Source organism: Fulvia fulva, chromosome 10, assembly GCF_020509005.1.
Source record: "Fulvia fulva chromosome 10, complete sequence".
NCBI lineage: Eukaryota > Fungi > Ascomycota > Dothideomycetes > Mycosphaerellales > Mycosphaerellaceae > Fulvia > Fulvia fulva.
The window spans coordinates 1784067-2054938 of record NC_063021.1 but is presented as its reverse complement, the minus strand read 5'-3'; the positions used below and the strand labels follow the sequence as shown (position 1 = coordinate 2054938).

Genomic DNA, 270872 nt, shown 5'->3' with positions numbered 1-270872 from the left:
GGATCTTGCGGACGGCATAGTCGTCAGAAGGTAGGTTAATAGGCTCGTCGACTTCTACTTTATCGGGAGGACCTAGTATGTCTTAGTTTTAGTTCGGGAATAGGTCCTTAGCCGACGGCCGAAGGCGTACGGGATGGAAGACGTCGTGGATCTTTATGTTCGTAGGAAGAGCTAGACGGTAGGCGTGTGAACTGATACGCTCGGTGATCTCAAAAGGACCTAGGTTCTTCTAGTTTAGCTTCTTAGAGGGGCGGTCCGTCTTGATGTTCTTAGAGTTGAGGTAGACCATATCGCCTACTTAGTAGTCGGGAGCTAGCTAGCGACGACGATTAGCTTGATCCTCGTAGATTGCTTATACGTACACTATCTCGTCGTGAACTTCTTTATAGATCTGTAAGAGTATAGTAGCGAACGCGTCTGCTGCTTGCTCGTTTACGTCTTCGGTAGGCGGGAGAGGTTCTTCTAGTTCTATGCCTATACGAGGGTAGTAACCTCTCGTAGTATAGAAGGGAGAGTAGCCAGTAGTCTCCGAGTCCTAGTTACGAGTAGCGAACTCTACCGTAGGGATATGCTAAGGTCAATCCTTCTAGTAGTAGTCGACGAAGCAACGAAGGACCTACTCGAGGATAGCGTTCGTAATTTCGGTCTAGCCGTCGGTCTGTAGCTAAAAACTGGTCGAGAGGTTATGCTTGATGCCTAGGATAGCACACAGACGCTTCTAGAAGTACGAGATGAACTGGGTGCCTCTGTTAGAGGTGATGCTATCCGGGAGGCCTTGAAAGCGCTAGACGAATTCGTAGAACAAGCGAGTAGTCTCCTTTACGGTCATACTCTAGCACGGGATTATATACCGGTCCTTAGAGTGACGGTCCACGATCACTAGAAGGGCCTTTGCTTTCACGCCGCTAAAGGTCTTGCCGTAAGGAAGATCGGTGATAAAGTCTATAGTGATGTGCTTCTACGGACGATCAGGAGCCGGGAGAGGGTGCAAGAGACCGTAGGGACGGTGGCGGTTAGCTTTGGCTCTTCGGCAAGTAGCGTAGTTTAGTACGTAGCGGCGGACGTCCTTCTAGGAATACGGCTACTAGTAACACCTAGCGAGGAGCTTGTAGGTCTTAGCTACGCCTAGGTGACCCCTAGAGGCGGAGTCGTGGATGATTTGAAGAATCTCAGCTCGGATATTAGAGCCTTCGGGCTGCGGTACGTAAAGCTTCTTACGGAAGTAGACGACACCTTCCTAGAGCTCGCACTCGGACAGCGAGAAGCCCGGGAATGTCCTCGCGCCAGATCTAAGGGCCTGAACTAACTCTTAGGCGTCTATGTCGGTATCGTACGCTATTCGTACTCGTGCTATAATGCCTTCGGGCTGCTCCTTATTATCAAACCCCTCAAAGTCTGATTCGGATGAGCCGTCGGTCGTTACTAAGCCCTCTTTATCGTCGTTCAAGTCCTCAGCGTCCGAGGCGTATTCTTCAGGCTCGGATTCATCGTCACTCTCGTCAAGGTAGGCAGGAGCGAGCACGAGAGTAGTAAAGGAAGCGGCGAGCGTAGGCTAGCCGTTCGATAGGTACTCTCGAAGCTCGGAAGAGAGGTTGTACTCTTTAATGACTTGTTGCTCTACGATTTGCCGGCCCCCTCTTCGATTAACTAGAGAGTCACTAGGGCGGCGGGTAAGGGCGTCGGCTATCGAGTTGGCCTTACCGGGCGTATACGAGATTATAAAGTTAAACCGGGAGAGGAACTCGCTCTAGCGGGCCTAGCGACGATTAAGTAGCTTGCTCTTTATAAATTAGACGAGGTTCTTATAGTCGGAGCTTACTTAGACGGGCATAGTAGAGCCTTCGAGCTCGGGGCGCTACTCTTCGAAAGCTTTAACGATAGCGAGAAGCTCCTTATCGTAGATCTCGTAGTTATACTCCGTAGCGGTCATCTTCTTAGAGAGGAAGGCGAGAGGTAACTAGGGGGATTTAGGCGAGCGGCGTTATAGTAGGACACCGCCTACTACGCCGTCGGATACGTCGGTCTCTATACGGGCCTCTAGTTCGAAATCGAAGTACTATAGAAGCGGGTTCTTAACAAACTTCGCTTTAAGCAAGTTAAAAGCCTCCTAGTATTCGTCGGTCTAGGCGAACTTCTTACCCTTACGCGTGAGCTTTATTAAAGGGCGTACTACGCCCGAAAATACGTAGATAAAGCGGCGGTAGAAGTTAGTAAAGCCTAGGAAACCCTAGACCTCTTTAACGTTCGTAGGAGTATCCTATTCGACGATAGCGTCGATCTTCTCTTAGTCTATCTTAATGCCGTCTACGGTAATAATCAAACTAAGGAACTTGACTTCGGTCTTCTTAAACTCGTACTTATCGATGTCGAGCTATAAGCCGGCGTCTACGAGCTTCTAAAGGACCTTATAGACGTGCTCGCGGTGCTCCTCCTTAGTCTCGCTATAGACTAGGATGTCGTCGATATAGGTAGTATAGAACTAATCGAGGAACTCCTAAAGGATGTCGTTAATAAAGTTCTAGAAGGTACTAGGCCCGTTATAAACGCCGAAGGGTATAACGAGCGACTCGAATAGCCCGTAGCGAGTACGGAAGGCTATAAGATACTCGTATCCTTCTACTATTCGTAACTTGTTAAACGTAGCAATAATATCGAGCTTAGTAAAGTACTTGGCCTTAGAGAGGCGCTCGAGCGTCTCTTAAATTAACGGTATTAGGTAGCGGTTCTTCTTTATAATAGCGTTTAAGCCTCGGTAGTCTACGTAGAAGCGTAGACTACCGCCGGGCTTCTTAACGAACATAACGGGACTACTAGCGCTAGAACGGCTCGCTCGAATAAACCCCTTCTTTAGGTTCTCTTCGAGGTATCTCTTAAGGACGATAAGCTCTTCTCGGGACATAGAATATAGCGGTCCGAACGGTAACTCTATACCTTCTTCTAGCTTAATCTTATAGTCGTAAGGGCGATAAGGAGGCAGCTCGTCTACGGCTTTAGTATCGAATACGTAGAGGATATAGTGTACCTAAGGAGGGACCTTCGTAGTAGGGTCGGTAGGTATACGCTTCTTATCGAGCTTCTCGAGGGCGATATCGATATCGCGGAGAGAGGCGGCGAAGACTTAAGCTTTAGGCTACTTAGTAGTAGTAGTGAAGGTAGCGGCGTTCACCTAGAAGATCTTAGTATACTTAGGACCGCGCTAAGGCGGCGGAGAAGGCGGAGGTACCGGAGGAACTTCTAGAGGGAAGCTGATAGTAAGGGAAGTCTAGTCGATAATAGGTCGGTATCGTCTAAACTAGAGGAGGCCGAGGATAAACTTCTAATACGGTAGGGACGTAAGGAAGCTAGTGATCGACATACGCTTACCTCCGAGGGTAATTAACGTGTATATAATATAAGTAATCTTACTAGTAGTAGTCTCCGTGCCGTTAAAGAGTTTAAGGGTACGAGGGTACTTTAGTTCCTAGGGTTCGAGGTTAAGAGAGGTCGCGAGTTTATAGTCTATAAAAGACTCGCCTAGTACGCTAGTGTCTATAAGAGTGAGATTAGAAGAAGAGAGTTTCTTTAAGCCGATATTTATATTCGTAACGAACGGTTTATAAGCGTAGTCCTTACCCGTCTCGTCGTATAGGTCTAGCTATACTATATTGATCCTCAACTTCTTTCCTCTCTTCACTTTCGGTAAACGTTATTCTTAGTCTTCATCGCGTCGATAAGGAAGACCTAGGCTTTTTCCTACTTAGCGGGAGTAGTAGGAGTAGGCTCGATAGCGCCGATAGCGCCGCGAACCGGGTTACGGGCGTTACGGGTAGCGAGCTACGGACAGTTAGCTACGATATAGCCTAGACCGCCGTAGTAGGTATAGAGTCCGGCCTAGCGACGGCGAAGCTTCTCTTCGGAAGTAAGCTTACCGTTAACGAGGCCCTAGACTCGAGGGACGGCGGTACTAGCGCTAAGATCTATAGCGTTACCTATAGAGACGGGAGGGAGAGCCGTAGGAGCGGCGGCGCCTAGTAGAGTAGCGAAGTGGCTTCCGGGACTACGAGGCTAACGACCTTAAGAACGGGAAGCGAGGAGAGAGGCGGTGTGTTTTATATTAGAGTCGAGGCGCTAGTAGGTCTCGACGAGCTTACGGAAGCTTATAGCACCGACGTCCTTGTCCTCGAGGGCTCGAAGAAGCTTAGCTAACAAACTACGGCGGAGAGTACTCTTCTAAGTCTCTTCGTTATAGCCGGTAAACCCGATATCGCGGTTAAAGGCCGCGAGGTACTGGGCGAAGCTCTTATTCTTCTAGAGGAGGTTATAGATAGCGTTCTAGGCGGTAGCTCTACGGTCTAGATTACTAAAGGCAGTACGGAGGTCCTATATTAAGGTAAGGACGTCCGGGTAGCCGATAGTCTACGTAGCGTTATCGATATAGTATTATACCTAAGCCGCGGCGTCTCCCCGAAGGAGGGAGAAGACGTATATAACTTTGTCCTTCTCTTACGGAAAGTGGTCGGTATTAGCTAATAGCTTGATAGTAAGCTATGTCTTAAATGCCTTAAACTTACTCTTATTACCGTCGAACTAGTCTAGGTCGTTAACCTTCTTAGAGAAGTACTAGCGGCGGTTATCGTCGGCGTACGGGGCGAGGTTCTAGAAGGTGTTTATAATACCTTAAAGGTATATTACTTAGTTATTTGCTTGCTCGACCTGCTAGGCGGTCTCGCGGAAAGAGGAGACGGTACGGTTAATAAGAGCGTAGGCGGTATCGGGGTTAGCGTTTACCTAGGTACCGAAGGTAGCGGCGTTCGAGAAGGGGATATTAGTCTACTTACTAAAGTGGAATACAGTGTCTTAGTTGTCGAGGTTAATACCTCTATCGGTAGCGTAGTCACCTATAAGGATGACTCGAGTAGTTAACGGTTTGTTAGTCTTTCGTAATATTAGGGCGAGAGCCTAGCCTATAAGATATAAGGGTAAAAGCGAGAATATAGGTACGAAGTGTAGATGTAAAAGGGTATAGTATAATTGCTACACAAAACGAAAGACGAAGAAAGTAAGAGAGGCCTAGGGAAGGCTAGATATTTATACGCGACCCTCGCGAGTACGTGTCCCCGTATTAATAGGGCTAACCCGTACGAAGCTACGCTTAGTAGCTTTGCTCAAAACCTTATTCTAACCTGCCCTACGTTCCGAGTCTTCTACGTGCTTCTTCTAGGGTCTAGCGTAGTCGCGGGTACTCGCGGGAGTGCCGTAAGTTATATAGTTACGAGCCGAAGTGAATCTGTTAAGGTTTAGTAGAGGGGTGAATTTAGAGGGCTAGGTCCTATAGTAAATGTTACGGGGTATATAATTCTTAGCGCTTATATACTAAGCTAGACTGTCACTTCTTAACGACTTCTAAGCACTCTAAGGCTCTTCTGTCCCTACCTTCTATACACTCTATAGGGAGACTATAACACTACGCGCGTTAAGAAACGCCCTAGTAGTCCACTTCTTTATCGTCTATATCTTCTAGGTCATATAATAAGACGTTTAGCTCCGCCCCTCTATTAGGGCGAGAGCCTAGCCTATAAGATATAAGGGTGAAAGCGAGAATATAGGTACGAAGTATAGATACAAAGGGTATAGTATAATTGCTACACAAAACGAAAGACGAAGAAAGTAAGAGAGGCCTAGGGGAGGCTAGATATTTATACGCGACCCTCGCGAGTGCGTGTCCCCGTATTAATAGGGCTAACCCGTACGAAGCCGCGCTTAGTAGCTTTGCTCCAAACCTTATTCTAACCTGCCCTACGTTCCGAGTCTTCTACGTACTTCTTCTAGGGTCTAGCGTAGTCGCGGGTACTCGCGGGAGTGCCGTGAGTTATATAGTTACGAGCCGAAGTGAATCTATTAAGGTTTGGTAGAGGGGTGAAGTTAGAGGGCTAGGTCCCGTAGTAAATATTACGGGGCATATGATTCTTAGCGCTTATATACTAAGCTAGACTGTCACTTCTTAACGACTTCTAAGCACTCTAAGGCTCTTCTGTCCCTACCTTCTATATACTCTATAGGGAGACTATAACACCCTCCTACTATAAAGCTCGCTACTTCTCTAGTAAAGGGCTCTAGTCCGTACCGTACTAGTGCCTACTTCTTCTTCTCGCGATAGTTTAGGGATTATACTGTTATCGATATCTTATTCTATAGATAGTGACTAAAGTAGTAATCCGATCTAAATACCACCTCGCCTATCTTCTAGAAGATGTTTAGGTTATACGCTATAAGCTACGGTAGGCTAAAGACGATATTATATTCGAGGTCGGTAACGTAGTATAATATTTGCTCGTAATAATTGCCGATAACTACGTCTATAAGGGCCGCGTATATAATCTACCGTATAGTGGCCGTTCTATCTCCTAGTATTAGTCGTCGGCTTTACGTCAAAGGGATTAGGGGTATAATATATTTGCGTATAAATTTCTAGTTAAGAAAGAGAGAGGTAGAAGCAGAATCTATAAGGCCTCGAGCCTTTCTATATTATATTATTACGGGTAACACTATATAAGGGTATATAGCTAGCTATTGTTTATCTAGTACGTATACTAATATCTTAAGCTCCTTACTATAGTCTATTACCGTCTCTTATATTCCGTGTCTCTCAATCTTATACTCTTTCTATCCTAGGAAGTTCGGGTAACCGCTATCTACTACGCTTAGGTAGCGGTCGTACTATTTCCCTACTACGGATCGGCGGCTAGGGAACTAAGGTTCGCGTTCGGATTCGGCGTAGTATTACGTAGACGCGGTAGACGATAGTCGCTATCGTACCTATATATTAGGCATTTAGGGTTAGTCGATACGTAAGAACCTATACGGTAGCGGTAGTACTTACCCTACTTCTTAAGGTCTTCGCGCTACTTACGGTTAAGCGTAGGTAGGTTCTATAGATATATCGGTAGATCCTCCTTCTTCTTAGTACTAGCGTACTATAGTAGGCGCTATACTAAGGCACCTACTATACCGATAGCGGTACTAGTAACTACGTTACCGTTATTCTAGTTATTCTAGCCGCTATTACCGTTCGAGCTACTATTACTACGGGGGCGCTCCTTCTACGGGTATAGTCGATCTGTCTCGTAGAAGCTCTCGTCTAGTACGGTATACTCCTCGATAACGTCTTATATACTGTCTAGGCGGCGGTCGACTTCGCGGTCGCCGAAGGTCTTAATAAAGTACTTACTGTTTAGTCGGCTACGGAATAGTATAAGCTCGGTCTTATCGGTCTATAACATCTAGGCGCGTAACTTCGAGTAGCGGGTATAGAAGGCTATAAAGGTTTCGCCTTATTCTTACTTATAGGTAGCAATATTAACTATAGCCTTAGTTCCTTTATTACGTATACTATATTAGCGTGTTATCTAATCTAATAACTCTTCTCTAGTCTTAAACTCGTTAAAGGACTACTGTCTAGGCATAGGGATCCTCGGCTTAATACTTCGCTAAGGATCACCTTACGTCTACCTATATACGAAGCGTAGACTATCTACCTTAGTACAGAAGGTTACTATAGTTAGCTTAAGGAGAACACTACTATACTAGCTATCGAAATTAGGGTCATTATCGTTCTTAAAGTGCTTAGGGTTAGGCACACCCTTACCGATCTCTATGCCTCGAGTAAGGGTACGGTTAATAGTAAAGAGACGTTCTAGAAGGTCAACTAGTAGTGTCTAGGTACGGGTGTTACGTATTCTCGAGTTACGACTATTATTAGTTCCTAGTCGCGGACGGTCGTTATCACGTCCTTAGCTATTATTACTACGGTTATCGTCGTCTCTATCGTTATTACTACTACCGCTACCGCTACCTCTACTAGTAGCTTCGAGATACCTACGTAATAGCTACTCGAGTAAGGTCTCGCGTAGGCGGGAACGAGAGGGTCGGCGGCCTAAGCGGCCCCTACCTCCGTTCTATATAGTGTCTCCTACCTTAAGCCGAGCCTTTAGGTCATCGACTTCTTGTTATAGGGCCTGGTTCTTCGCCTTAGCATCTTATGCCTTCTTCTTCTCCTTCTCGTAGATCTCGCTAAACTGCTTATATAGGTTATTAGCTTCCTTATATTTCTTCTCTAGCTCTTATAACTTAGCTAGGTCGTAATCCTTCTTGCTCTTAAGATCTACTACTATTTTCTATATAATAAGCTCTTCACTTCGTAGCATCTTATAGATACGGTCGTATTTAGTATATAGCGTAGTATACTAGGTGTTCTAGAGGTCGTTAGCTCGCTCTATTATATCGAGTTGTCTGCCCTTAGTAATCGCCGTATTGACTACTTATAGTACGAAGTCGTAGGTAGTCTTCGGGTGTTAGGATATAAGGGTCGTAAGGTTGTCTAGGGTAACATTCTAGTATTCGGATGCGAGAATGTGTTCTACCTCGTCGAGTAATAGATACACCTCGTCTAGGTCGCCGCCTAGGTTCTCTTCGAGCTTAAACTCGAATAGTTCTATAAAGTTAATCTTACTACCTTCTTCTCGCTCAAAGGCCTTCTAGTAAGCTTTATTAATCTCTTATTATAGCGCGACACCGGTGTCTACTATAACCCGCCGGTTATCGTCCTATGTCTAACTCTAAGGGAAAGAGGAGAGGTCGGGGAAAAGAGATATACGCTACTTACTTTTGCCCTTAGGCTTAGGTAGCGGTAGTATACCGCCGTTCGCTATTTATAAAGTCATATTATCTAGGTTCGGGGGAGGCGTAACGGTGCCTATATCCTAACTATCTACGAGCGCGCGACCACCTACTAATAATGTCGCTACGTTACGTTCTCTAGGTATCTACGCGCTATACGCCTTACCGTATTCTATATTCTAATACGACTCTACGCGTTCTCGAGTTCTACGGTTCTGTCTATTCCTATTATTACGCGTCCCTTACCTAGATCCGCGATCTAGGTAGGGTAGTAGAACAAACTATAAGGGCGCGCGTATTATAGGGTCCGAACGAGATAGTTGTTATTCTACGAAGCTACGAAAGAGGAGCGCGAGGCGCGGCGAAGTTATAAAGCAAAGCTAAGCCGCGCTAACCCGATACGGAAGGTCCGCGGTTTAGCCGGGCCGACGTAGCTATAGTAGGGGGTCGCGGGCTACCCGTAACAATCTCCTTCTCGCCTACTATCTAGTATATATCGAGTAGCTCCGGGTAGATCGTTCCCTCTATATCCGTTAGGTCGGCCGTTAACTATATCGTAAAGAAGTAGTCGGCGAACGCCTTCGCCTTCCCTTCCGGCGTTATCTATATTATACCTATCGTATCCTAGATTAGGGGGAAGTACGGTGTCCTATCCCGGTCTCCGGCCCTTACCTACTTTATAAGCCGCTATATCTACTCCGGGTTCTCTATTACGAGACCTATAGTTACCCTCTAGTCTTATCGCTTATCTCGTCGTATTTAGGCCTTCTTTACCTAACTTACTTCCTAGTACTCGTTCTACGCTTCTTAGCTTTGCTCCTTCGTCTATTTTCGCCTTACCCTCCTTACGTCCTTAACTTTAGCTAAGTACTCTAGGGTCTAGAAGGGCTTCTAGTACTTTAAGGGCCTTAGTTCTAGTATATATTCCTCGGCCGCCTACTATATCGTCGTTATTATCTATTCTGCCGTACTATTAAGCTCGGCTTCCGTCTCCCTAATACTAGTATTATTTAGGTACTGTTTAAGTAGACTCCGGATCTCCTTCTAGGGAGCTTTTTTCTAGTTAAGGCGCTTTCTACCCCGAAGCTCCTCTTCTATCCCCGTCGCTATCGTTATCTAGATAGGGATATAGTCTAACCCTACCTCTAGGGCAAGGTTAGGTCTATACTCTACTAGCCTTATTACTACGTCCCTCGATAGGAAGTATAGGTCGATAGTACTCGCGCTTATTCTTACCTTCTACGTCTCTATACCCTTTAGGGTTACGAGCTCTATATCCCTACTTTCTATAATCTCTAGGAGCTTACTACCTAGATATACGTAAGAGGGGGTGAATTCTAGACCCTACGTTAGGTAGTAGAGGTTGAAGTCGCCTAGGAGGATATAGTTTATGTCCCCTTAGTCGAGTACCTAGTTAAGTCGTACTAGCGTATCGAGCTCTCTACTCGTTCTTCCCTAAGGGGGAAGGTTATAGACGTTATATATCTAGATAGGTCCTTAACTCGTAGTGATTTAGATAGTCGTAATGTCTCCTTAACTCCCTTCTAAGTACGAGATTACCTTCTAGGTATCTATACGTAATACTTTACTAACGTATATATATGTCCTTAGGGTATAGTCTATGCCTCCCTCGATAGCTATATAGTATCGTAGGTCTATATAGTTAGTAGGTCTTCGAGTATATAGATTTATCTATAGCTCTTATATCGCTACGATATAATGTCTTTACTCGTCGAGTTCCTAGAGGAAGTAGAGCTAAACCTTATCCTTACTTTTATTAACGTTATACTATATAATAGTAAGGTTAGCTTATATTAGTATTACGGACTAGCTAGGATAAGGTCTATTAGGGTGCTCGTTAGCTATATAGCTCCTTTGTTTATCGCGCTATTCTATTAGGTTAGTTAGCGTTTAGTTATTAGGGGGCGCCCGAAGATTCGTATCTATCTAGCTTTATTTACCGCCCTCTATAGCCCCCTTAGGCGTCCCGGCGGCGGGTAAGTACTCTACTATATATTTTGTATCGCTTCGTCTATCCTTTTTCTCTTTACGGCCTCGAATCCTCTATACTAGGAATTACCGAGCGTTAGTATAGAGTACCTCGCCGGGGTTATAACCCTAGCCTAGCGGGCCTTTTCTTACGCTACTATCCTTATAGGGCATTAGTTCGAGTATACCGGGTGTTTACGGCCGTAGTACGCGTACCTCGATTCCTCCCGTAGGTATTATTTCCCCTAATACGGTCCTACGTAGTATAGGTACTTAGGGGTCTTCTCGGTATACTTTAGCGCGATATAGCCGTATTATTAGTAGTTAAAGCATTAGAGCACTCTATAGCTACTCTTATATATCTCCGTATCGAGGCGTTCGTATTACTAGAATAGTCCTCCTTCTAGGACCTAGTTTACTTGTTCCGTAGTAGCTATCTAGACGATTAGAGTAGAGTACGTCTTAGTAGCTTCGACGTTCTTATTTAGCTACGCTACTTTAGTAAAGCGTACTCCCGGTAAGGTGTTCTAATTCTATATCTAGAGTAGGGCGAGGTCGTTCTCTACCCTAAAGGTCCTTAGTACCCTATAGGCTATTACTATAAACTACTAGTAAGAGACCTTTACTAACCTCGCTACCTTAACTATCTAGTCCTTAAGTGTCTCGAGCTTTTATTGGTCTGTCTCCTATACTATAAAGAGGCGTATTACTCCTCTAGGCTCGATTTTAGCTCCTACTATCTCCTTCTAGCCAATCCTATCTACTAGCTCCTTACTTATTAGGCCCTCTAGCTCTCGCTTCTCCTCCGGGTCCGTAACGTACACCCTAATAGCGTTATTTATCCTTTAGGTCTATAGGTTAGAGGAGTTAGCTACTACGTTTACCTATATAGGAGTATACTAGGTAGTAGCTTTCTATATTATCTACTAGATTGCTCTCGGGATCTAATAATCTAGTACCTTAAGGGCTCCGAGGAGTTAGGCAATCGTGTTCTAATATACCCTAGCTAACGCTTATCTACTTCGAGTATCTCTTAAGCCTCTTTATAGAAGTCCTTCTATATAGAGGTTTAGTTATCCCGGAGGGGTTACTTACTCTATATTTATAGTCGCGGTTACTATAGCTATTACTAGTTTAGCTATTATTACTAGCTATACTATTACTAGATTAGATTAGATTTGTTATTCCCCTATTCTAGGACCCTATTCGGCCTATATAGGTATATATCTATTGTTATATACAAAGGGAAACCCGAATAGGTAAAAACCCTTCCCGCCCCCGACTTCTCCTTATCTAGATTAGCTTTCCCTCTAAACGTACGTAGTCTATATTACTACCCCGTTAGCCCTCGCTCCTAGCCGGTCTCGTCGCGCTACGTCGTATCCTCTCTTCCTATACTACTCCTACTAGGCGGTACTGTTCTAGCTAGCCCTTCTCTAGTATCTAGTTCGTAATACGCCGTAGGTCCTTAGCGTTATTAAGAAGTGCCCTAATCGTCCGGTTCCTCGCCTTTACTATCTACTCCCCCCTTCCTAGCGACTACCTCGGATAGACGAGGAGTACGTACCGTACGTTCTAGGAGTAATAGCCGTAGGGGTAGCTAGTATTTGTATATTCTAGAACCTTCCTCTATAATAGGTACCCCTAGAGGCCGATGTGTTCGCTTCGTAGTTAGGTTACTATACTACTCTATACCCTCGTAAGGCGGTAGTAGATAAGCTTCGGGGGGTACTTAACCGCGGATTTCGTAGCTAACTATTCCTTAGGTTGTCCCGCTAGCTAAGGGCGTCTACTATACCCTATACCCTAGTTGTTCTACCTCTCTTTCTATAGTTACTCTATAAATGACTTCTTACCTTCATATCGTATTACTAGCTATTCGTCCCTTACCCGGTAGTTCGGCTCGTTTCCGGGTCGAATGCCCTTATACGCTAGTACTAATTCGCGGGCCCTTACGACTATACTAGCGATGACCTTCTATACTAGGTACTGTGCCGACTTGCCTAAGTAGGAGGTCCGTAGTCCCTAGATATATAGGTCGATCGGCGGTATAGCGGTCTCGTACTTAAGTATCCTTATTAGTATCGACTTATATACCCCGGTGACCTTCCTTAGGCATTAGTTTTAGATCTTCGCTAACGGCGCGACGAGTCCCTTTAATAGGTAGGCCCTCTCGCCTAAGGACTATATTTAGCTACTATAGGTAAGGACTAGCCGTATAATAGCCGTATAAAGTCGTAACTACCGGTAGTCCGCCCCCTATATAGACGTAGTAAGCCTCTAGTATAATACTATATTCTGTTTAGCTTTCCGTAATATTGCCTATACGTACTTCCTCTACCGTAGCGCCGGGTCTACCTATAGTCCGAGGATCCTAAGCTGATTTACTAGGTTAGTCGTATACCCCTATATCTAGTAAGGAAGGAATTGTATTTAGTAAGCTAGCTACGAGATAAGGTAACAAGTCTTAACCGCGCTTTCCTACTTATCTAGTACTACCGTATAGCCTCGTTTCGAGAGGTTAGCCCGGAGTAAAAGCTTCTCTCTACGCCTTCCCTCCCTATTTACTCCTTAAGCCAATATCTACCTCTATAGGCCTAAGCCCTTTAGTACTCTCTATTGACCGATATACGTATCCGTCCTCTCGGGCTATATAGATAGTATTAGCCGTCGCTACTAGTATATACTACGCCCTAGGTTTTGACGCCCTTCGCGTTACCGTAGCCTATCTCTAGAAAGCGGCCGTCTATACCTCGTAGGTTTGCTTAGGGTATACACTACGCCGGGTAGCGTACTCCTTACGTTTCTACCTACTAACTAATATAAAGTTCCTTATTACCCTACCCTCGATCCTCCCCGATTATAGAACTAATCTACTTATATTATATATCTTTTCCCCGTCCTAATAGCCGTCTTTTCCTTACTTAGGCTATCGTCTTTTCTTCGTCGTAATCTACTATATTAGACTAGGTACGTTATGTAGTAGGATAGGTAGTGCCTTAGGCAAACCCCTCGTTCCTATACCGGGTGCTTAATAGGCCCTTATAGGCTTCGTCGCGTGTCTACCTACCTACCGTATTACCCGCTAGTAAATACTAGATTATTTCGTAGTCCGCTCGACGCCGTCGTATAGTCCGCTTAGTTGTTATTCTATAGTCCGCTCGTCTAATGTTCGTCGCTTAGCCCGCTCGGTTTACGGTCTCCGGAGGTAAAAATTCTATACTTATACTAGAGTTGTCCTATCGAGCGTATAGGCCACGGTTCCGCGCCCTTCTTATACGTAGAAAGAAGAGGGACTCGCTCCCGATACGAGTATACGCTCGTCGGATAGTTTTTATACCCGTTTTACTAGTAGTCCTCTATTCGCCGCGGCTTCGCCTACGTTACGCGCCCGTCGCGCCTACGACGCTCTAGCGTAAGAATACTTAGCTCTCTCGTAGTAAGACGAGAGGTTCGTAGCCGATACTACGTATAGGTGATTCTCGTCGTCGACCCTATACTATTACTAGCTTAGTAGTAGTATACTTTATGTCTGTTTTTAGTAGGCGTAGGTTTCCCTTATAAGTTACTTAATACTCGCTAGCTAGGCTTCTAGTCTAGAGTCTATATCTCTAGTTCGCCTTCTCCTTTTCGAGAGGACTAGCGGGCGGCCGTTTAGGTTATAGCTTAAGGTCTTATAAGTATTCTATATATTACGCGAGCTATATACGTTAAGGGTATATAGTAGGTTTATAATAAATTGCTAGTATAGCTTATAATCTAAGCTAGGTAATGTTCTAGCTAAGTTTCGGCTAGTCTAGAAGAGGGCTTAGGGCCGTAGCTAAGCTATAGAAATAGGGGGACTAGAACCTCGAAATAGGCTAGCTTTAGAGCTATATATCTCGATAGGTATCCGGTACGGACAGTTACTTTATACGTTTCTAAGTTCCTATTTTAATACGCGCTATCGAATACGCCGTATTTAGTAATAAAAAGGCCCGACAAACCTACTACTAGCCTACTAGTATAGCTACCTATCGTAAAACCTAGAATATATATATATAACGTGCTTTACTACCGAGCGGGCTATACTACTAAGCGGGCTACTTTTGCTAAGAACTATACTACTTCTACTTTAATTACGACGGTATCTTAATACGACGACATCCTATAGAATCGTTACTAGGAGGACAATTCCTCTTTAGATTCTTTACTATCTAGTAAGTCTACTTAATAGGTACGTATTACGGCCCTAGGCCTAGTAAATGTCTAGCTAGTACGTAGGTCACGTGACCGCGCGTACTAGCGTAGTACCTCGGCTTATATATAGCCTCGGCGTACCTCGCGCTCCTCTTTCCTACGTACCTAGCTACTTTATATCAATAGGACTATAAACCGTTATACTTAGCTAGGTCTCTATATCCGTAGAAGAGCTACGACGGGATCTATAAGAGCGTAGATTATTAATAATAACCGTAATAAGAGATTACGGCGTACGATAAAAAACGCGCGACTCGGTATAAGAGACTACTATAGGCTAAATAGTACCTAATATAGTACGACCCTAAGGATAGCGAGGCTCGCTACTAGCTATACGACTAGTAGTATAGCGCGAGTCTATATTTAATATATAGACTTAAGGATAAACGTAAGAGTAGTAGTAGACTACCGACGACGCTATATAGTAGAAACTTAAGAACTTATAGCGCCTAGTCACTAACCTACCTAGTAAGTTCAACTTATACGACCTTCTAAACGACGACGAGATCTAAGACGAGAACGGCGTTACTATAGCGGTAGTCGACTACGACGACGACGGCGCGACCGAGGAAGGTAAGGGCGAGGATATATAATAAGTCGCGAAAACCCTCCGAATTCCCGCGAACGACCTCCTTTAACTCGATATCGACTAGCTCGTCAAGCTCCTAGTAGAGCCCGAGACCGCCGCGGCTATCTACTTTATCCTACGACGCGCCGAGTAAGAGTATAGGAACGTAATATAGATAGCGACTATCCTCTACGAGTAGTTAGGCAAAGTAGGGCAAGAGCTTAGGAGATAGAAGAGTCACGACTAATAGATACGTAATAAATACGACACCCTAGTTAAGGACCGCGATACGCTAAAGGTATAGAAGGATAATACTACTAAGTACCGCGACGCTTATTAGAAGAACCTTAGTATAGCACGAGGAGAAATAGATTAGGCTAAGTAATAGCTTGTCTAGGTTTAGTAGGAACTCGATAACCTAAAGGCCCGACCTAAGGCATTATCGAATATAGTAATGTCCGTAGAGATTAGTATACTTACCGTAAAGAACGACACCCTAAAGAAGCAAGCTAAGGAGGCACTTTAGTAGTTATCTAATAATGACTCGAAGATTAAGACCCTCGAATTCGATCTCGATACGTATAAGATAGAAGCTTAAACCTACTAGAACGACATTTAGTAGCTTAATAAGTCGTAGTAGACTTGGGTAGATAATCTTAAGAAGTAACTCGAAGACCGCCGAGGCCGCTCTCGAGTACGATCCTTACTATCTCGCGCTATATTATAGCGTCGTACCCTATAGAACGGCCGAACCCTATCTAAGGACAATAATAAGGATAATAATAGAGCTAGTAATAAGGACGAGGAGGACAAGGCAGCTCGCCGTACTACTAGAAAGAAGGCTAAGAAGTCTATACGTAAGGATAATAGTAACGACTCCGATCTATTATCTAAGGAGTTAGAGGAGGACTCGGAGTCGGATAGCGATACTCGTGCTTATCGCCGCTCTTCTAAGAAGAAGAAGCTAGTCTACGACTTCGAGTCTCTAGTTAAGTACAATCTAGACCTTAGCTAGCCCTTTAAGACTTAGCGTAGTATAGATAAGCTAGAGAAGTTCGTCGGTACTATCGATAGTAAGCTATTTAGACCCTCTCTCGAGAAGTTCTTCTCCGAGTTAGAGACTATTATCGACTATACGGTCTTTCGCGATAAGAAGGTAGTACTTAAGTTCGTATACGACTTACTAGCCTTACTAGGTAATGCTTAGGGACTAGTTAGACTAAAGATCCCTACTATCTCGGGTAGCCTAACTAGTAGTAAGAAGACGTATAAGGGCATTAACGACCTTATTAAGGAACTCGCCGAGCGATATAGAGACCGTAACCTAATTAGTAGGGCTCGTAATCGCCTAAGCAACCTTAAGATAGACAATAAGGACAGCTTCTAGACCTTCTTCCCTAAGTAGCGCTAGAATGCTAATATCCTAGGCCTTAAGGGTAAAGATGCGATAGACAACCTATAACGTAAGCTAATTATCCGCTATCTTAATAAGTATCTTAACTTCCGTCCCGAATCGTTATAAGAGATAATCGACAATCTCTATTAGGTAGATAAGGACTTTAGGATCCTCGACGCTCTCTACCTACGCTCCGAGAAGCTAAAGAATAATAAGAAGGACGATAAGAAGGACGGTAATAAGGATAATAAGGACGACAAGCTAGTAGGTTCAGGCTCTAACAAGCCGACCCGTAAGGCTTAGTCTACCCGACCTAAACTATTTAAGAGTAGCCTTAGTAAGACTATAGACGAAGCTAAGAACACTCGCTATATACGTAAGAGCCTCTATAAGAAGTGTCGTAAGCCCGGTTACCGCCTATAGTAGCGTACTTACGAGCTATTCGAGTACGAGATACTAGTACGTCTAGGTACTAACGCTAGCGGTACTACCGTTATACTACTAGCGGAAAATGCCTAGTCTACTACTTAAGCGTAATAACTAGTAGACATAAAAAGGAGAATATAAGACATAACAAAGAGGTACTACTAGTAAAGCTACCTAAAGGGCTTAAGCTATTATTATATATTCTTAGGATAGTAGAAATAGAACATAACTCTATTATCGGCTTATACCTCGTAATACTAGGGATAGCTAATAGGCAAAATGCATTTACTTTCCTTAATAACGGTGCTAATTCTAAGTATATCGACTTCTCCTATACGTAAAAACACAATCTACCCTTGATTAAGCTTAATAATCTACTAGCCCTTAGGTTAGTAAACGGCTCGATAGCCGCGGAAATAATAGAATACCGTATAAGTCTAGAACTTACACTCGGCAATAGTTATAAGGAGACTGGAACCTTCTAGGTTATACATCTAGAGTATAATATCGTGCTAGGTAGGCCCTAGTATAATAAACACTAGCTAGGTATCTACTTTACGTTAGGTACTATAACCCTCGACTCGGAGTACTATAAGGAGTATTACCTATAGGATAGCGAGCTAGTCTAGGTATAGAGTATTAACGATAAGTAGGAACTAGTAATTACTAAGTAGACCTTCGAACCCGCCCTAAAGACCCGACTAGCGTATTGAGCTACTGTCGAAGAAGACGACGATAGAGATTTTGTCTAGACTATAACCTCTAATATAGATAGATAGATAGATTTGTCATTCCCCTGTTCTAGGACCCTATCCGGCCTATATAGGTATATATCTATTTTTATATATAAAGGGAAACCCGAATAGGTGAAAACCCTTCCCGCCCCCGACTACTCCTTATCTAGTTTAGCTTTCCCTCTGAACGTACGTAGTCTATGTCACTACCCCGTTAGCCCCCGCTCCTAGCCGGTCTCGTCGCGCTACGTCGTGTCCTCTCTTCCTATACTGCTCCTACTAGGCGGTACTGTTCTAGCTAGCCCTTCTCTAGTATCTAGTTCGTAATGCGCCGTAGGTCCTTAGCGTTATTAAGAAGTACCCCAATCGTCCGGTTCCTCGCCTTTGCTATCTACTCCCCCCTTCCTAGCGACCACCTCGGATAGACGAGGAGTACGTACCGTACGTTCTAGGAGCGATAGCCGTAGGGGCAGCTAGTATTCGTGTATCCTAGAACCTTCCTCTATAATAGGTACCCCTAGAGGCCGATGTGTTCGCTTCGTAGTTAGGTTACTATACTACTCTATGCCCTCGTAAGGCGGTAGTAGATAAGCTTCGGGGGGTACTTGACCGCGGATTTTATAGCTAACTATTCCTTAGGTTGTCCCGCTAGCTAAGGGCGTCTACTATACCCTACAACCTAGTTGTTCTACCTCTCTTTCTATAGTTACTCTATAAACGATTTCTTACCTTCCTATTATATTACTAGCTATTCGTCCCTTACCCGGTAGTTCAGCTCGTTTCCGGGTCGAATGCCCCTATACGCTAGTACTAATTCGCGGGCCCTTACGACTATACTAGCGATAACCTTCTATACTAGGTACTATGCCGACTTGCCTAAGTAGGAGGTCCGTAGTCCCTAGATATATAGGTCGATCGGCGGTATAGCGGTCTCGTACTTAAGCATCCTCGTTAGTATCGACTTATATACCCCGGTGACCTTCCTTAGGCATTAGTTTTAGATCTTCGCTAGCGGCGCGACGAGTCCCTTTAATAGGCAGGCCCTCTCGCCTAAGGACTATACTTAGCTACTATAGGTAAGGACTAGCCGTATAATAGCCGTATATAGAAGTCGTAACTACCGGAAGTCCGCCCCCTATATAGACGTAGTGAGCCTCTAGTATAATGCTATATTCTGTTTAGCTTTCCGTAATATTGCCTATACGTACTTCCTCTACCGTAGCGCCGGGTCCACCTATAGTCCGAGGATCCTAAGCTGATTTGCCGGGTTAGTCGTATGCCCCTATATCTAGATAGAAGCTTATATATTATAGAACCGTAGCCGGCGCGTAAAGTGTATTAGATTATACTTTTCTAGGGCAAACCGAGCCCCGTACCTCCTAGCCTAGTCCTCGCAGATCTTGTGCTTCTCTTCTAGTAGCCTATAGTTCTCCTTAGTCGAGGAAGACTACGCTAGGATGTTTGTGTCGTCTACGAAGCCGCTCGTAGCGGTGTTCTAGGATTCTAGGGCTAGGAGTAGCGTCGCTATAAAGAAGAGGAACAGAATAGGTACTAGCGTTAAGCCTTACGGGATTCTAGTATAGACTACTTAAAATAGGCTTCTATACTAGCCGACTAGGATCGACGTACTACGGTTTTAGAGGTAGGACCGTACGAAGTTGATAAGCTACTTAGGGAGTCCCTTCGACCTTAGGATATAGAGTAGCCGCGGGTATAATACGTAGTCGAAGGCTCCCGATATGTCTAGGCTAAGTAAGGAAGCCACCTTGTCCCTATTCTTCTACTAGATAGCCTTTACCTAAGAGGTAATAAGTTCTATCGCGGATAGCGTCGATCGCTATAGGCGCGTACCTATCTAGGTGTCCGGGAGTAGGGAGTATTCCTCTACCGCCTCGGAGAGTCTCGTTATAACTAGCTTCTTAAGCGCCTTCCTAAGAGTGTTAGGGAGCGCAATTAGGCGGTACGACCTTACCTACGTATAGTCTTCCTTCTACGGCTTACGTAGGACTACTGTCGTCGATTGTTTAAAAGCTATCGGGTAGTACCCGGTCTATAGGCAGGCGTTAAAGATCGCTATAACTACTAGGGCTAGTTGATCTCTACACTTCTTTAGTAGCTCGTTTAGGATCCTATCCGGCCCCGGGGCTTTCTTCGCCGGTAACTTCCTTAGTATAGCGGCAACTTCTCCCTCGGACACCTCCTATTAGACCGCGATACTAGGGGCTAGGGGAGTAGAGCTGTTTATGTCGCTTAGATTAGCCTCGACTAGGGGCGGGAAGAACTTACTAGCTAGTAGACGCGCCTTGGCCTCGGGGTCGCTAACCGGGCTACTAGGCGATTGTAGCGCTAGGATAGAGAAGGAGGGGCCCTATATAGGGTCCTGTCGGGCCCATTTCGCTAGCTTCTATATCCTCTCTAGCTTGCCGGCGATTTCTTCTACTATAGCCCTCTAGCCGACTACTTTCTCCCTTCGTATTATAGCTTTCTTCTATTAGTATGCCTCCCTATATACGTTCTAGGCCTCCTCGCTATAGCTGCTCGTCTATACCCGGCGGGCTCTCCTTACTTCTCTTACTACCGTAGTATACTCCGGCGTCTAGTATAGTTTAGACTATATCGTTAGTTAGGTAAGCGGAACGTAAAGTAAGGTCGCTTTTCTTATTTCGTCTATTAACCCCTAGACTACTTCGTCTATCTCGTCTTTACTGTTATATTACTACTACGCGATCTAGACTAGCCTCTTAGAGTCATTAAGGTACGCCTAGATATTAGCCTAGTAGGCCTTTCCCTAGTTTAGCTTAGGGGTTCTCGCTAGTATACGTTATATCTATATCGTAATAGAGGTCCTGACTAGTATGTAGTCTAACGACGCCTCGAGTTTATGTTTGATCCTATAGTAGGTTACCGTGTAGTAGTAGCTATCTAAGATCTAGGAGAGGTCGATCGTGCCTTAGAGTCCCCCTCTCTTCTAGGTGCCTAGGTCCTTCGGGGTATTAAGGGCAATTACGTTGCTCGCTATCAAGTCGAGTACTTCGTCGGCTATAGGGTGCGGCTATATAAGGCTTTCCTAGGAAGGGTAGTATATATTAAAGTCTCCTACTACGATGTGGCACCCTTGTCTCTTGAGCGTACTGTCTAGGTGTCTATAGACCCCTAGGTCGCGGCTAGACCTCGAGGCTAGCGGTTATATATATAGGTTGTATATCTAGGTGCTACCTACGTAGAGGGAGGTAATATCGCCCCGCCTTCTTCGTCTACGTAGTACACTACCTCCTAGTCGGATTCTAGTATGTCCTTACTAATATAGAAGCACGTACGGGGTCTGCCGTCGCCTCGTAGGCATGTCGTATAGCCTAGTAACTTGTAGGTCGTTAGTCTCTTATAGTGCGGGTTAATCTATAGCTCCTAGATTATAAGGACGTAGTATACGCGCGGGTCCGCCTCGTATAGGAAATAGTTCTAGACTATATCCTTGCTATAGTTGACGTTATACTAGATGATGCTAAGCGTGTCGAGGCTAGTTATCGGTATCGACAATCATTTCCTCTATATCGTCCTATGTCCTACTACCCTATACGTCCTAGTCTACGCCTATCGGCTATATACTAAAGGGGAGCCGGGCCTAGTTAGATTCCCTCGCCGTAGCTAGTAGAGCACGTGGCCTCCCGTACGCCCTAGGTTACGTATCCTTTATATCGTTCTCGGCCCTAGGGCGCTTATACCCGACCGCCGCTAGTTAGTTCCGGTATAGGCTAGCCTTACGGTCGCCGTAGAATCTTAGGGCGACGGTTCTGTTTATAATTGCCTTGTTTTTCGCTAGTTTCCGCTATAGGCATTCCGTACTATACGATAGGTAGTGCCCCGGACAGTTCGCGTACCGTCTCGTAGTCGATATATAGTCCCTAGATATATAGTCTCCTATATAGTTCGAGTAGGCCTACTTGTTTATATACGTGTAGGTTTAGTGTCTATACTGTTAGTATTTGAAGTATTAGAGGACACGAAAGGATAAGGAGTGCTTTTCTACTATCTTAAGGCTATATTACTAGACTAGGCCTTGTTCTATCGCTAGATCCGCCGCTTTCGCGTCTTATAGCTATACTATTAGCGCCGAGGCCGTCTTACCTTCTAGCCATTTCCTATAGAGCCAAGTCGCCTTCTAGATTAGAGAGTTAAGAGTGACCGGGTTGTCCTCTTAGAGAGCGCGTAGGTGACCCTAGTTAGTTAGGTCAAACTCCTTAGGTATGTCGTGGACTAGGATCGTGAATTGTTTCGTTAAGACCTTCGCTAATGCCGTAACCTTAGATGCCTACTATAGCTATACCTCTAGGTGCCTCCTAGTAGTAGTAGAGCTAGTATAGATCTATAGAGTACCGTTAGACTATTAGTTCACTACGACCACCCCTAGTTAGTTAATTCGTTAGGCGAGCTCCTTGTTCGATAGCTTCGTAACTTCGGCCTAGTCTTCCTTTACTATAATACGGATCGTAACTATATCGTACGTTAGGCGGGGGCCTAGTATCGATACCGCGACCGATACCTAGCTATAGGGGTGTTGATTCCGGGTGGCCTTACTAATCGCCTAGGACGTCGTCCTCATTTCTTATTACCCTCGGTAATACGACAGTATAAGCGCCGTACGTAGCTAAGTGATTATTACCTATAGAGACCGGTAAGGGAGCTAATCGTTAGTTTCTATACTTTTTGCGTCCTCTATAAGTTGCTACTAGTTGTCTTAGGGGGGCTTCGCCTATAGGGCCGTAGGCGCCGTTAGTACCGTAGCCTAGGCTACTATTGCCTAGGAGTTGCCTAATATAGCTAGGCACCTCCGCGGCGTTTAGAGCTAAAGAAATAGGGTGAAGAGAGCTTTAAGCTATCTAGATTAAATGAGGTAGAACTCCCTCAGTCCTAGGGGTAGTGGCCTACTTTATATATCGTTAGAATAGCCTTAATAAGAGCTTTCCAATATGTCTTGTTTTGGCGTAGAGATCGATTAGCGTTTTTTCTCCTACTTCGTATATATATTTAACCTCTAATATAAGTATAAAGGAACGCCCGCGAACTACTAAACTATTATTCGAAAAGAAACTAGCTACGCCGATACTACCGGATGTCGACATCTAGGAAGTTAGCGCGGAGGCAATTAAGAAGATAGTAAGGCGGAAAGGAGTAGAGGCATATATAATGTTTATCTTTAATAAGAACGAGCCGTAGTAACCTAGCGATATACGTACTATAGACCTACTTACTACCTACGCTATAAGCGCCCGTAACATACGTAATATAGCGATATACTTACCTAATACCGGCTATAGGATACTTTCTAATAACAAGACTATCGAGCGACTTGATATATATATAGCGGCGTTCGTACTAGTAGCGTAACGCGTTAGTCCGACTCTCTCTACCTACAAGATATATATATAAGCCGGTATAGACAAATTTATACGTAAGAAGGAGGAAACTATCGATCTAAAGGACCACCTTCTCCCTATATATCACGAATTCGCATATTGCTTCTCTAAACAAGATACGAAGGAGCTTCTACTATATAGGCCTAGTATTAACTACGAGATCAAGCTAAAGCTAGGAACTATACCGCCTTTAAGTAGGCCCTACCGGATGTTAAACTAGGAGGACGAAGTCATCGCGTACTAGGTCTAAGAGCAGTTGGCCTAGAAGGGCATTCGTAGATACGAAGGTAGAGCAGATACTTTATTACCCGTGCTTATTATTAAGAAACTAGGAGGTGGACTAAGAGTCTATATTGACTATAGACAAGTTAACAAACGCACAATTAAGTCTAGGTATCCTATACCCTTGATATAAGACATACTTAATCGTATTACTAGTAAGAAGTACTTTACTAAGCTAGATGTCATTACCGCTTTTAATCGTATTAGAATAGCAGAGGGCTCCGAATGGCTAACCGTATTCACAACACGATATAGACAGTTTGAATGCCTAGTAATGCCATTCGGGTTATATAATGCCCCTAGTACTTTCTAGTCTTATATTAACGATATACTACGAGAGTTCCTTAACGACTTTACGTTAGTATACCTAGATAATATACTTATCTTTAGCGACACTCTTAAGGAGTATATAGAGTATATTAAGAAGGTACTTCGCAAATATAGTGAAGCCGGCCTATAACTCGATATTACTAAATATAAGTTTTATACCTAATCTACTAAATACCTAGGCCTTATTATCGGTAAGGACGGAGTCTTAATAGACCTAGCTAAGGTACAAGCTATAAGGGAATAGGGAATACTAGTAAACGTAAAAGATGTCCTTACGTTTAATAGGTTCTCCGGGTTCTATCGGCGCTTTATTAAGGACTATAGTAAGATAGTATTACCTATAGTAAAGCTAACTAAGAAGGACTGCCCTTAGTAATAGACAGAGGAATATTAGAAGGCATTCGACGGACTAAAGCAAGCTTTTACCGATACTAAAGGCACTGTATTAGCGATGTTTGTCCTAGGACGTAGAATAGTACTTAAAATAGATACGAGTGACTTTGTTACGGCTACGGTCCTATTATAATACGATAAGGACAACATCCTAAGGCCAATCGTATACCTATCTAAGAAGATAAGCCCGTAGGAGTATAATTACGACATTTATAATAAGGAACTACTTGCTATCGTCAAAGTATTTAAAGAGTAGAAGCCCGAACTTATAGCTAGCGATATTGACGAACTAGACTTTAAGAACTTTACTGATCTAAGCGGCTACCTAGTACTAGTATATAGTAACTACAAGAACCTCGAATACTTTATAACTTCTAAGTAACTAAATAGACGACAAGTAAGATAGGCCGAGTTCCTCTTATAATTCTTCTTTAAGATTATATATCGTCTAGGTGTTTAAGGAGCTAAACTAGATAGCCTTACTAGACGTTTATAGGATACGATTCTATATAACAAATTAGACCCGCGGTACGTATAGTAGGATCGTATACTTCTTAAACTAGAACACTTCTTATCTATTAGCGCTAGCTAAATCCTACGGCTAAGCGTATCCGAAGTCGAAGGAGTAATAATAGACGAAGCGCTATTAGCCGACATTAGTAAGCTATACGAACAGGACGATACAATCGAAGCTACGACCTAGTTAGTAGTAGGCGAACCTATTAAACTGCTACGAAAGAACAAGATTAACGACAAGTACGCGATACTAGTCGATAGGATAATCTATATTAAGAACAGACATAGCTATTATAGTCTCTTTATCCTACCTACCGAGGATAAGGAAAACACTATACGTATATATATCGTTAAGGCCTTCTACGATATACGTACTATAGGACACCCCGGTAAGACAACTACGAGCCGGTTAGTGTTACGTTACTATATATAGCTACGAATAACACGGTTTATTAGATCTTTCGTACGAGTATACCGTATATACCGTAATAGCCGTAGTATTAACGAACCTTAATATAGACTACTTGCTCTACTACTAGTCCTATTCGATACGTAGGACGACGTTACCTTAGACTTCGTTATCGAACTACTAAGGGCTAAGTACACGGTAGATAGTTAGTACTATAAGAACGTACTTATAGTTATAGACCGTTTAGGTAAGGAGCGGCATTATATCCTAGTATTAGAAATAATAGCGGAGTATATCGTATATATCTACGTAAAGTATATCTTCTCCTAATATAGTCTACTAAAGATAATCACGTCGGATCGTAGTCCTTAATAGGTATTAGCCTTCTAGGGACGCCTCTACGAGTTACTATAAATTAAGCGTAAGATCTTAACCGGCTATTACCCTAAGACTAATAGTCAAAGCGAGAGTACTAATAAGATAATAGAATAGTACCTACGTACGTTCACTAGTTACGCTTAGGATAACTAGCTAGATTGGCTCCTACTTATAGAGTTTACTATAAACGACTACGTCTCCGAAACGACTAGCGTAAGCCCTTTAATAGCGAATATTAGTAAGAACCTACGTTATATAGATACTAAACTCAATTTCCCTATATAACTACTTCCGTATAAATAGCGATTAGACGTAGAGTCTATAAATATATTCGTATAACGTATAATAGACCTTAGGTATAAGCTACGAGACTCTATAGTAATAGTATAAGTATCGTAAGCTAAATATACTAATAAGTATAGAACAATTATACTACGGTACGAAGTCGGAGACCTAGTACACCTTAGTATACGTAACTAGCGTACTAAGCGCCTATTAAAGAAACCTAATTACCGCTATACTAGACTATACGTAGTTACTAAGGTACTACTATACGATACGTACCGTCTAGACCTTCCTCGGTCCCTAAGTAACCTCTATAACGGCTTTTACGCTAACTTACTAATGCCTATATACGCACTAATACTAGGACAAGTATAGCTACCTCCGGCCCCGATCGAGGTAGAAGATAATAACGGAGATATAAGTACGTATTAGCTTCTAGATATAGTGCTTAACATAAAGAGTATATTGCCGCTAGGCCTAGCGCTACGCGGTAGGAGGAAGGAACGAAGGTATAAATACCTTATATAGTAGGTAGGTTATAGTAAGCCTACCTAGGAGCCCGCTAAGGAGTTAATAGATACTACTACCGCCTCTATTACGGACTTCTACTATAACTATCCTACGAAGGATAGGCTAGCTAGCTTTACGCCGCTACTAGGGTAGATTCCTAATAAGGATACACCCGAAGACGTTGTGATCGGCGAAGTAATAAACGCTTTAGCCGTAAACGCTTTGTTAATAGTTACGTCTAACCCGGTAACTATAGGTAGGCTACGTAAGTTATTCGCGTAGGTACCTATAGCTCTTCCGGTAGTTACGTATTACTAACCTAATACTAGTAAGTACCGGTTATACGTCAATATAAGTAGTATACTGTCACGGGTAGCCCGCGACCCCCTACTATAGCTACGTCGGCCCGGCTAAACCGCGGACCTTCCGTATCGGGTTAGCGCGGCTTAGCTTTACTTTATAACTTCGCCGCGCCTCGCGCTCCTCTTTCGTAGCTTCGTAGAACAACAATTATCTCGTTCGGACCCTATAATACGCGCGCCCTTATATATACTTCCCTTAACTCGGTAACTACGGATATACCGCTAGCTTAAGCTAGTAATAGGTACCGTAGCTCTTCCTCGACTTAAGTAATAGCTACTATAACGGACTCCTTCGCGGAGTTTCTATATCGCTACGATAGAAACGAAATCACGACTCGTATAGACTAGGTTAGCTACCGCGGAGGATACGATAATACTAAGATTAACGAATACGATACCGGACTAACGAAGATAGATAAGATAGACGGTATAGAGGATAATATAGAGGATAACGCCGCGTTTATAGCGGCTATACTACGAGCTCAAGGGACTGAGCGCAATTTTGAAGGGGGGGGGTAGTATTACGACCCTAGGCCTAATAAATGTCTAGCTAGTACGTAGGTCACGTGACCGCGCGTACTAGCGTAGTACCTCGGCTTATATATAGTCTCGGCGTACCTCGCGCTCCTCTTTCCTACGTACCTAGCTACTTTATATTAACACGACTATAAACCGTTATAGTACGTACGTTATACCCTAACTCGCTATATCGCTTATAGCGTCGTAGCCTTAGTACTAGCCAAACACTATCTAGCGACTCTCTACTTACTTCCTACCTCCTAGTATCCTCTAGAGGTATTAATTACGACGCCTTAATAAAGGTTAGAGACCCTCTAGACTAAATATAGTTGCGCTTTCGTACTTTCTACTATATAAGGGCCTCGTTAGACTTACGTAGCTTACTAATCTCGCTTTGTATAAGAGCTATCTAATACGCTATCTCTCTACTCCCTTTTATAAGCTAATACACCCCTTCCTATAACGAGTTTAGCGATAAACCTACCCGGGCGCGCATTTTGTTCGTTACTAGTATAGATTAAGAGTCGAATTCTTTTATAGTTCGTAGTGTCTTCGACTCCTAAGGGGTAGAGTCCGGAGCTAGAGGGGTTAGCGTACGTAGCTTAATATTAAGCTTATCTATTACTACCTATAGATTGAATAGAACTAAACTAGCGCCTCTAAAGCTCGATAGGATGTTCTCCTGTCTAAATATAGCGTTAAAGGCTACCCGGAAGGCGCGTAGGAACTCTACTTTATCGATATAAGTGATACGCTAGCGTACTAAGCCCGAGAGCTAAGTACTATATACCTTCTTTAAAGGCGAATAGCAACCTATATCTAATAGCTAGAGTAAGTACGAGGCGTGCAATAGTATATATAGGGCCAAGATCTTGTATTCCTTATATAGATTCTAGAATACCTTCGAGTTATAGCTCTCGTAGCTATCGATAATAAGTAGTCTCTATACCCTAGTCGTACAAGCTATAGTATACTTCTAGAAATGCTCTAGCTACCGTATACTAAACTTATTATTAGTCTAGCCGTTCTCTATTAGCCCGATTGTCTAGTCTAGACCTAAGTTGCCGTCTTAGTACTAGGTACTAATATACTATTTGCCTATAAGGATAACGTAGGGTAGGAGCGCTATTCCGTCTATATAGATAGTCGTAACGCTATATAACTACGAGGGAATATATTGCTATATACTCGTACTGATACTAGACCTACAAGGGCCTCGAAGAGGCGTGACACGATGATAGCGATCGCAGGAAACGACCAGGAGCAGGAGAGTAACGAGTGGAAGGAGGTCTGCAGGAAGGCAGAAACAATGGCAATGGCAGGAGATGGCGAGCACCCAGAAAGAGCACTTAAGGGGATGATTTTGGAGCTCCTTGGAGGGCTAAAGGCACTAAGGAGCCAAACAGGACAGATCATTAACAGGACAGTAGCAGCAGCAGCAAAGAAGAGGACACAGGAAGGCCAGAAACTAAGCCAACCAACCTGGGCAGCAGTTGCATCCCAAAACCCTCCCCCCCAGAAAACAGCTATCAAGGTCTACATTTCCGACCAGCAAGAGCAGAAAGAGATTGAGGGCCTGTCAGGCAAGGAGATCATACAGAAGATTGGGATACAAGGCATCATTGGAGCCAGGAAAGAGAAGGGAGGTGTCCTTAAGCTGTTCACAGCACAGGAGCAAGACAGGAAGAGGCTAGAGACACAGAAGGAGTGGACAGTCAAACTAGGCAAGACGGCTAAGGTCTCACACCAACAAAATATGGTTATTGCCCATGGAATGACCACAAAGTTTGACATTGAAGGAGACCTTAAGAGGCTGCAGGACCAGAACCAGGCTGTATGCCCAGGGCTACAGATCACAAAAGCAGCATGGGTCAACAGAAAGACAAAGGACACAAAGAGAGAGTCTTCTCTAGTGCTCTGGATAGGCACTGCAGAACAGGCAAACACCGTGCTTGACAAGGGCATCTTCTGGGAATGTGAAAGAATGGACACAGAAATCCATAGAAGCACCCACAGACTACTGCAATGCTTCAAGTGCCAACAGTATGGTCATATCTCTACTAGATGCCCAAGCCAAAAGGACACTTGTTCCCACTGTGCTGGTAGCCACAAAGTACAGAATTGCACAGCCCCAAAGAGTGAAGCCAGATGTGCATGCTGTGGAAAGAAACACCCTTCCTGGTCCCAAGACTGCACAGCTAGGATTGAGGCAAAGAGGAGGGCAAGAGAAGCCAGGATCAACACCCCTATCAGATTCCAGACAGGGACAATCACCCAAGAACCCCTAAGGACTGTCTACAACCCTCTGAAAAGAGGCAGAACAGAAGAGACCACACAGGCCCAAGGCCACCCTGCTATGGGTAGACCAAAATCAATTGTGGTTGCAGGAAGAGACCCGTCACAAAGCAGGCTCAACCTTACCACAATCCCAAATAGCAGCCAGCAGCAGGAAGCACGAGAAGACCAGCAGGAGACCAGCATGGATGAGTCATGATTGAGACACCTAATCTTACCACTATCCAGTACAACGTCAACAAAAGCCAGCACAAGGTCCAGAGAAGCTTTCTCCAAGCACTGGACCCAAAGAAACACCTAGTTATTGCAGTCCAGGAACCTTGGATCAACAGCAAATCTAACAGACCATCTACTGCTAACGACCCAAGGTATCACACACTCCTAGCCAAACAAGGCACCCCTAGAACATGCATGTACATCAGCAAAGAGATGGCAACAGACAGCTGGGAACAAATCCAACAGGAAGGGGGAGACATCACCTCAGTCAGACTCAACACCAACCAAGGCAGCATCCACATCCACAGTGTATACAACCCACCCCCCAGCTCCAGAAGCAGCACCCAGCTGGGCACACTACAACAGCTGCCAGACATCCTGCAGAGTGACTCCCAACACATCGTGCTGGGAGACTTCAACTTGCACCATCCTACATGGGGATCAGACTTTGCACCTGCCCATCACTTCCTAGCTAACAGACTCCTCTCCACTACCCAAAGCAACAACATGCACCTAGTTACCCCAAAGGGCCTAACTACCTGGTCACAGAGAGCAAGCTCAAGCACCATTGACCTGTGCTTTGCATCACATGACCTGCAGCAGAAGGTCACCAGATGCTGGGTTAACCAGGACTTGGAGTCCTCATCAGATCACCTCCCAATTCAGGTGGAGTTTGAAACACAGACACAGCAGGAAGGAGACCTCGAACCTCAGCTGGCCTGGAAGGCAGCCAACTGGGAACAGATCAGACAAGACCTGGAACAGAAGCTAGCTGGACTAGAGACCAGGAGACTGGAAACAGCCTTAGACATAGACCAAGCAGTGGCAGAACTGGTTAGAACAATGCAGGAAACTGCGGCAGCCCACACCAGAGAAAAGAAACAGTCACTGTACCAGAAGCCATTCTGGACAAAGGAATGCTCAGAGAAGGTCAAGGCAGCCAGGCAGGCCAGGAGAGCCCTTACCCAGAGCCACTCCCAGGAAGCATGGGACAGATACAACCAGGCAACCAGAGACAAGAAGGCCCAGATCAAGAGGGACAAGATGCTGGAGTGGAGGTCAACAGTTGGATCCATTACCCAGAATCCTGAGAAGATGTGGAAACTAGCAAAGTGGGCAAGACAACCCACACAGGACAGAAACATGCTGCCCCAGTTTCCAAACATTGAAGACCAGGAAGGAGTAATCCAACACACTCTCCCAGGAAAGGCACAGGCATTGGGGAAACATTTCTTTGGCACACAGGTAGAAGCTGACCTGCAGGATCTGGAGGGCAGTGTGTATCCAACACCACTAGAGCAATCCTGCACAGTGGGAGAGGGAGAGATCAAGAGCATCATTAAGAGACTCTCAGGAAACAAGGCCCCAGGACCAGATGGGATTCCAAACTTGTTCATTAAGACATGCAAGGACCAGATCTCCCCTGCACTGTCAAACATCTTTTCACAGTGCATGGCCCAAGGACACTGCCCTAAACACTTCAAGGAGTCACTGACTGTGGTCTTGAGAAAACCACAGAAAGAGGACTACACAAAGCTAAAGGCATACAGACCTATTGCCTTGCTCAACACACTAGGCAAACTCCTGGAAAAGATCATAGCAGAAAGGCTGACAAACCTAGCTGAAGAACATGGAATCCTTCCTGAAGAACAGATGGGAGGCAGGAAACAAAGATCAACACTAACAGCTGTGGAACTTATCACAGAGCAGATCAAGACCCTATGGCACTTTGGGAACAACAAAGCAGCCACACTCCTCTCACTAGACATATCAGGAGCCTTTGACAATGTCTCACACCAGAGGCTGATCCACATCCTGAAACAGAAGGCTATCCCTAACTGGACAGTCCAGTTTATCCAGTCCTTCCTCAGAGGCAGAACCACAAGACTAAGACTGGGCAGATACAAATCTGACAGCATGCCTACAGAGACAGGAATCCCACAGGGATCAACAATGTCTCCAATCCTGTTTCTCCTCTTTATGGCAGACCTGCCAGCAAAGCTAAACTCCAGAAACACATCAGCCTCAGGGTTTGTAGATGACACAAACATCCTAGCCTGGTCAGACAGCACAGAAGAGAACTGCAGAATCTTGCAGAAGAAACACAAGGAATGTGAGGAATGGGCCAGGAAACATGGAGCCAGATTTGCCCCAGAGAAGTATCAACTCATCCACTTCAGTAGAGCCAGAAACAGACACAATATGCAAGCCCCAATCACTATTCAGGGACACACAACAGAACCCTCAAGTGAATTAAGGGTGCTAGGAATATGGATGGATCCAAAGCTCAGCTGGGGACCACAGGTCAAGAAAGCACAGGCAAGAGCAGACAACAACAGGCAATCAATTGACAGGCTTACAGCCTCCACATGGGGAGCCACATTTGCGAAAGCAAAGGTTATGTACAAGGCCATTGTGAAGCCAGCCATGCTATATGGAGCCCAGATCTGGTCAGCCCAAGACAAGATCCCAAAGAGAATTGCAGATCCCATCAGCAGAGCCCAAGCCTCCTGTCTGAAAAAGGTGCTTGGAGCATACAAGTCAACTCCAACAAGGGTGGTCGAAATGGAGTCTGGCTCCCCACCAGCCAAGCTCTACCTTCAAGGGTTGAGATACCAGTATGCAGGAAAGACGTCTGCATACCCAGCCCAGCTAGTAATCCAGAAGGCAGTCAACAAAATCAGGAGCCAGTGCACAAGAAGGCACAGACAAGCAAGACCCAATCCAGCCCCACAGAAGCAGCAGGACCTGCAGAAGTTCAAAGAACTAGCAGAACAGCTGCACCTAGCCCAGCAGGAACAGGACAGAAGGGCTCAAGGGAGAGGATCAGCAGCCAGCCAAGGGAAGAAGCAACAGTCTCTAGCTGAAAGGATGGCAGGACTCCTCTGGAAGACTGAATGGACAAGAACCCCACAGAGGCCAGGAACCCCAAAGGCACTCCAACAGTTTGGTAGCCACAACTACCTACTGTACTCAGACCTGACCAGGTCAGAAGCAAGCATAGCAATACAAATCCGCTCTGAACACATCGGAGTCAGGGCATACCTGCATCAGAGAAAAGTCCCAGGTATCGAAGACAAGAGTTGCCCATGCGGCCACCTGTCCCAGAATGTCGAACATAGACTTCTGGTTTGCAAAGAATGGAGTACAGGGAGAGGTGAATGGAGGGCAAGGGCAAGGAACAGAAACTTCCAAGCCATGATCAGCAATAAGGGAGACCTCCAGAGAATTACAAGGTGGATCATCCACCAAGGATTTTTGGAGCAGTTCTCTCTTACTAGGGAAACAGAGAGATGGATTGAGGAGAGAAAGAAGGAGGAGGAGAGCAGGAAGAGGGGGACAACTCTAGGGTTGCAGACAAGGTAGTCAGAGGCTAACCACCATGACACTAGTGCACCCTAATGGAAGGAAAACTGAGAACTCATGGCAAGGAAGCTATTAGAGAAGGAGAGGAGGTTTTTACCTAGGAATAGGTTTCCTACCTTAAACAGTAACATATATAGACATAAACCCGCATGGGCCGGAGGGCACCACAACGGGTAAATGAATCATCTATCTATCTATATAGATAGTCTTAATTACTATTACCTATTCTTTATTGCCCTATTAAACGATCTTCCTCTTTCTACTACGCCTTTCTAAACCCGTAACGACGCTCTAAGACGTAATAATACCTATTATAAACCCTATCTCGTCGAAGTTATAGGTGTCCTAGTTAAGGATGCTATACTTCTCCTTTATATTACGTATAAGCAAGAACTACTTCTTAATAACGTCTAGATCTTCTATTAGGGCTCGCTAACGATCGTATCTATATATTATACGAACCTTTAGCTCACGATACCGTCTAATAAACCTGTCTATCTAATTAAGACTAGCGGGCTTAAGACCCTTCTCTTATAGTAATAAATCGGCTATTACTCGTATACTAGCCTCTAATAGCGGGAAACCTCTAAGATCTAGCTCGAGTATATACTTAAGTATTACCCTCTCTTCTAGCTCTATAAGCTTCTTCGAATTAGGCTCGTAGTCACCCCGAGGAGGTCGTCTATTTAATCGATACCCTAGTATAGTTCGAGACGCGTCGTATACCTTTATAGCAAGTCGATTCGTGATTATCGCGTCGCGTTTCGTAGCCTAGACAGCTAAGGTCAGTTTGACCTCGTTTAAAGACAATATACGCTATAATAGTAGTTATATAGCTATATCTATAGAAGTAGTATAGTTCTTAGTAAAAGTGGCCCGCTCGGTAGTATAGCCTACCCGGTAGTAAAGCACGTTATATATATATATTTATAATGCCTATCTAGCTCCTAAAAGGTCTATAAGGCCGGGGGCTATTAAGGAAGAGAGAGGGTAAACCCGTCGTACGGGGAAAACCCCTCTTTAGGTATTAGTAAGTTCTTTCTATTACTTATTAGTCAATCTATCGTACTAGAAGCGGTAAGTACTAGGTAGTTAGCCGCCCCGGAGTACTAATCTGCCCGGTACCTAGGAATGAGTATTAGTAGCTAGCCGACTATCGAACAGACGATAGGTCGACTATTAGTAGAGGCGGGTCACCTATCGAGTAGGAGATAGGTCGACCGTCGAGCGGAAAACGAGCTAGCCGTCGAGTAGACGACGAGTCGACCCTTCCGGGCTCCTATACTCTATTAGTACTCCTATCGCTATTCCTCCTACGCTCGGGGTCGCTATAGGCTACGGTCTACCCGCCTACGTAGTCGTTAGTACTACCGGAGTTCTACTATATCTATAGGTAGAGCGCCTTTAGAGGCTTCCTAGAGCTCTTCCTCCTAGGCTATCTCCCCTATTCTTACTACTATCTTACCCGCTATCTAGAACTACTATAGTAGGCCGGTCCGTATTACTATTTGTACCGCTACTCGTATCCTACGCGCTATACCTATTATATATTAGAAGTCTATAGCCCCGTCTCGAGGCGTATTACCTACCGGGCTTCTATAAAGCGTAGGTAGAATAGTACGACGTGTTTCGGCGTCTAAACACGTCTATATTCGTATAGACTACTATCTACTCCCGGTACCTTTCGGCGATATAGATAGTCCTTAAACCTAATTTATTCCGAGCGGAGTAGTATCGCGACTATTACCTATAGGCGGGTAAGGGCTCGGAAGAGTATTACTCTATCCCGGCTAATAGGTCCTATCTTCGCCGCTACCTCGTCTTCTCGTCGGTACGCTCGTTACTATAGTAGTTACCCGTTCGGGTACCTTTTGCCTTTCTCCTAGCGCTCGTTCTAGATTCCCTATATATATCTACGGACTACGTTCGCTATAGCCTTCCGTTCTTCGCGTCCCTATCCCGCTCCTATTACTAGTATACTACTAGCTAGGGCCTATACTCGGAACTTTACTATCGGGGTTTATTACGTATCTAGCTACCGCTAGGCCTATAATCCTATCTTCTTTTTAGGTACTATAGATCGAAGGCGTATCGTAATCGCCTAGTACGCCGCGCGGATATCGCCCCCTACCTTACTAGTCGCCGTCTAGAGCGTATAGCCTATAGCGAGCTATTAGAGGTAAAGGTCTAGCGGCGCGATCTACGTATCCGCTTCTAGGACCTATATCGGTATAGTACGGTATACCCCGGTCGCCCTACGTAAATATTCGTTCTATACGTTTTGAATCTACTTTATCTAGCTAGTCGCGTAGGATAGATACTAGACTAGTACCCTAAAGGTAATCGCCGGTCGGACGATAGAGCTATATAGCTAGCGTACCTTTATAAAGGCTACGCTCTATATAGAGGCCGCGAGGCGTATAACTAAGGCTTTGTTCTAGTCTCCCCGCTACCGGATCTACTTTAGGTAGGCGTACTACCGGAGTTACGTATCTACTTAGAATCCTAGGACCCGGATAGATAGCTATAGAGTAATCTAGCTTACGCCGGTCCCGGCCTCGATCGTAGCTTAGAGGTTATACTTCTTTAGGGTCCTCGTAAGGTAGATTATCTAGTACTTCTTAGGTATAAAGACTACCCCGTATCGCGCTACCTAGTCGTTATATACCTCGAGCGCCGCTTCGAGTTAGCGGTAATTAGTCTCGGTTAAGTCGCTATATATTAGGATGTTCGTATCGTTAATAAAGCCTATATTGGAGTTAGTACCGCCGGCGCTTCCCCTAAGTAGCGGGAGGAGCGTAGAGGAGAAGAAAAGGAAGAGGATTAGAGAGAGCGATAAGCCCTACGGGATCCCCGTTTCCGTAGGCCGTATCTAAGGTTTACGCTACTCCCTTAGGACGAGCTACGTAGACCGGTTACTAAGGAAGGACTTAACGAACGCGACGAGCTAGCTAGGTAGACCTTTCGCCCGGAGGTTATAGAGTAGTCGGGCGTAGAAAACCTTATCGAACGCCCCCGAGATATCGAGGGATATTAGGATAGCGACCTATTATCGGCGTATTACCTAGATTATATAAACCTATTCCGTAATAAGTTCTAGGGCGGTCGTCGTAGACCGCCCTAGTCGGGCTCCTATCTACTCGGCTAGGAGAAGCTAGTACTCCTCGGCTAGCTTAGAGATACGATCGGCTACGATACGCTCTAGCGCCTTACCGATCGTACTAAGTAGGGCTATCGGGCGGTAGGCCTTCCTAACGTCGTATCTAGCCTTACCCTCCTTACGGAGGACGACTATACTCGAGTACCGGAAGGGGGTCGGTACGTATAACTACTAGAGGTATACCGTAAATAGCCCCGCGAGGTACGGGGCTAGCGTCTAGCGGTAGTACTTAAGGAATCGGTTAGGGATCTTATCTAGTCCTAGGACCTTATCTAGTAGCGCCGCTTTTAGTACTATTAGTACCTCCGCCTCCGTTACCTCTTAGCTAGTCTCGAGCTCTATTAGGTATACGAAGCCTTCGATATTATCGAGTCGGGTAGTAACCGGAGGAGGGAAGAACGCCTCTACTAGAGCGTCGGCTCTACCTTACTAGGCTTCCTAGAGGACCCCTTACCTATTACGGATAGGTAGGAACTATAGTAGTCGTAGCGGCGTCTCCGGTTTCCTCGTACGCGCCTACTTAGCGAGCTTCTAGACCTTACTTCGGTCTCCTATAACTTTACGGACGGCGTTATACTACGTAATATTGCCCTAGCGCGTAATAATCCTACCCTTCTCGTTATCTAGTCGGCGGTATCGGGCGTATATAGCGTCCTATTTTGTCTCGTTCTACCGGCGCCGCGCCGCTACCGTTATACGGACTACGTCTACGTATTCCTACGACTAGGCTAGCGACGCGTACTTCGAGGGTCGGGTATAGGGGATCTTGTCCCGGATTACTCTTACTATATACTACTATAGGCTCCCTACCGCCGTATTAATTTCCGCCTCTAAGCGGAGGGGTACCGGCGGTATAAGGGCCATTATTCGTTCTTTTAGTACCTTATTAATCTCCTTCTAGTCCGCTCTCTTCTACTAAGGCCGTAGTTCTAGGGCTAGTAGCGCCTATAGGTATATTACGTCGAACGTCGTACGGATAGCTAGGTAGTCTAGATAGCCGGTATCGAGTTCTCGGTCTATATCGTAGAAGATAGTCCGCTAGGCTATCTACTATATCGCGAAGGTTAGGTCAAGCGTCTAGGTCGTGTTTTTCTACTAATACGTAGCCGTACCTACGGGAAGTACTAGGCTAAGGCCGGATATCTCTACTAGACCGATAAGCGCGTCTACGGCACTATAGGCCGAGGGTACGCTATTGCCTCCCTATCTAAGGTAGTAGAGGTTAAGGTCGCCGACTAGGATATATATATTAGCTTCCTCTTAGAGAGCTTCTTAGAGCTAGTAGAGGGTGGCCGACTAGCTATCGTCTTCTATCGAGCCCGGTACTAAGTACGGGTTATAGGCGTTATAGATAGCTATTATCTTACCGTCGGTAAGGCGTAGCCGTAGAGAGGCTATATCGCTAGAGTAGGTATAGGTCGTCTACGTTATTATCGCGATTTCTTTACTTACGTAGAAGTAGACCCGCGCTACCGGCTAGTTACCTTAGGGTACTATAAGGTAGTATCTCGGGTCTACGAGTATCGTCTTTCCGTTTGTCTACTACTCTTAGATAGCGACTATATAGTACCGGCTAGGGTGTAGTAGGCTAAGGAGTAGCTTCTAGGCCTTGTCCTTACTCTTATTAGCGTTATACTATACGATAGTTAGCTAGGTAAGCGTACTATTTATAGTTAGACTATTATATTAGCTATAGTTCCCTATTCTACCTCCGTAGGTTTACTACTATATTGTCGTCCTCGTCGCCCTCGCCCTCGCCTTTATTATCCTATCGCGGGACCGGCGTCGCTAGCGTAGCTACCGGTAAGGGCGCGCTACCTCCGTAGGGGCAGAATATTATCGTATCGAGGCGCGTCTATCCAAGGCCCTAAGCCCGGGGGTTAGTAAGCGCTAGTCGGCCTACTCCGTATATTCTACGTCTATCGCTATTTGGCCGCCTCTTCTTACTCCTATATATAACCGGCTAGAAGCCGTCGGCGTCGACTCTTAGACGGTATAGTACTATCGCTATTCCTCCTCTTTCCTAGCGTATACCTAGGCGCGCTCCTACCGCCTATTCCGCTACCTATCTCTTTACTCTATATCCGCCTATCTACGCGTTATAGTCCCCGCCGTAGTTAGCGTACTTACTTATCTTAGGTTAGGGGTATTCGCGGGTATTATATACCTTCGCGTAGTAGCCGTAGTAGGTCTCCTACCGACAATACTTTATAGTATACCCGAATCCCTAGTACCGGAAGTACTAGGTTACTATATAGGTATAGTCGTGCTTTTTAACGTAGTAGTACGAGTAGGCTAGGACTAGTCCCTTCTCTATAGCCTAGATCCTCTAACTATTATACTTAAACGCGAGTACGAGCGACGAGTATTTCCGCTCTATTCGTTCCGGCTTCTTTAGCTAGTACGCCCGGGTAATAGCGAGGCCTAGGATAGTGGCCTAGTTGTCCTTTACGATAGCCTCTCCTATCGCTACCGGGCTAGTATCTACTAGGAAGGTATTAACTCGGATACTATATATAAGGGCCTAGTATACTAGCGCGACCGGCGCTATACTCTTCGCGTTTAGTGCCTCGACCGCCTAGGCTACGCTCTATAGTAGCGTCGGTCTCCTCGCTATAGTTACGAGCGTATAGCGTACGTCTCTACTCTTTAGCTTCTAGGCTATAATAATGTCTTATTTACTAGCCTAGCGCGCCTACTCTACGAGGCGTTAGTACGATAGTACCGCTACCCGCTCTCTTTCTTTAGGGTTGTCTATATATATCGTGACCTCGCGCTAAACTAGCCTAACGCGGTACGTTAGTTACTCTACGGCTACTATAGCTACTTAGGTATATATCGCCGGCCTAGCTCTTCCTAGCGCCTAGATCTCCCGTAGGAGGTCCGCGTTTGTCACTTCCTTTACTAGCGCTAGCGCCTTCGTCGCCCGTAGTAGCTCCTAGATCGCTTAGGCTAAGCTCTCGAGGAGGCTACGGATCGCGCGTTTATAGGGTAGATTAGCGCTCGCGAGGGTGGCTATAATTTCGTATATAATCGCGGTATATTCTACTATATCTATACCGTATTTCGTATACTAGTTATTCTAGTTAGTAGCTTATAGTTGTTATAGTCGTTATAGTAGATAGTCTCCGTATTTCGATTCTCCCGGGCGCGTCGTCGCTCCGCGCGTTTCCCTTCGTTCGCCGCCTTTTAAGGGCGCTCTTTACTTTTACGACGCTATCGCCCCTTTATTTATTATCGTGTTTCGTTTGCCTCTCCGGTTTTTAGTACGAGTATATAGTAGTAGTATTAACAAAGTCGATAGCTACTCCTCTTAATATACAAAAATAAGATAGTATAGCTATATAGGCTAGAGGGCACTATAATAGCTTAATGAAATATCTATCTATTTAAGTCCTAGACTATATAATACGGGCCTTATAATAAGACCGAAAATTCGAGAGGAGAAGAAAAGCCCTACGGCTAGAAAACCCTCTCGAGAGTAAAGAAAGAGTTTGTTCTTTATAATATTACTAGAGCCTTCCCGCCCTACGAGTCCTAGCGTATAACTCGTACTCCTTTTACGCCGTATTACCTTAGTAGACGAGTTATAGTACCGTAGTTTTACGTTATCTTTTACCTTGGAAATAAGACAAAATTTCCGCCTATACCTCGAGAATTACGCCTAAGAATTTCGCTATATTTCTCCGTCTTCGCCGCGCCGGATAAGCTCGTCGTACGAACGCTAAAATCGTATAAACGCTAAATTTCAAATTCGAGGGAGAGAGAGAGAGAGAGAGGTAGTATCTCGAATAGTCTATCCCTTCTATAAAGTCTTCGGCCGTCTTAAACGGCGCTTAAGATTTTAGTTTCTCGAAGGACTATAATACAGCGCTTGGTCCGGCTATTATTATCTAAAGAAAGAGTCCGATATATTCTATCTTCTTTCGAGTAGTTTCGAGGTCTTCGTGAAGGGATATCCGGGCGTATCCTCCCTTCTCCTCTCTGCTTCTTCGTCTTATCTTCTCGGTATCGTACTCGAGGTACTCGTCGCTTCGTAGGCTTCGAAAGGCGTCGTATCTCGAGGAATTTCGGTCGTTTTACGACGTTAAAGCGTCGCGTTTCGAGCGGATATTTCGAGAGGGAGAGACTTAGTTTCTCTTTGTCGTAACGAAGGTACTTACGTCGCCCGCCGCGTGGAGGCGCTCTCCGATCTCCGAGGACGACTTTTGAAGCTGAGATAGCATGTCGATATCACTGTCACAAAGACCGCGGCGGGACGTCCACTGCCAGACCCAAGTCGACAGCTCCGGAGAATTCGGACGTCCTTCACTCAATTGCCATGATTGTATCACGATCGTCGGTCATAATCGCAGAGTGGATGAAGCAATGTTGTCCGAGACTCGAAATTTCAATTTTCCTTCCCTGCCGGTAGACAAGATAGTGACCATGTCCAGCTGTACTTACCAACTACCAAGTATCATGCCAGCTTTCGTCCCCGCCGTCAACATCATTCACGCATGCCATAAGATCGTGCGGAGTGTATCCACCCGAAGCGCTCATCCAAGCGACTATGCTACCAGCGCACAGTTATCCTCCATTAGCGGCGCATATGGGCGTCTATTCCGTTCTGCAGTTCATTCTCAAGGTCCTGACCGTGACCCTGAAACATCTCTTGCGGCCGTGGGTCTTCGTAGGCGCGGGGATCGTAGCCCTCTGGGATCGGCACTTGTGGCTGTTGTTGCTGTTGCGAGTACTGCTGCTGCTGAGGCGCGCGGACAGCCTGTCGGAATGATCGCACCTCTTGGAGAATCATCTGTCGCATCTCGGGGACTTCATCGACGACCTCGAAGGTAAAGTCGAACGGTGTCGGGCAGTTTGGTTCGTCGGATGCGTCGTGCCAGATTGAGAGGTAGCGGTGCTCGAGCGCTTCCTCGACACCAATGCGCTGGCTAGGGTCGAAAGCAAGCATGCGGTCAAGTAGGTCTAGCGCATCTGGGTTTGCGCGTGGGAACAGCTGCTGGAATGGAATCTTGGACATGTATGGCAGATTTCGAACGTACTCCTGAGCACGTGGCGACCCAATGCGAGAGAGTGTTGACTCGGATGGTGTTCCAAGGTAGTGCAGAATTTGGTTGAGCTGATCGACATAGTCGCGGCCCTTGAAGAAAGGCTTGCTTCCTAGCAATTCGGCCAAGATGCAGCCAACGGACCATACATCGACTGTTGCTTGTCAGCTACTTTTCTCGTGCACATGTACTCCTGCGGTCACTCACTGGCTTTTGTGTAGCTCTGGAAGCTGAGCATAATCTCTGGTGCTCGGTACCATCTCGTGGCAACATATTCGGTCATATAGCCAGCATTTTCCTCGGGATCGGCACTGAATCCTCTTGCAAGACCAAAGTCGGCAATCTTGAGCTCGCAATCAGCATTGACGAGCAAATTGCCTGGCTTCAAGTCACGATGCAACACGCTCGCACTGTGAATGTACTTGAGACCGCAAAGGATCTGGTAGATGAATGATTGGAAGTGGGCATCGGTCAGTGGTTGGCCAGATCGTATGATGGCAGCAAGATCGCACTCCATGAGCTCTGGGTGGGTGGTAAAGTCAGCATCGTTCAGCTATTACCCATGGCCTCGACAACGTTTCTGCCTGATGTTTCTCACCTTCGTACAAATACGTCTCGTTGAAGCTCTCCGGCCGTGGGATATCCATATCGTAGAGACATGTGATGTTCCTGTGGCCACGAAAGTGCTGCAACAGCTTGATCTCTCTCAATGCGCGCTTGGCGAGAATCTTCTTGCTGAAGACATTGGTGATCTTCTTGATCGCAACGCCCTCGCCAGTCTGGTTGTTTGTTGCGGCGCAGACAATACCGTAAGCACCCTGGCCCAGCTCTTTCGTGACGGTGTATCGCTCGTCGACAACGAAGTCCTGGTTGAAGACCTTGAAGACCTTGCGGCCTTGCAGTGTTGGGTCACTCATTTCTGCGATGTGCGTCTCGCGGTCGCAGAGATGGAAGGATGTTCCGCTTTGAGAAGTCTTGCGATGGCTAGTCCCTCCTTCTTTGTCTGCGGGCTGCTGACTCCGCCGAGGAGATTGTATTCACGCGCGCGGTAGGTGATTTGTATGCGGAGGCGCCGAACAGCAGGGTGGCTCTGCAATCCGGCGAGAAGAGCGGGCACTGCGTTGGCCCCACCACCAAGAAAGTGTCGTAGCGGGCGAGAAGCGAGTGGCCGGGACGAAAGAATTGCAAGATGGAGAGGCCGGAGCGAGCGAAGTACGGCAGCACAGTATCAGGAGTGATTGTCAATGAGGTGCAACGTCAACCGAAGCGTAGCGTACGGAGGCTCGTGGGAGGTAGCGAAAGGCACCACCTGGCAGCAGCAGGGCAGGCCTCTTCCTGCAGCTCTGATCCTGACCCTGGGAGAGGGGCTGAACGCTGAACCACACGGCTCCACCTGTTTTGCTACGCCGTCACCGTCCATGTCCTTGCAGACAGCTCGTGAAATGCGTCGGGACAGCAACGGTCGTGACCAGCACGCGTCGGTCCGTCAAGAATGTCTGGTGTGTCTCGATCATGTGCCAGAAAGTCGAGGTGCTCTCAGCCGAGGCTTGCACGTGGCTTGCTCTCCCGGGCTCAGGGCGATTACATTGCGCTGCCTCGGCCCGATCAACACATACATGTAGCCATCCCTCCCCTGTGTCGCCGTCGCAAGAAGCATGATCCACCTCACCATGGACGACATCCCACCCTTCACGGCAACGCCCGTGAGCGACATCCCAGCCATTCACAACCGCGTCAATGACAAGTTCCTCACAAACGAGACACGACCCATCGAGTACAGGCTGAAGCAGCTGAAACAGCTGTATTGGGGACTGAAAGATGAGGAGCCAGCGCTCATGGAAGCGTGCAAGCTCGATCTGGGCAAGAGCGCATTCGAGGCATATCTCACCGAAGTGGGTTGGGTTCTGAATGACATTCTGTTCATGATCAAGAATCTGCAGAGGTTCATGAAAGATGAGAAGGCGGAAGATACATCATTGATGAACATGCCAATGAGCCCCAGGATCAGGAAAGATCCTTTGGGTGCTGTGTTGCTGATCGGTGCATACAACTTTCCCATCCAGCTCTCGCTTGGTCCTATGGTCGGCGCAATAGCTGCGGGCTGCACTGCCATCTTGAAGCCGTCAGAGAATGCACCAAACGCCGCGAGAGTGATGCAGCACATCATCGAGCAGTCGCTGGATCCCAGTGGCTACGGATGTGTTCAAGGTGCTATTCCAGAGACAACAGCGCTGCTAGACTGCAAGTGGGACAAGATCTTCTACACCGGAAATGCCATGGTCGGCAAGATCATCGCAAAGAAAGCCGCAGAGACCTTGACTCCTGTCACGCTTGAGCTCGGTGGAAAGAACCCAGCCATCATCACCCGCAATGCAGACCTCCGACTCGCAGCGAGACGTCTACTATGGGCGAAGCTGATGAACGTCGGCCAAGTCTGCGTCAGCCAAAACTATATCCTCGTGGACAAGGAGGTACTCCCAGGATTCCTGCAGCAGCTTCAAACTGCCTTCAAAGAATTCCAGCCAAAGGGAGCCGAGTACGCCGATGACTACGGCAAAGTGGTCAACGAGCGTCAATGGACCCGACTCAAGGAGATGCTCGACAACAGCAACGGCAAGATCCTCATCGGCGGCAAGACTGACAAGTCACGCCTCTTCTTCGAGCCAACAGTCGTCCAAGTTGATGACCTTGAAGACTCCCTCATCAAAGACGAGTCGTTCGGCCCCCTCATCCCCATCATGACAGTCAACAACCTCGACGAGGCCGTCCGCATTGCGAACAAGGTCGACCCCACACCTCTCGGCCTATACCCCTTCGGCAGCAAAGTGGAAACCGACAAGATTCTCTCACAAACACGATCCGGCGGCGCCTCCGTCAACGATGGTTTCTTCCACGCCTCGATCCCTACCCTCGCATTCGGCGGTGTCGGCGGCAGTGGCCAGGGAGCATACCGAGGAAAAGCAAGCTTCGATTGCTTCACCCACAGGCGATCTATCACTACCACGCCAAGCTGGATCGAAGGTCTACTAGCCGTCAGGTATCCACCCTACACCGACAAGAAGCTGAAACAGTTCCGTTCGATGAACGAGAAGAAGCCTGGGTTCGACAGGAATGGCAAGTCCAGTGGCGGTCTGCTGTGGTGGTTGCTTGGACTGGGCGGCAGTAGCACGGCGTCAGCCGGCGGACGGTGGGTGCTCGTCGCTGCTGTTGCAGTGCTTGTGCGTTATTACCGGGCGACTAATTGAGTCGGTAGGGACAAGGAGGTGAAAGCCAAGTTGTAATATATGATGATTTACATCGCACAGAGACAGTTTTCTATAGAACCCCATATCAAAATGCAAATGCTAGATGACAATACTGACCGCATTCCAACTCGGACTCAAAACATCGTAAAGATGTACATCCGCATCCCACGTCTCGGCTGCGTAGCCCCTGAATTCTTGCTCGCTCTCTGCGAGGCTCTTGTAAAACTTCGCTGCCGCAGCTTTGATCTTCTGCTCTTTCTCACCGGGCTTCGCCTTGTATAGATGATACTTCGAGGCCGCGTAGATGATGAGGCTCTCCTTGTCGCCTGGCTTCGCAGAGAGCAGATATGGAATGTGACTCGCGAGTAACCACTCTCGAGGATGGTTCATAGGCAGTGCTTCTACCAGGTCCCGCTCCTCAAACCCATTCAGCTCTGCTCTGGTGGCAGGGACTGGGCGATACAGACAAGGCGGCTTGTTGATCACGAAGGACTGATGGTATGACTGCAAATAGTTCACCGCCGTATGCTGAGGTGATGCAAGGTGTATACACATCGTCACCGCATCAATCAGACCGTCGAGTGTGGTAATCGTTGGGAAAGAAGTGAGGCCTGCTCCGCCAGTGTCGCCTTCACCGCCCGGTGCTCGCATCTCCCTGCACCAGAATTGTATGCAAGAATCAGCGGCGACCGATTCATCAGATGTGTAGTGGAGCGAGAGCATTTCCTCCACCCAAGAGCGGATCTTGAACCACATGCTATGAATACAGCGTGCGTAGGCATAGTTCTTGTACCTTGGCTCGTGGCGCTCTTCGGGGTCGAAGCCGCGGGACTTGAGGTCTGCAGGGACATAGCGGCCTGTGAAGTCGAAGCGGCTGTACTCTGCCATGATGAACTTGAGAGCTTGATCCTTGGTGAGACCAATGAGGTCGATGATGATGTTGGGGACCAGGGAAGTTCTGGCTCCCGCATTGATGGTCAAGGTCTTTTGCCAGTGAGGGTAGAGGAGTTGGAACACGGGATGTGCGTCCTCGAAAGAGCGTTGCGCTCCGACTATGACTGCTTCTTCGATGAGGTGAGTGTTAGTGAGGTGGACGACCACTTCGTGACGGAGCCAGTCGCTGCTTTGCACGCAGGTTTTCGCATATCTCCATGGCCAGTCAGTCTTCTGCTCAGAGACGGCCAGCTCTTTGTTGTAGATGAAGACTGAATCTGCGGCGTTTCCTCTCCAATCAGGGATGATGGCAAGTGGCTGTAGCTTTGCGTCTTTAGGCAGATGGAACAAGCACACTGCTGCCACGCCGCACCGTTTACTTGTCCTCGTTGTCTTCTCATTTCCGTCGATGAAGGTTTCGTCAAACTCGCAGGATATCTCGTCAGATGCCCTCATGCCAGCGAATGCGCGGAAGTAGCTATAGTCCTGCATGTAGAGTGAATCTCTGTCACTTCGCACAATCTCCTGTATTTTCTGCTTCATCTTCTGGTCTTCAAGTGCTTGAGTTGCATTCTCAACGAACAGTTGAATCCATGCATCAGAGGCGCGTTCGATGGTAGTCGGATTGGGTCCTGTGAAGAACTGCTGTGCAAACCTGTGATCAGAATACCAGTCCTCGAGATCGCCAATGTTAGGTAGGTCGAAGATATCGTTGCCAGCGGTCCGTTTTCGCATGGCCTTGTTGTAATTCTCGACATCGGCCAGCTTCTCGCCCTGGTCAGGTCTACCCATTGGACCAAATGCAAGTTCGACTTTTTCTTGCTTAGCTTTGGCAGCCGTCTGTTCAACGAATGTTTTCGGCACGGCATGAGGCAGTAGCACAGAGAGTTGCGCCAATCTCATCGCACTGTGGAGGTCAGTCGGCTTCAGTGTAGGTCTCTGTAGTGGTGCGGTCCCTTCGTCTACTTCTGGGTGCTCCTTGACATACGCGCGGTTCGAGGCCAAGTTGAGATGAGGAGGATACCCGTCCGTAACAGGGTCGGTGAAGCCAAACAAGCGCCTTTTCGCCTGAAGTGACAGTGGACGAGGCATAGAAGGCTCAAAGTTCGCAGCGTCCATGAAGGATTCATAGCTCTTCTCAATCAGTTGATAAATCTTGGTCAATGCCAGTTGTGTCCCTCGGTAAGTACCTTCCTCCAGCTGGGGAGGGGCATGCTTTTGTGCCCTCTCCACGAGGACTTCGGGATTGGACATGAGAGTATCGTAATCTTCGTCAAGTATGTCGGTAGCGGTAGGTAACGCCGTGTTGTTGCCGAGTTCCCCTAGCAGCACTGCGGTATCCCAGAGGGGCAGAGAGAAGTGCTCCGGGTCCATGGGCCACTGACTTCCATTGCTACCCTCTTTGTGCTTTGCGCCCCCGCCAACAACTTCATCGGCGTTCAGAAGGAGTCCTCTCGGGACAGCTAGGTTAGCCATTGTGTTCTCGTGTGTGAGTTTTGACCGATTCTGAGGGTAACGAACAAAGTAAGAATCGGGATGAAAAGGAAAACAACTGACGGTGGCGCACGTATATATTCACACGCTTCGCATCCCGTCCTCGAGAGGGCGCAATCTGCTATGCCAATCTCTCAGGTCTGATGAGGCGCTGACGGCTCTCATCGCGATAGCCCTGACCCAAGGCGGCCTCCGGCGCCATGATGCAACGGTTGACGGCATCGAGCCATGTCACGGGAGGCAATGCAGTGAGCCGACAGGGTAGACGCTGACAATGCGACCAAAGGCTAAGGCTGAGCTTCTGTGGTGAGTTGATGGTATTGGTGACATGGTTGTTCAGCTGGATGTCGAAGGAAGAAGCTTCGTCTATTTTCAGCCGTCGCGTGGGCGGCTCAAGGATCAGCCCCTCTTTCCAGAAAGCGCTAGACCCGTGTTTCTAAACACGAAGACAACAGCACACACCTCACTGACCGCGTGTGACAATCATCAGCAACTAATGAAAACCACCAGCATTTCGAGGGGTATCTTCATCATATGTACAGACGCCCAGGGGGGCGTTATGGTACATGAGCACTTAGGAACTGCAGCTGGAAGTTGCCGGCAGCTACCCTCTTGTCAGATACCATCCTGCTCGCCCTCCGGCTTAATCAGTGCAGTAAGTGCTGTTGCTCCTCAACCACATCCCGTACCTCCATAACAGGACAGGCGCCACCATACCCAGACTTAACGCAATGAAGCCGAGCAACGAATTGCCCCAGCCGATACCAAAGTGGTCGTACATCGCAGGTGCGAACAAGGGAAAGGAAAAACCACACATGGTCCTCACAAATGCTGCTGCTCCTGTCGCACTTGCAGCATACGTTGTATAAGTGTCTACCACATACCCTTGGGCACAGTTGAAGCACACAATCAGACCCATGGCCAAGATTGCAGCTCCGATATTAGGAGCTACCCAGTGGACCTTGTAATGTGCGGTCCATCCGTATATGAAGATGCCAATAGGTATCAGCAACGAAAACGGTAGTACCAGTGGCAACCGGTATTCTGGGAGGCCTTTCGTGGGATCTTTCATGGACTTCCCAGTACCACGACGTTTGATGCTCTTGATGGTCGGGCTCCGTCCTGGCAGAGGCTTTCTAGCCACTACAAAGGGTGGTGGAGGCGTGCTGTTCGACATGGGCAAGAGGCTACCTTTGTCGGTCTTGGCTGCGCCGTGTCGATACGCTTTCCAGGCCTGGAACGTGTTGCGTAGCGAAGACGGATCAACTTCGTGCTCTTTGCAGTAGGTATACACCTTGTCCTGCATCAGACCGGATATCTGGAGTCCTACAATGAAGCCGACGCCAAGAGACAGGTAATTCAAGCTTGCTGGGCCAACGTCCATGTCATATGCTTCCTCGAACACCATCTGGAAAGTTAGCAATGCCGCCTAAATTCTGGTAGAATAGCCACTTACTGGAAATGTCGCAAACACCAGGTACATGAGACCGTACTGATAACCACGGAAAAGGGCCATGGCTCGGAGGGCGGGCTGTGTTGTAAGCATGATAAATGGCCGTACGAGCGCCTTCATCAAGATCTTCCCTCATCGAGTGATCTGGACCTTGCCATTTGGTGTGGAGATTCGGATTCCCAGTTGCCCGCCTAAACGCTTTCGCTTTATTTTTGAGGATCGTCGGATGGTGCGTTTCGCGTAACAACAGAAAGCAAGCCAGCTGCACTGCGAGATCAAAGATACTGGTTATCCAGAAGACCCATCGCCAGCTGGCATTCTGCGTCAGATATCCGCCCATTATCGGTGCCGTAGCTGGGGAAAGAAAGGGCATGAGGCTGTATATGGCAGTCGCAAGGCCACGCTCTCCGGCTCGGAAGCAGTCTGACAGTATACCGCCGCCAATCTACCAGAGTCAGTATGGCACCGTTCCACACAGAAGGTCAACTCACGGCTTGAGGTGCACTTCCTCCTATCCCACTGAGAAATCGAAAGGCCATCATTTGCTGCTTGGTTTTTGCAAAGCCACATGCGGTATTGAAGATCAGGAAGATCAGGTTGGCGCCTTGCATAACCCTAATTCGGCCAAACACTTCGGATAATGGACCTGCACAACATTAGCACGATCATTGCCACCAGATGGTATGTGGTGGGAATACCCCATAAGAAAGGGCCAACCGCAAAAGCTAGCAGAAAGATGGACATCACCAGGAACTTCTCGATTTGACTTTCGATCCCATAGTCATCTGCGATAGTGTCCAGCGCCGGTGCCACCATGGTCGAGGCCATCGGCGCAATGAAGGCAAACATTGCAATGAGCACAGTCGATGTCCAGCGGCGGTGTGAAGGCCAATTATGCGGATTTGCTGGATCATCCTTGTCCCAAGTCACAAGGTTGGAGTCTTGTGGAGCTTCGCCGTTGTTAGGGACGAGCAGTGTCGGCGCTCTGCTTGGAACCTTTGGTTTAGGTAACGGTTTTCGTGCTGGTACTGGGACGATGGTTGGCTCATATTCGCGAGCCCAGCCACTGTCGTAGCTGCTGTATCCGGCGTGGAATAAGGACAAGGAAGAATGGTCGTCGCCATCCTCATCCCAATCGTCGCCGATGTAGGACTCTATCGTGTCCCTTCGAACCATCTCGGTGACGTCCAGCTGAATGGGCACATACTCTTCGAAGTCCAGATCACCAGGTACATAACCATCGTGGTCGTCATCTGGATACTCGCCACAAAGACTATTCGAGCGGGAGTCCTCCGAAGGGCGAGATTCTTCCTCTTCGACGATGGGTAATTGAGCCATCACTGGCTCGTATGGAACATGAGCCATGCTGCTTTGAAACGAGTGAAATGCAGCTAACGAAGGACGAAGTTGGCGTGAAGCTCCAGCATGAGGTCAATGACCAAGAATATAACACAACGCTATGAAGTATATTGGCTGTCCGGCTATCAACGTGGCCATAGTAGCCCATTGCATAGCGCCTGAGGCAGTGCCTCTGCATAACGGCACTTCCATCATAGCGCGACGCAGAAGGAGCAGTATGCATGGTGTGCTATGTTTCATTTTCAGCAGAGCGCGGAATGCAGGTTTGCTGCGCCCATGATCTTGTGCGACCATGGTCCTAACCACCCTGAGCATTGTCGCGTGAGCGAGTGAACTTCCTAATGAGGTGAAGGCTACAGAATCCAGTCGTGGAGCCAAGCAGTCCGCGGCGCCATGAGATCGACGCCTGATGCCCAGGGCGATGCAGGAGCGGGTCTTGGTCTCCGTTTTGGAAGCAAGACAATCTTAATGGAATTCCACTGTGTGCTGCCGGTCGTGGCGCTCGCTGTGGCAAATCCGATCTGCGTTGGCAATTCATACCGATGGGCAAACACACCAACATCACCTCCTCCCACCTTGCACAAACAGCTACAACGGTGCATTCGCGCGAAAAAATCCGAGCCCGGAGCCCGGAGGCCTCAGATGGTTGATCAGGAACATGCACACAGTGCTTCTACTCACTCTGTGCGTCCCCAGACACTCAGCAGGCTTGATTAGTGTGACCTACCGGTGAATGAAGTGCTTTGGTGGCTGTCTTCAGCGGCCCATAGCGAGGTGACGAGGTCGTAGGTGGCTGAGTGACAGCCGCGAGCCAAGCTCGAAGCGGCAGGTCCGCCAAGTGCCAATATCGACGTCCAAGATTCGTACCAAGATCTCCCTTGGGGAGCAATTTAGCTTCTGCGGATCTTCGACACGTGGAGTCGCACAGCAGGTGTCTGAACATATCGTCAAACACGAGTCAAGCCCATGTAGCGAACGTTCTATTTCGTCGGAGCTACCACGAGGACCCGAACCAGATAGACGACATACCGCAGAACCTCACCACCAAGGCCGACCTGCGCCTCTTCTTACCATCCGTCAAAGAGTTATCGCAAGGCACAAGAAACTTTACAACGACAAGACCGCCACAATTCGGGCTCACCGCTGTGTGCTCGGCGGCCAGCACTCACAGCCAGTGCCTTGTCGCAGATGACATGCCTGCTTTGACATGCTTTGGGTGAAGTTCATCTCTCAAACTTCGCTTCCGTTCTTGGAAGACGTGCTAATCGTTCTAATGTAGGTTCTTGATGACACAAGCCGCTCGAGACATTGACTTTCAGCCCATAAGCCACCACAAGCTGTCGTGTGCCCTCTTTCCCATCTGCCCCGAGGGTTGTATGGTCGAGTCCCGAGGGACTGTCAAGTTACCAGTCTCTGGAACCTAGCACCAGATGATGTCAATGCACTTGCTACTAACCAGTCAGAACTAGTGCTATTCGCGGTACCTGATGCATGTTCCCAAGGATGAAGCACGCGAGCACAGCCGATGATGTCTTCGTCAGTCCCTATCTTGAGACACGCTGTCAGCTAGTTCCTGGCTGGGTAGCGTTGTGGTGAACCTAAGGCTGTGCAGGTAATGAGCGAGCACAACGAGCATACAGCAGACGGTCAGTATAGACTAAACATTTCATCAATCTCGTGCATAAAGTGACAGCAATTTCCCCATCTGTCAGGACATCAATACAATCATCATCACAATCACTATACACACTCGCTTGCAGACATCACTCTCGCTCTACGTGGCAGCTACCAACATCCAACCACACGAACGCCAATACTATCTCATCTACCTTCAGGATGGGTATCTCAATCACCCCAGCTGATCGTCTCAGCCTCAAATGTGTCAACCAGGCACTACAGGTCCCACGTGTGCTGATCTGCCCTTCTGGCTTCAAGGAGAGCCTCCAGCCTGGCGAAGTTGCGGACTGCATTGAGGCAGGGATCCTTCGGGCAGTTCCCCAAGCTTTAGGTGAGTGATGAGTACAATGTCTGGCGCCAGCAATGACAACAGCCAAACACATCTGACGATGGACCGCAGCTAACAGGGTTAAAGTCATCAAGGCACCCATGGTTGATGGTGGTGAAGGGTTTACTAAAGCGCTCGTAGCCACGACACGTGGAGAGCTGCAGCACCTCGAAGTCATGGGTCCCGTCCATGAAATGGTCCCTTCCCACTTTGGCTTCCTCGGTGGCAAAGCGACTAAGACAGCTGTGGTTGAGATGGCAGCAGCAGCAGGTCTTAGTCTTGTCCCAAGGGACCAGCGCAACCCGCTCTACACGACGACATTTGGCGTAGGCCAGTTGCTCAAAGCTGCTCTCGACGATGGCGCTGACCATATTCTGCTCGGCTGTGGTGACTCTGGTACTTGCGACGGTGGAGTCGGCATGGCTCAGGCGCTCGGCGCTCGCTTCTTCGATAGCAAAGGCGAAGAAATTCCCCAAGCTCGAGGAGGTGCTTCACTGGCAGACCTGACCACTGTCGACGTGACAGACCTTCACCCTCGTCTCAAGGAGGTCAACATTGATGTCGCCTGCAACTGGCACAATGTTCTCTGTGGAGAGAAAGGCGTAGCTCGCGTCTTCGGACCACAGAAAGGCGCAACGCCGAAGGAAGTCGAGCTTCTTTCGTCAGCTATGGACGGCGTCGCATTAGTCACTTCCAAGCACCTGGGTCACGACATCTCGCTCGCCCCAGGCAGTGGTGCCAGTGGTGGCATGGGAGCCGGACTTCTTCTCATTGGCGCAACTCTCCATCCACGTTTCGACATCATCACTAAGTTCCTCAACATTACCACCCTCGTCGCGTCCTCCGACCTCGTCATCACGGCTGAAGGCGGCATCGACGAGCAGACTCCTCGTGGCAAAATACCATCAGAAGTCGCTCGGATCGCGAAGTTGCAGAACATCCCCGTCATCGCTCTAGCGGGCACGGTAGGAGTCGGAGCAGAGAAGAATTATGAGGCAGGTATCGATGCTTATGCTTCGATCTTACAGGGTCCTGTCACTTTGCAGATGGCGATTGCACAGGCTGAGAGGCTGCTTACTGATGCCGCCGACAGTGCCATGAGGATGGTGATGGTTGGGTGGCAGTTGAAGAAGACCATGATGCCTAGGTTCTGGGAGGGTGCTAAAGCGAAGGAGCCTGAAGTGAGAGTCCTTGTGAGGAGGACCAGGACTTTCAACTACTAATCGTAAGATCAGCTTGAGATATGTGACGCCCTTATATTACTTAGGCGGGACATGATTGCAACGAAGTGGCACGTTTGATGACCTTATATTACTTAGGCGGGACATGATTGCAACGAAGTGGCACGTTTGATGACCGAGCATAATACGAGTTGACAGCAGACAATGAAGCATTCTAGCTGTTTAAAACAATGTCTTCGGAGTGATTCATCAACTATCAACGACCATGTCGGGTTCATCCTGAGTCTCGAGCACGAGTGTAGGTACCAGGGTACTACCGACTGCGGTCTCGGCCTATGGCGTGATTGTGTACCAGAATGCCACCTCCATCCCGAAACAACAATGATCGCTTCTTCGCGTTTGAAAATGTCATTGTGCAACATGGCAGGCGATAAACGCAAAGCTGACGTGTTCGGGAAGAATCATACGCTCGGCAGAGCCGATGCAAAGAGAGCAGCCACGTTCTCCAGCGTCGGCGAATTCGCACATGACAGCGCACTGTCCACAAATCCGATGACCCGTGGGCAGTATCACATCGACCACTCTCGGACACAACTACAGACTATAACACCAGCAAAGTCTCCACAAAAGCAGAATGTAACCATCTCCGATGTCGACATGGAAATGGTAGATTCAGATGCTGCATGCATCGAGACGTTTCGACACTCCTTGAATGACTTCTACCAATATCACAACCATCTCTTTGGTCCAGCACATCAAACCGACCTCAAGAACGCCTACCACGATATCCTTCTGGATAGCAGCCCCGCAAGGGTGCTCTCGGCGGGCGAAGCCTTCGTTGCAAAGCTACACGGCTACGTCCAGGATCTGCAGCAAGCGGCAATACAGCAGATTCGGTGGCGTGCCAGTACTGGCTCCCTAGGGGCATCCAGGGAGGTATTGGCAGCGACAGACGCAGTGCTCTCGCAGCTAGACGCACAAATCATTGGCATTGGTGCCGAGGCGGAGAGGCTGATGCAGGAAGTCGGGATGCTTCGAGATCAGTACCAAAGTCCAGCGCTGCATACCGTCACTTCGATGTTGTGACTGTGGCAATGGAGCGACACCGTCGTAGACCTGCGTCGTAAATCTGTATCTACACTGTCGATTCGTATTAGGGCCATCTACTGTCTTCCCACAAAGCGCCTGCGTCAATTCTTTCCAACCTCGTTCTTGAGGGGGTTCAACCGTGCACCACAAGTCCTTGCCCAAACACTTTTGCCATGCGCGCGACGTTGGAGCTCTTCCGTAGCCGTCGGTGCATCCTGGCTCCGAGTCAAAATCTCTCAAACGCCAGAACATCAAAGCAATAACCAATTCTCAAGCTGTGAAAGCTGCCGTATTATCATGAAGTGTCTCTGGGCGACACGGGTCGAATGTCGGGCCTCGTTGGTGGGCCTGTATCGTTGCTTGGGACCAAGGTGGCGGGCATGATCTCAGGAAGGGTAGCAGCGGTTGGACCGCCGTTGACAACGACTACTGTGGTGCTGGCCGCACTGCCTCTTCGCTCTTCCACTTCGGGTTCCTCCGGTATGGGAGCACAATACTCCTTCAGCACCTTCTTCAACTGTGGTCTTCGGATAGGTTTCGAGCTATTATGATCAGCAAAGAACCAACTAGGCGCAGGCGGTTCACTTACAGAAAGTAATTCATTCCCGAGTCCAAACAGTCTTTGATGTTACTCTCCTCCGCGAAGGCAGTCAGTGCCACTATTGGCGCCTGGTATCCGATCTCGCGAATGAGCTTCGTGCTCTGGATCCCATCAACATTGGGCATTTGAACATCCATGAAGATCAGGTTGAACGGGGGGCTACCGCCGCGCATTGAATCCTTCACGATATCGAGCGCTTCTTGGCCGTCCTTTGCCACGGTGACATCGTATACGTCCTCCAGCTTGAGCATCCGCAGGACTACCTCCTGATTGATCTTGTTGTCTTCAGCAACAAGCACACGGATCCTGCCACCTCGAGTGGCTTCAGCGGCAATCTGTTTCATCGCGCCTGTTTGCGATCCAGGCGACTCCATAGGTTGGTCTGTAGCAAAGAAAGGCTGCGACAAGCCGACCAAACGTGGTTTCGAATCCTGACCTAGCGATCGCGGCTTTCCAGGCGTTTGGCCCTCTGGCGGTGGCGGAGTCATGCTTTCTGCATATTCTACGGGGCCATGGAACTCGCTACCGTCGACTGAGGAGCTGCGGCTAGTAGTCTCCCCTCCACGATCACCAGCCAGTGTGTTGAAACTTTCCGCGCGAGATTGCGTATACCGCAGGGGTATTTTTAGAGTAAAAGTACTCCCAAGCCCTACAGAACTGCGCACTGATATCTGACCGCGCATTAAGCTCGCTAGCTGCGAGCATATACTCAGACCAAGACCAGTGCCGCCGAATTTCTTACTGAGTCCGAGATCTCCTTGCACCTAAAAATGTAGGGAGTTAGTACGTTGTATAGCGGAGAAGACTTAGAGTTATGCAGTTGCAGCCGAGCCAACAGTCTCCCCGAGCACGACCCAATAGGGTCCTGCTGTGGTGCGCATCGTTGTATGTGCAAGACAACCAAGCAGCTTTGAGACAATGCGAGCTTAGCCACAGCTGTATGTACTCAATGAACTTACAAACGGCTCAAAGATCCTGTCTTGTTGGCTCTCAGGTATTCCAGGCCCAGTGTCCTGTACTTCGAATTCGAAGAACACATACTTGGCGTTCGGTGGCGAGGAACGACGCTCGGTTGTGCTCACGCGGCTCATCGCATGCGGCTTGTCTCTTGCATTGATAGCATTGGCAGTGCTCAATCTTAGCACCGACAGGTTCGAGTTTTGATAATCGGAGAAAGAGGTGGTTGGTCGAGCTCCTTTGGAGTTCAAGGACGACGTGCGGCTGGCGCGAGTCCCGAAATCCGGCAGTTCAGGAAGGCATCGGATAGTGAGTACCACGGAGCCTCCAGTTGGCGTGAACTTCAGTGAGTTAGAAACGAGGTTAATGACGACCTGCAAGATGCGGTGAACATCTCCCCAAAGAATCATTTCGCGCAAACGACCTGTAGTTCCAGGGCCAAGTTCGCCACCGTCAACGCCTTCAAGCTTGACCCGAAGATCGATCTGTCCCTCCTTTGCTTGCTTCTCAAATATAGCCAGGGTCTGAGAGCTGACATCTCGCAGCCTGAACTCTTTCTCATCTAAGCTCAGCGACTGCCCGACTTGATTCTTGCTGAATGTCAACAAGTCTGTAAGTAAATTGAGCAGAAGATCACCAGACTTGTAAATGATCCCTAGTGAACGCTTGAGCCGAGTGGGGTCGTCCTCCTGCAGGCAGACGGCGCACATACCCAAGATACCGTTGAGTGGGGTCTTCAACTCGTGGCTAATGTTGGCAATGAACAGAGTCTTGCTCTCGTTCGCAGCTTCGGCCGCCTTTTTGCTGAACTCCAGCTCTGCTGTCCTTTGCTGGACACGTTCCTCGAGCCTCGAGTACTGCATCATGAGCTCGTCCGACATCGCGTTGAAAGTCGTTGTTAAATCGGACAATTCATCGTGGAGGCAAGATCTTCGTTCCTTCACCTTGCCTGGTATGCGAAAGACACGCTTCTTGCGCTCATCACGCTTAGCATCAGCAGCTTCTTGCCGCTTCCGCTTCCACTTTGACACGGGATTGGAAAAGCCTTCCTTTCTCGCTTCTCCAGTGTGGTCGCCATGTGCTTGGTTGTCTTGCCCATCACCGTCATGTCCTCCTCTAGAGCGAAGCGATTCGGAGCTGGATTGACTGACGCCAAGCCTGCTACGAGGAGGGTCCATAGACCTCTGAGTAGCCTCTCTTAGCCTTACGATTGGCAATGCTGCGAAATGTGCCAATGGGTATGCAATGACGGCCATTAGCGCGGCTGTGGCGAAAACACAGGCGATTATGACATTCCTGAGTTTGCTGATGGGTCGCCAAACTTCTTTGCGTGACTGCTCGACCAGGAGTGTCCAGTCAACCAGAGGGCTGTTCATCTTGGCAAATCCAATGCTGACAGGATGCTTTGCCTCCGTCTGGGCTCTGATACTTGACCCTGAAGCATTCATGGGGTTCTGGTACCCTCGCTCGACAGCTTTGTAGATTGTACGGGATCTCGAAGCATTGAACGGGGGATTGGCGGTTCCTCGGACATGGTCAGGATGTCTTTTCCTGTAATTCTTACTAAGCGGTAGAACATATCGCACTTCGAATTCAGGCTTGCCATCACTGTTGTTCGCTGCAGGCACGGGGGAAAAGTTGGAGCTGGTCGCTGGCCCAAGGATGATCGTGTCTCCAGTATCGCCCAGGCCTTCTCGGTCGTCCATGACAGATGAGATAAGACTACCATTCAAGATACATGTCAACCATCCTAGAGTCTCGTCCTGACCCGTGTTATTAACGATCGGAACCGTGATCGAGACCAAGGATAAGGAGTCATTAATGACCCACGGTCCTAGAAGCAGACTTGACCTGTCGGTCCCTGCCTGTATTGTTGCGCCGTCATAAGTAGCTCGTGAGGAAACGACCCCGTTCATCGATGGGCCGGTCGAATATGTGAAGTTTGGATACAGCCAAGGAGGATAGCCAAGCCCGTCAGGACTACTACCGAGTGTTGCTCGCGACCCGTTTGCGAATGTATAGGGTAGCTCAATCTCTTGTGCATTGTTCGCGGTGGCGCTCAAGAGTGGTCGTAGACCGGCTGGACCCGTGGTGTCCCTGCCGTGTATCCTGGCCTGTAGAAGCAGAGCTTGTCCCGATGAAAGGTCTCCTCCAATCGCTGCCAACGTGTCCTGCGTTGCATTGGTCCAATTTTGTTCCGTGTTGTTACCATTGTTATAGCGGCCGAGAGCACGCTGAAGCAGAACTCTTGAAGCAACAAAGCTGACTGAAGTCTGCATCATGTCCAGCCCGGACGCCAATTGCATAGCTTTCAAAGATGCGACCTGGCTGAGGCGTGAAGCTCGCAGATTGAGCACAAAGTCCTGTACTGTGACCCATACTGCTATCGATATGACCGCAAGACCAATGAGGGCGGCTAGCAGTATAAGACTTCCAAGCTGCACGCGAATCGGTATTCGCATGACTGCCGCGCTGGCGTGGAGAGAGCAACTCGCGGCAGAAGCGAGAGTTGGCTGCCGTGAGAAGGGTCTCGGTACGGTGCTCGAACGTGTTTCGTGTCGCGCATATGGCTACTGATTCGAAAGTGCCAGTGCTAGGGAAAGTACCTCACGCTGGCCGACGTACTGGCCGCAGAAGCGGACGAATAGCCGGGCTGGACAGCCAGCGATCCCATTCCAGTGTGTTGTCCTCGCTGTCAAGTGTTTTCAGATTCGTATAGTTCGCGTCGCCCAGATGCGCGAATCGCTTGTAGTTGCGATAAACAGTCGGGTCGAGTCCGGCGTGGTCGAGAGGGTGTTGTCAGGGAGCTCGCAGGTCGGGAGTGGTGTCTCAGCGGGCGACCATAGGTTGAGCGAACGGCAATGGCTGAAGCGCCAGCTGTGAAGCCAAGGTTTGGTGGAAGAGAAGTCTAGAAGCGAGAGAAGGAACATTGCCCCGGAATGCACACCCATGCAACTGCGACAGCCACTGGACGGTGGATGCTGCAGGTTCGCGTAAACGTGTTCATCGTTCATCTCGTTCGTCAGTGCAGATGGCATTCTAGTGCTACCTACAATATGCCTATAGAACAGATTGCAACACAGGAAATGGTCTCGTTGTTCAAGGTCTGGAGAAACAATCTTGGGAGAGATCCACCATCTCCGCAATGCTGTCCCAGAGTCCAGAGTCTTGGTAAGCGCATGCATCCTACGCTATCGTCGGCTTCGGCCGAACAGTCAAAGATGCCTGCAGTGACAGATGCTAAAAACATGTTGGAGTGAAGTGAAGCTGTTACAGTATCATGGACCGTGACGCCGGGGGAGCTCGCAGAACGGAATCAGCCGTACGAGCACACGACATGGGTCAACAAGAAGAAGACATGGGCTGCTTATGCGATTAGTACTTGTCCGTAAGTACATGTAGCAATCAGTGGTTAGCTGTCCCGGAGCTGAATGCGGTGCCAAGTGCCGGTATACCTACCCTCTGCTCTTCAGTTCAGGGAGGCGTACGGAAGTAGTGACACGATGTAACGCATCGCTGGATCAGAGGGAAGAAGAATCGGAATTGCCTTGTCAAGGTCAGTTCACCTAGGCTCGCGTGGGTATCCGACACGGGTAAGCCATATTCGCTTTACAGGCAGCAACAGTGCTGCAATCGCGCCATAGAAGAGGTCCTATAGGAATGTGTGACCAACGATAAGCACCTTCGGTGCCAGTGTCGCAGAGCCAGCACGGCCATAGGCAGCCGTGGACATGGGCAAGTAGCACGGAAGCATCAACAGCGCACTCTCCACGTGGTCGTAAGCCGTTCGCTAACATTGTGATGAACGAAAAGTAAATGTGGTGAATGAAGGCGCCAAAACGTGTGGTGGCAAGGTGGAAGATTCTGTCGTCAGGTAGCGACAGCTTGCGGGAGGAGCCGAAGGCGGGCAACGAGACTGTTTTCAAACTTCAAAACTCCGCTCCCAACGTCGTCACCAACAACACACACCTCTCTCGACCACCGCCGCAACACCAAACCCCACCTCAACACCGGTATCTAGATTGTATCGACTCAGCGACCGCATCGAGACATCCCACACACACCACACGCGACATCAACATGGCGGAAGGCACTCCAACCTTCAAGCTCGTCCTTGTCGGTGATGGTGGTACTGGAAAGGTAGGTCAAAGAGCAGAGTTGCTGTCACAGGCAGCTCGAGTCAGGCTATACGACAGAGCACATGCTAATACGAGCCTCGCAGACCACCTTCGTCAAGCGCCATTTGACCGGAGAGTTCGAGAAGAAGTACATCGCAACTCTCGGCGTCGAAGTCCACCCACTTGGCTTCACAACCGTAAGTAGATAGTCCACAAGAGATGGAAGCAGGGATCCAGTCAACTGACAAGCACGCAGAACCTCGGCCAGATCCAGTTCGATGTGTGGGACACAGCAGGTCAAGAGAAGTTCGGTGGTCTTCGTGATGGATACTACATCAACGGCCAGTGCGGTATCATCATGTTCGACGTCACTTCCCGCATCACCTACAAGAACGTCCCCAACTGGCACCGCGATCTTGTCCGTGTCTGCGAGAACATTCCGATTGTCCTCACCGGAAACAAGGTCGATGTGAAGGAGCGCAAGGTCAAGGCCAAGACCATCACTTTCCACCGCAAGAAGAACCTCCAGTACTACGACATCTCGGCCAAGTCCAACTACAACTTCGAGAAGCCATTCCTGTGGCTCGCGCGAAAGCTTGTCGGCAATCAGTCTTTGGTAAGTTACATGCGAAGCAAAAGGTGAAGCTGTATACTGACATCTCGCCAGGAATTCGTTGCTGCCCCAGCTCTCGCACCTCCGGAGGTCCAGGTCGACCAGGCCGCCATGGAGCAGTACCAGAAGGAGATGGCAGACGCAGCCAACATGCCGCTGCCTGATGAGGAGGACCCAGACTTGTAAACAACGGGCGATACCTTACGAAGTCACGGCGAGGAGGATACTCGGTTCCGAAAGCGTTGCACATAACAGGTCAGCGCCAGCACGCGCGGGACCATAGCTGAATAGAGGTCACACGGGCCCATGCGAAGGAAATGGCTAGCGGTTTGTGTGCTTTTCTACGACCTCCCAGACACTTTCATCATGAGACATGAACATAGCATGCTCTCCGCCGCAGCTCGCGGTTGTTGCAAAGCGACGGCGTTTACGACCCCTGCTGAGCTCAATGAGATTTAGATAGACGAACCATACTATACCAAAAAGCGACTTCACAAGCTATCAAGTTATCCTTTCGATCTTGCTCGTGATTTGCGTCCAGGGTCTCTCAGCACATTGCAGTGGACTGCTTATCGCAGACCTTACTTTGCCAAAAAGCTATGGCGAAGGTGGTCGTGGAGCATATTGGGAATCTGGCTGGAGGCATTGTGAAGTTGCGATGCTCCTTCCAAACACGCTCCTTCCTGCCTTTCGTACACAGGTCGGCCCTGATGCCTGCACGACCCGAAGTCTGTGCTTCGCGCTAACGAGAGCACTTTCCTTTCATTCAACCTCACGTCCTGCACCTCACACATTAACACATTCGCACTAAGACATCATTGTCACATGATGGCATCAACCAAGAAACGCAAGAAGAGCGACCCTTCCGAACAGACTGTGGACAAGAAGCCACGCACGGAAGCGGTATGTGTACCGCATCGTGTGGGTGTGTCTGCCACTGACATTGCAGAGCAGACTACTCCCAACCCTGCGTGCAAGCTTCTGGAACTTCCCAGGGAGCTCAGGGATGAGATCTACAAGATGTGTCTACCTGACGAGACCGATGACTACGATATGGAGGTGATGAGTCGCAGGGTCGACTGGATGACAATGCCTGCTCTGCTGCAGACCTGCCAACAGATCCGTAGCGAAGGGTTGAAGATAGGGCTCTTCCTCAATAACGAAGGATGGTCTCTCAAAATCACCGACTGCAATGCCGCATCCTTGTTATACTGGACTGAGCTAGTGGCTACATACTTTCCAGAGCACACAAGCCCCAAGAAGCGCTATGTGCCTGGAGAGCTCCGACTTGGCGAACCCTACATCTGGCTATGGGGCGACATGGATATCGAGAATCTGCGCCAGTGGTGCTGCTGGGTCCACGAAGGCAGGCTGCAGATGATCGAGGAGCCTCACTACGGCATGTCCTGCGGAGAACGTTCTGCCATTACAGCTGCACAGAAGATCGCCGTTCAGTTCATGGACAAGCCGTGGGAGGATTGTGTGGAGATTCTGCAGATCGTGCTTGACATGATCTATTACTCGGACTGCATTTGCTGCAAAGGATCATATTGGATGATCAAGGCTGCATTGTCGTTAAGGACGCTTTCGCTGCCATTGAATTCGAATAGCTTCAAGTCGATCGTACATACATCAGCTGAGACTGTTCAAGATTATTTTGATGTGCCACGAGTTTTACTTGGTGTGATCCCGCAGCGATGTGTTCTTCTACAGTTGGCTTCCGCAGGCGTCGCGCTCTGGTGACAGGACCATGTCACGTTTATCAGCGAGGCTGCACAACAGAACACCGACCGATACATAAACACGTAGTGCAATGATCGAAACACATGAAGGTGTACAGATCTTTTGCAACGCTTTAAAGTTGTCGGATTACTTGACGAGGTTTGTCTCGTGCCTCGATGCTCAGTCTACACTCCTGTACCTAGCTTGATAAATCTTCCTCTCGCCGTGTCTGAGCAGAGCTACACTCTACCCGGTCTTCATGGTAATGACAGCCTGTACGTTCCCATCACTCCCAAAATCGAGGTCCCTCTCAACCCATTCCCAGCCCTCAGCGAAAGAGTCGCGGTGCTTCTGCCAATACTCGCTCTGAGCATCCATCCACTTCAAAGTCTGCTTCCGACCCTTTTTCTGTGGGTAGGGGTGCAACAGCTGGAACCGATGATCTACCACTCGCTCCGGCAGGTCCCCAAGCATGTTCCTGAAGCACGTCTCACTGTCTTTCTCCTTCAGCGTCTTGGCGACCTTCTCGCCGAGAAAGACGTGATGCAAGCGCTTGATGCGGCCGTACCTCAGGAGCATGTGGAGCTCTGCGGGTCCATATGGGCAGTAGAAATCTTCTTCGCCATACATTGGAACGTGGAAGTAGACTTCTTCGAGTTTGGGGAGGCTTGTGGCGAGGAAGGCGCCGAATGGCGTGACAAGACTCATGCCGCCTACATCGCGGCAGAGTGGTGAGGAAAGGCTACGGGACCAGCCTTCGCGACTCTCGCCGTCATCGGCCATGAAGATGTAGCCGGGCAAGCCGATGGACTTGATGTTCTCGCGGGCTTTACGTGGGAGAGCCATCAGGAAGTGCATTGTACCGATGGCGGTGAAGTCGAAGACCCAGATCTTGGACTGGTAGAAGAGTGGCAGGGCTTCATGGCGAATCTGGCGATTGACAAGGAGCAGTGACATGTCGGCGCCGGATGGTGCGTAGATCTTGTATCTGGAGCGACGACTCGATGTGGGTCCGCCACAAGAGTCGTCAAAGTCTGAATAGTCGTCGTCCTCATCACCATCGTCTTCCTCGCTGTCATCATCGCCGAACATTTCATCCTCTGAGTCAGGGTAATCATTGAGGAAGTCTTCCGTGTTGAAGTCGACGATTGAGGTTGACTTCTTGTCTCCCTTAGCTTTGGACTGCTGCTCCGTCTCGCTTCCACAGTCCTCCCAAGCGTCCTCATCATCCAGCTCCTTAGCAGGACTGTCGGATGGTCGAGGTGGATACGCGGATTCAGGTATTTCGGGGTATCTTGGGCCCTCCTCAGTGGTCCAGGACCTCTCGATGGACGGATAAGCTAGTCTGACGCATCTGGGAGAGGCGAAGGCATAGCCATAGATGGTGTCCCTGAGCTCTCTGGGCAAAGAGAAGAAGCTGGTGGGCATGATGCTGCTTGTAGTTTTGCAAGTGTATGGAGTCGTGTGGACGGCAGAGTAGAAGACAAGAGACGGAAGCTTAGTTGACAGGAAAGAGGGAGAAGGTACTTTGCTCACGCGTTTGAAAGGCCAACGGACGCGTCCACGCGAATGTGCAGGGGAGCGTGGTCGCAGATACTGATACTTGCCTCGACACCCAAAACGGCAGCGGCAATGTATTAGCAGAGTAGACAAGCAGATGAAGTCCACGGTATCGTCTGTGATGGGCATGATGCCCATGTTGTGCAGAGAGAACATGTGAAGCACGAGGTGAGTGGAAAGTGAGGTGTTTCCAGACTGCAGGGATGTTCCGGACCTCCTCGAGACGCGCTATAACATTCAAGGCGCACTCGGACTTGACAACAGCCAACACATAACCCCCAGCACACCCTCGACAGCCTTGATGCCGAACAGCGCGCTATAGCACAGCGCCTCGTCGCGTTCAACCCGATACTGCACCAAAATGGGCGACCTACACAACACGCCCATAGTCATCGACAATGGCAGCGGGACCATAAGAGCGGGTTATGCTGGTGAAGACGCGCCTCGCTGCTTTTTCCCTTCGTACGTCGGACGACCGAAACACCTTCGAGTCCTTGCGGGCGGACTCGAAGGCGACCTCTTCATCGGCAACAGAGCACAAGAACTACGCGGTCTCCTGAAGATCAGATATCCCCTCGAGCATGGCATCGTCACCGACTGGGATGATATGGAGAAGATATGGCAGCACATATACACGGATGAGCTCAAAACACTGAGTGAAGAGGTATGTCGAGGCTGAGGTCAGTCCGTGCTGTGTCAACCTGGTGAAGTGAGACTGACGGGGGCTGCAGCACCCGGTACTGTTGACTGAGGCACCCCTAAATCCACGAGCGAACCGCGACACCGCTGCCCAGATCCTTTTCGAGACATTCAACGTACCGGCACTTTACACATCAATTCAGGCTGTTCTGTCCTTGTATGCTTCTGGGCGAACGACAGGCATTGTGCTCGATGCTGGAGATGGTGTTTCGCACGCTGTCCCAGTATACGAGGGCTTCGCTATCTCCAACAGCATTCGCAGAATCGATGTGGCCGGACGAGACGTGACCGAAGAGCTGCAAAAGCAACTGCGGAAAGGAGGGAGTGTGTTCCACACCAGTGCAGAGAAGGAAATTGTCAAGAACATCAAGGAGAAGTGCTCATACGTTGCACTCGATCCTAAAAAGGAAGAGAAGGAATGGCACACCGCAAGCAGTAGAGGCGGGGAGAGTAAAGTGGTGGACTACGTCCTTCCTGATGGCAAGAAGCTTAAGATCGGGGCTGAGCGATTCCGAGCACCTGAGATACTCTTCGAGCCGGAATTGATCGGACAAGAATGGCCTGGTCTCCATCAGATTGTGGTGGACTCCATCAACAGGACGGACATGGACCTTCGCAAAGCGCTGTTTGGTAACATTGTACTGTCTGGAGGATCCACCATGATCAAGGGCTTTGGTGACAGACTGCTGCACGAGGTCCAACGACTGGCGGTCAAGGACATGCGCATCAAGATCTTCGCACCTCCCGAGCGACTATACAGCACCTGGATCGGAGGCAGCATCTTGGCCGGATTGAGCACGTTCAGGAAGATGTACGTGACGATCGATGATTGGCATGAGAGTAAGATATTTCCCAGCAACTCGTGAGCGGTAGTGCTTCGGCGTAGCTGACAACACCCAGATCCCGACATCGTCCACCAAAAGTTCGCGTAATGAAATGCACGAACACCCGTTCAAAGCAATGACGCCCCTCCCAAAGACTTCAGCTCTTAGTCAAACGTGGAGTTTCCACGACCCCAGAACTTCTCGACATGATCGGAATCGCTTCCCGACATGGGTCCAGCAACGACGGAGCATAAGCCCGAAGAGCAATGTTCGTAGCACGGCGTCCTGCAGATGCGTGGTATGCGCTTAGCACTGCATGAACGCTCAGCTTGGCCCCTTTTCGGTATGTTTGACGACGACAACGACATTCGAATGCTGTCACGATGATGTGGAATGGACTGTCCTGCGGAGTAATATGGTCTCCTCACGTTACGCGCTAGAGCTAAGATCACCCGGTACCTGCACATGGTCTGGAGGATCGACCATTCACACCGCATAGACTAGGACGTGGAATTGCGGGGAAGCGAGAGTCAGAGCTCGCCGGGGTCCGAGAGGCGGCAGGAGTCCAACAAGATCGTCCTTGGCTGGGTGGACAAGACTTTTCAAGGGCGTCGCAGTGTTTCACTGCGAAGCGTAACTGTGGTGACAGGCATAGCATTGGACTGATCCAGAGCACAGCCATAAGCATAGTCAGTTAGACAATAACAATGAATGGCGGAACCATTGAGCGACGTGTTCGCATTCCAAGATCGTCGTGGTCCCGCTGGTTCTCAGCAGCACGGAGAGAGCGGAGTGCTGCGAGGCGTGATCATGCGGAACAAGCACGCTCTTCGTCTGGATGATGTCCATCACAGTGTCATGGGGCTATTCCAAGCCCGGAATTTGCTGGGGGTAATAGCGTTTGTTTATTAGCAAAGTATGGGGTAACAAGAATTTCTCCTCCGTTGCCGAGATCCAGTCGCAATTCGAGCTATTGGCACGCATGACTTGGCTGGCAGTGGCGTATCCACGTGATGCCTGCGATCCCAGATTCACGATCAAAGCCTCAAAGGCAACAAGGACTCCAAGGGGAGAAAGTCGGCGAAGCATCGTGAGATGTCGTTGGAAACAGCGAGAGGAAAGGCCTGCGATCGCCTGCGCCATGTTGGACGTGAGGTGCGGCAAAGCGAATCACGGCGTGAAAATTTGGAAACCTTGACGGCTTCGGAGTGAAGGCACGGGCGAGTCGGCGACAGGCCGACAGCAGGCAGGCATGGGCCGCATGGCAACGGCTGTGAGCACTGAGATCCAAGGGGCAGCAAAATCTGTGACAAAGTTTCGTGCCTCTTTGCTCTTCCACCTTCAGTTAACTGCTTAGCGCCCAAGCCAAGGCACTGTTGGAATGACCGCGTGATGTGATGTGTTTGACTCCTGGCAGATTTTGCGGTCCATGCTGCCTGTCGCCCAAGCCATTGCGTGCTTGGTATGTATATACATGTAGCAAAGGGCCGGTAGGTTTCGTCTGCTCCCATTCTCCATTTCAACCAAAACAAAGAACCACACACGGCTGCTACTTCAAAGGACATACACTCCCTCGACATCCCCTCTTCATCACCTGGAGGCACTAGTCGCCACACACACCTACCAACACACCTCACATCAACAACACACATCACATACACATCAAAATGACCCGACAACTATCAGTCGTCGAGCCACACCCAACCGTGCCCAAGAAGGGCGGTTACGTGATGGCCGGCGGCCGTGGCGGATCTGGCAACTACAGGAAGTACAAGTCGGAGGAAGTCACCGATGGAGCCTCCGCGACTGGCCCAGCATCAAGAGTATCGCTCACACGGCCCTTCACCAAGCGCATCGTGACCAGCGGACGAGGTGGCGCCGGCAACATGTTCTCTCCCTCAACATCCGACACCGAGAGCACCATCTTCCAATTCGATGAGGAAATGGCCAACCACCGCGAGAACGTCACACCAGTTTACCGCGTCGGACGAGGCGGCGCTGGAAACACCTTCACCGATGACTCCAAGTCACAGTCACTTTCCATGACGCGCAAGCCTAGCACCGACTCTGCGGCATCATCGACATCAGACCGCATCAGCATCACAAGACAGGGTGGCAACGTCCTCAGCAGCATCTTCAGCCGACGATCATCGTAGGCGCCATATGCCGGACCTTTCCACTTCAACATCATCATGACTTAACGACTCTCTTACCTATACCAACCATCATGCGAGCTGGCCTGACTCTCGCACATTTTCATCAAAGCGTTGGCGCTGGTCGGGGATGGCCTCTTTCCTACCTTGGCATCTATCAGGAGTAACGAGCCCACGGATGGGTTTCGCAAAAATCGGCAGGCGTTGGCATTTTGAACGGCGTTGTTGATTACCTTGGGAATAAGGACCGAAAAGTACTTTGCGATCGACGACGGCTGTCGTCGTGTTTTCTTGTATCTTTACAACCAGCGAGGTTACCAAAAAGTGGATTTTTGATACCCTGCGCAGCGAGGGCGCCGATACGGCATCTGTGTTATTGGGAAGATGGGTTTGCTCTCTTATGAGGCAAGCTGTTCTGTATAGCGAATAATACGAAAGATCATGCCAATGGGCTGATCGTGAATGACTCTACTCACATGCTGCTTTCTCACATCTCATCCATTCGCGTATCTTATCTACCCACCACGAAACGTGCTCACTTTGCGACCTTGCCAGGGTGGCATGAGGCGCATCTCACGAGCTGAGCTAACATCAGGCCTTCTGCACCTTGGATCAGCACTTGCTGTGATCGCCTGTCGCTCTCGTCATCACAACAGCAGCATCTTTCGCCGCCAAAGGATGCGATCACGACCGAGCAGAAAATCATCTTGAACACGAAGTGGCGCGGAGTCGGCTCTGGATTCACGCCGATGACAGCTTTGGTTCAAGCTTGGAGTTGTTTATTGAACACCCGGAGCTCGCCGCAACAGCGACAGGAATAGCGATCGGAGCATGTTACGCGACGTATGAATAGCAACACAAACACGCGATCTTGTTGTCGCTGTCGCCAGGTCACTAGCAATTATGGCTGGCATTGAGCACATCCAGGTCCACTCCAAGGTACGCGACTTCTTCAACCCGAAGCTCAAACACACGGGAAGCATAACCAACTGCACATGGACTGACTTCAATCGCATGACAGAGCTATCTCGTACGCTGGATACAGGTCTCCGAGCATCACTCTATCTCTTGGTCGCTACAGCCCAATAAGAAGAGTGTCAACTTCGGCATCTTCAAACATCCAGGCACCAAGAATGGCCTCAACCCGAACCTTCCCGCGCAAGAGACGATCGAGAGCGCAGCGAACACACCTGGCACGCCAGCACCAGACGGAGCATCGCAGTCTAGACCGCAGCAAGCGTCGAGGAGAGCGTCTGTCACAGACAGCAATGTCGTCGAAAAGCTGCAGGGGATCGGGCTGAGGTCTGTTGCGTGGACTGGAAGATGCGAAGCAGACAAGGTCGCAATGGGGCGTTACGACGTTCCTGAAGGAGAAGGAGGCACCTACGGTCTGGTGTTCGACAATACATTCTCCAAGCAGACATCGAAGACTGTGACGTTCGTTCTCATGACGCATCCGACACACGCGCCGCCGAAGTCTGGGCACCATCTACACTATGCCATGGCCAATGCGAGTTCGGGCAGCAATGTTGGGAGTAGAAGAGGATCCAGTCCGTCATTGAAGCCTGTGTCTGAATCGAGCGACTCCCTACCTCTGCACGCGCATCGAGCTGTTCTGGAAGACCCACGGCCGAACTCTAAGGGAGGACATCCAGTGGAAAGCAGAGGAATTGAGGGCGCGACATTCTACACTGGGGTGCTATGGAAGAAGAGGAGGAAGCGAGGTCAGGCACCGGCAAAACGTTTCTTCTCCCTGGACTTCACGTCGTCAACGCTATCTTATTACAAGAATCGGCATTCCTCTGCGCTACGAGGCGCGATTCCACTATCTTTGGCTGCCGTCGGCGCAAACGAGAAGAATCGCGAATTCTCAGTCGACTCAGGCGCAGAAGTATGGCATCTGAAGGCCATCAATCGGAAGGATTTCGAAAGCTGGAGGGATGCCCTTCAACGGGCTCAGGCGAATGCTTACACACCATCGACCCCGTCAAAAGTACTGCGCGACTTTCCCTTGCCTAAGAGGCAGGATCCGGCTGAGGAGCGTGAGTGGCAGAGAGTGGAGCAGCTCGTTAGCAAAGTTGCTGGTACTCGCGATGCTGTGCGAGGTCTTGCGAAAGACACCGATTCAAAGTACAGCACGGGCAGTAACGGCGCAGGACTTGGCCTGACCACATTGGAGAGCAGCAGCAATAACGCCAGTCCGATATCGAACGAGGACGCGAACTCATACTTTCTTCAGCCGGACGATCGATCGAACGCACAAAGACGGCCGTTCTGGAAACGAACTGCAAGCGCAGATAGGAGCCCGTCTGCACTGTTTCGCAGAAGTGTGTCTGCTCAGCTTGCGTTCCCTTCGCCTTCTTTAGCTGGCCCAGCGTCTCCCTCGAACGGCTCAATTACCATACCAAAGCGGCCTAGCATGAGCACGATACAACAAAGTCCTCTGCGAGGCAGTTCCGAGGTCGATGTGCATGAGCGCTGTATGGCTCTATTGCGGGACCTTGACAGTGTTGTCTCTGACTTCTCGGCACTGGTTGCAGAGAGCAAGGCCCGAAGGCAACCGCCGCAACTGACCACAAATTCACGCTTGTCGCTGGACTCGATTGACGATCAGGAGTTCTTCGATGCCGATGATGGAGGCACGCCTTCGCACCTGCTGGACATACGTCGTTCTAGCGAATACACGGAGCCACAAGGAGATCTATTTGACGAGGGCTCAGACGTGGACTCCGACTCAAGCAGTGATGCGGGCGATGGTCCCGGGGAGTCTGTGATCTTCAGTCCAAAGCGGCAGACATCGCAGTCTCCTCTCTTCCCAGACAAGCCTCAAACCCTGTCGCCGCTGCCACTGTCACCTGTCAAGCGGCGGACGACCGTCAAGCCACCGAAGCAGGCACCTCCGAGTATCATTGGCTTTCTTCGCAAGAACGCTGGCAAAGACCTGTCTACGGTCTCCATGCCCGTCACTGCCAACGAACCTACCTCGCTTCTGCAGAGGCTAGCAGAAACATTGGAGTATCCTCAGCTGCTAGACGCTGCAGCCTCCACCTCGATCTCTGCGGCCGAGCGCATGATGTACGTGGCAGCATTTGCTGTGTCTTACTACTCCAATAACCGTGTCAAGGAAAGAGCCATCCGCAAGCCTTTCAATCCCATGCTTGGCGAGACCTTTGAGCTCGTGCGAGAAGACCTTGGCTTCAGGTTCCTCGCAGAGAAGGTGTCGCATCACCCAGTACGGATGGCTTGCCAAGCAGAGAGCCTGAACAACGGTGGTTGGTGCTACACACAGTCGCCGCAGCCGGTGCAGAAGTTCTGGGGCAAGTCGGTAGAGCTCAACAATGACGGCAGAGCCCGAGTTGTAGTGCATGCTTCGCAAGAGCATTACTCGTGGACACAAGCAACTTGTTTCCTGCGAAACGTCATCGCTGGTGAGAAGTACGTCGAGCCGGTGCAGACCATGACGGTGTCGAATGAGACGAATGGCATGCGAGCGGTGGCTACTTTCAAGTCTGGAGGTATGTTCTCTGGTCGAAGTGAGGATGTTTCTGTGCAGCTTTTCGACAAGGACTCACCGCTGCCGCTCGGACTATCGGGCAAGTGGACGGAAAGCTTGAACAGGACGGACACAGGAGCCACGGTCTGGAAAGTTGGACCTCTTGTTCCCGATGCCGCGAAGGTGTACGGCTTCACTTCGTTCGCAGCAGCTCTCAACGAAGTCACTCAGGTCGAAGAAGGTCACCTGCCACCAACAGACTCGCGTCTGAGACCAGATCAACAGGCTCTGGAAGAAGGCGATGCAGACAAGGCGGAAGCACTCAAAGCTCGATTAGAAGAACGACAGCGCGCACGCAGAAAGGTGCTTGAGAGCCATGGTCAGGAGTGGAAGCCGCAATTCTTTGAGAAGGTCCCGACCAATGTTGTTGATGATCAGAGTGAGGAGGTTTGGGTCTTGAAGAGTGACAAGGCCGGGTATTGGCAGAAGCGTGCGGCAGGCGATTGGAGTGGCGTGCAGCAGGTGTTTGAATTGTAGGATGATGGTTGATGCCCTCCTTCTGAGTACACACGGACTGCAGTCCGAGAGTTCCGTTACGCCGTTGACATCGGAGGCGCCTTCTTGATACGACTGCATGCATCGATCTGTGCTACATGTACCTTGCACATAGACATGGTCATCCTTCTTCATTCTCTATGTATTCAGCTTCGAGCACAAATATCACCCATAATACATGAACCATGCTCGACGCTTTCCGCAGGCACAAAGACACCTGCCACTTTCGTCTTGGCTCGCCGGCTATCTTCCTTAGTCTTACACAACCAGTCCGTGGACGCTACTGGCAGTCGAATTTTGTGCTTCATCGAATCACCATCATTAGATGGTCGTATCTCAGCTGGCACTAATGCCAAGATCATGCATGATGCAGTCCTCTGCGCCCGCCAACACGAATCTGGCATCTTCAAGCCAGTGTCGCGTGCTCGGCCGCGTGAACGCACGGGGAATGCAACATCACATCTACGCCACTGCTGCCGTCCGCATCACTATCAGGCCGAGAATCCTCGAGATGCAGATAGCGGTACAGCGGGCGTTCGGTAGGTGGATTCACCGTTGCTGTGGCTCCGTCGTCACTGGAACCTAAGCAGTGCCACGCAGCGAGCTTGTACGCGCTTGTTTCTTCTTTAAATGCTTGGGTGTCGTACTGGCACTTTTCCTCTTTCCTGACGTGCTGGAGCAGTTCCTGGACGAAGCCAGCACAGTGCATTTCCTCCCCATTCTCGCGACCTGCGCGCTCGCGGGCACTTCTCTCGCGAGAGATCTCAACCATGTTAGGCAAGCGGACGCATACAGGTTTCCGGAGCCGATCAATCGTCGGATGCCAAAGGCGTCGGAGACTGGAAGTGCACCGGCGCAGTACTCGAAGCCGATTGTGACGCAGAATAAGAATACTACGAAGTTCGAGGTTGATGGGAAGAAGATTCCAGATGTGGACTTTGATATTGGGGAGAGTTATGCGGGCATGTTGCCCATTAGCGAGCAGAAGAATGTTTCCGAGTTGTACTTTTGGTACTTTCGTGAGTACTTCTGGAGAAGAATGTGGCGTTGGAGGTGAGAGCTGACAAGTGATGTAGCATCCGAGAACACCGAAGCCACAGATGAGATTCTGATTTGGTTGAATGGCGGACCAGGCTGCTCTAGTTTGGAAGGCCTGCTCCAGGAGAATGGACCTTTCCTATGGCAATACGGGACCTATAAACCAGTCAAAAATCAGTGGACCTGGAAGAACTTGACCAATGTTGTCTGGGTGGAGCAGCCAGCAGGCACGGGCTTCAGCAAGAAGCATGGCACACCCTCTGCTACAGACGAACTCGAAGTCGTAGAGCAATTCCTCGGATTCTGGAAGAACTTCGTCGACACCTTCGACTTGCACAACCGCAAAGTATACATCACTGGAGAGAGCTACGCCGGCTACAACGTCCCCTACATCGCAGACGCCATGCACAACAAGACTGACAAGACCTACTACGGCGTGGAATCCATCATGTTCTACGACCCATCCGTATCCTACGACGTTGTCCAAGGCGACATTCCAGCCGTGCCATTCGTCGACACCTGGTCAGGTCTCTTCAACTTCAACAAGACTTTCACAGATCACCTCCACCAAAAGCACGAAGAGTGCGGCTACGCGAACTTCACCGATGTCGCCTTTACCTTCCCGCCCACAGGGCCCCTCCCCACTCCACCCGACGTGGCCTCCAAGGACGACAGCTGCCGCCTCTTCAACGAAATCACCGAAGCCGTAGCCCTCACCAACCCATGCTGGGACATTTACCAGGTAGCCACCACCTGCCCTCTCCTCTGGGACGTGCTCGGCTTCCCTGGATCCTTCGATTACATCCCCGAAGGCGCGACCATCTACTTCAACCGCACAGATGTCCAGAAGGCGATCAACGCCCCAGTAGGCCCATGGGCTGAGTGCTCCAGCGGCGTGTTGGACACAGATAACTCCCCACCTTCCGGCCTCAGCGTCCTCCCAAGAGTCATTGAGAAGAACAGCAAAACCATCATCGCACACGCCGATCTCGACTTCGTCCTGATTAAGAATGGAACCATCATGATGATCCAGAACATGACCTGGAACGGAGCGCAGGGCTTCTCGAAGGGGCCGGGTGATTGGAACGAGTATTACGTGCCATACCACCGTGAGCTCAATCAGGGTACCCTTGCAGGCGCAGGGATCTTTGGAGAGTGGTATACCGAGAGAGGCCTCACATTCTCGTCGGTCGCCCTTTCGGGACACATGGTGCCACAGTACGCGCCCAGCGCGGCATATCGACAGCTGGAGTTCTTGTTGGGCAGGATTGATAATCTTGGGGAGGTTAGTGATTTCACGACGCAGGAGGGGGATTATGGGAATAGTAATGCGACGATGAAGTTGTTCTGAGGGCATCATTACTGTTGAAGGTATATAAACTCAATGCCACTTTTTGTCTGATGCAGCTTGTCCTGTGTTCCTTTGGGCTGAAATGCTCAGTCGAGTGTACTGATATCCACATCCGTCGCAAACTCTGACACGACCCACTCACAGAACTTCTCGAATTCAGCTGCGAACTCCTTCAGCCGTTGTGCTCGCACGTCTTTGCCATACGCCCCATCGTGGATACTCTGCTTCCACCCTTTCGCGGTGCAGTCCTCGTAGTTCGCCCACCGCACGCTATTCTCCGCTAAGCTGGCCAGACCGGGCAGTCCAAGATTCTCCCAACCCTGAAGTGCTTGCCAGAAGTCATGGCTCATGCCGCTTGCTCCTTGGCCTAGAATGCCCGGATCATCGTTGGACAGACTGCAAGGTACACCGCGAGCGAGGAGTGCTGGGAGCACGTTCGACATGATGCTGCCAGTGAAGCGGAGCACTTCGTTCGAGACTGGGCAGGATTCGATGAGGATCTTCTTGTCTTTGACCATTTCACAGAGGAGTGGATGGCGGTAGAGGGTGAGACCGTGTCCGATGCGGCGGGTCCCGAGAAGGATGGCATCGTAGATGTTCTCATCTACACTGTCGCCGTCACCGAGAGTTTCTGCGGCGTGGAAGAAGAAGGGGATATCAACGCCATGTTCCGCGCAGGACTTCTTGAACCAGAACAGTTCCGGGAGGAGATCTGTCAATGGTCGGCCGAGATCTTCTTGGCCGACGAGGTCGTAGCCTCCCAAAAGTTCGGGAAATTCCTGCTTCATGGCGATGCAGCGTTTCATGTCTTCGACGATGACTTTGGGTGGACCATGTCGGATCGTGGTCCATATTAAGCGTGCGCCCCAGAACCCTTGTCCTTCTGGTGAGGACTTGAACTTTTCGATTTCATCTTCCATGTGTTCGAGCAAGAGGAAGTCATCCGCTTCTGGTGTCTCGGAGCCTTCTGCATAGTATGGTGCGCTGAAATCGGATCTGATGTCTACCCATCGCACGCCGTCTTCGTAAAGTGCTGACAGGACATGCTGCATGAACTTTCGGAAGATGGGCTCGTAGCGGACCAGACCTCGGACGGTGCCGAAGCAGGAGATGAATTTCTCCCAGATGGCGTTTGGGCCTAGGTGTTGTGAGATGGACTCTTCCTCGGCGATGGTTGCTCTCGAGATGAAGCATTTGATGAAGCCTTCTTTGCCAGCGTCGGGAAAGCTTTCTGCTGCTGTCGAGATTGGAACTTTGTCGTTGGTCTTGTATGATTCTGTCCATAACGAGGTACTGCTCTGTGTTGATTCTGGCTTGGCGTAGCAGAACGAGAATGGATACCGATGATTGAAACGAAGCTCTTTGGTGTGTAGTGAGTGGTCGGAGTAGATGCAGAGGCCTGGAGTGTCGAAGGCGAAGTCGAGAAGCTTGTGCATGTCCCCCATGGCGAACAGATGGCAATGCAACAGGGCACCCTTCGGCATCTTCCTGACTATCTTCCAAAGTCTGCTCATCTCCATGCGTTCCTTGGCTAGGGTGAACATCATGCCTGGGAAGATGGGGCCTTGGGTTGTTTCGGCTAGTTCGTCCTCGACGCTGGTCTGCCACAGTGTCTGCTGCTCCTGTTCGCGAATGGCCGAGACGATGATGGAGGCTTCTCTCGCCATGGGTGAGAGCGTCTCGCGGAAGACATGGTCGCTACGCTGTGCCTTCTCCTGGGCAATGAGATTGTCTCGGGCGTCGAGATACTTCTGCAAGAATGGCTCTTCGAAGCTGGGCAGTCCTTCTCGCGTCGCCCATGCTTCGTCGCTCTCAACACTAGGCTGGGTCGTTGTCATGCTGTCCGTGCTGTGAGGAGTGGGCGACGGTGAAGGAGGTCCCAGCAACGTCGACATGAGAAGATGGAGCGATGAATGGAGCACTACGACATAGGAAAGTCAGGGCCGAGCCTAGCGGTTGGCAGACGCCGCAGTCTTGGGATAGCTGCTTGTCGGTTCGATTGCAGGTCGTGTAGCGTGTATCATGTGCGCAGGTCAGCTGATCAGGCTCGATGAAGCTTGACTGCTTGCGAGATGGAGAACGGGATGTGGGCGACACGAATCTTAGCCGCTTTCTGCATGTGACCGAGCAAGCGTCGGACTGAGTACTACAGCACTCTCTTCTAATTTACATGCCACAGGCCATCCGCCTTTTGCCATACTACTGTACATCTGACGTGGGCACGCGGTGGGCTCATCACTGACCTGTGTCCGGCCTAGTCCCGATCCTGAGGTGTACCACGATCCTACCATGTCCTTGTAAAGCACCATGTTGCGAAGCCCGAGGCACGCCATCGCTGTTGGCGCCATCAAGCAGCCTGGCAGGTGTGAGGGCGAGCAAACTTGGCGATAGTCGTCTACCAACAGACTCCCTCGACGCGACACCCATTCCACCGTGGGCGAACATGTCGTCGTGGTGGCAGAAGAAGCTGCTCCGCTACGCCCTGCGATATGTACTGCAGCGGACGGGACTGCTCGAGGATCATGTCATAGACCTGGACCAGCTGGACATCACCGTCGGCAAGCAGAGCGTCATAGAGCTGAAGGATGTTGGACTCAACGTCAAGCAGATCAGCAAGAAGGCCCACCTCCCGCCCAGTCTGCGCTTGGAGGTTGCCCGAGTCTTGTCATTACGCCTGACCATTCCAGCAGATATCCACCAGTCGAGCGTCGTGGTCGAAGTTGATGGCATAGAAGTTGTGGCTCGCTTAGAAGAGGAGGACGTCGCGCATACACCGCCGCAGCGCACACAGAGAGCTCAGTCGCCAGCCACTACACGAACGCCACAGCACCGAAAGACGAATCGTCGGATACATTCTCCTCCACCCTACCACCCAGGCGCTCTGCGAGAATCAGACGACGACGTCCGTGCTCCTACGATACAGCATGTAGCGAAATCTTTCCTCATGGAAGAGCCGATGCAAGAGCGGCGACAGCTGGAAGCGCAGGTAGCAGCCGAGAGCCAGAACATCGAAGAGTCGTTCGTCAGTGAAAGCAGTGAGGGCGACACGGCAGGTACGGGCACGGGTGTTGGAGTACCTGGATTCCTGAGCGACTTGTTGCAAGGCATCATGGACAGGTTCAAGCTTGAGATCCGGAACGTGGAGGTGAAGGTCAAGACCGACTTGCGGACATATGAAGAGACAACCGTACCCATCACGATGAGACTGGCGATAGGCGGCGCCGAAGTCGATGATCTGGCTGCACCGACTGGCCATGTCGAGAAGAAAGCAAGTCTCAAAAGATCGATACAAATCCGTGGCATCTCAGTGGCTCTGCTATCGGACAAGACTGTGCTGTCGGAGACCTCGGGGCTCAGCAGTCGCGCCTCAAGACAATGGAGTGTACCGCCCTCTCGCGCAGCATTATCGCCAACATCAAGCGACCATGCCTTGAAGATGGCTGCTAGCCGACGGACATCCTCTGCCTCAGCCAGGAAACCCCTACTTTCCACTAGCATTTTGTGCGACCGTGCCTTTCGCCCTACCGTTGCATCTTCTTCACCAACTCCAGAGCCTTTAACTTCGGTGCACGAAAGTCTCCCGCAAAATTTGGATACCCAAGACTTTGCGCATGCGGATCCTGAAGTGCCCGATGAAGATACGCAGGCTGCGGTCTCAGCATCTGATATACGCGCCGGCGACGACAACGTCAGCTGGGGCTCGCGTAGAAGTCAAAGTAGTGCTCCGGCAGAGGACCTCTGGAAGTCCATGGTCAGCGACGATGACTTGCCCGATTCGTTCATCGTCGATGAACATCGAGTTTCAACGCCGAAGGTCAGCCCATCAAGGACCAACAGCCCTTTGGCTGGCAGACAGCGGCGGGCTGTCTCGCCCTACGACCGCAGCATTCATAGTCCGGCATCTTGGCCAAGACTCGAAGAAAGCCCGCAACGCCAACGAATTCGTCAAGGTCCAGGGTCCTGGCCCGCGCCTGACCAAAGCGTTCACAGCACATATGACCCGCTGGACCAGGTATTGACCGATTCAAGACGCGATGAGAACGTTACAGACAACAAGCGAGTGGCTCTGGAGCTGTCAGAGCATGATCGTGGAACAATCGAGCCTCCTCCTGAACCCCAAGAGGTGATCGGCGACGATATGCTAGAGTCCAGGTTTTACAGTCATGAGGAGGCGCAGAGCATGTACATGAGCGCCATGACGGGAAGCCCAGAAATGGCTATGCCTGGTGGGTGGGGCTCAGATGTGCAGAGTCAACGGTCGAGCTCACCAGAGGTCGACCGGAAGCTGTCACCAGTAGACTTGCCATCTCTTGACGAGAAGACCTCAAGGTCCCAGCACATCGCCTCTGGAAATGTGACACCACGAGCTGGTAGTCCCAATTCCCCGCGCAGACGTACGTTGGGCGCTGGAAAGCACTCTGTTCCCGAAATGGTTACAGAGCTGATATACGTGGATGAGATGACCATCGCAGTGCCAGTGCCAGGACTTGGTCAAACTTCAGTTATCGATCAACCTCAACAGCCGGCAATACCCGCGACGCGTCAAAACAGGAACTCACCTCAAGGTATGCCCGGCACTTTCTCTGCTTACTCGGAGATGAGCAGTTCGATGCGCCGTGGTGCCAGCTCGGTGTATGGTGAGGTCAACAGTGTGCTGTTCACGCCTCCTGAAGGGGTCACATCTACTGCGGAAAATACGTCTGTGGATGTTGCAGTCGGCGCAGTCACAGTCCGAGCGGATTTTGCAACGTGTAAGCTGATGCACTCTTTGTCAACCACAGCAAGCTTCGCCATCGCTACTGATGGTAGACAAGACTCTACGGCGTATGTGAAGGCAGAGCCGGCCACAAGTATGGCCCTGTCCTTCACGATACAGCTCAGCCACCTTTCGGTGTCGCTTCGAGAATCCGTGGATGCCGCCATTCCGAGGGATCACCTAGACACATCCACTGGCATTCTTGACGTCCGTTGTCGTGACATTGATGTTGCTTCCGCAGATGACACAAGCCTGCGCATTGGCGATCTCGCGGTTGAGCTGGGAGGCGCTGACCTACTTACTCTGAAACGCGAAGAGAGAGATGTTCAGGCTTCACATTCTACAGCGAGCAACGCTGCGGCCATCAGTCTTACGGTGCTACGGAATCGCATTGGCGTCAACGGGACACCAGTCACCGATGTGGCTCTTCAGACGACCCGCGCCCGCTTGACATTCGATCTTGAACAAGTTGACGCAGCGTTTGATTCGTTCGGAGGCCTAAGCGGTGTTCTGGAATTGGGTAGCTCCTTCCTATCAGAAAGTGGTCCTACTTCATCAGCAATTCCCAAGGCGCCAAAGGGCGTACGCTTTGCGGGTGATACAGAGCCCACCGGCTCCACTCCAGAAGTCAAGCTCAATGCCCGGATAGATGGCGCGACATTGCTCCTGCGTGCTCCATCCTGCTCAGTGGAGCTGCGAACGAGCAGCTTGAAAGCCATATATAGAGAACAGGGCGCTGTAGCAACGCTCGAGCACATCACGGTCAGTGGCCCATGTCTGGAAGGTGATGTCCAAAGTCCACTGGCACTGGATCTGGCTTCACTCAGAATAGAATACTTGCTCACGCCACAAGACAAGGATCTGGAGCGCCTATTGTCCTTGCTCACGCCCTCTAAGGACAAGTACGATACCGATGATGACATACTCATTGACACACTGCTACGGCAGCGTCGAAAGGGAAGTCTATTGCGCCTCGCGGTTGGGGACGTCAAGCTTAAGGTGGATGACTGGCAGAGCCTTCAGTCGCTGACAGCTCTTGGTGACGACCTCACAAAACTGTCTGCCGTCACGAAGTATCTACCGGAGGATGACAGGCCTGGACTGTTGATTCTGCTACGTGTCAAGGATGCAGAAGCTCAGCTGCCTGTCAACGACCGTTTTGGCAAGCTCCGCATTTGTCTCCAAGATCTACACCTGGCACAGGTTGGTCTACCAGCACTTCTCGCGTTCTCGCTCGGCACTGTCAAAGCCGAGCAAGTTGAAGGTGTACAGCTGCTTCATCCACTGATACAGCAAACCGCATCTGATAACCTACCAGTCATTATGGCTCGGATGTTGGGCGACGAGGCAGAGCCTACTGTCAAGATCAAGGTACTCAATCTTTGTTTCGAATATAGTGTACCTGTCATTCTCGACCTCACGGGGATGGACCAGGAAATGGATACAGAGGATCTGGTCGTTGCTGTGGCGCAATCAGTGGCAAACCTGGCGATGACAGACAAGCCTGCCACACTGGAGCGAAGTCCCGGTAGTGATGTGTCAAAGGTGGCTACCAAGAAGACCAATATCGATCTGCTTATACACGATTCTGCCATCGGTTTGACGCCGCAGAAGCTGTCCTCCAAAGCGCTTGTTGTCTTGTCTGATGCCCACATCTCCACCACTGTACCGCCGGAAGCAACAGTGGCTGTCAAATTAGATATGCGGAAGGCCTCTCTCCTCATCACGGATCGCCACCTCGAGGACCAGATCACGCCATCAGGCCCTGACCGTGTTTCAGCCAACTACACGAACACCACTGCGAAACTGAATGTCGTGCTGCAGCGACAAGGATTCGTGTCTGTGGGCTCATTGATGTCAGCAGAGATCAGCTTTTGCGCAACAGGAGATGGCGTCTCAGACGCGAAATCCGTTGAGGTCGATGTCAAGAACGAGCTGTTCTTACTCGAGACTTGCGCAGACTCCACGCAGACTCTCATCGCGACTCTTGGTGCTTTGACACCGCCAACGCCCCCCAACAAGGTCCCAAAGTACCTGACGGAGCCGATGCCAATCGAGGACCTCGTCAACTCCTTCACTGGCGAGGCTTTACCACAGCCAGAACCTGTACGTGCCGCTGAAACACTGTTCGACGTCGAGGAGGACCTTGCCGAGGATGATGGCTTGGATATGCCGTATAGCAACTCCAACTTGTACGATGAGCCTGATGATCTTCTTACACATTCAGCATTGACGGGAAGTCTATATGGACCGATCAGTGGCGTTTTTGGTGCGGACGACGTTGACGAGCGAGAAAGCACCATTGGTGAAGACTATCCTGAGACGGCTGAAAGTCTTCTAGAGGATGACCCGTTTGAGATGACCAACGAGGCAGATGTGCGCATGGGAGATGCGGCTCTCCTCAGAGATCTCGGACGACAGTGCAAGCCTGCACTCAGCAATGACGTGATCGATGTTGGCCTATATGAGATAGAAGATCTGGGCTACGATGCTCTGGGCTGTGGCCAACAAGCGCTTGGCTCTCAACACCGTTTCAACGCACCGCACGTGGGTAAGCGTGGCCGACGAACGCAAGCCCACGCCAACAAGATACCTTTCAGGCTACGCTTGCGCGACTTCCATGTTATATGGCATCTCTACGATGGCTATGACTGGCAGCGCACTCGTGACGGCATCGTGGAAGCAGTGGAGCAAGTGGAACTCAAGGCAGAGGAGCGCAAAGCCAGACGCCGACAATCACACAACGACCAAGAAGACGACGATTCGGTCATCGGCGACTTCCTCTTCAACTCTATCTACATTGGAGTGCCATCTGATCTTGATGCTCAAGATCTTAGGCGACAGATCAATCGTGGCATAGACGAGGATGTAAGCGAGACCGCCAGCATCCCAGTCTCGGGCATGTCGAGACCCACGACGTATTCTGCGTCTGGCGGACCATCTCGGCAGCGACAACGTAGACGACTCAAGCTTGGTCGTAGCAAGAACCACAAGATCTCGTTCGAGCTGAAAGGTGTCGCCGCTGATGTTTTAGTCTTCCCTCCCGGCAGTGGCGAGATTGTCAGCTCTGTCGACCTTCGCCTGAAAGCATTCGAGATCTTCGACAAGGTGCCGACTTCCACTTGGCGAAAGTTCTTGACACACATGACCAACGACCCACGAGCCAGAGAAATGGCGAAGCCTATGTTTCACATTCAGCTGGACACCGTGAAGACACTCGAAAGCCACTCCGCATCGGAGTTCATGCTGCACGTCACTGTGCTGCCTATCAGACTGCATGTCGATCAAGACGCACTTGACTTCATCACCAGGTTCTTCGAATTCAAAGACGAGTCCATGGCAAGTATTGAGCCTGAGGGCGAGAGACCTTTCATTCAACGAGTCGAGGTCGACACTGTTGACATGTGTCTCGACTACAAGCCCAAGAAAGTGGACTACGCAGGCATCAGATCTGGCAAGACTTCAGAGTTCATGAACTTCATCACCTTGGAAGCTGCAAACATCCGCCTGAAGCGCGCCATCCTGTACGGGCTGAACGGCTTCGAAGAGCTTCATCCTCAGCTGAATGGTCTCTGGATGCCAGACGTCACACGCAATCAGCTACCTGGCGTGCTGGCCGGTCTGGCGCCTGTCCGAAGTCTGGCAAATCTTGGCATGGGTGTTCGAGATGTGATCGCCATTCCAGTACGTGAGTATCAGAAAGATGGCCGTATCGTCAGGAGCATCCAGAAGGGCGCCTTCCAATTTGGCAAGACTACGGCATCGGAGCTCGCTCGACTAGGCGCAAAGGTTGCTCTCGGCACACAGACTATGCTTTCGAATGCCGAGGACTTGCTGTCGCCACCAACCGAGCGCTCCAGTCGACCCGGTACTGGTCGTCGTGTCTCTGGCGAACAAGCGTGGCATGATGTCGCATCTGACGACGAAGAGCCCGAACAGCGGGCGGTATCAGCTTATGCCAATCAGCCACTCGGACTGCTACAAGGTCTACGTTCGGCTCGGCGTCACCTCGAGCATGATCTGCTGACTGCGAAGGACGCACTTATTGCTGTACAGGGAGAGTTCCTTGAAAGTCGCGGACCGGGAGATGCTGCCGCCGCCGTGGTCAAGCATGCTCCAACTGTCATCCTCAGACCAGTGATCGGAGCCACTCGAGCTGTGGGCACGACTCTATTGGGTGTTGGCAACCAAATCGATCGTAATAACTTGCGACGAATTGACGATGTAAGTGAGTCTCGCCGGCCTATATATAACAGTACTGACAAACTCGCAGAAATACAAACGAAGATAAGGACGTGCTCCCCGAATGGATAGTGTACACTTGATGGCGTTACGCATAGCGAAGGTGTTCTGATGGGATTATGCTTTGGGGGACGGAGCATAGCGCAACTCGATACCCATAGGCACAATGCTTAACTTTACGCTTTCCTTTCATTTCAAAAAGTGACCTATCCAGTGAGCCTGTCGAAGTTATCTACACAACTAAGCATGATCCACCACCTTCACACTCTTCATCTCCCCCTCCCATCCTCCACCTCCGATCATGCTCAACGGCGCAACGACCGCCATCCTCGCCCATGCGAACCTCTCGCCGTTCACTCCCACCTTCGTCAAGAACTCCATCTCCTTGCCACCATCCACTGCGAGAAACGTCTTGTTCCCCCGTGCAATCAGACTGGCGTCTGTCCACTGCCCCACTGGCAGACTGTAATTCAGCGCGAATGCATTACCGGCTGCTATGAGCATCACTTGCGAAGATGTTCCGTTTCCGGAGTGAAGGGAGCTGTCAGGACCGGAGAAGAGGGGTCCCGGGTTCTTGGAGGCTTGTTTGAGGGAGAAAGATAGGGTATAGTCGTTGCCTTTGGAGGTAAGAGGTGTGAGGAGCGAGCAGTCCTTGGAGAGGTGAAGAGTTGAGTCTTGGGTATTGCAGTTAGTGGTGGCGTGGTAATTGTTGCCTGACAAGTCCTTCACGTTCGATTTCGAAGAGTCGCTGTATGTGGCTGGCTGGGAGGCGAAGTTGTACTCCAAGATTGTGGAAGTTTTAGACTTGACGTTGCGGTCTAGATTCTGAACTGGTGCGGTGGACTGGAGGGTTGGGTAGATGCGGTCGTAGTCTGATTCAAGGAGCGAGCCGCCCCATTGCTTATCAGCTAGGGCAGGGAGGTAGTAACGCCAAGGGTAGTAGCCTTCCAGATAAGTCGACGTATTTGGACCGTAGTCGTTCCACTGCGCTGCAATGTGTCCGATAACGTATGGGCTGTCCTTTGGCGGGTTGTTGGTAGCATTAGTCTGATCGAAGATGTTCGGCGAGAAAGCAGAGCCATCTGGATTGCCGTGGAAGATCCTCGTCTTGTTGAGCTGGGCCGGGTATGACGTGCTATACTTCTGGACGATGTAGAAGGAGTCGTCCGAGTTGACGACACTGTAGTTCTTCTTGATGTAGTCGAAGTAAGGGTTGTCTTCGAAGAACTCCCAGTGCTGAATGCTCACATCTCGGGGGATGGTAGAGGTATAATTATCCATAGGCGGGAATGTTCCCCAAATTCGAACGTCTTTATCCGATTCATTGCGAATGTAGGAGTTGAGCTCGATCACGAGATGGTTATACTCTTCCACCAACGCAGTCTTCGAGAGAGACGCATCAACGTACTCGTCCGCGCCAATATGGACAACTTTCGAGTGGAACCATGGTAGGAAAGTCTTCCAAATGGTCTTCATAGTCGGCAACGTATCCGGATAACTGATGTTCAACAGACTCGCATCATCACTGATCCCCAGCTCCGGTTTCCACTGCGTGATCACCAATGCATGGCCGGGAGCCTCGATCTCCGGGATGACAGTGACGCCTCGCGAGGCACAGCTAGACTGGATGTGATCGAAATCCTCACGTGTGTACGATTCATTCTGGCGTTTATTCAAACCTGCCACAGCAGAGTCATTGGACCAGAGACGAAAGGCGGCGTAAAGTGTTTCCGTGCGCTCGTGGGAGTATATGTCGACGTTGTTGTAAAGGTTGTCGCTCAGGTGCAGATGGAACACGTTCTGCTTCCAGTAGGATATCCAGTTACACATTTCAACCAGGAAGTCGGGTGGATAGTAATGGCGGCCTGCGTCGAGGAAGATGCCTCGCGTGCCCCAGCCTGGGGTATCGACACCATGGCCTATCGAAATTGACCCATTATTCAGAGCCGCTTGCTGAAGAAGCGTGCGTGTTCCCCACCAAGCGCCAAGGGGACTTGCTCCATTGATCGTGACTCCGTCATCTCTCACGTCGATGGTGTATGCTTCAGATGTCCAGCGTCCAGCAACGTCTCTGAACTCGCTACTGTTACTGATAGTGATGAAGATGCTGTGAGTGGCAGCCTCGTCGCATGACTCTACTGCAGGCTTCTCACAGTGTAGAGTATCTTTCCAGTCTGAGGCGAAAGTATTCGCAAACTCGAGCAGAGTAGGTGGTATCAGAGTTTGGCCATGCTGGTCTGTGGCGTTGGCATGTTTGCTGTCGACCAGGATACTGCGGACTCCATTTAAATTATATGTTCCTTTAGAGGCATTGAATGGCACTGTAGGGATGCCAATGAGGTCGGCGATTGCTGTCGAACTCAACGTAAGAGATGTCAGAAATGTCCTAAGAAGTGCCATCTTGGCCGTGGTAAGCTTAGAGCTCGGAGTTCATGGTGAACGGCACAGAGGCGGTATACATGTAGTTGACATCTCGTAACGCGGCCCTACGTCAATGCTACTGCTACCGTGGAGTCGTAATGATATACAACAGACAAGCATTGTACCTGCATTTAGCGGATGTAGTGGCGTAACGTTGGAGAGGGGGAAAAGCAGATATATAAGCTCAAAGTTTGGCCTTTAGCCGGAACTCGGCTAGAGATAGGCCATGCCCATTGACATGGTGCTGGCGTGGCTGGAGTCGTGAACGGGTGCAAGGGATCTTAAGGAAGTTGAAGATAGTGTGACATGAATACGAACGTCTCGTTACTGTACAACCGTGTCAGTGTCGACCCGTTAGTCCCTTCGCGAATCCTCTCCTACACAGACCAAAGTCAGCTTTACGCTTTGCTCGTCTTGCCCATCACAGCATCTCTGGCAACATTGAAGATAGGCGTAATGCCCGTCCATAGTCGGAACTGATGCACACCCTGACCAACAAGAGCCTCAAGGCCAGCGACACTCCTCCACCCACCCTGACTTGCAATCTCCATCAAGGGAGTTACCGCAGGTTTGTATGCCATCTCGAGCAGTATCTTGTCCGTATTGGCACCGCTGACGCCAGCTACATTTGAAGCTGTCGAGCCAATCTCGAAGATTGCTATCAAGATCTCCTTCATGGCTGGATCTGGTTCGATGTCGCCAGGAATCGTGCCAATGGCGACGACTGGCTGTTTGTCTGTTGGGATCGTGCGCACTTCGTCCGCACTTCCAAGCAGGTGAACATTATACTCCGTGGAGAAGTTGCCTGCCAGCGCTGCGAGCTTTTCCTTGTTGCGGCCCACGAGGTAGATTGGACTGTGGCCCATTTCCTTCAGTGCGTAGATAGCTGCTCTAGCAGTGCCACCACCACCGACGACCATGGCAGCAGCATGTTTCTGACCGGGTGCACTGTGAGCACCTGCGTTGCGAAGTGCTAGGACCATACCTTGCCAATCGGTGTTGTGGCCGACCAGCGTAGCTTTCCCACTGTCGTTTTCCACCTGCACGACGGTGTTCACAGCGCCAATGGTCTTCGCTGCCGGGTCAATCTCATCAAGCAAAGACATGATGTCCAGCTTCAAGGGGATGGTCACGCTTGCACCACCAAAGTCAGGACTTCTGAGAATCTTCTGAACTTCGCCATCAACTTGATCAGTCTCGTGTAGTCCGTAGGCATGTGGCAATCCAGTGATGTCGAAAAGCGTGTTGTGCAAGGCAGGACTGCGACTATGCTGCACGGGCTTACCAAAGATGCAGAACTTCTTGGGCTCGATGTATGCCACCAGACCAAGAACCTTCCGAATCTCAGCAGCTGAAAGCTGGCCCGGTGCCGCCTTTGAAGGCAAAGCAGGATGCGACACAGGAGTCATGAAACCATTATTGACCCGGCTCATCTTGCCAATCTCGCCCATGTTCATAGCGATGAATGGTGTGTGCGCATATTCTCTTGCAGCCCACTTCTTGAAGGTCTTCAGGTCGTCGTTGTCATCGTCCGTCTTCGCAACGCCAACAAGCTTGACAATGTCACCGTACTCCCTGGCAGCGTTGAATTGTGGCATCCAGTCTTTGGCGCCATCAGCCCAGGAGAGCGTTGCCTTGGGATCATGGTGCGAGGCGATGATGGTGCACATCTTTCGGTGATTTAAGACGTACTCCTTGACATCGGATGGGCTCGTAAGCTCAAGATCCACAAAGTCGAAGCCCATGCGCAGTGCGACAGCATACAGCGCAATGGCTCTTGTCGAATCATCATCTGGGAAGCGGCCGCCCTGAGATACAGATCTCAAGGTGAAAATGAGTGGCAGAGTTGAGCTTGCTCGGAGAAGTGAGACTTGCTCTGTGAGGAAGTCCGGCGTAGGCAGCCCATCTGGTGACTTCGCATCCACCAGTAGATCAGCTCTCAGCTCAATCGCATCAGATCCCATGGTGACCTCGGGCAGGATGGTTGTAACCTTCTCGATTTGCGGTGATGTAAGGGCAATGAAGAATGTGTGCTTCTTCTTCTGGATCTTCTGGAGCGCACCGCTCCTGCCAGTCATTGTGTTCAAGAATCGGGTGAAGTCGTCGAGAGGACTTGTCCACCCTGCGATCGCGGCTGACTCGTCGACTTTCTGGGAGTGGTAATGTAGGTTGCTGCATTCTTCGAACCACGGCTTGCGGCGGAGGTATACGCCCATCATGTCTTCCACGTAGGCAGGTCTGGTCTTGTCGATCTGCAAGAAGTCCATAACGGCCTTGATATCGCGGGTCACGTATAGGACCATACCTTCGTTCTGCCAGTCCCTAAGGATCTCGCGGCACTCCGGTGTCTCGACAATGCCGCCACCAGCTGCAAAGATGTGACCGTTCGGCTTCTCCTTGATCAGTCGCTTGAGCAGCTTCAGCTCCTTCTGTCTGAAGCCAGCCCAATCATTGTCCTTGAGCATCTCGGGTATTGTCATGCCCTCTTGTGCTTCGAGCTCAGTGTCCATGTCAGCCAGAGGCCAGCCAAGAATTCTCGATGCCCAGCCGCCGGTCGTCGTCTTTCCCGCGCCGCGCATGCCGATGATGAAGATGGACTTCTTGACCTCGCGATGCTGATATGTGCCGCTGACACCCTTGACTAGTAGTGGCCGCTTGACTCCGTTGGCACCATTCGTCAGCACGCCGTTGGTGTGCTTCTGCTCTTCTACACCTTCGAGCTCGACCCCGAAGATTTGGTGTAGCTGATCCCACCAACCTGGCCAGGTCTTGCCCACACACTCGCGTTCTTCCAACAAAGTGCCCTGTGGTGCGACTGTACCAAGCACGCTGAAGCTCATCGCAACACGATGATCATCGTAGGTGTGGATGGAGCCACTGGCAGGGGAAATGTCCATGCCGCGACCATCGACTTCGATACCGTCGTCAAGTTCTCTGCAGGTCACGCCGAACTTTGCAAGCTCGTCATACATAGCCTTGATACGATTGCACTCTTTTTGTCTCTGGTTCGCAATGCCGACGATCCTGGTAGTAGCACCGTTCTTACCAGGCTTCGCAACAGCAGCCAGGACAGATGCAGTCAAGAAAGCATCTGTCATTGGCTCCATGTCGACTTCTGGGATGGGCTGAAGCTCACCAATCGGTGGTCCCGTAACAGTCGTGCTTGTCTCTGTCTGCTCAACGGTACAGCCCATCGGGCGCAGAACGTCCACAGCGAAACGTGCGTCGCCCTGAAGCGAAGCTGAGCCAATGTTTGAAACAGTGCATGTGGTCCCAGTGATTGCGGCCACTGCAAGCGGGTAGGTAGCACTACTTGCGTCGCTCTCAACCTCGTATCCAGCTGGGTTCTGGTACTTTTGCTTCGGCACATGATAGACGTTCGGCTCGGTCTTACTTTTCTCAACGTGTACGCCGAAGGATGCCATCATCGCAATGGTCATGTCGATGTACAGCTGGCTGATCACTTTCCCACCTACTAGGCGCAAGGTCACCGGTGTCTTGGCGTACGGCGCGCTGATCAAGATCGAGGAGACGTATTGCGAGGAGACCTTTGCCGTGAGCTCGATATCGCCACCTTCAAAGCCACCAGCAGCAGCAATTTTCAGTGGCAGACTTTGGCTCCCGGGCTTGCCTAGGTACTCAATATCGACACCGTTGGCCTTGAGAGCGTCGACCAATGGACCTTGAGGTCGTTCTTGCATACGTGCATTGCCAGTCAGAACGGTATGCGAGACGTCTTTGGTGGCTTGTGCAATGCATACAGCAGTCGTCAGGAAGCGCGACGCTGTGCCAGCGTTACCGATGTAGATCTCATCTTGTGAAGCCTTGAGAGCACCGCCATTGCCGTTGAGAACAAGGATACGTCCTTCGTCTTCCCAGCTGTATGTGGCACCCCCGAGCTTAGCAATAGCAGTTAGCATGAACTGCGTATCGTCAGAGTGCAGCAAGTTGCTGATCCTGCATGTTCCTTCTCCAAGCGCGGCCATAAGCAGAATACGATTTGAGATACTCTTACTTCCAGGCGGCTTGCACGAGACATTGAGTGACTTGGGGACGCCCGGCTTGACCCTGACGGATGGACTGAGTACGATCCTGATGTCCTTGTCTTCGCAGGTCGTCGCGTGGGGCTCGTAGCATTGTCCAATGCAAGACAGCAGCGTGATCTTCTTCTTCGATCCGGCATTCTTCTTGTCCACTGCCATCTTCTTCAACAGCTCGTCCACGGGACACTGCTTCTTCGTCTGCTTTGTGATGAGCTTGTCGTGTAGCGTTGTTGGCAGTCCATAGCTAGCAATGCACTTCTGCAGACGCGCGACTGCGCCTGGTGGGAAGACTCCAAGGTATCGTGCCAGCTCAGCCTCCTTGACCATGCCTACTGCAACACATTCTCCGTGCAAGATCTCAGGCGTGAGAATAGCCTCGTAAGCGTGTCCGATGGAGTGTCCGAAATTCAAGATGTTTCTTAGACCACCTTCCTTCTCATCGGCGCTGACTACCTCAGCCTTGACTCTTGCGCTGCCCAAGACGATCCTCTTGAACACATCTTCAATGCCTTCGAATCTGCCCTTGCCAATTGGCTTCTCCAGGGCAGCCATAATGGCATCTGCATTGTCCTCTAACCGCTCAAACTCCTCAATATCCCAGATGGCAGCAGTCTTCACGACCTCTGCCATGCCATTGCACACCTGTCGCTTGTCCAATGTCTCCAGGAATGCAAGATCGATGTATATCCTCTCGGGCTGGTGGAAAGCCCCCACCAAGTTCTTGCCCAGTGGAACATCGATCGCAGTCTTGCCGCCAATACTGCTGTCCACCATTGCTAGCAGACTTGTCGGTACTTGCACGAACTTCACGCCGCGCATGTACGTCGCTGCCACGAAGCCGATCAGGTCACCCATGACTCCTCCACCCAATGCGAGGATGATTGTGTCCCTCGTGCATCCTTGCGACAGCAGGTAGTCCTCGATCTGTGCTTTGGTCTTGCGACTCTTCGACTCTTCGCCTGGTGCGACTTGGTCGTAGATGAGGAGACGTGCTTGTTTCCCTTGCGCCGCTAGCTCTTGCTCGAAGCTCTTCTTGAAAGCCGATACGTAAGGCAGTTTCGCTAGGTTCGAATCGCAAATGAGGACGTACGTCGAGCTCGGGATGTTCGTAAGGAGATCGTGGACGGCATAGTTGGGCCAGAGTTGGTAGTCGACAACGATGGTCTCCTTGCCTAGGATCCTGACTCTGGTGGCAGTCGAAGTGCCATTGGCGGTCGCCATCTCGTGTATGGTCTAGTAATTGTGTTGTTCGGATCGAAACGGGACGATTTCTAGCTGATCAGCAGTTCTGATGCGAGCTGCGTTGCCGACTCGGCGAGGACAAGCTGCAGAGAGTACAGGTTTGTTACGTCCCAAATGCGAAGCTGCTGCATACGAAGCTTACTGCATGGCCTTTTCAAGAGATGTCGGCTCGTTCAAGCAGCAACTCACATCTCGTCAGCCAAAAATCTGCAGGGATCCAAGCGCGGGCATGCAATGCCGATCAGGAACACCTCAGTGCAGTACCACATGGGACCGCACGTGCACTCTTACATTCACAACGATAACATGGAACATCGCGAATGAGATGGGACACGACAACACGCGGTCGGAAGATCTTGGAGAGAATGCTCGCATATCTACAGACCGCAGCGACCTTTCAGTCAACCACACGAACGCATCAGACAAGGCTTTCCCCTTACTGCCACTGACGACAGCAGATTTCTTTCCTTCATAAGTCCGATGCCATTCTCAGCCTGTTTCGGCAAGCATTGGAATTGGAGTGCGATGATGATTTTGATCTAGTAAATGCTCGGCGCATCTACCAGTTGGTCTCTGGTGCGGCCTGTGCGCCAGTCTCAGCAGCCCAGCCCTGGTTGCCGGTCTCGACTGGAGCGCTGCTAGCGGCCCAGTCTGCACCCTCAGCATCCCATGTCGAAGCAGCCTGTGCGCCTGCAGTGCCGCTGGCAGCGGCGAATGCGCTTGTGCCAGCGTTACCGACCTCCCACTCGTTGTTGAAGCCGCTCTCGACAGCGCCTGGGCCAACCTCGTCGGCACCTGGAACCTTGGCCTCATCCTGACCAGCCGAGTCCTTGTTCTCCTCAGCCTCTGGATCGCGGTAGAAGTACAAATCGGGCATGACGTCCCACTCGGTCTCACGGCTGGCGAGAGTGCCGCGGAGACGGAGGACCTCACGTGCCAACAACCACCAAACGAGACCGATCGAGTGACGACCCTTGTTGTTGGTTGGGATGGCGACGTCGACGTACTCGGTTGGAGAGTCGGTGTCGGTGAGGGCGACCACCGGGATGTTGACGTAGGAAGCCTCCTTGATGGCCTGGGCGTCGGTGCGTGGGTCGGTGACGATGATCAAGCGTGGCTCGCGGAAAGAGCGGGTGATGTAGTTGGTGAAGTTACCTGGGGTGAAACGACCAGCGATTGGAGTAGCACCGGTGTGGGCAGCGAACTTGAGGACGGCACGCTGACCGTATGGACGGGCGGAGATGACGGCAACGTCGGCTGGGTTGTCAATGGCGACGATGATGCGGGCGGCGAGGAGGATCTTCTCGCTGTAGCATGTGTTAGCGCGAACATGTCTTGATATATGCCCTCGAAGCCGCAGAGAATGCGCCGAGTTCGCCTTTCTGCGTAGTCGCGCGCATGCTGTGCGTAGAAGAGCTGTGAGCTTCACGTACTAGGTCTTGCCGATGTTGATAACATTGACACCGTCTGGGCGAGTCTTCCAGAGGTATGGCTCCATGTGCACCTGGAGGTTCTTGCTGCCGATGTGGCATTGGGCGGACAGCAGCAGCTCGATGTCCTGAGCGGTGGCGTTCATGGCCGGTGGCAAGTTCTTTGGGGCAGCCATCTTCGCGGTGTTTGGCGTCAAGGAGAGTTGCGAAGAGAGATATTCCTGTTGCTGTGCTGGTCGGCGAACTTTTCGACGTGAGGATTGATTGATTGAATTGATCTGCCAAGAGTGTGGCTCGCTTATTCATCCAATGAAAATCAGCCCAAGCTGCCGCGGCAGAAACGCGCTAGTGGGACTCCCGATGGCCGCAGATTCAAGGAAGGCAACGAATGTCGATGGAGTGACTCTCCAACAACAACGATGCCGCCACGAATACCCATCGTCCAATGCCTGCGGGCGCAGAATGGTCAGTAATATCAGAGCAATGACTCCTACAGAGATTGACGTCCCTCAGCACCCCAATGCACTCACGCCTTACGTGCCTTCTCATCGACCCCTTCATCGCAAGCATCGACTGTTGCGCAGAAGCGGAAACATCGAGATCCATATGCCATCGCGCAGGCGAAAGCACGAAAAGCGGCAAATTTGAGTAGGCAGGAGGTGTTGAAGAAGGAGAGGGCAGGCGCATTAGGAGACCCGATTCGTGGTATCGAAACGCCATTTGTACGATCTTTCGACACAGCAATACCGTCTGAACCCTCTCCGTCGACACCGTCAGCACGAACGAGGACTTCCAAGTCACCCGCGTCAGGAGCTCCTGGTGCAAAGGCCGAGAAAAACAACCATCTCAACTTCTATCTTGACAAGGAGGAGCTCGAGCACGGAGTGAAGAGGAGCAAATGGCTAACCCAGCCTTTACCCGAGGTTGCGAAGGCCAGTTTTGAGGACGAGTACGGGGTTGGTAGGTCGGTCTCGGACGAGCAGGGGACACAGAAAGGCGAGGACCCTCTGTTGGACCCTGACACCAACGATGCGATCAAAGCGCTGGTAGGCGACACCATTGATTCGGGAAAGTCATCTCGCCCAGACTGGACCAGCTCATCAGCAATGCTGAGTGATTTCACCTCAGAGAGCACACCAGAATCGAGAGAGAAGAAAATGCAGGAAGAGCACGAGATTGCGCAGGAGGCATTGAAGCGGATATCCAGCCTGTCGCTGGGCAGCAGCAAGGACCGCTTACGGGTGAACACGCAGAGATGCATTGAGACGTTTGGGCGACACAATACAGACCAGAAACTGCCAGCAAGACGTACATCGAAAGCATCGAGGAACCAGGCGGAAAAGTTCCCACGCATTGGTCAGGATACTGGTAGCAGCGAGGTTCAGATCGCCATATTGACGGCGAAGATCCGTGCTTTGGCTGATGGCTTGGAGTTGAGAGGCACGCCGTCGGACAAGATGAACAAGCGGAATTTGAGGCTGCTGGTGCACAGAAGAGCAAAGCTGATGAACTACCTGAGGAGGAAAGAGCGAGGTGGGCCGAGATGGCAGAACCTTATTGATACATTGGGTCTGACGGACGGCACATGGAAGGGCGAGATCAGCCTGTAGATGTGTACAACGCATGCCGGGTTCGCTCACACCCATTGACCTTGTCGGGACATCAATGTAACCACTGTACAAACACTATCCGATTCGCTTAGCGCCTGGCGTATGATTCATCGCATCGCTACCTCATCAATTCAGCCAAGCACTTTGGTATAAATCCTATCTCTCTAGTGGAGCTTCCGGCATTGGTCTAGGCACATCAAAACGGCCCTGACACGATGTTGCTTGTAGAGGCACGGGTGGAGAAGTTGATGCTCTGCGGCTGGACGAGGGAAAGCTCTGTAGAGATGTGGAAATTGCGTATGTGAGAGATGTTGGTTGCACGTGAAGTGGCGGTACCGTTATACTCACCGACCAGCAATTCGCCAACTCTAGGTCCATAAAGCAGCCAGCGGGTCTTTCGAGCCCATCACATCTCCAGGTCGTCCATCCACTCCAGATCCGCAGATCCTGCCACCACCCTCATCGTGTCGAGGACCCTCAGGCACGTCTCCCACGGCAGCTCTCGCATCTGGTGCGCCATGGTAGTAGCTGCAGCGATCACATCATACACATTACCATGGACGCCGCCGTAAGGGCTCATGGGCCAGACTTTAACCTCGTGGACTCTCCGGCACCATGCCAGTAAATTTGGCCAATGAGCTCCTGCACGAGTTGTGACCGATATGAACACATCATCGCCCGACCGTTCGAACTCTCCAACACGCTGAGCGAACGCGGAGAACAGCCGTGCGTCGCAGTTGAGGATGTCCATGGAGAACTTGTTGGACAAGTAATACATCTTGACGGTCTCGGCTCGGATCTGGCGGCTTGCGTGGAGGAGTGGTGGCTCTCGCGTCTGCGCGGTGAGGACGATGTCGCGTTCCTCGACCAGGGCGTAGTCGTAGATGCGGCTCCTCAGCTCTGCTGGCAGGCGCAGAAGTGGCGAACGCGCCTAAATGAGTATTAGCGAGCTGCATCACCGGGTTCACCATGCAACTTACGCGATTGAGTGCAGCGATGCGGTCACACTCTCCGCGACTTTTCTTCTTGGTGTCTTTGCGCGCTGTCTTTTTCATGACACCAGCGGGCACTTTGTGAGGTGGCATCGTTCGTCCGTCGGCGGTGATATTGTTCGAGTCGGGCAGTAGTGTGCCACGGCGGTCGAATGGATGTTGGTAATGTGAGGTAGATGTGGTGATACAAACGAGGTGGCTGTGCGAAAGAGGTGAGGCTGGTGTGAGGGAGAATTAGTGGTGATGTGAAGAAGAGGCGGTAGCGACATGTGAAGCACACGAGGGTCCGTTTGACCTGTGAAATGCCATCGTATGCGCACTAGAGCCCAACGTGATCCGAACAATGAAGTGCTATATACAACCTCCACCTCACCACCCCCACGAAAAGAACCACGAATCAGAATGGAAGAGTCCTAGTGGCATCTCTTGCATTGTCAGGCGGCGTGGGTGAGTTGGCGAATTTCCAAAAAGCCACTTACCATAAATCGCGGCCTTTCAATCAAGTTCTTAACGGACGGGCATTTGGCGGGTAGAGCAAGTTTCGAGCCTTCAACGGCCGGAGCAAAGGATAAGCCAGCTGGTTAAGTCAATCAGGTCATTAGTTACACGAAGCCCTTCAATGTGGTTTCGGTAGTTAGTGAGCTGAATGAACTTAGCCGCGTTATCTTTTGCTTCGTGGGAGGGTGTGTGATTTGAGTGGTGGGCATGTGATGCCAAGACATCAATCTTTGCTCGACTTTGGTGAGACGATGGTGCAGAGCCATGTCCGCAAGAATGTAACATGACGAACATGATACAGGACTCATAATTTTGATTTTGCTTGTAGTGGTTCATTCATGGTATCATACATAAGAGCTTTGTCAGACTGGCCTGCTGCCACTGAGCCTTCGGGCTTGCGCCTTACACAATGTACTGTCGTCCGTCGATTATCAAACCTATCCTGCATTTCGATGCTGCTGCCGCCACGTCACAGTCTCATCAGGACTGCGCAAATTAGGCGTCGACAACACTTCATCGTCACCTCGTGCCCTTCGCCCAGTCCTGCTGATGCTTCTCTTCCTGCAATGGCAATCAGCCTCCTTCAATAGGCTACTAGGTCCGTCCTTAAAGGCCACACCAACAGCAAAGGCCAAAGTGATACTAAACTTGAGCCACAACCACGGACTATGCTTGAAGCGCTTCGGATGGTTAGGGCAGTGCTTAGCGGCCTTACCACAAGCAGTACCCTTAGCACCTGCCGATGTTGCCCGCTTCTTGCCTTTACCAGCTACCAAGGGCGCGCTTCGTGCTCGGGGAGGTAGTGGTGAGCTTTGAGGAGTCTGATATGCTGTGCCGTATGCGATCTGTTCCTGTTCCTGGGATTCGTCCTCTAGCAAAGGTGTTGTTTCCTTGTTACTGTCGCAGCATGTTGAACGAGCAAGAAATCTCCGTTTTGCCATGGGCCCTAGCAGAATACCAACAAGCCACCATTGCACGATAAGCAATGGCCGAGGGATCTGCATGTGTGACTGTGCCCTCTGGACGAGGTGCCTAGCAAGCTCGGCCGGCGAGCGTAGTGAGCGGAACATGTCGCTGAAGATCGTCCGCAAACTGTCCAGCGTTGACAACGAGCCTTGGGATGATGGAGCCAGAGACCTGCTGCTAGACCTACTATGTATTGTAGGGTAAAGCTTGATGGGCGGGGGCTGTTTGATCGTGCCCACCGCCGTGGACAGAGCGACTGCGGTGGAGGAGCCCGACACGAATCGTGATTCGGGCGGTTCTGATGGCGGCAAGTTCACATCCACATAGCCTTCCGATTGTTCAAGTAAGGCTAGTGCAGTATCGGGTTCCGCCGGAACAGCTTCTTCAAGAAGCAATGGTAGCCCATCCTGGATCGGGCTTTGTTCTCGCGCGTCCTCGGACGAAGGCTCACTGCTCGAATCTTCCTCAGATGTTCGTGCGGCAGTCAGTTCTTCCATCAGGTTGCGACCAATAGTCGTGCCAACCGCAGAGCCTATGGATGAAAAGTCCCGTGGTGTGGCTCTTAGTGTGCCAGAGACCGGCCGTGCAAGGGTGACAGAATGTGAGTAGCCGTGCGACCGACGACTACCATGGCTCGGGTCCGATCGTGGTGACGAAGATGACCCGGACATTGACAAAGCTCTTGCTTCAGTGGATGACCTACGTCTCAAAGGCTGTGGGCTGCCATTGTTTCGCATACTGAAAGGTGGCGGGAAAGGGAATGCGCTGTGCAGCTCCTCTTCGTCACGTTCCAGGCGTGGCGCTGCTGATGCTGGTGTGTCCTCGCAGTTTGACGTAGAAGGTAGGATGAGCGGCTTTGGCCCCATACTACCAGCACCAAACCGTCGCATTCTCCTTCGAGGTCTTGATTCCAGATTCGAAGGTGGTGGTGCAAAGTTAGCCCCAAAAGAAGCATGTGAGAAGCCCGACTCCTCATCTGATGACGGTACTTCTGGCGAGAAGTTCAGGTTGACTGGCGACATGGGAACACCAGGACTGTACCGAATATGTGGAGGCGAGGGCGATGTTGGCTGTGTATACGCTGGACGCTCCGGAGACTGGGCGAGGGAGCCTGCTGTAGGAAAGCGTGGAAGCATCGACTTCGGTCTGCTCTGCCGTCTTCGGAAGGGTGTCTCGGCGTGTAGGTCGATCTTCGTAGGCGAAGTAGCAAGCAGCTCGGACATTATCTCGAGGCGCTTCTCCAGATTCACGTTGGCGACCTCAGCTGCTTTCATGGTCTGATCTGCCGAGTCCAACTGCATCTCCAATTCCTGTATCTTGAACCGAGCCTCCTCTGTCGCATCCTCCAATGTCCGCACGCGTGCTCTCAAACCAGCCTCGGTCTCGAAATGCTTGTCCAGCTCTCCCTGTACCCGGTGCTCGAACTTCTCCTCCCAAGCCGCCAGCTCGTCTTGCAAGTGTTTGGTCTCGGCATTGAGAGTCCGCACTCTCGACGACTCTGCCCTCGTGATAGTAGGAGAGTTGATTGCCGACAGTTGTGCTTGCGCCTCGGAAAGCTGCTCCTCTAGATGGTCCACGTACTTTCGCGTTTCCGAACTCCCAGACCGTCGCGGCTTGCCCATGCTTGCACGAAGCCGCTTCGAGCGCGGGCGAATAGTGATCGAGCTCGGAGCAGGCGGAGAACTCGTACCGTTCCTGGGGTCCTCGACGTGGCCGTTTCCTTCAGACAGTCTGTACTTTGTCGAAGTCACGCGAGATCGCGCGTGGTTGGCTTGTCGAGTCGTCGAAGAATTGCCAATGTCCTGCAATATCCCACTCGATTTCCGAGCAGCACCTATACTGCTTCGATCTTTGGTGGGGCCCTTCCCAGTAGGCGAGATGTTCTCTGCGTCCGAGAGTTGAAATGCACTGTTAGAGGAGTACGTCGCGGAGCTCGAGGTTATAGACTTTGGCGTAACTTTTCTGGGTGCCAGCGTCGGTGCACGGAAGCCAGCATTACGCAGTTGTAATCGTCGCGATTGTTTCGATCCAGATCCCAGGCCTCGTGGTGAGTCCGATTGCGGTAATGCCGGTGAATGTAGATTCTCGCTATCGTGCTGCAGGGGTGAAGCCATTATGGCACAAACTGCTGGTTATGCTTGTTTGCCCATGAGTATTGTTGTTATGGCTGTTCCGGAAGAGAGAATCAACAGAGGAGTGTTCAATCGCCCTGATCCTGGTATGATGAGCGTGGTTGTGACTGCCTCGTGCCCGCGAGATCGAAGACTGGACGGGAAAGTGCTGTGGGTATTGTTCTTCAGATTAAAGTTGTGTTGACCGTTGACGAACAAACGCGAAGCGAGCACCTGCCGAGGCTGTTGCCATTGCAAGGTTGCAAGGATGCGCGGCTAATTCCCGAACGCCCGGATCGCGCTATCTCGTGAGCACGATCCACATCGATGCATTACAATTCGTCCGCTCTGGTATTACTACTACCTCTACTCTATTGATAATCTGCACACCTCCAGGACGTGCCCACCCATATATACAATCATCAGTCTGATCAAGGCTACCGAACATGCCATCCAAGGCCATCATGCTCTATCCAGACTGCGCCCGCAAATGCCCCATCCACGCTCAGAACGCCTCAAACACCCCACCCTATGTACGTCGAACATAGTCGACCGAGCTATCACTTTATCGTAGTCCATCACTCATGGTCCTCGGGACCTTTCTCATGCTTAATAGGATGGTGAAGAGTTCCTCGCAGGCACAGTCGACCAGTGCCGGCTTCTTCCTGCTTGCGACCGCCTTCGCCGTTCTCCCACTGGCCGAGCCACCTTCTCCAGAGAGCTCCAGAAAAGCCACTGTTGTAGTAGAAGCTGCCACCGAGCATGTTATGCTCGCCCCAGCCGAACGGGGAATCCCAGGTGTTGACCGGATAGTTCAGGATCTGGTTCATGTAGCTGACATCCCAATCTCGATCGAAGTATACAGGATGCGGGACGTAGACGGCCTTCAGACCGTGGTGCATTGCTACGGTGGGCGGCCACATCTCCGGGAACATGGTGTGCTTCATCTTCCAGGTCTCCTTGTGCATCGTGTCCAGCAAGCGCTTGGACAGCCGTGCTACAGTAATGATGGCTGTCCGTCGTGGTGGAGGCTTGAGTGTCTTGTTGTATCCAGAGATATCCCAGCTGAAGACCCAATTGGTAAGCGCTGGGTCGAAGATGGGATTGAACACCATCAGATCGGCATCTTCACCCACACCCCATTCGTATTTGTCGGCCTCGTACGAAGTCGGAGGTGTCGTTCCTGGCGGCGATTCCAGCATACCGCGGTTGGGAAAGTCCTTGTAAGGGCCCCATAGCGGGACCTGACCACTCGTCTCAACATCGTTCTTGGCGATGTCAACCTCGGCCGTCTCTTGCTCTACAAAGTTCGTGAAGTTCTGCCAGTTCCCGTGATACTTTGGGATATAGAATCGTCGACTCCTCTCCCAGATGCCCTTCCGTGGCTGCTGCTTCGCCCACTCCGCGATCTTCGTATTGAACTCGTAATAGTGGCCAGAATACCGGATGTCCATCTCCCAATTCCAGAAGTGTTCATACTCGGGATGCTGCTGCGAGAACCACTGGAGTGGGAAGTGTGCACTACGGTACACTCCATGAATCTTGCTGCCTGCCATGTTCGCAAAGTTGTCTGGAAATGGTGCAGGATAGTACACCTCCATCTGCTTCTCCGACCAAAGAGTGGTCATGTTCCAGAACTCCTTCGGGATATTCGACTCCAGTGTCTCACGGTAGACATCCTTATCTGCCCAGATGGGAATGCTGTTGTTCTTCACATGCAGCAGGAAATGCACATCATACTCGCCGCCGGACTTTAGACCGAGTTCGTTAATCATGGCGCGCAACGCATACATCTGGTTCGGTGAGTATTCGTAGCCCACCCATGTGCGCAAGACGTAAGCCTGACGCTGGACAGGCTTCTTCCCACTGCTCGAGTCCGCCGTGAAGCGAGCTTTATTCTTCTCGAAGCACCTTCTTTGCGCATCACCCCAATCTATCGTTGACTGATTCATGAACTTGACATTTTCGAACACCTTCTGGCTACCCTTCTTTTCTGACTTCTGTCCAGGCCCCAGACCTCCTTGGCTTTCGTTGAACCCAAAGCCGTATCCTGCGTACCTCCCGAATCTTTCGAAGCACATCTTGTCCTCTAGGCCAAGAACATCATAAGAGCCAAAGGAAGGATCCGGCATGTGCTGTGGTAGTCCAGGATAGGCGTACACATCAGGTACTTCGATGGTATCCTCTGCATCCCAATAGCATGTGTGGACCTCCTCGTGGTCTTTCAGGTACTCTTGCGAGCTGAAATCCGGGTAAGGATTATACACAACAGGGTCTAATGGAGGTTCCTTGGGATATTTGACCGGCTGTTCTTGTGTCTGCATGGTCAAAGGCTCTGTCAAGTTGTATCCGTTATCTGCCCTGTATTGCGAAGGTGATACCAGCGTCCTGATGCCATTGTAGTATCCGTTCAATCTGTTGTAGTGCATCCAGTAATACGGCACGTCTTTGACTTCCTCTTTTCTGTGTTTCCTGACCTGACGGACTCCGCCTCCTGCTAAGACTGCCAAGAGCACTATACTCGCTATCGCCAACGTGATCGACTTTGTGAATGACATCCTCCCAATACCGCACCTTCGTCTTCGTTCTTGCCATGCGACTCCATTCTGCGGCCATCGTTCTGATACCAGTTGTATTGCGCCATTGAGACTGTCTGTCGAAAAGGAAGGGACTTGTTGGTAGGAGAAGTTGTGTCGGAACAGCCGCAACGGGTTGAGGTCGCGCAAGCCAGGGATAGCTCTCATCGCTCTTGGTGCGCTCGTGCCAGCGAAGTCGTCGGCATCAGTAGAGCGGCTGCTCTCTGACCCCGATCCCCAACTCTTGCTCTCCTCCAGCTTGACCACTTGTTTGTAGTTGTTTCAATACAACTCGTCAATGCAATGCGATGAGATTGGCGACCATCTAGTATCACTACTCGCTGATGCGCGAAAGAGCAGTGCGAAGGAGTGTGCACAAGACGAGACGGTCGTTGAGCGATGGATATGGATGCGGGATCTGCTACAACGGCTCCGCGCTCTTTGCCCGCGGTTGATGGGGAATCGCCTAGGGTGTGGGACCCTCTAGACAGGCCTCGCGGGATCCAAAGCAGCTCGAGATGTGGTAATTATGAGGCTGCGATGCTCCCCTGGACGGAACTGCTGCAGAGAAGGAGGTGGACGACGACTGGCGAAGAAGATAACCCCCTTCAACAGAAAGTGCCACATCTGCTGAGCCTCCAACAACGTGCTCCGCCAGACACTGGCCAAAGTACAATCAAGGCTGCGCCGGCGAAACTCTGAGGGAGTGTCTCACCTTCCCTGGGAGATCTGCCGTTTCTAGCGCGTCTTAAGATCAAGCATGTGTGCGCGTAGGAAGAGCCGACACGAGCAACACGCAACTTCACCTCTTGCTGAGAGGTGCTCTGACGCTCTTGCCGACCTCTCACCTGCTGATCCCATCAACGCGAGCTGTTGATGCACTGCTCTAGGCGCGAGCGAGAGCAATTCGATGTTCCCCCACCCGCGCAGCATCTCAATGCGCAATCCCAGTTCTCCGCGTGGGAAACACCATCGCTGATTCGCCAGCATTACATCCAAGATTTAGCCTGAGCACTGTTCATGCCGGGGTGCTCATTCAGATCTGCTTTGGAAATTCTGTACTGTACTCGTCATCCACTGGTACCATCCGCCTCACAATGTTAATTACTGTTGCTGATGAAGGTCTCACGAGGCAGCTGGAACAGATCGTTCTCATTGATTAGTCGATGTTGCTCAATGGCAGTAGTCCTCGAGGCCACGCGGCTGCGGCCGACACTCAGTCCCCTCAGCCTCTCCTGACGGCACGACTTGGCATTCGCCATCATCCTCCTCAATCATTATTGGACGCCACTGCAAGCGACGCTGCAGGTGCAAAAGGTTCGCGACGGTCTCGCAGAAAGCCACAACGACAAGATGGGAGGATGACTAACGTCGAAACACTCATCACTTCGGACGCCAAAAATGTGCTGTTGGCGGTTGTGAACCTCCAAAGGTAAGCGTAGCGGAGTGGAGCTCTCTACCAACCCTTCTAGACTGCAAAGTAGCGTGCGATCCACGCTACCGCTACCCGACGTACAGTGCTTATTATACGACGACACAGGCGTTAGCGACGAGTATATGTTTGCGAGTTCGCCAACAGGCACAGTGCGGTAGGTCACGTGACTCTGAAACTTGAAAGTTGACCAATCAGAGCGGGCGCCAAGGCTAGTTGAGGGCTGGTATAGAGCTTCACTCCCTCGCTGACGCCTCACCTACGTACTCGCAAGCTCGTACTCCGGTGTGGCTAGCGCTCGGTCGCTACGCTTAATCAGAGCGGGCGCCAAGGCTAGTTGAGGGCTGGTGATAGAGCTCCACTCCCTCCTCGCTGACGCCACTACCTACGCTCGAGTGTTCGCAAGCTCACACGTCGCTACGGTGGATGGCTAGCGCTCGTCGGTCGTTACGCTTAATGATATTCTGTCCAGACTTCACCCGAAGTGACTGCACGTGGACTCCGAAACAACAGCCTCCCTACCAAGGTTGTCACGCAAAGGGAGTTGTCGCGTCATAGGACAATGCACGACTGCCCGGGCATCATCATCAAAAGACTAATCACCGTGACATGGAATGCCTCTTCTGGTCGGAACACTGTTCAATATCGAACAATCAATACGTCTACCTAGGCTCAATAGTTTCTCTCAAGGCCGCGATTGCTTTTCGCAGACACGGGGAGTCTTCTTACCATGGAGAATATTGTTTCGACACTTCACGTCCACACTAAGTCGTGCAGATCATGTGAACGTAACATCAAACCTCGATCCAATGTCGCTCATCTCACCGATCTCTACCGTACCTCCGTGATCATGGCAAGTGGAGGGTGGACTTGCGCTTCATGTGCGAATGCTGACCTTCCTGAACTGGTAAGAAGCTAGCCTCGTCTCGTTTGCAGAACAATGAAGGATGAGCTAACCTCCTTTCGTATTCTGTACACGGCAACAGGATCTTCTGTGTCGAGCAATATTGTCACGTTAGGAAGACTCTCGCGATGGAAACCGATTGAACTCGGTGATTGCGATTCTTCTTACCGTGCGACCAGTCCGTGTATGGACATAGGAGCGGACATGACTGATTTCTGCCATCCATATATCGCGCAATGCCGAAGCATCTAGTAATGTTCAGAAGCAGACCTCTTCGTGAGATAGAACCATCCGAGAGCAACAGAGTACAAGATTCCTTACCTTTATCACCTTCAACATGACAACCAACCGGGCAGCATGGCTAATGTCCAAGCAAGCAAAGCCTTTCACAATCGGTGAAGCACCAATGCTGAAGCCCAAGAAAGGCGAAGTCATCATTCGCAACTATGCTATCGCCATGAATCCGGTCGATGCCGGCATCCAAAACATGGGCATCCTCTGGGAAGAGTACCCTGCCATCATCGGCAGCGACCTAGCCGGTGAAGTATTCCAAGTCGGACCGGGAGTCACTGGCTTGCAGAAAGGCGATCGTGTCATTGCCTGTGTAGGAGAGGGGGCTTTCCAACTGTACACAGCTGCAGACATTCGCCTGGTCGCAAAGCTGCCAGACAAGATCTCGTATGCGCAAGGTGCAGTCTTACCACTGGCGCTCACTACAGCGGCGAACATCTTCCACCCAAACAACCTCGGGCTTTCTCCACCACAATTGAATCCCAAGCCAAACAATCATACGATGCTGGTCTGGGGCGGAGCGTCAGCGGTTGGAAGCTGTGCCATACAGATGATCAAAGCTGCGGGCTACGATGTGATCACCATCGCCAGTCCCCGGAACTTCGGTTACTGTAAGGAGTTGGGAGCGTCTGCAGTCTTCGATTACAAGGACGAAACCATCGTGGAAAGGATCGTTGAGGCATTCGAGGGCAAGCACTTCGCCGGTGCCTTCCGTGCAATCTTCGTCTCTCCTGGTGTCATCCGCGACTGCCTGCAAATCGCGGATAAGCTCGGTCGAGACGAGAAGACGAGAGTTGTCTCTACTGTGCTTCCTTCGAATATGCCGTACACGGACGCGGTCCCTGAGAGTGGCCTACTGCGATGGACCGCTTGAAGTGGTTCCCGACACCAAGGTGGCAAAGCTCCTTGGTGGTGTGGCTCCAACACCGAACGACATCGGACCCGCAACATGGGGTCGATGGATGACTCCTGCTCTCGAGAAGGGCCAGTTGAGGTGTAAGCCTGAGCCCGAGGTTGTGGGCACAGGTCTTGAGGCGATCCAGGAGGCCGTCAATGAAATTGGCGCAGGCGTGTCTGCGAAGAAGATTGTAGTAGAGCTTCCATAGGTATAGTTACCGAGAGTTGCTGTTGTTGTTGTCTCTGAATCAACGACACACAACAGGCTTGGTTGCTACGAATCGATACTGCTGTGCTGACAGTATTGGTCACTGTAGTCCATAATTAGATGGTGATGACTCGCCCTCGGCAACATGCGTGCCGCTTTCCACGCACGCCTCGGGACTCGGGAGGCTTTCCTGCGAGACGTTAGACATGCACCCAGACGTCATGATGCAGCGTCACAAGAAAGTTCAATGTTCTCATCATTGGTGCTCTTTGTCGAACAACTTCTCGTCACCGTCTCGCTTTGCGATGGGCGATACGTGCCACCACCCAGCATTGAATGTCGAAGGAGCTCACGCTGATGATGGACGTCATCCTCAAGTGGGGCGCATTGGAACAGGCGGGACCGATGTCGCCTAGTCCTTGATTTTGCAAGACAGGACGCGTTTCAACCGTCAAGTTGAAGGTCAGGATTGTCGATCGTCTTGGGTGCGCGCTGCTTTCGTGTTGTGATTTGCTTTTCGCGCGACTCCGTGGAGCCTCGCATGCCTTGTCGTGGTGGTGCATCAGAGTCACGCATCATTACATGCACTGTGCTGAATGGCTCGGCACATGTGGCCTGGCGGAGGCCGTAGAGTCAGCAGGAAGGCGTACGTTCGTTCCGTCTTGTACCGTGAAATATGTTTCGTGGCGCTGAGAAGATACTGTACGACAACTTCCTGCCACACATACTGTCGATGTTTGTATCACTTCCCAACTCAGCGCGGAGCACACAAGGCCCAACTTCCAAGGCAGACCCGAAGTCATCCCTGTCGCGTGGCAGGATTGTGAAGACGGCACTCCACTGATCATCGCGCTCGTACCTCCTAGCTCACCTTTGGACGCAAAGCCATGATGGGCAGATTCGAGGTGTGTATGCATTCCACGATATGACATAATTCGCTCCATCTGAGCGTGTTCGACTCCTGCGAGAAAAGGCACTCTTTCTTCACTGCGCTTGGACCAGGCCGGGGACGTCATCGTGCTCCGTCACATCACTTCGCACGCATCATACCTTAGCCGAACAACAACATCGCCTTCCCAGTCACCAACACACCTGCATTCTTGGTTTCACATCACCCGACATACCTTGTTGTACTGTTGTTGATTGCATCTGCTACCATCAACACACCGACGTCGTCTCCTGCCCTTATCACGCCAACCACCACATCCCACTTGGCTTTCGCGCCGAATTGGGCACACACACACTCTGACCATGTCAACAATACAGAACCTCAAGAACTTCATCCGGCACGGCAAGCAAGCGAGAGATGCACGATCACCCCAAGATCAGGCCACCACCCACGTGTCGAATGTCTACGCACAGCAACAGCGCTTCAACAATGGCAACGCCGCGCAACAGCAACACCAGCAGTACGGCATGAGCGATCCGAATGTCTACGAGCACAAACCGTTACAAGCCGCAGCGCCTCATCAAGACTACTCCGTTGCAGCCGTCCCCGAAGGCAACCGACACGTCGCTGCCAAAGCCGGCCATGCCGCCGCCCAGGCCGTTGACGACAAACAGAAACGAGACAACCGAGACCAAAAGCAAAAAGACTACGATGCCTCAGTGCTGGAGCGTATCGTGGCCGAAGAGCGTGAGAGCAAAGGCAAGCTTCCCCGGTACCCAGGCCTAGAACGATGGCAACTCGTCGAGAAGATGGGCGACGGCGCCTTCAGCAACGTCTACCGAGCCAAGGATTCACAACACGTCTACGACCAGGTCGCCATAAAGGTCGTCCGCAAGTTCGAAATGAACTCCACACAGGTATGCCAACATGCTCGTGGTGTTCCCCCTTACTCGTCCGAAAATCTTTTCCCCGTCCTTCTTTGATGAAACTTGCCAACACGTGTGCCTGCTAGGGCGTTCTGCATCCGGACTACGAAAAGAAAGCGCCAAAAGGCGTGGAGGTGCGCAGTACTCTCCGTTCATCACACAGTTTCCTTGCTTTACTTCGCTTTGCACAGTCATGGTGGGCATAAACTGACGTCATCTAACACAGAGAGCCAACATCCTCAAAGAAGTCCAAATAATGCGACAGCTCGATCACCCGAATATCGTCAAGCTTATCGACTTCTCCGAATCGCGACAATACTACTACATCGTCCTCGAGCTATGTCCCGGAGGAGAACTTTTCCATCAGATCGTTCGCTTGACATACTTTAGCGAAGACCTGTCCAGGCACGTCATCACTCAGGTCGCCGAAGCATTAGAGTATCTGCACGAGGAAGCAGGTGTGGTACATCGGTGAGTGCAAGCAGCGTGGCAAGCCAGAAGTGGCACTAACATGGTGCAGTGACATCAAACCCGAGAACTTACTGTTCTACCCCATTCCATTCAATCCCACCAAGAACCCCAAGCCGAAGGGTCCCGAAGATGAAGATAAAGCTGATGAGGGCGAGTTCGTTAAAGGGCAAGGTGCAGGCGGGATTGGTACCATCAAGATTGCAGATTTTGGTCTCTCCAAGGTCATCTGGGACAGCCAGACGATGACTCCGTGTGGTACAGTCGGTTACACTGCACCTGAGATTGTCAAGGACGAACGTTACTCCAAGAGTGTCGACATGTGGGCACTTGGCTGTGTATTTTACACACTGCTTTGTGGTTTCCCTCCATTCTACGACGAGAGCATTCAAGTGCTTACCGAGAAGGTCGCGCGCGGACAGTACACGTTCTTGTCGCCATGGTGGGACGACATCTCGAAATCGGCACAGGACCTCGTTTCGCACCTTTTGACTGTCGACCCGGACAAGCGATACGATATCAAGCAATTCCTTGCTCACCCTTGGATCCGGCAATCTGATGAGCCTACCAACGCAGCCGCTGATGCACCGCCTCTTGCTACTCCTCTACACGTTCGACAAGGAAACATGTCGGCTGGATCGGGTGGCTCACCTATGAAACCTGACTTTGCTTACCTCGACGACACACCTGGCGCAGGACGACGGATGGACTTCAGATCTCCTGGTGCTGTCAACCTTCGCGAGGTTTTTGATGTTGGCTACTCAGTGCACAGACAGGAAGAAGAGACGAAACGCCGAAAGAACTTCAAGCAGGGCTACCGAGGAGGCAACCCTATGACCTCTTTGAACGCGCTTGACGAGGATATGGACGATGATGACGATGAGGGCGTGTCGGTGTCGTACGGCGCTTCTGCACAAAATCCACCTGCCAAAGTACCCAAGTCTGGCGCTGCTGATGTCGGTGGCGTGGAGAGGCAAATGCGTAATACCAGCCTTTCCGCCGCCGCACAAGCTCGCCAGGCAGCGGCACCACGATCCTCGCAGGCTCGTGGTTATGGCCAGCACTCTCCTGAAGTTGCTGCTGCAGCCAAGAAGCAAGTACGGAACAAGGCTGGAGCATTCGAGCTCAGTCTTGATAACGCCACATTGCTAGGTCGTCGTGGCAACAAGAAGCCAGGCGAGAGCGGTCTGCGACAACAGCTTCCGGTCCAGTAGTGGCCCCTTGGATGAGCATGATTGATGATGCGTTCACGATGTTTTGGGTTTGAGTTTCATGGGCAGGGAGTAATGAGGGCCGCTCCCGAGAGCTTTGTGAGAGTTTGGTTGTTCGGGTTAGACCTGCGATGCATCACCGGCGTTCGGAAGACCAATTGCGCCATTGACAGATACAGAAGGCGTATTGTTGAGTTAATGGTGGGATTTCGTAGTCTGTGGATGTAGAGACGATTCTTGTCTCTGTGCTCCACTCTATCTCTGTGATACCAACAGTTTCATTCTACATTACGGAACATGAGCACATGCGATGAGTTTCCGAAAGGCGGAAGACACAAGAAGCAGTCGCCGCAATGCTGGAGAATAAAGGCAACAGAAACCTTCATAACATGCTTTGGGTGGTCTAGACTCTTTACATACGATGGCGAAGATGTGCGCATCGCGCTTCTACGCCTCGTCATCTCAAGTCGTAGTCAAGCTATTATGTCGCTGTCCCAGTGATCAAGAATTGTTTCAAGGGTCATGAAGACGCCTATATTTCACCTTGCCCGTCCGCCGCCCTCCTCGCCAGACCCTTCACCACATCTTACACATTCAACGACATCGCCTGACTCGCAGCAGCGTCAATCGCCATCGGTTCATCCGCAGCAGCAGCAGCCGGCACATCATCAGGCGGATTCTCCACAATCGCCGGCACCGAACCATCCTGCATCATCTCCGGCTCAACACTACTGGTCGGAGTCGCCTGGCTTGTCGCGAGTTTCTTGCGTGGACCTTTCTTGATCCCGATGTCCTTTCTCGGCTTGAGATTCTTGCTACCTGGTGGACGTCCCTTGCGAGCACCGGTTTGGTTCGGTGAGCCGGTGCTGGTGCCGCTTTCGCTGCGCTGGGAGCCGACACTTTCCGCTCGAAGCTCGCGGAGGCGGTGGTGCATGGCTTGGTGCATGACTTTGGGGACGTGGCCCCTCCAGCGACCGCGCTTGGGGTCGTTGATGGCGGCCATTTCGGCTTCGGTGAAGCCTGGGATGGGGCTTGCTGCGCGGTTTGGGGTGGCACTGGGGGAGTCGTCCATGGTTTTGGTGATGTTGTCGTCGGCGGTGGTCATAAGGCGAGAACGCTTTCGTGGTGGGGGGATTACGACGCCATCGAAACGGGAGACTGGCTTCACAGCTCGCTTGGCAGTCATCTCGCCGTCGCCATAGTTCACTGCTGTTTCGTGGGGGTCGTGCCCATAGCGGTTGCGGCGACGACGAAGTTCGCGGCCTTCCTCATCACGAATGATTCTTTGGGCGTCTGGGTTCTGATACCCAGTCTTTCGTGGGTCGAAGGTATAGTCGTAGAGGATTGCTTCTTTCTTGTCTTCCCAGACCGTATACTCGAGCGGCTGTCGGCCACCCTTGACAGCCTTGCGCTCTTTCTTGCCATTCATGGGGTGACGGGCCACGATCTCATCCAGTGCTAGGTACTCGTCTTGTAGCTGCATCAGCGCTTGTTGCGCATTCGCAGCAAGCTGCTTCAGAGTGTCAAGCGAGCGCACGGCAGGATCGTGCTTCGTCAATGCCCTCACGAACGGCTCCGGGCCAATCATCGGGTCGAACTCGCTGCGTAGTATTTTAGCCGCATCATCAAGGTCCTCCGATTCAGCATCCGACCACGCATCTTTGTAGAGGGATGGCAAGTCTTCCTGGTCTACACGGTCGTCCTCGGGTGGCAGTAGAGCGGGACGTGGCGTTGGGGCGGTCGAGTGCGAATTGGAAGGTAACTGTGCCATGCTTTGCTGAGACCGCTTCCTGATGATCTTGGGAGGCTTCGCGAGAAGGCCGGCAGAACGCTTGGCAGCAGCTGTTGATGAGCCATCCACTGCGAACGCTTCGCCACGAAGCTGCATGTCTGCTTCGTCACCACGACTACGGCCACTCGAGACTCGAGGTTTGCGAGATTTGGTGGTGAGTCTATGCGCCTCCTCTTTGGACACCTGACACCACTTCCCGCCTCCTCTGTATTGCCAGTTGAGATTACGCCACAGGTCTGGGCCTTCTTGCTTCTTGAGTAGCGCAGTCAATGGTGGCGGCTTGGGACCGTCTTGTGGGGACTTCTCACGTTTGTACATCTCGAGAGCTCCAGGGCCGCGAACGGCAGTCTTACTGTTTGAATGTGGTGGCGGCAATCCCCGGGCCCACCTGCCTTGTCCGCGGTGGTGGAAGGTTTCGTTCGGGTGCGCATCGACGTATGCCTTGTCAAACTTCTCTTCTGAGTGAGAGTGATCTAGACTCGGGCCGCCCATAGCTTTTGGTCGATCACCACGAGCGTAGCGACCTTGACCACGATGATAGAACTTCTCGTCGGGGTGCGCATCCACGTAGGCTTTGTCGAACAGCTCACCTGGCTCATCATCGAGTGACTCGAGTTTCGAGTTGCGGCGGCGATTGCTCGACCGACGAAGCTCGTCACTTGCGCGAGATGCGGCGTAGTGATTGCTAAAACTGTTCTCAGCTCGACTCGAACGCCTGTCGGATGACCCGGCGGGGGCAACGGTGCCAGTGTCGATGAGACTGGCTTTCCGTTTGTATCTTCCACCGCCTCGATGAACCCACTCGACTTCAGGGTGCAAATCTGCGTATGCTTTGTTGACGGTGTGACCTAGGTCCGGCGTAGAAAGAGGTGGTGGGGCGTCGATAGACATCTCGTTCGAGTCCACGGTGAAGTCACTTCGTCTACGCTTCGGACCAATGATCTGACCATCTGCAGATACTGTGATACATCCAGTGACTCCGCTAGGGCCGATGCCTGGTTTGTACCATCTGTTACCTTTGTGATGGAAAGTCATGCCAGGGTATTTGTACAGCTCTTCTTTGTGGATGGTCGCGCCGCCGTCAGACTCACGGGAAGCTTCACTGCTGCTATACTTGATCGCATGAGAAGCACTCGAGTCTCTTCGATCTGAGGTCTTCTCCGAGTCATTCGGCCTTGGACCTCTCTTCCACCAGCCATTGCCAGCATGATGGAAAAGCTCATTCGGATGCGCATCCACATGATCCTTTCGATAGGTCTTGTCTGGGCTATGCGAGCCGTCCGTATCTCCAGCACCGTAGTCGTCGTCCTCGTTGTAGGATCCGTTGTTCGGGGCATCCGTTAGTCGGGAGCTCCGTCGATGCTCGAGGCTAGGCCAAAAAGTCTTGGCTTGACGGGACAGATGATTTCGCGGAGAACCGTCTTCACTGTGCTGGCGTTCGATCTTGCCGTTTGTTGGGAATTGTCGATCCATGGCGCGATTCCATTGTCGGACAATCTCCCTGTGATCTTGGTCCGCGATGGTCTCGATGGCCTTTAACCATTGCTGTCTTGGCGTCGTCTTGATCATTTCGAGGTACAGCTTGTATTGCCCCTTCAGCTGTGGACTCCATCTATCGGAAGCTTCCGGGTTTCGCTGTTTCCTCCAGTCACTGAAATGATCGTAGAGAGCCTGGGTCATGCTCTCCATAGTCTGCTCGCTTGTTGCAACGGAGCCATTGGTGCGCTCTGTTGTTTGTCTGCAATACTTAGCATAGGCTTTGGAAACGAGATAGACTTCAAATGACATACCTTGTTGGTCTTGCGCTCGAAGAAGTGTTGTCGGTGGCGATCGCAGACGCTGGCAGATAGCGGCCTTGACCGCGATGCACCCATGTGATGTTGGGGTGCAGCAGGGTGTACTCTTTCGAATACGTTCCGCGATGATTGGGACCGCCGGATAGCTCATCGTCTTCTGTCTTGACATCGGAAGACGACGACGAGTCCGACGCTCGAGAAAGGGGTTTCGGTCTTGTGCGCACAATTCCCCGAAATCGTTCTCTGGCAATGGCAGGGCCGAAGCTGATGGTGAATCGATCATACACCACTCGAGCGGTAGTGAGTTTGGCCGAGGAGCGCCTCGAGTGCGACGACTGGATGACATGGGGAGGAATGGCCTGTTTGTTGCGTTGCGACGGCGTGTGCGATGGACCAGCCACAAGTATATCGTCGGACGACTTGGAAGAATCATTGGAGCCGGTGCGCACCATGACGGAATGCGGATCCTCGAAAGGGCGACGCCGTCGGGGAGACGACAGCGACATGGACATGGAAGCAGACGGGCAGTCCATCGTCAGCAAGAAGACATTATGGGCACGACATTTCCAGCTTCATGTTGTCGTGATGTTTGATCGAGCTTCTCTCGCCAGCAACAGCGCAGGAGCCAGGCAAGGGTCCCGTGACTCCCGTCGGCAGCAAGCAAGACCGGGGGTGTCTGGCCAATCGGGAAAGTTCCTGTCGACTAGCGCAGAGTCAATCTGTGCTTGGAGTCGGGACACTACCTAGTACATAGGTACCTAATTACCCGCCGACTCCTTCACTCCTTCTTCTTGCTCCTCGAACATTGCACATTGCTTGGTAGTATGATACACTTCCTTGCCCACACGCCTTGAACATGAATGTCCCAGCGCTGCATAGGACATGCAGCATTCAATGCTATCGTGGCTGTGCTGATCACCTGTAGTATCGACGACCCACTCATCAAGCGATTGACAGAATGAATTCGGTTCTACCAACGGCTCGACAGTATCGAGCCTCCTCAGCCTACATTGGAAGTAGCTCGTGGCAACATCAGGTCGAGCGAGCGCCAATACAACTTAGAGTGCTCAGCTGCACGTCCGATGTACGCTTCAAAACAGCAACCAGGGTCACAAAGTCACATCGTGAGCGAGAGCGCTGCTTAACCATAGTCTGAGATCACAGCATGATCGCCCGATATCATGCATGTCTGTCGCATCACCAGGCCGTGTGCTCGCTGAAGCGTTGACCTATCAATCTTACCTACAGGTCTCGATGGACGACACTAGGGCCTGCCATCGCACTGGCGATTATCGGACGCTACTGTACTCCAACATCCACTTCGAGCCTCAGTGAAGCTGCTTTGCCGTTCCGGTGGCTTTCACTGCGCGAATGGGTAAACTTGCGGCAATTTTGCTGCAATGTACCACCTGCGACATCTCCAATGACCACGTCTGCTGCATGGAGTGGTACAGAACAAGTTCGATCGAAATATAGCAGTCCAGAAGGCTCTGCTTTGTTCCTATTCCGGCGACCTATGGACGAAACTCGACGCAGCGATCTTTGTACTTTCACGGCGAAGGTACCCCTGTGTTCTGGTCGAAATGCCTCCATGTCGGGGCTTCTGGAGCCAGAAACCCAAACGAGCGCATACCTCGCTGCAAGCTAATTGCCCGGGTTACGCATCATGTCGTCTCGTACCCCATCGACTTCCGCCGCTTCAACTCATACCACAGCGACAGATTACACCGACTACGATGCGGTCGCCCCGGACGATACCGAAAGAAAGCAAGCCTGGAACTCGATACAGACTCAACTGGCAGGAAATGAGAAGCGCCTGTCAAGGCACATCCTCGTCAATCTAGGGCTCACGGGACTACCTGACGCCACGCCACACAAGATTGGGATGGAGGGCTTCGGTGGCATTCCTGTCGAGTCGATATACGATGGAGCATCCGTCTTGAATCAGGTGGACCGGGATCTGAAAGAAGCAGCACCGTCTACCTTCAAAGCTCACCACACCGTGGACATCATATACCCTGCACTCGACCTACTGGGTGATGATCGTGAGATCCGGATGCTGCACGAGCCAGCTGATGCAGCCAGTCGATATTAGCCGACACCACTGCTTCGTAGCGAATCTGTCTGCCAAAATACAAGACGTGAGACCGCCGAAGCGAGTGCTTTCAGTTCCTTGTACACAGTCATCCCTCAGGCCACAGAGCCAAAGCGGGACGGAAATCTGTTCGGAGATGTGCAGAACTGCACGCGGTATCTGGGCACCACGGAGCTGAAAGTTGTTTTGTACTACGATGAGGAGGAAGGCAAGGGACCAGGACGAGCAGATACCCGGCCACGTCTGCGCGTACGCAGGAAGACCAAGTTTGTTCTTGACCATAGGGTGAAAGAGGTTACCAAGTCGACATTCTTCTACGAGGACGACTGGGATGAGAGTAATGTGGAAGATTACGAGATTCCATACTATTATTTCTACACCAGGCACGGCGATCCGTCTCAAGCTCCGCAGCTATGGTACCTGGATATCGTGCGCCTCATAGGTAAGTCGCATGAATTTGGTCCTTGAGTATGGAATGTCCCCAGCTAACACAAAGTTCTGAGCAGCCATGCAAGATCATCGAGCCGCTGCCCATATTCAGTTCAATTTGTACAGGTGAGAAACGAGAGGTGCAATGCGTGGCCACTCTGCCACGTACGTTTTGAGTATAGCTGACGGGTTTATGTTTGTAGGTACGCTACGCAAACTTACAACTTGGGCGAGCAGCATGCTGGAGCCAAAGAGTTTCTAGTACAAGATGCGAAATCCATGCTCGCCAGATTTATCCGCTGTTGGAGACTACAACGACTGCCGGCACTGGAGAATTGGCTCAAGTCTGCCTATCCAGCGTCCCGTAACCCATTCAAGAAGGATAAGGAGTGTCATATCTGCGAGCGACCATTCGAGAGCGGGCATCGAAAGATTGTCACGATGCCCTGTTGCGATCAAACCGTGGACCAGTCGTGTCTACTATCGCACTGCTATCGTGCCGAAGCAATGTCGCCGTATGCGCCGTTCGACAGAATTCCCCGGTGTCCCTCTTGTGCTCAACAACTGAACATGGACTTACCAACAAGGAGGTATGTATGATGACGGGCGATCATGCCCTCTAGTGGAAGCCTTTCGTCTGCTGACGTTCCCCAGGAGCATCAACGAAGCGGCATCGCAGAACGATGAGACATCGACGCCTTGGGAACGTTTTGAGCGTTCGTGTAAGGACTTGGACTCGAAGCACCCTGTCAAGGCTTTCTGGACATTCCAGATCAACGCGACTGTTTTCGAGGGCGTCTGGAACTACATGTTGCAACGAAGCAGAAACGAAAGCGACGAATTGCAACGACGAATAGACGACTGTGTCGAGCTCGATGCTTATCAAGAAGAATTGCTCAGCCGCATCCGCCTGTTGCACGAATGTCCTACGACCATCGAGATCCTCTTGAAGTGGCTTCAGATGGAGATCTACAACGCGTTTCTGCAACGCTTCAGAAGTCTCGGCTACAACGAAGTTATCTTCAGAAGAGGCTTTGAAGAGTTTACCAATCGTGTCCTGCAGAGAACTCTGATGTTCTTCATGCACCGACGATGTAGCTGCGAGCATATGGGGTTGCACTTTCATCAGTCTGGCCCTGATTCACTGGCGTATTACAGCGATCAGAAGTTTGTGCCTGGAGATGCTACACAGATGCGCAATTGGGCTTGGGAGAGTCTGTGTGAGCTGGCAGATGAGGATCCTGGTCCCATGAGGTACGAATGAGCAGCATGCATATATAGCTGGCGATATAAAGTCTTCCAAGGTACTGCTAATGAATTGCCCATCAATTCTCGCCAATATTTGACCCTTCCTCGCCAATCAACCCTCGCATAGCAATCATAGGCGCAGGACTAGGCGGCTTAGTCACGGCTCTGCAACTGCACGCCAATGGGTTCAAGGACATTCACCTGTTCCAAGCCGCGAGCCAGCTGACGTCTCTTGGCGTTGGTATAAACGTCCAGCCCTCTGCTGTTCTCATCCTACGGAATCTGGGACTGCTACCGGCGCTGGAGAGCACTGGTGTCGAAACGCAGGAGTTGAACTACTACGATCGCTTCGGCAACCCAATCATCAGCGAGCCAAGAGGACAATATGCCGGCTATAAAGTGCCACAGTTCAGCATCCACCGGGGAAACCTGCAAATGCTCCTACTGGAAGCCGTTAGAGAAAGACTAGGAGTGGAACGTGTACACCTCAACCACAGCCTCGACTCCTTCGAACAAGACGAACCCACGTCCTCCCCCGTCACCCTGACCTTCGCACAAAAGAAATCCGGCGCGCCATCCTCAACACCAACGTTCACATCCGACCTCGTCATCGCCGCAGACGGCATAAACAGCACAGTCCGGCGCCACCTCTACCTCTCCGAAGGCCCTCCAAATTTCTCCGGTCGCATCCTCTGGCGCGGCTGCCTCGAGCGCGAAGCTTTCCTCACCAGCGCTAGCATGATCTGGTCCGGGCACGCAAATCAAAAATTCATCGCCTATCCCATCATGAAATATTCCGATCGATCCAAATCCCTTGTAAACTGGATTGCGGAACTTCGCGTCCGGGATGAGGACGATCCGGACACGACACCACCTGAGAAGGCGGACTGGTTGAACACCGTGCCTAAGGAGAAGTTTGCGCCGAAATTTAGGGAGTGGACGTTTGGGTTCTTGAATGTACCGGATTTGATAGAGAAGACGGAGAGGGTCTATGAGTATCCGATGTGTGACAGGACGCCTGTGGAGAGATGGAGTTTTGGGCGATTGACGCTTTTGGGCGATGCTGCGCATCCGATGTATCCGATGTGAGTGCCACCTGTCGACGAGGAATTGGAATGATGTGTGCTGACCTGATCCGTGACAGTGGGAGCAATGGAGCTTCGCAGGCAATCTTGGATGCGGCTTGTCTGACAAGATGTCTTTGGGACTGCAAGGACTTGGCCAGCATTCCGCAGGCGCTGAAGGAGTACCAGGACGAACGGCTGCCGACCACTGCGAAGATTGTTATGGCGAATCGTGGGAATGGACCGGATCACGTCATGCAAGTGGCTTATGAGAGGGCACCTAATGGTTTCAAGCATATCAACGATGTTATCCCGCAGCACGAGCTGCAAGGTATTGGTTTGGCTTATAAGGCGATTGCGGGCTTTGAGATTGAGAAGGTGAATGAGCAAGCTGGGAAGACCGAGGGAACTGCAGAGAAGCTTGGTTTGAAGTCGCCGAGAGCGTGGACGACGGTTGCCACGAATAGTGTAAATGGCTCGTAATGTCGCTGTGTTGCGGCTCTATTATCCATCTCTTTCACAGAGCATTTCCCAATGCGACAGTGCATATGCGCATGATTAATAGCGTTCGTTCCCCTCACTTCCCAGTGCCACTTCCTTACTGCGACTAGATAGAAACCCATAGACGAGGTATTGACACTATTCTGCGGCGTTCTGCCAGGTGATGGTGACCATCTCAACAGTGGCTGGGCGGCTGGCTCGCATCAGAGCTGTGCGCGGCCTCCGTGTGAGGACTAAGCTCTCGAGGGTATTCTTCTGGGCGATCGACCATATTGAGGCAGGGCTGTGCCGGCGCACCGACTTTGGACATCTCTGCTTGCTCTCTCACAGCTGCATGGTTTGTCTTGATTTGGTCCTCACGGCAACTTCATCCAGACTCCAGCATGTCAACCATGCCAAGTGTTCGCTGCGCCATATCTGCCCAATCACAAGCTATTCGCACTTGATTTCTGAGTCTCTTTATCAGCTTGTTCACTTCCTTTCCGTCGCCGTCATCATTCTGCCAGTCGTCCATCTTATGACTGTACAGGTCCAGCAGCTGAAGTACAACATCGTACAGCAGATTCAGGTGCTGAGGCCAAGAGATGTATCTTTTCGAAATAGTCAAGATGGGAATAAGACGCTCCTCGGATCGACCGGCGAGCGCTGTTCGCAGCGCACTTCGATGCCGGAGTGCCGTCAACAGTGTGAGAAGATCGTTTTTGTTGAACTGCTGGAAGTCGTTGGGAGGGATGACCTGGTCGAGTGCTTTCGCATATTCTCCCGCCCGCAAACTCTTCTGCCAGGGCTTGAGCTTGTTCTGTTTGGGTCTTTCGTTGCCGGTTATGACGATGTCGGCACCTTCGCCGCGAAAGTCTTTGCCCCGATCTCGTGCGCGTATACCTTGTCGCATGTCCTTCTTTTTCTGCTTGCGTTCGTACTCATCAGCAGTACCCTCAATCATAGCCTGCATCGTCTTCTCTTTCTCGCGCGCCTTGACCTTCTCGGAGCCAGCCAACCGTGTTCGTAGGGACAACAGTCCCGTCTGAAGACCGACTGCGAGATGTCGGTCTTCTCGCTCGCCGGAAGAGGTAGCAGGCGCAGGCACGACGGCCAGACTTAGCACCGGCGCAGGGTACTTGAAGCCGGCAACAACTTCCCAGCTTGCAGTATTGTGCACCTTCACGTGTCCGTCAAGTCCTCCAGTGAGCACACGCATGCCGTTCTGCGCCCACGAGAGCGCCATGACAGTCTTTTGGTGAGATCGAATGACATGCTCGGCTTTTCCAGCAATCAGGTTGACGATGGAGACCTCGTTGCCTGACGCCGCTGCCAGGCTAGTGCTGCTCAGAGCCAGAAGACTCTCAATCTGATTTCTGAACTTGAACGTCAAGGCTGGACTGTTGCCGCTCCTTGTGTCCCATAATCGCACAGTCTGATCGTAGCTTCCACTAACAATCATGTTGCCTCCCTGGTAGCCTGGCAGATAGCTTCCGCTGCGCACGTAGTCCTGGTGTCCGACTCCAGTCCACGTCGCCTCCTCCTCTGTGATATCCCATATTCGCACAGTAGTATCGTCGCTACAGCTCATGAGGCTGGTGTTTGTGGTTGGGTTCCACCTGACGTTGTGGACTGCCTGCTTGTGCGCATGCTCGCCTCGCCATTGCCGTAAGATTGACCGTGACCCCGCTTGGAATGCCTGGATAATGCCGCTGTCTCCTCCACCGAGGATGATCTGGCCATCTCTTCGTAGCACGCCGGATCGTGCTGTGTCGTCAACTCCGAATCGGCTGATCGTCTTGACCAGTTTCCGCGTCTTGACACTGTATGTCTGGATCCTACCGCCGCTGGTAACCGCGAAGGCATCTGCGTGGGTGCCGTCTGCGTTGAGGTCCGGGACTGTGATGGAAGTAACGCCGGCATTGTGAGGCGATGGGACGAGCAGCTGGTTCTTGAATGTCTTCCAGTACGCCTGATCTGCTGTTGCGGGTGCTGGGCCTGGTGGCGGCCGTATCTGCTCGACAGCCTTCACTTCAGCAGCCATTGTCGTGGAGAGTTGTGCTACCGCATCATATTTGGTGCATCGCAACATCCTCTGCTGCGAAACTTTTGGCGGCAGCAGATCTAAGGTTCATGCTAGCGGCCGACGCGGGCCGCAGATCCCGCATCGCGTTCTTGCTGAACATCGCGTCTCCTCTGTCCTTCTCACTACATGTACGCGTATCTTCGCGACGTCCTCATCACCTTGCATACAGATGCTCTCGCACTCTTCAGTTCGATATCACTGAGCTGGCAATTAACATACACCCACGAAGACTCCGACTACGCGGTCCAGGTTCTGCGTGCACATGGCCACGGTACCGAACGCTGCAAATAATAGCATGCCTGGGTCGTGTGTATGTGCCAGGTTTGTGGTTTATATGCAAAGTAGCCTCGAAGACGATGCTGAGATAAGTAGGGTTTGCCTGGCGCCACGGGAAGTCAAGGAATCCAAGGAATCCAGGCGATTCAAGGAATCGAAGGCAGCACTGGGTATGTCGAGGTCATATCGTTGCAGTTTTGATTTGCTGACTGTAGACTAGGCCAACGGTTTGTGACTAAGACACCAAACAGCACTGGAGACAGTGCTAAGATGAGTAGGGGTTGCCTGGCGCCACCGGAAGTCAAGGAGTTCAAGGAGTTCAAGGTATCCAGGGGATCGCAGGGTGAGTCACGTGCAGTCGTGTTCATGGTCATTGATTCTCATGTGATCGTTCACTCCCCCGGCCCGAAGCATGTGACAGTGGTCTCGAAACTTCGACACCTGAGGCACACATATTTTGGAACCACGGTATGCAGATGCCTTATGCATCGCAGTTCCAACATGAGAGCTGCGACAGACGACATTCGCACCGCGGTCAATTCCTTCGTTATGGTACACCGTGACTTTACTGCCGCGGTTTCTCACTAACTTGTGCACAGACCCAGTGGCCCACAGGCAAGCTTATTGTCCTTCACCTGCAGCACATTATCGCTGTCTAACATCAGATTCAACAGGGCGCCTCCGGTGTACCTGGCGAGAGTGGAGCACCTGGAATTAGTGGACGGGTTGGCGAGACTGGGTGAGTTCCGCAAGGATGAATGGGAATTGCTTCACGATGATGATATGCAGCCCGACTGGGTAATAATCGGTCTGAATCGAACTACAAAACGACACGATAGCTGACATGAGTCAAGTCCGTCCGGCATGAGTGGTCAGATTGGGTAGGCATTCAACGACAGCTAGCATGCATGACTTATTTGCTAACGAAACCACAGCCCTACTGGGTAAGGCACCTCGATCTCGTGGTCGAGAATGTGTAGCAACTAACCTCGCAAAGTCCGACAGGAGTGAGTGGACAAGTGGGAGCGGTGGGGTACGTCTTGATGTGTGGCTTGGTGAGGCTTGGTATTAACGAATGGCAGTTGTGGAAGAAGGCGACAAAGAGTGGTCGGTTCTGAGGAGGACAGGAAGCCCTCGCGATCGTGGTACACCGAGCTGCCACTGTTATAAGAACAGGGAGCGATCTGGCAAAGAGCTGAGTACGGACTTGCTGTCAAGGTTTGGTTCCGGTTGCGTAGTTGGGTGCTGGCGGGAAGCACGACCGGACAGAAGAAGAGGAGGCGGACGGATGGAATTGTGGGTGATGCGAAGCGCTGTTCAGCGGTCCGGTATAGCGTATGCCGTAGCTTCCCATGCTAGCAGTCCAAGCACTTGCTCTCTTAATGTCGCAGCCTTTGGCAGTAAAAGACCGCTGCGAGTTGGAACATGCCGGTACGTCGCAAAGGAATGGCTCACGCTCGAGGAGGTCTGGTCGTCCTCGTCCTCGAGCCTCAGAATCAGAGGTTGCGGATACATAAGTCGGAAGTTGTGAAAGTTATAGGCTGCTTCCCCGTGCCAGAGGCCAGCTCTTTGATCCACGAGATGCAGAGTCACTTTCAGAAAGTGCGGTGATACGGGCCAGTTGATGCTGATGGTGAGGTTTTTGACCAGCTCCAGGTTGGCTTCTTGTAGCAGTAACACAGTGGGATCCTAGTCGTGCTATGTACGTCTCGATCATGACGTGACTTGAGGAGATAAGAAAGATGTGGTGGTCTGAGAGGAGCAAGGAGGAAGCTTGGACGTCGGAGAGGAACATTGAAGGTTGGCGGAGCTGGCTCCTTCTCGGTTTCAGCGGCAGCACGCGACTGCGCGAGACGGGCGTCACTGAAAGCTGGCAACAAGACTCATGTAAGATTACCTACACTGCTTTGCTTTGTGTTTGCTGTGGCCGATGACACTCGTATCCGCGATATAATGCCCCATATCTCGCCGCAGACAGGCGTTCACGTTGCATTACACATTGAATACACGCCATCATGAAGCGACCCATCTGGCCCTTCCTCTTCGGCAAGTCATCAATGTCTGGAGACACAAACGCCTGCAGCTGACGCATTTTGCATAGTCGCGTGCATCTTTCTCGCATTCGCCTTCGCACAGGAGCACTTCGTCGATGCCGTCGAAGACCAGCGACCACTGCAGCACCATCCCGAGCCTTCGGAGGCAGCCTACACAGCAGGCAAGACGTCAAAGAGAGTGCATGATGCATATGACGATGGACAACGAGCGCAGAGCAATGCAGTGTCGGAGGCGACGGTGATACTGCGAAAGATCAAGCCACCGGCGGTGTCGACATGGACGGGTTGGTTCAAGAAGCCGAAAGGTGTTCTAGCATCAGCCGCCTACTACGCAAAGGAAGCATTTGTGCTTCTGTTCATGAACTCCCCCAAGCAGACACATCTCCTCACGACCTCGAAGACGACAGATCAGCCTCCAAAACTCGGCCAGCCACTCTCGCGAGCGGTCAAGATCCTCGAAGACGCGGCAAACAACGATGATGTCGATGCGATCCACCTTCTGGCCGATCTCAACTTCTACGGCAACTATAGCCACCCCGTTGACTACGATCAGGCATTCTTGAGATACAAGCATTTGGCGGATATCACAGGAAATGGGACAGCACAATACATGGTTGGCTTCATGTACGCCACTGGCCTCGCGCCTTCCGTGCCCATGAATCAAGCAAAGAGCATGTTATACCACACATTCGCGGCGGAGCATGGGCATACACGGTCGCAGATGACACTGGCGTACAGGAACCTGGCAGGAGTCGCCACACCGAAGAATTGCGATGAGGCAGTGCATTGGTACAAGCAAGTTGCCGACAAGGCTGTTGAATACTACCGCTCTGGTCCGCCTGGAGGTCACAGCCTGGTCAAAAATGCGTACAGAATCGCCGATGAGGCAGGTGGTGTGTTTGGCGAAGGAGCCAGTGTAGCATCTGCTGGAGCAAACTCGAAGCAGGGAGGACCCACGAGCGATGCATACGCAGATGTTGAGGACGTCCTGGAGTACTTACACTTGCAGCACTCAAAGGGCGATCTTAAGGCGACGTTTGGACTTGCGCGGCTATACTACGACGGCTCTCGTGGTTTGAAGCGCGACCCGAGAATGGCGAAAGAGCACTTCATGTACGTGGCACGAGAGTATTGGGAGAAGGGCGGCAAAGTGAGAAAAGACGTTGGGCACGGTACTGAGAAGCTTGCAGCTAAGGCGGCAGGCTACCTCGGGCGCATGTTCTTGAGAGGCGAAGGCATGGAGCAGAGCTTCGACAGAGCACGTGTCTGGTTCAAGCGTGGAGTCAGCAACGGGGATGCACTATCGCAATATAGCCTGGGCTTGATGCATCTGAACGGCTATGGTGTACCACGGGACGTTGTCAAAGCAGCAGACTATTTCGCCGCTGCTGCCGATCAGGACCTGGCCGTCGCACAAACGAGTCTTGGTCGCCTGTTCCTGGATCAGGGAGACACAGCCACTGCGACCAAGTACTTCGAGCTTGCTGCGAGAAATCATCATATCGAGGCATTCTACTATCTGGCCGAGATGAACAACAAATCCATCGGAAGAGACCGTTCCTGCGGTGCGGCAGCCGTGTACTACAAAATTGTCGCCGAGAAGGCCGAGCCAGTCTGGTCATCATTGAACGAGGCGGTTGACGCGTACGACGAAGGCGACGAGTCGAAAGCTTTGATGGGCTACCTCATGGCTGCCGAACAAGGCAGCGAGAATGCCCAAGCTAATGTAGCCTGGCTTCTTGATCAGTCCCAGCCGCGTTGGTCGCCACTTTTCTGGTTGTCTTCCAAGTCAAAATCAGCTACCACCGCTATCGGCGACGCAGCTCTGGCTCTTGTGCACTGGACTCGTTCTGCCAAACAACAGAACATCGATTCATTAGTCAAGATGGGTGATTACTATCTCTTCGGTTTGGGCACTGCCATCTCTCCACAGAATGCTGCTGCTTGCTATCAATCAGCTGCGGAGACACTTGCATCTGCTCAAGCAATGTGGAACCTGGGATGGATGCACGAGAACGGCGTAGGCATTGATCAGGACTTCCATCTCGCCAAGCGCTTCTATGATCAAGCGCTCGAGACCAATCGCGAAGCATACCTACCCGTCAAGCTCAGTCTCTTCAAGCTGCGATGGCGATCATGGTGGAATGGTGTAACGCGGGGTGGCGTCCATGGCATAGAAGACGAGCCCACCAACCGCAAGAGCCGGACCTTCGCCGAATGGCTACAGGACTTCCTAGAAGCGGACGCGGCATACTACGCGGAAAACTACGAGGCAGATGACTGGGACGGACATGATTCTATGCCTGGTGGCGACGAGTACTGGGGTGATGGCGAAGAGTATGACGATGCAGTTGTGGAGACTCTGCTCATCGGCGGACTGGTTATGGCACTGGCATGGTTGATCTATTACAGACAACAGCAACAGCGCGCTGCTGAGCAAAGAAGGAGAGATGGTGTCGATGCACCACAGCCAGTCCAGCAAGTCCAGCAGGCTCAACAGCAGCAACCTCCGCAACCGCAGCCGGGGCAGCAGCCGAATGGTGGTTTCTTCCCACAACCTGGCGATCCAGCGTGGAACGACTGGGTTGCTGGAGGTATTGGACATTAGCGTATCTATTATGATTGCAGCATAGCGGAATGACATGAATTGTACAGCATTGATCGATTGTCATGGCAAGAGGCAGGTGACAGGGGCGTTGGTCTAGAGTCTAGGTTTACCAGCTGGAAGGTACCGCTAAACGCACCTTCCAGCCACGACATAGGTAAGCAGATCGTCTTCTACTTACCGTCCCTTTGCTTGATACCTGGATTGGAAGACGTGAGGACACCAATGCGCACACAGCCTCGCAGCGAAGCGTTTCCCCCTGCTCGCCAGCTTCCGGAAGCCTTATGTGCCTGACTTTCCTGACATCTTTCATTTGTTGACAACATTTAACTTCATCAGCAAGATGACGACCTCTGCAGGAGACAGCGTAACCATTGCAATCGAGCGCTTCGACAAGAAGACGGAGGAATGGGAGCACTTCCATGATGCTGGCCTTGATGAGATTCTACGAGACATTGACCCGAACTTTCGAGGCAGAGTTATCACGACCAACACTACAACGAACAGCGGCAAGCCACGCATAGTGCGACTCATAGAGCAGTGTAAGCAGCTTGGGTACTCCGGACTCAAGGAAGCATTTGCAGAGTGGCGATCGACTCAGGATGATCTAAGAGACCCGGTCGTGGCATGTCGTGTCTGCCAGGTCTACCACAATGCAGGGCACCCGGCCGGTAAACCAGGCGCAGGATCTGGCTGTCCATGCACAGCACTGCAGACAGAGGCAGAGCATGTTCAGCCGACCGGCACCAGTTCGTCCGCCGCCGCCGGCGGTGAAACTGCTCGAGTAGCGAGCCGTCAGACACAATCGCAAGGAATTCCAACCAAAGTATCACGATCATCTCCGCGACCTAGGCGGCCTGCCAAATCGGGTTGGAGCAAGGGGGAAGACAGCGTCCTCCTGGATGGTATTCGCAAAGGTTGGGATGCAAAGAAGATTGTATCTCACCTACCTTATGGCACCACACGCACTGAAAGCGCAGTCCGTGACCGCAAACGTGCGCTTCTTCAGCGAAATCACAGTACCGTTTCGAACACATCCCCGCTTTCTGGATTTGGTGATACAACAAGATCTATGTACATGAGCTCTCCTGCGCCACGAACGCCGCCTGGCAGAACCACTGCGAGATCGCAGTCATCTGACACGGCTGATTCTATCTACAACGGCGCTGGCAGTGGCAAGGGCAAGGCTAGGTTGACGCAGGCAATGGCAGACAAGAGGGTCATGCGTGCTCAACGTCGCAACCCACAGGCGAAGCCAACAAGCGAAGGCGGTGAAAACTTGGAGGAGTTCTTTGCTCGTAATACAGGAGGTCCATCAAGCAGCCCTGGCATTGCCCTGGAACGATCACGGCTCGAAACCGATTGCCAGCTTGAGAGCCCCGCAGGTCGTGAGCAGGACGTGCCACAAACTCAAGCCACTCAAAGCTCCCCAGCCAGGCAGAAAGGACGAAGATGGACCAAGGAAGAAGACGACATCGTGCTCGAAGCACTGCGTAACGGCTGGGATACCACGGCGATTCTGAAGCGGCTGCCAGATAGTGCTAAGCGCACACCGAGCGGCGTCAGGAGTCGGAGGATCGTGCTGAAGAGGCAAGCCCAATATCTCACATCTCCATCGATGTCCCGGTCCCGTAGTACCCACAGGATGGTGACAGGCACCAGGGGCCAAGAACCAGCACAGGTAACCCCAATGACTCCCGTCAAAAGAGCGGTGGACGTGGTCAATCTTTGCGAAGGTTCAGATGAGGACACGAATGAAGGCTCGGAAGCCGACAGTCCTACAGCAATGAGAGTACGTACAACACGCTGTCAGTCAGCAGGCCTGCAGCGGCGAAGGCAGTATTTTGTTGAACAAGATGTAGTCGAGGGCACACCACTCGAAGCGAAAGTGGCGCCAGGTAGACCAATTGCCTACGTCGTCCTCGATCGCCCAAAGAAGTCTCCTGATCGTATCGAGAAGCGAAGACGACCAGCTGGCATACCAAAGACCCCCCCCCCCCATTCCCAAGCACCTCTGCAAAGCGGTAAGCGAAGGGCTAGCATTGACCCGGCCAGTGATGGTTTCGGGACAAAGAGGTCAGAAGCGGCGGCAATGTCTGCGACGACGTCAGCCGAGAAGCAGAGAGTATTCTCAGAGGATGAACACAAGCTACTTCGGAGACTGGTTGATGAAGACCTTCGGCCGTGGAATCAGATCCAGGCGTACTTTCCTGGTCGTACGTTGTTCTCTCTTCTCACCGCATACTCTACACGAGTACGCGGCAATTGAGACAGGGGTGTTGAGGTGGCATTCGCTTTGCTCTCATGCACACTCTTGAGGTCTTGCTTCATATGTACAACACGCTCTCCGTAGCAATCTTGCACTTCGCACACAATGCGAGAAATATGTCGTACCCTCCTGCTTCATTCAGTACAACGGAAAAATCGACTTCCCTTCTGACCGGTTTTTCGCGATATCTTCAAGCACCTTCGCAGCCCTAAAGTACTTCACCATCAACTTCCTCCAATCCAGCAACAAAACATCACCAATCCCAGCCTGCTTAGGCCTCGCCCTCCAAACCGGATGCTCAAACCACGAATTATCCTTCATCGCAATAACATAGCTCCCCGCCAACGACATCTGCATCGCATGCCTCACAACATTCGGCTGCCGCAACTGCCTCAACACCCTCTCCCGCCTATCCTCCGGGTACACCGCGCGTAGCTCGCATCTTATCACGTCTGCATCACTTTCGTCCACGCCGGAGAAGTGGTATTGCAGCTGCACGTTCTTTGAGGGGAGGTATTTCTGGTGATTCCCTTCGTCCCATACGTTTAGATCGATGCGGAGGGTGGGGAGCACTTCGTTGAGGAAGATGTCGTCAACGAGGGGTTGGAAGCGGGAGGAGACGAGGCGGATGGAGACGAAGAGGTGGCGTGAGTTGCAGCGGCGTAGGGTGGAGAGTTGGAGTTCTGTGGGGAGGGCGAGGAAGGTGGTTGGCATTGTGCTATGGTGGGCTGTGTACGAGATGGCATGTGAGTCTACATTGTATTGTAGTGAGGTCCAGAGTGGATGATGCTTCCATGGTGGGAACTACTCGATCGACACCGTTGATTCGCTTTCGAAGCATGCACGCTACTGGCTGTCTGCACTACAAGCTCGGCTCACCTCTCGCTAGCTCGGCTCACCGAGTATCATCAGCGGCTGACGACCTGACATGCTCAGAACTCACCATCGCGACTCTCGATGCCGCCGATGTTGCCATGGCATCGATATTCCCTCGCCACTTGAACTCCTATCAAACCTTTATCCTTCTCTACCTCCAAAATCGACTCTTCCTCCTCCCACTCGCCGTCACAACCCTCTCCTTCCCCCTAGCCCTCTCCCTCCTCGCCCCAAAACACGTCAACAGCACAATCCCCGCCCCCAACCCAAGCAACACAAAAGCCGTCACAACCATCCAAATCCCGCTTCCCCAACTCGCCTCACTCTCAATCTCATCATTCGTGTTGACATTATGCTTCACAATCTTGAAGATCGTAAAATCAATCGCCATCGCAATAAGCGTCAAGATCCACGCCAACCCACCGACTGCGGCACCAGCTAGTCCACCGATCATGTGGCCACCGAGAGAGACGAGAAAGGCTATGAACGCAACACCACAGGCCACGGGGTGGAGGACTAGACAGCGGGTCAGGGAGTCGGATGTGCCGGCGGAGAGGTAGGAGAGCTGGGCGCCTTCGATTTTGGAGGTGAGCCAGGCGGGTTCGTAGCCTATGTGGCGGCCCGTGCAGATGTCGCCATTGCCGCCGGGACTGCAAATTGTGAGTATGTGGTGGTATGCAAACGATGGCTTGTCCTTACCCTGCGTTGGAGGTACAGTAGCCGAATGTGCCGAAGTAAATGATGGAGTGATGGTCCTTGGTGCCGTTGGCGAGGCGGACGTCGAGGAAGCCGATGTGGTTGATGATGGGTGCGGAGATTGTGACGAGAAGGAGGAGGATTGAGGAGACAAAGAGGAAGAGGACGCCGATCCTGGGAGTAAAGGTCAGTTTCCTAGTGCCTTCATGACGTTGTATGAACACTTCGTACCAGTGTGTCGTTCGTGTCACTGCCATGGTATCCTTTGCGAGCGTTGTGAAAGTCGTGAGTGTGAGGTGTTCGAAGTTGTGAGTATGCTGTTGCTGGTGTTGGTCAGTAGCACGATCAAAAACTAGTGGAAGGTGTGAAAGTAAAGGTCGGCGTGATGCTACAGTGAAGATATGATCGATCGGTGGCACATGACATCGTCGCCGCTCCACGTACTGCCTACCTTACTCTTTGTGATTGCCAACATTCACAGCAGGCTTGTCTCCGCTGTCATACGCATGGACTAATGAGTTCGTGGTCACGTTTGCCACAGCGTCTGCGGCGCTACCATAACATACCACAAGACAGCCTGCTTGGGGAAGAATCGGGTCCCGCTTTGTAACAGGTATAACTTGAGGCTAGATTCCAACACCACATGGCAGCATCACTTCAATGTCCACAGGGCCTGTCTCACTCGGTCCTAGTCTGCCGGTACTATGATTTGAGCGTGTCACATCCGGCCTTAAGGGACACGGTCGAAGACAGAACACGTGAGCAAGCCGTTTGTGCTCCATCTCCCTCCCTGGTGCGAGGTACGAGTATCTGGGAAACTCAAAGGCTCTGTATGGAGTGGCAGTCCAGTGGTGGATGATGGCATACAGGCATGCAACAGTAGAGGTGCGGATGTTTCGATCATTGCGGGCATGTAGTGCCTTGTGCGGTGAGAATCCATGGCAGTATCGGTTGGCTGTAGTATAAGGTAAGGCCCTAGACTGGTATCGACGGTATCTCGGAGCACGTAATGAACGCCGGTGCCTGATAATGCATTCGAAGGCTTTGTATCAGGATCCAGGCGACGTTTATCCCTCACATCTTTGACCATCTGTCCCTCAATCGTCGTCGTGAATGGTGATGCCGACTTCCTCCGGCACTGCTTGCTCACTCCCATCCGCATACGCATCTTCAGCAGTGCCATTGCTTTGCGGCGCAATCTTCGCAGGACCCAGCTTCTTCTTGACGCCGTCTCCATTCCCCTGCTTTCCACCCTCCGCCGCATCTCCACCCGCCTTCTTCTTCTGCGACCTCATTTTCGCCTTCTCCCGCTTGGCACGATTCTTGCTCAACTTCTCGTCGTCTTTCTTCTCCCTCTCCTCTTTCTGCTTCTGGAACTCTTTCTCCGCGTCTTCCTCCCGCACCTCCTCGTCCATCGCCCGCAGTCGCTCATACTCGCGCCTTCGACTCGCCTTGTAGACGTGAAATTCTCCGCTTCCAGCACCGGCCGAAGATCCTTGCACATTGGCGACAATCTCTGGCGGCGCGGCTACTGATTTGCCCTTTGGACCGAGCGCGAGAGCAGTGTCTGCGCGATCTGGGTTGGCGAAGAGAGCTTCGACCCGAGCAGACTGCGCGGTTGAAGGAGTAAGAGCTCGCTTCTTGGTCGGACGATGCGACTTCGAGGAGATGGAGGTCGGTCTCGACTCAGGAATGTTTTCCGACATGGTGAAGGTGTTGGCGGGCGAGGAAGTTATCGTCGAGGCTTTCAGCAGCGCATATGCCTGAAGGATGACTCAGCAATGAATAGCGTACAATCAAGCTTCGATACCACACTGTTTCGATACCACCGACCATTCAACGTACATGTATTGCAGGCGGGCAGCATCGTCGTCCTGGACTGCCTGCAATCGGACCCACACAGAGGCTCTTTCCGGCAAGCTTCCCGCAATGCATCAAGTAGGAGCGATCGACATCAACGCGTCAGGTACGAGCGTAGGTTTGAGGCTCCTCGTCTTCATCCGGAGTCCATTGCGCTTCATATAGAACAGCTGCGTACATCTCATATTCATCTCCGACTACATAGTTCTACCCTCGGCTTGCCCGTTGACCGGGATTTAATGGTTCTGCGGTCCATGCTTTTGCACGTCAGTCACTTGGAGTGTGTTCCCATCCACGTTGGCTTTGACACCTCTCCTTCTGAATAAAACCTCACTACGAGGGCATTGCTCTTCAGGGCCCTGGCTGGGGTTGCCCTTGCCATCGCTCCTCCGAATGCTACTACTTGCCACAATGTGACCTACGAAGGAATCTATCGGGACCGCACGGAGATCTTCCTTGGAGTTCGCTTTGGAGAAGACACATCTGGTGCGCATCGAATCAAACCGCCACGACCTCATGTCCCCTGGGCCGGAAGCGTTCTCCAAGCCACAAATGCTGGCCCAGCATGTCCGCAAGAAAAAGGCGCTCGGCTTCTGCCACTCTACCTTGGCAATATAACAGAAATCTCCGAAGACTGCTTGCCGCTCAATATTGCGAGACCAAATGGCACCACAGCGTCCGCGAAGCTGCCCGTCATGGTGTACATCTATGGCGGGAGCTTCATTGCAGCATCAAAGGACGACCCAGTATCGCAGCCGGGTGGCCTGATCCCCTGGAAAGTGTCGCGAATGGACATCCTGTCATTCACGTGAGCATCAATTATAGAGTCGGCATTTTTGGATTCGGACAGTTGGACGCTTTGAGAGCTGAAGGGTCAGAAAACGCTGGACTTGGAGTCCAACGCCTGGCTCTCGAATGGGTTCAGTAGAACATTGCAGGCTTTGGAGGCGACTCAGACAACACTACAATTCATGGCCAGTCTCCGGGTGGTCTTGCTGTCGGAACGCAGATACTAGCGTATGGCGCCAGAAAGCCAGCTCCATTTCACAGGGCAATTTGTCAAAGCCAGGCGCTCGAGGCGGGTATCACGGGGAACTACACCCGTGATGCTGTGCGCAATGTCATTGTCAACAACACTGAATGCACATCCCATGACCAGCCGTCCGCCGCCACTATTGAGTGCTTGAGAGGCTTAGGTATGGAGCAGCTTCTACAAGCACAAACCAATGTCTACCTAGCGGATACAAGTCACAATGTTGGCGACGTGTGGTTGCCCGTGGTTGATGGAGACGTAAGCTGCCTCCCGTGATCTGATCTCGAGCGTCTACTGACTCGTGCAGTTCCTCCCAGCGCCGCCATCTGATATGATCACTACAGGACGCTTTAACAACATCTCCGTGATCACGGGCTGGTGCGAGGATGATACAGCCATCTTCCTGGACCCAGCTCCAAGTAGTGCCACCGATGTCTACGATGTCTTCCGAGGTTTTTTACCAGGCTTCTCACAAGGCAACCTCCACGGGCTCCTCGGGCTGTATCCAGTCACTGACTTCCGCACGGAACCCTTCGCGAACGGCACGATAAAACATGACGCTCAGTTCTATAGAGCAGCTCGTATCCTTCGCGACAGCGGACTGACAAGTCAGCCCTTCTTCTCTGGACGAGCGTTGGCGAAAGCTGGCAATAACTTCTATTATTACACGCAACACCAAACAATACTCACACCGATACTGGAAGACGACGGCTTTTACGGTCTAGGAGTGATCCATACTTCTGAAGTCGCGTATATGTTCGGCAACTTCAGCCACTACGACATCTATGACTTTCACATTGAGCCGACGCCGGCTGATTATGCATTGCAAAGGAGGGAGAGCCGATCGTGGAGCTCCTTTGCGGCGCTTGGTCGTCTATCCATTCCAGGCAAGAATACACTCCAAGAATGGGAGACTGCTGATTCTGACGACCAGAATCTCGGGGTCTATGTCATAGGTGGTCCAGATGAGGGTTATGCTGGCCCAGATGGAAGTGACTCGGCGCGAGCTGTTATGCTGCAGGAGAAACTGCGAGAGCGGTGTGCTTTCCTGAACTCGCTGGAGGTGATTGAGCAGATTGGCTACTAGGCCCTGATTTAAGACGCGCAGTGAGTGAAGGCGCTGAGCGCGTGGTTGTGCGGAACGAACACGCGCGGCAGATATGTCCGTGCTTGGCGGGCCTTGACTTTGCACACTTTTGCCTCTGATCCTCGCACTACTTCATGTGCTGATTCTCTTCCAATTCGACACAAACAGCAACCGAGAACACCGCCATTTTCCCTTGCCGCAACATCACCCTACCCACAACCACTACCGAACTGATTACGACACATCATCAACATGGCAATCGGCTCAGCTCCAACTCGCAGAAGCGGTCGCTTCATGTCGGCAGAGGAGACGAGCGACGCGACTGAGAATGGTTTCAACATCTCCGGTACCTTTGTCAAGGAGAAGACTCTCGAGGCCACACCTCGAGTTCGGGCTTCCCTTGTCGAAGAACCTCTGGACCCAAAGAAGGTCAGCAATGCTATGACCTTCCCAGACAGGCAGCCTAACGACTTACAGGTCTTCCGCTTCATGGATCTGCCGGCAGAGCTACGCACACGCATCTACTCGTACGCAGTGCAGCCCGGAAATGGCCTCAAGCGCGCAACCTACGCGACTTCAAGCAGCCAGCCATCACTGCAGTCTCGAAGCTCGTCCGCGAGGAGTCTCTGCCCGTGCTGTTCTCGGACTGCAGCTTCAGACTCATCATCGGAAGCAACGCCAACAAGTTCGGCGTGCGTCACTCTATTGCTCGTTACTCTAATTCTAAGTCCGAGCACTTTCGTGCTGGTACACTCGGCATCCAGCGCGGTGTCATGAAAGGCATGCGAGACGTTGGACACGCTGCAATCATCAGAGACATCACATTCCACGTCTGTCCTATCATCTACCTAGACGCGTCCCGCGATGACACCACCGACGCTCGCTACGGTGGATACCCGTCACTTCACATTACCACACAGCCGAGATCAAGGAGCACATTCAAGCCCGGTTCCTGGAAGTTGACGGCAGAAGAGGAGAGGATCATCCCCAAGGCAGAGGGCATGGTCCAAGAGATTGCACAGGCTGAACGTTTCAAGGGACTGCGACTAGTCGATCTCGACCGCATTGCGAAGTGCTTCCGTATTTACCGTTGAGGGTGATTTTGGTGCGATGACTGGCAGAGGGTACAATATCACGAGCTGAGCATATGGAGTAGAGGCATGAAAGTTGGAGGGCTGGGCTAAACGCTCCTGGAATAGCATAATAGCATGAAGAACCGCCTACCGTCATGTTCAAAGACAAAGTGAATGTCATCGGCATTCTCATATCATTGCGTTGTACCTCTGTCGAAATATCCCACGTCTTCGACCCACGCCGAAAGCCGGCCCACCTCCCGCGCTGACACTTCACCACGCTTCGTCATCCTGTTCAACACACCATCATCCGACAACCTCAACATGTGACACCCTCATCACTTCATCATTTGCATAGTCGCGGCGTTCTTGCTTCATTCATGATATCCTACATTTCCAGCTTTCACATCCTAAACAGAAACAATTGAACAGTCCTCCACCATGGCTTCCTGGCGAGCGAACCTCAAAGCCATCAACGAGCACAACCTGAAAACACTACGCAAAGCTCCGCTGGCGGAACTCTCTGGGTCGTTAGGCGACCTGGGTACACTGCTTCCTTTGATGATCGCGATGACCCTGAATGGATCCATCAACCTTGGCAGCACTCTTGTCTTCTCTGGCCTTGCGAATGTCTTTACTGGCATGTTCTTCGGCATTCCGTTGCCGGTACGTTAGTCGTCGAGCAGTGATTTAGACCATCTTGAAGCGTGCGGCAGACGTGCTGCACGAGGCGGTTTACGTCACGACTTACACCATGGGCTAAGACACTGCCACATGCTTCTCGAGTATGGCTAACACCCTTATGTTCACAGGTTCAGCCGATGAAGGCAATCGCTGCCGTAGCGATCTCCCAAAACTTCACGAAGCAGGAGACAGCCGCTGCCGGGATCGTGATGGGTGTTGCGGTCTTCGTGCTGAGCGCGACTGGATTGCTTAAGTGGTTGCATCGTGTTGTGCCGATACCGGTTGTAAAGGGTATTCAGGTTGGCGCGGGACTGAGCTTAGTGATATCGGCTGGAACTACGTTGATCAAACCGCTTGGATGGATCCAGCCGGGCTGGGACAATCGTCTTCTGGCGATTGTGGCGTTCCTATTCCTTGTGGCGGCGGCTCTGGCTCCGAGGATACCGTATGCTTTGATTGTCTTTGCTGCAGGCTTGATCACGGCAGGAGCGGTGATACCTAGCTCGGACACGACTGGTGACTTCACGGCTGGTATCTGGCATCCGTCGCCATTCGTGCCAAAGGGCGATGCTTGGAGAGTCGGCGCTATCGACGCTGCGATTCCCCAGCTGCCGTTGACGACGTTGAACAGTATACTTGCCGTAACCAGTCTGTCAGCGAGCTTGTTTCCCACATTCCCGCCAACACCGACGACGACAGCGGTAGGCTTTTCTGTGGCTATCGCGAACCTCATCGGACCATGGTTCGGGGCCATGCCGATATGCCACGGGTCTGGAGGACTAGCTGGACAGTGTCGATTTGGTGCAAGGAGTGGCTCCAGCATTATCGTTCTGGGCTTGTTCAAGTTCATCCTTGGCCTCTTTGTGGGCGAAGCAATAATCCCTCTGCTGCAACGCTTTCCGAAAAGTCTGCTTGGCATTATGGTCTTGGCTGCGGGAGTCGAACTGGCTAAAGTCGGACAGCATGTCGGTGAGTCAAGGGATCTCTGGGAGCAGGCAGAAGAAGATGCAGAAGACAGTCGACCCGCTCGTAGGTCTCGTGAAGCCACGGAACAAGAAAGCAAAGATCGCTGGATGGTTATGCTGATCACTGTGGCTGGATGCCTGGCCTTCAAAAACGATGCCGTGGGCTTCTTGGCTGGCTTGCTCTGGCATTGGGGTATACGTGCTCCTGAGCTGATCCAGAAGTTTCGTGCCGGCCGTGGTAGCATTCAGCTTGAACACAGTTCCGAGCAAGGTCAGACCTTACTCGTACGGAACGAGGATGCGCCTGAAGGAAGGCTCGTTTGATGAGTGACGACAATGATGCATTATGACCTATAGATCTGAGCATAAGATAAGGGACAAAGGAAGTAGGAGAAAAGAGTTCAGATGATCAGTGAGTGTTCATTGTTCGCTACAGCCTAGTAACTTACAGCCAAAATTACCTGACCTCCAACAGTCCCGACAACTGTTATTCCGCAATATCAGATAATCCTACACCCATGTTAGTAATTTCATACAGTACTTACCATTACTCCTCAGAAGAGGACTTGAGCAGACCACCCTTTTGCTTCGACGACGGCTGCTTTGCATACATGCTGGTCGGCCTGCTGACCTCAGGTGCAAAAGCCCGCCAGTGAAGATTGGAAAGCGCCCTCCTGGCACACTCACTATCGCTGCTCTGCGACGAACAGAAGCTGTTTCGTCTCGAAGTGCACGCACTGCTGACAGCCGAGCTCCCGGCACTCTCATCGCTCCAAGCAGACCCGCTGAATGAAGACGACGATGCGGAAGAACCGGATGATGGAAGAAGAGCAGCAATGCATGTCCTGCAATAGCCGTTAGCTGAGCTGACGCCGAAGTCTGTTTTGTTGAAACAGCCCTGGGCGTAACCCTTTTGTGTTGTTCGCACAACGCACTCACCCACGAATCGCTTGTCGTAGTGCTGGCAGGCACTGTGGTAGACTGTCTCAATTACACACATCTTTGCACGGGAAGCTTACCTGAAGACTTGGGATGTGCTTGAGATGGAGGAATTGTTGGACGAGACAGAGGACGACGTTGAGACGTTCCAAGTCGGGATTGGAACGGTGGGTGGAGTGGACGCTGGCTGGTGGGCTGCTGAGGAGAGGAAAGTATCGAGGGCGAGTGAACCCTTTTATCTGCACTTGAGGTTGTAGACAAGGGCATTGTGAATTGACGGGACAAAGGAGACAAAGGGCATTATCGACATCCACGTGCTGTTGCACCCATTATCTGGCCATGGGTCAGAATGGACCACCAACACAAGGCATTGTGCCAGGATGACGGTCTCAAAGGGCCTTAAATACGAACTTCCTGCCTCGTGGACCGAAAAGCAGACCGGCTTCTCTACTGACTATCCACCGATAGAACAGCGCTTCTGTCGAACCAAACGACCAGATCCAGAAGTCAGCACCACAAAAGTCAGAGCCGGTCAAACTCACCGACCAAACCGCAACCACCACACCATGCCGACCCGCGAGGAAGTTCTCGAAGGTCTGTCTGTTCCCAACCCACTACTACCATCAGACACCCAATGCTCCATTTGCTACGAAACACTGACTGATCCTGTGCAGCTCCCATGTGATTTCGGCCACATCTACTGTCGAGAATGCATCGTCGGATGGCTATAAGAGCCTGGCAACAACACCTGTCCATCCGATAGACAGCGTCTCTTCCACGACGATGACGGAGCTGATGAGCAGGAACGCCTAGATGCGTTCCGGGTCTCGATAAACTTTGCACTGCTCCAAATGGGGCACATGGCCATAGGCGCCTACCAGGACCTCAGTCACCTCCCTTCGCACGAACTTGGCACCGCAATTATGGAGGCCCTCGCAGCGGTGATCCACCTCTTCCAAGCGGTATGCGTGACGTGGCCTTCCATCTGGACGGAGGCTGTTGCCAGCTGCGAAGGTCTTCAAGGTAAGGTTGATGAGGTACTTGCTCGCGTCGAGGAAGGAAGGGGAACTGGTCACTGGCAGAGCTATCAGCCTGTGCTGAATGCCATGGGAAGGCTGACAGCAAGGTTCGAGAGAGCTACCGCCAGCGCTCAGCAGGAGGAGTCCTAGTGAGTGAGGGCCCGTGAACGATGGGGGGTTGCTTTTGCGTCTTGCTTGCGTTGTATAATTCGGCATCGAGGCGTTGGGATTTGCTTTTGTATCTCGCCCATAGATTGGAAACCTGGCTATAGCTGTTAACAGAATGAAGCACTTGCTTTGATAAACCTTGCTCGTTTTAATCTCCTCCTTCCACGATGTATTGACTTTTGGGTTCAGAGTTGTCGGTTCCCAACCGAGGCGAGATGCCTCTACCATCAGCGTGTAGCCAATTGGTATTTCCCGGGAAATTGGTGCAGAAAGTGCCCTCGATGCTTACACTGACACGCCTGAGCCATGTGAGGACGCATCCAATAGCCGAGCAGACCATTTTCGTCCAGTCGAAAGCGAAGCGCTTGTCGGGAGCCTGTCTCTGCAGCAGCGCCGTTCACTTGCAAAGTGAATGAGTTCTGTGGTCGACAATGGCCGATCAGAATGAATTAGCGCTATAGAGTGAATGAACACATTGTGTCGTAGAGCAGGTAAGACACAACACACAAGGAAGCTGAACATGCTTCCCTTTGATCAAAGTCTCAGGACAAACATCACCACTTTGGCCCGCCAAAATCTTTGATATCAATAGTCTATCCTGTGTACACCGCAGCACTCAAGGTATCATCTCACAAAAGCAATAAGATGCCAACCATCGACGACTACGTCAGAGAACTTCCTGCTCCAAGCCAATTTGTTTCAGCTGGAAGCTCTTGTTCGATCTGCTACGAGCCCTTTACAGACGCAGTCCAATTACCTTGCAGAGGCGAACACATCTTCTGCCGAGGATGTATTCAAGAGTGGTTGGAGGACGCAAATACCTGCCCCCTGGACAGAGAGCTGCTCATTGAGTACGATGACGAGAACCCAGAAGACGATGGTGCTGGTGGCAACGACATACAGGATTCCAACGAAAGCGAAAGTCTCGCACTTCCACTGGATCTCGCCGCGATGTGTCGTACGCTCATCATTGAGATCGCTCTCAAGGTGGCTTTTTGCCGGGGAGTTCATTCCCTGACTGAGCGTGGCAACCTCGCGACCAGGATGCATACTGCTCTGGACAGCATAGGCGATAAGACTGAGCCAACCGCATTCAATCTCAGCAGTCTCATGGTATCTATTGAGGGGCTTGTTGATGTTGCCGTCGCGGTCAAAACGGCAGTTGACCTCGTAGAAGAGGCCCCTTCAGACCATGTTGGGTATCAGCGTATTGGAGTTGAACTGACTGTGGTGAAGGGCATGATCGCGACCATAGCTGAGACGATTGTTCCGACGGAGCTTGGGGAGAGGAACACCCATGATGGGTAGACGTCTTGGCGTTCAGGTGTTGGGTTCTGAGGCAGATCGGCGCCCTCGATTGGAGACTGGCGGTTCGTGTTGGTAGAAAGATAGACTTCTCTGCACGCTGTGGGCCTTTCGAGTCAGTTCTCATATCTTCACTGCATCTTGTCGATATACGTCCTGTAATAAATGCCAGAGCAAGATTACGTCAACCCTTTTCTTCACAAGTGACAGTTGTCCTAGTATCATCGCCGAGGCCACCCATTCTCTCGTGCGCCGCTCTTACCCCAGATCGCATCGACGTCTTCATATCTTGAAGACCATTTGTGCTCCAGACGACATAGAGGGTCTGCCAGAGATCGAGCTTCCTTGTGGCCCTTGCGTAAGGGACGGGCATAGCGTTCACATGCTAGTGAATGTACAGTCTGGACTACCAACAGCTCGGAGCACACGACACCTCAAAGACAAAGCATTGTCTGCGAGCAAAGTCTGGGAGTTTATATAAGAGTTCAGCCACCAAACTCTCCATGGTGAACTGCACCGACATTCCTCACAGTGCTTTTTACTCCACGACCACTTTACATTTGACCGGAGGTACCTGACCAATCCAATCTCGAACGATACCTGCGTCGCCCACCCGGATCAATGTCCAGCCCTAGCAAAAGCCATGTGGAGGACAGCTCGCAGTTACTGTCCCGGGCGCTCGCCTCCTCTGAAGTCTCGCGAGACGGTCGCTTCCACATCAAACAGCAAGCGATTGACGAGCTCGTGAAAGCCATCGGAGAATGCTATGTCCGATACGATGGGGCTACTCTGCAGACAGTCGCTGATGATGTGGCCAAGCTAGACCGCTTGGTCGACATTGCCCTTTCCTTCGACCCCAACAGCATTCCAGTGTACGATAGTACCTACTGGCACATCGGACAGATACTAGGCGAAGTCAAAGCAATGCTCACGGCGGCAGCAGCGTTTGTGAAGGCTGGACCAACTTCTGAGGAACGGGCATGACGAGGTGGAGGATGGTGCATTTAGGCTTCCTGTTCGTGCTGGCGTCAAGGCGTTGACCGGTTGTGATTTGCTCTGACCCCGGATATCGCCCACACAATAGACTCTGGCGATAGTTGTTAACAGAATGATACCTTTCTTTGGCAGTGATTTCCTCTCAGTTCCCTCTCACATGTTTCTTCATTCTGCTTGGCACCTGCCTTATGTGACTTTCGGCATTTCGGCCCGAACCTCGGCTGTGTACAGTCCTGGGCATAGTTTTTACAACCCCTGTATTTACGCCAACCCCTTCCGGCTATCCATGTCCATCTCAGAAGGTGTTGCTACCTTCAATCTCACTATCAAGAATGGGCCAAGCTCACACCTGAGGACATACAACGTATATGCAAGAGTATGCGAGAACACTGCGAGGCAGTGATAGCCAACAATGGAGGACACACCAGGTGGTGAGCTACGCCAAGCAGTGGATACATCCTTCCTAATGAGGAAAGGTGGAAGAACAGGGGCTGTAAAATCCATGCCCAGGACTGTACCACTGCTTCCCGCCATCCCCTGCCACCTGACATATACTCTGTCACACAGACTCACACTGTGGTCCTTGTGCTACCACAGGACAGAGGCGTAATAAAAGCGAGAAAAGACCTACAAGATCGCCACGAAAGTAGTGATGTTCTCCTCCAGAAAGTCAGCAGGACCGCGCCAACGCGACCAAAACAACACCATCCTCTTTTGCAAACATCACTTCTGCAAACATGGTAAAGCTTCGATTGTGGCTGTCGCCTGGAGCGTGTTCATTGGCACCGCATGTTGCTCTCCAGGAATCAGGTTTGGCCTTCGAAATATTGATCATTGACATCACAAAGCCGCCATACGGCTTTCCTGAGAAGTATCAGCACATCAACCCGAAGAAGAGAATCCCGATCCTCGAGTATGATGATCAAATCATTACCGAGACGACGGCTATCATGACCGCAACTTCCCAGTTGGCTCCTGACAAGCATCTCTTTGGCAAGACCAACCTCGAAGTCATCCGTACGTATGAATGGCTCAACTGGCTGTCCGGTACTGTACACGAGCGTGGACTGGGCGCTTTGTTTAGCCCTCAATGGTAAGTCTCTCGCCCGTGTGACCGTTGCATGGCGAGATGCCATTGGAGGCATCTCATGGCATCTCTTGCTGACGTGGAGCAGGTACGTCGACAATGCCACTGCTCAAGAAGGCGTCAGTCAGAAGGCCAGGACTTGGGTCGATCACTGCTTCGGCCTGATCGAGAACCGTCTGGCCGATAGCAAGACCACTTACGCCTCTGGCGACGATTTCACAGTCGCTGATATCTTCCTTTGGGTCATGTATCGCTGGGGCTACCTTCTCAAGATCGACATGGAGAAGCAGTATCCCAGCTGGACCAAGCTCGCGGCCGAGGTAGTCAAGAGGGAAGCTGTCAAGGCTGCGGTGGAGAAAGAGGGTATCCCAATGATTCGCGACAATCGTGCTCCTCCCGAGTATGGCACGATGCACGACAGGGGCTTCTGAAAGTCCTACGAGACCAACAGATCGCGATTATGTGCAAGTGGTCGATGGCGCTGGAATGTGCGGCACGGACGAGTCATGCTAGAATCACCTGCAACCCTTCGCCACAACCGGTTATTGTGTTGGTGGCATGCCAGCTTGGCTAGCCCAACCTTACCATGCGAACATGGAAGACATACCTCACAATGCAGGACAGTTGGTCATCGTTCTTCTCCACGAGCCATCATTACTAGTTCGTTTCTCTTTGTCGATGCTCATTGCGCGCGCGTGATGTGGCTCGTCGACTACCACCAGCTACCGACCCGAAGGGATAGCTTGCTGCAAGTCCCATCGCAGGAAACCAAGGTATGCAGAGGCTGATCTCCATGTCCGTTGCGATCACTGAGCTTGTTGGTGTTGGTATTCGACGACACCGTGACGATGATCCCTCCGCAGGCAGCATCTAGGGCTCTGTGGCCATGCTTCGTACGTCCGTTCTGCCAGCACATCCGCAACCACAGATTGCTGGCGTCGTTGGTGGCGTTCGCAGTGAGTAACCACACAGCCAAGTAGCTTCCATGCACTACAGAGGCACAGTCCGCTTGCATGCCGTGGCATCCGACGTGCGCTGTGCACATCGGCCCGCAGAGTCTTCTTGCCAATTCGAGCTGAGCAACATATCCAACAGAACTGCTCTTGTCGAAGCAGTCAGTGCGGAGATGAGGTGGGAAGCTATCATGTCGAAGGAGGAGCTGTGCCTCTGGCGTGCATCCAGATCGAATCCTTTGCCGCCGCCCAAGAGCTCAGTCAAGCATGCCTTGGCTGTACCACGCGAGGCGCTTAGGTGGGCGTATGATGATCGAGAGCCAACTCGAGCCTCCAATGTCTCTAAGAACAATCATGATGCCGCAGGGCAATGCATAGGCGTTCAATAGCGAGGCGCCGACATTGAGGTTTTGATGTCCCATCTCCGCGGCTCAATGCTGATTGAACCTGGCAGTTGGTTGGAACGTAAAGCCGTGGTACTCGATAGATGCTGAGCCGCAGTGGCGCATGCTCTTTGTAGTTCCGTGCCCCAACAGTGCGGAAAGCATGGATACGGCCATGTTATCCAGGATGGATCCTTCTGAGTGTGGTCATCCTCATCGGCTTATCTCATGTGCCTTGTCAGAGGAGCACAACATGTGGCGTTTCTTGCGTTGAGGCCACCAAGACGCGCTAGCAGTATGACCAAGTGGGTATTACACGTAGTAGTCGTGGTTCACGCCGGGTCAGCCAGCTGCAATGGGAAGGTGCCTGATGGTTCAGTCGCGAATGTGAGTAATAAGGTATAGCAGGAGATGAAGATGGAGCTCGCAGGCGAGGAAAGAGGAGAGTGATCTAAATTTAATCTTCATTTTGGCTAGAATTCTCACAAATTATACGTGTCTGTCTTGGCGTAATGCACGTACTGTAGCTGCGGGCGCTTCCTTCGCGCGGCACGCCTCTTCCTCTCTTCGCTTCGTTGCATGTTGCATCCACACTCATGATGATCCTCGATGGACAGCCCTCACAAAGCAATGCGGGGTCGACATGGACAGCGCTTGTATGATGGGTGTCACGCCGCATCGCCATCAAGAAGTCGCTCGGCCACGGTATAGTGCAAGGACGACGACGAAGAGGAGACGTTGATTCAAGATGGATCCAACCAACATCGCCGAGCGGCAGCTCTAGCGCGATATCTCATCTCGTCAAGCTGCACGGCGGCCAGCTCGACATCTCTTCCGAGGCCTGTCCCGCTGCCTCCACCGTTCGCCAGTACCCTTCACTCCACCCCAAAGGCGCAAGAGTCTGCCAGGGTCAATCTGTGTCGGTAGCTATTCTCGACCTGCCATTCCACCAGTCTCACTTAAGCTCAACACCTTGGCTCTCCAAGACCAACCTCGACTAACCACAGGCAGAAAGGTGTTGACGACATCGCGCGAGACGTACGCAAGCATGCCTGCCATGTGCCACCGGGTTTAGACCTTCTGGCAGGTCGGCGTGGCGTGCCCGAGGCGCAGATCTTCTTCATCCGTTGTGGGCCTGGGCGCTGGCACATGGCTGGTGCTAAGGCACCCTAATTGTTCTATTACCGTTGGTTTCTTGGACTCCGCTCCCGCGGGCGGCACAGTAACTCCCACTGTCATTGCCTATTGCCTTCGATTTAGGTAGGTATATATGGTCTCGAGCTGCTCAGTCTACACCAGGATCCCCAGCACACGCTTTACACCATCTGATACTTTCCAACACCTCCTCGAGCAGAAGTCTTCGGCACGTTGAGCATCCTCTCGAACCAACAAGATTATGGCACCTCTTCTTCGATCTCTCATCGCCGTCTCGGCTGCAGTATCGACTGTTCAGGCTATGCCATGGGGTGACAACCGGAGCAGATGGACGATTAGTCTGAGCACAACGCCAGCGCTCCCACTCAAACAAGTCGACAATACTGGCTCTACCCCTCTTCCAGAACCCACGGGCAAGCTACATTATATCCAGCTTGGTTCGGGCTTCCAGAACTACAGCTGTAGTGCCAGCAACACTTGGGTCGCGAGTGTACCATCCGCAGGAGCTATCGCCCAGCTGTACGACGTCACGGCTATCGTCAATCAATTGACTACCGACTCGTACACCAAGAACACACTCAAGTCTTTCGAGACATGCCTCAAGGCCACCAAGTGCACCCCGGATGTCAACAACGGGTACTGCGATCAATGCCATAGGATCTCTGCTGCAGCTTTCCAAGCATGGAACGATGGCGAGCACTATTTCGATCAGCTCAACGGTGCCCAGACTCCAAACTTCGCCGTTGCAGACGACTTCATCTCCGGCAAGAAGGTCGGTGCCGTCAAGGCCCCCAAGGCAGCATACAAAGGCGAGAGCGATCTTGGCGCTGTCGACTGGCTTTACTTGGTTGACAATGGCTCTGGAAGGACACATGGTCTCAAGAGTGTCTACCGTATTCACACAGCTGGAGGTGTTGCGCCGTCGTCATGCAGCAAGCCTGGCTCGGCGCTTCAAGTGCCGTATGCCGCAGAGTACTGGTTCTACAACTGAGGTGGCTTCACCTGATGCATATAACGACAGAGAAAAGTTGGTTCCGGATGTTAGAGAGGGCGGCGTCTTGTATTGATACCCGTCAGCGTATGGTTGAGTGTGTTTGCTTTGTATAGAGGTCAATGGTAGCTGGTACCTCGACCACGTTACATTCGTTGTACATAGTTACACTGAGACGAGGACAATGATAACGATGATGAGCCAGCGCCGCCTTTTGCGCTTATACAGTCACCGAGTGCCTCTTTCACCGCAGCATGCACTTGATACAAGACATCAAGTTTTGCGGACAGCGGCGGATTGCTGCTTCTATCACTACCATGATGAGCCTTAGCATACGTAACATACAGGAGCGCCTCGTACAGTTCGTTATACTGCACGCAGTTCTTGAGGCACGCCGGCACGCTCACGCGACGACGTTTATAGCAGCGACGACGCGCTCGACAGCAACAAACTTTGGCGACAGCCCCGAGACGTACAAGTAGTAACATGTTCTAAACCACAAAAGAGATCTTGATATTCAATCATTGCTAACCCACAATCCTGTGCGGGCACATGTTGGTATCCTCCTAGTATAGTGAATGAAAAGCCATAGTACGTTCCTCATCGTCTTATACACACTCGCCAGCACGTCGTTGCTTCCTGTTCGCACTCCATGGGAAAGAGACCATAGGCATGGTGCACCAGAAGTTGGTCGCGTCGACCATACCCTATCGATTGTCAGCAACTTTGATCGACGTGGAAGGAGCATCGTGACACTGTACGCTGAACATGTTATACCACGCAAAGAACGCGGCCAAGATCCCAAACACTCCTCCAGCCTGCTGCAACGATTTCGAGGCCTCGGCAGCAGAAACAGCATATTGCTCAGACAACGCCAAGCACAGGAACGTAGCATCCAGAACAATGAAAAGTCCACAGAACGCCACCGTCGAGCGAAGGGTCAAGATCATGCAGAGTGATGTGAAGATGAACCATGCCCAAAGGTACAATGCGAAGACCTCGTTGAAAGTGCTGTCGCCCGTCTCCTTGTCGGTGTACGCATCGACGATCCCGAAGGTTGGTGTGAGGACAACGCCGAACGAGATCCAGAATCCGCCGTAGGACGACAGTGCCGTGGCTCCGAAAGTGTTGCCAACTGCCATTTCCCACATGCCAGCTAGTAGCTGGACCAGACCGCCATAGCCAAGAGCGAGTGCCACGACGAGATTTGGTTCGTGGACACCGAGGACCTTGAGGTTGACGCAGGAGAGCACGAAAGTGGTAAGAGCGAAAGCACCCAGGCCGAGTGGTGCTGGGTTCGCGATCTTCTTCTGCTGTGCTATGTTGGCGTGTGGTGCTGGTTGGAACTCGCCTCCGTGTGCTGGCAGGAGGCTTGAGATTGTGTGCATCTTCTGTAGTTCGTGCGAGTTGGGTTGATGGACCTGCTTCTCGAATGAAGGACTAGAGGAAGCTGCAGCGCTCATGGCGTGGTTGTCGAAGAAGTGTTAATGAAACTTGGTACTTGGGATAACGACCTACACAAAGAGTGACCGAGAAGGAGAGTGTGAGAGTCAGCGTGCGTAGTGGAGATGCTTTGCTGTTACATTCCGGATGGGAGCATCATGCCCTTGGATCTGAGAGCTCATTTAATGATGCTGGCCAGGAGATGGTGCTGATGTCCCAGTGTTCGGTGAAGTGTTGAGAGTTAGTTCGGGTGACTGAGCCCCCATTGGGCGTATCTGCTGGCAACTACAGCGCCAGGCGTCTGGCATGTCTTCTAGGATATATCTGCTCACATGCCGGCATGGCGAAAGTCATGCCTAGTAAAGTCGAAGCTTATGTGTGGGCCGGACCGTGCGCGTGGAAGCTCATGAAGCTTCCCCCTCAGTCCTCATTATAATTAGCAAACGGCCTGTCCCTCCGAGCCCTCATGCCACATGCTTGCCCTCCGTACTTCCCTTCCCCCCAGCTGGCCGACTTCCCCCCAGCTTCTTAATCAAGTCTTAATCAAATCCATCAAATAACGACTATCTTGCACGTCGCCGTTGCGCCTTGGGGAGGGCACATCGGCGGGGCCCCTACCCCTGCCTCGTAAGGGCCCCCGCTCCTACTCGTTGCCGGCTCGAGTGCGCGGAAAACAAAGATGCTAGAGGTTTTCGAGGTGCAATGTGTAGTGAAGTTCCATCAAATTCGGCGGCTAAAGCTAGAGGGACATCGGCCAGCTGGGGGAGACGGAAGTATTGAGGATGAGGACATTCGACAGGCCAATCGCCAAAGCTGGGCGCTGCTTCTGGTTCTCTGCTTCTAGTTATCGGTTGGTGATGTGTGAAAAGGTCTCGTGGAGGAGCTAGGTACCCTAGTCCGGTCGTCGAAGTCAATGGCCAGGGCTGACGGGCTCATCCATCCTCAAGACAGCGTGTCGCCCCGTTTCCCAGTCGTTGATCTCATGGCAGGCCAGCCTCTTCGACCAACTGTTACTAACAGACATCGCGCTCTCCTTGTGGTAACAATCACCACGCCGAGAGCACGGCTCTGCGCACTGGGTGTTGGTACACGGAACAGATTGTCGACTCACCGAGCGGCGATGCCCAATGGTATTCGAGCTCAGATTAGGATGACCACACGCACTACGCAATGCTCCGAAGAGCTTGGCAGTCTCAGGTGCCTGTCAAATCCTAAGCACGGAGCAGGAGCTCGGAGTATCTGGAACGTCTTCACCAGATACATTGACGCCATCGTCGACAAGCTTCCTGTCACGTCGTTGTCGCCAGTCATCGAGTGCTGCCGGGTAGGTCAATCGCAAAACGTTCTTCGGCCTTCAGAAGGCACGGCTGAGGTATGAGGACTTTCATATATTCATACGTTAAACACGTCAAATGGGTATGTATCGGTATGTATACCCAGCGCCATCGCTCACAACGCTACGCCTGCTCATGCAAATACCAAATGACAACGCCAATTCCATGCATCATGATCTCTTGCACCTAAGCACTGTCCCTGTAAAACTTCTTGAACACAAGATGTAACAACAGATTCACAGCCAACTTGGCTGGATTCTGGCTTTCTTCAAACACGCTGATTGCGTTCCTGTTATCATACTGCGCCTGCAAAAGATCATCAAGAAGAAGATTCGCCGACGCTCCAGGCAGCATCATGCTCCCAGAGCTGGCTTCCATATGGAAGACACCAACATCATCAGAGCTGATCACGACGTTGAGATTGTTCCAATGCTCAGAAGAGTAGCCTTGCCAGCTGAGCAGCACACCTTTGTCAGCCAGTTGGCGTGCTGAGTATTTGTATGAGCCGAATTTTGGTTGTCGACCAGCGCGCTCCAGCTCGCGTTCGTGCGACCACTGTTTCGTGAAGGGCATTATGAATTTATGCTTGGTGCCCTTCTTGGTGGCTAAAGTATGGAGACACTGTTCGATGTAGTCGTTATAGCTCTTCAGCTGGTCTTCCAGGAAAGTGGCCTTGGCATCAAGCTGTGAGAGTGTGGTCCTCGTAGATTCGATATCGTGTTGACGTTCCAATCGGCGACGGTGCTTCTGTCTAATGTCTGCTGCCAGAGCATTAAGGATCTCCTGATAATTGTTGTGTCTGCTGACACGGAATTGAGGTGGCACGTGTGGCTGCTCAAGGCGCAATATGTTCTCTAGTGCGCTGGACTTCAATTCAGCATATGTCATGCCTTGAAGATCCAGTAGATCGCGATGATCCCCAGAGACCGCCGAGGGAGCTTCAGAGTATACCGACTGTGCTCTACCCGATCGCATAGATGCCCGGGGGTCGAAAGCCGAGGGTGTTCGTCTGTGGCCAGGTCGACGATCTTGATTCTTTTCCGCAAGCTCTTCTTGGACCAGCGAGAGCCACCTGTCTGCGTCCTCGTGCGTGATCGGTCGCAGGAGGATCTCCATGAGATTCGATCCAGATTGCACCCGGATAATGTACAGCACAAGTCGCTTGGTGGCAGTGAACAATTGCCGTGGCTCTGCATTTGGATCCTCCTGGACTGTGAACCTCGACTTCAGCGTCAAAGTGATCTCGCCACCATTTGATGCACCGCCAAGATCGCTCTCGTTGCTCTTGGCTGTGCCAAGATCTGTCAAGAGCTCCTTGATCTGGTCATCTCGTTGCGGTGCAATCACCTGTACGTTATCCGCAATCAGACTATGCATCGCGAAAATGTCCGCAAGCTTGATGTACAGCGTTGGCTTCGTCCGTGCGTAAAGGTCGCTGAACTGATCGGCATCATAGTGTTCCTCTGGTGATGGGATATCAAACAGGTGAGTCAGGCATTCTTGCCACCGATCCAGCGACTCTGTAATCCAGTTGTTCAATGGCTGGAGGTAGATGTTATCTTGGCCGAATAGGCGTCCCGAACTCGTCACTTGACCGAGTACTGCAGTAACCTGACCAAGGTTGCGTTTGTGGACAGGGCTGAGACCACGGTCCACGACTCCCCACATTTCAGGTTCTTTGAGGGCAGGGAGAAGGTAAGTTTTCCACAGCCACGCGCCCACGACCATTGTCAGGTGACCAGGATCCTCGCGTGGGAATTGTGCGCAAAGTGCACGATGCTGCTCTGCAGCTACGTACCGTATGGCGTATGGCATGCGGTGTAGGCACTCTTCTAGGCTTAGGAAGAAGCCATCGCCCAGGTCACGTAGGTCTTCCAGGTGTTCGACGTATCTTGGCCTCACATCCTCTTGCCTGATCACGACCTCTCGCGGCAGATCGCGTGGTCTTTGTGAGGGCCGGCCAGTGGAGAGCTCCTCGTTGTTCAAGATCGCACGGTATATCTGTAGCGGATCGCTTTCTAGGTCTAGGTGATCTTGGCCGCAGATTCCATTCTTGACCATGCTGCCGAACAGTGTCTTGAGGTACGCTCGTTCTTTCGGCCTGCGAACGTAGCTCTGAATCAAACGCTGCTGAAACGTCCCGCTCTGTTGTCGCACATAGTCTTCGAGGCTCTGACAATGAGTAATCACCTCTGTGAAGCTTGTGGCGAGAGCCTTAAGCAAGAAGTACTCTTCGCGACTCTTCTGTGCATACCCGAACGTCGTCATCACAAGGCGCTCCATGTTCTTGCTCTCCTTTTCTGCGAGACCACGGGCAGTGATGACGCTGAACGCGCGTGCCATGTACTGCGATTGAGTCTGAAGCAGAAAGAAGAGCTCTTCATAGCCTGTAAGCTTCTTGCGCGAGTTCTTGTTGAGCGCCTTGAGGTCCAGCCCAGACGTGTTCCCAAGAGTGCTGCCCGAGCGAAGCAGTTGCGACGCCGAGCCGCCGAAGTGCTTCTGATGTTTGACGACCTCGTCCAGGGTGATCTTGTTCTTCACCAAAAGCGCGATCTTGACGTCCAGACCTTCAACGTAGCTCTCGACAAGCTCGTTTCGGCGAACGCTCTCGATGACCTGTCTTCGCAGCCGTTCCGCCTCAATCTCGCCTTCGAATTCCAAATTCGAGTCCGTAAGAAGATGAACGTGTCGCCGAATGACCGGCAATGGTGGATTCTTGCCGTTCACCAAGCTCTTGTAGCTTTCGCCCTGCTGCTTCGCACGTACAAAAGACTGTAGCTTGACAACTTTCTCCATGTTCTCTCGATAGTGTTTGCGCTTCTCGGCGAATCTCTTGCGGACAACGAAGCCGCGTGCTGCTGCCTGGAGATCGACTAAAGCCTCCTCGTGCTCTTCGAGACCCGCCAGCAGGTTGCCAATTTCACTTCGTAGCAGCATAGCGCGGAGGACAGACTGCAGCTGCGTAATACTCTCTTCCTCTTTCTCCATCTCAACAAGCTGATCGAAGATGCGTTGTCGCTCGATGTAAGCTCGAGCCATGGACTGCAGGGTGGTGAGGTGGCCCTCTTGCTCCTCAAGCGCAGACAACTTCTCACCAATAGCCTTTCGTTGCAGCATAGCTCGCGACATTGCCTGTAGTATGCGCACGTCACTGTCGTGCTGTTTGAGAGCTGCGATCGTGTTCGCCGTGCTCTTTCGTATCGTCTGACCTCGGATCAGAGCTTGTAACATCGTAAGGGCTTCTCTCTGACCTGCCAGCTCTTCCCTCGTGTCCATATGGAGTGATCTGGCCGCTTGAGCCCGGAGTAGAGTCTGGAACTTGACAATGGCGGACTCACGACCCTGCAATGCACCGATTGTCCGTGCCTGGCGGAGTCGCTCGATCAGACCTCGAGACAGAGCTTGGACCTGAACGACAGCAGGCTCGTGCATCCGACGCTCGCCATGTTCCAGCTTTTGTTGCTTTCGCTGGAGAAGGGCGCGAGCTGCAGCCTGCAGCTTGACAATATCGACAGCAGCTTCACGAGCCGCTACTTGCTGGCGCCCTGCTCTCCTCCGTACTTGGGAACCTCGAGCAAGTGCCTGGAGGCTGGCGATGCTCTCTTCATTGTCCCACAGTTGGTTCATGGTAGCAGCCACTCGCATCCTCTCGAGCGCTCCGCGAGCCGCGCTCTGAAAGGCTTGTACTGTGCCCTCAGTCCGCTCATCTCGAGTTTCTTGCCAGAGATCGCCAGCTCGCCATCTGCCCAGTGCGCCTCGAATAGCAGATTGCAAGTCCTTGAGGCCGTGCCTGTGCGATCGAAGCTGTGTCGTGATCTTCTTCGTCTCGGCTCGTTGTTGTCGCCCTCGCCACAGGCTTTGGACCTTCACCACGGCAGCCTTGTTGTTACGCCAAGCTGACCGCTTTCGTTGAAGACCTTGCCGCACAAGGTAGGCTTTCGCAGTAGCTTGGAATCGCTTCGTCGACATGTCCATAGCAAACTTGAAATCAAAAATCTCGCGAGCGAAACCTCCCCGAGCGATGGCCTGAAAGTGTGCGATCTGCTCCTCCACGTCCCACATGTCCTGCATCATGTTACCAAGCCGAAGTCGTACAGCAGCGCCACGTATCTGCGATTGGAGGTCAAGTATCATATCTTCTTGTTCGGCGAGCAGGTCATCTGGTGATGGCTCAGGTGGCGAAGGCTCCTCTTCGATCTGCATGGCCTCTCGCATGCCGCCGAAGTTTGGCATCTGGATGCCACTGCGATCGATGCCCTTTTGGGTCTCTTCCAGCTCATGCTCCTCGAATTGGAGCTGGCCGACCAAATTGCCAATGCGAAACTCAACGATACCTTTCCGATAAAGTAGCCAAGAGAGTGCATGTATGCAATAAATGACCTTGGGGATGTTCTTCTTCTCGTATAAATCAATCAGTTCAAACCTGAAGAGATCCGGAAGCTCTATTTCGGCCAAAAAGCGGAAAAAGAGAGCGATGTTGTCGGAGTGTCTGAACGAAAGAGGTGCAGCTCTCCATATTCTTTGTGATCCTAGCGCCTTCTGTTGATTTGCCGGTAATCTTGGGGCGAGGCGTACGACAACCTCAGCGAGAGTAACGCCATTCCGGAGAGCCTCTTCTAACTGAACGATTGGAGGAAGCTTATCAGGATCCAGGACGTCTTCAAGCCATGCTCTCGCTTCTCCTATGTGACAGAGGTATTCGTACGCTTGTAGATGTTTCCGCTGCATGTCCATCCATTTTGTGCTTGCATATGCCGATGCAAATTTGGACTGTGTCTGGGTAGAAGGCTTCACAGAACCTGACCGCTGAAGCCTTCTCCTCCCAGCAAGGCCCGTCACTTGTTCCTCCGGCGAATGCACATTGAGATCTTCGGTAGAACCGTTCTGAGCAGCCAAATTGCTAAGATGGCGCAGCTGAGGCGTTGAAGACTTCTGCAGCATATCCAAATCGCCTCCATCCAGTTGTGGCGCTGGGTTGTCTGTGGACGAGAATCGCATGTGTCCTTTCGACCTCGGCTTCAAACCCGCGCGCATCGAGTCCGACCTCGAGAGCGTCGCGATGCTGTTGCCTCTGGCATGCCCGGGAGACTTGGACTCAGATCTTGGCTCTGGCGAGGCTGGCGGCAATATTGTGTCTTCGCTGAAAGTGACTGTTTTGGTGGGCGAAGGTGGGAGAGGCGATGCTGCACCATCTCTGCTCGGCGGCCGGTATACTATATTCTCCTTCGATTCTGCGCGTTTGTGTAGAGAACCATTGGCGAGCGCAGATGGCCGTTCCGGTGTCGCATTCAGCTCTACAGGTCTCAGTGCGCTTCTGCTCTCACTTTGCCCAATGCCTGTCCGCCAGTCATCATCGCGTACTTTCTTCGGCGACACATCCATCTTCGAAGGAGTCCGGACCACCTTCTGCTCCTGCTCGGCCTGCTCGCGCTGTTCCCATTTAGCGAATGCCGCGTTTTTCTTCACCGGCGATTCAGAGCGTTCTCTCTTCGTGCTCGACCGCGTCACGAAAGGATCGCTGGCCGAATCATAGCCGCTGAAACCAGGTACGCTGTATCCGGAGCTCGCGTTACTGCTGAGAGTGCCTTGTCGACTGGGGAGTGATGATCGGTCTGTATCGCTGGCGTTTGAACGCGTCGAGACGGCATGCCGGAGCGGTGAGGATTTGGTTGGGCTGTGATCCCGGAAACGATTGTGAGGCGGCGACGTAGGCGAATTGAGCGCCGGTATGGACGGCATCGTGGTGGCCGCTGTTTCCCACTGTTGGCAGTGTCGGCGGTGGTGGGCGAGGAAGGTGTATTCGTGACGCCGAACGCGCCTGCTTCCAGGTTGCTATGCAAGATACTCCTTCCAGTTCAAGGTACCCTCCCAGATCATCGCCGCATCAGCGCACATTCACGTCAATCCAAGACATATGAGCCAAGCGAGTGAATGATCGTCGTAGAGGGTAGCTATGCGAGGAATGCTGGAGAGGCAGCCTGATTCATGGCCTGGTTGTACAGTGTTGAAAGTGGAGAACAACAAAGGTAAACAAAAGCCCTCCAGCTCCACCGCGGTCGATCAGATAAGCTTCGCGCTAAAGAACCCTGCACACGAACCGTGCGCGCAGAAGGTCTTGCCCAAAAATTCGTCGCTGGTCACTCTTGCCTTCTTTTCCTCGGGTACGTATACATCATCTACGGAAGTCACTGTTCTCCTGCTAATAAGTAACGGCAGACGCGAGTCGCACATCTAGCCACATACGACTTCACACAATCGCCACCATGTCGCCATCCGCGAACGCGACCACGAACGGCTCCGCGAATGGCTCTCGCGGTGAAGAACATGTCGAGGACGCATCACGTGCGCTCGAGTTGATCAAGCAATATGGCTCAAAGGGCGGCATTGCTGTGCAGGACCTCATGGATCCGAAGAAGATGGGAGGTCTCACATACAACGATTTCCTCCTGCTCCCAGGCTACATTGGCTTCCCAGCCAGCGACGTCGACCTGACCTCGAAGCTTACACGGAACATCACCCTCAAGACGCCTTTTACGTCATCTCCTATGGACACAGTGACCGAACATAACATGGCGATTCACATGGCACTCCTGGGTGGCGTCGGTGTCGTTCACCACAACTGCTCGATCGAAGACCAGGCAGGCATGATCCGCAAGGTTAAGAGATTCGAGAACGGCTTCATCACGGACCCAGTCGTCATCTCACCCAAGACTACAGTCGCCGAGGCGATTGCGCTCAAGGAGAAATGGGGATTTGGCGGCTTCCCTGTCACTGGTAAGCCACAACCCCCCTTCCAGTGCCACCGCTTCTTTCGTGATGTTAACTCAATTTAACTTTCGTTCAACCGCATACTCCTCGCCAACGTGCTTGGAGCGCTGTGGAGACATTAACCCTCTGATCCTCCAAAGGACTTTCCGCAGTCGTTCTCTGATGGTGTGTTGTGCGTCAGTGCGCTAACATGCTCCAACAGAGGATGGCCAGCTGCGAAGCAAGCTTATTGGCATTGTTACTCCTCGAGACACCCAATTCGTCTCCGAACACAACACGCCAGTCACCGAAATCATGTCGACCGACCTAGTTACCGCAAGTGAGGGTGTAAGCCTGCAGGAGGCCAACACAATCCTCAGCAAGAGTAAGAAGGGTAAGCTCCCGATCGTGGACGGACAAGGCAACCTCATTTCTCTGCTCAGCCGCAGCGATCTGATGAAGAACCTCAACTACCCACTCGCGTCCAAGGTACCAGGAACAAAGCAGCTGCTCTCAGCTGCTGCGATTGGCACTCGGCCAGTGGACAAGGAAAGATTGGCTGCGCTCGCAGAAGCAGGCTTGGATGTGGTGATCCTTGACTCCAGCCAAGGCAACTCCATGTATCAGATCGAGATGATCCGGTGGATCAAGCAGAACTACCCACGAATGGAAGTCATTGGTGGCAACGTGGTCACTCGTGATCAGGCCGCCTCCCTCATCGCAGCTGGCGTGGACGGTCTCCGTATCGGCATGGGGGCCGGCTCTGCTTGTATTACCCAGGAAGTCATGGCTGTCGGTCGACCACAGGCAACTTCGGTCTACGAGGTGACAGAGTTCGCTTCCAAGTTCGGCGTGCCATGCATTGCCGATGGTGGTATTCAGAACGTCGGTCACATCGTTAAGGCTCTTGCACTTGGTGCCAGCACGATTATGATGGGTGGTCTGCTCGCCGCCACGACAGAGTCGCCCGGTGCATACCTTGTCGGTCCAGACGGCCAGCTCCGCAAGACATACCGAGGTATGGGCTCCATCGACGCTATGGAGGACAAGAAGGCCGGTGGTGTCGGTGACAAGAGCAACAACACCGCCAAGAACGCAGGCACAGCTCGGTACTTCTCGGAAGGCGACAAGGTCTTGGTTGCACAGGGTGTCTCCGGGTCAGTGCTTGATCGTGGCAGCGTCACAAAGTTCCTGCCATACCTCTCGGCCGGTGTGCAGCATTCACTCCAGGACGTAGGCGTCGACAGCCTCGAGAAGCTGCAGCTTGGCGTTCGAGCAGGCGACGTGCGATTCGAATTCCGAACAGCCAGCGCGCAAGCAGAGGGCAACGTGCACGGCATGAGCAACGTTGAGAAGAAGCTTTACTCATAAATCACTCACGACTAGAATATGACTTGGAGCAATGAGGCGTTGAAAAGGGGGCAATATGTAGCGTACTGGATGGTGATTCAGTCATTCCAATATCAAAATGATACTCAATTTCGCACTCAGCTATTCTCACACGGCCACTGTTACAGAAGCACAGATCACGACAGCGAGCACTGTTACCAACGGCGGCCTACGAGCGAACACACATGCCATCACATCGATGTCGGATACGAAGACGACGCAAGCACTGCTCTCTTCACAGCCTCCAGGACTACGCTCCTTTGAGAGGAAAATGCCGCATCTGGGTCACGGCGCTGATGCCCTCGCATGCTGAGCCGGCGAATGCTCTAGATATCACAGGTCCTATATTCAACCGTGGCCATCGCATTCGTTCGCAGTTCAAAGGCGTTCGCATTCACAGACATACACGTGGGCGCTGCATTTCTGTTCGGTCCCTGGTATGATAAGGTACCGATGTCGTCGGATCGCAGATTTGCTTGCCACTACCAGCAAGTGATGCGCGCTCGCAGAGCGAAGACCTGAGGAGGTTGTTTGAGAACAAGTTCGGGCACTTGAAGTCTTAACATTGATCTGCAGCATTCTCGGTCCCGAGCGACATTTTAAAATGTGCTGTTGGCGGTTGTGAACCTCCAAAGGTAAGCGTAGCGGAGTGGAGCTCTCTACCAACCCTTCTAGACTGCAAAGTAGCGTGCGATCCACGCTACCGCTACCCGACGTACAGTGCTTATTATACGACGACATGGGCGTTAGCGACGAGTATATGTTGGCGAGTTCGCCAACAGGCACAGTGCGGTAGGTCACGTGACCCTAAAACTTGAAAGTTGACCAATCAGAGCGGGCGCCAAGGCTAGTTGAGGGCTGGTATAGAGCTTCACTCCCTCGCTACGCTTAATCACTTTCGATAAGCCGCGCGTGGGGTGGCGGACGATGCATTGCGTGCCAGCCCTCTCCCACCAGACGAAGTCATCACGGTTGAAGGTCCCACCGCGAGGGATCGGGGCCAAATCCTGCCTCGCAGCTGCCGCCGTTTCACCTTCGAAACGTGCGGGCGCGTGGTTTCCGGCTTGGTTTCCTTACTCATCCATCGAATAAGGTTCGGCGTGGCTTGCATTCCTGCCGCGTGCGAATCCTGAATCCTCCAAAGACGTGCCCTCGAGGTCTCGGGCAGCCTACTGAGCTTATTTCATGCCCTGGAGTCCGCATCGTCTTCCGCATCCTGCAAGCTTGATGCTCGCCTATGGACATCTCTTGTTTACGATTGCGACTACAATCTGCAGACGACGATCTTCTCCGCTGTTGCTCAATGGCTGTTAATTGAGAAAGACGACTAAGTTGCTATCAGGAAAGCGAGGTGCATACAACTGCTGCGCAAGCCATTACCGAAACCACCGCCATGGTCCAGGTCCCTCACCTGCCAGAAGAGCTACTGCAGTCGGTCTTCTCGAACTTCGAGCGTACTGAGCTTTACGACTGGGACGAACGTGTGAAACGGCAGATGCTGCGTTCTATCTGCTTGCTCAACAAGCAGTGCTACCGGGTAGCACAACCTATGCTGTTTGCCACTGTCGACATACAGGAAGGCAGTGGCGCTGTGGGTAAACTGCTGCAGGCCACGGTACGTGAGCCCCGTTTGGCCACTCTGGTCAGGGTCTTGCGCATCGAGAGCTGGAGAGGTTTTGATGACGAACGGACTATTTCTACTGAAGAGGCAAAGTACCTGCAGGACACCGCTGTTCCTGCGCCAGACATACTTCCTCCTGTTGCCAATGTGCACCCCATACTAGGTACCGATCTTGCAGGACAGCTACTCGCAGATGCTATCGAAGGCTCCGGAGACATATTTTGTGAAGGTGAGCGCCAAATTCCATGCCCTGTCTTGCCTCTCAACGTACTACGGGATATTCGACTCACGTATGCTCTCATCGATGCCAAAGGCCTCAAGAACTTGCTCCTCAGCAGTCCCTGCGTCGAGACTTTGAGCATAGAGTGGGGTGATTCCTGTGTTGGATCATGTGAGCTCAGGTACGACGAGCTCGGCGATGCTATCCGCATATGCCACGCAAACAGGAGCTTGCATAATCTCAAGTCTTTGACGCTAGATGATCGAGCTGCGCAAGATTTCGCCAGGGAGGACTTGGACGATGAAGTGTTTCCTCCACTCGGGGATCTCCGGGTACTTTCTATCTTGCAGACACTTGATGTGCCTCAGTCAGCTTTGGTCGGCGTCGATGAGTCTCTAGACGCAGACACTGACGACAGCGCTTAGAAATGCCAAGGTTGGTTGATATACTGCCAGGCTCGTTGAAACATTTAAGAGTCAACAATACCGAATCAGAAGGGCTCGCAGAATTCGATGAGCGACTCCTCGGACTTGGCACAAGTGATCAATTCGATCCCCTTTCAAAGATTACCATCCTTCGTGACCCGCCTTACAGAAAACAGGAAGAACTTGAGGCCGGAGGCTGGAACGTATCGCAGCAGGCTATACCACGAACAGCGACGGCTGTGATGACTTTTCGTCGAGTGGGCAACGATGGAGCCGATGCTTGATAGAGCGGGTGTAGCGATAATTACATGCATTCGGATACCAATCGCGTCGCGTGGTGAATACAGCTTGCGCCCGTAGCCCGCCTCAGCGCTGCAGATAGCGACACTTTTGATTGGTTGAAGCTGAATTTACATACGCCTATGAGTGGCCAGAATGCAGCGCTACTGGAAATCTGTTTCTCCGGGCCGGGCGTCAAATTCACTATTCACTGTCCAGCGGCAGGTTGGTAGGCATCGAGGCGTCGCTCGTCCGGTCTTTTGTTCACATAATGCTGCGTCTACACGAATAGCGCTCGGCGGTGTCTTCGCTCGTTTTTGAGGCCGGCCTCTGCCTCTCTTCAACATTTTCCTCTCGCAAGAGACCTTCCCTGCAGCATATCAATCCTAGTCCTGTCGAACGCCTTGTCGCGAAAAGCTTAGCGCTTGTACCACCGGGATGTCGAAAGCCAGCAGGTAGGATGAGTGTGTGCAACTAGGGCTATCCTGTGAGCATTCTCCGACAGCTAGCAACAACCTACCTCAATTGAATGTCCAAGCATCATTCTAGCCATACCATGTCTTGGTCGGAGATGCCCGAGCAGCGTTTCGCGGTGTATGAAGGATGCCATTGCGGAGCGATTTTAGACAGGAAGTCTGTTCGAGTGGCGAAGTATCCTGGAGTACATATTGCTCGCGATACTGCACTGTGGAGTGGCGAATCGGGAACAGCTGACCTCGGTTCCCACGTTCGTCGACGACTCTTTCCGGAGTAGTCCCTCGCGAAGAAGTTCAGATATTTGCTCTTTGACTTCCAGAACACAGAGCTGCAGGGCACATACCTGGCATGCTGGAAGGTTACTCCTGGTAGATCACGATGGGCCTGCCGTCGAAGTGGTACTTCGATATGCTTCCGCATGGGTGATGGCATGATACCAGCAGAACGGGGCGGCCGAGGTGAGCTTCGCACGGGAACAGTAGCCGTTTCGGCCGTACAATCCAGACTGACTCTGCTTGCTGGTACTGGAAATCGTGCTCGGGACTGTAGACAGGTGAAGACCTGGTGATCGACCCAGGCGCATCAGAACAAGGGCCGAAAGAACGTGGCCAGCTCGTGGGCAGGGACGATCTTGAGAAGGAATGGATGAAGCCGAAGAGAGCACTCTGGACGCACTTCAGCGTGCCGTGAAGCCGGCATCTCGTGATGAATCAAGGCAGTGATTCGGTGCTGGAGCATCCCCTCAACAAGATCGACCAGCTCATGTCCGACGTCGTTGAGGGAGATCTTCGACTATGAGGAGCACTGGGGAGGAAGTGTAGACATTGGGTTGCCCGAAGCACGCGAAGGGGGGTAGCCCAGAGCTTTCGTTTGCCCGCTCCTTGCCATGTGCGAGACGCTGGCAGTATCCTGGCATGGGCGCGTGAGCGAGTCGCTGACCTTTCCTGTTTGCGAGATGATTGTCGAGATTATCGAGATCAGCAGATGATGTTCCGGCCTGAGCGGGAACGAGAGCTGATTCGTGCGACGATCCGAACGTGTCGCCCACGTTGACAGTCAAGGTCGATGCATGCAGATTGAATGTCCATCCCGGCGAGAGACCTAGTTCCTGATTCGGCTGAGCAATTAACCTGCATTTGCAGCCGCTCTGGGGTATCTTTGGGTTTCTACTGTAGCAGAGGGCGTGGAAGGATTTATGTGGCTATTTCCGACAGCAAATGCCGAACGCTCACACCAATTTGCGGCGCGTAGCTGCACCCACTCACCACTCAGGCTTTTCTCTCTGTGCAGTAATGCTGCATCGATGTCGAATCAAGCCTGCGGTTTCAGGATGCTGGGAAAGGGAAAGGCTGACGGTCGACAGATGGTATGCTTCCTTGCACCTCAATCTCGAGAGGCTCCAGCCTCCAGCAGGCAGTGCACGGCGTCGCGTAGAACAACAGCTGCGACATCCACCACATCCACTCGCGAGGCCTCCTTCGAGTCCTCCGCGCCTTCTCTGCCAGCTTCGCCCGCTCGTCGCACAGAAGGCACGGTCGTTGCGACAGCAGAGCCTCAATCCATTTCGGGCCAGCGTCAGAGATGGGTGTTCTCGCATCGCAACAGTCAGCGTCGCGACACGCTGCCAAAGCAGTGATGGTCGTGACTCTGCTCGCTGTCCACACGCGCCAGCAGCGTCAGACGTGCACTCCCGCAGCGAAAGCCAGCTAATTAGGGGTCTCAGGTGGGCGCTCTTCTGTGTCGTGCAATCTGCCCAAAGGAGGTCTTTTGCGGCACGAGGCGTGCACCCTGGATGCTGGATCCTGCCCCCCAATTCCCAAATGCGCGCAGGTTCGCGCGAGGGCATGGGAGGCACATGCATGATGCAGATGCATGCACAGACATAGCTTATTGTTCCCTGCGGCGTTCCTCGAGGCTCGCCCGCCGTCTGAGAATAGTCTACCACAGGTACCCAGCCCTGCGTCCGTGCTTGCCTCGTGCCTAGTGTGCACATCGCTCCTCGCATGGCCCAAGCCTTGAGCCAGCGATTGTGTGCATGCTACTTATCCACCAACATGCCCGGCTCACGCAACATGGTGCTGCTCTCCCTAGGCTTCCGGCCGATCGACAAACAGCAACACATACATTCTTCACGGCGCTTCCGCTCCATGTGTCTTCGCCACCAACACTCTCACACTGCCGAAGATGACCTCAAGTCAGGTATACCCACCACTACCCAGCACAATCGACCCAGAGCATATGCATACAGACGCCACAGCTGGTATTGTGGGCACTGAATGGTACGCACCGAGTTCAGTATGTCGTCGCAACAAGCTTGTTGTCTCAAAGCACCAACGAGTGCAGCTTCCCCACGCCGTCCAGCAGAAGACTGACCTTGATGCAGTATGCTTTCAATGATCCCTACATCACGCCATATCCGTCGTCTACCGTTGAAAGTCAGCCATGGACACAATGCGCCCGTGCATCAGTACCAGACATTCATCTAGGTGCTTACGGCATTCACCAACCTCACCAACCTCAACAGCCTCAGCAACAGTACACTCCACAGATGAAAGATCCCGGCAGGCCCAGGAGTAGTCCAAGCACCTTTGGACCATCACCAGAGACTATTCAATGGACTACCAGCGGCCTTGGAATACAGTACACGACCGCAACATGTGGTGTTCCGACACCTCCAGTGACATCTACATTCCCACCCAATGTTTTCCAAACCTACCCAACAGATGATCACTACAGGGCATCGAGCCCTCCAGAGATCAGGCAACCACAACCCAGACGACCATATACAAACATCGCACCCAACCCACAAACCGTGCACCAGAAGCGAAGACGGGATGAGGATGAGACGCCTGAGGTGCCCACTTCCACGTCCAAACGACGAAAGAGAACATCGTCCGTCGCCTCCGCTGATCTGAGCGAAGACGATCGGTTCCTAGTCCAGCTCAAGGAAGATGAGAACCTTCCCTGGAAGGACATTGCCACCCGCTTCCAGACTGAGAGAGGCAAAGCCTTTCAAGTTGCAGCACTGCAGATGCGGTACAAGCGACTGCGCGAGAAATTTCGCATCTGGGAAGACCAGGACGTGCAGGCTCTCAAACTTGCCCACGAGTACTGGGAGAAGTACAAGTGGGAGATCATTGGTGCTAAGGTATGAAAGAATGACTTTCCTTTCACTCGCCTCGTACTGATTTGGCCCTAGATGCTCGACTTCGGTGTCCACGAACGCTGGCCAGCGCGCCATTGCGCACGCAAATGGCAAGACCTAGAAGTCTCCCACACAACCCACGTTACAGCCGCAGGCATGACACCTGCATCAATCTCGCAGTTCTCCAGCCCCGTTGAGGGGCCTGTGCATTTTGCCTTCATGCCTATCCAGTGACTACATGGCGGCTTCGACTTTCAGCAACATGTTTGCGTTTGATCAGCATTTACAGCGCATATACGGAGTCCCGGATCAACCTTGACGATTATACGAGCATTCTGTTTCCTGGGAGAACGACAGCTTGATCACCAGCATTTGTCAATTCTTCAACTTATTCTACCACTGGGCGCTGGCTTGTTTGCTTACGATGATACCCAGTCCATTCGCTTTTCTTGCATTATGACGGATCGGACTGTTATTAGACGATACCCTATACCATTCGCTTCATCATTGTTCTAGGGACTGGAGGTGGCCAAAAAGGCCTGCAACGGCGTTGCGAGGAGTGCATTGCAGATGGTACCACAAAAGCGCAAGCTATGGGTGGCTGCATTGGTTTCGCGAATTCTGTACCTTGTACATACACAAGAGGATCGCTTTTTGGGCTACAGCTTTTGCTGTCTGCCAGGGATATGACATAGAGTGCTTTCGCATCATGTACGAGTAGCTCGCATCTTGATAGCAAAGAATGATTTGCTCATCATTCAACTTCAACCGCTTCCACTGAGCGCGATGCACTCGAGCTCGACTGGCACACCCTTTGGCAGCTGGTGAACCGCCACGCAGGAGCGAGCTGGCTTGGTCGCGCCGAAGTACTTCTCGTAGACGCTGTTCATCTCCGCGAAGTTGTCCATGGAGGTCAGGAAAACAGTCACCTGTGTAGCACGTGTATCAGTGTATGGGCTCCCATCTCCTCGACGATTCTAGGCTGCATGATAGACAGCCTCAGTATGCTAGACAGGCTGTGCCGTCCTTCTCGGACCCCGAGCCAGTAAAGTGCGCTAGAAAGCTCCGACTCACCTTCACAACACGAGCAAGAGAGCTTCCAGCCGCCTCCAAGATGTTCTTCATGCCCTCACAGCAGACGGTGGTCTTCTCAGCAATGGTACCCTCGACCAAGTTGCCCTGAGCATCTGCTGGGATCTGCCCGCTGACGAAGATGTGGGAGCCAGCTTGGACGGCTTGGGACTGTGCGATGTCTGTCAGCTACGTTCCCTTGTGGCCTTTAAGGCTGATCTGAGCTGCGAGATTGCCAATGAGTGCACGTACGTATGGAGCGACAGCTAGATTTCATCAGTATGGCATTCAATACATGGTCTGACTCATTCCTTCACTTACGCTGTGCCGCCTTTGGAGTGCTGATGAGCTTGATTTCAGTCATTGTGCGGGTCTGTTGTGGTGGTGTTGTGTTGTATTGGAGGAAGGGAGTCCTGATGGAGAGGATTGCTGATGTCGGGATTGATCGGGGAGCTGTTCTCGGTATTCTTCGTGACAGAAGCATGGATTGAACAGTGTTTTCACGTGGGGATGATGGCTGCTGCTTGAGAATTGAGGTCGTCGGAAGCAGCTTCCGAATGGACAGGGTAGAGCTCAATTGAAGCTAATTGCCAGGTCGCACTGTAATGGGCAGTCATATCCCGACGCGCTGGGAGGCTGCTGCTGTGCCTGCATGCGACGACAAGGCATTGGAAGATAGACGTGTTTGACGTTCCGCAGGGAAAGCAAGCGTGGCATTCACTCATGATACGTTGGCTGTCATATATCAATGTCCTCTTCATAGGCACCTCTCCTACCCTCGATACCGCTCGGCGCATCATCGTTCATTTCGTCGTCAGGCAGATCCTCGCCGCCGTCTTCAGGTATCTCCTCGTCCAACTCCTCTATAGGATACGTCAGGATGGCAGCAATGCCACCAAGACCCTCCAGCCGCTTGCCACTTTCGTGCATACTGCTGAGTACTCTCACTTCACCACCCTGCTCCTTGACATCGTCGACGACCTTGACCCAGCGCCTCCGGGTATTGATGTCCTGACTCCGGAACAAGGCATTCGATATGAGCAAAATGCCGCCGCCCTTGCCGACAGCACCTCGTTCAATTGCCAGCTGGCACTCTTTAGGTCCGTACCACGCTCGAGCATCATCTTGTCGCATCATCTCGAAGAAGCGCTCCATGAGCTGCGTCTCCCGAGCGAACTTGGTGTCGCTGAGCTTGCTTGTCACCGCTGGACTGTTCAGAACCTCGCTCAGGCTGTGCAGATGTCCGGAAGCTGAATGTGCGACAGTGATCTTCGGAACCAGCTGTTGAAGTGGTTTGTTGGTCCCTGTCGATGCCTGAGTCTTGATGAACTGCTGAAAACTGCTGGCTGTGAAACCCGGACTTGCAAGCAACAGCGGCTTGGGATCTGCCAGGTCAATCTGCCGCTGCAGGGACTCGAAAGTGGTCTGGTAGAACCTCTGCACCGCTTTGTCGTGGTCGGAGGATCCTGATCGCTTCTTCGGTAGGTTCACCTCGACCCTCTGCCGCAGTATCGACTGGTGTTCTGTGATCAAGCATATGTTCGCCAGCCCTTCTTGCATGACGACTGCCCACAGCTGTGCCTTCGCCTCCTGGTTTATAGCCTCTTTAAGCGTATCAAGAGCTATGCTATCCCACCCATCTGCCTTTTGTAGTGCAAAGTTCCGATGTAGTTCCAAGTCAAGTGTATGAAATCCTCCAAGCTTTACAAACTTGTTCTCTTCCGCGACTTGGCCTGAGACATGTAGTTGGCCGGCTTGTGGATCGAAGTCGAGTTTTGTGACACGAATCGTGAGTGTCATCTGCACACGTTCGCTGGATCGGCTCGTGGCAGACTCGCTGATGACCTTGCGTATCGCGGAGGCGCGGAGTATGTCGGTCGGTCTGATCAAGTTGTAGGCATGCCACTGATTCATCCGTCAGAAGCTGCGATCAACGTGCACTTTGTGGTAGAGACGGACTCGCTCACCATATCCTCTGGCTCCTCGGGCAAGAGCGTAGCGCTGCCCGCGCCAGTCTTGCGCTCGATATTGGATTTGATGAGCTTCATGATGCTGAGATCTCTGTCGGCGGAAGTTGTTCTGAAGCTCGGAAAGTCAAGGTCGATATGTTCGAGATCATGAGTCCTCAAGCGCTTGGGCCCACCCCCCATTGATGCACATGCCCCACACCTCTCGCCGTCAACTGCGACGACCATTCATTCACTCAACAACATCAAACATCATCAAAGCGACTTGGCATGAACGCTCTGAGCAGATCCCGATTGATCAACACAAATATCACACCTTCGCAGCTTCGTGCAAACTTTGCTACAACAACCGCTATGGCCAACCTAAACATCAACAGCAAACTCAAGCTCCTATCAGGACACGAGATTCCCATGTTGGGATATGGAGTAGGTCCATCAGACCCAAGCACTGTCCCTCTCGTACTCTTTCCTATCGTTCAGCCCACTAATGCTTAGCATTGGTTTCGTTACGCATGTTGCCCGCCGTTGAATACCAAGCTGAACCCGTGACCACAGGTGTATCAAACGTGAGCGTCAAGGAATGTGGCTGCTTCGAACTTCCATTGACATAGCTTCAGCCCGGCAGATATCGCAAGCGATGTGACCGACCACGCAATCAAGTCAGGGTACCGACATGTGGACTCTGCTACAGCTTATCGGAACGAGAGACCGACAGCACAAGGCATGCTGAAATCTGGCATCCCTCGTGAACAGCTTTATTTCACCTCAAAGGTCCCTCCGAAGGAAATCAACTACGAGGGTGCCAAGCGATGTGTCGACGAAAGCCTCAAGAAGACTGGCCTTGATTACCTCGATCTCTACTTACTACATGCTCCTTATGGAGGAAAGGAGGGCCGACTCGGTGCATGGAAAGCTCTCGTTGAAGCGGTCGATGCAGGCAAGGTCAAGAGTATCGGCGTCAGCAATTATGGAGTCGCTCACCTGGAGGAGCTGGAGCAATGGCAGAAGGTCAGCTACTCGGGACAGGCAGAGAGTGTACACACTGACAATCGCAGTCGCAATCCAAGGACAAAGCCGGCTTGCTATCCGTCAACCAGATAGAGCTCCATCCGTGGTTGGCAAGACCGGACATCGTGGACTGGTGCGAAGCTCGCGGCGTCGTACTCGAAGCATATTCGCCTCTGGCCCGCGCAACACGAAATGACGACGCTCTGTTGAAACCGTTGACCAAGAAGTACAACAAGACTCCGTCTCAGATCTTGCTCCGATGGGGACTTCAGAAGGGCTTTGTGATCTTGCCCAAGAGTGTGACCCATTCCAGGATTGATGAGAACCGAGACATCTACGACTTCGAACTTTCGCGAGAAGATATGGATCATCTGAACACTGGCAAGTATGAGCCGAGCGCATGGGTAAGTCGACAGTCCGGGCGATTTGGCAGTCTAGATTGTCTTGACTGATTATCTGTCAGGATCCTACAACAGCACCACTAAGTCAGTAATCCCGTCCGAAGCCGCGGCTTCGGGGTCGATGTTGCGGCGGCGGCATGACCTTTCCGTTCGTCTTCGATCACGCTCGTGGCTGCATCACCAGACAGATCGTTTAGACGCACGTGTACCAAGGCTCACGTGTCATTTCCTCTTCCATGGGCAGCACATACTGCCACTGAATCCTCCGCTCATTTACTTGTTTGACAACTTCCTGCCCGTGCCAAAGCATATGACTCTTGCATTCTCGCCGATGGCGGCTCACACCGTCCCGTCTCGGCCGTCATGGTGACAGCGTAGCATCTACTGTATAAGATCGTCCATGTTGTTGCACCGTGTGACCTTGCAAGATGTACACTGACGCCACAATAGCTTTATAGGGCAGTGCTCCAGGCGCTCTCATTGGACATCCACCATGGTACTGGGAAGATCCTTCCCCGCCTTGCACGCGAAGCAGAATCTGAAGAGCATGAGACGAACGCAGTGGTGAAGAACCTTGCTGCCATTTCGCCGAGATCATGCGCAGTCATCAATTTATATTGCCGTCGCACAGCAGAGTGGAGGACAGACTACATGTCCGCCACGAGGTTGGCACGATATCTGAGGTCGGCATCCGGTGGCAGCGGAACGCTGCTGGTTTCACAACGCGAGGTTCGTGAACACGACTCATCGATCCATACTTCCGACATCAGTCAGCCATCCAAAGTTCCAGGCCGAGACACAAGGAAAGCAAACCTCATCACCCGAGGCTTTGTTGTTGTAGCGAGCCACGATTTAGGCTTATAGGCTGGTTGCTATAGACGAAGCTTGGCTGTCTTTGGCCAAAGTGACGATGTTCGGGCGCCCACTTCGCCTGCCGGCCAGCCAATCCTTATGCCGACTTGTGAGCGCCTGCCTTGGAATACAGCACCTTGTTGAGTTGGCCCCATGGGGCAGTTGTGGCAGTACATCAGTCGCACAACGGTAGCCGAGCATCTGCTGTCGAGCTGGGCCGAGCTGGTCGAACCAATCTCCCGGCTTTGTGGTAACAGGCGTTGGCTACCTGTTCTCCAGCGTCGCGCTCAACAACTACTCAGCTCACCTCGGTGCGCGCCACTGCTGGTCATATAGGCGCAAGGCATGCGCCTCTCACATGAAAATAAGAACAGAACACGAGAGGCTTGTCAAGTAACCGCCGGAGCTTTCTTCAGCCATGTCAGAAAGTAGGGTTGGGCGCTCTGCCTGCCGCCAACCCGCAGCACTCCCTAAATCATCGCACGACCAATCAATGTCAGCCGTACCTTATGCCACAACCGTCATGCTAACCAGAGCTCCAGCGCCTCTCTTGCCCTGCAAGATACTCGTAGATGCATACTTGCCCTGCAGCCAGAGCTCTCCCAGCTCCAAGGTGTTCGCGACGTAATAGAGCTCATGATTTTCGAAAGTGGGTGAAAATGTTGTTGATCACCGAGCCTTCTTTGGCGAGTCAACCGCTCGCACCGCCATTTCACGTACTTCGATCGCGTGGTGGGGGTTGGTCACAAGAGACGATGCAAGGATCTCTGTCGTGGCGCCTACTCGCAATAGGTAAGAGCGCAAAGCCAACACCCGTGTCTGCGGAGGTCCAAGCTGTGTGATCTTCGCCGTTGCATACAGCCGTTGCTGGATGAGCGACTCTGTCGCTTTCCTTGGGTGTCAGTACATAAACAGAGGACGGCCCTCGTGTAGGTAATTTCCACGTTGTAGTTTGTATTTGTCGACCGTGGTCAGCGACTTCGCCTGGCTCCTGGTAGAGCTACTCAGCAGTGACTAGTCCTCAGCTGTGACGATACTATAATATTCTTCCACTGCTGTATCATTTCCTACCGACATCGAACACACCATCAGTACAATTATGGGTATCCTCAACATCGCAACGGCAGTAGTCGCACTGCTTGCCGCCATCGGAACCGCAGCACCAGCAGGATTAGTGTCCGCTTTCGACAAACGAGATCTGAAGTTCGCATTTGGACAAGAGAAGGTTCGCGGTGTGAATCTGGGCGGTTGGTTCGTCCTCGAGCCTTGGATTACACCCTCGATATTTGAAAATGGTCCTGCAGATGCTGTTGATGGTAAGGCTGAAGTGTCAATCATCAGTACTCGTAAGCTTACAATCACCAGAGTATACCTATACGCAACAGCTCGGCAAGGACGAAGCTAAGAAGCGTCTCGAATCGCACTGGAGCTCGTTCTACAACGAGGGCGACTTTGCTCAGATGAAGAATCTGGGCCTGAACTTCGTCCGCATTCCGGTTGGATACTGGTCGGTAGCCCCTCTACCGGACGATCCATATGTCCAGGGCGCATATGCTCACATGAGACAAGCCGTAGAGTGGGCTGGCAACAACGGCCTCAAAGTCATGATCGATCTTCATGGTGCACCGCGAAGCCAGAATGGGTTCGATAACTCCGGCAAGCGCGGTCCGGTTGGATGGACCCAAGGCGAGTCTGTTGCGAATACAATCAAGGCTCTCAACAAAATTCGAGATGACTTCGCGAGCAACCCAGCAGTAGCAGCCATCGAGCTTTTGAACGAGCCGATGGGTCCTCAACTTGACCAGAATGTCCTGAAGCAGTTCTACATGGACGGCTGGGGCAACCTTCGTGATTCGAATGTGGCCGTCACCTTCCATGATGCCTTCATCGGCGTGAACTCCTGGAACGACTGGGGTGCTGGCATGTCCAACTTGCTGCTCGACACCCACCACTACGAAGTCTTTGACAGCGGCGCCCTTCAGATGGGTATCCAGGACCACCTGAACTCCGCCTGCGGCTTCGGCAACCAAATGACCGCGAACAACAAGTGGACCATCTCAGGCGAATGGTCTGGTGCTATGACTGATTGCGCCAAGTGGTTGAACGGCCGTGGTATTGGCGCGAGGTACGATGGCACCTTCAACAAAGATGGCCAAGGTTCATCCTACATCGGGTCATGCGATGGCAAGTTCCAGGGTACCGTGGCTGGCCTTGGTGAGGCAGACCGCAACAACATTGCTTCTTTCATCCGTGCCCAGATCGCAGCATATGAGAAGGCAGATGGCTGGATTTTCTGGACGTGGAAGAACGAAGCCGCTCCTGAGTGGCATTTCAAGGACCTAGCCGCTGCGGGCATGATCCCACAGCCATTCAGCTCTGCTGGTAAGTCCCTCGTCCTGTCGGCTGGTGATGATAGTAACTGACATCTTTCGCAGCTGGCGCGTGTGGTTAAATGACGACGCATCTCGTGTTTCCTTCGAGTTTCAGCAGCGCTTCTTCGATACACAGTACCTACTTGTACGACACGACCGCGACGATTTGATGAGATGGATGATGATGAAAGGATGTAACGTTTCGGCTACCAGCTTTCGAGCGTCATGATACCCTCGCTGCCGCATGCTGCTGGCTGCTTCGGTGTTTGTTTGGTGGGATGCTCGCTCGGCAGGCATGAGCAGCGGATGCGCCTGAAGGAGTAGGGTGCTGCTTGTCTATTGTACATAGTTATGTATGAGTAGGAAGGCGGAATCGAAGTGAACCTTGAAATTCAAGAACGATCTTGATACGTCATCACGTGATCTGGCTGACGCGTCTTCTCTCGGAGGAGCCTCCCACTCCATCTTGATTGTCTCTGCTATCCCACATCATCTCACCGCAGCCAAATCTCGCCCAAAGCCGTCCAGATCGATATTCTGCCTTCAATACGGCTCCTCAAGCGCACACTGTCTCCCGACGTTTACTCTTTACCAGATCTGAGCGATCATGGACCGTGGACGAAGAGAAGCTCGTCAGCCATACTGGCCATAGATTGCAAGAGCTTGGGCTGAAAGAACGATCGTCTGGGACAATTTGACACTTCTGGACGCTCGTGGGCAGCTTGGGAGAGGAAGGGACACACGAGGAACCGATCCTAAGGACACTGCGCTGCACGACTAGGGTGGACGCACAACTTGAGTCGCTCTCATGCTATATAAGTGCTTGGACTCAACGTCTCGAGGCATCCTTCCACCGTGAACCTCGACCTTCCCGAACTTCGCATGGCTCTCAGCATGGCCCGCCGTTTGCCTCCGGAGGACAAGTGCACTTTCCAATGTTCAGATCGCAGTCTCCGCACCGGTTGCCGTAACAGTCCGTGTCCCGACGACACGTAAGATCGGTGCAAGAGGCCTGACGCGGGTCAAGCAGTGGATTGAGCTAAGACGTTGGTGTCAGCTTTTGCTCGCGACGATATCGGTGCACGGAAAGCCCCTGTGTGGACTTCACGAAGCAGATCATACCGGAGTTGTTGGTAGCGTGGTGGTAGGCATTGCCATTGAGAGCGGCAACAGGGCCATGGCCATGCTGATAAGGATAGATGACTTCATTCTGATTTCTGTTCGTTTAGGTGACCGAGTCTCGAGAGATTTGGGATAGTTGATGGCCGAGGAATCGAGTGATACTGTGATACTGTCAGCAAGCCTGGGGCGTGGACTTGGGGTTTATATCTACCATCTCGCCATGGCAGGATCCTTCTTGGTTATGTCTTCCGACTTCGCAGCGTACCCTCGCGATCGGGCTGACAATTTTCGACTGACATGAGCGCTGCGGCCTACCTTGCCAGCCCCTGCCACGGACGATGCACATATGGAGTCTTGCCTTGGTCGAAGGGATGTGACATCGCCCCTCATCATATGCACACAGTCCTCCGTGCGGTGGGCCTGTTCCTTGCAGGCTGAAAGCTGAAGGCGACCCAAGTACTGTACGCGGGATTTGTGTTGGTAAGGAAGGCAGTGGAGCATCTCGAGATCCACTGTTGGCGCTATTGAATGACTGGAGTCGGCCTGTGGTCCGGTGTGACGGAGTCTTTCAACCGGTCTGCTGCATCTAGCAGTAAGATGACGTTGAAATGATCTGACCAGAATGCTCACATGCGGGCTCTGATTACAGGCTGTCTCTACATGACCGATGGTATGGCCTCTGGGTACACCACTTTCAAGGCCATGATGGTAGCCACCGATCGATTCGGCATTTCTCAGAGTAGCAACATCAAGCGTTCAAGGTCACCTATGCAACGCACAAATAACGAGCTTACCACGCAAGCCGTATGTCTGATGGGCCCTCAGTTCAGAGCTACGATGGAGTCGACATAAGGTTCGGAAGGACTTCATGTGGCATGCCGTCTGCTCAAGTCTATTCACAGGATTGTGCTCCGCAACAATACATGCACTTCATCCTTCCTTGGACAAGCTCTTGGCAACGTCAGCCAAGACCGATCCTACAGCTAAGTCAGGATCAAGTGTGCAACGTATTGATCACAGCCTTCTTCCTTCGTGGCCCAATACCTTGAGACTGTACACTGAGGTCCGCGTCTTTCGGCATCTCTTTGCTCTGTTCTCTTGGCTGTCTTTCCGCTTCGTGTTTGTGGGTATGATTCATTTGCGGTAGCTCCTTCGTTCCATGTACCTCTTCTGACTTGTATCCAGGGATATCTTCTGTAATGACGACCTATTGAGCGAGGATAACATGCTTGCCTACAATATTGGTCAACATGTAGCCATGGAAATGAGGCTGTGCTGACCCCATATCGCTAGCAGCAGACCATGGGCCCTCTCTCGCAGAGTTCGAGGAAGATGGACAACGCCCCTAGAGAGGGTCCGAGTTCAGGTCTGCGCAGCTGTGTATGCACCTTCCTTTCGAAGGTCATTTTGCTTCAGTCTTTGCATTAACATCTTATGCGCCTCGGGGAGCCTCAAAGAGCCACATTGTACGTTGGTCAAGGTACAAATCCCGTTGCCTCCACCTCGTACTCTGCAACGCCTCCTTCGCAACCTAAAGCGGAAGTCAGCCCCGGTCTCATGGAACGTGCGAGGAATGCGGAGGCGCCTATCGACACCAGGTTTAATAGTCCACAGTGGTGTCCTGCCTACGAGCTCAGTCGCTATGCCGCGAAAAGCAGGAAGACTCCAACAACGCTAATGACAACGGACCGCGTCAGCAGCGCGAAGGAGCACTCATGTACACTGCTGATAGATCCACAAGCTGTCTCACTATGGCCTTCACCCTACGTCCCAGCTGTCCCTTTCAGGCATCTAGCGGTTGTCATTCGTGCGCTCGCTGCGTCCAATACTCGAAAGGTCCGAGACAGGTCCACTGAAAGGATCAGATACAACACTACTATCCACTTGACCGTTGTGAACAATGCAGCCAGACAACTTCGATCGTCGATGAAGGCACATGGCGAGGTTGCAGTGCGTTCAGCTCAGGCATTCGCCGCAAGTACCTCATGAGACGATGTATCGGCATCGCCCCGATAGAATTCTCAGCAGAACATGAGCAGACTATAAGATCAGGAGAAGGACCTGCTCGAACCTCAAATCTAACTCCAAACATCGACCATCGAGTTCTCTTCAGATCCATCGCTCCATCAGCCATGCTGTTCTCATCAGTCCCTGTACTTGCGCTGGTCGCTACCATCGCGACTGCCAACCCCATCCTCCTTGAGAAGCGGGCACAAGTAACATGCGGCTCAGGTATGTTCACAAGCCCTTGAGTGTTGCGCTGGAAGCCGCAGCATTGCTGATTCGATGATTGCAGCTCCATACTACTTCGGCAACAGTGCCCAGAATAAGGGGTAAGAATGCGTTAAGGAGACATGTACAAACACAGACTGATACGCTTCGAGGTATACGGATGCTGAAAATCACCTTAACGCCCTACCCCCAACCACGGTACTAGCAGCCCCAAATTCACTTGGTGAAAGAAGTAAGCAACCCCCGGCAGCCCGCGATACACACGCTCTTAACACTAACCCATTCTCGCAGCCGCATGTAAGTCGTCCTGAACGAGAGACATATCGTAGCCATAGCACGGTATTGACAAGACCCTCCATCAGACCCTCACTACTACGGCAACAGCGAAGGCATCGTCTTCCCCAAGGACGAATGCAACAGCAACATCATTCGGCTGAACATCTACCCAGTCTTTATTGGAGGTGAGACGTTCACGGACGGCAAGGCGGCGAACTTGGATCGTGTGGTAATCGCCGAGAAGAATGGTGGAGCGCTGGTCAGGTGTGGCCTTATCACGCACAGAGGCGTGGCGAATAATGGGTTCCAGCTGTGTAAGTAGATAGATGCTTGATGGGTGTGATGGTTTGGCGGTGGAGGAGGTGGTTGTAGATCGATGTAGATGCTGTAGATGATCCGGCTCGGGTGGTGGCGTTAGGATTGGCTGTCACTCTTTGAGCAGTATTGCAATCTACACAGGTTTTGGTTGATGTCTACAGTCCATCATTTTACAAAGGGTCACCGGCATCGTTTGCCCACGGAGTAAACAAAGCTATATATACACGTAACCACCTCATAGACCACCAGTGTGAACGTCATGGCTATTTTCTTGCATGCATGTGAAACTAATTCCTGCAGGAGGAAGCCAACGTCCTAGCCACATGACACGTGGAGACTATGACGAGTGGCAGACAGCATATATAGTGATCAGATCGTGTCTCTTCTCAGCTCAGTCGGGTTACATTTTTTCTCTGTCAACATGGCAGCACACGACACATCGACCCAACGCACAGAGCGCTTCCGCCAGCTCTACAATGCAGACATGACAGCTCTAGATTCTCAATCAACGACAGCTCAACTGGTAACCATAGTCGATGACATGGTTTTGGGGGACCAAACCCCCAAAGCCGCGGCCGAACATGCAGCACAACTGATTCTGGTTGAGAACGAGCCCGAGAAACCCTACGTCTCACTGCTAGCGATTCCTCATCACGCTGCTCTCCATACCGAGGACGAAAGCGTGCTGAAGAAGCTCGTTGACTTCATGACAGCACTTGCAAATCTTCCAGACGCTATCAACGAGTCCTCGCAGCCCAAGACAGCAACGACTTACAACCCTGAAGTGAAGTCGGGGATCTTGAGATTCCAGCCTGGAGAGGCAATCGTGTTCGAGAATGGAGCCTTGTGGAGGGACTTGCCGAACTGGTCTATGATGATTACGGAGTCGCATCAAGGTTAGTCCACACACATTCCCTGAGACGAAGGACGACGATTGACATTTACACAGGCCCAGAACAATGGCTCGTCAAACACCGCGGCCAGGACGACGAAGCAACGGCAACACAGAAGTGGAAGACGTTCAATACGTACCTCGCGTTCTTCGTTGCTAGCCCTGAGGCTCGAGCTACTCTGGCTTTGTCCAATCTCTCATGGCTAGGGCTCAAGACTGTGGCGATGATCCTAGAGAGTTCAGGCGATGCTTGGAACTTCCATGAGGAGCTGTGGACGCCTGCTGGGAAGGTGTGGATGCGAGTTGCGGGTGAGGAGCTCGCCAAAGTCTGTGCAAAGGGGGATCAGAAGCATCGTCCCGGTGAGCTGTGGCAGGCGGAGGGAGGTGGAGACGCTTGTGATGAGCAGAGGTTCGAGTTTTGGAAACAGAGGATGGCGGAGAAGGGCTGGTGAGTGTGGTCGGATGTGGTGGCATGCTGTCTTGGCGGGGCGTCTCTAGAAACGGCATACAGCATTGAATGTACATAGTGCATGAAGCTCCATGCACTCGGCATGCATCTTGAAGTCATGTTGTCATGTCGTCTTGCACTGGGACGCTTGCTGCTTTCTTTGGCAGGATCCGGTCTACAGTATTGCAAGGCACGGACGTTCGATCTTCAGCGGTGGAATGTGGGACTGGCAGCTGAATGGTGAAACACTCCAGCTTCCCTTCTCATCTGCTGCCTCAGCTCCACCATCACGCAGGTGAGTCGCGCGTGCTTGGCCGGTGGAGGCACGGAGGACAGGCTTCGGGCTCAGATTTGAAGGATGCTCGTGCGGGCCCGTCCCCTTAGCGAGATGAATCTGAACCTTGGCCGGGGAAGCTAGTCGCTTTCAGGCGAATTGACTCTGCCGACTCTCCAATGGCGTTTGTACAGCCTGCGCCTATGGACGGAGAGCACGGCGGCTTTGTTCTCATCGCCAGAACGAGACTGGCTTGCAAGTTGCGAGTGCAGGAGCTTGCCTGAGGAGGAGAGGCGTGCCATGTGCCGCCTGGTCTCCCATTTCTCCCATCTTCATTTGCCCAGGCCGGCAAGCCTCAACAACGGCTGTTGTCTGCGCAGGTGCCCCTTGCGGCATGATGTTCTAGGAGCCAGACGATGCCACCGTGCCGCTGGGGGCGCCTCGCTATAATAGAGAAGGCTGTCCTTGCTCAGCCCACCGAAGCCTTCCTCTTTTTGACTTTGTAGAACCGCTGCTCGTTCGCGATACCAGAAGATATCTTCGTCTTCAGCCACTCGTTACCACAGTCACTCATTACCGCAGTCGCTCATTACCGCAGTCACTCATTACCACAGTCACTCGTTAACCAGAAACCCGAAAACCCCACTCGAGACCACCAAAGTAAACAATTTGCGACAGAGCACAATCAACATGTCCGACTTCAGCTACTTCGCCCTCTTCACGGCCGGCTTGGCTGCTTTCGCACCCCTCGCCTCTGCCTACACCAAGCCTGTGGGTCCAGAGCCGCTCGGCAACCCATTCTCGCAGCCAGGCCTGAACACCGTCGTCCCTGCCGGCGGCAACTTCACAATCACCTGGGAGCCAACCACCAAGGGCACCGTCACTCTGCTCCTCCTCAAGGGCCCAAGCACCAACGCCGTCCCACAATACCCAATCGTCGAGAAGACCGAGAACGATGGCACATATGTCTGGCAGGTCAAGGACGATCTGGAGCCATCCGCGGAGGGTGTCGCACAGGGATACGGTATCCAGCTGATTGACGATGCCACCGGCCAATACCAGTACACCACTCAGGTATGTATCAACATCATAGCATCAGCATGTGTTGAGGAAGGCGCATTCGGTAGCTGGGCGCGCGCGCCTTCCCCGACGTTGCCACACACACCACAAACACATCACTAACACATCGCGCAGTTCGGCATCTCCAACGACGACTACAAGAAGTCCCCAGAGTCCAGCTCCGAGTCCGCCAAGCCAACCAAGTCCGCTGAGGGCTACGGCAAAGAGTCCAAGACCGCAAGCTCCACCTACCACAAGCACTTCACGTAAGTTGTAACAACGCGATGCTCGACTACGACCTGTTGCTGACAATCGACCAGAACTTACTGCCCGGAGCCAACTGTCATCTCCATGGGCAACCAATCTTACACCGTCACCGCCGCGACCACCCTCACAATCACCGACTGCAACTGCGAGGTCCACCCAACCACCTCCGCCCACATGCCAGTCGGCACCGGCAACGCATACCCATCCCACAACGTCACCATGGTCGCCCCAACCGGCTACGTCCCCACCATGGCCACCACCGCATCGACCTACAACATGCCATCCGCAAGCGCAACCACCCCACCCCAGCAGACTGGCGCTGCATCGACCGTCGCAGGCGGCGTTTTCGGCGCCGTCCTTGCAGCCGGTGTTGCTGTTCTCGCCATGTAAAGTGGTTTCGTGGGATCTGATTGGAACTGACTGAGCATGGCATGCATCGGGCGTGGGATAGATGGGATTTCTTACTCACTTGTTCGTTTTGACCATGATACCAGCGTGGAGTTTTGTGGCTCAGGGGCTGTGCGTCTTATTGAGTAGGAACTGGTTCCCCATGGGCTGTGAGCTTTGCGTGTATAGTATGAGCATACGACCATCTTCGTTTCTAATGTGAAATTGCGCAACTGAAAAGTTTGTGGAATTCTCTTTTTTATATGGGTTCGCGTTTCGAACTCGGCGTTCGTTATGATGCCTCGCCGTTATGGTGCCTCGCCACTTTTCAACTTGTGCTATCATGGGTATCTTCTCAGCCTGCAAACGTGCCAAACGCGAGATATTCATTTCTTTCGTCACGCATGCTCGCGATTGTCCAACCACACACTAAGACCCAGACGCCTCTCCATGCTGTCCATGCCCCTGCATACTTATCTTCAACGCGCGCTGCAACTCTTCATCGTCCTCATCATTCACCTGAATCTGCGGCGCCTTCGCCTTCTTCCGATTCTCCTCCTCCAGCACACTCTGCTTCTTGATATACTCCATAACAATCCGCTCCTCTTCCTGTTCCGCCGAAGTTTTCTCGCTCCTACCAGGCTTCTCGCTGTGATTTCGTTCATACTCTTCCTGGGTTGTGCCAGCGAGGTGACCCGGGTCGTAGGCAGGTGGCTCGTCCGCTGGTATTGTAGCTTCCGAGATCGGGCTTTGGACCATTTGCTCGTCGTCGCTGTCTTGCCAGCCTCTTTGCTCCCGGAGGCTCTGAGCCAGTGCGCGCTCGAGCTCGGTGTCGTGACGTTGGCTTTCGTGCTGGTTTCGTTCTGCTTCAGCTGCAGACTCTGCCATGGCTCGTCGCATGTCTTCATCGTCATCATCTGCAGCTCTGGCAGTGCGCGTTCTTTGGACCTCGGCCATGTTGGCTCTCATGCCTTCTGCTACACGGGCATCTTCTTTGGAATCTCCGCGAGAGGTCGCAGCAACGGACTGCCTGATAGCCTCTTCGAGCGCGCGCTCTTCTGCAATGCGATATTGATCCTCTTGGGCGGCACTCGATGACTGCGACGTACCCATAGCAAGCATGTCATTCTCCGGATCATGTTGATAAGGATCATCAGTCCCGCGCGACTTCGCTGATGTGCGACTGTTTGCCCGGCTTCGACCAGTCTGCTTGTCGTCCTGTCCGCATCTCCGAGATTCAAGCCAAGCTTCCTTCTTCTTCATTTGCTCATCGAGAATGTCTCTCACGAGCTCATCAGGGTTGCGTTTCTTCTTAAGATTCTTCTGCAACACCTTCCACCTCATGATGATGTCCTGCTTCTCCTCAATAGACGCACGGTGGTACTCATCGAAGCCTTGCGCAGTCCGGGCAGCCATGATGTAGTTCTGGACGCTTGAGCCGAACTGCTTCTGTACCTCCTTATAGATGCCCTTCATTGTGTAGCCTGGAATGGCGAAGAAGGCAGCGCCGGGCTTTAGCGCGATCCCACCGATGCCTTTGCCAATGCCCTTGAAGAAACCAGCTGCTCCCTCTTTCGCAGCGCCCTTGACAGGTTGACTTACTAGACCGGTAATGCCATCATACATGCCAAATCCAAACTCTTTCGTGGCTGCTCTGAGCCCAGACTTGAGGTCTGTGACTTTCTCGGCCGGTCGCACAGTCGTATCGCCATACAGCTTTGGTGCATTGCGGAAACCTTTAGACAGGTTCATTGTGAAGTCCATAGGCGACTTTAGGCCAGCACCAATGATCCGATTGACACCCTTACCTGTATTCGTGGCAGTCTGCATCATGCCACCAGCGTTGGAGGAGGAAGATCCCTTCGGACTCGGCTTGCGGCTGTTTGATCTCGAGCGTGGTCTGTTGCCACCACCGAGCGACCCACTGAGTGCATCTGCCATTGAAGAAGATCTTGATCCAGATCCAGGCGACAGTGAACCCGTGTTGAGCTTGGCTAGGGACTCGTTCACGTTGAAGGTGGACCCTGATCGACTCGAAGGTTGCGATGTTGGTTCACTAAAGAGCGCCGAGTCGCCACCACTTCGCGGTGTTGAGGTGCCTGACGGCGAAGGAGAGCCGTGCACTGCAGTATCTCCAGACGGTCGCCCTTCGAGGCCAGATCTTGTGGAGTTACCCGGGCTATCTGAGCGTTCAGGTTGCTTTCCCTTTCCTTCGGCTTCTTTCGCCGCTTGCGCTTTAGCCTTGTTGGCCTTCGAGTCGGGATGAATGTTCAGTGCCTTCAGTGTTTCGATAGGGAAGTCAGCAACACCAAGCATCATGGTACTCATGGTACCGATCAAAGCTGTCGCGCCACCAGTGATCGGATCCCATGGCCCCTCATCGGTCTCGTACTCTCGTGGTCTGAACAGCTTCAGGTCATTGAAATCGAGCAATCCTTCTTGCGCCAATGTGCAGGCGGCCAGGACGCTCAGTCGAGCCTGCGTACGCTTGATGCGCCATACAGCTGGCCGTGAAGGCGCCAAATTACACCTCAGCTTGTCGACGTCCAGAAATTGGTGGAAGCTCTGCGCTCCCAGTTCACTGCCGTTCTCGCGGGCAATCTTGTCGGCGAGCTCATGCGCTCGCTCTTGACTTTGCGGTTCTAGACACTTCTGGATGCCTTCCGCGAGGTTGTCGGCAGTGAGCTGCTTGTGGGGAATGGGTTCCGGACCTGCACCTGCTCGGGCAACCATCGCACCCCAGAAAGGCTGATCTCCAAAGAAAGGCACCACCAATGTGGGGCGTCCAGCAGTGATACCAGCTGCTGTTGTGCCTGCACCACCATGATGCACTACACACGAGACTCGCTTGAAGAGCCAGTCATGGGGGCAGTTCCCAAGCATGAACACGTTGTCAGGCTTGCCTAGCTCGTCTGCACCAACGCCACCCCAACCTTTCGATACTAGTGCTCTCTGCCCAATCTTCTCTACAGCCTCGAAGATCATCTTCGTCATACCGTTTGGGTCATCTAGCACGATTGAACCGAATCCGATGTAGACAGGCGGAGGCCCGGCATCCAGAAAGGCCTTCAGTTCGGGGTCTGGCTCGTAGTTCGAAGCAAGATCCAGGAAGAAGAATCCCGAAATGCTGATGTTGGCTCCCCAGTCTTTCGGCTTCGGGATGAGTGCAGGCGACCAGCAGTACGTGTGCGGTATGCGTAGTCTTTGCAACATACCCGGTGCCCACATCAAGCTAATCGCATCGAGACCAAGACTTCGCTGCCGAAAGCGGTTGATGACGTCGCCCAGACCTTGCCATGTTAGCATGTCCACTAGTGCGTACGAGATGTAGTTCGTCAAGTGCGTATCGGCGTTCGATGACTGAATGTTCGCAAGTGGGTGAGGGAAAGCTTGCGTGGGCGAGTAAGGCATGGTGAACATCACATGCAGCGGGATGCCCATCTTCTCGGCGATGTGTACGTGTGCAAAGCTCGGTGGGTTGGCGATGATACAGTCCGCGACGAAAGGTCGGTGTAGATAGTCGTCTTCGTCTGCATGCTGCCTTGTCCAGTCTTCGATGGTCTGATCGGTTGCTTCGATGCCCAAGCCTTCACCAGTCTCGAAGCAAGACCGCCAGCAGCCTTTGAGGTACTCGCCAATTTCCTTTCGTCGCATGCCGACGTCGCCTGATCGCATAGTGTCGAAGCCAGGCATGAGTCCAGGGTTCTTCACCATGAACGCCATCAGTGCCTGGGGATCTCCGCCAATGCTGAAGAACTCCAGCCCGTTTTCGGTGATGAAGTCCTTGAAGTTGGGGTGAGTGGCCAAGCGTACTCGATGTCCATACCTGTCTTTCAAGATCTTGCCCAGTGCCACGAATGGCTGCACATCACCTCTTGATCCAACGACTTGGATGACAACATTCATAGGCGGCGGAGGAGCGATACCCTCTTCACCACCCAGTGATGGCGGGATGTAGGGTGGAGGCGGCGCATGTTCCTCATCAGCTGCTCGCTGTAGCTGAGCAAGACTGGGCACCAGTAGCTGTGACAATCTCCTGTTTCTCTGATCGATTCGAATGTTGACACGTCCATCCTCTGCCACGCTCGCCTTGGTACCAAACCCTTCTTGCTCCTGGGATACGGTGCCATAGTCTTCGCCATACGCTGGAGGCGGGACATCGTGCTCAGTTTGTGTGGTATCGAGGCCTTCTGCTACCTCTAATGGCACATCTTGTCCCGTGTGCCTTCGCTCGGATGCGGTCGCGTCGTTCTCGCCGGCCACTGCTGCTGCTGCCTGTCGCAACATTTCATTCGGGACTTGTCCAAGTTCTCTCTCCTCCCTGCCTCCTTTCTGTGCTGGCTCGTCTGAGGGAGCCATGTTGCTTGCTCTTCTTATGCTCGTCCCACACCAGCACTGCCTTGCGCACTCTCATGGGTTGTCTCCACCCAGTCGTGCTTGCTCCTATCAATTCTTCACTCTTCAGCACAGAGCTGCACTCGAAATGTCGCCGCCAGCTCCTAGCGCCATGTAATCCACCTTATCGATCGTCGTCGTCGCTATGCGTGTTGTTTCACTCGTATCGGTCGTATTCGCGTTTCCACGCTGTGAAGATTCTGCTATGGCGGGCAGTGTGCTCTGTTCAGACCACTTACCGAAGAGGCGATCTGCATATGAGATCAAATTACGGGGGCTCTCTGCGTCATTCGCGTGCCGCGCATGTGAACTGTCGAAGCTTTAGAGCTAAAGCGCGGCAATGCCATGTGCGCACACTTAGTCACCCCACCCATCTGTATCTCGGAAGGCCTAGAACTATCATCGCACCATACAGGGTGTTTCGTGCATGTGTGGATAGTGTCTTTAGTGCTAACTCACTGTATAGCCAGTCGGCAGTACAGAATGGGCGAAAGAAGGGGGTTTCCGTTGGATTTTAGCGAATGAGACAACTCCAGCGATCAACGCCACGACTGACACTATCCACGTATGCAGTTGACACCCTGTACTCTGATGCGACGAACGAGAGCTGTGCTGCTTGGGCAAAACCTATGCGGCAGGTAAGCTTTGCACACGAACCCATCAACTTCAGCCTTGATTATCTCGATGGTTTGGACTCCGAATTGAATACTTGCAAAGAGCATTAACGATTGAACAGCAAGACGGTGTACCCTATGCTTTTTGAGCCCCCCTTCGGGGGCTTTGGGGGGGGGGCAATCTAGTCGTTGTCCTCGAGCACTCCCCTCCATACTTTCCCGAGCACCACTTCGCCGCCCCGAGCCCTAGCATATGCCAACCGGCAACGAGTGGGAGGGGGGCCCTCACGAGGCAGGGGTAGGGGCCCCGCCGATGTGCCCTCCCCGAGGCGCAACGGCGACGTGCAAGATAGTCAACATTGATTGAAATTTGATTGAGATTTGATTGACAAGTGGTGCTTGGGCGGCAAAGTGGTGCTCGGGGAAGTATCGAGGGAGCACTCCTAACTAAGTTTCCTTTAATTACGATGATAACTAAGGTCAGCATGTATTTAGTAGATATTAGCTTAAAATGCTGCTTATTTTGGTCTAGTTACCTGCCGCATAGAAAAACGTTACCTGCCGCATAGGTTCTGCCTGCTTCTTTGGGGTTGACTGATCATGCCAGACAGGGCTCATCTCGGCTTCCCGGCGCCTCGTATTCACCTCGACCTTCCCTCCCATACATACACCTACGATTAGCAAGTGCCTGGAACATGAACACTTGAGAACATTTTCTGGACGCGCGACGACTACGTATAACGTGCTTTGCTATCCTATCTATGCCTACCCTGTCTGCTGAGGCTATGCAAGGACCGGCTTTCCGTGCTTGGTGCTGGACTTTCTGACACAATCCGTCAGCTCCTTCACCCTCACATGACTCTTCCACCTAGAGGGCCATATTGGGTGTCGATCCCTCGTCCAGTGCTCCGCCTACGCTCTCGATGCCTTCCATGCTGTCTTTCCCGTCAGCAGCCTCTACAGTGCGCACAGCTTGCGAAGGACCGGCTGCCGACGCTGCTTCCTGAGAAGACGACGATCCTGGACGAGGCTGGTGTAGTACCGCGTCTTCTGGCATGGCAGAAGCTGCATCAGCCATAACTGTGTCCTCGCTCGAAGCTTGCTCGGCCTGGGCATCGTCGCAGTAGCGAGACGGTGCCCCCTCTACCGACGACGTCGAGCCACGAGAGTGTGTGGAAAGGTTCGATGAGAGTGCTTGTTCAGCCTTGTGTCGGGCAAGCGCCTCTGTCAGAGACCATCCAGCACTCTTGAGCCAGCCCCGAGCAAGTTCCGTTCCGACGCCAGTATCCTTACGAAACTGGTTCATCGCTGCAAGCTGCTCATCCATGGTTGTAGCCACGCCTTGCGCTCGCTCCACCGACATACCTGCAGACGGAGGTTGGCGACTTTGAGCCGGCCTCTCACCTCGAAGCTTGCGGGGGCGATTCGTCGCAGCATTTGGTGTCGTGGACGCCGAGGCAACCGCGCCCATGAAGTAGCTTGGTGGTATACTCTGCCATGCATTTCCCTCGGAGGCTGAACCGTCAAGCGCGGGCAATGATGTGATCTCGTTCATGCCAAAGCCGAAAAGCGGTAACCGCCCAGCATCGCGCAACGTGGTGGAGCCAGTGGAGGAGCCAAGATGACGCCCACCTTCTGACACGACTCTCCTCTTCCGCTTGATTGGCAGCCTTGTCGTTGCTGTTCGCGGCTTCCATGAGTCCCATCCTGAATAGGCACTCATCATGAGACCCTCTTCGTCGCTATCGCCATGCAGAGAGTTTCCAAGCTGAGGCATCGGCCATCTATTCTCCGAGGTCCCGCGTACTTTGCGTGCAGGTCTGCTCGGTAGCTCCTCGTCATCCTCGAGGCTATTGTCATCCTCGAGGCCATCGTCTTCTGTGAACTCCTTCTCACTGATGTCGGGCACTCTGTTCGCTTTGTTGCCGTGCTTCTGCTCGAAAATCTCGGTCTGGAGCTGCTCCCGCTTGCATTCCATGTACGCTTCCGCATGGTCGTGGATGCCAAAGGTATCAGAAGAGTCTCCCAACAATGTACTTCCCGTCATCCTGTTGATCAGAGTCAAAACGAACTGCATGGTATCGGGGTGGGAATCCGCTCCAGGCGGAAGCTCGACATCGACGTTGTGTATGTTGTCGAAGATGGAGAACGGCCGCAAGACAAGCTCGATGTCGCTCATGTGTCCGAGTGCTGTCGAGCGTGGCTTGTCGTTATCAGAGTCCCACCAACGGGTTTCTCTTGCGATGATACTGCGTCGGTCACTATTGTCTGTTGTCGATTGTCCCTTGGCGAATTTGAACATGATCGATACAATGCGATCCTCCTTCCCACCACTTCGCTCGAGAAGACCAGCCAGTGCCTTGCACATGTAGTATGTGTTGATGGTCGTGAAGTGAGTGTCCTCTGCTGTTGGGAAGAAGGTGATCTCAATCTTCTTAAGCTTCTTGAATCCGAACTCATCCTCGTCGCCAAATCGAGGGAAGCGATCGTCGACGTGTGAATTCGAATGGTACTGAAGAGGTTGACGTCCAGCATCAAATGCCTCTACTCCGCCCGTGTTGAGGCCTTCGTGAACATGAATAGCGAATGTGCGTTCCTCATAGCAGCATGTTACCATCTCATCCTTGATCTTCTTGCATACCGTCATCATGTCGCTCGTCTTGTTGCGCTTGGCTTTGCGCTTCGCGTCTTTGGACAGGGGTGGGTCTGAGCTACATAGCGGCTTGACGGCAACATCCTTAGCTGGGAGCCAGGCCGTAAGTATCTGTTTGCGAATCTCGATGGGCAACTTCTTGGTGAAGGTGTCTCCAGGCGGAGGCTTGTAAGGATCACCTCTCGAGCCGATTGGCACTGGAGGTGCTCCTGCGTGGGTGATGGTGGGAAGCTGCTGTCTGTCTGGTCGCGAGTTGTTGATGTCGTGAATCTGGTTCGTGACCTCGACCGGGAGCACCTGTAATCCTCGACGCTCGCAACATATTCGAAGGATAGCGTATGTGGCGTAGTTTGACCACTGGCCGGCGGGTGTCGCGTTCATGTTGACGAGAGGTGCTGCTGCGTTGGTGGTTGCGGTGGTCGAGGTTGATGTTCTGGAAGGAAAGGATGCTCATGCGCCTGGAGAGCTTTATCTCAGTTGGAGATTGTATTCACTTGACGGCCCATGTGTAGCTCCGCAGCTCGCTCGGGCTGTTCACTGGAATTTTCGCGTGTGTACCTCTGAGCGCTGTTCAGCGGGTTGGCAAGCGGATGGCCAATGTCTGAGGATGGCGTGTTCGTGTTCGAGCGCGCTCTCGCATACAACTATCGAAGTCGTGCGTGTTCCAAATGAGCGACGGAGATGCGACAAATTTTGGTGGTGTTGAAGGGAACTATAAGTGAGAGTGACCGCTGCGTTGAAACATACGGCTTCGGAAAGCGGTCGAAGCGATAATTGTACTTATATCCTCAAGCAAGCACGAAGTGGCGGGTCGTCGTTCACCTCACATCCCTAATTGACAGCAGCAATTGGTGATTACAGGCAAGTTCCACTGTCACTTACGCGGACTTGATGGAGACACGTGCTATTGAGACACGAACATGTGACGCAATGCATCGAGTCCGAAGTATTCTTTCATTCATCATTTCTCATATCTGATTCAGCTGGAGGAGCGACCACTATTGGCTGACTCATTTTCGCAGCTATTCCCATGGCCTATGGATTGGTCATAGACCTTCTGCGCAGTGCGGCTTCGCCTGAAACTGGGATTCAGTAGGTCGTTTAGTGACCAGCCATCGCGCCCTTGGAGTCGTTCTTCACGCCGTCACGACCGGATGTCTAGAGGTATATCCTGTCAGCAATATCCACAAAGAACCCTCCATATGTTTGTACTCACTCCTGATTCGATGATGGAACCCTTCTCTAAGATCTGCTTCACGACTTCATCCTCGTTGCTCGTGCCGAACTCATCCTCAAGCTGGCCCTTCGAGGCAGTGTCCATGACGCCTTGGTTTCCGTGCCTGTGGCATCTAATTAGCACTCGCACTTCTTGCATAATTATGCTCCAGCTCTTTAATCGAAGCTCCAGTAGGTGGACAGGTGGCTTTGGGCGGGACACTCACTTGTGTGTCACGAACACCTTGAACCCGCTGACGACCTGGGCCAATGGCAGAGTGTTGTCGCTCTTCTTCCAGTCCTGGACAGCCTGCTTCGAGTCGACGATGACCACGAAGTCCTCGTCCTTGCCCTTGTAGTGGCACTTGATCTGAGCATCGTTGCCGCGCATTGTGATGGTTTCGAGGGGTATCGGTGGAGTTGGAAGGTGCTTTGAAGCTTGTCGTAGCTGTAATTGATGGTGTTGGTGCCGAAGATTGTTTGCAATGTGTGATTAAGCGGTAGTAAGAGGAACAAAGGACGGTTTTATAGCTCTGGATCTAGCAGCTTCTTCCAAGACTGGTCGCGTGTTGTCACAACGGTGGGGCGCCTGAGCGACGTCATCTTGCAGATCGTGGTCAATGTCTCAGGAACGCGTCGTTTCTGTTGTCAGACTTCACTCTGAACCGTGAGGCATGAGTAAGTGTATCATGCCATGGATAGTTCGCTACGGTATGTGGCTATACAAACTGCTGATATCAACTTCGTCATCGTTTCCAACCAGGTCGGTGCCCAACAGCTATCCAGCCACGTTCGTCTGGCTTCAATGATACCCAAAACCTTCTGCTTTCCAACACGTTTACTTCTCTCCAAAGAACCGCAACAGCATCCTGCTCTTCGACTTCCGTGGTGGTTTCGAAGGACCATGATCCTTGGCCGCGGAGTCAGACCTGACTTGTAGAGAGGCTGGCGTTCGTGATCGCTCTTGGGCGACACTGTAAATCGACGGCGTTGGCTCTTTGATGCTTCCCGCGTTCTTCGACATCTCCCCTTGATCGGGCGGCGGTACCACTGGCTTGCTTGTTGGCACTATGCCCTCGATACCATCTCGCACACTGTGCGCCCTGCGGAGACTGGACGGCTTGTTCTCTGTGCTCATCAACGGACTGAAGGGTCGTTCCATTGTCAAGGTGAAAGTTCGCAGTCCGTTCTTCTTCCGTTTTGGGTCTTGAAGCTCGAAATCAGCAGGTAGGAAGGCGTCCGGAGCATTGTGGAAGTTCACAATCGGCTGTTTAGAGGTGTAGCTGCAGCGACTGTCTCGCCGCATATTCCTCGCTGGCACGGGTGCAACATCTTCCTTGCGGGAGGAGGCTATGCTTGTATAGCTTGGCGTGCGCTTCGACGACGAGAAGTTGCTAGTGATACTGGCCATACTGAACTTCCGAATAACATGGTTCGCGCCGGCACGAATTGGATCTGATCGGCGAGACATGCCAGGCCATGGCAGCAGATCCTTTGTCCAGACGTCTGCCAATATGGCCTCCAATCGGTGCCTGTCAGCACGCCGTGGTGCTAGAGTCTGTACGTGGCTCGGGGTCTGTACCGACTGCGATCGAGGTATCTGCATGGATGTCTGAGAGTCGTTGTCGTGGAACTCCTTTGCAGACTGCGTATTCTTGATGATGACCTGGTTCAGATCGGTCGTGGGTCCCACAGTCGCTGTACGGTGGACAGACATCCGTCGGACAAAGCTGCCTGGCTTTCCGAATGCCTTGCCTATGCTTCGCATATCCGAGACCATTGGTGAATGGATTGGGAAGACGTTCGCCTGCCGTTGAGCCACGGCTTCCGCATGCGACTCGATATTGTTGGCGATATTCGAGCGCCATGTCTCGGCCTCCTGTGCTGTACATGCAGTCAGGATCACCTCGTACATACGAGCGTTGTGCTCGAAAACGAGCTTCCAAGAGTGAGGAGCAGTGTGGCATTGCAAGCCTTTCTGGTTGTCGGTCTCTTCGATGGTAGCATTTGCCAGAGTGATTCCGAGCAGTGTGTCGTACTTTGGATGTTCGTCATCTGCGATTGCTAAAAGCAGTGTCGACTCGAACAGGATGGTAATGACATAGCAGCCTTTGATCCGATCCTTGCCGCGATACGCTACGTGTAGACAGCCGCATAGGGTCACATGCCCAAGCATTTGCAAGAACGCAGACTTCGAAATCTGACTGGAGAAAGTCAAGCGATCTCCGATCAGCCATGTAGCCTCGACCGACCTGACCTGTGCAGGGCTTCGCCTCGCTTCGTTCATACGGTGGCAGACTCTGTTGAGCTGCGTGATGAAATCTTCCAGAGCAGCATGCGCGATTGGATCGTCGCATACAGGAGTGTAGTTGGCGAGCTGCTCGAAAAGGAGTGCATATCTTGGTAACCGCTGCACGGGCTAACAATAATCAATTGGCATCATACACAATTGGTGTACTGATACTCACCTTGATCAATAGATCTTTCACTGTCGACGCCTTCTTGCGGTTGGCCTCCCGACTTCGGACCGGATTGATATGCGCTGACAGGTTCTCGATGCCCTTGTCGTACTCAGGCCAGCTTGCGATATTGCGCTGTGTCCCATCGATGTCCCGCTGGACCAGATCGTAATTCGACTGGTACTGCTCGTACGATGTAAAACGGTCGACCTAGAAGCGCCAATTCAGCACTTCTTGTTGGAAAAGTTCAGCATTGTCTCCTACGTATGCAGCAAATACTTCAGTGACTGCAGCCACTGTTTTCGGTGTGCATCGCAGCATCGCTTGATCTTCGTCTTCCGATCGGCTGATGTTCAACGAGCGCCGCCCTTGCCTGATGGCCGAGAGCACGGCACGACTTGGAGTGGCTCTTGTCGGTACGATGTCGACACTGTGCCATCGCGCATGGCTTCTCGGCATGTTCTGTATTTTAGCTGTCACCTGATCGTATTCCGAGAAGGGTACGACGCGATGTAGATCTCCAAGAATGTCGTCGTGCAGCCTCAGCATGTCTGTCATGGTGGACTGCACGGATCGTCTCGCGTAGGTGCTGGTGGCATGATGATCGCCCAAAAACGTGAAATATGCCTATCCATAAGTCAGCAGAGGACCAGATGTGGTTCACCAGCATTCACCAGCACTTACGTTGGATAGTGCTTTGATATCTGCATAATATTCCTCTTCCGTCCTGATCAGTTCCTCGACTGTTTGCCTCCTCTTCAAAGATCTCTTCTTGGCCGCTTCATCTACGAATGAGCGAGTGCTGTCCACCGACTGACGTTGGCCACGGTCCGATATAACGCTACTCCGTTGCTGGCCACGGCGCCATACGGTTGCACGGCGAGAGATCGTGGCAATACTTGCGCTCGCGATGGTTGCGGTCGCCGAGCGGACAGCAGTGACAAATCCGAGCGAGGAGCCTTGAGAATCAGACTTGACATGCATGGATCGGGGAGATCTGCGTGGCGACGGCGGTCGACTTGAGAAGTCGTCTAGAGTCCATCTTTCGGCACGGGAAAGTACGGCAGGAATCTGTTGATGTCGTTTTCGTCGTAGCTTGCTGACCCATCTGCGAAACGGAAGAGGCTGGTCAGGTTCGTCGAAGCTCAATGTATCATCATCATCTTCGAGGAGGCGCGAAGATCGAGGCAATTGAAGTGCTGCTTCTTCCTCGGCGCTGCCATATATACTTCTGATCAAGCTTCGAGGACGTTCGGATCGTCCACAAAAGCTGTCAGCAGTCTTGAAGACTCTGAGTTGCGATCTCTCCGAAGTCGCGGCCGAGCTTGCTCGGTGTCTGTCGCCAATGCTGGAGGTCAAGCTCGTTCGTCTGGAGTCCGATCCGGAAGTAGCTGGTCGAGTCTTACCAATTTGCAGATTCGCTGAAGATGTGGCTCGCGGAGGTGATGCAACGCCCCCTGGCTGTCGGCGAATGGAAGGCAGAAGGTAGGATCCCACAGACGACAGTGAGCTGGCGGACAGACTTCGCAGTCGATGGTGCTGGACAGTGTGGCCGGATGCGACGCTTGTGGCCGAGGAGCCAGAGTAGACGGAAGCTCCATTGTCAACAGGCGGCAGTACAGGACCTTCGCAAGAAAAGTTAATAAGATCCATGATCCTCTCGACGCCGCGTCAGGCTCATTGGCGTGGTGCTGGACGAAGCGGTTCAAAGTGTGAGACTGCGACGGCTCGGAAGATCAGTAGAAAAGGATCTCATCGGAGGGAAGTGCTGACATGTTGCGAGGGAGGAAGAAGCTGTCGCCATGACGTTCGGTATCGCTGATCTTGGTGCCATCGCGACTGTAGGGGCGCTCCTGTCAAACCGACGATGGCCCTTGACCTCCATACGTTGCAGCGCTATTTCCATGAAACGGCGACCAAGCAGAACCAATGCAAATGCAACAGCTGTACAAGAGCTGGTTAGTGCGCCATGTGTCGCAGGAGTGGATTCCAGCTTGGAGAAGCAAAGGTCTCGTGGAGCAGCGTGATGTACCAGGGTTTCGATCATCGTTGGAAGCAGATACTAGGTACATGTACATGTAGCCACAAGCGCTGCACAGATGTCAGGCGTCTCTTCTCAACGCTGGTCATGCAGCTATTCGATGGCTACATGTATCAGTGCCATTTCATGAGTCTGCTGACCATTCCTGTCGCAGTGGATGTCTCGACGACTGAGGTTTTGTCCGACATAGGCATCGCGGCAATGCACTCAGACACATGCAATCAATCTTGCTTCTGAGAGGATATGTGAAAGAGAAAGAAGTCTTTTCGCTTCAAGAGTTGACTTTTCGGTGACGTTGACCCGCTCTTCACGACGCGTCCTCCCATCGCGTCCTCTTGACGACCTCGAGCTTCGGTCACACAACCATCACACATACATGTAACAACAATGTCGTCGCCACTGCCAACGAAGCGGCGCAAGCTCAACGATGCCAACAGTAAGCTCCACAAGCCGTTCATTTCGCCCATGAGAACACCCAAAGCGGAACGAGTGCCACTGCAAGAAGACCCTAACAAGGCCAACACCACAACACGTCCATACTTACCCAGTACCCTGGCACACACCATCAAACAGCCCAACACCACTACAGGAAGGCTTGCGAATCCCGCCTCTACGAAGCCTGACATGAACACGCCCGCAAAACCCACACCGGCCAGGAAACAAACACCAACCCTCTGGTCCTCGAAAAAGAAAGATCCCGCAGAAGTAGCCGCCCAACGCGCCATCACCTCCCTCGAACTCCAGATTAAGAAGGTTCAAAACGACCTTGACGCCCTCAAACAAGCCAAACAACTCTCCACCACCTCTACCGACGCCGAACTCGAAGCCCTCTCCGAAAAGTGGCGTCTAACCTCCCAGTCCGTTGCAGAAGAGCTCTTCGGCGAAGTCAAGGAACGCGTCCAGCGGATGGGCGGTGTAGCAGCATGGCGGGAGATGGAGAAGCGCAAGCACGATCGTGCACATGGAATGGGAGACTTTGCGCAGGAGGAACAGCAGGAAGACGACGATGCGGACTGTGAGTTTGACAGTCAGGGCGAGGAGTTGCCAGAGGAGGAGCAGGAGTATAGGAAGAAGATGAAGAGGCAGGCGAAGAAGGAGATGATGGATGCGGCGGACGTCCCTGATGAGGTGGAGGTGGATCCAAATGCGCAGAAGTCGAAAGTGTGGCAGGAGGAGGGGAAGGATGATGATACTTTTACCATGGATATGATGCTGCGCTCGCTCAACATTGAGCTGGGAGTCATAGGGTATGATAAGGAGACGCAGAAGTGGATATGATGAACCTCAACCACATGAGCTGAACAACATGAGCGGAATGAGAAGACGATGGCTATGTGATGGATGACTTGATGATCAATGAAGATACCCTGGAGCGCGATATAGCTTTGATGTACCTGTTTCAACTTTCTGTAGGCTCACAGCCTGCAATCGACACACGATCAGCACTTTGTGCTACGTTCCCGCTGCACTTTCATAGACCACCCATCGCCCAACTGTGGGGTCGGGTGTGGAATCAGACTTTGACCTCCAGTCGGGCTCGGTAGATGAACCAGCAAGCTACCAGTGTCCAGCGCGCACTGCCCAAGGTCTCTGAGCCCCGGGTGGGCGCCTTTGCCTTCTGATGGTATGAGCTATACCTCTAGGCCGTGCCCAAGTAAGCTATGCTCTCTCTGCCCTTGCGCAAGAGCTCCATCCACAGCCCTCCTAAAGATCATGCGAGTCTCCAGCCACAGTATATTCATCTGACCTCTCAATCCCCGGTGTCCAACTCCAAATCCAATTGCACGCCATTACTGACCCCATAGTCCTCGAGACTCAACTGATCCTTGAACGGCCTCTCGCCTTGCCTCTTCAACATAATCTCATGCGGCTGCCGTCCAATATGCGCCGCTACCATCGCCTTGAATGCCTTCACGCTATCACTCGCCAGACACGGAATGGCAGCTTTCGTCCCTAAGCGATCGTTCACGTTCACGACAATCATAGGCTCGTTGGATGTGATCTGTTTGGGTTTCTTGTCCTTCTTATCTTTCTTGGGCTTCGAGGATGTGGAGATGGGGAAGCCTTTCTCGTCAACTTCCTTCTTGTCCGAGGTCTCTTTCTTGTCTTCGTCGCGGGGTTGCCCAGGTCTGTAGCTGTCTGTGGTGCCGCGATCGCGGTCTTCCCTTCGGCGGGGCGAGCGGTCTCTGTAGCGGTCGTCTCTGCGTGAGGCATCGCGGTCGCGAGTACTGTCGCTGTCGCGATAGTTGTCCCGACGCGGGGAGCGGCCTCTGTTGTAGCCTCGTTCTAGTCGTCCACCACTTCGCGCGTTTGAATCTTCATCGCGGGGTTTCTTGTCTTTCCATTTGAAGCCGCCGCTGGACTTTTGTTTCTTCGGGTTTGATTCTCGTGCTGGCGACGCTGAGCGTTCGCGCGCGTCGTCTGAGGGCATGGCGGACGGAAATGTGTATTGTCGTGGTCAAGATATCGATGCATGTGAAATGACTTCATGTGAAGCTCGCACTTTCAGACACACTTCACAGGTCTGAGACCTGAGACGCTTTCCATAAACTGCTATATTCTACTCTTGTCCCTGCGTACTGTTTGCGTTGAGCCTGAGAATGGAACCCAAGCTAGAAAGGTATATGCTCCAGATGTTGTGCGAGTTTGATGTGGTTCAGATGTATGTTGCGTTGACAAGATAACCGTGAAGTGTCTCGCCTCACCAAAAGCTTCTCCAGTTCGAAGGGTGGACGTCGAGAGCAACGGGCTCATCCACTGGCGCCGAAGCTGCCGCAGCCAATCAGCACTCATCCTGCCTGAGGCAGCACAATCACCAGACGAGACACGACGAGCGCAGAGCTGATTGAGCAAGCATCAGTTGACTGATTGACAACTCACGTCAAGCATTCAATGAGAGGCATTCAGGATCTCTGTCCATAGATCACGAATATTCAGCGCCGATCATTCCTACACTTCATTCATGCTATGATGCGGAGCAATCTCGAGTCATCCTCTCGAAATCACATTATCGAATATCAAGTCTCCATCACACGTGTTCATACTCCGCGGCGCGTGGCATGGGGCATGGGCTTTCAAAACTTTCGGTCCACGTCCCGAACTCTGCTCTCCCTCGGCCCGATAGTGATCACTCCACGATCAGGCGGTGACAAGCTCATCCGCATTGCCAGGGTTCCTAATCTGTCCTCCTTGTGCCTTGAATCCAGACCTGATGACTTTGCAACAAACGTCTTGCTTGCAGCTCGCGACAAGGTTCTTCCTGAGAATCAGGTGCGCTTCTCCGCAGACGCGAAGCCTGTCTTGGCCAGTAGTCTCGCGGATGACTCTGGTGGGTCATTCGAACAGCGCACAGTCGTGGCGCTCATCTTCATCTCCGTCTTTCCGCCGTGGTAAGATTCGTAATTGATTCGTAAGTCGTATTCATGCCTTTCAATCAGGTGTGATCTCGTTCACGAAGACCGTGGGCGCAGCCTTGAGTACAGCGTCTAGGCTTTGCGTTGACGCTGGGAGCAAGCCGGAGTCGACAGCTGGCTGGAGCTGCTGCCAGCACGTTTTGAGCATTTCCTCCATCCACTGCTCTTCCTCAATTTGCACTTTCATCTGACGTTTAGCCATCTTACTGCGCTTGATCTTGATACCGGGAGTTCCACCGCAGGGCCCCATGACTGGACTTGCCGGTAAGGAAGCTTCCGGGCTCGACGGATCCGGCGTTGACGCTTCTGAGAGGAGTGCGTCCAGCTCTAGGCACTGGTGGATGAGCTCTTCAATTCCGTCTCGGGTGGCTGCGGCCTTTGGCTGCATAAGCTCAAAGAAGTCCTCGCCGTACAGTGCATCTGCCTCAATCGCCCTTTCCAGTGCGTCCAGAAAGAACATGAAGCTCGGTAGCGTAGGTCCCTCGATCGTGAATGGGTAGTGGACATCGCTCAGTAGGCAGGCGGCGTAAAGCAGTCTGATAGAAAACTCAGAGTCCAGAGAGTGATCGATTACGCAAGCAGGACATCCTCGTGTGTAGCACCAGTCTCGCTCCTTCTCCGAGGAGAGGAAGCATTGCAGCCAGACAAAGGCACTCCGCGATTGACCAGTGAAGGCGTACTCTAGGTCCTCCAACTTCGTCGCATGAGTGGCAGCCGCTGCAACGCCACACGCCTTGTCGAAAAGTTCTACCACAGGCACAAGAAGCGCATGCAGGACATCGCGCACAATCAACCATCGCTCCAGGTTCTCCACATGAGCTGGAGTGTGGGTGTCGCACAGTCTAGAGAAAGAACTAGTTAGTGAAGGAAACTGATGTTGTGGGTAAAGAAATGGACCTACTCGTATGTGTAATGCTCGGTAAGGTGCTGTCTCAAGATCGTGAATCCGTCTGACTGGTTGAGCGTGTCGACATCGTGGACTTCGAGTAAGAATGGAGAAGGGTTCTGAACCGTGCTTGGGAGAGTCGCGGTAGGCATCTCGTCGGTGATACACTTTTCTCCAGAGATCAATGTCGGTGGTGTTACGGTGAAGCCCACAGTGCGCGACATCCCTCCAGTCTCAGTCGTCGCCGTGGGGAAACGTTTGTTTTTGTCTGCTCTCAACTCATCGGTCCTTCTAGCAAGATCGTAACAGCAATCGAATGATGACAGTCAGAGTCGGCGGTATCGCTGGTGATATTGTGGGTAGGATGTTGCAGTCTCCGCCAAGGTCGGTCTCACTACGACCAGAAAAAAGCGAAGGGCAAGCACGTTTAGCAGCGAGCAGCGGCCAGGTGCGAGATAAAAGCGAGCGCTACGCCAGAAGTCACAAGCAATAGCAGAGCTCTACTTACCCACTTCGGTCGAGAGCGGCACTAAGGTGGAGTATCAACCCACCGTCGACGCAGGAACGCCTTCGAAGAAAGCATCGCTGGCACGTACGCCGTGGCTGACTGGGATTGCGTGGCTGCAGCTGTACAGCGGTAGCATGTGAAAGGTGATCAGATCAGCTGGGAGAGCGTGGAGAGCACCGCAACACACACGTCGGCTTGGAGATGCTGCGGGCGAGGCGCTTTTTCGGAGCAATGTTCTTAGCGTTTTCTGGAAGAAGAACTAAAGCGGTAGCCCGGCGATGCATATGCAGAGTCTGTTCGATTGCGGTCTGGCCAATGAATGCCTGTACACATCGCAGTCGTCGCGCCCATGAAGAGGCAAGGACGCGGCGCTGTTTTTCGTGTCGTTTTCTCTGTGCAAATTCAAGTGAAGACGAGGTTTGCACTTTGCAGTCAGCATGCACACCCTGCACATCATTCACAGCCGAGCGGAGCGGCGTCTGACTGGACATGTGCCGACATGGCCACTTCGCCTCACTGTCGTTTGGATTCGCAAGCCTCGTACCAAAGTGTTCACGTGGTCGAGCCTATTGCCAGAACCGTAACGGAGGCATCCGGATCTTGCTGCTTTCACCGACACGACCGATAAGTCGAACTTCAACTGCCTACCGCTTGTGGCACACACTGTAGGTCGGAGACGTGGAAGAGGTGCTCCCGGACAAATTGCAACATTCCAACGCAATGCCGGGTCCACGGGCCGTCTGAATCACTCACTTGGATAAGGTCAGCGACAAGTCAGCGCTACCAGGTTCTGGCTCAAAAAGGCGGAGATGCGATCGCGAAGGGAGGGATGTAACAGTATCCGCAGACTGGTGGACGACCTCATGACCATCCACGCTGCACCCTCCGCGCCTTCTGCTTGTTTGATGCAGCACGGCATTCCCCAGACGATGGTTGTATGTGACACCGGCGAGCCGATCACACAAATGCACATGCAGACATGCTGCGCTGCATATCGCCGGCGGCAGTCTACCGGAACTCTCTGTACCGAGCTGCATCAACTCACATCTAGACCCTCCGACCGAACGACATCGATTTCAACACATACCTAGGTATCGATCCTCCACAAACGCTCTCCAGCTTTACCCCAGTGCTAAGCACCAAGCCCACCGAGAACTCCCGCTTTCAAGATTCGATATACAGCTCCTGCGGTCCACTAGAGAAAGCGGTGCATCCGCTACTGCTAATCCGCTGGCCGCTTCTTCCGTCCTTGATTGGGGGTCACTGCTAGACGTTCCGCCTTCCGCAGACTTCACATTGTGCCTCATGATCCGTGGTCCATGCGTTGGCTGCTGATCTGGCATTGTGGCAGCGTAGTATCGTTCTCGTGAGGTGAGACTATAGGCACATTTTGGTCATCTGAGCTCAGTCTCGGTCATCCGTATTGCTGCTGAGACTGAGAAGCATGTCATGTCATGCTGAGGTACGATTATGATTATACTATGTCCTGTGCTTGCAACCGTCTGTCTCATGCTATACGCACAGATGCGCCGTCTATGCAAGCGAGTGATATTGGGTAGCTCTGCAATGAGCTCAAAATCAAACCGCTGTACACCTCCATGCTCAGAACAGATGCCCTTTTGCTCCAGAACGCCTCGCTATCGATTGCTGTCGAATCACATCTGAGGGAGGCTATTTCATGCCCAATTCCAACACAATCACATGGCCGGTAACAATCAGCAGCACCCTCCTCTACCACCACTCGAGCTCCGAGGTCGACCGATCTTAAACACATCTCCCCAGCCCGCACCTCTTCGTCTCCGCCTGACGCTGCCACCATAGCCGTCCGATGTCAAGCCACCAGACTTGATGCTTGACCCACCGTCATCATATCTACAGTAGTCCGCATCGCCATATTGTATGCCACTCATAGGATCGTCCGGGTCGATCTCCCCAAGCTCAATCTTGGTCAATATCGTGCTCGCAAGCTTGTTAAAAACCTCGTCCACTCCCTCTCCCGTCAACGCAGAAACCTCCATAGTCGCTGGTATATGATTCTGGCTCGCCCAGTTCGCAGCCGTCGTCGCATTGATCGCCCGTCCATCTCGATTGACAGTAGCTCTCTGCTGACTCCCCAACCCTATCCCAATCGTACTCGTCCTATTCAAGCTCCCACTAAGACTGCTGTCGTCGTCCAGTAGACTCCCCACAGGCTGGCTGCCAACCTGCTCCTCTTCCGCCAACGCAGCTGTCGTCGGGTCCATTAGGTCTTTCTTATTCCCCGCCAACACGACCGTCAAATCCCTACTCCCCAAACTCCTTGCATCCCCCAAAAACGTCCCCAGTCCCCGGAAAGTCTCCCCATTGCAAAGGTCATAAACCAGCACCGCGCCCGCGGCACCTCTGTAATAAGACCTCGACACACTCCTAAACCTCTCCGTCCCCGCCGTATCCCAAAGCTGCAACTTCACTCTCTTGCGTCGTCCTCCTTCCGGTCCAACTTTGACGATTTTCGACGCAAACTCCACGCCTATTGTCTGCGAACTCAGGACGCGCCAGTCGTTCTTCACGAAGCGGTGGAGAATACAGGATTTGCCGCAGCCGGAGGGACCTAGGAGGATGATCTTCGCGAGGTAGTCGTACATGCTGCCCATTTCTTGGGGTGCTGGCAAGTCTCGGTCATTATCGCGGGCGCTGGTGGTGAGGGAGGAGGTGGTGGAGGTTGCGCGTTTGCGGGGCATTATATCGTCGTGAGGATGTGCTGTTTGACCGGGGTGTCTGTCGTTGTGATTGTGGGGAGTGTTGGAGTTGTTAGGGTGGCATGGTCGTGGTATCTGAGATGATTCTTATCGCTGGTGGCTGAGCTTGGAGCTCGTGATACGGGCAAGCATCACGAAGCAACGCGATTGGAGGCACGTCATCTTGGCGCGTGGGAGACAACAGGCGATCACATGCAAGAACGTGGGACATTAGAGTTTCAATAGCATGAGAAACGTGATGTTTGAGCACCACCATAACAAGGCAAGTCGGTGTTAACTCCTTTCCATAAGAATATAGATAGATAGATATTTCATTAAGCTGTTATAGTGCCCTCTGGCCTATACAGCTATACTGTCTTGTTTTCGTATATATAGAGGGGAAACCGTATTAGTGAAAATCCCTCCTCCTTCCCGCCTGTCTTTTCCCCCTCGTTCTCGTCTTAGATTTCCCTTGTTAAGGGTACGCTAGTGTTATAGGCCTGCCCTGATGACTACCCTATCTACAACCCCTCTAGCTTCCGCCTCTTGTCTATCCACTCCTCCGTCTCGCTAGCTAGGCTAAACTGCTAGAGGTATCCCTACTATAGTATCTACCGAGAGATTCGGCGAATGTTACCTTTGTCCCTAATAATTAACTTGTAGTCTCTCCTCTCCGCTTAGTGCCTCCAATTTCCCCTACTACTCGCCTACTACGGGCATCGTAGTGGTATATATTCTAGGTTTTACGATAGGTAGCCATACTAGTAGGCTAGGCTTTAGATGTCTAGTACGCGTCTCCTGAACAGGTAGGCCCTTAATCTAATGTGTTCGGACCTAATTTGGATCGCTATACTTGCTTCGGCCCTTATTAGGTCCCTATATAGCTAGTAATTATGTCTCTAGAAGGCTCGGAGTGCTATCGGGCCTATTGTCTTAGGGGGTTTCCTTTTCTAGTCCTACTCCTATAGGTAGCTCGCTATCTGTTCCGCTAGGCTTTAGGTCTTAGCCTTGCTCCCGCCGGCCTAGCGAGCCCTACGCTCCTCCTCTTTTCGTGCTAGCTATTCGGTGCTTGTCTATACGGCCGCAAAGGTAGTAAGGTCATCCTCTTTTTAACTTGTCCTATGTCCGGCCCCTCTCCGGTAGCGGCTTTCTATCTTGTTCTTTGCCTCCTCGATCGTGGTTTGTACTAGGTAATCTATCGTCTTTACCGCGTATTGAATTCTTATTCCCCGGATATATTGGCCGATTAGTAGTGTTCCCGTCTCTATTTCTACCGTACTTATTGACGTTGTCTTATATACCCCTAGTATTCTACGTAGGTTGCCTGCCTATGTCCTATTTAGGGGTTGCTCTATCCGTTTCGGGATCGGCTTGCCTGCGCCTCCTATACCCTAAATCTATGCCCCGTATAATATAGCTAGTTTGACGATCGCCTTGTACATTACGCTTGCCTTATCGAATGTTGCTCCCTATATAGACGCCGTAAGCCTCTTTATCGAGGCTTCGTTAGCTTACGCTCGACTCTAGGCTTTCTTAATCTGTGCGTTCTAGCTTAGCTTCGGGTCGAGCTAGATCCCTAGTACTCGTAGCTCCGCTAATGGCTTGGTCTCGTAGCCTTAGATTCTTACCGCCGCCTTTATATTATAGTGCGTTCTCGCTTTACTAAAGTGTATAAGCTAGTACTTTTTAGGGGCGAACCGGGCACTATGCTTCTTTGCCTACTCCCCGCATTTCTTATACCTGTCTTTAAGGAGGCGACAGTTCTCCTCTGTCGAGTCTGACTAGGCTAGAATGTTTATATCGTCTACGAATCCCGATGCTGAGGTTTGCGGAGAGGTAAGTAGGGGGATTAGATCAGACATAAAGATTAGAAACAGAATAGGGGAGAGAGTAGATCCCTAAGGTATTCTAGCCTCTACCTTTACCGGGTCGGACGTGTACCTCCCTAGGACTAGGTATGTCGTCCGTTCCTAGAGAAAGGAGTAGACGAACTTCGTTACCTACTAGGGGATACCTTTCTGTTATAGGATATATATTAGCCTTTGGTATAAGACGTTGTCGAAGGCTCCTACGATGTCGAGGGATAGTAAGGACGCCGCTCGGTTCCTGCCGTAGTGCTAGAGGGTCTGAATTTGCTCCGTAATTAGCTCTATTACTGTTAGTGTCGATCGCTGGCTTCTTCCCCCTATCTATGTTACTAGGAGTACGTAGTTGTCCTCGGCTAGCTGCGTAAGTCTCTAGGCTACTATCTTCTCTAGGACCTTCCCTATCGTGTTTAGAAGTGCGATTGGCCTGTACGATTTGAGCTGAGTATAGTCCTCCTTCTGTGGCTTACGCAGCACTACTGTTATAGACTCTCTATACGGCTTCGGGTGATACCCTAGCCGTAGGCACGCGGTAAATAGGTTTGCAAAGCTCGGCGCGATCTCTTCTCTACACTCTTTTAGCAGTAGGTTTGGTATCCTGTCTGGGCCTGGGGCTTTTCGTCCTTTCAGCTTCCTTATAACTCCTGTTACTGTGTTAGAGCTAACCGCCCAATCCATGTCCAGGGGTTCCGGGTATGTGTTCGGGTCGATGTCCGTAAGGTCTGCCTCTACTTGCGTCGAAAAGAAATGGTCGGCTAATGCTTTTGCCTTGCCCCGGGGCGTAGTCTGGGCAATCCCTTCGCTCCATAAGAATATAGGTACACCCAGTCCGTGCCATGCTGTATCTCCCTGTACCCTCTAAAACCTCAATCGCTATGCTGGGTATCAATTGGCATTAAAGCCTTTTCCGCCGACTCCTGTCCCCTCGGAAAACTCCATCGCTGTAACAAATCTAAATCTATAACGGTTCTAGTTGTAGGTCCTTCTCCATTCCTTTTATCGATGGAGACTTTTGTGCTAGCTTAGCCTCTGTCATTTGACCCATCGTCATGCCGTCTCGGGGTGATGTGATGTTTCTTCCAGTGGCTGATATGACAGACAACTTCCTAGTAAGAGTTGCTGCCGCCTGAGCGTTGCTGGGTTCTTCGTCGTCCACTGGGACACGGATCCAGCGTCTTATTTCTGCTTCTTTGTCGAGGATCTCATCGTCCGATTCTCCCGCAACCTCGATTCCCGAGTCTCTCAGTACTTGCACCATCGCGCGATTGTTCAATGCCATGACACGTTCTGGCTCCTCAGCTTTTGCAATCCGCTTTGCTATCCATGGAAACAGAAGGCCAAAGTCCGACTGGTTGAAGTGCTGGCTCTTCTGCACATACCACATTTGCGTGCCGTCCCGTCTTTGCTGCGTGTTGCTGTCTTGTAGACTCAGCTTGGTGCTGGTGGCACGGTCTTTGTGAGATGAAGCTACGTTCGAGGGTGTGGTGAGGCCACTCGCTTTGCTGCGCTTTCGAGATAGTGGTGGCAGTGGTGACCGTGATCGCTGAGACACATATCCAGAATCTCTTGAAGGGGATTCATCGCGAAGACGTGCCCAGTCAGGTAGTATTTTGCCTGGCGCTCTCGACAAGCGTGGTGCCGTCGAGGGTCTCCTAGACAGTGAGGGTGGCGCGACAATGTGTTTATTGATGTTTGTGTTGTCTTGCCAGTTGAAAAAGGCTTCGGACAGGATCGAGACGACGTTCGATCCATTCGGCCCGCCAATTGCATATGAAGGGAGTGGCTTGTCCCAGAGGTATGCCTGATCTGGTGACTTCAGTGGCAGTCCCCACATGTCTAGCAGAAGCATCGGCGAGTCTGGCGTGATTTGCGAAGCCACAGCTGCGTCTGCGTTTGGCTTTATGAGAGCATTGCCCGCATGCGTTGGGTGGTAGTAAATGCTCTTGACCAGCTGCACTTGCGTGGCAGCGCCGAAAGAGTGTCCTGCCCACGTCACTTTACCCTCGCGATGAATATCCAGCATTCCGTCGAATTGCCAAAGCACCTCGACCCGCTCTTTTCGCTTTGTGCTTGAGTTTATGTCAAGATTCTCCAGTCTTTGGCCAGCGTCAATCTTTACCAGCGCCTCATACGCCATACTGATCTCCCACAGCCGTATTCGCAGCTGCTTATCTCTTGCTTCGTACACTTCCGGGCTTGGCTCGTGGCTGATCTTAGTCGGATTCACGATGTGTGCTTCAGTGCTGGCCGTCTCCCGGACGTATTGTATTGGGCTGCTTCCATCTCTGTGGTCCAGTGCTATCACAATCATGCCATTACTGGCCAAATCTCCGCACACGTAGCTGTACGCATTCCTGCTGCCTGCAAGGCCATGGCTGAACATTGTCACCGGCCATCGTCCATGACTGGTCGGCGGGTCCAGGAGCTTCGCGTTGCGGTGCGCCGGCAGGTTAATGTAATACAGCTGCTGCGGCATCCAAGATATGAGGTTGGCGATTCTCGGAGACTTGACTCCAATAAAGTTCGCGAACGCGCGTATCGTCGCTCGCTGTGGCTGCGGGATCCATCGGACTGGCCGGCCTGTAGCGCCAGGTCCTGGTTTCACGCAAGGGTAGAATATGCGAAACGCGATGGTAGGCGCTGCTCCTTCCGGTGCCTCTGAGGGCGCATGGAGGTCTGCGGCAGGTATCTCGACGTCGACAGTGCCCACATCGTAGGGTCCATTGTACTGCGGGAAGGAAACAATCGGGTTCCAGCCCGAGAGTAGCGAAGACATTGAGATCAAGAGAAAGAGTGGCGGCGCGACTGCGAGGGCGGCAAGGTCTTCAAGTTTGTGTCGGCCTTTGTGCTTGAGCTTGCTCAGGAGAAGGATAGACTATTGGCCGTCTGAACGGCGCAGCGCCGAGTTCTCGCGTCGTCGTGAAGGCGCCAGGGTGGGTCGAGGTCGTTGAGGTCGTAGGTGGTCGCGAATGTTGAGTGTAGGAAGGAAACATAGGGAAAGAAACAATGCAAGAGGCGAGGGAGGCGGATGTCCGGGAGTTGTTCAATTCGAGAAAATGCCCGCGTGCCTCAGTCACGTCAGACACGTGAAAGCTGCAGTGTGCTATGCCGGTTTCGGCAGCGCGATGCAGCGGCTCGGTCGATGGGTTCCACAGCAGAATGCGCCCTGGAGATCTGGCGTGTGTGGAGGTGGCCTTTGCTGTGCAGCTGAAGTGAATGTTGACGTCGACGGGAGACGGCGTTCAGGAGGGACACTGTCGTCGTTGTTTGCTGACAGCGTGGGAGGCTTGTGGCCATGACTCAAGTTGTTACCCTCTCACCAACGACAGGCCGATGTCTGCCCGGTTTGCAAGGAAGTCTCGCTGCTAAGAGAGGCCCAGCTCTTCTCCTCGTTCTTTCGGTTTCACGAGATGCGACGTGCCACGAAGATCTCGCAGAGCTCTGCAGTTGGTGTTGTGTTATGCGCTGGCTACTCGTAATCGCAACACTCTCCAAAACAACAGCGCACTCTTTGCTACTACAGTATTTGCGCGTCGCGACAATGCTGGTCAATAGGCTGGCCGCGGCTGCCACGAAGGATCGGTCTCATCTTCCATCGGAGAGGGAGTCGTCCGTGGCCGTTCAAGCATTTGAAGGCTGGAAAGACGTGGGCATCGCTGTCAGTGCTTTGTCTGACACATACTTGGAACAAACACGACACAACATCAGCATCGAGCATTTCATTCCTCGAATCTACACGCTCGAAAGCCCAGGCGTAGCCCATAGCCCAACGCCGGGCACTCCGTAAAGCTGCGCAGTGCAGCCGTCATCTCAAATATTGGGTATCGTGTGCGCCGCAAACACAGACAGCAGTCAAAAGTCGCAATTGCAATGCCTTCCCATTCCTCGTTCCATATCCCAGCCGTTGCCCGACCCGCGCCGTTTATGCCATGCGAGAGTAGATTCTACCTATAGACATGATTTCCTTTCACCCTGCACTAACCAATCGCTTCATGGCCTGACCGCTCTACGTTCGCTGGTTGAAGAACCAGCTGCTCCGCTTGTTGCCGCTGCTCTCCTGCGATGCTGAGCTCTGAAGGCCAGCAAAGGTGGGTACGGCAGGGCCGTCACCACCACCGCCTCCGCCGCGAAGAGGCTTGGCTATCCGACCAAAGGGGTTGTTGGCGAAGGGACCGTTTGCGGGTGCCGGTGCGGCTCCGAGACCGCGAGTTGAGCCTGTCTTCGCGGCTTCGAGACGTTCCTTGACGGCCATGAGCTGGCTTTCGAACCTGCGATGTGATGTTAGCATGGTCACGTCCAGAGGTTGCAAACGTTCAACGTACTTGTGGTTAGCCAGCATGAGCTTCTCTTGGCTTTCTTGCACCAGGCCCTCGAGACCACGGATACGCTCGCCGCGGGCAACAAGCTTGCGCTCTGCGATGGCCACCTCTTTCTTGAGCTGAGCGTTTTGCTCCACAAGCTGTCTCTGCACCATCGTCAGCTGCTCCAGGTTGCGCTCGAGGAATGCAAGCTTCTTTTGCTGTTGCTTCGAGTTGCTGCTACGCAAGATGGAGTTGTACTGCTCGCGTGTGCTGTCGAGGCTGATTTCAAGCTCCACCACTCGCTCGCAGCGGTTTTGCAAGTCGCGCATGAGAGACTTCTTAATCGTGTCGAAGTCTGCAAGCTGCTTGCTTACTGTGGCACCGTTGCTGCCGTTGAGGGTCTGCTTTCGGAGTGCTTCCAGCTCGTGACGCATGCGAGCATTCTCCTCTTGCTGCCTCGAAAGAGTCTCTTGCACTTCGGCAGAATCCGCACCACCATTCTGCTGCGATTGGAGGGACTCGAAGAGGTTACGCTTGACTTCTTCCACATCAGCTTCAGACAGATTCTTCTCAAGCAGTTCTTGGTAGTCGCGCTGCGCCTGCGCAAGCTTCTGCTCCAGTATAGCACCATGTGCGCCCTCCACATGGCTACTGCCAGCGTTGATGTCATGTTGTCTGACCATACTCTGAGTGTCCAGCAGTCGCTCCTTGAGAGCATGAAGGTCGTCTGCAGGAACGGTCTCGCCGCTGTCGGCAATCTCGAGCAGACTCTGCACTTGTTGCACCATTTCACGGACCTGAATCTCGCTCTGCGACATCATGCCATCTCCAAGATCGAAACCAGCCATCATTTGTGCCATACGCTCCTTCTTGAGCCTCTCCTTTTCGTCCAGGATCGCCGTCGATTCCTTGGCGGACATCTTTGCATCCAGCAATTGATGCTTGATGTCATCGAGCTCCTGTGTAAGCTCTGCATTCGCCTCCTTGAGTGAGTCCATGGTGATAGATGCTTCCTTTGTTTCGAACTCGATCTTCTCCACTTGCATGCGTAAAGACTCAGTCTCTCCCTGCAGCTTCTCATTTGCACGCGATGTCGACGAGTGTGTCTCGCGCATATCCTTGAGCTCATTACGTGCAGCTTGAAGAGCTTGCTCGGCCGCCTCAAGACTCCTCTCCTTCTCAGCAAGCTGGTCCTGAAGCTCATTCTCACGCTTCAGGAATTCCTCCTTCTCGTCCTTCTCGAGAGGTATACTGGGAGTGCTCGCCCTGTCAAGGTCGAGGCGGCTCTCAGGTCTGGGTGTACCAGGTGTGTCGGACATGCTCTTGACTCTGCTGGTGGGGGTCTCTGATCGAGGAGGTGCCGATGGTTTGGACAGGTCACTCATTCTTGGCGTCCATTTGTCCTTGGGTACAGCCTCTCCCTTGCGCCAGTTGAGTACCTCCCCTTCAAGCGACTGGACATACGATTCGAAGTTCGTGACTTGTGATTGTGCCTTCTTGAGCATAGCCTTGAGTTGCGCAGGCGACAGTTCCTCGTTGACCTTGGCCTTCTGTTTGATCGTCTTTGCACGCTCACCAAAGCGCAGTGTCGAGATTGTTTCATCTGTGTTGTAGGATGCAGGAGAGCAATTAATGATGAGGGTGGTCCTCGAATTACCGCCGAGGGACTCTTGCAGGATACGCGTGAGCTTGCTGTCTCTGTAGGGTACGTGGGTGCTCTTGCCATCGGAGAGAGCATTGATGACCATTCCCAGTGCTGATAGCGACTTATTGATCTTCTTCGCTTCCTCAAGTGTCTGTCCGCTCGCACCTGTTTTGCCCACCTTCTCTGACCCCGCCAAATCGACGAGGAACAGTCGTCCGGATCGCGCAGAACCAGTCTCGACATTCTTCTGGGTCACCTCAATCACAAAGATGGAGTGTGATCGAGACGACTCCTGGTTCATGTTTGTAGATGCAACAGCTCTTGCTTGGCCTCCTCTTTCAAGCACATGGTACACTTCTTCCACGGATCCCACGTAGAACTCTCCCAAGCCCTTGACATAGACTCCGCGCTGCTTGTCCTCGTGGACGGGCAAATTGTCATTCTGCGGCACCAGCAAATCTCTGATCTTCTCCATGTAGATCTCCATGTAGCTGACCTTGACCGTGAACTCGATGCTTCCATCGCTGGTCATGATCCTCGAGAAGATCTGCTCCACGATTCGAGGAATGATGCCCTTGAGACTGTCGTCGGCGATATCTGCTCCCATCATGGTGAACGTCTTTCCCGATCCCGTCTGGCCATACGCAAACACAGTCCCGTTGTAGCCTGCGAGCACATCATCAACCGTGCTACGGATGGAATAGTCGAAGACATTTTGCTGGGGCGTGTTGGTCGGAAATATGCGGTCGAAGGTGAAGGCGCCGCTGCCCTCTCGCGACTCGATAGTACAGGAGTCATCGCTGTTGAAGTTGACAATCTGCTCGCTGCCGGCTGCGACCTCGATCTTGTTTTGGGGCCTGAAGCGAGCGACGACTTTGATCGTGTTGGCGGTCGACATTATCGCGGTGGTATGGGCGCCTGAGGCGCGATCGAGGCGAGATCAACGTGTCACTGCGGAAGAGGTCCGGTCGCGTGCGTCTGCGATGGTGAAGAGGAGAAGCCGAAGTGGAAGGCTGTTTGGAAGCGGAGCGTATTGACGGATGGAAACACCCGATGCCGCCAGGAGGTGTCGTTCTTCAATACAGCGTCCAGCGAGACCTGCTCCAGCGCCAGCGACAGGCTGATGCACACAGCGCGAACAGAATTGCGCAGTGTTGTGGAGGTGGAGGAGAAGTGTGACGCCGGCAAAGCGAAAGTCGGCACTCAAGAGTGAAGGGGCATGAACTGGCGCGTGAGAGATTGTCAACAGCGCGCGCCGCCGATCGAGGGGCTCGCCCGAGCACTACGACCCAAACATTTTCATTCACTGCCCCATGGTCGCTGATAGTTTCGCCTTGCAGAGGGAAATGATACTACATAAAACGCTGTGGCCTCCTGTCATTTCACAGGCGACTGAAATCAACATGTAAACCACCTGTGGTGCAGCCATCCTACATGCACGAAGGACCCTGACAACGGAAGACTCTCGAGAAGTGTTGTCACGTCGATATGGTACAAACATGGCTGTTCTATAGTTCGTCCGCATCCACAAGCTGCACCACCATGCCACTCGCCGCGCCTCCTCCGTTGCAAATCGCAGCGCAACCATATTCACCCTTCTTCAACTGATGAAGCAGCGTCACCAAGATCCTCGCGCCAGAGCTTCCAAGGGCGTGTCCGAGGGAGATAGCGCCACCACGTGGGTTGACGTTATCTATGCCTAGTCCGAGAATCTTCGCGTTGGCCTTGATGACCGCTGCGAAAGCCTCGTTGAACTCCCATACCTTCACTTGGTCGGCAGTGATGCCGGCTCGTTCGAGGACGATCGGAACGACCTTCGCTGGCGCAACTGGGAAGTCAATTGGATCCACTGCTGCGTCGGCATATGCGACAATCTTCGCGAGGATCCTCTTGCCACCACCATATTGCTTGGCCAGCTCCTTGTTCGTGATGACGAGTGCGCTGGCGCCGTCGTTCATGCTCGAGCTATTTGCTGCTGTAACAGTGCCACCCTGCTTCTGGAATGCTGGCTTGAGTGTTGGGACCTTGTCCAGCTTCATTCTGCCATATCCTTCGTCCTCTGCCACTACTGTCTCGCCCTTCCTGGTCTTGACAGTCACTGGCACAATCTCCTCTGCAAAGTCGCCGCGTTTCCAAGCTTCTTGTGCACGCTTGAAGCTCAATATCGCGAACTCGTCCTGCTCTTCTCTGCTGATGTCGTGCTTCTTGGCTGTGTTCTCCGCGCAATTGCCCATGTGTATTTGATTGTAGACATCCCAAAGACCATCCTTCATCAAGCCGTCTTCCATGGTCATGTTGCCGAACGCAGGCAATTGAGGCCCTCGCGGTGTGTAGTACGGCACTCTGCTCATGTTCTCCATGCCTCCAGCGATCAACGCCTCTTCCTGTCCAAGCTCTACCTGTTGCGCCGCGATTGCCACAGCTTTCATGCCAGACGCGCAGACCTTGTTGATCGTTGTGGCTTCCACTGAAGGCGAGAGTCCGGCGAAGATTGCAGCTTGTCGCGCAGGTGCTTGACCAACGGAGGCCTGCATAACATTGCCCATGTAGACATGCGTGAACTTCTCTGCTGGGACATCGGATCGTTTGATGGCCTCCTTGATGGCTGTTGCACCCAGCTCAGGCGCCGGGACTGTACTGAAAGACCCATTGAAGATCGCGCAAGGTGTCCGGACAGCAGAGACTATGTATGCATCCTGTATCTCTTTCGGCCGTCGCGATGAGGACGAGAATTGCCTTTGGACAGCTTGGAGGCGTTGTGAGGGTGACATGGCTGTTCTTGAGCTGGACAGGAAGGTGCGGCGGAGAGCAGACGAGGCCATGTTGGTGGAGGAGAGGAAATGACCTACCGAGTTCTACAAGTGAAAGAAGTACTGTGAAGTTTAAGTTGTCTGCTGCAGATGTTCGTGGTGAGGCGTTAAGCCGACGAGGAAGCTCTTTCCGTGACATGTGCCGAGGACAAAGCCCGTGCGCATACAAGGATCTTCTTTCGGTCCTTCTTCACATGACATGCCACCCGCACTCACTGCATCACGCGCCATCTCCTTGGAGTATGCCCTAATCATAACAAGGACACGCGCTCTGGTGCAGAGTAGCCTACCGATTCCGCGCCGCGCCACACCTTTGCGAGCACTGTATCGAGGCATGCCAGAGGCTTCCGTCAGTCCTACTTCAAAGGTGCAGACACAGCAGAGCCTTTGTTGCGTCGACTATTGTTCTTTACTATCTTTGTTGGCCTCGCGTCATTGTTCACTACCCGCATGTATAGAAGGCTGTCTCGCCTCTCCGCCGACATTAACAGATCGTTGCTGCGTAGACAACTTCTGGGAAGTTCACTGACAACAGTTCTAGATCAATCATCAGCTTACTCTCATTCCTTCGGCATCGCAACATCCGCTGCAAGCAACCTCTACTGCGAAGTTCACAACATGCCTTCTCGCGAGCGATTTCTCGCCACTGGCCTGGTGCCGACCAAAACGACCATCGAGCCAGAATGCCCGATCTGCCACGATACATATGACAATCCCGTCACAGTCCCCTGCCCAGCCAAACACGCTTACTGTCGTGAGTGCATTAAATCATGGCTCGATGATGCAGAGCATAACACATGTCCCTTCTGCAGAGCAGTCCTCTTCCCGTTCAAGCCTTCGGGTATGGAGTTCGACCCTACGGACGCCAGATGGGAGGGTGCAGTAGCGGAAGCACAGCGCCTCTTGCAGCGTCGAGAGATCATTACACCGCTCTCCACGGATCGCCTCCCCATTCAAGCAATTGGACTAATGCATGCTACTAACTGGCTTCTTGGATATCGACCAGGCAACGTCAATGATGGACACGTCGTTGACATTCCCAGCCTTAACGGCCCCATCACTGTCAACGGACTTGGAAGCATCAGCTTCCATGCATTGTCTTACCGTATAGTAGCCATGGGACACATGATCCCGACCATGTACGAGACGATCGGACAACCGTGGACCCAGGTTCAGCTTGAGCAATGGATCTCGATCATGCAGGAGATTCCTGGTGTGTTGAAGGCATTTGATGCCCGAGGCACTATGCGAGCGGATGATCTTCCCAATCTTATGTGCGCTGCACTCAGCTGGCGTCTCGAAGCTGCTGGGACCGACATCGAGCACAGTCCGTTCTTCTCCGTTGACGAACACAGCAACTACGGCCACAGTCTACCTCTCGACCACCTCCTCAAGTACATTGCATTTGAGACTTGGCTGGCGCAGAAGCAGAGAGAGAAGAACTTTCCTGTAGAGAAGTGCACTGTCATGTAGTGTGGCACTGGGTAAAGGTAAGTGGCGGGCCATCTCTTGCGTCGTCTTGCGAAATGGCTGTTGACCCCTAATTTCCTCAATCTTCGCTTGAGCTCTGTCGTGACTGCAGTATCAAGAGGTTTGAGTGATCGCAATTTGCACACACTGAATACGTAAGTCTCACACAGATGCTGGTCATCTCGTCTGTCTTCAATTCTCTCTTATATCCGTCACATTCCACAATCAACCAATACGCTCGAGCAAGACGTGTCACTGTGAGGTGTCAGTTACTAAGGCCGTCTCAAGGTGAGAACAACGCCAGTCATCAACGTACACATTGAACTGAGGTCGTTCCATCTTGGCAGATGGCCGTCTGGCCACAGTGGCACCACACTTGTGTCTAAATATGCCGTCAACACGATACTCATACATAGCATACCTGAGTACGACTTACACCAGCCGGACAGTTTCCAAGGCAGTTCTGTCGCTTGTCAATCACACCATGGTTAGGGTTGAATGAGCCGGGCATGGCGAGCGCCACGACGGCGAGGAGGGCAGAGATAATGGTGGAGGTCTTCATAGCTGTGAGAAGCAGTGTGCTATTCTGTGCACGGCTAATAGAGAGTATGTATCCTTATATCTATCTGCTTTGATTCCCTCGTCCGCTGAGGTACAATGTCGGATTGGGATGGCTAGCTGCGAGTGGCACCATGGGGTGTCGAACAAGCCCCATGTCTGCCGAAGACAGGCACATCCGACGGGATCTTGAGTGCGAGACCTCCCTCGATGTCTTTACGGGCGCAGATTTGGATGATCCATACTGATTGAGAGGCAATCACATGCCATTGGCCTCGACGTAGAGCTCATACTCGTGTGCGGAGAAGAGGAAAGGAGCCACGCCCTTCAGATCGTTCTCAAACAGCGGCATACTGGCGTAGTACTAGAAGCACATTGATCAATATCGAGGTCCATACACTTCGAGTATCTGACTTACTTCGAAGGTGCCATTGGAGCTCAGACTGCCGGTCTGAGCAGTCCACTGGTAAGAAAGTGCTCCATCCTCTTCGCGTTCCTGTGTGAACGTATCCGTCATGAGCTCATACCCATCCAGCGCAGCTGTGCGATACTTCTGATCATCAAGGTAACCTAGTCTGAGACCTTTCAGTAGACCATATACGAACATAGCAGATCCCGAGCTCTCGATATAATTGCCAGAAACCGACTCCCATCCCGGTGTCATGACATTGTACCAGCCCTTGTGCACAGGATCCTGGGCTTCGACGATCGCATCCGCCAGCGACTGGAAGTAAGACAACAGCCTTGCGCGGCCCGCATGGCTTTCTGGAAAGTAGTCAAGCGTATCAACCAGAGCCATGATATACCAGCCCACAGCTCGGCCCCAGACATGTGGCGCAGTCCCATTATCCGGATTTGCCCAGCTCGCCGCCCTACTCACATCGAAACCGTGGACAGGGAGACCACCGTCCACTCTAGTACCTGCGTCAATGAGATCAAACTGAAGAGCGACATCGTCCCACGCGGTAGTGTTCTCCGGCTGAAACTCCCACGTCAATCTCGCATAGAAGACATCAAGCATATAAATCCCATCCAGCCACATCTGATCGATGTACACCGGATACCGATGATAGAAACCTCCATCAGGGGTCCTGAAACTCCGATCGATCTGGTCCTTCAACCCATCAGCAGCGAGTTTGTAGATTTCCTCGCCGCCGGTGAGATTGTAAATGTCCAGGAAGGTATGGCCGAAGCGAATGTCGTCGATGGAATTGCTGTTGTTGTGGAGGAGCATGGAACCGTCCCAAGCAGGGTAGAGGATATGGTTGGCGTGACGGGTGACGTAGTCGAGGTACTTGACGTCGCCTGTACGGTGGTAGGCGAGGACGATGCCGGATAAGTATGCGGAGACTGTGTAGGCGAAGGTGGGCTCGACGCCGTGCTTGATTTGGGAATCGGCCATCTACTCAAGCAAGGGCGTCAGCTATACCTGGACCTAACGTAGCAGACGACAGCAAGTGATGCTGAGCACGGATCGAGGCGCGAACATGTCGAAGAGTCACCATGCCTTCTGCCCTCCGGACCTACCCAGGTCAGATAACGTGGTTTGTCGCCAAAGGTGTTGTGGGCGATTTTGTCGTCCGGGGCAATCTTGAACCAGCCATTGGGGAGGGTGATTTTGGCTGTCGCCAGAACGACGCTTGATAGAGCTATGCTCGCGATATTGAGACACTTCATGCTGATGATGATTTGCCAGCCGTTGCTCCGCCGGTGTTAGACATACTCGTTCAGCGTGTCATCTCTATTTTATACCACAATCACCTCACGGACCCCGCCGGACCTGTATGCAAGCCAAGTCATGGCAGGGACGTGTATAGCGAACGTTGGGGGTCGCTCGTCTGGGCAGATCAAAGACGAGGGACGTTGCTTACTTTGTCGCAATATCAGTCGTCTTACTGCTTTCAGTCTCATTGCCCAGACGGCGTTACAGCCGTGGCTGCATTGACGAAATCCGCACGGGCAAGAACACTGGACGGAATATTCACTTTGCAGTGCGGGGGATCTTCCATTGACTCCACATGTAACAGGCATCTCAATCGTGCTCTGTACATCCATTTTTCCTTGCAGCGTAGAACGGCATGGTAAATGCTGTCCAAGGCAGATGATCATTTGATAGCAGTCCCGGATCTCGAAGGCAACAGCTGATATTGTCCAGTATCAAAGTCTTGCGGCATGGAGAGAATTGGCACATCCGGGCAGTGTCCGCTCTATGTCCTTGCATCGACATGGTTGACTACAGGCTTATTATGAGCAGACTGAGCGGTGTGCGATCGAATTGTCTTCCCCGGCCAGCTTAGGGCACTTCCAGAATTCATAGCAATTCTCAGACCGTTCAAAGGGGTGCTCAGCCGTGCAAGATTAGTCTCTTGCGAGGATAATGCCTGTCGGGTCCGCGATCATTCTGCTAGGAAACCGTTTCGTAGCGTAAGAGACCGTTGGCGCAACTCAAACTGTGGCGCTAGCGTTGCGGCCGACGATGTGATAAAGGCCTCTCGGTGTCGAGTGGCTTTTGCAGTATCCGAGGCCACTTCACCAGCTTAAGGGGACTTTACTTTTCAGCAAGCAGGACAATCGGGCGTCTCGGATCCTAACGTTTTACGCAACTGCCATTTCAGCTCAGAGATTACTGCTCGCGGACATTGCGTCGGGCATTTCAGAGGTGTGTACGAAAGTGCGCGCCGGGAGGACCATCTTCCGAGGGGAAATGTGTTCCTCTAGAACAGAGTTGGAGAGACCAGGCTCTTCGATATATTCTTCCGACTGATAGCTCTTCCATGTGATCATGTACGCAGTCAGGCAGACATGTATGGGGTTCTCGCGATTTTGAGTTAGATTTAATGATGCGAGGGAGTGAATCCTTGTAGTATCAGTCAGCATGCCCCTCTCCACACCTTTTTAGTGCAGATGTAGAGCTCCAAGTTCTGATCACACATGGTAATCTCACAAAGCGCAATGCAACTGACATGGCCGTGTTGCAATTCGCTTGCCCTACGTCAATCTTGGCAAAGGAGTCAGCTTCGTGACCAGAGCTTGGTGAGATGCACGGGCTGATGACTGCTGGCAAGTTCATGTCACATGCGCTGTTCCATTGACTGCCGGATACGTCTTGTGCTCTGACATCCCGGATTGTCTGAGGCTGTGAGCCGTACCAATAAACCGAAAGGGAGCTCGACTCTTGCCGAGATGATTTGGAGAGATGGCTCATTGTCGGAAGCTCGATGCTCCATTCGAGACCTGACCAACACATCCAAGTGGGTCGTTGTTCAGTCTATGACCATATCGGGTTCGAATGTCTTCCACCAACGCTGCGGCGGAGTCCCTTCCGCATAGGAAACACTTGAAGGACTCCACCAAGAATGGCGTGTTGGCTGACGGTTGGCACTAGAAAGCGATGTCGAATGAAGAGCTCTGAGATAGCGGGCGCATTGTTCTTCGTCGGCTCGCTTGGAGGCATACCGATAACAGTCTTGTGAAAGCGAATTGGGTTTGCCGGTTGTTTCATAAGCGCTCGGCCTGTATGACTCCATGTCGAAGCTTCACCAGTCTAAGCAGTTGAGGTAGGGTTGGATATGCACCGTTCGGTGGAGCATTTGTTGTTGCTGTTGTGGTGCTCAAGCGAGGATCGAAGTGTAGCCTGTATGCTGCTGTGCCTCGAACACGATTCATGTCCAGGCGAGGAAGCGGCGAGAGGCGTCGCTTCCGAGCGCTTGTTAGTGGACGGGCAGCCAGGGTGCTGGGTCAACTGCACGTGCTAGACGCAGTCATGATCAACCCGATATGCGACCCAGCGAATCTCTGTGCGACGCATTGGCAAAATGCTTCGGCAGGTACGACTCTGCCACACATGTCCATCAAGCTCTTTCACCGGCCTGTGATCAGATGCAGAGCTGTGCCACACGCCGTCTCCGCAAGACAGTGACGATGCGGCACGGTATGCGACCCTTGCGAGGTCCTCCACGCCTCACCGAGGCCTCTTTGCGGGAAGGGACCGCGTTGGGTAAGTACGATCTGCGACAAGTGCCTCCTTCCCTTCCATGAGGGCGATCAGCCTGCCACAGTTTGGCCACGTTATGCCACGCTCTCAGCTAGCCCACTTCAGCTCCTGTCCAACAACGAGATGTTGCAGTCTCGCGATTGCGATTGGATGAGCTCACGTTCTGCTGTCAGCACGGCATCCATGGTAAAGCACACGATCCTGTTCGGGAGCAGACCCGAAGCGTAGCGACTACCAGCAGTGTGGGACGACGCAAGACGCAAGGGGACGAGTGTGAAGGATGGACGGGCGGCGCAGAAGAGTGTGATAATGCGAGGGAAGTCGGCAGGGCTAGACTAGGCCGATAAGCGTTTAGTCATCTTCGAGGCGGCGCTTAACGCAGTGCTGAAGGTGCATCCCTGTCTGTTTGGCAGTTGGAGGCAACGGCATATTGTCTTGTGACTGGCTGTCGCCGCCGCTGCTCTCCATCGATGAACTCTGCGGGCTGCGCAGCCTGTCGGACCTGTCGGAGTCGAAAGCAGCCTGCTTGCCGAACCTTCACCAACGACGAGTGGCACAGAGCAGCATGCGTCTGCAGACTGCAGGCTGCCTGACTCCGACTCCGCTTCGTGCACGGCGGGCCCGCAGTACGCGTCGACATTCTGCTTAGAGCGCTGGGGAAAGAGGCCTTCAGCCGCCGGTCCTTGTACCTCGAGCTGAACCACTGCAGGCCAGCAGCAACTCTGACTGTAAGGCGCAGGCGCAGGCGCAGAACATAGCTGCCAGTATCCCCAAACAAGCAGGCAGCATCGCTAGCGGCCATGTGGTGCCTCTAGTCTGCAGGCGCATTGTACGAGGTTGTTCGCTGTGCCGCGCGAGCACGAACTCATGACAACCTGATCTCCGCTCCAACGCAGCAGGCGGTGGTGCAATGGCACTGAAGAGCCCACTCATGCCTTCACCAACGGGCGGCGGGCTGGACTCTGCCTTCAGCCCATATTCCGACTCGCCCAACTCGCCGGCGCGATTCAACAACACCTTTCAGAACGGCGATCATACGCGCAGCAACCGGTAAGCACGCCGAGTCTGAGAGGAACACGGCCTTTGCGTAGAGCAGGACTGATCTCCAAACTGCAGATCTTCTGGCACCAACGATAATCTCGCGCCTCCAGCCAGCCCATATCCACAGCAAATCGAGCCTTCGCCCGTCGATTCCACAACTTCGAATGGTACAGAAAGCACCGAGATAGACGAGGATGCACAGGAAGAGGGTGTGAAGTCGCCAGGGTTGGAGACAAACAGCGAAGCATTCGACGTACAATCGCCAGACCTGGAGATAACGAGTCCAGAGAGCGCGAAAAGTGTACGAGCTACTTGCTTAGGATGGAGGCATTGTTCTGACAGCGATAGGATATCCCGCACAAACTCGACACACACTTGCCTCCACGACATCGATCAGATTCTGCCGACAATGATCCACAATCTGTCATACACGCACCTTCCGGTTTCCACGACTTCAAGGACGGTGCTACAACCCACGAGTCGCCTGTCGAACTGCAGCATACAGCTCGTGTCGCCTCGCCGAGCACGCCAGAAGCAGCAGTGGTTGGACCTGGAGACAAGGTATGGCAATTGAGCAATGCTCGGGGGAATGTACCACTGATATGGTGCAGAAGCCTGTGACATCGCCGGTAAACACCAACGTCCCGCAATATACGGATCGGTCAACTCCTCGAGCGCAAACCAGGCAAGAATTGGACGACGACTACAAGCGCAGGAGCCGGCGCACATCCAGCCTAGAAGGTCTGCTTCCCGGAATTGACAGGTACTTTGAGCAATATCTGACGATAAGCGCAGACATTCCCGAAGCACTTGACAAAGATACCGACGACGATCGAAATACCTCGCACGAAGATGAGAGGCCGAACACGGCCGAACTCGTTGGTGAAGGCTCAATGCAACAGGCAATGGACGTCCTAAACCAAGTCGAGGATGAAGTCGCTGCTCTACGGACAGCACTGAGTGAGTGTTGGACATTGTGCAATACCCTGGCCAACTTATCTTCAAGCCATCGGCAACGGACTTTCAAGTTCTCGGGCAAAACAGAAGTGCAAGAACAGGCATGGCGAAGCTGCTGGAAACTATGTCAGCAGCTCTACGAACACAGAGACGACGATCATACTGCTCAGGTTTTACCTACCCTGGAGCTATGCAGAGACTTTTGCCAATCATTGTTCGATGCGCGGCAGAAGATGGACGAGGCATCAGATTCCGTCTTGCGAGTGAGCTTTGAGCTCAACAATCATCTCTACAACACCCACGACCGAGAACTACCAGATGCATTCAACGAACGCACACTTGACTTCTACATAACACTCTGCCACAGACTGATGAAACAGCGAACGTCTCTTCCCCAGGAGACTGATTCCTTGTTAAGAGCTTGCTGGCAATTAGCGGAGAATTTGTTCAACCTGCGGCAGAGCAGTCGAGAAGGCAGATCGCCCGACGAGGAACTCCTCGGCTCAGCAGTGCAAGCGTGTTGGGAGCTTTGCGACCTATTCCGGGAAGGCTGGACGCAGATACGGCCAGAACGAGCGACGCCCAGACCTAATCAGACCACTTTTGGGTCCCAGTCCTCTTTCAAGTCCGGCTCTACACGTTCCGCAGGACGTTCCACCTCTAGCACGATCAGCAACAGAAAGTACCACGAGGCCCAGACTTTCCCGCCAGAGACACCAGTCACCGTGTTTGATGATGCTTCGACCGCGAATTCGTCGCCAGATTCCATCAGCGTGCCGAATATCCTTGTGCTTGGGCCCGCAAGCACAGGCAGCAACAACTCTGTTCGTGGCGCTCCTCACCACGAGCGATGGTCGAGCAATGCATCAGTACTTAGCGACTACTCCGAGTCTGCCGCCTCGTCACAGCGGTCATCGTCCACAGCGACTGCTGGCGCAGAAGAGGCCCAACTCGGCCGTTTGAGGTGTCTGCTCCTGAAGGCAGGCATGACCACGGGTTACAGCCGTGGCTCTGGTCAACAGCTCCCGATCTATGTGAAAGCACTACCTGACACGGCCTTTGGGACGTTACCATGGCAGATGAAGGTCCTCACATTCTACAAGAAGCTGGTCACGAATGACAAGTCCATGTATTCAGTACATCAAGTCCCTTCACGGCGGCTAGGTGCGGCTGGGATTGCAAAGGCTGTACGATGGCTTGGCAACAGCGAGCAATGGGCTTGGATGAGAGACTTGTTCAGGATAGTCTTTGGCTTTGGGATCGACGAAGCAGATCGCCGCGGAGGATCGTTCCAGATATGAGCGGAGAGATCACAGGAAGGGCCACGCGGCCTTCCTAAGAAGATGATTCAAATCATGAACGTCATGACTCGACCTTGGCCGAATCGTCAAGGCAGAAATAAAGCGTTGGACACACTGCTTCATGAAAGTGTCGTCAGCGCCATGAACACATCAAAAGATGAAAGGGAATTTGGCGTACACGTCAGATGGAGGAGGCCACATGCAGATGCCACGACACACCTCTACCCGCGCGAAGGAGAGGACACATGACTGACACAAAGGCAATGCAACAGCGCGCAGAAGTGGTTCCGGAGACGGCAAGTATTCGCCTCGCGAGGAAGAATTACTACAGCATATAGATCAGCGCACTATTAGACGACACATCCATTCTCGACACGATAATGTATGATACAAAAGATGCAATAACAGCATCGAAGTGGTTGCATTTATTGTACATATTTATGAAGCTCAAAAAGCCTCGACTCTCGCAACGCACGAAAGAATCATCATCTGATTGATCTGATCGAAGTGGTGTCATTCTGGATCGTGCCTAAAGCAATGCAGTCTATCCAAACGACGGCCATGCTATGCGCCTGTGTCCTGGTATCATCGTGTGGTGATCATGCTCGGAAGAGATAAGAGGTGGATGCAACCAATGGCTCGAGGGTCGCTGACTTCACGCCGGCCTACCACTCGAACTCACCCATGCCTTTGTGAAAGACCCACTCTTTCCCGTCGACGCTCATAACGCCATCTTTGAGAGTGCACTTCCACTTGTTCTTGACGCGCTGCACTTTATCGTAGGTGCAGAGGATGTTGTCGCCTTCTTCGTCATCATCGTCGCCCATGCCCGCTCCACCTTCATCATCGCTGTCGTCGAGATCCGAGTTGATGGCATTCTCATCGTCCTCGTCCTTGACTGATGGCTTCTCCTCGTCTTCTTCGGCTTCGCCATCCAGCTGTGGAATTGTGGGAAGCCGTGAGGATGAAGCTGCTGAAGATGTGCTTGGCGACCCTTGCCGTTGCTTGCCCCTTGATCGCTTGGGCTGCTGGTCCAGTGGTACCATCAAGCCGCTCTGAAGGTTCGCGGATAGGTTCGCGACATGATCGTGCATCATACGGTCAGCATGACGGGTCTGCTCGGCGCTGACTGCTCGCCTTTCGGCAAGCATAGCTTTCCACTCCTCAAGCCCTTCATCGGCACCGTCGGTTTGGCTGTAATTGGGACCTTGTGAAGACTGCTGATTGAAAGAACCTTGCTGTAGTTGCGGACTGTCGTTTTCGACCTTGATGCGTGGTTGCGCTTGCTGCTGTGCTAATTGTTGCTGCTGATGGGCCATCGCCACGTGTTGCTGCTGCTGATAAGTTTGCTGCGCATTTTGAGGAGTTCCTGCAGGTAGGCTGAGGCCTTGGGGTTTGGCTTGTTGGCCAGGTAGAGCAAGACCTCCGCGCTGCTGCATTGCATTGATTGATGCATTGCCTGCTGCGCCATATTGCTGTTGAACGAGATGCTGGGCTCTGGCTAGGCCGCCAGCAGCAACACCACCGTTGCCATTTTGGTACGCGACGTTGGGCAGGCCATTATACTGCTGCTGCTCTGTTCCGGGTTCCATCTTGATGCGCTCGTTACCGCTCCCAGGTCCGGTTGCATACGGGTTTGGTGGGTAGGCTTGCGGTGGCATGCCATTTGCAGCCGCCGATGGCATATGAGACGGAGGGGGTTGTTGCACTGGAGGTTGTGGCTTCGGGTCCCATGGCATCTGCGCAACCTGGCGTGCTGAGAGCTTTGCCTGCCATTCCTGTATCAAGTCAGCATATCAATTCCCATTGTAACACAAGGTTCCATTTCTCTTCGCGAGATACGATCACATGACATGCTGGCCAAGCCAGAATGAGTCAAAGCGCAATTCCTGGCGCGGCTTAGGCCGGCATCGGGCAGGGCATAAAAAGACAGCCAAAAGAAGCGGGAGGCCCAGCACTCTTGCGATCCTGAAGCCCCGCTTTCCGCCGGTCGCTCGCTGCGCTGCGCTGCGTTGCATCGGCCAGCGCTTCCAGCTGCGCCTGCCTGGGAGTGTATATGAAGAGCGAAGGGAATGGTCATCGCCTTTGACTCTTTCTGCAGTGTGTGCTGAACCAAATTGCAGAGGGCATATTGACGTCGCTGTCGACAGTGCATACCGCCTTTGTCTAGGGGAAAGAGGCTCTGGATACGTACCTGTCGCAACTCCTCGAGCGTAGAGCCCATCACACCACTCTCCTCGAAGTCATTGCTGGAGGCGCTCACCACCTCTTCGATGATCTTCTGGTAGACATCGCCCTGTCGAGCACGATTAGCCAGGATGTTTCATGTGCTGTCTGCAGCGCTGGGACCACAGCCAGCAGCACAAGCTACCCACCACCAGCGTGTTCGTCATGGTGTCGATGCGACTGTCGAGGACCTATGCGAAGAGCCAGGGATGATATCGAGGATGGGACCCGTCGAGAACCGGATATGAATACCAGTTGGCGGTCGATCCGCTGTCACTGTGGTGCACGTGAAGCGGCGTGCGCAGGTTCAGAGGGTGTCGCGCTCGGTATGTGAGGTCGTGTGCGGTTCAAATATTGTCACTATGTCTCATTACTGCGTTAACACAATTTGCGGCGTCCTTCTGGCGTCCTGTATGCTCGTTGTCTGCCACGCAAGGTGGATGCAATCATGCAACTGGTTAAGTTCCGGCGAAAGAGCTATCCGACGCCGCTTAGTCACAATGCGACTCACTTCACCACCGCCACAACTGCATCATCTCAAACGCGACTGCATGTAAAAACGTGATCATGTGCGGGCGAAGTTGTCTTCACTTGGCGGAGCAATACACACCTCACGTGTCCGCTTTTAACAATGCAGCATAATCATATCGACTCGGCGACTGTTACCGACATTCCCTCAACCAAGAACATCGACCCCCTAAATCGCAGTCTCATTATCGGGTACAGAATGGCCAAGAAGATACATCACAACGCCTGAAACACGTCTCCGAGACCTCTATTGCCACTTGCAACGACACGCATCTAATCATACGGCTCCATCAGCCTGTTACCAGCGACCGCCTCTTTGAAGCCCGGAATCGCGGTAGTATGGCACCAAGGCTTAGCATCAATCTCGTCTTGTATCGACTGAGCGAAGCAAGAAGACCACTTCTTTCTCAGGAGCTGCTTCACCACTTGCTCGATGACTGCCTTATCCACCAGGTACGGCTGCCAGCCCATATTGTCTGGAGCGGTCAGCTTCTTATCACTTGCTCAGGAGGATGCAACATACCGAGCTCTGTGGCGAGCTGTACCAATTGTCCCATACGGGAAATGGTTCCAGTCTCTCCAGGATCCTGGTGGCGTATGATCGACTCGCAGACCGATTCGGCCTGCGACACTGGCGCTCCATAGTTTTGAAGTTCTTGCAGTGCGATGAAGCCGCCTTGAAATTCGAAGCTGAGCCAAGTCGCATTGCGGTTCTCCTCTGTAGTCGCGATGTCGTGGAAGAGGCATGTCAAAGCCCAAGTCTCAAAGAACTGATCGCGAGCTTGCTCAATCCACGATCGGAAGTGCTGCGTGACGACGGTATGGCCTGCTGCAGTCAGTACAGGTCATGCCGCCACCCAGATATTGTGATAATCACCGTAGCAGTAGACCTAAGACTGTGATTGTACGTCTTCTCCGGCAGTTTCTCCTTCACGTATGCCTGTGATTTCTTCACCAGTTCGGTTCGTGGCCAGATGCTGTCAAAGTTGACTTGTACATTGGCTGTCTTCGCTTCTTGCTCACTTGGCACATTCGATCGACCGCGAGGGACTGCAGTCCAGCCGTATTCTTCTTGGTGAGTCTTCGACGACATATCTGTTGCGACTGGTCGAGGCAGTGGCTCCTGTCCGTTGACGCGGGGGCTGTTGGTGCTAAGGGTGAATTCTGGGACCTCACTTACTGTTTTATAGTCCTTGCAAAGTGCATGCAACCATTGACCACGAAGTGACGTACTATCTTGAAGCGGAAAGCCCCACCGATGCAATCGCTTACCAAGTGCCTACAGGGCGTCGCTGCTGACTGTTAGGCATTCACTTCGCACAATGATACAAGTTCGCCTCGCCACACAATACCTGGATTGGGCATATCCCAGTATTGCAGAACCAGAGAGATTCAGCACACGTTTGAGAAGCTGTAGGGTGTGTAGTGGTAAGCTTGTGTAACATTGCATCTTGGAGGCATAGCCGGATGCGATTGTCGAACATGTGACAACGGCATCAAGGTGCTTCCTACAGATCTTTATTCCAGACCAGGCGCAAACGACATGCTTCCGTACAGTTTGGGTGATTTCAGTATTGCGTAGTCCTTGGTCATGGTCAAGGTGATCTTGGAAGACGACTTTCATGCAGAAGTGTGGCCGATCGCGACTGTTAGCAGGCGTGTCTCCATGCGCCAAGTCTCTCTTTGTCTGCATCTCAAGCTCCTAAAGACGACCCACAGAACATTGGCCACCACGATATGCGTGCGCTTGTACCTGCATACAGGCCTCAAGTCTCCAGCACGCACCAGCCGGTAGATCGGACAACACTTGCATGAAGTTTGGAAGCCCAAGACAGATCTCATTATGGATACGCTTCATCCAATAGAGACCACGACTGGTCATCATACTTTTGATGGCCTAGCAACCCCGGATCTGCTGCCATTCACCCACACGCTCGACTTGTGCCGGAGCGATGTCCAGTCGATCCGATCCGTGCATTCCGAGCCACGCCGTGCGAATGATGTCCCTGATTGTTGGAGAATTTAGCATTTAGGAGATGAAGTGGCACGTACAGCCGATAGCTAGGCTTTGACACAGAAGTCACATGGCGCCATCTGTTGCTGAGGGATCCAGGCCGAGGCCAGTAGAGCTGTACTTGGTTGTCTTGACGAGATGATCAACCATCATGTTTACAGCCTGATGTACCGGCCGCGATCATTGCGTAGGTTGATGCTGAAGCGGCGCGGTGCGCCTTGATCATAGCATACATATGACAATGCTAGTCTTTCGCTAGTGCCGATATGGTGGATGAGTTCCCCAAATGCTCCGTCCCAATCTCCGGGGATATCCTTCGCTTTCTCCTTTACTTTAGTCGTTATGATACACGTGACTAATGCGTGTGCAATCAATACACTATGCCACCAGTGCGGAGATGATGCGATCGCTGGGAAGCGACCGTGATGCGCCAGTAAACCCCAATGCCTGATCCAGAAAGCACTCCGCGCCAGGCTAAATGCTGCTGCTGTGTGCAGCGCCGATGATAATGTTGGTCATGATTTCACCATGCTGATTAACTCACGGCAGTCATTTGCCGCTCCGGCCCTTGCCCTTCTTCGTGGGCGCCGATGAAGTGATTTTGGACGTCTGCATGAGCTCGCCGATATATCTGTTGCAGCGTTAGTAATGGTTTGCGGTATTCTATGAGGCCGTCACATACGACTGCAGGAACTTGTTGCCTCCTTCGAGCTTTTCGTGTTCGCTCTTCACCGTCTCCACGCGGTCTACAATGGCTTGGAGGCTCATCTGCAGCACCTTGGCCTGTTCTATCAGGTCCCTCCGCGCTTCCTCGCCCAGCTTGTCGACCTCCTCGCTGTTTCGTCGCGGCGACATTGTCCGTACGTCGTTCTCGTCGAAGTCGGGATCCACCACGGTAGTTGCCGAATCACGCGAGACAATCATGGTGCCGCTGCTTTTCCTGCTTCCTATCTTGGGTCGTGATATCCTCGCATCGGACATAGTATCATCCTCACTTGCGATCGCGCTCGAGTCTGACGACGATGTGGGAGAGTCGGCGTGTCGTGGTGTGTGTAACGTCGGCTCTCCGATTGAGGGTGTGGGTAGGATCTCAGCGTGCTCTGATGTCATGTTGCCAACCTCTTTGCGCGCCGCGCTGACTTTGCCGCGCTGAAGCCTAAGCCTGAAGGTGGAGAGAGGTGGGTGAGAGGCTTTGCGTACGACTCGGTGGGCCAGTAGCGGTAGTAGTGGTGTGGTGCAGGTGCAGACGGGATGCAGACGTCTCTCGCAGCGCAGATGTCGTTGTCCCGCGCGGTGCAGGAGCTGCTCTCTATCTCTGCGCGTCTGGCGCGAGGGAAGGGAAGCAGCGGCGGCAGGGTCTAATTAGACATGAGACTAGCGGGAGAGTTGCATAGACAGCAGGACTGCAGGACGGCGGCAAAAGTGTGAGGTAGACGGGTAGTTCTAGCGTGGTAGTGGTAGGAGACTGCTCTCGCTGCGCTAGCCAGTCGCGCCGACACCACGCAGAGACCCGCCTCCCGACAGAGAAAGAGTAGGGATCAAGTGGAGTTGCAATGCAGGGAAGCAATGCTGCTCGCCGAAGGCTCCCCAAGAGACAGCTAGCGATTTTGGACGCTGACCATGGCGTCACCGAATCGGCACAAGCTCATTGTGTGCTGCACCGTTAGAACTACGTAGGGGGCCAGAGGGCCTGAGACGCTGGGTCGTGCTCCGTCTTTAGCACTGCCATACAGGCCCATACTACAAGCATTCCTCGGCTGTCGGCGGTGTTGTTTACGTTGTCCTCGCTGTGACTGCTCCTCAGAGACATGTATAGCTCGCACCTTTGCCGCTGGCTTGCCACCCCTTTACGAGTCACGAGAGGTGTCTCACACTGCGGCGCAGCTCCTGAAGCCTTGCGCTCGGTACGTCACTCGCAAGGATGAACAGACGGCAGATTGGTCGTTGCGAGCATCATCAATACCCTACACAATGCTAGCACAGCTGGTCGGTTCGCCGTTCCGTGACGGCTGCAGCACTACTCTACAACGCAACGAAGACAGCACGCCGCCTACTCTCGCTGCCCATCTCACAGGGAGCAATCCGCGCAGAGAGCTTTCCAATCGCGTGTCCACCCTGCCACACCCGCCGCGCCCGAGATGATCCTCCGCGCGCGTGGTCCGCAACGACCAATGGCGTCGCTGTCCACGTGGAGAGCAGGAAATACATCTACCTGTTCAGATGAACATGGAGATGGGAAATATAGTGATGTATCTATCCTACCGGGATCTGATCCGCCAGCCTGTTGGCAACAACCATGCCTGTGGATTGACCTTACAAGATCGTCTCTCGGTTTGCCGACCGCAGAAGCTGTGCCCGAACTCCTTTCCACAGGCAAAGACCGTTCAGCGTAGATCTTCCGAAAGCACGACAAATCGTCGTTACCGCTATCTCTGGGCGCGTCCCACAGAGAATTCGCAGCGAAGAGCTGCGCAGCTGTAAGGCCTTCGTGCCGGGAGGCGCTGTTTGTTGCAGTGACGTTCCGATCTCACATGGCCTATCGTTCGTGCTTCCACCGGTCGTACGGAGAACTCGTCAAATATGCAGCTAGGCGCAACAGCATGAAACAATGAAACAAGCTTTACAGGATACAGCTGAAGCGATGGTCCTCCGGCACACCGTATGGAAGTGCGGCATTGAGCGCAGGTGCATCACTGATCGGCAGCAATAACAACAACGCGAAGGCACGACGCGGATCAACCAACAAGATGCCCTGTCAACGATCAGCCGGTACACCAACTGTAATCCTCGCTTTCAACGTTACTGCAGTTTCCCTCACGTCATCTGCTACCACACCTGTCAACACGAGGAATTGCCCAAGATCGGATCTTCCTATCGACCACGCTGTTTCTGCCACAGTACCAGCAACGACCAACGGCATCTTCGCCCAATGAACCAGAGAGCGAGGATCATCGCCACCACCTGACCACTTCATACCGCCTCGTCCTCCCAAGCACATCCCGAAGACATGCATCCTGATTATCAACGAAGGATCTCTATTCGGACAGCCCTCCGACTTGTCCTTCAATCGCATGGATGTTTCCTAATCCGAAGTTGAGGCTCGTGGAAGCTTTCGACTACTACAGCGCTTGCACTCTCTGCCGGCGTCCTGCTATCGCCCGAGACCACCATGACGTACGTGTCTTGGTTTTCGATATACCCCATGGGCAGACGATTCATAGATCAAGAGCACGCGATGTTGATTGCATCCTGCATCGCCTCCAAAGTATAGCCCGCTCAAATAAGCTCGTTACGTCGCAAGCCGCTCAAAAGCACACAGCTCATCAGGAGTACGGTTCATAGGCCGCCAAGGTCAAGGTATCATCCCGGACTTCACCCTCGAGGAAATTGAATCAGGAAATTGAGGAGCCGGAAGATGCTTTCCGCAGTACCCTCTCGCCTGAGAGTAAGGATTCGCTTGACAGTCTTCGACTCCTCGCCTTGTCCGTCGCCTATAGGGAAAGGCTATAAAGAAGGTATCGACCGCGCAGCGGGCATAGGACCGCACCACATGGCATTGCAGAGACACCGCTCGGATACGCACTAAGAGATGCAATCTCATCATGCGGTGACGCATGAGCAGTCAAAAGCCTGCCACAAGGCTGTGAAGTGAGATCTCGTTCTTCGTAGCGTTCCCTGAAGCTACGCACGGCAGACTTGCGACCTCGCCGATGCTTGCCTCTGTACCATATCAACTCACCCACAAGTGACTCGCGCGATTCGCTCGACTGCGTGCGATCGCTTCGGTGCCTCGTGGCGACTCTTGACGCCGTGAAAGCGCCAACACCAGCTTGACCCAAACGTCGAGCATGCCTTCAAATTTGCGCTATTGCACTGACCCTGACAGCCGTCCTCTACAGCTTCGCTTGGTGGCAGAAGGTTCGCTACAAACCCCAAATGTCGATCTGTGGCAGCACGTAGCTCACGGGCTTGCGTTGCACTGAACTCATATGGAAGCGTGGCTGACCCAGCGCCACTGTTCGCGCGTGCAAATACTCTCAGTCGTAGCGCACTCGGTAGCTATCATTCTCTCCTAACAACGCTGAGTTCGCCATTAGCTGCCGTTGGCAATGCGAGATCACTTCGTTATCTTGTTCTGTCCTGCAAGATCCCGTGGCAGCCGTTGATGTGTCACATAGATTGATTGCCCAAGCACGCGGCACAAGATTTCCTGGGCACAGCTGCTCGCGGAGATTCGGAACGGATCTTTATGCAGCAAGGTATCACCTATACGAGGCAGTGGAGGCTTTGCATATGAACATCCACGGATTGACACCTCAGGCAGACATTTCACACATACGTCATGCTGACAAGGATAATCGACCTCTACGTGAATCTTTCGCGTTGAACCGTGTCGAACAACACGACCAGGTGGTGTTGAGATGCTTATAGCGTACCGCACCTCGTGTCAGAGGCTACGACCTCTCCATCTCACGCGCACTGGTCTCCAGGTTGCACGTCAGCACACTTCCGCAGCAGGGACTCACAATAATCCCAATCATTCGCCGCAAGCCAAGCAAGATGCAAAGAAAGACGAACAGAAGGCAAATGATCCACGGTTGAAGAATGTCGATGACTTGATAGAAGACAAATTCGCCGTTCTGAAGTCCAGCTATGATGCACCGAAGGTACTCACTCATTTTCTCCAGCAGATCGAGAAAAGCTCGCACTAACGTCTCAGCACCCTATCATCCTAGCCCATGGACTTCTTGGCTTCGATCAGATAAGACCTGCTGGACGACTCTTGCCAGGAGTCGAGTACTGGTATGGAATCACGCAGGCTCTTGCTGCGAAAGGTGTGGAGGTCGTGACTGCCGTAGTCCCTCCTTCTGGCAGCATTGAGGCACGAGCGGCGAAGTTAGCTGAGGCAATCGAAGCCAAAGCCAACGGGAAGGCGGTTAACATCATAGCGTGAGTGATGCTGCCGCGATCTTCTGATGCCCTGTACTAATGGTTCAACAGACATAGCATGGTTGGTAAACGGAACAAGACAGGAAATGACAACGGCTAACAGTGATCCAGGGGTATGATCATCAGCACAGCAACATGATAACTGGTATTGACCGATCAGCAGTGGCCTTGATTCTCGCTACATGATTTCTCGCCTGCATCCACCCAACGTCAAAGTACTATCTCTGACGACAATCGCGACACCTCATCGCGGTTCAGCCTTTGCCGACTACCTCTTCCATCAAATCGGAATCGCCAACGTGCCCAAGATTTACAAGGTGCTAGACTTCTTCGGCATCGAGACTGGAGCCTTCGGGCAGCTGACAAGGGACTACATGTCCCAATCATTCAATCCACGGACACCAGATGTAGATGGCGTCCAATACTACAGCTACGGCGCTGCGTTCGAGCCACATCTAACATCGGTCTTCAAGAAGTCGCACGACGTTATTGAGAAAGTGGAAGGAGCCAATGATGGGATGGTCAGTGTTGGGAGTAGCCGCTGGGGCGAATACAAGGGCACTCTCAACCACGTTAGCCATCTCGATCTGATCAATTGGACAAACCGACTTCGGTGGTGGTTCTGGCAGGTGACTGGCACGAGAAAGAAAAAGTATGTATTGTAATGTTCTTCATCAGGATGAGACTGACAGATTCTAGCTTCAATGCGATCGCCTTCTTCCTAAGCATTGCAGATATGCTAGCGAAAGAGGGTCTTTGATCAGAATGCTGTGGACAAGACCTTGCTGGCCGAGACGACGGATCGGAACAAACAGATCCGGAATTACAGATGTTTGTCAATATTGGTTGCCAGCTATGGTATGTACATCTGTCCCACAGCATCCGCACGACTGGAGTTTCGCTGTCGTTGTGCCTACAATATGACCGGATCCAGGAAACCGAACAAGCATCGAGGTCCGAGAAGGACGGACAGAGCCCAAGCCAAGAAGTACTACAATGCTCGAGATCAAGCGACGAAAGCTCAACGCATCAATCTAGCGACAGCCCGCGACGAAATCCACAGACTTGCAGCCGAGCTTACCACCCAGCAGCAGAATCTTGTTGAGCGGGCCCGAGCAATGGCGAGGGAGACTCCACTAGTGTGTCGAACATGCACCCAGCGTCAATACCCTTCCTGTCGATGTATGGTTGAACAGTTCATGCACGCGGATGCTACGTCTGTTGAGGACAGTGATGAGTCGACCGGCTATCTGGGAGGAGAAGATTTCACAATCGTCGATCCAGGAATGGCAGAAGATGGGCATGAACAAGGAGGGCCAGTCATGAGCAGTCGAGCGGCCGACACTGCAATTGCTGGTATCACGCCGCAGTCGGCCCCTGGTGAAGAAGTACAGACAAACGAAGCAGCAGTAGCGCTCACTGACACTCCCGCTGAGACCGCCGCAAGCACTTCTCAGGCAGAGAAGCGTAGTCGTAGATGGTTGCCCACCCTGTTCTAAGATCAAGCTCGTAGAGGTACCATACCCGTTTCTCCATAACACGAATCTAAACCCCATTATCGCCCATCACCTCATATCCTCTTACGCAGTAGGTTGCTCAATGCGATCTGGCACCACAGGCTTGACATCCATAACCGCCTTGATCAAATCATCAACCACCTTTGGACCCGTCTTGTTGCCAATCTGCTTGATCTCGTCCAGCGACTTTTGTGTCTCCTTCTCGGCGTCATCTTCGGCTTTCTTGTTACCTGATCCTTGCTGTTCTCGTGTGAGGAGGATTGTTCTGTCTGCGATGTTCATCGTGTAGTGTTGCGTACCTGCTTCTCGAACGCCTTGAACTCCTCTTCCTTTTGATTCCGGTACTCTTCGATCTCTTTTTGCGCTTCTGATCGGGCGTCCTTTACTCGCTTTGTTCGGTCTCGGGGAGGGTTAGCTGGTGGGAAGTGGTGGTTGGGGTATGGGTGGTAGATGGAAGGCATACATTCTCTGGCTATGTCATCGTCAGTATGCTCCTTATGATGCCATATAGTGCCCTTTCGTACCTTTCTGGACAATCTTCTGTGCTTCCCGCTCTGCCTAGGGCGACTGTTAGTGGTGCTCAAGCTGCCAGTGGTCATTGATGCATACATCGAGCAACGTCTGGATGCCTGCTGAGTTCTGCGCCGCCTGTGAGGAAGTCAGCATGTCCCATGTCATGTAGTATATAATTGCGATCCATACCATCTTCTCTGGACTGTGCGTTGCGGTTGGTAGGAGGAGTCTGCGAGTATGTACAGGGTAATAGTGAGCTCCAGGTCGAAGCTAAGGTACTGGGTATAGCGCCAGAAACAGGTGGGATTGAACTTCATCGACATCATCCTCGCCCAGACCTTGCACCTTGACATCTTCCACCACTTTCGTACATCATGTCTTCTGCTGCCAAGTTGACATTGGCAGCCACGACAGTAGGCACCATAGGCATCGTGCTTCTCGTGCATCGCCAGCAAAAGCTGGATCAAGCAGTGAGGCACTCAACACTGCATCTTCACTGCATCTCCACTCACATTTCACAGGCCATGCACGCAGGTGTGATCCGCGATATGGAGCAACAACGCATCAAACAGGAGCGACGAGCGGACTTTGAGATGCAGAGGCAATTGGAAGAGCAATACTTGAAGTTGCAGAAAGTCAGCGACAGCACAGATGGACAAGTCAAAGCCAAATGAGCTAGGAACAGCACATATACTCTCAGCATGAGGAGACTACCAAGAACAACAGAAAAGCCTCGGCTTGGAGTGGTACATGATGGTCATCAAGATCGCATCCTAGCTGGGCATGCATTACCACTTGCTGGAAGCACGTCCGCTGCTACCACCTTGCTGGATTCGACGAGACGAGAGAACTCCACGGGACAGTCTCAGAACTGGGACGCCAACAGCCTACGAGCTCATTGCGACTCACGTACAAAGGCCAAGCCTGGTCCGGACCACACTCTGTGTGATGCGCAGAGCAAAGATAGCTTCGTGTGCGCAGCTGGAACTCTTGATCCGGTCACGCTCCTGTTCTCCGAAAAGCTGGAGATTCAGCACACGCTCTTGAGCTTGATGGAAGCTATAGTAGATGTTCGCGGATCGCAGACGCAAGATCGACGGGCAAAGGATTTCGCAGCTTCGGTCTTGTTCAAAATCGCTCAAGCACGGAATGCTATAAGGTAACGAGGGCGCACTTGCACGAGTGCATGGGCATCAAGTGTGCGGTAGAGGACATGCGGGTGACTATCTACATGCCAACAAAGAAAATGCTACCTAGTTCTTTGGGCCTAACGGCTTTACTCCATCTTCCTCAGCAGCTCAACTTGCGAGTGGAACCAAGGATGTCTAATCACGTCCTCCACCGGTAAGCTGTAGCCAGCAGCTTGCATGTGTGCAGACAATGCACTTGCACCGATCAAGTCACCTCTAAGATCGAAGAAGGACTCAGCGACCACGGGCTTTCGATCATTTTCTATGCCGAGGACAGTCCGCCAAGCAGAGTCCAGCGCAATTGTCAGCTCCATCGAGCCTTTATACATTGCGTCGACCTCGCCCCCTCCGATCGTCTCCTCCCGGGGACTGCCGTGGTGACTATCCGTGGGCGGCATCGGTGGTGTTGTTGGCATTTGTCCGTCCCTCACGACGGGTGCATCAATATCTGAGTAGAACCGTACGATGGTCAAGCTCAAGTCCTCAGCAATCTCATGCGCCACAGCTTCTGACACGATGTTCGCCGCGAAGCCGACGGAAAGACTGATGTTCTTCCCACTCGGCGTCGAGACGATATGGACCTCCACACTGTCAATATCCGGGACAGAAGGATCCTCTGGCAAGTCTCCATCATGCATCCTCCTCTGGTGCTGCTCGCTCTGCTCGCTGTCGAGGTTATCGTGTCGCACTACAGAGCCGAAGTATGACCACTTCGGCCACTGCGTACACTCGCGAATCACAGTCCTGGAGCCGAGGTCTTCGAATGGCATGCTAGAGATGCTCTGCTCGTTGACCGCTGCAAGGAGATCCCGAACGCTCCAGTCTTTGTCTATCGTCATCCGGACAATAATGATGTTGATGCAGGGTCCAAAGATCTCTTGGGCCTCCGCCCTGGAACGTCCGTTGATTAGGGTACCGAAGATGATGTCTGGATTCTTGCAGAACTTGGCCAGAACAGTGCTCCAGGCGGCTTTGAGGACTGTCGCAAAAGTGTAGTCAATCGAAGGCATTTTTTGTTCCAGAATCGTGCTTGTTATGGAAGGACCTTCATCGAAATTCAGCTGGTACGTTGAGCGTGGTCGTAGCCTTGCCGGAGAGCTCTTGTTGAGGAGTCCTTGCCAGTATCCTATAGCGGCTGGCCTATCAAGCATCGCGAGTGCATACATATGTAGAGGGAAGCTGTGCTTGTTGCCTGAAAGTTTGGTCGGACCAGCTGCGCTGCAGAGCTCCTCGAACGCTGTCCACAGATTGGCCATGCTCATTCCATCGTGTTGGGCGTGTGAGATGCGGCAGACGATGCGGTATTGATCTTGGCCGCGGACGATGCTGAATCTTGTGAGGCATGTTCCGAAAGCGAGAGCTTCCGCCACATCGGTCTCGACCAAGCGATCGGATGCCATATCAAGAGTCTATCCAGCCCGAGCGTCGACTACAGGGATCTGCAGTTCCATCGACCTGAGCACGACTTACAGGAAGCTGTTTCGATGCGGTATGAAGACGGTCCGTAGCGCATCGAAGCGGGTCACCAGCTGGGCGATAGCGTCTTGGATCTTGTCGATGGCTAGGCTACCACTGCCATCGAGTGTGTGGTGAAGCAGGAGGGTGCGAGCCTCCGCGTATGTGAGTGCGACATAGCGAGCTTGCTCGTCCGTGGTCGGGAAGATATCTTTGACGGCTGAAGTGAGCAAGTTCCATGGCTGTAGTAACCCATCAATCGCGCTTGCAAGGACATCTCCAGGTAGAAGTTACCACAACGTTCGCAGAGACGCCGAGCACGACTAAGCGTCTCGCGACTATGGTAGACAGGACGTCGAGCTCACCATAGCTCCAGCTTCACAGCGAGTCAGCTTAGAATTTGCCCACATAGATGCTACAGTGTGACTTGCTCTCCATCCCATGCAGATATTGCTATAGCGCTGGGGCGCTCGCTGACAGTGTTGGCGATCAAGTCGTGTACGCAAGTTCTCACAGGTGCAGGGGCCGTTGCATTCCAGGTCCAGATGTCGATGAGATCCTCTGAGCTAGACCCAGCTGTCACAGTCCGACAGATCTCACGAGCTTGAGCTGATGGCTTTTGACGGGCGGATTTGTTGTCAACAATCTTTCCGAGCATCGACTGGAACACCGAGAGTATGCGATCGGCTTGTTGCAGAGTCGCGAAGGGATGGTCTGACATCAAGGACAACTGACGAATGGTTATCACCGAGGCCAACGCTGGGCGCAATATCGTACTGAATGTCTAGTCAGCATTGTGTATCTGCAGTTGCTTACTGGGATGAGCGCTTACCTCCGTAGGATCCTGTCCATCAATCGCTGTGAAAGTTAGGCAGGGCGTTTTGCCAGAGCTGCTTTGTGGGCTTTCGAGTCTCTGGATACTCAACAAGCTGTTATAGAGCTGCTGCCCAGGAGCTAGGTCTAGTGCTTGTTGGATGTTTGCGAGTGGGCAATGCTGGAAGTCCGTGTCCTCTAGCATCTGCCGCAACACTTCCTGGACAAGTTCGTGCGGCTCTTTGGCCCACAAAGAGTCTAGCTGGCAGATGAGAACGTTGGTATAAGCACCCACTGAATCGTTGAGGCCACGAATTGGTGCATCTCGGCCGGAGGTAAGATAGCCGAAGCATGCAGTATTTGTGCCCGTGTACGTCGCCACTGTCGAGTTCGGAGTACACTCGCTTGGACCGTAGAAATTCACGACCCGTGCGTGTTCGCTCCAGCGAAGAACATCTGGCAAGCGCACTTTTTCCCCCTCAAGAAGTAGAGTACGCAGGTTGGCAATGGTACTTAGAGGGAGCACACTTGCTGCCCACGGCGTTAGATCAACGTGTGTTGTGCCCATGCTCTCCATAGTGGCCGCAAAATCGTTCTTGCGCTGCTCTTCACTTGGCACCAGCAAGCAAGCCCCGGCAGCAAAGGTGTATATTGGATTTGTCCAGCCTACATCGAAGCTGGCTGAGGCAAAATCGAAAACGCGTGAGCTCTCGTCGAACCCATAGTAGGCAGTTTGATGTCGCATAGCACTAAAAAAGTTGCGATGTGTGACCTGCCCAGCCTTGGGCTTGCCCGTTGTGCCTGAAGTGAATATAGAACATATAGTAGGTCTTCTGCGCTGCCATGCGGCAGCTCGACATCGAGGGGTGTACAGTAAAGTCCAGGGCACCCAAGGATGCCTCGCTGACAACGAAAATGCCTACGTCGTCCGATGCTAGAGTCTGGGCCACACCTGCTTGTGCTGCGCTGCAGAGAATCACCTTCGGGGCGGTGATCTCGATGATGTGCCGCAGCCTATCTTCTGGTTGGGCCGGATCGACCGCACATCCTGCACTAGCTGCGCGTACGTGACATTGCCATCCCAAGCCTGAATTGCGACTGCCTCAGGTCGAGATCGGATAGATGGCAGCAGAATATCGTGAATTCGAGAGTCTACCGCTTCGGGAACTGTTGCATTCCAAGACCATATTTGCGCAAGATCTTCGAAGCTTGCTGTCGCAAGCGACAAGAGAGTGGAGGACATGTTCTCTGGTCCACATAAAAGGGCAGCAACATACTCGAATCGCTTGACTGCCCGATCTGCCTGCGAACTTTTGAAGACAGCAGAGTCGAAGCTCATGTTGGGCTGCACTCCTGTTGCCTCTATCCCGCAGATGAGGTTAAGCGCATATGTGTCGAAGGCCGCTCACTGTACATAAACGAGCCAAGACGTGCTTGAAATGGTTAGCCATCCGCTGCATCTGCCAAATGCTCGTGACCTGTGCATCATAACTGATACGCAGTCGCACCGCTTGAGGCTGCACGTAGCACACCAGCGTCATCGCATAGGTGTCAAAGGCAGAGAAGAGGTCATCCTCCTCTGCATCACGGCCTTGGGTCAGGAAGATGTGGTCCTCATGAGGAGAACTGGTGGTCGTGCCTGGCTGCACCACGAGCAGCGACTGGAAATTGCAGGCTTGTGACGCCTCGGCGCTCAGACGGCGGATGTTCTGGAGTCCCGTCTGCTCGAAAGCGATCATCTCGGATGCCTGCAGCTGAACGCCAGCAAGAAAATCCTCGATCGAAGTCTCTCCGTCAACACGCAGCCTGATCGGTAGGGTTGCGATCGTTGGCCCCGCGATACGGTCAACCGCTACTCCAGGAGGTCACAAGCAGGTGAGTGTCACAAGAGAGATTCGTGGTGAAAATTTGCTAACTATTTCCCGCAGTGTCGACAATGCGACGGAAGAGCTGATGCAGAGCGTTCTCGATGAAGAATTTGCCGGCTGTACAGTACTAGCGATAGCGCACAGACTTGACGCTGTGCTGGATTATGATAAAGTCGTGATACTGAATCATGGCCGTATCTGCGAGATTGGTAAGCCGCGGGCGCTCCTAGATCTGACAGGCTCGAGATTCAAAGCGATGTATGAGGCGACTTCATCCACATTAAAAAGTACTTTGACCTATCAATATCGGGCTTTGTTATCACTTCGTGAGCAAATGCTCAATGTCCTGGTGACCACCTTGCGTCGCATGATCCAAAGGCGTCTTACCGCTGTTGTCTATCAGTAGTTTCTGAACACCTGGGAATGCTAGCAAGGCTCGCACGACTTCCTTGTGACCTTCCCTAGCTGCTACATGCAGAGGCGTCTCCCCGTCGGCACTTTGCGGATTCAGATCAGCTCTGTTCGATGAGCATAGTAGCTGAACAACCCCCTCTTGACCGTGCTCTGCTGCTGTGTACAGTGCAGTATCTCCGTCGTCATCCTTCGTGTCCAGGTCCAGATCGGCGATAGACAGTAGCTGACGAACAACCTCGACGTGTCCAAAATGGGCGGCACCGTGTAGTGCAGTAGCACCGTCCTTACTTTTAGAATTCGCATCGATGCTTCCGTTAGCCAGTAATGCTTTCATGATCTCAGCGGCGCCGTGAGAGGCGGCACAATAGAGTGGTGTGTCGCCATATTTGTCTTTGGCGTTGACATCGACCTTGTTGGTGGCAAGAAGGATCGACGCTACCTCAGCGTGGCCTTTACGGCAGGCCCGATGCAACGGAGAAGCCAGACCTTGATCCTTAGAGTCTGGGTCGACGAGCTTGTTCCCGATCAGAAGCTGCACAATGTCCGCATGGCCACTCCGGGACGCAACGTGAAGAGGCGTGGCACCTTGCTTGTCTGGGAGGTCCGGTCGAATGCCCTCGACGGCAAGCAGAGCGCGTACAGTGTCAGTCTTCTTGTCTCGCGCAGCGACATAAAGTGGTGTAAGGCCGTCCTTGTCTTGGCAGTTGACGTCTGCACCATGGGAGAGTAATTGCCGCACAATCTCGGTATGGCCGTGAGTTGCAGCGATAGCTAATGGAGTTCGTCCGGGTTTGTCTTTGACGCGAAGATCGTTTTGATCGAGCAGGCCCGGCGATATCTGGCCTGCGAAATTCTCAATGGCGCGATGGAGCGGCAGTGTTGGTTGCTGGGTGCTTGGGGAAGTGCTGTCGACGACTATCGCTTTGACGCGGCCGCCATCCTCCGGCAACGTGAATGTGGAAGGTTCCGCCATATGCTCAATCCTGATCCGCGACTATGTTAGGAGCTGAAAGAGCTGGAGGCATGGTCGAGCTATAGACGTCGGCGCGTGGTATGACTATTGGCAGTGGCCATCGCTGTGGACTGTGAGCTCTGCCGTCCTTGGTCTAGCTCATGACACAGGGAAGGAAAGGCCCAGGTGTTTCCAGAAGCCATCGACGTCGTAAGCTCTGCGTCGGTGTGTTGGTGCGGTGGAGCGTCTGTTCCTCCAAACATGCTGCGGTGTCGTGATGCCTGTTGTGTCCGAAAGATGACGTGGACGTGGAAGAGGTGGACAGCGTGGCTTGGCTCCTTCGGCGTTCGAGCTGCATGTCCGGTGTCTAGCAGTGCCTGTCAGGACCTGTTCCGCCACCATCAGCCCCAAGAACCGTCACCATGAGGCAAGAGGGCAAGAGATGTTGTTGATGCGTGTGAGGCGGGATGATGCTTTGAAAGAGGGAAGTCCTCGACGACGAGGTCAGGCATCCATAATCAAGCATCAGGCGGGAAATTGGTGCCGTGATGGGTGACAGGCGATTCCTCCCGTTCTTGTCCTTGACCTGGAACATTGATCTTCGTTGTAGACAGCTACGGCGGAGGAGACTGGCTCACCATCAGGAGTAAGTACTTTCGCTACATCGCGAATATAATACCAAGGTAAACACGTTGCGTACTAGAACGTGGCTGGAACGTGATCGGCGCCTGCTGTTTCTCACCACATGTCCAACCGTCAGTACCATCTCCATCCATACACTCACACATGTCCGCAAAGCCTCCATGTCGGACCACCAAGCCCAAGCGAATATCCACAACGTGACGTTCGGCACCGGCTACGACATCTACAAACACACCATCCTCCCAGCAATCGAAGCCGCCCAAGACGAAGTCATCCTCATAACCTGCTTCTGGGCCCGCTCACAAACACTCGATGCCCTGAACGAAAGCCTCCTCAGACTCAGCAGTAACGCCTTGCGATATCAGAAAAAGATCAAAGTCCGAATAGGCTTCTCCTCCGGCTCTCTTTTCCAAAAATTACTTTCCACTTCATCGCCGGCCGGCCATACTTACGACGCATCACAATGGAGCAAGAAGTTATGGTTGCCATCGAGGGAAGATCTGGGCGGTCTTGATTTGGAGGTGAAGAGTATCTTCTTCCTGCCGTTGAGTGTATGGCATCCGAAGTTTGTGATTGTGGATGGCAGGCGTGTGTTTCTGCCCAGCTGTAATGTGTCGTGGGAGGATTGGTTTGAGGGGTGCGTTGAGATGAGTGGACCTCTCGTAGAGGAATTCCAGAGATTCTGGCGAGAGCAGTGGGCGAATGATGGCGAGAACCGGCCAGCAGTGGAGTCGGCTGCATCTCAAACATTTGCTCTGAATGTGGAGGACGTTGGTGATGGGGCAGAGCCATCGATACGCATGACCGACATAACATGCAAGTTTCTGCCTTCCTGGCATAATCGCAATCCCAACTGGCGACTACCACTCCAGCAATGCGCACCGCCTCCAGAGACGCCACTGAATGTGCAGCTGCTGGAGCTGTTCGCCACCGCAAAACAAGAGATCTTCCTGCAGACACCCAATGTCACTGCACCGCCAGTGCTGGATGCTCTGCTACATGCTTTGAAGAGAGGCATTGATGTGAAGATCACCACCAGCGAAAGGCTCATGATACTCGAGCAGCTAGTGACCGCGGGAACAACAACTGACAGATGCATGAAGGCCCTCACTAAAGAACATGAACGATTGTTATACCAGCCCTTGGACGAGGAGTCAGGTCTTGCCACTCTTGGACGTCTTGAGATCTCGTACTACAAACCACGACGAGAGCCAGAAAGGAACGCTAATCTTATGGCTGAGCCTGTTCAATCACACCTCAAGCTAATGATCGTGGACAACAGCACGATCGTTTTTGGCAGCGGCAATATGGATAGGGCATCGTGGTACACTTCACAGGAGCTCGGTGTGGCGTTCTTTTCCGAAAAACTATGCCAGCAAACGAGGCAGAAGTTAAAAGCCGCGATGGAAGGCCGCACGAAGATCTTGTACGGCAAAGATCAGACATGGACTACCCGTCGTCAATAGCGCTGCTACTTGTGTTCATAATCACAACTTAGCCCTCGTCTGGAAGCCCTGGACTTTCGAGCCACCCAGTTGCTTATCATCAACACCATACTTCTTCATCAAGGCTTCAGCCCGCTCTTTCTGGTCCTGAATCCTGTTGATGCACTCCTGTGCCCTCGCCCTCGTCTCCCTTCGTCCCATCTGGTTGAGATGGACCTCATCTGGCCCGTCCGCAATACGGATGGTCCTGATGTGGGCCCACATGCTCGCCAATGGCGTGTCTTGACATACACCCATAGCTCCATGTGCCTGCACTGCTCGATCTATAACAGTGCAAGCCGTTTGTGGCACGAGCACCTTCGCCTCTGCGATCTCGACAAGGGCAGACTTCGCATCACCGTTGTCAATCTTGATGGCAGCGTTCAAAACTACAAGACGCGCTGCATCGATCTCGATACGAGACTTTGCAACCCATTCGAGGAGTACACCGTGCTCGCGGAGAGGCTTGCCGAAGGGGACCTTGCGCTCATCGTTGAGGCGGGCGATCATCCACTCGAGAGCGTACTCGGCTGAACCGATGGACCTCATGGCGTGGTGAATTCTGCCAGGACCGAGACGACCTTGCATGATCTCGTTGCCTCGTCCGAAACCCAGGAGCAGGTTGGACAGAGGGACGCGGACGTTGTCGAATGTGATGTGGCCATGACCATGGGGTGCACTGTGTCTGGTCAGCAAGCAGGAAGTGTATGTACCCTCAGGTGGTCTTTAACATACTCATCATATCCGTAGACCCTCAGCATACGATGCACAATCAACCCCTTCGCATCTGAAGGCACAAGCACCATACTCTGCCTCTTGTACCTATCCTGGCTATTCGGATCACTCAGCCCCATCACAATGAAGATCTTACACCTATCATCGCCAGCTCCTGAGCTCCACCACTTGCTCCCATTCAAAACCAGCTCATTTCCCTCCTGCCTGATGCTCAAACTGATATTGCTCCCATCACTACTCGCCTTGTCCGGCTCCGTCATAAGAAAGCCACTCCTGATCTGCCCAGCCAACAACGGCCTCAGCCATTGCTGCTTCTGCTCAGCAGTCCCGTACCTCGCAATGACCTCCATATTACCCGTATCTGGCGCCGCACAATTACACGCCTCACTCGCCAACTTACTCCTTCCCAGCAGCTCTGCCATAAGCCCATACTCCACATTCGTGAAGCCGCCGGCACCACCGTAGGTGTCGTACTCGGCGAGGTTGGAGTAGTGGTTCTTGGGAAGGAACATGTTCCAAAGGCCGAGCTCGCGGGCCCGTTGCTTGGTATCGTCGAGAATGGATGGGTGCCCCTCCCAACGACCATCACCGTGGCCAAGCTGCGCGGCATAGACTGCATCGGCGGGAATGCATTCTTCGTCTACCCACTTCTCGATGGTGTCGAGGTGCTTGCGGGCGCGGGCGCTGACGAAGGGCTCGGCGATGGAGGGGAGTCGTTGGCTGGCGGGGAGGCGTGGCTTGCCGCCGGCGGTGGGGAGGGGTGGTGCGTTCGACATGGTGTTGTGGGGATGGATGTAGATGGGATTGGTGGGAGAGTGTTGGAGAGAGTGATGGAAACCTACATGTACCTTTCTAAACAATGATCCTGCGCGTAGAAAGCACCTCGGGTTGTACCTAGGTAGGTGAGAAAGATAGGCCGAGTCAAGAGGGGCAAAGGGATGAAGCTGTGGCTTCGGCTGTCGGCCAGTTCGGCCGAGCATCTTCGACACTTGGCATCGGTGCCATCTTCCTTCGACGTTCATCAACACAAGTCGTTGACTGGACCAGGCGCCAAGAGCACAAGTATCATGTCATTGACCTGTGAATATGATGCTGTATCACTCTGAGCGATAAGAACGAGTGGTGACACGCCGCCATATAAGAAGCTGCTCCTGCTACGCCTGCAGCACGACCATCTCATGCTTTCGACGACAATACAGCAACATCAACAAATCTGGAGCAACAGACACTGGGCGGAGTAGGGCGCGGCTGACGGTTCATATTACTGACCGTTCTGAGCGGCCCTGTTCTCAGGCCTTGCGCAGCCTAGTCATTCCCGATCTGCCTTTGTCTTCCGACTCCCGACAGGGCTGCCACGAATTAACCACGCTTGCCAGGATATGCCTCTGGATACGACAACACCGACTGTTGCCATGATCACTTATTCCTCAGCAATGCCCACCGTCGAATGACTTTTGACTAATCGCCGGGACAAGAAGAGAATGCTGCCGCCAGATCCCGGACTTCTAGGAAACTGTCATTTCGGGAGCTCGTGCTGAGTCCATACATGCCCATGGAGGTCATGGCAGACCTGTTCACGCGATCCAGGCCCTTACGACTGCCAACAAATACAGCGTCTTCATGCAGCCGAGTAAAGTGCGCTTTTTGCTGCCGCCAGATCGATGTCGGCACATTGGCTCTACACCTGGATTTTGCCAGGATGATCGGTCCGCCGGGATCTAAGATGTAACTCGGCTGCTCGAAGACGCTGTACCCAGTGCCGCATCTCAGTGATGAAGCAGGATACTGATGTAATCGTATTCCTCGGTATGGTACGTACCGATAGACTTTTGCCTGCTCATGTCAGATAAATCAGTGGTAGACCAACGCTAAAGTATAATCAACCAATAATTATAGTTAGTATCCGTACATAGCCGTGCGTATAGGTTAGCGTTGTTTAGCGCCTATAGATCTACTTTTAGGCAAAAAACCTTAATTACGATACTACTATTAATACTAACGTGCTTCACTACCGAGCGAGCCATACTATGTCATGGTCTCCCCACAGAATGTACAGAAGGTGGGGACAGAAGAGCCTCAGAGTGCTCAGAAGTCGTCAAGAAGTGAAAGTCTAGCTTGGTATATAAGCGCCAAGAATCATATGCCCCGTAACATTCACTACGGGACCCAGCCCTCCAAATTCACCACTCCACTAAACCTTGACAGATTCACTTCGGCTCGTGGCTATGTGACTCACGGCACTCCCGCGAGTACCCGCGACTACGCTAGACCCTAGAAGAAGTACGTAGAAGACTCGGAACGTAGGGCAGGTTAGAATAAGGTTTTAAGCAAAGCTACTAAGCGCGGCTTCGTATAGGTTAGCCCTATTGATGCGGGGACACGCACTCGCGAGGGTCGCGTATAAGTATCCGGCCTTCCCTAGGCCTCTCTTGCTTTCTTCGTCTTTCGTTTTATATAGCAATTATACTATACCCTTTATATCTATACTTCGTACCTACATTCTCGCTTTTACTCTTATATCTTATAGGCCAGGCTCCCGCCCTAACATCACGAAAGACCAACAAACCGTCAACCACTCGAGTTTTCCTTATAGGTAACTACGCTACCGATAAAGGTGTTAACCTCGATAACTAAGATACTCTATTCTACTTTAGTAAGTAGGCTAACATCCCCTTCTCGAACGCCGCTACCTTCGGTGCCTAGGCAAACGCTAACCCCGACACCGCCTACGCTCTTATTAACCGTACCGTCTCCTCTTTCCGCGAGACTGCCTAGTAGGTCGAGTAAGTAAATAACTAAGTAATATACCTTTAAGGTATTATAAACACCTTCTAGAACCTCGTACCGCACGCCGACGATAACCGCCGCTAGTACTTCTCTAAGAAGGTTAACGACCTAGACGAGTTCGACGGTAATAAGAGTAAGTTCGAGGCATTTAAGATATAGCTTACTATTAAGCTATTAGCTAATACCGACTACTTTCCGTAAGAGAAGGACAAGGTCACGTACGTCTTCTCCCTCCTTCGGGGAGACGCCGCGGCTTAGGTATAACACTATATCGATAACGCTACGTAGACTATCGGCTACCCGGACGTCCTCACCTTAATATAGGACCTCCGTACTACCTTTAGTAATCTAGACCGTAGAGCTACCGCCTAGAACGCTATCTATAACCTCCTCTAGAAGAACAAGAGCTTCGCCGAGTACCTCGCGGCCTTTAACCGCGACATTGGGTTCACCGGCTATAACGAAGAGACTAAGAAGAGTACTCTCCGCCGTAGCTTATTAGTAGAGCTTCTTTGAGCCCTTAAGGATAAGGACGTCGGTACTATAAGCTTCCGTAAGCTCGTCGAGACCTATGTTAGGAACCGCTGTACGTTATCCTAACCGGGCTTAGATCTTTGCAATGATGTCTCTGACTCGTTGAGAAGGTAGTGGTCCCAAACAGTATATGGTGTATACTTAAAATGAGTTGAGCACGAGGCTCCTATCTACTTGCAAAGGAGCGTCGTCTATATAGTACTATGTCTTGGCGCGGTCACCTCGCTCACGAGTGACCTAAGTGACCCTGAGTCACCTCGTTCACGAGTGACCCTGAGTCACCTCGTTCACGAGTGACCCAAGTGACTCCAATACACTGGCTGCCTAGTGATCTCCCCTCGTTCTTCGCTTGTCTGACAAATGAGCTTCTCCCACCTTTCAGACCGTAACACCATCCCCCTCCCCAGGATCGGTGTCCCAACGATCACGTGTCATGATGATATAAGCGAATGTCCCATCATTTTCATTCCTCAGCTTGTCCAAAATGTCTTCCTCCTCGTCACAGAAACGCGAACTTCGTGCCTCCCGCATCGAGCGACAGAATCACCTGGCCGAGTCCCCCTGCGAGAACTGTTGTTCGAAGTTGCGTCTGTGTTTCGTCATGCCTGGCTCCGACTCGCGGTGTTCCGAGTGTGTCCGTAGAGGTCGCGCCTGTGTCCGTACGTCGTGGGCCGCCATAGATCGGACCGAAGCATCCATAAAAAGAGAAATCGAGCTGGCGGAGCAACAACAGGAATCGCTCCTGCAGCAACTGGAGCAGGTCCGGGCGATCCTCACCAGGAAGCGCCAAGTACTCGAGCAGAACCGTGCCCGTGAAGAAGAAAAACTCCGTTGCTTGGATCGTGAGCTCGCCGCCGAGGGAGACGATACTCGGGTCGTCCACCTGTCCGCATCCGAGCTGGAGAAGAGCCTCCAAAGCGTCGGTGTAGCGTCCCCTTTCTCCTGGTCTGGTTTTTGTTCTGATCCTCCTCCCGAGGCGCCTTCGTAAGTCGTGTTCCAGTAGTCGTTTATCCGTGTCGTTGTGTTGACTTCTAGTCCTTAGGTCATCAAATCAAGAAGCCGCTGTTTGATGCCTTGTCGTCAGGTCGTTTCTGCTAAGCAGATTTCGAGAAGAAGTTCTCGCATTCCTGGTATGTCTTCTCTTCGCGAATCATTGCGTTGAACTCGCGGCTAACCATATTCTTCTTCTTGCAGTTTTTTGCAAAGTGGCCTTGCTCGCCACATACGTAGCAGGTGGAACCTTTGCTCTTCAGCCCCCTTCCTGTCCTACGATCCGTTACGTCCAATTCCATTGGGTCTCCGTAACTAGGGTCCTGACTTCTGGCCTTGAAGCCCCCTCTTCCGCTCGCGGCGGGTCTCTGGTATCCAGGCTGTACGTGTCGGTCGTACCTCAAATCCTGGAGCCTTTCGTCGATCTCCTTTGCTGCCTTGATCATCGCCCCTAGCGTCACAACGCTGGCGTTTCGGGATAGTTCGGCTTTAACGTTGTCCTTCAGCCCGAGGTAGAACTGCGATCGCAATGCTGCGTCGTTCCATTCTAGGTCGGCGGCATATCCTTGGAATTCTGAGGCGTACAGCGCTACAGAAGTGGTCTGTCGAAGTTGTCGGATATGTCGGTCGGCGTATACCTCCTCATTCGGTATCCCGTATAGATCATCGAGTTTCGTCTCAAACTCGTCGTAGTCGTGGAAAATTTTTCGAGTTTCCGTCTTCGGTGTCCCCCCCTCACCCTGGTTGTGGAGCCAGTCCTTGAGGTATGGTCGGAATCCTCTAGCTGCTTTTCCTCGTAGGAAGGATGCGGCGTACAAGACCTTGCCGGCCTCGCCTTGAAACTGGTGTGCGTTGAAGTGAAGGTACAACTGAACCTGCAGTTGAAAAGCCTCCAGTTTGTCCTTGGTCCCGTCGAACGTCTCCGGCGTAGACACCTTAGGTGCACGGTGGTGGTCCTGTGAGTTCAGCATACTCATAGGAGCGTTGTTGTTCTTGCTGCTTCCTGTAATCGACATTTCGCTCATTCGTTCCGTAATGCCAGTTGACTGTGGCGTTCCTTGTCTTGACGGACTCCGGGTAGCGTCTCTCCCAGACATATGCAAAGGGCCCTGGTGGTGGTGCTCAAAGTTGTTAGGAACCGCTGTACGTTATCCCAACCGGGCTTGGATCTTTGCAATGATGTCTCTGACTCGTTGAGAAGGTAGTGGTCCCAAACAGTATATGGTGTATACTTAAAATGAGTTGAGCACGAGGCTCCTATCTACTTGCAAAGGAGCGTCGTCTATATAGTACTATGTCTTGGCGCGGTCACCTCGCTCACGAGTGACCTAAGTGACCCTGAGTCACCTCGTTCACGAGTGACCCTGAGTCACCTCGTTCACGAGTGACCCAAGTGACTCCAATACACTGGCTGCCTAGTGATCTCCCCTCGTTCTTCGCTTGTCTGACAAATGAGCTTCTCCCACCTTTCAGACCGTAACAACCTACTAGCGCCTCGACTCTAATATAAAACATACCGCCTCTCTCCTCGCTTCCCGTTCTTAAGGTCGTTAGCCTCGTAGTCCCGGAAGCTACTTCGCTACTCTACTAGGCGCCGCCGCTCCTACGGCTCTCCCTCCCGTCTCTATAGGTAATGCTATAGATCTTAGCGCTAGTGCCGCCGTCCCTCGAGTCTAGGGCCTCGTTAACGGTAAGCTTACTCCCGAAGAGAAGCTTCGCCGTCGCTAGGCCGGACTCTATACCTACTATAGCGGTCTAGGCTATATCGTAGTTAACTATCCGTAGCTCGCTACCCGTAACGCCCGTAACCCGGTTCGCGGCGCTATCGGCGCTATCGAGCCTACTCCTACTACTCCCGCTAAGTAGGAAAAAGCCTAGGTCTTCCTTATCGACGCGGTAAAGACTAAGAATAACGTTTACCGAAAGTAAAGAGAGGAAAGAAGTTAAGGATCAATATAGTATAGCTAGACCTATACGACGAGACGGGTAAGGACTACGCTTATTAACCGTTCGTTACGAATATAAATATCGGCTTAAAGAAACTCTCTTCTTCTAATCTTACTCTTATAGACACTAGCGTACTAGGCGAGTCTTTTATAGACTATAAACTCGCGATCTCTCTTAACCTCGAACCCTAGGAACTAAAGTACCCTCGTACCCTTGAACTCTTTAACGGTACGGAGACTACTACTAGTAAGATTACTTATATTATACACACGTCAATCACCCTCGGAGGCAAGCGTATATCGATCACTAGCTTCCTTACGTCCCTACCGTATTAGAAGTTTATCCTCGGCCTCCCCTAGTTTAGACGATACTAACCTATTATCGACTAGACTTCCCTTACTATCAGCTTCCCTCTAGAAGCTCCTCCGGTACCTCCGCCTTCTCCGCCGCCTTAGCGCGGTCCTAAGTATACTAAGATCTTCTAGGTAAACGCCGCTACCTTCACTACTACTACTAAGTAGCCTAAAGCTTAAGTCTTCGCCGCCTCCCTCCGCGATATCGATATCGCCCTCGAGAAGCTCGATAAGAAGCGTATACCTACCGACCCTACTACGAAGGTCCCTCCTTAGGTACACTATATCCTCTACGTATTCGATACTAAAGCCGTAGACAAGCTACCTCCTTATCGCCCTTACGACTATAAGATTAAGCTAGAAGAAGGTGTAGAGACACCGTTCGGACCGCTATATTCTATGTCCCGAGAAGAGCTTATCGTCCTCAAGAGATACCTCGAAGAGAACCTAAAGAAGGGGTTCATTCGAGCGAGCCGTTCCAGCGCTGGCAGTCCCGTCATGTTCGTCAAGAAGCCCAGCGGTGGTCTACGCTTCTGCGTAGACTACCGAGGCTTGAACGCTGTTACAAAGAAGAACCGCTACCCAATACCGTTGATTCAGGAGACGCTCGAGCGCCTCTCTAAGGCCAAGTACTTCACCAAGCTCGATGTCATCGCTGCGTTCAACAAGTTACGAATGGCAGAAGGACACGAGTATCTCACAGCCTTCCGTACTCGCTACGGGCTGTTCGAGTCGCTCGTTATGCCCTTCGGCGTTTGTAACGGGCCTAGTACCTTCCAGAACTTCATTAACGACATCCTTCAGGAGTTCCTCGATCAGTTCTGCACTGCCTACATCGACGACATCCTAGTCTATAGCGAGACCAAGGAGGAGCACCGCGAGCACGTCTGTAAGGTCCTTCAGAAGCTCGCAGACGCCGGCTTGCAGCTCGACATCGACAAGTGCGAGTTTGAGAAGACCGAAGTCAAGTTCCTTGGTTTGATCATTACCGCAGACGGCATCAAGATGGACCAAGAGAAGATCGACGCTATCGTCGAATGGGATGCTCCTACGAACGTCAAAGAGGTCCAGGGTTTCCTAGGCTTTGCCAACTTCTACCGCCGCTTCATCCACGCATTTTCGGGCGTGGTACGCCCTTTGACGAAGCTCACGCGCAAGGGTGAGAAGTTCGCCTGGACCGACGAATGCCAGGAGGCTTTTGACTTGCTCAAAGCGAAGTTTGTTAAGAACCCGCTTCTACGGCACTTCGATTTCGAACTGGAGACCCGTGTAGAGACCGACGCATCCGACGGCGTGGTGGGCGGTGTCCTGCTACAACGCCGCTCGCCTGAATCCCCCTGGTTACCTGTCGCCTTCCTCTCCAAGAAGATGACCGCCACGGAGTGTAACTACGAGATCTACGACAAGGAGCTTCTCGCCATCGTCAAAGCTTTCGAAGAGTGGCGCCCCGAGCTCGAAGGCTCTGCTATGCCCGTCCAAGTAAGCTCCGACCATAAGAACCTCGTCTACTTTATGAAGAGCAAGCTGCTCAATCGTCGCCAGGCCCGCTGGAGCGAGTTCCTCTCCCGGTTCAACTTCGTGATCTCGTACACGCCCGGCAAGGCCAACTCGATGGCCGACGCCCTTACCCGCCGCCCTGGTGACTCTCCAGTTGATCGAAGAGGGGGCCGGCAAATCGCAGGGCAACAAGTCATCAAAGAGCACAACCTCTCTTCCGAGCTTCGAGAGTACCTATCGAATGGCCAGCCTACGCTCGCCGCTTCCTTTGCTACTCTCGTGCTCGCTCCTGCCTACCTTGACGAGAGTGACGATGAATCCGAGCCTGAAGAATACGCCTCGGACGCTGAGGACTTGAACGACGATGAAGAAGGCTCAGTAACGACCGACGGCTCATCCGAATCAGACTTTGAGGGGTTTGATAATGAGGAGCAGCCCGAAGGCATCATGGCACGAGTACGAACAGCGTACGATGCCGACATAGACGCCCAAGAGTTAGTTCAGGCCCTTGAATCTGGCGCGAGGACATTCCCGGGCTTCTCGCTGTCCGAGTGCGAGCTCCAGGAAGGTGTCGTCTACTTCCGTAAGAAGCTTTACGTACCGCAGCCCGAAGGCTCTAATATCCGAGCTGAGATTCTTCAAATCATCCACGACTCCGCCTCTGGGGGTCACCCAGGCGTAGCCAAGACCCACAAGCTCCTCGCTAGGTATTACTGGTGGCCGCATTCCTGGAAGGACGTCCGCCGCTACGTGCTGAACTGCGCTGCTTGCCGAAGAGCCAAAGCTAACCGCCACCGTCCCCACGGTCTCTTGCACCCTCTCCCGGCTCCTGATCGTCCGTGGAAGCACATCACTATGGACTTTATCACCGATCTTCCTCACGGCAAGACCTTCAGCGGCGTGAAAGCAAAGGCCCTTCTAGTGATCGTGGACCGTCACTCCAAGGACCGGTACATGATCCCGTGCTGGAGCATGACCGCAAAGGAGACTGCTCGCTTGTTCTACGAATTCGTCTGGCGCTTTCAAGGCCTCCCGGATAGCATCACCTCTGACAGAGGCACCCAGTTCATCTCGCACTTCTGGAAGCGTCTGTGTGCTATCCTGGGCATCAAGCATAACCTCTCGACCAGTTTTCAGCCACAGACCGACGGCCAGACCGAAATTACGAACGCTATCCTCGAGCAGGTCCTTCGTTGCTTCGTCGACTACCACCAGAAGGATTGGCCTCAGCATATCCCTGCGGTGGAGTTCGCTACTCGTAACTGGGACTCGGAGACTACTGGCTACTCTCCCTTCTATACTACGAGAGGTTACCACCCTCGTACAGGCATGGAACCAGAAGAACCTCTCCCGCCTACCGAAGACGCAAACGAGCAAGCAGCAGACGAGTTCGCTACTATGCTCTCACAGATCCATGAAGAAGTTCACGACGAGATGGTGTACGCACAAGCAATCTACGAGGATCAAGCCAATCGTCGTCGCCAGCCAGCTCCCGACTACCAAGTAGGCGATATGGTCTACCTCAACTCCAAGAACATCAAGACAGACCGCCCCTCCAAGAAGCTGAACTGGAAGAACCTAGGTCCTTTTGAGATCACCGAGCGTATCAGTTCACACGCCTACCGTCTAGCTCTTCCTGCGAACATAAAGATCCACGACGTCTTCCATCCCGTACGCCTTCGGCCGTCGGCTGAGGACCCATTCCCGAACCAAAACCAAGACATGCCAGGTCCTCCCGATGAAGTAGAAGTCGACGAGCCTGTTAACCTACCTTCTGACGACTATGCCGTCCGCAAGATCCGGGGAATCCGCGTAGAGCCCAACGACGTTGAAGGACTACCGCCGATCAAGTATGAAGTCGAATGGCAAGGTTGCCCTGAGTGGGATACCTCATGGGAACCTATCCAACATATCATCTTCAATCGTCAAGCAATCGAAGAATACCACGCCCGCGCAGACGGCCCAGAAGTCAACATCGGCAGGCTCTTCGAATCTGAGCTTTTCGACGGGGCTTACCAATGGTGTATCGACCATGACATCAGGCCTAGGCCTGGTACTGAAGCTGAACATCCTCGATATGTGGAACTACTACGGCTTCGTAGGAACTCAGCTTTGTTCGGGGGGGCTACTGTCATGGTCTCCCCACAGAGTGTACAGAAGGTGGGGACAGAAGAGCCTCAGAGTGCTCAGAAGTCGTCAAGAAGTGACAGTCCAGCTTGGTGTGTGAGCGCCAAGAATCACATGCCCCGCAACATTCGCTACGGGACCCAGCCCTCCAAATTCACCCCTCTACCAAACCTTGACAGATTCACTTCGGCTCGTGACTGTGTGACTCACGGCACTCCCGCGAGCACCCGCGACTGCGCTGGACCCTGGAAGAAGCACGTGGAAGACTCGGAACGTAGGGCAGGTTGGAATAAGGTTTTGAGCAAAGCTGCTGAGCGCGGCTTCGCACGGGTTAGCCCTGTTGATGCGGGGACACGCACTCGCGAGGGTCGCGTATAAATATCTGGCCTTCCCCAGGCCTCTCTTGCTTTCTTCGTCTTTTGTTTTGTGTAGCAATCATACCATACCCTTTTGCATCTGCACTTCGCACCTGCATTCTCGCTTTCACCCTTGCATCTCACAGGCCAGGCTCTCGCCCTGACACGTTCCGAGTCTTCTACGTACTTCTTCTAGGGTCTAGCGCAGTCGCGGGTGCTCGCGGGAGTGCCGTGAGTCATATAGTCACGAGCCGAAGTTAATCTGTTAAGGTTTAGTAGAGGGGTGAATTTGGAGGGCTAGGTCCTATAGTGAATGTTGCGGGGTATATGATTCTTAGCGCTCTCACACTAAGCTAGACTGTCACTTCTTAACGACTTCTGAGCACTCTAAGGCTCTTCTATCCCCACCTTCTATACTCTCTATAGGGAGACTATAACAACGCGTTATAAGGGCGCGCGTATTATAGGGTCCGAACGAGATAGTTATTGTTCTACGAAGCTACGAAAGAGGAGCGCAAGGCGCGGCGAAGTTATAAAGCAAAGCTAAGCCGCGCTAACCCGATACGGAAGGCCCGCGGTTTAGCCGGGCCGACGTAGCTATAGTAGGGGGTCGCGGGCTACCCGTGATAGTATCCCCCCTCCTAAAACATGCCTTAGTCCTCTAAGCGTTATCTACCTTATAAGGCCACTTACCTATCGAGCTCTATAATCGCGCGAACGCCTAATTATCCTCTAGTGCCCTATCGTTATCCGATAACATCGTATTCGCTCTATTAAGACTATCCTCGACCGGCTTCCTTCGAGAAACATATTGCCTAGTTAGCTAGCTTGCCCTAGACCTAAGTCTATCTTCGGCTAGTACTCGCGTATAATCCTTATAACTAAAGTTAGGTATTATTATAGGCTCTATAGGCTCTACTCGAGTATCGAACATATACGGAGCAGATTCTATTAGAGGTAAGGCTCGATACGACTCATTCGTAACGGTGTCTTTCGGAATAACCCTAATCGTGTTAAGCCCGAGCACCTTAGTAGCTAGTAGGGACTAGTTAGATAGAGCTACGAAGCCTATAGGCGTAGACAACTCCGGCCGGTTATAGTGAAAGTCTATAATAGCGGCGGCTACGTATTTAAGTATATCCTCTATAGGTTGCTAGGTCTTACTATCCTCCTCGTTCTAATATCTAGCCTATTTCACCTTATACTATATATCTACCTTCCGCTTATACCCCTTCTTCACCTTACCTACCCGCTTACGGGTGTATATATTAAGGATCTTTCCTACCTCGTATATATACGTAGGTGCTACTACTATATCGGCTACTACATTAGCCTCGGTAGTGTTAGGTTCGATAGTTATCGGTAGTAGCGGCGCTAGATACTGCCCTTTAAGTAGTATAAAATCGGGGTAGTCGGCTCGTTATAGTAGTGAGGTATAGAAGCAGTTATTAAGTCCTACTAGAGCGTCTAATAGTTTCAGTCGATAAGAGAGTCTAGCCGGTATGACTTCCGTAATCTAGTAAGGGCCGGTATATTTCCTGTCTAGCTTCTTAGATAGTCGAGTCGTACGGATGTTCTTAGTACTAAGATATACCTAATTACCTACCTTATAGTCTAGAGGAATGCTTCGGTAGCGGTTTACTACTTCTACTTAGAGAGCTTATAACATTCGTATATTCTCTTAAAGGTACTTATAAAGCTCGCAAATTCGACGTATAAAGGTTTCTACTAATCGCGTATCTAGTCGCTAGAGAGTGGTCAGTCCTCCCTCCTTTCTAGCGTTTAGGTCAACTCGCTCTATAAACTTAGGGTTATAGCCTAAGGTAGCGTAGAACGGCGACATACTAGTAGTCTCGGACAGGTGATTATTAATCGTAAACTAAGTAAGGCATAGCCATTCTGCCTAGTCATCCTATGCCTTATTAGTAAATATACGAAGATACTGTTCTATCGCCTAGTTAGTACGTTCTGACTGTCTATCAGTTTCTAGGTAATACGAAGAACTTAGCTTACGGTTTATACGGAGTATCTTATAGTGTTTCTTCTAGAAGGTAGTAACCTACTACTTGCTACGGTCTAATATAATAGTGTTAGGAAACCCGCGCCGACAGAACATATGTTTAAGGAAAAGCCTTGCCGTATTCTGTGCTGTTATTACGCTAATAGGGATCAGCTCGACTTCCTTAGTAAGCCTATTAGTAACGGTCATAATGTTGTTATAGACTATGCCGTTAAGAGTACTATCTAGGAGTCCGACAACGAAGTCGACTACAATATGTTTCTAAGGCCGATCTAGAATAGGAAGTGGCTATAATAATCCTAGTGGCTAGGAGTATAGAGATTTTGTTATACGGTAGGTACGGTAATTCGCGGTATATCTACGTACGGATCTCGCTAATCTAGGCTAGTAGAATTTACGTACTACGAGTTTATAAGTACGAGCTCGTCTTAGATAGCCTACTACTAGAGCGTTATAGTTTATCTTGATTATCCTGGTCTATAAGGCTTAGTCATTTAGTACCTATAAGCTCTAGCCGTCGTATTGATTTCGAATATATAGTAGGTCGCTATCTACTTTATAGTATACTAGGTGAATCTTCGCTCTCTATAGTAGTGTAGGAGTACGGTCTTTCTATAGGTCCTATATCGCGTAGCTTAATAAGAACCTTCCGTACGTGTTCAATGTGCTCCTCTAAGGTGTCACTAAAGATAAGTACGTTATCTAGGTAGGCCGATACAAAGTCGTCTAGGTGTTCTTATAAGACCTTATTAATATATAATTAGAACGATGCTAGTCCATTATACAAGCCGAATGGCAGCACTAGACACTCGTAGATGCCGTATCGTATCGTAAACGCCGTTAACTACTCGTGCCCTTTAGCTATCCGTAACTTGTTAAAGGCTGCTATAATATCTAGCTTTATAAAGTACTTCTTACCGTATATACGGTTAAGCGTCTCTTATATTAAGGGAATCGGATACCGGTTCTTAATAGTGATCGTATTCAATCCTCTATAGTCGATATAAATACGTAGCCCACCTCTAGGCTTACGTACTACTAGTACTAGTGTAGGAGACTAGCTCGTCTTTTACCCTACTTTCCGTACCTTCCCTTTAGATATTTGCTCGTCTAGCTATTTCTTAACTACCTCGTTCTCCTTCTTAGCTAGGCCGTAGGGCTTGCGGTATAGTAGCTCTTATAGACTATTAGGCTTAATATAAATCTTATGATCTACGCCTAGTCGGTAAGGTAGGAGTCCTTTATAATCCTTAGCTAAGAAAGCGTCCGTAATATCGTAGTATATCGGCGGTAACTTCTCCTTCGGGTTGTGATTAAACTACTTGTTTAAGAATTGGTCTAGATCATTAGTAGCTATTACACTTAGCTTAAGCTCTCCGTCGTTACTCTCACCCCTAGTAGGTATAATGTAGAAGTACTTAGCCCTAGGCCGGTACGCGTACATTCCCTACGCGCGTTAAGAAACGCCCTAGTAGTCCACTTCTTCATCGTCTATATCTTCTAGGTTATATAATAAGACGTTCAGCTCCGCCTCTCCTACTATAAAGCTCGCTACTTCTCTAGTAAAGGGCTCTAGTCCGTACCGTACTAGTGCCTACTTCTTCTTCTCGCGATAGTTTAGGGATTATACCATTGTCGATGTCTTATTCTATAGATAGTGACTAAAGCAGTAATCCGATCTAAATACCACCTCGCCTATCTCCTAGAAGATGTTTATGTTATACGCTATAAGCTACGGTAGGCTAAAGACGATGTTATATTCGAGGTCGGTGACGTAGTATAACATTTGCTCGTAATAATCGCCGATAACTACGTCTATAAGGGCCGCGTATATAATTTGCCGTATAGTAGCCGTTCTATCTCCTAGTGTTAGTCGTCGGCTTTACGTCAAAGGGATCAGGGGTATTATGTATTTACGTATAAATTTCTAGTTAAGAAAGAGAGAGGTAGAAGTAGAATCTATAAGGCCTCGAGCCTTTCTATATTATATCATTACGGGTAATAATATATAAGAGTGTATAGCTAGCTATTGTTTATCTAGTACGTATACCGATATCTTAAGCTCCTTACTATAGTCTGTTACCGTCTCTTATATTCCGTGTCTCTTAATCTTATACTCTTTCTGTTATAGGAAGTTCGGGTAACCGCTATCTACTACGCTTAGGTAGCGGTCGTGCTATTTCCCTACTACGGATCGGCGGCTAGGGAACTAAGGTTCGCGTTCGGATTCGGCGTAGTATTACGTAGACGCGGTAGGCGATAGTCGCTATCGTACCTATATATTAGGCATTTAGGGTTAGTCGATACGTAAGAACCTATACGGTAGCGGTAGTACTTACCCTACTTCTTAAGGTCTTCGCGCTACTTACGGTTAAGCGTAGGTAGGTTCTATAGATATGTCGGCAGATCCTCCTTCTTCTTAGTACTAGCGTACTATAGTAGGCGCTATACTAAGGCACCTAATATACCGGTAGCGGTACTAGTAACTACGTTACCGTTATTCTAGTTATTCTAGCCGCTATTACCGTTCGAGTTGCTATTACTACGGGGGCGCTCCTTCTACGGCTATAGTCGATCTGTCTCGTAGAAGCTCTCGTCTAGTACGGTATACTCCTCGATAACGTCTTATATACTATCTAGGCGGCGGTCGACTTCGCGGTCGCCGAAGGTCTTAATAAAGTACTTACGGTCTAGTCGGTTACGGAATAGTATAAGCTCGGTCTTATCGGTCTATAATATCTAGGCGTATAACTTCGAGTAGCGTATATAGAAGGCTATAAAGGTTTCGCCTTGTTCTTACTTATAGGTAGTAATATTAACTATAGCCTTAGTTCCTTTATTACGTATACTATATTAGCGTATTATCTAATCTAATAACTCTTCTCTAGTCTTAAACTCGTTAAAGGACTGCTATCTAGGTATAGGGATCTTCGGCTTAATACTTCGCTAAGGATCACCTTACGTCTACCTATATACGAAGCGTAGACTATCTACCTTAGTACGGAAGGTTACTATAGTTAGCTTTAGGAGAACACTACTATACTAGTTATCGAAATTAGGGTCATTATCGTTCTTAAAGCGCTTAGGATTAGGCACACCCTTACCGATCTCTATACCGCGAGTAAGGGTGCGGTCAATAGTAAAGAGACGCTCTAGAAGGTCAACTAGTAGTGTCTAGGTACGGGTATTACGTATTCTCGAGTCACGACTATTATTAGGTCCTAGTCGCGGACAGTCGTTATCACGTCCTCGGCTATTATTACTACGGTTATAGTCGTCTCTATCGTCATTACTACTACCGCTACCGCCACCTCTACTAGTAGCTTCGCGATACCTACGTAATAGCTGCTCGAGTAAGGTCTCGCGTAGGTAGGAACGAGAGGGTCGGCGGCCTAAGCGGCCCCTGCCTCCGTTCTATATAGTGTCTCCTACCTTAAGCCGAGCCTTTAGGTCATCGACTTCTTGTTATAGGGCCTAGTTCTTCACCTTAGCATCTTGTGCCTTCTTCTTCTCCTTCTCGTAGATCTCGCTAAACTACTTATATAGGTTATTAGCTTCCTTATATTTCTTCTCTAGCTCTTATAACTTAGCTAGGTCGTAATCCTTCTTACTCTTAAGATCTACTACCATTTTCTATATAACAAGCTCTTCACTTCGTAGCATCTTATAGATACGGTCGTATTCGGTATATAGCGTAGTATACTAGGTGTTCTAGAGGTCGTTAGCTCGCTCTATTATATCGAGTTGTCTACCCTTAGTAATCGCTGTATTGACTACTTATAGTACGAAGTCGTAGGTAGTCTTCGGGTGTTAGGATATAAGGGTCGTAAGGTTGTCTAGGGTAACATTCTGGTATTCGGATGCGAGAATATGTTCTGCCTCGTCGAGTAATAGATATACCTCGTCTAGGTCGCCGCCTAGGTTCTCTTCGAGCTTGAACTCGAATAGTTCTATAAAGTTAATCTTACTACCTTCTTCTCGCTCGAAGGCCTTCTAGTAAGCTTTATTAATCTCTTATTATAACGCGACACCGGTGTCTACTATGACCCGCCGGTTATCGTCCTATGTCTAACTCTAAGGGAAAGAGGAGAGGTCGGGGAAAAGAGATGTACGCTACTTGCTTTTACCCTTAGGCTTAGGTAGCGGTAGTATACCGCCGCTCGCTATTTATAAAGTTATATTGTCTAGGTTCGGGGGAGGCGTAACGGTGCCTATATCCTAACTATCTACGAGCGCGCGACCACCTACTAATAATATCGCTACGTTACGTTCTTTAGGTATCTACGCGCTATACGCCTTACCGTATTCTATATTCTAATACGACTCTACGCGTTCTCGAGTTCTACGGTTCTATCTATTCCTATTGTTACGCGTCCCTTACCTAGATCCGCGATCTAGGTAGGGTAGTAGAACAAACTATAAGGGCGCGCGTATTATAGGGTCCGAACGAGATAGTTATTGTTCTACGAAGCTACGAAAGAGGAGCGCGAGGCGCGGCGAAGTTATAAAGCAAAGCTAAGCCGCGCTAACCCGATACGGAAGGCCCGCGGTTTAGCCGGGCCGACGTAGCTATAGTAGGGGGTCGCGGGCTGCCCGTGACACGCGTCTCCTAAATAGGTAGGCCCTTAATCTAATATATTCGGATGTTATAAATATAGGTTAGTAGGTATATCGTACGGTACTAAGACTAACTTAGTATATACTAAGCTAGTCGAGATAATAGTATAGTAATACTATTATAACACCTTACGAATCGTAGGATAAGACATAGGTAAAACCGATAAGGCGTAGTAAAACAGAACTAGGACTAGAGTAATATCCCTCTATATAGGTATAAGAGACGTAGTCTCTATACCGATAGTAGAGACACCTTTAGTACTAAATACTATTCTACTATATACCTTTATATACTACATTAGTCCTTCCTCCTTCCCTATTACGTGTCCTAACTTCCGTGTACACATATACTATACCTGTTTAATAGGTTATAAGCCCGGGTTTACTTAATAGGACATCGATATACTAAGGAAGTACGACGTAGGGTATTATACCCTATACCCGGAATCCGTACGGTTACGTACTAATAGCCTCGGGGAGTCTACTATACGGAACGCTACTAATAGACTCGGCGAGTCTAAGCTTATTCTAACTACCGTAGTCAAGTAGAGCTTACTATATATCTAAGGCTACCTTCGCTATAGAAGACTTAACGAGTTACGAGGGCCCCCGGAAGGTCGGCCCTACGCTTACTCGTAAGAACTAGAAGCGCTAGTTCGTTATACTACGAGACTATCTCGAAAGCCGGGAGGTATTCTAGGTTATCGACGACTCGTCGGCTAATCTCCTAGAATCCGTTACGCCTAAGATCACTTCGAAGGCGAACGGTATAGCGAGATATACTATCTTAGTATATTTGTCCGAGGAGGACAACTAAGAAATCTTAGATATACGAGATACGAAAGAAATCTAGAAACTTCTATAGAAGAAGTATAGTAAGGTCTATAAGGTATATATAGTAGCGCTTATAAAACAGCTAGTATCGTTTAAGCTACCGGACGATTAGACAATTAGATAAGGGTAGATATATCTAGGTAACCTATCTATATAGATTGCCAAAACAGATAGTAAAGAGACCTACTATAAGGACCCTATCCGGAGGTTTAAGCACCTACTAAGTAGCCTCCTAGACGCCTACGCTAGTACTAGGGACACTATCCTAGCCTAGCTAAACCTAGGCTAGGAATCCGCTATAACCTTACTTAAATCCTACAAATTACGGATCTAAGAGAGTAAGGGCGAGACCGCTCTATACTCCTAGAGGCAAGGGGGTAAGAGCGGCTGCTTTATCTACGATAGTAACTACCTAGTTATATCGTGCCCGGAACGAGATTCCGTAAAGGAGTTTGTTATTAAGATATAGCATCTTAAAGGGAGTCAATAATTAGGAAGTGATCTAGTAGCCTAAGGCATCCACGATGACTTAGCTTATAGGGAGATACCTTCTCTCCCCTTTAGCTTAGATAGACATCTAACATAATCAACATATTAGTTCCTAATATATTGCTATATACTCGTGCTATTAGTTAGTTAAAGATTGATCTCTTACTCTACTCCGCTACTATCTACCCGTACCTATTTAATAGGTTATAAGCCCGGGTTTATATAGGAATAAGAGTAACCTATATTAGTATAGGTTACTTATATCCCTTGCTATCGTAGCAGAAAACATCTAGGAATTAGAAGTCTACCCCGTCTATCCTATTATAGAGCTTAGTTCGATACTAAGTAATAGGTAACCTAGATAAGGACTCTATACGGCTTACTTAAAGCCAATACCTTAAAGATACTCTATAGGTAGAACTATATCGAGATACTATTAGGAAGGACTTTAAGTAAGTCATTTGAAGCTCTGCTAGGAGAGATAGACCTATGTCCTAGCCCCGAGACCTTATACCGCTCCTTCTTTACTTTACTAAGTAGGCCTTAGTATCTATACCTACGAACTTTCCTATTCTATACTAGAAGCCTAAGTAGGATCTAAGCCACTACTTTGGAATATATATACCTTGTTTCATTACATCTAATCTATTATAGATTTATACTAAGAGAAGATAGAGGAGAAGGGAGGCAAAATCCCAATTCGTAGGAGGGACAATTAGAAGAGATAGTTCAACCTTTAGAGATATAAGATAGAGAGCTAATTAGTATTCTTTACAATTAATAACCTAATAGAAGTGTCTTTTAATAACATTAAGGGCAAGACTATGAAACTCTAAGAAGAGGCTATAACTAAAGAGATCCTTAATACGCTAATATAGACAAGACATAATATAGTATACAACTTTAGTATCCTTAGTAGGATTATAGAAGAAGATGAATTTGAGCTTAAGGGCTTATATAAATCTAGAAGAGCTACTAAGAAGTAGATATATCTCTAGAACAAGTATAGCTAGGTGCTACTAACCTATACATATGAGCTTATAAAGCAATTTGTAACCTTTAAGATAAGTAAAGAGTTCACTATTAGATCTGTATAGACACACCTAGTTTCTCTTAGAAAAAGGATTGCTAATGTTGACCTAGAGGGTTAGTATTATAGGAAAGCTAATATAAGGATGACCTAGCTCTTAAGCTTACTACTACCTAACTACTATATAGCTAGGGATACTATTATAGCTTAGCCAAAGATAGATTATAAAAGGACCTTAAAGATCCTTAAAGCTTAAGAAGCTAGGTTAGATCCCTCTAAGGCTAAGTATAGTATAGTAGCCACCTAGGTCAAGCCCTTAGGTCTAGTAAGACCACTCTCCTACCTTCTCTATACTAAGGATTATCTAATCAAGGACTGCCCTAGTTTGCCTAAGGTAAGAAAGGTCCTTAGATCTTATTCCTAACTACTATCTTCCTAGAATACAACACATGTTAAGAAGAAGAGAACTCTACTACCCACTTCAAGGAGGACACTAAGAGAGAAGTCCTCTATAGAAGAACTTAAGAAAATAGTGAAGAAACTCAGCTCTAACATACTGTCACTCTAGAAGAACTAGGTCTAGTCTTATACCTCTAAAGTAAAGAAGACTAGAAAAGGTTTTTCCGCCTAAGAGTCACGTGACTTATGTAGCTCATCCCTAGAGACAATGTCTAATAATAATGAGTATAATAAAGTGGCTTACTCAACTATAGAAGTCTAAGGCAAGTTCCCCTCATTAGAGTAGTTACTTAACTCCTATGCTTAATCCTATATAACTAACTAAAGCTGCCTCTTTAGATCTATAACTCCCTTAATAAGGAAGAAATGGATCAAAGTAGGAGGTAGGTTTTTATTGGCCACTTATATTAGGAATGTAGAGATGAGTAGGAGAGCTAGCAGAAAAGTTGTTTTAGAAGATGTCCTACTTATACCTAAGCTAGGAGTGAACCTAGTTTTATAGAACTAGTTTAGTAAGCAGTTTAGTGTACAACCTCTATCATCTTCTCTTGTTTCCCCCTCTAGTAAGACTATTGTCTAGACAAAGCTCCTTAGGGGGGTTCTATTCATTAATAAGATTTCTCCTCTCCTATAAGAACGGGCACATTACTCATTATATACACTACTAATAGAGAATGCCTTTGTTTAGCTAATTGAGAGAAGCTCCCTAGATCCCTAGGAAATAGACGTTACTAGGTCATAAGTAACGGTCCCTAAATCATCCCTTAGAAAGAGAAAGGCTGACTATAATGTTAAGGGCTATAACATAAAATAGAAAGCCCTAAAATCTATAGTCCCTAAGCCCGAACTAACTACTAAAGTAGGAGAAGCAATAGACCTCTTAGAGAACCTTGCTGCTTTTTACTAAGCTTTCTTTATAGCTATACAATCAGTAGATAGTTCAATACTATAGGATAGCGAATTCCTAGAAGAAGTTGAGGAAATGGCCTTTATAGTAACTATAGAAGCTATTATATATAAGTAAGAGGTACTAATTCCAAAATCCTATAAGGATGCTATAAATAATAAGAAATAGAGACATCTTTAGAAGGAAGCAATCCAAAAGGAACTAGATGCTCTATAGAGTAACAATACCTAGGAAAATTCTGTTCTACTAAAAGGAGCAAATCTAGTTACATTAAGATAGGTCTTTAATATTAAGAGAAGTAATAGTAGAGCTATTGAAAAGTTCAAGGCTAGACTAGTTATAAGGGGCTTCTTATAGAAGTTTAGTGTTGACTTTATAGAGACATTTACACCTATAGTAAGACAGGACACCCTTAGGGTGTTTATAGCTGTTGTGTATAAGAAGGATCTTCATCTTTACTAAGTAGATGTGAACAATGTATTTATAGAAAGCACCCTCTATAAAGATATCTTTATGTTACTACTACTAGGAGTTGAGCTTCTACTAAATATAGTGTTCAAAATCCTTAAAAGCTTATAAAGACTTAAGTAAGTAGCTAGAGATTAGAATCAACTCTGTGTGTCAAAGCTCAGAGAGATTAGATTCATATAGTTAGAAGTAGATCTATGCCTACTTATCTATAAGAAGAGGGAGATCATAATCCTTATATATATAGATGACATTCTAATTACTATACTAAAGTTAATAGATGTTCTCTAGTTCAAAAGAGAACTTAGCAAGATCTTTAAGATTAAAGATCTAGGTGAACCTAAGAAGATCCTTAGTATAAGAGTTATAAGGGACAGGAAGAGAGGAATCCTAAAACTTGACTAAGGACACTTTGTTAGGGATAGCCTAGCTAAGATAGGAATAAACTATAAGAAGGTAGCACCTATACACTTACCTATAGACAGCTATAAGGCCCTCAAACCTTCAAGCTATATAGATGAGAGGTGTAACAAGGCAGTGTACTAGAGTATTAATAGTACTTAGATGTGGCTAGTAACAATTATAAGACTAGACATTGCTTTTGCCCTAGGAAGTATAAGCTCATTTGTAAGTGACCTATCTACCTACTACATAAAGGCTTTAAAGAAGATCACTAGGTACCTAAGATCATACCCTGATCTAGGACTTTAGTTCTTAAAGTCTAGAAAAGGACACCTTATTAGATACTATAATTCTGATTATATAATAGACAAAGTAGATAGAGTCTTAATCCTTAGGTATGTCTTCTTCCTCTATAGGGCACTAGTTTCTGAGATGAGTAAGAAGTAAAAGTCTGTAGCAACATCTATAATAGAGGCTAAATATATAGCTATAAATATATATACAAAGTAGTCTCAATTCCTAGCTTCACTACTAAGAGAAATAGATTGTCTAGAGTTAGTAAGAGACTGTTCCTATTAACTAAGAATTACTAGAAACTAGGAGACTGTATTAAATTTGAGACTAGTCCAATTAAGAGGTGACAATCAAGCTGCCCTTACCCTAGTAAAAGATATATATATTCATAACAAGTCGAAGTACATTGATATTACCTATAACGCTATTAGGAAACTTTAGTAGAGGAGGCTTATTACTATTGAGTACACCCTAACCTCTAAGATAGTTATAGACGGGTTTATAAAACTAAAGACTAGTCTATACTTCTAGAGGTTTATAAGCTAGCTAAACCTGTTATAAAAAGGTCTAAGTACTATTAATAGGAAGTAAGCAGACTATAACCTCCTATACGAGATAAGTAGGAGTGTTAAGATATAGCATCTCAAAGGGAGTTAATAATTAGGAAGTGATCTAGTAGCCTAAGGTATCTACGATAACTTAGCTTATAGGGAGATACCTTCTCTCCCCTTTAGCTTAGATAGACATCTAACACAATCAACATATTAGTTCCTAATAGATTACTATATACTCGTGCTATTAGTTAGTTAAAGATTGATCTCTTACTCTACTCCGCTACTATCCACCCGTACCTATTTAACATTTATTAAAAAGAAGACTACCTAGAAGTAACCGGAAAAGAAGTCCTACGAAGAGCTAGTCCGGGATCTAGAGAAGGCCCAAAACGCCCTTAAGAAGTCTAAGAAACAGTAGAAGGATAGGAGAAGCCAATCCGACAACAAGATAAAGGTAAAGGCGATACGAGCCTATGCCTTACGAGAAAGCGATACCGAGGAAATATACGACGACAAAGTCGCCTATTCTACTACCGAAGCAAAAGGCAAGTTTCCCGCCTCCGAATAGTTACTAGACTCCTATACCTCCTTACACATAACTGACAATAAGTCTCTATTCAGATCGCTTAGGAAACTAGCGAGAAGGAAAGTGATTAAAGTCGGTAGGGGGTACCTAGATACATTCTATAAAGGAATAGTAACTATAGGAGGCCTAACGGGGAAATAAATTGCGCTAGAGAAAGTCTTGTTTGTTCCTAATCTCGGAGTTAATCTAGTTTTATAGAGGTAGTTTAGTAAGCAATTCGATATCGAACCTCTAAACTTTATACCTAAGTATAAGAGCGGAAAGCCTATCGTACGAACAGTACTACGAGGGGGGGTACCGGTAGTATCTTCGATATCCGACTCCCTAAACTAGGTAGATAATAGACTACCGGAGGTACTATACGAGGAAGCTCTAGCCGCGGTAACTACTAAGGATTAGTAGGAGCTTTAGTATAGAAGATTTGTATACCTAGGAAAAGGGTTGCTCCGGAACGTCTATAGGGTAAGTAATAAGAAGGACCCGATTCCTATCCCGGACGAGTATAACTATAAGGTATACTCTATCGCGAATATACGGAAGTTTAAAGGCGCTATCGTAGAACGAAAGAACGAAAGACTTACGCTTATATCTATCGATATCTACGGACCCTTCGAAAATGCGACATCTAGGCTAGGTTTTAAATACTAGCTAGAGATCGTAGATAACTTCTTAAGAAAGAAGTAGGTGATCCCGCTTAAGAACAAATCCGACGTACCGTAAGCACTACGATAATAGCGGCTAACTATAGAGAAAGTATCGAAATACTACGTAAGAGTAGTACGGAGTAACAATACACCTAAGCTACTAATAGTTCTAAAAGAATAGGAGAAAGAATCGGGGGTTTAATACGATACGACGGATACTTATAACTCTATACAAAACGGAGTAGTAGAAAGGTCAATCTAGGTATCGGAGAACGCGATCCGCGTAATACTCGAGGAATTAGGGATACCGGTAGAATTCTAGCCTAAAGCGCTAGAGGTATAGGCGGTAATACGTAACCTACTACCGAACGGACCGTTACTTAACGGTATCTAACTTTCGCCGGAAGAAGCATTTACTAGCAAAGTACCGACGGTGGATCACCTAAGAGTATAGGGTTATAGGGTAGTAGTTTACGTAGAACCGAAATTATATCTAAAAGGTCTATAATAGGATAAGTTAATAAACCGGAGTAAGGAAGCTATTTCCGTTAGATACGGTCAATCGACTAAGTAATAGTTGTTCTAGGAGCTAGATATACGAGCTATTAGGTAGTATAGCCAAGTAGATTAGTTCGAAAACGAGAAGGGGGGAGATCTAGATTTAGGTGTCTCCTTTACGAACTAACCTAGTAAGGTACCCGAACGAAGGCTAGTCGGTCGACTACCGGCGGTCTCGCGACTACTACTATAGCGACTAGCGGATGCCCCGATAGTAATCTTACGATCCTCGGGTAGCATAATACCTAGGCCTAACGAGAGTAACTCCTCTATAGAAGAACCGACCTAGCTAATCCCCGCTCCCTACGTAGAGACCGAACCCGCTACGGCTAAGGACAAAGGACTCACTATCTTAAGACCGCTCTATATCTAACTTCCCGGTAGACTAGATAATATCGCGTACTATAAGAAGATTAAGGAACCCCCGGAGCTACCGGAACTAATCGTCTAGAGGAAAAGGACTAGGGATCCTTACGATAACTATAGCTAGGACTAGGACTATAAGGCTAAGTACTATAAAGCTATAATAGCTTTGTTCTACTAACTGCTCTAGGTAAATAATAGACTTACCGATACCGACGAACGTATATTTATAGCTACGGTAGAGGAACTGTTCGACGAAGTCTAAGAACACGCCTTTACTATATTCGGACCCGGTATCGCCTACTAATAGGAAGTACCTATCCCGAAGATATATAAGGCTACGGTAGGGGATCCTAAATAGGGCCACTTATAGAAGGACGCTATCGATACCGAGCTACTCTCGTTATTAAGTAATAATACCTAGGAAACGGCTGTCGCTCTTAGGGGGGCGAATATAGTTACCTCTAAGTAGATCTTTAACGTAAAGAGACTTATTAGCGGAGCAATCGAAAAGTTCAAGGTAAGACTTGTCGGAAGAGAGTTTTTATAGAAATTCGGCGTTAACTTCAAAGAGACATTCGTACCTATAGTACGCTATAACACCCTAAGGGTCTTTATAGTAGTAGTTTACGAGCGGGATCTCGAGATATACTAGGTCGACGTTAACAATACGTTTACCTAAAGCCACCTAGCCAAAGACATCTATATAAAACCCCTACTAGGAGTCGAAACCCTACCGAATACGGTCCTTAAGGTACTCCGGAGTCTCTACGGCCTAAAGTAGGTAGCTAGAGACTAGAATAAGCTCTATATTACTACGTTAGTCAAAATGGGATTCTACTAGTCCGAGGTAGACCTATGTCTCCTAACTTATACTAAGAGAGACATTATACTACTTATCTATATAGACGATATACCTATTATAGTACTAAGGTTAGCCGACATCTAATAGTTCAAGAAGCAGTTCGCGTAATACTTTAAGATTAAGGATCTCGGGGAATCGGAGAAACTACTAGGACTAAAGATTACTTACGATAGGCGTAACGGTACCCTAAAACTCGACTAGGGCCATTATATCCGTAAGGCCCTTACTAAAATAGACATAGTAAAAGAAAAGGCAAGCCGAATACTCTCGCTAATAGATAGTTACGATGATCTCCGTCCTATAGCTCCGAACGACGAGAGATGTAGTAAGAATAACTACTAGAGCAATAATAGGACCTAGATATAGCTAATAACTATAACGAGACCGGACCTAGCCTTCCTACTAGGGAGAACTAGTACATATGTCGCGGATCTAATAAAGCGGTATATAAAAGTACTAAAGAAGGTCTCGAGATACCTAAGGTCGTTCCCCGACCTAGGGTTAATGTTTAGACGTAGTAGCGGTGCCCTAACCGGATACTTAGACTCCGACTACGCGATAGATCGAGTAGACAGGGTCTTAATTCTAGGACATGTCTGACTAGTATACGGTACGCCTATATCCTAGATAAGTAAGAAGTAAAAGTCTATAGCAACCTCTACTATAGAGGTAGAGTTTATAGCGATAAACGCCGCCGCGAAACAATCCTAGTTCCTAGCGGCTATCCTCCGAGAGATAAACTGCCTAGGGCTAGTAGGAGACTACTCTTTCTAACTAATAGTCCTAGCCGATAAGAGTATCGTCGACGAACTAAGACTAGTACGCCTTATAGGGGATAACTAGGCGGCTCTAACCTTAGTTAAGGACGCCTATATCTACGAAAGATCTAAGTATATTAATGTTACCTATAACTATATTAGGCACCTCTAGTAGTAGAGGAAGATTAAAGTAGAGTACTACTATACTAAGGAGATAGTAGTAGATAGTTTGACTAAACCGCTAGCCGGTCCCTAGTTCTAGACCTTCGTACGATAGCTATAGCTAGTATAGTAGGAACAATCGTTCCTTACCTTACGACCTAAGTAGGAGTATTACGAATATAGGTTAGTAGGTATGTTATACGGTACTAAGACTAACTTAGTATATACTAAGCTAGTTGAGACAATAGTACGGCAATACTATTATAATACCGTACGAATCGTAGGATAAGACATAGGTAAAACCGATAAGGCGTAGTAAAACAGAACTAGGACTAGAGTAATATCCCTCTATATAGGTATAAGAGACGTAGTCTCTATACCGATAGTAGAGACACCTTTAGTACTAAACACTGTTCTACTATATACCTTCGTATACTATATTAGTCCTTCCTCCTTCCCTATTACGTGTCCTAACTTCCGTATATATATATACTATACCTGTTTAATATCGGACCTAATTTAGATCGCTATACTTGCTTCGGCCCTTATTAGGTCCCTATATAGCTAGTAATTATATCTCTAGAATACTCGGAGTACTATCGGGCCTATTGTCTTAGGGGGCTTCCTTTTCTAGTCCTACTCCTATAGGTAGCTCGCTATCTATTCCGCTAGGCTTTAGGTCTTAGCCTTGCTCCCGCCGGTCTAGCAAGTCCTATACTCCTCCTCTTTTTGTACTAGCTATTCGGTACTTGTCTATACGGCCGTAAAGGTAGTAAGGTCATCCTCTTTTTAGCTTGTCCTATGTCCGGCCCCTCTCCGGTAGTAGCTTTCTATCTTATTCTTTGCCTCCTAGATCGTAGTTTATACTAGGTAATCTATCGTCTTTACCGCGTATTAAATTCTTATTTCCCGGATATATTAGCCAATTAGTAGTGTTCCTATCTCTATTTCTACCGTACTTATTAACGTTGTCTTATATACGCCTAGTATCCTACGTAAGTTACCTACCTATATCCTATTTAGGGGTTGCTCTATCCGTTTCGGGATCGGCTTACCTATGCCTCCTATACCCTAAATCTATACCCCGTATAATATAGCTAGTTTAACGATCGCCTTATATATTACCCTTACCTTATCGAATATTACTCCCTATATAGACGCCGTAAGCCTCTTTATCGAGGCTTCGTTAACTTGCGCTCGACTCTAGGCTTTCTTAATCTATATATTCTAGCTTAGCTTCGGGTCGAGCTAGATCCCTAGTACTCGTAGCTCCGCTAATAGCCTAGTCTCGTAGCTTTAGATTCTTACCGCCGCCTTTATATTATAGTATGTTCTCGCTTTACTAAAGTATATAAGTTAGTACTTTTTAGGGGCTAACCGGGCACTATACTTCTTTACCTACTCCTCGCATTTCTTATACCTATCTTTAAGGAGGCGACAGTTCTCTTCTATCGAGTCTAACTAGGCTAGAATATTTATGTCGTCTATAAATCCCGATACTAAGGTTTACGGAGAGGTAAGTAGGGGGATTAGATCAGACATAAATATTAGAAATAGGATAGGGGAGAGAGTAGAAGGCTCGGCGCGACCTCTTCTCTATACTCTTTTAGTAGTATATTTAGTATCCTATCTAGGCCTAGGGCTTTTCGTCCTTTTAGCTTAATTATAACTCCTATTACTATGTTAGAGCTAACCGCCCAATCTATGTCTAGGGGTTCCGGGTATATACTCGGGTCGATATCCGTAAGGTCTACCTCTACTTACGTCGAAAAGAAATGGTCGGCTAATACTTTTGCCTTACTACGGGGCGTAGCCTAGGCAATCCCTTCGCGGTCTACAATTAGAGGGAATTGAGGGGTTTGTTACTCTTTAGGTAGTCGTGCCTATTTAGTAAGTCTCTATATCTATTCCGGGTTTTCTATAACGTATAACGGTTTATAATCGTATTAATATAAAGTAGCTAGGTACGTAGGAAAGAGGAGCGCGAGGTACGCCGAGGTTATATATAGCCGAGGCGCGCTAGTAACGCGCGGTCGCGTGACCTATATACTAGCTGACTATTTACTAGGCCTAGGGCCGTAACACTACCGCCCCCTTCAAAATCGCGCTTAGTCCCTTAAGCTCGTATTATCGCTACTACGAAAGTAGTGTTATCCTCTATATCGTCATTTCTATTACTTCTATTATCTATTCTATCCGCTATCGTGTCGTCGTTACTACCTCGGCCGGTATTATCGTATCCTCCGCGGTAGCTAACCGTCGGTTATCTTACTTAAAGTAGCCGCCTACGGGTCTTTACTTGTACTAGTCTTAGGCTCGTAGCTCTTAACCGGTAGTAGAGCTATAGGTACCTACGTAATTAGTATACGTAGTCCTCCTATAGTTACTAGGTTAGACGTAGCTATTAACGAAGCGTTTATAGTATCGCTAATTATAAGGTCTTCGGGTATATCCTCGTTCGGAATCTACCCTAGTAGTAGTATAAAGCCGGCTAGCCTGTCCTTCGTAGGATAGTTATAGTAAAAGTCCGCGATAGAGGCGGCGGTAGTATCTATTAACTCCTTAGCGGGCTCCTAAGTAGGCTTACTATAACTAACCTATTATACTAGATACTCGTATCGTCTCTCCTTCCTTCTACTACGTAGCGCTAGTCCCGGCGGTAGTGTGCTCTTTATATCTAGTATCGTATCTAGTAACTAATACGTACTTATATCGCTATTATCGTCTTCTACCTCTATAGGCGCTAGTAGTAGTTATACTTAGCCTAGTATCGGTTCGTATACCGGTATTAGTAGGTTAGCGTAGAAGCCGTTATATAAGTTGCTTAGCGATCGCGGTAAATCTAGGCGATACGTATCGTATAGTAGTACTTTAGTAATCGTATAAGGTCCGGTATAGCGGTAGTTAAGTTTCTTTAACGGGCGCTTAGTACGCTAGTTACGAGTACTAAGGTATACTATATTACCTACTTCGTATCGTAGTACGATCGTACGGTATTTATTCGCGTACTCGGCTTACGACGCTTATACTATCTCTATCGAGTCTCTTAGTTTATAGCGAAGCTCTATTATACGCTATACGAAGGCATTTACTAATTCCGCGTCTAGGCGTTGTTTGTATAGGAGTAGCTATATAAGCAGGTTGAGCTCTATATCCGCGTATCTCGGATTCTTACTAATATTAGCTATAAAGGGGCTTATACTAGTTATTTTAGAGACATAGTCGTTAGCTATAAATTCTACGAGCGGTAACTAGTCCGGCTAGTTATCTTATATATAGCTAATAAATGCGCGTAGATATTGCTCTATTATCTTATTCGTATTCTCGCTCTGTCTATCGGTCTTAGGATAATACCCGGTAGAGATTTTACGCTTAATCTGTAGTAGTTTATAAAGGCGTCCCTAAAAGGCTAAAATCTATTAAGGTCTACGGTCCGATATAATCGTCTTTAGTAATCCGTAGCGTAAGAAGATGTACTTAATATAGACGTAGGCGATATATTTAGCTATTATTTCGAGAACTAGAATATAGTAGCGCTCCTTACCTAGTCTATTAGTCACCGTAAGCGCATTCTCGTACTATTGACCGTCGGCCGTATACTTCGCTCTAGGCAAGTCGATAACGAAGTCTATAGCGACGTTATCCTAAGTATCGAAGGGGATAGGTAGTAGGGCCAAAAGTCCGTACTATAGTTCGTTAATACTACGGCTATTACGATATGTCTAGTAGGCGCGTACGAAAGATCTAATAAAACGGGTCATCCTTAGCTATATATAATATCGTTATACGAGCCTACTCGTAGTAGTCTTACTTAGGTATCCGGCTACCGGTATATTGTAAAAGGCTTTGACTATACGTATATAGATAGTGTTCTCCTTATTCTCTATAGGTAGAACGAAGAGGCTATACCCGCTATATCGGTTTTTAGAATATATTATACTATCGACTAGTATTACGTACTTATCGTCTATCTTGTTCTTTCGGAGTAGTTTTACTAGTTCTCCTACCGCGAGTTAGGTAGTAGCTTCGACTACGTTATCTTATTCGTATAACTTACTAATATCTACTACTAGGGCTTCGTCTATAACTACTCCTTCTACTTCGGATACGGATAGTCTTAGGATCTAGCTTACGCTAACCGATAGGAAGTGTTCTAGTTTTAGTAGTACCCTATCCTATTAAGTATAACGCGGATCTGACTTATTATATAAGATAGCGTCTTAGGAACGTCGAGTAAGGCTATCTAGCTTCGCTCCTTATACTCCTAGTTAGTATACGATCTTAAAGAAGAACTGTAATAAGAACTCGGCCTACCTAGCTTAGCGTCTATTTAGCTACTTAGATGTTATAAAGTATTCTAAGTTCTTGTAGTCGCTATAGACGAGTATAGGGTAGCCGCTTAGGTCGGTAAAGTTCTCGAAGTCTAGTTTATCGATATCGCCGGCTATTAGTTCTAGCTTCTATTCCTTAAACGCCTTAACAATTACGAGCAACTCCTTGTCGTAGATGTCGTAGTTACACTCCTACGGGCTTATCTTTTTCGATAGGTATACGATAGGGCGGAGGATATTATCCTCGTTATATTACGATAGGACTACTACGGTTATAAAGTCGCTTACGTTAGTCTCTAAGACGGTACGTCTCCCGGGGGTAAATATCGCTAGTACTGTTCCCTTAGTATCGGTAAATACTTACTCTAGTCCTTCGAACGTATTCTAACATTCGTTTGTCTAGTACTAGGGGTTGTCCTTCTTAGTTAGCTTTACTATAGGTAGAACTATCTTGCTATAGTCCTTAATAAAGCGTCGATAGAAGCCTAAGAATCTATTAAACGTAAGGATGTCTTTTACGTTAGTAGGAGTCCCCTATTTACGTATCGCTTATACCTTAGCTAGGTCTATTAATACACTATCCTTACCGATAATCAATCCGAGGTACTTAGTAGACTAAGTATAGAACTCGTATTTAGAGATATCGAGCTAAAGGCCCGCCTTACCGTATTTACGGAGTACCTTCTTTATATACTCGATATATTCTTCGAGCGTATCGCTAAAGATTAGGATATCGTCGAGGTACGCGGACGTAAAGTCGTCGAGGAACTCTCTTAGGGTATCGCTAATATACGATTGAAATGTCCCGGGTATATTATATAGTCTAAACGGTATTACTAAGCACTCGAACTAGCTATACCGTATCGTAAACGCCGTGAGCTATTCCGACCCTTCCGCTATACGTATACGGTTAAAGGCGGCGATAATATCTAGCTTAGTAAAGTACTTCTTCCCTACAATACGGTTAAGTATGTCCTATATTAGGGGTATAGGATACCTAGATTTTATCGTGCGTTCGTTTACCTATCTATAGTCGATATAAACTCTAAGTCCTCCGCTAGGTTTCTTAACAATAAGTATAGGTAAAGATGCGTCTGCCCTTCCTTCGTATCTACGGATACCCTTCTAGGCTAATTGCTCTTAGACCTAATAAGCTATTACCTCGACCTCTTAGTTTAATATACGGTAAGGTCGGCTCAAGGGCGGAGTCGCGCTAGGCTTTAGTTTGATCTTATAGTCGATACCTAGCCTATACGGTAGGAGCTCCTTCGTATCTTACTTAGAAAAGACGTATATAAACTCGTAATAGATAGGTAGGAGGTGATCCTTCGGATCGATTATCTCCTCCTTTTTCTTTATAAACTTGTTAATATTAAACTATACGTACATCTTATAAGCGGATAGTGTCGGGCTAGTACGCTACGCTACTAGTACGAACGCCGCTACTCGAGTATCTAGTCGTTCGATAGTCTTATTATCGGATAGTATCCTATAGCTAGTATCGGGCCTATATACTACTACCTTACGTATATTCTAAGCACTTATAGTATAAGCTATTAAAGGGTCCGTTACGCGGAGATCCCCTAGTTACTATTGTTCGTTCTTATCGAAAATAAACATTATATATACTTTAGCTCCCTTTTACCTAGCTATTCTGTCGATAGCCGCTTCGCTAACTTCCTAGATATCGATATCCGGTAGTATAGGTACGGGCGGCGTCCCGGTCGATATCTCGGGCTTAGGTCGTTACTTTATAATCACGTCGGAAGTTATAGTCTAGACTAGATCTCCTTTATCGTCTTCTTTAACGGTAGCTTAATATAGTGATCGGGTCTTTAGAGCTACTTCGAAGCTTTACTTAGTAATTATTAGCTCCTACTTGTCGTTAATACTCTATACCTAGACTAGCTTACCGCTCTATAGGCAATGTTCCTTATAGTACTCCGAGTCGAGGGTTATTATACTAGAGGCAAAGTAGATACCTAGCTAATGTTTATCGTACTAAGGTCTACCTAGTACTATATTATATTCTAGATAAGTAACCTAGAACGTTCTCGTTTCTCTATAGCTATTACTAAGCGTAAATTCTATAGTTATACGGTGTTCGATCATTTCCGTAGCTATAGACCTATTAGCTAATCCGAGTACTAATAGGTTATTAAGCTTAGTTAAGGGTAGGTTATGTTTACGCGTATAAGAAGAGTTAATATAATCTAAGTTAGTACCGTTATTAAGGAAAGTCAATATACATTACCTATTA

At 51.3% G+C, this 270872-nt stretch overlaps 83 protein-coding genes across 83 annotated transcripts; 41 read left to right on the top strand and 42 right to left on the bottom strand.

The window, feature by feature from the left end:
• Nucleotides 1–41021: 41021 nt before the first annotated feature.
• Nucleotides 41022–42407, bottom strand: CLAFUR5_12136 (Mitogen-activated protein kinase MPS1; the record flags this gene model as incomplete). The annotated part of the gene is made up of 3 exons (XM_047911284.1): nucleotides 41022–41644; nucleotides 41698–42012; nucleotides 42089–42407. The coding sequence occupies 3 exons, from the start codon at nucleotides 42405–42407 to the stop codon at nucleotides 41022–41024; spliced, it is 1257 nt and encodes a 418-aa protein (XP_047767093.1).
• A 738-nt stretch (nucleotides 42408–43145) lies between these two features.
• Nucleotides 43146–44771, top strand: CLAFUR5_12135 (Beta-apo-4'-carotenal oxygenase; the record flags this gene model as incomplete). The annotated part of the gene is made up of 2 exons (XM_047911283.1): nucleotides 43146–44677; nucleotides 44744–44771. 2 exons carry the CDS (start codon nucleotides 43146–43148, stop codon nucleotides 44769–44771), a joined length of 1560 nt encoding a protein of 519 aa, XP_047767090.1.
• Nucleotides 44772–44834: 63 nt separating this feature from the next.
• Nucleotides 44835–47144, bottom strand: CLAFUR5_12134 (Seed linoleate 13S-lipoxygenase-1; the record flags this gene model as incomplete). The annotated part of the gene is made up of 1 exon (XM_047911282.1): nucleotides 44835–47144. The coding sequence occupies one exon, from the start codon at nucleotides 47142–47144 to the stop codon at nucleotides 44835–44837; it is 2310 nt and encodes a 769-aa protein (XP_047767091.1).
• Nucleotides 47145–47805: 661 nt separating this feature from the next.
• CLAFUR5_12133 (Efflux pump vrtL) lies at nucleotides 47806–49791 on the bottom strand (the record flags this gene model as incomplete). Its single annotated transcript, XM_047911281.1, has 5 exons — nucleotides 47806–48570; nucleotides 48619–48680; nucleotides 48724–49060; nucleotides 49107–49261; nucleotides 49314–49791. 5 exons carry the CDS (start codon nucleotides 49789–49791, stop codon nucleotides 47806–47808), a joined length of 1797 nt encoding a protein of 598 aa, XP_047767096.1.
• Nucleotides 49792–51678: 1887 nt separating this feature from the next.
• On the top strand, nucleotides 51679–53202 carry CLAFUR5_12132 (Glycerate kinase; the record flags this gene model as incomplete). The annotated part of the gene is made up of 2 exons (XM_047911280.1): nucleotides 51679–51982; nucleotides 52067–53202. Coding segments are annotated over 2 exons (1440 nt in total), but the record flags the coding sequence as incomplete, so codon positions are not given.
• A 378-nt stretch (nucleotides 53203–53580) lies between these two features.
• CLAFUR5_12131 (uncharacterized protein) lies at nucleotides 53581–54246 on the top strand (the record flags this gene model as incomplete). The annotated part of the gene is made up of 1 exon (XM_047911279.1): nucleotides 53581–54246. One exon carries the CDS (start codon nucleotides 53581–53583, stop codon nucleotides 54244–54246), a length of 666 nt encoding a protein of 221 aa, XP_047767094.1.
• A 298-nt stretch (nucleotides 54247–54544) lies between these two features.
• CLAFUR5_12130 (Two-component system protein B) lies at nucleotides 54545–58269 on the bottom strand (the record flags this gene model as incomplete). The annotated part of the gene is made up of 3 exons (XM_047911278.1): nucleotides 54545–54791; nucleotides 54839–55614; nucleotides 55810–58269. 3 exons carry the CDS (start codon nucleotides 58267–58269, stop codon nucleotides 54545–54547), a joined length of 3483 nt encoding a protein of 1160 aa, XP_047767095.1.
• Nucleotides 58270–59887: 1618 nt separating this feature from the next.
• Nucleotides 59888–60724, top strand: CLAFUR5_12129 (GTP-binding nuclear protein GSP1/Ran; the record flags this gene model as incomplete). The annotated part of the gene is made up of 4 exons (XM_047911277.1): nucleotides 59888–59947; nucleotides 60030–60122; nucleotides 60182–60541; nucleotides 60593–60724. 4 exons carry the CDS (start codon nucleotides 59888–59890, stop codon nucleotides 60722–60724), a joined length of 645 nt encoding a protein of 214 aa, XP_047767523.1.
• Nucleotides 60725–61363: 639 nt separating this feature from the next.
• On the top strand, nucleotides 61364–62281 carry CLAFUR5_12128 (uncharacterized protein; the record flags this gene model as incomplete). Its single annotated transcript, XM_047911276.1, has 2 exons — nucleotides 61364–61441; nucleotides 61493–62281. The coding sequence occupies 2 exons, from the start codon at nucleotides 61364–61366 to the stop codon at nucleotides 62279–62281; spliced, it is 867 nt and encodes a 288-aa protein (XP_047767522.1).
• A 225-nt stretch (nucleotides 62282–62506) lies between these two features.
• On the bottom strand, nucleotides 62507–63688 carry CLAFUR5_12127 (uncharacterized protein; the record flags this gene model as incomplete). The annotated part of the gene is made up of 1 exon (XM_047911275.1): nucleotides 62507–63688. One exon carries the CDS (start codon nucleotides 63686–63688, stop codon nucleotides 62507–62509), a length of 1182 nt encoding a protein of 393 aa, XP_047767525.1.
• A 493-nt stretch (nucleotides 63689–64181) lies between these two features.
• Nucleotides 64182–65451, top strand: CLAFUR5_12126 (Actin-like protein; the record flags this gene model as incomplete). Its single annotated transcript, XM_047911274.1, has 3 exons — nucleotides 64182–64484; nucleotides 64552–65359; nucleotides 65420–65451. The coding sequence occupies 3 exons, from the start codon at nucleotides 64182–64184 to the stop codon at nucleotides 65449–65451; spliced, it is 1143 nt and encodes a 380-aa protein (XP_047767524.1).
• Nucleotides 65452–67010: 1559 nt separating this feature from the next.
• CLAFUR5_12125 (uncharacterized protein) lies at nucleotides 67011–67499 on the top strand (the record flags this gene model as incomplete). The annotated part of the gene is made up of 1 exon (XM_047911273.1): nucleotides 67011–67499. The coding sequence occupies one exon, from the start codon at nucleotides 67011–67013 to the stop codon at nucleotides 67497–67499; it is 489 nt and encodes a 162-aa protein (XP_047767527.1).
• Nucleotides 67500–68399: 900 nt separating this feature from the next.
• Nucleotides 68400–71526, top strand: CLAFUR5_12124 (Oxysterol-binding; the record flags this gene model as incomplete). The annotated part of the gene is made up of 2 exons (XM_047911272.1): nucleotides 68400–68435; nucleotides 68518–71526. 2 exons carry the CDS (start codon nucleotides 68400–68402, stop codon nucleotides 71524–71526), a joined length of 3045 nt encoding a protein of 1014 aa, XP_047767526.1.
• Nucleotides 71527–72364: 838 nt separating this feature from the next.
• Nucleotides 72365–73933, top strand: CLAFUR5_12123 (putative serine carboxypeptidase; the record flags this gene model as incomplete). The annotated part of the gene is made up of 2 exons (XM_047911271.1): nucleotides 72365–72563; nucleotides 72621–73933. 2 exons carry the CDS (start codon nucleotides 72365–72367, stop codon nucleotides 73931–73933), a joined length of 1512 nt encoding a protein of 503 aa, XP_047767529.1.
• Nucleotides 73934–74019: 86 nt separating this feature from the next.
• Nucleotides 74020–75828, bottom strand: CLAFUR5_12122 (Adenosine deaminase 2-A; the record flags this gene model as incomplete). The annotated part of the gene is made up of 1 exon (XM_047911270.1): nucleotides 74020–75828. One exon carries the CDS (start codon nucleotides 75826–75828, stop codon nucleotides 74020–74022), a length of 1809 nt encoding a protein of 602 aa, XP_047767528.1.
• A 548-nt stretch (nucleotides 75829–76376) lies between these two features.
• CLAFUR5_12121 (Autophagy-related protein 2) lies at nucleotides 76377–82980 on the top strand (the record flags this gene model as incomplete). Its single annotated transcript, XM_047911269.1, has 2 exons — nucleotides 76377–82913; nucleotides 82963–82980. The coding sequence occupies 2 exons, from the start codon at nucleotides 76377–76379 to the stop codon at nucleotides 82978–82980; spliced, it is 6555 nt and encodes a 2184-aa protein (XP_047767531.1).
• A 191-nt stretch (nucleotides 82981–83171) lies between these two features.
• CLAFUR5_12120 (Beta-hexosaminidase) lies at nucleotides 83172–85331 on the bottom strand (the record flags this gene model as incomplete). Its single annotated transcript, XM_047911268.1, has 1 exon — nucleotides 83172–85331. One exon carries the CDS (start codon nucleotides 85329–85331, stop codon nucleotides 83172–83174), a length of 2160 nt encoding a protein of 719 aa, XP_047767530.1.
• Nucleotides 85332–85750: 419 nt separating this feature from the next.
• CLAFUR5_12119 (Pentafunctional AROM polypeptide) lies at nucleotides 85751–90616 on the bottom strand (the record flags this gene model as incomplete). The annotated part of the gene is made up of 1 exon (XM_047911267.1): nucleotides 85751–90616. The coding sequence occupies one exon, from the start codon at nucleotides 90614–90616 to the stop codon at nucleotides 85751–85753; it is 4866 nt and encodes a 1621-aa protein (XP_047767110.1).
• Nucleotides 90617–91196: 580 nt separating this feature from the next.
• CLAFUR5_12118 (40S ribosomal protein S0) lies at nucleotides 91197–92243 on the bottom strand (the record flags this gene model as incomplete). The annotated part of the gene is made up of 2 exons (XM_047911266.1): nucleotides 91197–91944; nucleotides 92071–92243. The coding sequence occupies 2 exons, from the start codon at nucleotides 92241–92243 to the stop codon at nucleotides 91197–91199; spliced, it is 921 nt and encodes a 306-aa protein (XP_047767598.1).
• Nucleotides 92244–92486: 243 nt separating this feature from the next.
• Nucleotides 92487–93677, top strand: CLAFUR5_12117 (uncharacterized protein; the record flags this gene model as incomplete). The annotated part of the gene is made up of 2 exons (XM_047911265.1): nucleotides 92487–92532; nucleotides 92581–93677. The coding sequence occupies 2 exons, from the start codon at nucleotides 92487–92489 to the stop codon at nucleotides 93675–93677; spliced, it is 1143 nt and encodes a 380-aa protein (XP_047767113.1).
• Nucleotides 93678–94083: 406 nt separating this feature from the next.
• CLAFUR5_12116 (uncharacterized protein) lies at nucleotides 94084–94762 on the bottom strand (the record flags this gene model as incomplete). Its single annotated transcript, XM_047911264.1, has 2 exons — nucleotides 94084–94608; nucleotides 94658–94762. The coding sequence occupies 2 exons, from the start codon at nucleotides 94760–94762 to the stop codon at nucleotides 94084–94086; spliced, it is 630 nt and encodes a 209-aa protein (XP_047767114.1).
• Nucleotides 94763–95604: 842 nt separating this feature from the next.
• On the bottom strand, nucleotides 95605–98247 carry CLAFUR5_12115 (uncharacterized protein; the record flags this gene model as incomplete). The annotated part of the gene is made up of 1 exon (XM_047911263.1): nucleotides 95605–98247. The coding sequence occupies one exon, from the start codon at nucleotides 98245–98247 to the stop codon at nucleotides 95605–95607; it is 2643 nt and encodes an 880-aa protein (XP_047767115.1).
• A 575-nt stretch (nucleotides 98248–98822) lies between these two features.
• On the bottom strand, nucleotides 98823–100988 carry CLAFUR5_12114 (uncharacterized protein; the record flags this gene model as incomplete). The annotated part of the gene is made up of 1 exon (XM_047911262.1): nucleotides 98823–100988. One exon carries the CDS (start codon nucleotides 100986–100988, stop codon nucleotides 98823–98825), a length of 2166 nt encoding a protein of 721 aa, XP_047767052.1.
• A 2505-nt stretch (nucleotides 100989–103493) lies between these two features.
• On the top strand, nucleotides 103494–104553 carry CLAFUR5_12113 (Dehydrogenase azaJ; the record flags this gene model as incomplete). The annotated part of the gene is made up of 2 exons (XM_047911261.1): nucleotides 103494–104285; nucleotides 104341–104553. 2 exons carry the CDS (start codon nucleotides 103494–103496, stop codon nucleotides 104551–104553), a joined length of 1005 nt encoding a protein of 334 aa, XP_047767111.1.
• A 1250-nt stretch (nucleotides 104554–105803) lies between these two features.
• CLAFUR5_12112 (Serine/threonine-protein kinase srk1) lies at nucleotides 105804–108049 on the top strand (the record flags this gene model as incomplete). Its single annotated transcript, XM_047911260.1, has 4 exons — nucleotides 105804–106358; nucleotides 106454–106501; nucleotides 106594–106838; nucleotides 106888–108049. 4 exons carry the CDS (start codon nucleotides 105804–105806, stop codon nucleotides 108047–108049), a joined length of 2010 nt encoding a protein of 669 aa, XP_047767051.1.
• A 583-nt stretch (nucleotides 108050–108632) lies between these two features.
• CLAFUR5_12111 (uncharacterized protein) lies at nucleotides 108633–112167 on the bottom strand (the record flags this gene model as incomplete). Its single annotated transcript, XM_047911259.1, has 2 exons — nucleotides 108633–111576; nucleotides 111629–112167. 2 exons carry the CDS (start codon nucleotides 112165–112167, stop codon nucleotides 108633–108635), a joined length of 3483 nt encoding a protein of 1160 aa, XP_047767112.1.
• A 1133-nt stretch (nucleotides 112168–113300) lies between these two features.
• CLAFUR5_12110 (uncharacterized protein) lies at nucleotides 113301–114420 on the top strand (the record flags this gene model as incomplete). The annotated part of the gene is made up of 3 exons (XM_047911258.1): nucleotides 113301–113679; nucleotides 113818–114171; nucleotides 114362–114420. 3 exons carry the CDS (start codon nucleotides 113301–113303, stop codon nucleotides 114418–114420), a joined length of 792 nt encoding a protein of 263 aa, XP_047767086.1.
• Nucleotides 114421–115841: 1421 nt separating this feature from the next.
• Nucleotides 115842–116953, top strand: CLAFUR5_12109 (5-methylphenazine-1-carboxylate 1-monooxygenase; the record flags this gene model as incomplete). The annotated part of the gene is made up of 2 exons (XM_047911257.1): nucleotides 115842–116491; nucleotides 116551–116953. 2 exons carry the CDS (start codon nucleotides 115842–115844, stop codon nucleotides 116951–116953), a joined length of 1053 nt encoding a protein of 350 aa, XP_047767119.1.
• Nucleotides 116954–117338: 385 nt separating this feature from the next.
• On the bottom strand, nucleotides 117339–118994 carry CLAFUR5_12108 (U3 small nucleolar RNA-associated protein 15; the record flags this gene model as incomplete). The annotated part of the gene is made up of 1 exon (XM_047911256.1): nucleotides 117339–118994. One exon carries the CDS (start codon nucleotides 118992–118994, stop codon nucleotides 117339–117341), a length of 1656 nt encoding a protein of 551 aa, XP_047767558.1.
• A 304-nt stretch (nucleotides 118995–119298) lies between these two features.
• Nucleotides 119299–120260, top strand: CLAFUR5_12107 (uncharacterized protein; the record flags this gene model as incomplete). Its single annotated transcript, XM_047911255.1, has 6 exons — nucleotides 119299–119357; nucleotides 119409–119482; nucleotides 119533–119780; nucleotides 119987–120051; nucleotides 120167–120193; nucleotides 120248–120260. The coding sequence occupies 6 exons, from the start codon at nucleotides 119299–119301 to the stop codon at nucleotides 120258–120260; spliced, it is 486 nt and encodes a 161-aa protein (XP_047767117.1).
• Nucleotides 120261–121327: 1067 nt separating this feature from the next.
• CLAFUR5_12106 (uncharacterized protein) lies at nucleotides 121328–123974 on the top strand (the record flags this gene model as incomplete). Its single annotated transcript, XM_047911254.1, has 2 exons — nucleotides 121328–121358; nucleotides 121414–123974. 2 exons carry the CDS (start codon nucleotides 121328–121330, stop codon nucleotides 123972–123974), a joined length of 2592 nt encoding a protein of 863 aa, XP_047767554.1.
• A 340-nt stretch (nucleotides 123975–124314) lies between these two features.
• On the top strand, nucleotides 124315–126240 carry CLAFUR5_12105 (uncharacterized protein; the record flags this gene model as incomplete). The annotated part of the gene is made up of 1 exon (XM_047911253.1): nucleotides 124315–126240. One exon carries the CDS (start codon nucleotides 124315–124317, stop codon nucleotides 126238–126240), a length of 1926 nt encoding a protein of 641 aa, XP_047767116.1.
• A 138-nt stretch (nucleotides 126241–126378) lies between these two features.
• On the bottom strand, nucleotides 126379–126954 carry CLAFUR5_20188 (uncharacterized protein; the record flags this gene model as incomplete). Its single annotated transcript, XM_059463025.1, has 1 exon — nucleotides 126379–126954. One exon carries the CDS (start codon nucleotides 126952–126954, stop codon nucleotides 126379–126381), a length of 576 nt encoding a protein of 191 aa, XP_059319132.1.
• Nucleotides 126955–127267: 313 nt separating this feature from the next.
• Nucleotides 127268–128287, bottom strand: CLAFUR5_12104 (uncharacterized protein; the record flags this gene model as incomplete). Its single annotated transcript, XM_047911252.1, has 4 exons — nucleotides 127268–127766; nucleotides 127816–127986; nucleotides 128044–128135; nucleotides 128264–128287. The coding sequence occupies 4 exons, from the start codon at nucleotides 128285–128287 to the stop codon at nucleotides 127268–127270; spliced, it is 786 nt and encodes a 261-aa protein (XP_047767553.1).
• Nucleotides 128288–128909: 622 nt separating this feature from the next.
• On the bottom strand, nucleotides 128910–129518 carry CLAFUR5_12103 (PRKR-interacting protein 1; the record flags this gene model as incomplete). Its single annotated transcript, XM_047911251.1, has 1 exon — nucleotides 128910–129518. One exon carries the CDS (start codon nucleotides 129516–129518, stop codon nucleotides 128910–128912), a length of 609 nt encoding a protein of 202 aa, XP_047767118.1.
• Nucleotides 129519–130870: 1352 nt separating this feature from the next.
• On the top strand, nucleotides 130871–131792 carry CLAFUR5_12102 (Secreted lipase; the record flags this gene model as incomplete). The annotated part of the gene is made up of 2 exons (XM_047911250.1): nucleotides 130871–130963; nucleotides 131013–131792. 2 exons carry the CDS (start codon nucleotides 130871–130873, stop codon nucleotides 131790–131792), a joined length of 873 nt encoding a protein of 290 aa, XP_047767557.1.
• Nucleotides 131793–132044: 252 nt separating this feature from the next.
• CLAFUR5_20189 (uncharacterized protein) lies at nucleotides 132045–132886 on the top strand (the record flags this gene model as incomplete). Its single annotated transcript, XM_059463026.1, has 2 exons — nucleotides 132045–132326; nucleotides 132377–132886. 2 exons carry the CDS (start codon nucleotides 132045–132047, stop codon nucleotides 132884–132886), a joined length of 792 nt encoding a protein of 263 aa, XP_059319131.1.
• A 420-nt stretch (nucleotides 132887–133306) lies between these two features.
• CLAFUR5_12101 (Molybdate transporter 1) lies at nucleotides 133307–134838 on the top strand (the record flags this gene model as incomplete). Its single annotated transcript, XM_047911249.1, has 2 exons — nucleotides 133307–133531; nucleotides 133678–134838. 2 exons carry the CDS (start codon nucleotides 133307–133309, stop codon nucleotides 134836–134838), a joined length of 1386 nt encoding a protein of 461 aa, XP_047767556.1.
• Nucleotides 134839–137285: 2447 nt separating this feature from the next.
• CLAFUR5_12100 (uncharacterized protein) lies at nucleotides 137286–137948 on the top strand (the record flags this gene model as incomplete). The annotated part of the gene is made up of 1 exon (XM_047911248.1): nucleotides 137286–137948. One exon carries the CDS (start codon nucleotides 137286–137288, stop codon nucleotides 137946–137948), a length of 663 nt encoding a protein of 220 aa, XP_047767555.1.
• Nucleotides 137949–138566: 618 nt separating this feature from the next.
• CLAFUR5_12099 (uncharacterized protein) lies at nucleotides 138567–138929 on the top strand (the record flags this gene model as incomplete). Its single annotated transcript, XM_047911247.1, has 1 exon — nucleotides 138567–138929. The coding sequence occupies one exon, from the start codon at nucleotides 138567–138569 to the stop codon at nucleotides 138927–138929; it is 363 nt and encodes a 120-aa protein (XP_047767084.1).
• Nucleotides 138930–139678: 749 nt separating this feature from the next.
• On the top strand, nucleotides 139679–140459 carry CLAFUR5_12098 (Glutathione S-transferase; the record flags this gene model as incomplete). Its single annotated transcript, XM_047911246.1, has 2 exons — nucleotides 139679–140034; nucleotides 140117–140459. The coding sequence occupies 2 exons, from the start codon at nucleotides 139679–139681 to the stop codon at nucleotides 140457–140459; spliced, it is 699 nt and encodes a 232-aa protein (XP_047767083.1).
• Nucleotides 140460–142760: 2301 nt separating this feature from the next.
• On the top strand, nucleotides 142761–143510 carry CLAFUR5_12097 (Ecp60-1; the record flags this gene model as incomplete). Its single annotated transcript, XM_047911245.1, has 1 exon — nucleotides 142761–143510. One exon carries the CDS (start codon nucleotides 142761–142763, stop codon nucleotides 143508–143510), a length of 750 nt encoding a protein of 249 aa, XP_047767076.1.
• A 608-nt stretch (nucleotides 143511–144118) lies between these two features.
• On the bottom strand, nucleotides 144119–144973 carry CLAFUR5_12096 (Acetate permease A; the record flags this gene model as incomplete). Its single annotated transcript, XM_047911244.1, has 2 exons — nucleotides 144119–144217; nucleotides 144272–144973. 2 exons carry the CDS (start codon nucleotides 144971–144973, stop codon nucleotides 144119–144121), a joined length of 801 nt encoding a protein of 266 aa, XP_047767075.1.
• A 1500-nt stretch (nucleotides 144974–146473) lies between these two features.
• Nucleotides 146474–152026, bottom strand: CLAFUR5_12095 (Ras GTPase-activating-like protein rng2; the record flags this gene model as incomplete). The annotated part of the gene is made up of 1 exon (XM_047911243.1): nucleotides 146474–152026. The coding sequence occupies one exon, from the start codon at nucleotides 152024–152026 to the stop codon at nucleotides 146474–146476; it is 5553 nt and encodes a 1850-aa protein (XP_047767078.1).
• A 524-nt stretch (nucleotides 152027–152550) lies between these two features.
• On the top strand, nucleotides 152551–154405 carry CLAFUR5_12094 (Inosine-5'-monophosphate dehydrogenase; the record flags this gene model as incomplete). Its single annotated transcript, XM_047911242.1, has 2 exons — nucleotides 152551–153061; nucleotides 153258–154405. 2 exons carry the CDS (start codon nucleotides 152551–152553, stop codon nucleotides 154403–154405), a joined length of 1659 nt encoding a protein of 552 aa, XP_047767077.1.
• Nucleotides 154406–155816: 1411 nt separating this feature from the next.
• CLAFUR5_12093 (uncharacterized protein) lies at nucleotides 155817–156689 on the top strand (the record flags this gene model as incomplete). Its single annotated transcript, XM_047911241.1, has 1 exon — nucleotides 155817–156689. One exon carries the CDS (start codon nucleotides 155817–155819, stop codon nucleotides 156687–156689), a length of 873 nt encoding a protein of 290 aa, XP_047767080.1.
• Nucleotides 156690–159629: 2940 nt separating this feature from the next.
• Nucleotides 159630–160824, top strand: CLAFUR5_12092 (uncharacterized protein; the record flags this gene model as incomplete). The annotated part of the gene is made up of 3 exons (XM_047911240.1): nucleotides 159630–159740; nucleotides 159829–160593; nucleotides 160645–160824. The coding sequence occupies 3 exons, from the start codon at nucleotides 159630–159632 to the stop codon at nucleotides 160822–160824; spliced, it is 1056 nt and encodes a 351-aa protein (XP_047767079.1).
• Nucleotides 160825–161354: 530 nt separating this feature from the next.
• Nucleotides 161355–163709, bottom strand: CLAFUR5_12091 (uncharacterized protein; the record flags this gene model as incomplete). The annotated part of the gene is made up of 6 exons (XM_047911239.1): nucleotides 161355–161519; nucleotides 161665–161832; nucleotides 161914–161927; nucleotides 161983–162090; nucleotides 162447–163566; nucleotides 163629–163709. The coding sequence occupies 6 exons, from the start codon at nucleotides 163707–163709 to the stop codon at nucleotides 161355–161357; spliced, it is 1656 nt and encodes a 551-aa protein (XP_047767082.1).
• Nucleotides 163710–163982: 273 nt separating this feature from the next.
• CLAFUR5_12090 (uncharacterized protein) lies at nucleotides 163983–165129 on the top strand (the record flags this gene model as incomplete). The annotated part of the gene is made up of 5 exons (XM_047911238.1): nucleotides 163983–164054; nucleotides 164184–164194; nucleotides 164240–164636; nucleotides 164684–165040; nucleotides 165100–165129. The coding sequence occupies 5 exons, from the start codon at nucleotides 163983–163985 to the stop codon at nucleotides 165127–165129; spliced, it is 867 nt and encodes a 288-aa protein (XP_047767081.1).
• Nucleotides 165130–166988: 1859 nt separating this feature from the next.
• Nucleotides 166989–168341, top strand: CLAFUR5_12089 (Glucan 1,3-beta-glucosidase; the record flags this gene model as incomplete). Its single annotated transcript, XM_047911237.1, has 3 exons — nucleotides 166989–167205; nucleotides 167255–168271; nucleotides 168325–168341. The coding sequence occupies 3 exons, from the start codon at nucleotides 166989–166991 to the stop codon at nucleotides 168339–168341; spliced, it is 1251 nt and encodes a 416-aa protein (XP_047767494.1).
• Nucleotides 168342–169150: 809 nt separating this feature from the next.
• Nucleotides 169151–169470, bottom strand: CLAFUR5_14676 (Ecp48; the record flags this gene model as incomplete). Its single annotated transcript, XM_047913824.1, has 2 exons — nucleotides 169151–169300; nucleotides 169384–169470. The coding sequence occupies 2 exons, from the start codon at nucleotides 169468–169470 to the stop codon at nucleotides 169151–169153; spliced, it is 237 nt and encodes a 78-aa protein (XP_047767029.1).
• A 2045-nt stretch (nucleotides 169471–171515) lies between these two features.
• CLAFUR5_12088 (uncharacterized protein) lies at nucleotides 171516–172213 on the top strand (the record flags this gene model as incomplete). Its single annotated transcript, XM_047911236.1, has 5 exons — nucleotides 171516–171615; nucleotides 171680–171716; nucleotides 171768–171847; nucleotides 171907–171912; nucleotides 171978–172213. The coding sequence occupies 5 exons, from the start codon at nucleotides 171516–171518 to the stop codon at nucleotides 172211–172213; spliced, it is 459 nt and encodes a 152-aa protein (XP_047767495.1).
• Nucleotides 172214–172630: 417 nt separating this feature from the next.
• Nucleotides 172631–173553, top strand: CLAFUR5_12087 (uncharacterized protein; the record flags this gene model as incomplete). The annotated part of the gene is made up of 2 exons (XM_047911235.1): nucleotides 172631–173105; nucleotides 173159–173553. The coding sequence occupies 2 exons, from the start codon at nucleotides 172631–172633 to the stop codon at nucleotides 173551–173553; spliced, it is 870 nt and encodes a 289-aa protein (XP_047767489.1).
• A 960-nt stretch (nucleotides 173554–174513) lies between these two features.
• CLAFUR5_12086 (uncharacterized protein) lies at nucleotides 174514–175539 on the top strand (the record flags this gene model as incomplete). Its single annotated transcript, XM_047911234.1, has 3 exons — nucleotides 174514–174897; nucleotides 175018–175148; nucleotides 175203–175539. 3 exons carry the CDS (start codon nucleotides 174514–174516, stop codon nucleotides 175537–175539), a joined length of 852 nt encoding a protein of 283 aa, XP_047767397.1.
• Nucleotides 175540–175965: 426 nt separating this feature from the next.
• CLAFUR5_12085 (Sterol 3-beta-glucosyltransferase UGT80A2) lies at nucleotides 175966–179895 on the bottom strand (the record flags this gene model as incomplete). The annotated part of the gene is made up of 1 exon (XM_047911233.1): nucleotides 175966–179895. The coding sequence occupies one exon, from the start codon at nucleotides 179893–179895 to the stop codon at nucleotides 175966–175968; it is 3930 nt and encodes a 1309-aa protein (XP_047767487.1).
• Nucleotides 179896–181413: 1518 nt separating this feature from the next.
• CLAFUR5_12084 (uncharacterized protein) lies at nucleotides 181414–183579 on the bottom strand (the record flags this gene model as incomplete). Its single annotated transcript, XM_047911232.1, has 1 exon — nucleotides 181414–183579. The coding sequence occupies one exon, from the start codon at nucleotides 183577–183579 to the stop codon at nucleotides 181414–181416; it is 2166 nt and encodes a 721-aa protein (XP_047767488.1).
• A 720-nt stretch (nucleotides 183580–184299) lies between these two features.
• Nucleotides 184300–184804, bottom strand: CLAFUR5_12083 (SDO1-like protein; the record flags this gene model as incomplete). The annotated part of the gene is made up of 3 exons (XM_047911231.1): nucleotides 184300–184356; nucleotides 184415–184538; nucleotides 184641–184804. The coding sequence occupies 3 exons, from the start codon at nucleotides 184802–184804 to the stop codon at nucleotides 184300–184302; spliced, it is 345 nt and encodes a 114-aa protein (XP_047767492.1).
• A 447-nt stretch (nucleotides 184805–185251) lies between these two features.
• Nucleotides 185252–187856, bottom strand: CLAFUR5_12082 (uncharacterized protein; the record flags this gene model as incomplete). Its single annotated transcript, XM_047911230.1, has 4 exons — nucleotides 185252–186823; nucleotides 186882–187082; nucleotides 187137–187499; nucleotides 187557–187856. 4 exons carry the CDS (start codon nucleotides 187854–187856, stop codon nucleotides 185252–185254), a joined length of 2436 nt encoding a protein of 811 aa, XP_047767493.1.
• Nucleotides 187857–189300: 1444 nt separating this feature from the next.
• CLAFUR5_12081 (uncharacterized protein) lies at nucleotides 189301–190191 on the top strand (the record flags this gene model as incomplete). The annotated part of the gene is made up of 1 exon (XM_047911229.1): nucleotides 189301–190191. The coding sequence occupies one exon, from the start codon at nucleotides 189301–189303 to the stop codon at nucleotides 190189–190191; it is 891 nt and encodes a 296-aa protein (XP_047767490.1).
• Nucleotides 190192–190663: 472 nt separating this feature from the next.
• Nucleotides 190664–191344, bottom strand: CLAFUR5_12080 (Ubiquitin-like modifier HUB1; the record flags this gene model as incomplete). Its single annotated transcript, XM_047911228.1, has 1 exon — nucleotides 190664–191344. One exon carries the CDS (start codon nucleotides 191342–191344, stop codon nucleotides 190664–190666), a length of 681 nt encoding a protein of 226 aa, XP_047767491.1.
• A 998-nt stretch (nucleotides 191345–192342) lies between these two features.
• CLAFUR5_12079 (uncharacterized protein) lies at nucleotides 192343–193436 on the bottom strand (the record flags this gene model as incomplete). Its single annotated transcript, XM_047911227.1, has 2 exons — nucleotides 192343–193168; nucleotides 193228–193436. 2 exons carry the CDS (start codon nucleotides 193434–193436, stop codon nucleotides 192343–192345), a joined length of 1035 nt encoding a protein of 344 aa, XP_047767055.1.
• Nucleotides 193437–195435: 1999 nt separating this feature from the next.
• CLAFUR5_12078 (GTP-binding protein ypt4) lies at nucleotides 195436–196440 on the bottom strand (the record flags this gene model as incomplete). The annotated part of the gene is made up of 1 exon (XM_047911226.1): nucleotides 195436–196440. One exon carries the CDS (start codon nucleotides 196438–196440, stop codon nucleotides 195436–195438), a length of 1005 nt encoding a protein of 334 aa, XP_047767054.1.
• A 2820-nt stretch (nucleotides 196441–199260) lies between these two features.
• Nucleotides 199261–201078, bottom strand: CLAFUR5_12077 (Putative phospholipase A2; the record flags this gene model as incomplete). The annotated part of the gene is made up of 1 exon (XM_047911225.1): nucleotides 199261–201078. One exon carries the CDS (start codon nucleotides 201076–201078, stop codon nucleotides 199261–199263), a length of 1818 nt encoding a protein of 605 aa, XP_047767062.1.
• Nucleotides 201079–202308: 1230 nt separating this feature from the next.
• On the bottom strand, nucleotides 202309–205146 carry CLAFUR5_12076 (Kinesin heavy chain; the record flags this gene model as incomplete). The annotated part of the gene is made up of 2 exons (XM_047911224.1): nucleotides 202309–202570; nucleotides 202625–205146. 2 exons carry the CDS (start codon nucleotides 205144–205146, stop codon nucleotides 202309–202311), a joined length of 2784 nt encoding a protein of 927 aa, XP_047767061.1.
• Nucleotides 205147–205756: 610 nt separating this feature from the next.
• CLAFUR5_12075 (Acetyl-CoA acetyltransferase, mitochondrial) lies at nucleotides 205757–207070 on the bottom strand (the record flags this gene model as incomplete). The annotated part of the gene is made up of 1 exon (XM_047911223.1): nucleotides 205757–207070. One exon carries the CDS (start codon nucleotides 207068–207070, stop codon nucleotides 205757–205759), a length of 1314 nt encoding a protein of 437 aa, XP_047767060.1.
• A 606-nt stretch (nucleotides 207071–207676) lies between these two features.
• On the top strand, nucleotides 207677–208531 carry CLAFUR5_12074 (uncharacterized protein; the record flags this gene model as incomplete). Its single annotated transcript, XM_047911222.1, has 1 exon — nucleotides 207677–208531. The coding sequence occupies one exon, from the start codon at nucleotides 207677–207679 to the stop codon at nucleotides 208529–208531; it is 855 nt and encodes a 284-aa protein (XP_047767059.1).
• Nucleotides 208532–209345: 814 nt separating this feature from the next.
• On the bottom strand, nucleotides 209346–210320 carry CLAFUR5_20190 (Unsaturated rhamnogalacturonyl hydrolase; the record flags this gene model as incomplete). Its single annotated transcript, XM_059463027.1, has 2 exons — nucleotides 209346–209450; nucleotides 209505–210320. 2 exons carry the CDS (start codon nucleotides 210318–210320, stop codon nucleotides 209346–209348), a joined length of 921 nt encoding a protein of 306 aa, XP_059319130.1.
• A 264-nt stretch (nucleotides 210321–210584) lies between these two features.
• Nucleotides 210585–210806, bottom strand: CLAFUR5_12073 (uncharacterized protein; the record flags this gene model as incomplete). Its single annotated transcript, XM_047911221.1, has 1 exon — nucleotides 210585–210806. A coding segment is annotated over one exon (222 nt), but the record flags the coding sequence as incomplete, so codon positions are not given.
• A 3184-nt stretch (nucleotides 210807–213990) lies between these two features.
• Nucleotides 213991–216379, top strand: CLAFUR5_12072 (uncharacterized protein; the record flags this gene model as incomplete). Its single annotated transcript, XM_047911220.1, has 5 exons — nucleotides 213991–214130; nucleotides 214197–214422; nucleotides 214470–214682; nucleotides 214733–214862; nucleotides 214917–216379. 5 exons carry the CDS (start codon nucleotides 213991–213993, stop codon nucleotides 216377–216379), a joined length of 2172 nt encoding a protein of 723 aa, XP_047767058.1.
• A 665-nt stretch (nucleotides 216380–217044) lies between these two features.
• Nucleotides 217045–218772, bottom strand: CLAFUR5_12071 (Transcription initiation factor IIA large subunit; the record flags this gene model as incomplete). The annotated part of the gene is made up of 3 exons (XM_047911219.1): nucleotides 217045–218157; nucleotides 218574–218675; nucleotides 218755–218772. The coding sequence occupies 3 exons, from the start codon at nucleotides 218770–218772 to the stop codon at nucleotides 217045–217047; spliced, it is 1233 nt and encodes a 410-aa protein (XP_047767057.1).
• A 195-nt stretch (nucleotides 218773–218967) lies between these two features.
• CLAFUR5_20039 (uncharacterized protein) lies at nucleotides 218968–219162 on the top strand (the record flags this gene model as incomplete). The annotated part of the gene is made up of 1 exon (XM_059462892.1): nucleotides 218968–219162. The coding sequence occupies one exon, from the start codon at nucleotides 218968–218970 to the stop codon at nucleotides 219160–219162; it is 195 nt and encodes a 64-aa protein (XP_059319129.1).
• A 244-nt stretch (nucleotides 219163–219406) lies between these two features.
• Nucleotides 219407–220226, bottom strand: CLAFUR5_12070 (Cyanamide hydratase; the record flags this gene model as incomplete). The annotated part of the gene is made up of 3 exons (XM_047911218.1): nucleotides 219407–219609; nucleotides 219657–219939; nucleotides 220011–220226. The coding sequence occupies 3 exons, from the start codon at nucleotides 220224–220226 to the stop codon at nucleotides 219407–219409; spliced, it is 702 nt and encodes a 233-aa protein (XP_047767056.1).
• Nucleotides 220227–221696: 1470 nt separating this feature from the next.
• Nucleotides 221697–222257, bottom strand: CLAFUR5_12069 (uncharacterized protein; the record flags this gene model as incomplete). The annotated part of the gene is made up of 2 exons (XM_047911217.1): nucleotides 221697–221778; nucleotides 221830–222257. The coding sequence occupies 2 exons, from the start codon at nucleotides 222255–222257 to the stop codon at nucleotides 221697–221699; spliced, it is 510 nt and encodes a 169-aa protein (XP_047767458.1).
• A 3311-nt stretch (nucleotides 222258–225568) lies between these two features.
• Nucleotides 225569–226857, top strand: CLAFUR5_12068 (Triacylglycerol lipase 2; the record flags this gene model as incomplete). Its single annotated transcript, XM_047911216.1, has 6 exons — nucleotides 225569–225814; nucleotides 225868–226097; nucleotides 226149–226162; nucleotides 226201–226210; nucleotides 226261–226749; nucleotides 226797–226857. 6 exons carry the CDS (start codon nucleotides 225569–225571, stop codon nucleotides 226855–226857), a joined length of 1050 nt encoding a protein of 349 aa, XP_047767459.1.
• Nucleotides 226858–227017: 160 nt separating this feature from the next.
• Nucleotides 227018–227596, top strand: CLAFUR5_20191 (uncharacterized protein; the record flags this gene model as incomplete). The annotated part of the gene is made up of 1 exon (XM_059463028.1): nucleotides 227018–227596. The coding sequence occupies one exon, from the start codon at nucleotides 227018–227020 to the stop codon at nucleotides 227594–227596; it is 579 nt and encodes a 192-aa protein (XP_059319128.1).
• An 81-nt stretch (nucleotides 227597–227677) lies between these two features.
• CLAFUR5_12067 (V-type proton ATPase subunit G) lies at nucleotides 227678–228319 on the bottom strand (the record flags this gene model as incomplete). Its single annotated transcript, XM_047911215.1, has 6 exons — nucleotides 227678–227854; nucleotides 227914–228014; nucleotides 228078–228086; nucleotides 228139–228172; nucleotides 228224–228262; nucleotides 228317–228319. 6 exons carry the CDS (start codon nucleotides 228317–228319, stop codon nucleotides 227678–227680), a joined length of 363 nt encoding a protein of 120 aa, XP_047767460.1.
• Nucleotides 228320–228501: 182 nt separating this feature from the next.
• On the top strand, nucleotides 228502–228801 carry CLAFUR5_12066 (uncharacterized protein; the record flags this gene model as incomplete). Its single annotated transcript, XM_047911214.1, has 2 exons — nucleotides 228502–228597; nucleotides 228649–228801. The coding sequence occupies 2 exons, from the start codon at nucleotides 228502–228504 to the stop codon at nucleotides 228799–228801; spliced, it is 249 nt and encodes an 82-aa protein (XP_047767461.1).
• A 602-nt stretch (nucleotides 228802–229403) lies between these two features.
• Nucleotides 229404–230717, bottom strand: CLAFUR5_12065 (Nonribosomal peptide synthetase 1; the record flags this gene model as incomplete). Its single annotated transcript, XM_047911213.1, has 1 exon — nucleotides 229404–230717. The coding sequence occupies one exon, from the start codon at nucleotides 230715–230717 to the stop codon at nucleotides 229404–229406; it is 1314 nt and encodes a 437-aa protein (XP_047767462.1).
• A 470-nt stretch (nucleotides 230718–231187) lies between these two features.
• Nucleotides 231188–232162, bottom strand: CLAFUR5_12064 (Nonribosomal peptide synthetase 8; the record flags this gene model as incomplete). The annotated part of the gene is made up of 2 exons (XM_047911212.1): nucleotides 231188–231502; nucleotides 231605–232162. 2 exons carry the CDS (start codon nucleotides 232160–232162, stop codon nucleotides 231188–231190), a joined length of 873 nt encoding a protein of 290 aa, XP_047767463.1.
• Nucleotides 232163–232334: 172 nt separating this feature from the next.
• CLAFUR5_12063 (Nonribosomal peptide synthetase 30) lies at nucleotides 232335–232924 on the bottom strand (the record flags this gene model as incomplete). Its single annotated transcript, XM_047911211.1, is given in 2 exon segments — nucleotides 232335–232551; nucleotides 232566–232924. 2 exon segments carry the CDS (start codon nucleotides 232922–232924, stop codon nucleotides 232335–232337), a joined length of 576 nt encoding a protein of 191 aa, XP_047767464.1.
• An 848-nt stretch (nucleotides 232925–233772) lies between these two features.
• Nucleotides 233773–234840, bottom strand: CLAFUR5_12062 (Death-associated protein kinase 1; the record flags this gene model as incomplete). The annotated part of the gene is made up of 1 exon (XM_047911210.1): nucleotides 233773–234840. The coding sequence occupies one exon, from the start codon at nucleotides 234838–234840 to the stop codon at nucleotides 233773–233775; it is 1068 nt and encodes a 355-aa protein (XP_047767465.1).
• A 782-nt stretch (nucleotides 234841–235622) lies between these two features.
• CLAFUR5_12061 (uncharacterized protein) lies at nucleotides 235623–236927 on the top strand (the record flags this gene model as incomplete). The annotated part of the gene is made up of 1 exon (XM_047911209.1): nucleotides 235623–236927. The coding sequence occupies one exon, from the start codon at nucleotides 235623–235625 to the stop codon at nucleotides 236925–236927; it is 1305 nt and encodes a 434-aa protein (XP_047767466.1).
• A 21-nt stretch (nucleotides 236928–236948) lies between these two features.
• Nucleotides 236949–238456, bottom strand: CLAFUR5_12060 (Acyl-CoA dehydrogenase family member 11; the record flags this gene model as incomplete). The annotated part of the gene is made up of 2 exons (XM_047911208.1): nucleotides 236949–237624; nucleotides 237681–238456. 2 exons carry the CDS (start codon nucleotides 238454–238456, stop codon nucleotides 236949–236951), a joined length of 1452 nt encoding a protein of 483 aa, XP_047767467.1.
• Between the last annotated feature and the right edge of the window lie 32416 nt (nucleotides 238457–270872).